This window comes from Lampetra fluviatilis, chromosome 48 (assembly GCF_964198595.1).
Source record: "Lampetra fluviatilis chromosome 48, kcLamFluv1.1, whole genome shotgun sequence".
Taxonomy (NCBI): domain Eukaryota; kingdom Metazoa; phylum Chordata; class Hyperoartia; order Petromyzontiformes; family Petromyzontidae; genus Lampetra; species Lampetra fluviatilis.
In genome coordinates, this window is record NC_136322.1 from 8,359,210 (window position 1) to 8,580,344 (window position 221,135).

At 48.1% G+C, this 221,135-nt stretch overlaps 3 protein-coding genes across 3 annotated transcripts; 2 read left to right on the top strand and 1 right to left on the bottom strand.

Annotated features, from left to right (window-relative positions):
* Nucleotides 1-20,545: 20,545 nt before the first annotated feature.
* LOC144948243 (intestinal mucin-like protein) lies at nt 20,546-37,134 on the top strand. Its single transcript, XM_078877667.1, has 14 exons — nt 20,546-20,719; nt 22,095-22,345; nt 22,709-22,892; nt 23,924-24,143; nt 25,080-25,258; nt 27,037-27,109; nt 28,216-28,316; nt 28,854-28,885; nt 29,490-29,676; nt 30,235-30,266; nt 32,150-32,275; nt 33,766-33,808; nt 34,981-35,113; nt 36,207-37,134. Exons 1-14 carry the CDS (start codon nt 20,572-20,574, stop codon nt 36,361-36,363), a joined length of 1,866 nt encoding a protein of 621 aa, XP_078733793.1. The 5' UTR covers nt 20,546-20,571; the 3' UTR covers nt 36,364-37,134.
* A 6,718-nt stretch (nt 37,135-43,852) lies between these two features.
* LOC144948244 (chitinase-3-like protein 1) lies at nt 43,853-68,971 on the top strand. The gene is made up of 12 exons (XM_078877668.1): nt 43,853-43,884; nt 45,609-45,718; nt 50,490-50,688; nt 51,934-51,984; nt 52,954-53,010; nt 54,242-54,407; nt 57,782-57,906; nt 60,338-60,449; nt 61,759-61,941; nt 63,194-63,316; nt 67,405-67,585; nt 68,784-68,971. Exons 1-12 carry the CDS (start codon nt 43,853-43,855, stop codon nt 68,969-68,971), a joined length of 1,527 nt encoding a protein of 508 aa, XP_078733794.1.
* A 12,941-nt stretch (nt 68,972-81,912) lies between these two features.
* Nucleotides 81,913-193,620, bottom strand: LOC144948245 (receptor-type tyrosine-protein phosphatase beta-like). The gene is made up of 28 exons (XM_078877669.1): nt 193,540-193,620; nt 169,375-169,408; nt 166,821-167,069; nt 162,499-162,768; nt 160,430-160,699; nt 158,371-158,640; nt 156,309-156,578; nt 154,251-154,520; nt 146,288-146,554; nt 140,391-140,657; nt 138,331-138,597; nt 117,488-117,757; nt 115,070-115,339; nt 107,884-108,228; nt 103,463-103,612; nt 102,210-102,417; nt 99,889-99,998; nt 98,520-98,625; nt 96,894-96,923; nt 95,376-95,432; nt 93,743-93,824; nt 91,152-91,242; nt 90,362-90,429; nt 89,359-89,493; nt 87,269-87,391; nt 85,844-86,013; nt 84,767-84,902; nt 81,913-82,100 (listed from the first exon to the last, which is right to left on the bottom strand). Exons 1-28 carry the CDS (start codon nt 193,618-193,620, stop codon nt 82,008-82,010), a joined length of 4,959 nt encoding a protein of 1,652 aa, XP_078733795.1. The 3' UTR covers nt 81,913-82,007.
* Nucleotides 193,621-221,135: the final 27,515 nt, after the last annotated feature.

Consider the following 221,135-nt stretch of genomic DNA (forward strand, 5'->3'; position numbering starts at 1 on the left):
AGGCATCAATTGAAACCACACCGAGTCCAGTTGTAACCACGCCTGGACCAGTCGGATCCACACCCGGACCAATCGGATCCACACCCGGACCAGTAGGATCCACGCCCGGACCAATTGGCTCTACACCAGGACCAGTTGAAACCACACCGGGACCAGTCACAACAACGCTCGGACCAGTCGGATCCACACCGGCATCAGTCGAAACCACACCGGGTCCAGTTGTAACCACGCCTGGACCAGTCGGATCCACGCCCGGACCAGTCGGATCTACACCAGGACCAGTTGAAACCACACCGGGACCAGTCACAACCACGCTCGGACCAGTCGGATCCACAACGGCATCAGTCGAAACCACACCGGGTCCAGTTGTAACCACGCCTGGACCAGTCGGATCCACACCAGGACCAGTCGGATCCACACCCGGACCCGTCGAAACCACGCCTGCAGCAGTCACAACCACGGCCGCAGCGGTCCCCTGCATGGGAACATGGACTGAGTGGTACAACGTGGACAACCCGCAAACGAGCCAGCAAAACGGAGACTACGAAACGTTCGACAACATCAGGCAGAATGGCCAGGCCATCTGCGCGATGGGCGACCGAGTGGAGGCCATCGACTGCAAGGCAATGCGCTTCCCCAACGTGGCGTGGCAAGATCTAGGACAGAAAATCACGTGTGATGGGCAAGTGGGACTCATCTGCAACAACGCGGAGCAATCCCCGTCCATGTGCTACGACTACAAGATCCGAGTGTGCTGCGGCCAGGAGATCGCAACAACAACACTTGCTCCGGTGGTGACCACCGAGGCATCCGTGGCAACTACAGCCGGACCAGTCGGATCCACGCCTGGACCAGTCGGATCCACACCCGGCCCAGTCGGATCCACAACTGGACCAGTCGGATCTACACTGGGACCAGTCAAAACCACACTCGGACCAATCGGATCCACGCCCGGACCAATCGGATCTACACCAGGACCAGTTGAAACCACACCGGGACCAGTCACAACAACGCTCGGACCAGTAGGATCCACACAGGCATCAATTGAAACCACACCGGGTCCAGTTGTAACCACGCCTGGACCAGTCGGATCCACACCCGGACCAATCGGATCCACACCCGGACCAGTCAGATCCACACCTGGGCCAGTCACAACCACGCTCGGACCAATCGGATCCACACCAGGACCAGTAACAACTACACCCGGACCAATCGGATCCACGCCCGCATCAGTCAGATCCACACCGGGACCAGTCGAAACCACACCAGGACCAGTCGGATCCACGCCCGGACCAGTCGGATCTACACCAGGACCAGTTGAAACCACACCGGGACCAGTCACAACAACGCTCGGACCAGTCGGATCCACACAGGCATCAATTGAAACCACACCGGGTCCAGTTGTAACCACGCCTGGACCAGTCGGATCCACACCCGGACCAATCGGATCCACACCCGGACCAGTCGGATCCACACCTGGGCCAGTCACAACCACGCTCGGACCAATCGGATCCACACCAGGACCAGTAACAACTACACCCGAACCAATCGGATCCACTCCCGCATCAGTCAGATCCACACCGGGACCAGTCGAAACCACACCCGGACCAGTCGGATCCACGCCCGGACCAGTCGGATCTACACCAGGACCAGTTGAAACCACACCAGGACCAGTCACAACCACGCTCGGACCAGTCGGATCCACACCGGCATCAGTCAAAACCACACCGGGTCCAGTTGTAACCACGCCTGGACCAGTCGGATCCACGCCCGGACCAGTCGGATCTACACCAGGACCAGTTGAAACCACACCGGGACCAGTCACAGCCACGCTCGGACCAGTCGGATCCACAACGGCATCAGTCGAAACCACACCGGGTCCAGTTGTAACAACGCCCGCACCAGTCGGATCCACACCAGGACCAGTTGGATCCACGCCCGGACCAGTCGGATCTACACCAGGACCAGTTGAAACCACACCGGGACCAGTCACAACCACGCTCGGACCAGTCGGATCCACACCGGCATCAGTCGAAACCACACCGGGTCCAGTTGTAACCACGCCTGGACCAGTCGGATCCACACCAGGACCAATCGGATCCACACCCGGACCAGTCGGATCCACACCTGGGCCAGTCACAACCACGCTCGGACCAATCGGATCCACACCAGGACCAGTAACAACTACACCCGGACCAATCGGATCCACGCCCGCATCAGTCAGATCCTCACCGGGACCAGTCGAAACCACACGCGGCCCAGTTGGATCCACACCCGGACCAGTCGGATCTACACCGGGACCAGTCGAAACCACACCGGGACCAGTCACAACCACGCTCGGACCAGTCAGATCCACACCGGCATCAGTCGAAACCACACCGGGTCCAGTTGTAACCACGCCCGCATCAGTCGGGTCCACACCCGGCCCAGTCGGATCCACACCCGGACCCGTCGAAACCACGCCTGCAGCAGTCACAACCACGGCCGCAGCGGTCCCCTGCATGGGAACGTGGTCTGAGTGGTACAACGTGGACTACCCGCAAACGAGCCAGCAAAACGGAGACTACGAAACGTTCGACAACATCAGGCAGAATGGCCAGGCCATCTGCGCCATGGGCGACCGAGTGGAGGCCATCGACTGCAAGGCAATGCGCTTCCCCAACGTGGCGTGGCAAAATCTGGGACAGAAGATCACGTGTGATGGGCAAGTGGGACTCATCTGCAACAACGCGGAGCAATCCACGTCCATGTGCTACGACTACAAGATCCGAGTGTGCTGCGGCCAGGAGATCGCAACAACAACACTTGCTCCGGTGGTGACCACCAAGGCATCCGCGGCAACTACAGCCGGACCAGTCGGATCCACACCTGGACAAGTCGGATCCACACCCGGCCCAGTCGGATCCACAACTGGACCAGTCGGATCTACACTGGGACCAGTCGAAACCACACTCGGACCAATCGGATCCACGCCCGGACCAATCGGATCTACACCAGGACCAGTTGAAACCACACCGGGACCAGTCACAACAACGCTCGGACCAGTCGGATCCACACAGGCATCAATTGAAACCACACCGGGTCCAGTTGTAACCACGCCTGGACCAGTCGGATCCACACCCGGACCAATCGGATCCACACCCGGACCAGTCAGATCCACACCTGGGCCAGTCACAACCACGCTCGGACCAATCGGATCCACACCAGGACCAGTAACAACTACACCCGGACCAATCGGATCCACGCCCGCATCAGTCAGATCCACACCGGGACCAGTCGAAACCACACCCGGACCAGTCGGATCCACGCCCGGACCAGTCGGATCTACACCAGGACCAGTTGAAACCACACGGGGACCAGTCACAACAACGCTCGGACCAGTCGGATCCACACAGGCATCAATTGAAACCACACCGGGTCCAGTTGTAACCACGCCTGGACCAGTCGGATCCACACCCGGACCAATCGGATCCACACCCGGACCAGTCGGATCCACACCTGGGCCAGTCACAACCACGCTCGGACCAATCGGATCCACACCAGGACCAGTAACAACTACACCCGAACCAATCGGATCCACTCCCGCATCAGTCAGATCCACACCGGGACCAGTCGAAACCACACCCGGACCAGTCGGATCCACGCCCGGACCAGTCGGATCTACACCAGGACCAGTTGAAACCACACCAGGACCAGTCACAACCACGCTCGGACCAGTCGGATCCACACCGGCATCAGTCAAAACCACACCGGGTCCAGTTGTAACCACGCCTGGACCAGTCGGATCCACGCCCGGACCAGTCGGATCTACACCAGGACCAGTTGAAACCACACCGGGACCAGTCACAGCCACGCTCGGACCAGTCGGATCCACAACGGCATCAGTCGAAACCACACCGGGTCCAGTTGTAACAACGCCCGCACCAGTCGGATCCACACCAGGACCAGTTGGATCCACGCCCGGACCAGTCGGATCTACACCAGGACCAGTTGAAACCACACCGGGACCAGTCACAACCACGCTCGGACCAGTCGGATCCACACCGGCATCAGTCGAAACCACACCGGGTCCAGTTGTAACCACGCCTGGACCAGTCGGATCCACACCAGGACCAATCGGATCCACACCCGGACCAGTCGGATCCACACCTGGGCCAGTCACAACCACGCTCGGACCAATCGGATCCACACCAGGACCAGTAACAACTACACCCGGACCAATCGGATCCACGCCCGCATCAGTCAGATCCACACCAGGACCAGTCGAAACCACACCCGGACCAGTCGGATCCACGCCCGGACCAGTCGGATCTACACCAGGACCAGTTGAAACCACACCAGGACCAGTCACAACCACACTCGGACCAGTCGGATCCACACCGGCATCAGTCGAAACCACACCGGGTCCAGTTGTAATCACGCCTGGACCAGTCGGATCCACGCCCGGACCGGTCAGATCTACACCAGGACCAGTTGAAACCACACCGGGACCATTCACAACCACGCTCGGACCAGTCGGATCCACAACGGCATCAGTCGAAACCACACCGGGTCCAGTTGTAACCACGCCCGCATCAGTCGGATCCACACCCGGCCCAGTCGGATCCACACCCGGACCTGTCGAAACCACGCCTGCAGCAGTCACAACCACGGCCGCAGCGGTCCCCTGCATGGGAACGTGGACTGAGTGGTACAACGTGGACAACCCGCAAACGAGCAAGCAAAACGGAGACTACGAAACGTTCGACAACATCAGGCAGAATGGCCCGGCCATCTGCGCGATGGGCGACCGAGTGGAGGCCATCGACTGCAAGGCAATGCGCTTCCCCAACGTGGCGTGGCAAGATCTGGGACAGAAAATCAGGTGTGATGGGCAAGTGGGACTCATCTGCAACAACGCGGAGCAATCCCCGTCCATGTGCTACGACTACAAGATCCGAGTGTGCTGCGGCCAGGAGATCGCAACAACAACACTTGCTCCGGTGGTGACCACCAAGGCATCCGTGGCAACTACAGCCGGACCAGTCGGATCCACGCCTGGACCAGTCGGATCCACACCCGGCCCAGTCGGATCCACACCTGGACCAGTCGGATCCACACCCGGACCAGTCGGATCCACACCTGGGCCAGTCACAACCACGCTCGGACCAATCGGATCCACACCAGGACCAGTAACAACTACACCCGGACCAATCGGATCCACGCCCGCATCAGTCAGATCCACACCGGGACCAGTCGAAACTACACCCGGACCAGTCGGATCCACGCCCGGACCAGTCGGATCTACACCGGGACCAGTTGAAACCACACCGGGACCAGTCACAACCACGCTCGGTCCAGTCGGATCCACACCGGCATCAGTCGAAACCACACCGGGTCCAGTTGTAACCACGCCCGCATCAGTCGGATCCACACCCGGCCCAGTCGGATCCACACCCGGACCCGTCGAAACCACGCCTGGACCAATAGGATCCACCCCGGGACCAGTCACAACCACGCCCGGACCAATCGGTTCCACACCCGCATCAGTCGGATCCACACAGGGACCAGTTGAAACCACTCCCGGACCAGTCGCTTCCACACCCGGACCAGTAGGATCCACACCAGGACCAGTCGAAACCACACCAGGATCTGTCACAACAACGCCAGGACCAATCGGATACACACCGGGATCAGTCGAAACCACACCGGGTCCAGTTGTAACCACGCCCGGACCAGTCGGTTCCACGCCCGGACCAGTCGGATCCACGCCAGGACCAGTCGGATCCACACCAGGACCAGTAACAACTACACCCGGACCAATCGGATCCACACCTGGGCCAGTCACTACTACACCCGGACCAATCGGATCCACGCCCGCATCAGTCAGATCCACACCGGGACCAGTCGAAACCACACCCGGCCCAGTTGGATCCACACCCGGACCAGTCGGATCTACACTGGGACCAGTCGAAACCACACCGGGACCAGTCACAACCACGCTCGGACCAGTCGGATCCACACCGGGATCAGTCGAAACCACACCGGGTCCAGTTGTAACCACGCCCGGACCAGTCGGTTCCACGCCCGGACCAGTCGGATCCACGCCAGGACCAGTCGGATCCACACCAGGACCAGTAACAACTACACCCGGACCAATCGGATCCACACCTGGGCCAGTCACTACTACACCCGGACCAATCGGATCCACGCCCGCATCAGTCAGATCCACACCGGGACCAGTCGAAACCACACCCGGCCCAGTTGGATCCACACCCGGACCAGTCGGATCTACACTGGGACCAGTCGAAACCACACCGGGACCAGTCACAACCACGCTCGGACCAGTCGGATCCACACCGGCATCAGTCGAAACCACACCGGGTCCAGTTGTAACCACGCCCGCATCAGTCGGGTCCACACCCGGCCCAGTCGGATCCACACCCGGACCCGTCGAAACCACGCCTGTAGCAGTCACAACCACGGCCGCAGCGGTCCCCTGCATAGGAACGTGGTCTGAGTGGTACAACGTGGACTACCCGCAAACGAGCCAGCAAAACGGAGACTACGAAACGTTCGACAACATCAGGCAGAATGGCCAGGCCATCTGCGCCATGGGCGACCGAGTGGAGGCCATCGACTGCAAGGCAATGCGCTTCCCCAACGTGGCGTGGCAAAATCTGGGACAGAAGATCACGTGTGATGGGCAAGTGGGACTCATCTGCAACAACGCGGAGCAATCCCCGTCCATGTGCTACGACTACAAGATCCGAGTGTGCTGCGGCCAGGAGATCGCAACAACAACACTTGCTCCGGTGGTGACCACCAAGGCATCCGCGGCAACTACAGCCGGACCAGTCGGATCCACGCCTGGACCAGTCGGATCCACACCCGGACCAGTCGGATCCACACCAGGACCCGTCACGACCACACCCGCACCAGTCGTATCCACTCCCGGGCCAGTCACAACCACGCCTGGACCAGTCGTATCCACTCCCGGGCCAGTCACAACCACGCCTGGACCAGTCGGATCCACTCCCGGGCCAGTCATAACCACGCCTGGACCAGTCGGATCCACACTAGGACCAGTAACAACTACACCCGGACCAATCGGATCCACACCCGCATCAGTCGGATCCACACCGGGACCAGTCGTAACCACACCGGGACCAGTCGTAACCACACCCGGACCAGTTGTATCCACGCCCGTCGTCATTCAAGAAACTACAACTCCATTGGGTAAGTTGAACAATACATCTTTTCAATTTTCTTTCCTTAACAAAGACTCTCATCATCGATTGGCTTGGCTATAATCCTTATCAAGACTTGGTCAATCCCCTTGCTAAGCAGCCACCTCAAACATTCATGGCTTCCCACCCCACTCAGGTACACTGTTTTTCATTCATCCATTCATTATATGAGAATTGGTTTTACCCTTTCTGGGCATAATTAAACAGGTGTGTTAAGATGTGACAACACCAAACAGAAACCTTTTGTAAGGAATCATGTCTGCATTAACCACATATACTCTTTGGATTTATTTGGTAAAGTCACGTAGGTAAAGAAATACAATTTTAAATAAAAATGAAAAATAACTTCTTTTTTTTACCTACGTGACTTTACTGAATAAAACCAAAGAGTATGGATTCTTGCAGTCATGAAATTTAATTAACAAATCTAGAATTAACAACATATACTTTGCATGTTCACCGCAAGTACCAATTCAGACATAATTCCTTGCAAAAGGTTTATCTTTGGTGTTTAAACATCTTAACACAGCTCTTTTATTTGCCAGAAAGGGTAAAAGTTATTCTTATTTTTTGAAACTGGCAAGGGCTGTCCCATGACATCCATTCATTGTAAAATGGAAGGAGGAACGGCGGGCGTGCCCATTTCTTACGGATTGGGTGAAGCGGAATAGATCACAATGAATCTTGGTTAACGATCTATTACAATGCCACAATGGCTAGGAGATGTTGATTACCTTACCTGGTATACAGGAGGTCGTGGGTTTGAGCCCGACCCTGACAGTGCCTGCTGTATATTTGGAGTTTGCATGTCTCTAACCGTGGTTACGTGAATTTTTCTCTGGGTCCTCCACCGGTTTTTCCTCTCCATATTTAGAATCGATGTCCCAACGTGTTCAGAGTATTTGACTGCTGCTATAAATTTCTACGTGGAGATGATGATGATGGCGACGATGACAGGCCACGTCATGGCTCAGTGGCAAGCCTTACCTGGCAAAATAAAAATCGTAGTTTTAGTGTAACCCCAAGCTACTACGAGCCAGCCAGCCCACGAGCACTTTCATGTTGTCACCATGGGGTAGTCGGTCACTCTGTCTGTCATAATGCATGTGACTAAACATCTCACCGACAAATTGACTAACCAACTAACCGACTAACTGACAAGCCGTCTAACCAACTAATGGACAAACTGACAAACTGACTAACCGACAAACCGACTGACCAACAAACCGACTAACTGACAAACCGACAAACCGAAAAACCGGCTAATCGACTAATGGACATAACGACTAACTGACAATCCAACTGACCAACAAACCTACTAACTGACAAACCTAAAAACCAACTAACCAACAATCTGACTAACTACCAAACCGGCTAACCAACTAATGGACAACCTGAAAAACTGACTAACCGACAAACCAACTGACCAACAATCCGACTAACTGACAAACCGACAAACCGGCTAACCAATTAATGGATAAACCAACAAACTGACTAACCGACAAACCGGCTAACTAACAAACCAACAAACTGATGAACTGACAAACCAACTGACCAAAAAACTGACTAACTGACAAACCGACAAACTCGCTAACCGACTAATGGACAAACTGACAAACCGACAAATTGACTAACTGACAAACCGACTAACCAACTAATGGACAAACTGACAAACTGACCAACCAACAAACCAACTGACCAACAAACTGACTAACTGACAAACCGACAAACTGGCGAACCGACTAATGGACAAACTGACAAACCAACTAACCAACACATTGACTAACTGACAAATCGACTAACCAACTAATGGACAAACTGACAAACTGACTAACCGACAAACCGACTGACCAAAAAACTGACTAACTGACAAACCGACAAACTCGCTAACCGACTAATGGACAAACTGACAAACCGAAAAATTGACTAACTGACAAACCGACTAACCAACTAATGGACAAATTGACAAACTGACTAACCAACAAACCAACTGACCAACAAACTGACAAACTGACAAACCGACTAATTGACACATTGACTAACTGACAAACCGACTAACCAACTAATGGACAAATTGACTAACCGACAAACTAACTGACCAACAAACTGACTAACTGACAAACCGATAAATCGGCTAACTGACAAACCGGCTATTCAACTAATGGACAAACTGACAAACTGACTAACCGACAAACAAACTGACCAACAATCCGACTAACTGACAAACCGGCTAGCCAACTAATGGATAAACCAACAAACTGACTTATTGACAAACTGGCTAACTAACAAACCGACAAACTGACGAACCGACTAACCGACGAACCGACTAACTGACAAACCGGCTAACCGACTAATGGACAAACCAACAATCTGACTAACTGACAAACCGACTAACTGACAAACCAACAAACTGACTAACCAACTAATGAACAAACTGATGAACCGACTAACCGACAAACCGACTAACCAAAAAACTGACAAACCGGCTCACGGACTAATGCATAAACCAAACAAACCAACTCACCGACAAACCGGCTAACTGACTAACCGACAAAACAACTAACCGCCCGTCCATCCATCCGCAGTGTGCCCGGGTGCCTGGTCGCAGTGGTTCGACGTCTCCAACCCAAGCCTAGACAACAACGGCGATGACGAGAGCTACGCCGCCATCCGTGCCACCGGTTTGGAGGTCTGCCCCGGCAGGCAGACACCGATAAACATCCAATGCCGTGCCGACAAATTCCCCGGCGTTCCCATTGACCAACTCGGCCAGGTGGTGTCGTGCGACAGCGGTAGCGGCCTCGTCTGCCTCAACGGCGACCAGAGCGGCGACTTGCAGCTGTGCTACAACTACCGCGTCCGGGTGTGCTGCGGCCTCGTCGCCACCGTTCCCACTGCGATGACCGCCGCCACCACTGTGGCTGTGGTCCCGACGACGCTGCTCGCCACCACAGCCGCCACCACGGCCATCGTTACAAGTGAGCGGCTGCTGCTGGATTCGGTTACAAATTCGCTGTCGGCCACCGGGCACCATCAGTCCCGCTGGGGATCTGTCGCGAGTGGTTTCTCCCGCGTGACTCGACCCTCCCATTATATCCCCCCCATGTTGTGTGTCGTATCTCACCTTATCTTAAATCAAATGTATATCGGCGCCTTACACAGAATCAACAATAGCACAGCGTATGAATGCAATGGTGGAGATAGGGTGAGCGACATACACGGGAGAAACCAACGGGGTGGGGGGGGGGGGAATCTGTGTTGATGCAGGAATCCAGCGAAAGCGAAATTGGTGACGATGATGATGAATGGGGAATGACCAAAAGTCATCCAATGAGAATATGAAGTGGGAACAGTACCGGAGGTGGTGGTTATGACAGAGGAGATTCAGGGGGGGGGGGAGGTCGTGGGGTGAGCTTGGGGGTAACAATAAGTGTGAGTTGTTTAGTGCGGAGCGCAAACTAAGTGAGTGAAGGTGAACGCTCAGTGTAGAGGGGGAAGTGCCTTCCAGTGAATGGGGTGGGCAAGAAGAGAGAGTGAGCGAGAGAGAGCGAAAGCGTGGCTTGAGCTGCGAGGAGAATGAGGGGGGGACAGAAAGAAAGAAGCAGCGAAGATTGAGAACGTATCGCCGTGCGCGGGGAGCTCACTCGCTCGTCGTAAATGAGTCGTAAGCCACCACCGCCGCCTTCTCCCTTCCCTTTCCTTCCCTTCACTCGACGTTGTTTTAACCTCAAGTTTGCTTTGTTCAAATAACGAAAATGAATTGGTGTTCAGTGTCGAGTTATCAAAACATTGTACGCGGTTACGGCAACAGACCACAGTATTTAGTCATCTTAAAAACTGTGTCGTTGAAGCCGCTACTACCGCCGCCAATTAGGAAGGGTTTCTCATGTAAACAAAATGTGCCAATTCGTTACGAGTACAGCATTGCCAGTGTGTTGGGGAGTAAGCCCACTACAACATTTTCAATTAATGTAGCGCACAGTGTAAGATACTAGTTCAGCGTCTTGATACACTATACACTACACTATACACTACACAATAGTGGTAAATATTGTAATGGGTTTTGTCTCCAACACACTGGTGCACTGTACTAGTATACTACATTACACACTGCACTATAATTGTAAATGTTGTAGTGGGTTTACTTTCCAATACACCGGTGCGCTGTACTAGTTACGAATTTGGTACGTTTTGTTTACGTGACGAACCTCACCAATTGGCTATGTTGGGTGGTAGTGACGGGTCTAACAACACACATTTACGCGCGCGGAGGTGAGCGCTCAACTCCGCGCGCGTTTTGCCTTTGGTTTTCAATTCCCTGCGGCCACGGTCTGCACACAGTCGAACCCCGCGCCCCCCCCCCCCCCCCCCTTAACATGAGTGTTGATTTGCGCCTCCCTTTCTGTTCTCACCTTCCTAGGGCCGTGCCTGTGTGAGATCTCGCAGGGAGTCACCGTCGCTTCAGGTGAGAGGGGCGGGCGGGCGGGCGGGTGGGCGGGCGGGCGGGCGCAACACGCGTCGGGCACACAAAACTCGCTCGCCATTCCGTCTCTTTTCGTCGTGCCTGGCCCACGAGTCGTGTTAGATAGATAGATATATGCAGTCTATGTTGCTCCTGTAACTACGTGGTCGTAGTAGTAGTCGCATTCCTGAAGAACACCGTGTAATAGTCAAGAACGTATAACATTGGGGGGTAAAGCGCTGTCCGCAATAACCAGCGAGATGATAAATAATGCAGGCCAGACAAAGACCGAGGCGCATGGAGTCGCATATAGGAGAGTTCAGCAGCATCCCAATACTGTAAGCAAGTCCATACGACCAACTTGTTCCCGCTCGCTAACGACCGCAGTTCCATTTGCTCGAATGCGTTACATCCAATTCGCATCCAGGTTATAAAGAAAAAGTATTCCCCAATGAATTCATTGCGTTATGTATCCAATTCGCGCCCCACCAGAGATCTGATTACATCTTGACATAGCAACTTAGTGCCGGTCACTTTGTATCATTAAAAGGCGGTAATGAAAAAAATCTAGCGATTCAGATGGCAAGAGCCAGCGCAAGGGACCGTAACAGAGGGCACGTTGGGGGGGGGGGGGAGGTAATGGAAGGGGCTATAGGGGAGGGACAGAAAGGAGTGGAGTTGGTGAGGGTAGGGAAGGGCAAGAGAACGGCAGAGGAGGTTGAGGCTTCAAGAAAGAGGAACGGAAGGGGGTTAAGGAAGGGGGGATGACACCTTCACCATCGTTATCTCAGCAAACACCCAGACGGCCTGTATCCCCACATCATCATCGCGAGCGTGATCAACCAACGAGACGGCGGTGCGTCGCTCCTTCTCACCTCACAGGCGACGTGGTCTACAACACAACGGACGGGCTGGGCGGCTGCCGTGTTGCCGTGTGCCTGCCCGACTGCTCCAGAATCTCAGCCACATCAGGCCCATGCCAGACCACCACCGCCTTTGTCACTGGGGTGGTCACCACCACGGTCGCCACCATCTTTAACACCATCGGCGCCTCGACCACGACCCTGGGGCCGGTGCCCATGCCACTCACGCGAGACCTCCCGGTTTTCACGTTCCCCCCGGACGTCCTCACGACGGAGACGCGGGCCTCCACGATGGGGGTCAGGACGACCGTCAAGGCGCTGCCCACGACGACGGCGACGACAACGCCCGTCCGGACTACGACCGCTCCCATCCGGACGACGGCCGGTCCCGTCCAGACGACGACCGCTGCCTTTGCTATAACGGCAGCAACAACAGCAGCACCAGTGCAGACCACAGCCGGTCCAGGCCAGACCACAGCCGGTGCAGTTGAGACGACAGCCGGTGCAGGCCAGACGACAGCTGGTGCAGTGCAGACAACAGCAGGACCAGTGCAGACGACAGCTGGTGCAGTGCAGACAACAGCAGGACCAGTGAAGACGACAGCCGGTCCAGGCCAGACCACAGCCGGTGCAGTTGAGACGACAGCCGGTGCAGTGCAGACAACAGCTGGTGCAGGCCAGACGACAGCTGGTGCAGTGCAAACAACAGCAGGACCAGTGCAGACAACAGCTGGTGCAGTGCAGACAACAGCTGGTGCAGTCACTACAACAGCAGCAACAACAGCAGGCCCAGTGGAGACGACAGCCGGTCCATTGCAGACAACAGCAGGACCAGTCCCGACAACAGCCGGTCCAGTCCCAACAACAGCCGGTCCAGTGCAGACAACAGCTGGTGCAGTCACTACAACAGCAGCAACAACAGCAGGCCCAGTGGAGACGACAGCCGGTCCAGTCCAGACAACAGCTGGTCCAGTGCAGACAACAGCTGGTGCAGTCACTACAACAGTATCAACAACAGCAGGCCCAGTGGAGACAACAGCCAGTCCAGTGCAGACAACAGCAGGACCAGTCCCGACAACAGCCGGTCCAGTCCAGACAACAGCAGGCCCAGTGGAGACGACAGCCGGTCCATTGCAGACAACAGCCGGTCCAGTCCAGACAACAGCAGGACCAGTGCCGACAACAGCCGGTCCAGTGCAGACAACAGCTGGTGCAGTCCCTACAACAGCAGCAACAACAGCAGGCCCAGTGGAGACAACAGCTGGTCCATTGCAGACAACAGCCGGTCCAGTCCAGACAACAGCAGGACCAGTGCCGACAACAGCCGGTCCAGTGCAGACAACAGCCGGTCCATTGCAGACAACAGCAGGACCAGTCCCGACAACAGCTGGTCCAGTCCCGACAACAGCCATTCCAGTGCAGACAACAGCTGGTGCAGTCACTACAACAGCAGCAACAACAGCAGGCCCAGTGGAGACGACAGCCGGTCCATTGCAGACAACAGCAGGACCAGTCCTGACAACAGCCAGTCAAGTCCAGACAACAGCTGGTGCAGTCACTACAACAGCAGCAACAACAGCAGGCCCAGTGGAGACGACAGCCGGTCCATTGCAGACAACAGCAGGACCAGTCCTGACAACAGCCAGTCAAGTCCAGACAACAGCTGGTGCAGTCACTACAACAGCAGCAACAACAGCAGGCCCAGTGGAGACGACAGCCGGTCCATTGCAGACAACAGCAGGACCAGTCCAGACAACAGCTGGTCCAGTGCAGACAACAGCAGGACCAGTCCCGACAACAGCCGGTCCAGTGCAGACAACAGCCGGTCCAGTGCAGACAACAGCTGGTGCAGTCACTACAACAGCAGCAACAACAGCCGGTCCAGTGCAGACAACAGCTGGTGCAGTCATTACAACAGCAGGACCAGTCCAGACAACAGCTGGTCCAGTGCAGACAACAGCTGGTGCAGTCACTACAACAGCAGCAACAACAACAGCAGGCCCAGTGGTGACAACAGCGGGTCCATTGCAGACAACAGCAGGACCAGTCCCGACAACAGCAGGACCAGTACCGACAACAGCCGGTCAAGTGCAGACAACAGCAGGACCAGTCCAGACAACAGCCGGTCAAGTGCAGACAACAGCTGGTGCAGTGACTACAACAGCATCAACAACAGCAGGCCCAGTGGAGACAACAGCGGGTCCATTGCAGACAACAGTAGGACCAGTACCGACAACAGCCGGTCAAGTGCAGACAACAGCTGGTGCAGTGCAGACAACAGCTGGTGCAGTCACTACAACAGCAGCAACAACAGCAGGCCCAGTGGAGACAACAGCGGGTCCATTGCAGACAACAGCCGGACCAGTCCAGACAACAGCCGGTCAAGTGCAGACAACAGCTGGTGCAGTCACTACAACAGCAGCAACAACAGCAGGCCCAGTGGTGACGACAGCCGGTCCATTGCAGACAACAGCCGGTCCAGTCCAGACAACAGCTGGTCCAGTGCCAACAACAGCTGGTGCAGTCACTACAACAGCAGCAACAACAGCAGGCCCAGTGGTGACGACAGCCAGTCCATTGCAGACAACGGCAGGACCAGTCCCGACAACAGCCGGTCCAGTCCAGACAACAGCTGCTCCAGTGCAGACAACAGCTGGTGCAGTGACTACAACAGCAGCAACAACAGCAGGCCCAGTGGAGACGACAGCTGGTCCATTGCAGACAACAGTAGCACCAGTCCAGACAACAGCTGGTCCAGTGCAAACAACAGCTGGTGCAGTGACTACAAGTTCAGCAACAACAGCAGGCCCAGTGCAGACAACAGCCGGTCCAGTGCAGTCAACAGCTGGTGCAGTCACTACAACAGCAGGCCCAGTGGAGACAACAGCCGGCCCATTGCAGACAACAGCCGGTCCAGTCCAGACAACAGCTGGTCCAGTGCAGACAACAGCTGGTGCAGTCACTACAACAGCAGCAACAACAGCAGGCCCAGTGGTGACGACACCCAGTCCATTGCAGACAACAGCAGGACCAGTCCCAACAACAGCCGGTCCAGTCCAGACAACAGCTGCTCCAGTACAGACAACAGCTGGTGAAGTCACTACAACAGCAGCAACAACAGCAGGCCCAGTGGAGACGACAGCCGGTCCATTGCAGACAACAGCAGGACCAGTCCCGACAACAGCCGGTCCAGTCCAGACAACAGCTGCTCCAGTACAGACAACAGCTGGTGAAGTCATTACAACAGCAGCAACAACAGCAGGCCCAGTGGAGACGACAGCCGGTCCATTGCAGACAACAGCAGGACCAGTCCCGACAACAGCCGGTCCAGTCCAGACAACAGCTGCTCCAGTACAGACAACAGCTGGTGCAGTCACTACAACAGCAGCAACAACAACAGCAGGACCAGTCCAGACAACAGCCGGTCAAGTCCAGACAACAGCAGGACCAGTACCGACAACAGCTGGTCCAGTGCAGACAACAGCTGGTCAAGTGCAGACAACAGCCGGTCCAGTCCCGACAACAGCTGCTCCAGTGCAGACAACAGCTGGTGCAGTCACTACAACAGCAGCAACAACAGCAGGCCCAGTGGAGACGACAGCCGGTCCATTGCAGACAACAGCAGCACCAGTCCAGACAACAGCTGGTCCAGTGCAAACAACAGCTGGTGCAGTCCCTACAACAGCAGCAACAACAGCAGGCCCAGTGGAGACGACATCTGGTCCATTGCAGACAACAGCAGGACCAGTCCCGACAACAGCCGGTCAAGTGCAGACAACAGCCGGTCAAGTGCAGACAACAGCTGGTGCAGTCACTACCACAGCAGCAACAACAGCAGGCCCAGTGGAGACAACAGCAGGTCCATTGCAGACAACAGCAGGACCAGTACCGACAACAGCCGGTCAAGTGCAGACAACAGCTGGTCCAGTGCAGACAACAGCAGGACCAGTGCAAACAACAGCTGGTGCAGTGACTACAACAGCAGCAACAACAGCAGGCCCAGTGGAGATGACAGCCGGTCCATTGCAGACAACAGCAGGACCAGTCCCGACAACAGCAGGACCAGTCCCGACAACAGCCGGTCCAGTGCAGACAACAGCTGGTGCAGTCACTACAACAGCAGCAACAACAGCAGGCCCAGTGGAGACGACAGCCGGTCCATTGCAGACAACAGCCGGTCCTGTCCCGACAACAGCCGGTCCAGTCCTGACGACAGCCGGTCCATTGCAGACAACAGCCGGTCCATTGCAGACAACAGTAGGACCAGTCCCGACAACAGCTGGTCCAGTGCAGACAACAGCCGGTCCAGTGCAAACAACAGCTAGTGCAGTGACTACAACAGCAGCAACAACAGCAGGCCCAGTGGTGACGACACCCAGTCCATTGCAGACAACAGCAGGACCATTCCCAACAACAGCCGGCCCAGTCCAGACAACAGCTGCTCCAGTACAGACAACAGCTGGTGAAGTCACTACAACAGCAGCAACAACAGCAGGCCCAGTGGAGACGACAGCCGGTCCATTGCAGACAACAGCAGGACCAGTCCCGACAACAGCCGGTCCAGTCCAGACAACAGCTGCTCCAGTACAGACAACAGCTGGTGAAGTCACTACAACAGCAGCAACAACAGCAGGCCCAGTGGAGACAACAGCCGGTCCATTGCAGACAACAGCAGGTCCAGTCCCGACAACAGCCGGTCCAGTCCAAACAACAGCTGCTCCAGTACAGACAACAGCTGGTGCAGTCACTACAGCAGCAGCAACAACAACAGCAGGACCAGTCCAGACAACAGCCGGTCAAGTGCAGACAACAGCAGGACCAGTACCGACAACAGCCGGTCAAGTGCAGACAACAGCTGGTGCAGTCACTACAACAGCAGCAACAACAACAGGCCCAGTGGAGACGACAGCCGGTCCATTGCAGACAACAGCAGCACCAGTCCAGACAACAGCTGGTCCATTGCAGACAACAGCAGGACCAGTCCCGACAACAGCCGGTCCAGTCCCGACAACAGCCGGTCCAGTCCAGACAACAGCTGCTCCAGTACAGACAACAGCTGGTGCAGTGACTACAACAGCAGCAACAACAGCAGGCCCAGTGGTGACAACAGCGGGTCCATTGCAGACAACAGCAGGACCAGTCCCGACAACAGCAGGCCCAGTGGTGACGACAGCCGGTCCATTGCAGACAACAGCCGGTCCAGTCCAGACAACAGCTGGTCCAGTGCCGACAACAGCTGGTGCAGTCACTACAACAGCAGCAACAACAGCAGGCCCAGTGGTGACGACAGCCAGTCCATTGCAGACAACAGCAGGACCAGTCCCGACAACAGCTGGTCAAGTGCAGACAACAGCTGGTGCAGTCACTACAACAGCAGCAACAACAGCAGGCCCAGTGGTGACGACAGCCGGTCCATTGCAGACAACAGCAGGACCAGTCCCGACAACAGCTGGTCAAGTGCAGACAACAGCCGGTCCAGTGCAAACAACAGCTGGTGCAGTGACTACAACAGCAGCAACAACAGCAGGCCCAGTGGTGACGACAGCTGGTCCATTGCAGACAACAGCCGGTCCAGTCCAGACAACAGCTGGTCCAGTGCCGACAACAGCTGGTGCAGTCACTACAACAGCAGCAACAACAGCAGGCCCAGTGGAGACGACATCTGGTCCATTGCAGACAACAGCAGGACCAGTACCGACAACAGCCGGTCAAGTGCAGACAACAGCAGGACCAGTACCGACAACAGCCGGTCAAGTGCAGACAACAGCTGGTGCAGTCACTACAACAGCATCAACAACAGCAGGCCCAGTGGAGACGACAGCCGGTCCATTGCAGACAACAGCCGGTCCAGTGCAGACAACAGCCGGTCCAGTGCAGACAACAGCCGGTCCAGTCCCGACAACAGGCGGTCCAGTCCAGACAACAGCTGGTGCAGTCACTACAACAGCAGCAACAACAGCAGGCCCAGTGGAGACGACAGCCGGTCCAGTCCAGACAACAGCTGGTGCAGTCCAGACAACAGCTGGTGCAGTCACTACAACAGCAGCAACAACAACAGGCCTAGTGGAGACAACAGCCGGCCCATTGCAGACAACAGCCGGTCCAGTGCAGACAACAGCTGGTGCAGTCACTACAACAGCAGCAACAACAACAGCAGGACCAGTCCAGACAACAGCCGGTCAAGTGCAGACAACAGCAGGACCAGTCCCGACAACAGCCGGTCAAGTGCAGACAACAGCTGCTCCAGTGCAGACAACAGCTGGTGCAGTGACTACAACAGCAGCAACAACAGCAGGCCCAGTGCAGACAACAGCTGGTCCAGTGCAGACAACAGCCGGTCCAGTGCAGACAACAGCTGGTCCAGTGCAGACAACAGCTGGTCCATTGCAGACAACAGCTGGTCCAGTGCAGACAACAGCTGGTCCAGTGCAGACAACAGCCGGTCCAGTGCAGACAACAGCCGGTCCAGTGCAGACAACAGCTGGTCCAGTGCAGACAACAGCTGGTCCATTGCAGACAACAGCTGGTCCATTGCAGACAACAGCTGGTCCAGTGCAGACAACAGCCGGTCCAGTGCAGACAACAGCTGGTCCATTGCAGACAACAGCTGGTCCAGTGCCGACAACAGCTGGTCCATTGCAGACAACAGCTGGTCCAGTGCCGACAACAGCTGGTCCATTGCAGACAACAGCTGGTCCAGTGCCGACAACAGCTGGTCCATTGCAGACAACAGCCGGTCCAGTGCAGACAACAGCCGGTCCATTGCAGACAACAGCTGGTCCAGTGCCGACAACAGCTGGTCCAGTGCAGACAACAGCCGGTCCATTGCAGACAACAGCCGGTCCATTGCAGACAACAGCCGGTCCAGTGCAGACAACAGCCGGTCCAGTGCAGACAACAGCCGGTCCATTGCAGACAACAGCCGGTCCAGTGCAGACAACAGCTGGTCCAGTCCAGACAACAGCCGGTCCAGTGCAGACAACAGCCGGTCCATTGCAGACAACAGCTGGTCCAGTGCAGACAACAGCCGGTCCAGTGCAGACAACAGCTGGTCCAGTCCAGACCACAGCCGGTCCAGTGCAGACAACAGCCGGTCCAGTGCAGACAACAGCTGGTCCAGTCCAGACAACAGCCGGTCCAGTGCAGACAACAGCCGGTCCAGTGCAGACAACAGTTGGTCCAGTCCAGACAACAGCCGGTCCAGTGCAGACAACAGCCGGTCCATTGCAGACAACAGCCGGTCCAGTGGAGACCACAGCTGCCTCAGGACAAACTACGGTGGCAACGACAATTGCCGTCACGGCGATCCCAACGACCGCTGCCCCGATAACGACAACAGTCGCCGAACGGCAGACAACATCCGCCACGACAGTGGTGCAGACGACGGCGGCTGAGTTCGAAGCGACGTCCGCAGCGGTTACGACAACGGCCGGGCCGGTCCGCACGACAGCGGCCCCGGTCCGCACGACAGCCGCGCCGGTCGCGACCACCGAAGGCAGAATTCAGTCGACTGGTGCCCAAACCGTGGGGGCCGGACAGACCACGGCGCCAAAAGTGCCGACAATTCTTCCGCCGACGATACCGCCCAACGACTGCCACCAGCTCAACCCTCCACGCAAGGCAAGCCGAGGGGCACAGTCAGACGCACGCAACTACGTAGATGCTAAGGGGACAGGACCCAAACGACCGTTGAGGCGCTATTGTTGTTGTTTGACTTGCATCCCACTGGGATTTTTGCACACAGCGTTGGTGTACGGTATTTTTTCTGCAATATTTTGCTGTGTTTTCTTGGATTTTCTGTTTGCACTCAGTCACATATTCACTTTAAGATATTTTTGTTCATGTTTTTGTTTTTGGTTTGTTGCGGATGCACCCGATTCAAGAGCCGAATGGCTCACAGGGCTATACCTAATACATGAACTTGAACTTGAACCCACTCACACCACCCCTAACCCACCCACGCCCCCCCCCCCTTCGTGACGAGCAGCTGGGCGAGCAGTGGAACGAGAACGACTGCATGCTGGCGACGTGCATGGGCGACGGCTCGCAGGTCTCAATGACTAAGCGGCCGTGCGTGGTGCCCTCACCGCCCGCCTGCGAGTCGGGCCGCCCCTCGCGACGCGTCACCGACCCTGACGGCTGCTGCTACCACTGGGAGTGCGACTGTGAGTTTGGGGTAGGGGGGGCTGGGGAAGGGGGGGGCAGCAGAGGTCAACGGGGTGACAGAGAGGTCGGGCGAGACGAGGGGACCTGGAAAAATACAAAATAGGATAGTTTTCGATTTAAAGCTTTCGTGACTGCAGGGATTCATCTTCTTGGTTCTTTCGGTAAAGTCACGTAGAAGACAAGTAATAAAATAATAATAAAAATAAAACATTAAATAATAATTCTCACGACGTTTTGGCCACAACGCAAGCAGCCCTCCTCAGGTAAAGATCAGGTCTCCCTGACAGACCTGGTCTTCACCTGAGGACGGCTGCTTGCGTTGTGGCCGAAACGTCGTGAGAATTATTTTATCATGTTTTATTTGTATTATTTTATTACTTCCCTTCTACGTGACTTTACCGAAAGAACCAAGAAGATAGGATAGTTTTATTTTAGTCTACGGGTCTCTATGTATCTCTATGGGTCTCTATGGATATCTACGGGTTTCTGTATCTGCTGCTATGAATGTCCACGTGATGATGATCATGAGAAGCCGCCACAACGTTGAGCCGCTATCATCTTAGACTGATGGCCTTAATCTAAGTTGTCTTGTGGTTGTTGTTGTTGTTTGACTTGCATCCCACTGGGATTTTTCTGCAATATGTTGCTGTCTTTTCTTGGATTTTCTGTTTGCAACATAGTCACTTTAAGATGTTTTCTTGTTCATGTTTTTGTTTTCTGTTTGTTGTGGTTGCACCCGATTCAAGAGCCGAATGGCTCACAGGGCTATAACTAATAAATAAACTTGAAACATGATGCCTTTTATAAAGGTGTCAGTTTTGTACCAAAGGGTAAAAACCTACTACTATATTTTGCCACTGGTAAAGGAGCTCTCATAGTGTAAATGCTTACCCCGAGCTCTCAATACTCTGATAGTGCACTGTTTTTGAGTTGTACGTCTTTTTGCGTCATCTGGTCCAACACCAATGGGGACTAGGCTCTAAGGAAAGTTGTCTCGGGTGTGGACCAATAAACTTCAAGGACAGTGCATACATTATCATCATCAGAGTTGTTTCTTTTTGTTTGCATTTTGACTGCTTGTGTTGCGGTTATTGCAAACATGATGTCTTGTATAAAGGTGTCAGTTTTGTACCAGTTTAAAGGGTAAAAACCTACTACTATATTTTGCCACTGGTAAATGAGGTCTCATAGTGTTGAAACTTGAACTTGAACTTGATCTGTGATAGGCAGATCTCACTTCGACAAAAAGAGCTACATAGCTCAGTGAGCCCTGAGCTGGTAAAATTAGAAATTGTTTCGTTCGGTCGCGTGACTCGCCAATGCGTCGCCGCTCACCTCCTCCATCCCCTCCGTCCGCACACGCGCTTCCCGCAGGCATCTGCACGGGCTTCGGCGACACGCACATGCAGACCTTCGACGGAGCGCGCTTCTCCTCGCCGGGCAACTGCTCGTACATCCTCGTGGAGGAGCGGGAGAAGCTCCACGACTTCACCATCGTCGCCGACAACTTCGACTGCGTCTCGACTCCGCTGGCCTCCTCGTGCACGCGAGGACTCGTCATCTCCTACCAGGGCAACGTCCTGCGCGCCACCATGACTTCCAGCGGCAATCCCAGCGAGCGCAAGGTGTGTGGCCTCCGGGGTGACGATGGCGGCGGCGACGGGGATAGGCCACCACGTGGTCAGGTGTCGCTTCTGCCAAAATGGCGGCTTAGTAGCAGCTCAGTGGTGGGGGGTCTTAGACCTGGTAACAAGAAAAAAAAATATAGTTCAGTTTAGTTTTATTCCCCTTCTCGCCGGCTTGTCTCGGCTTGGCAGGCCACCCTCCTACTGCGTGCCATCCGCACCCCCCCCCCCCCCCACGGGATATGGAAGTTGCCACCCTCCCCAGCCGTCCGGCCTGCTGCTGTGGCTGTACCGTGACCTCCCTCTGTCTCCTCTCTCTCGTCTTCCTCGTCGTCTCTCTCTCTCTCTCTCACCCCCCGGCAGTTCCTGTTGAACGGAAAGACCAAGAAGGCGCCCTTCAACGAGCGCGGCTTCCAGGTGTCCACCGTCAAGACCGACGACATCATCTTCATCAAGGACCTGCGCGTCCGCGTGCAGTTCAACGGCCTCGGCTTCCTCATCGACCTGCCACGAGATGTCTTCTGGGACAACACGCAGGGACAGTGCGGTACGCGAGACGTGGAGGCGGAGACGCGGAGAGGGACCGGCAAATCCGCCCGTGGGGAGAGAAACGCGGGGGACAGAGAGGGAGAGAGAGAGACGCACATGGGATGAGAGACGCGCCGGTGGAGACACGGGGAGGCATAGGGAGATGCAGGAATATGCAGAGAGAGAGACAGGGGGAGGCGTGAGAATGCACGGGGAGGCACAGGGAGACACGGGGAGGCAGAGGGAAGGAATGTGAGGCACGGGGAAGCATGGAAAGGCGTGGAGAGACACGGGAAGGCATAGGGAGGTATGGGGAGACACAAGGAGACACGGAGAGGCAGGCGAAGGCATGGGGAGACATGGGGAGACGCAGGAAGGCATGGGAAGGCACAGGGAGGCACTGGGCGGCATGGGAAGGCGTGAGCAGGCATGGGGAGGCATGGGGAGACGTGGAGAGACATGGGGAGACACGGGGAGACACGGGGAGGCACGGGGGGACCCGGGGAGACAGATGTAGACGCAGAAACACACCGGGAGGAATGCAATCGGCACAGGAAGATCCAGGGGGGCACGGCGAGGTTGTCGTAAGACACGGGGAGCCAACGGAAGGCGTGGGAATCTCTGCAGGGTACGGGAAGGGTAGCAGAGGCAATGGGGAGAGAGACGATGAGGGCAGTGCAGCGAGTAAACATCCCTTGTACCTATTCTTAGGTTTTTTCGGTAAAGTCACGTAGGTAAAAAATTAAAATTAATGAAAGTAAAATAGAAATAAAATAAAAATAAAACCGTCACAGCACGATAGCTGTATCAAGTGATACAGCTATCGTGCTGTGACGGTTCCACCTGAAGACGGAGGCTTGTGTTGCCTCCGAAACGTCGTGATTTTTATTTTATTTTTTTATTTTACTTTTATAAATTTAGAATTTTTTACCTACGTGACTTTACCGAAAAAAACCCTAAGAATATGAATCCTTGCAGTCACGAAAGCTTCAAACCTCCCTTATACCCCCCCCCCACCCCTGTCTGTCACCGTCGCCACCGCGACCGCAGGCACGTGCAACAACATGCGCAAGGACGACTGTATGGGCCGCGACGGAATTCCGCGGGCGGCCGAGTGCTGCGCCGTGGTGGCGGGCGACTGGATGACGGACGACCCGACCAAGCCGCAGTGCATGCGCGTGCTGCTGCCCGCAAAGCTGAGCTGCGCCGGCGGCGCCACGCAGGCGACGACGTGCGCCGGAGCCGACGAGTGCAACGCGCTCATCCTGCAGTGAGTTGCTCGTCGGTCCCGTTTGCGTGCGGGCGCCGCGGGGATGTGGGGCTGTGAGTCTGTGGGTTTGTGGGTCTGTGGGTAAGTGGGTCTGTGAGTCTACGGGTCTGTGGGTCTGTGGCTCTGTGAGTCTATGGGTCTGTGAGTCTACGGGTCTGTGGGTTTGTGGGTCTGTGAGTCTACGGCTCTGTGAGTCTGTGGGTCTGTGGGTCTGTGAGTCTGTGAGTCTACGGGTCTGTGGGTCTGTGAGTCTACGGGTCTGTGGGTCTGTGGGTCTGTGAGTCTATGGGTCTGTGAGTCTACGGGTCTGTGAGTCTACGGGTCTGTGGGTCTGTGAGTCTACGGGTCTGTGGGTCTGTGGGTCTGTAGTTCTGTGGGTCTGTGGGTCTGTGGGTCTGTGGCTCTGTGAGTCTATGGGTCTGTGGGTCTACGGGTCTGTGAGTCTACGGATCTGTGGGTCTGTGAGTCTACGGGTCTGTGGGTCTGTGGGTCTGTAGGTCTGTGGGTCTGTGGGTCTACGGGTCTGTGGGTCTGTGGGTCTGTGGGTCTGTGGGTCTGTGAGTCTGTGGCTCTGTGAGTCTATGGGTCTGTGGGTCTACGGGTCTGTGAGTCTACGGGTCTGTGGGTCTGTGGCTCTGTGAGTCTACGGGTCTGTGGGTCTGTGGGTCTGTGAGTCTATGGGTCTGTTAGTCTATGGGTCTGTGAGTCTATGGGTCTGTGGGTGTATGGGTCTGTGAGTATATGGGTCTGTGAGTTTATGGGTGTCTGAGTCTATAGGTCTGTGAGTCTATGGGTATGTGGGTCTGTGAGTCTATGGGTGTCTGAGTCTATGTGTCTTTGAGTCTACGGGTCTGTTAGTCTACGGGTCTGTGAGTCTATGCTGTCTCTGAGTCTACGGGTCTCTGACTACGGATCTCTCCCCCCCATTGACCGCAGGACGTTCCAGTCATGCTCCGCTGTGGTGGACCTGTCGGGCTACTTGGAGGGCTGCAAGAGCGACCACTGCAAGCCACGCACAGAGGCCCTGGACTGCGCCGGGGCCCAGCTCGCCGCGGCCGAGTGCGGCCGCGCCGGAGTGTGCGTCAACTGGCGCCCTCTCGTCCCCGACAAGTGCCGTGAGTTCGCCGCGCCGGCCGTCGCGACGTCTCCCAGTGCAACGCGTCCGCCGGCATACAGCGTGGAGCGTTGGCGCCTTCCGTGTGAAGCGTGGAGTACGAAGCAGAGGTCGCAAACGGGTTTTGATTCCTTACCCGTACCCGTACCCGGCCGCCAGGGTCACAATCGGGTACCCGTACCCTACCCTACCCGATACCCGGCTACCCGTACCCGGCCGGGTATCGTGTAGGGTACGGGTATCGGGTACCCGATTGCGACCTCTGGGATGAAGCCGTGTTGCAGGCGCGGGTGGGTTGATTCTAGGAACTTGAATTGTAAGAGACAAGACGTTGGGAAATGAGTGACAAACGGTGACTCACCAGTGACTCACGGCCTACCCGTACCCGGACCCGGCCGCACCAGGGTCGCAAATGGGTACCCGTACCCGTACCGAGGCGTTGAGTGTGACGCATCCGATGCAGAGCCTCCGCCGACCTCGCACGCATTAATGTGTGGTACGCCAGAGTCAATCAGCCATGGTGGGGTGTAAAGTGTGGGAACTCTCACCTCTTCCAGAGATGTGCTGGCCAGCGTGGAAGAGTAGGCCAAATACCCTTCGAGAGCAGCCCCCATCTCGTGGAAACGCTTGTGGTAGCGGTGGTATCAGCGGGCAAGGGTTGTGCCGAGACCGTGTGTGTGTGTGTGCGTGTGTGCGTGTGTAGTTGGCATGGGGAGCGGTAGTGTAGTGGTTAGCACGCTGCACTACGAACCTGGCGACCCGGGTTCGATTCCCGCTCACGGCAAAAACACCAGTGACGATTATCTGAACCGGTCCTGGGCCTCCCCTAGGTCGACTCAGCCTCAAATGAGTACCTGGTGTGATGTGTAAACATCGCCACTAGGGAGACAAAGGCGGTCGGGCGTGGCGCTGGCCACCCACCCCCTCGTGTACCGTTCCGGCCTTCATTAGGTGCTTGCTAACAGCACTTGCCCCTACAGTCTGTTAAGGCTATATGGGGGATCTTTGTTATCTTTGTAGTTGGCATGGTAGGGGGGCACCGGTGGTGCATAGGTCAGTAGTCATCTCAGTCAGTCGACCCGTGGCACCTGCTGGGTCTGCCCCATGACCTCCTCCTGCACCTAGCCTGGCACAGTGGGGGGCACAGGTGGTGCATCGGTCAGTAGTCATCTCAGTCAATCGACCCGTGGCACCTGCTGGGTCTGCCCCGTGACCTCCTCCTGCACCTAGCCTGGCACAGTGGGGGGCACAGGTGGTGCATCGGTCAGTAGTCATCTCAGTCAGTCGACCCGTGGCACCTGCTGGGTCTGCCCCGTGACTTCCTGCCAGCGGGCGTTCAACACATCACGTGGCCTCAAGGTGCACCTAGTCTGGCACAGGCGTCGCGGTAATATCACCACCACTTCATGGCGAATGGCGGTTGTTGTTATTGTTGTTGTGTGTGTAGTGTAGCGGTTAGCGCACTGCGCTATGAACCTGGCGACCTGAGTTCGATTCCTGCTCATGACCAATACCGGTGACGATTATCTGAATTGGTCTTGGGCCTTCCATAGGTCTACTCAGCCTCAAATGAGTACCTGGTGCGGTGTGTACAAACATCGCCATTAGGGAGACAAAGGCGGCCGGGCGTGGTGCTGGCCACCCACCCCCTCGTGTGCCGTGCCGGCCTTCATAGGTGCTACTCGCTAACGAGTAGCACCTATCAACGAGTAGCACTTGCCCGAACAGTCTGTTAAGGTTATATGGGGGATCTTTGTCTTTGTCTTTGTGTGTGTGCAGCGTATACATGCCCTGGGAACATGGTGTACAAGTACTGCGAAACAAAGGCTACACCTGTGTGTGGCCTGGACAGGTAAGGCAGTCTCCATGTGGGCGAATGAGTGTCTGTGTGTGTGTCCGTGTATGTCTGCGTTGGCTGGGTCACGCAGCCGCATGCCAAAAGTGGCTTCGAGTTTGGCGGCATAGAGGGGGGCTGATGCGGTACGAGAGGACGTAGAGCCGAGTGGACTTGCCGATGACCGGTACCAGCGGTGTCAAGATCAGCCTCTATGGAGGAGGAGGCTCGTGAAGGACGCTGTTGCTGATACTGGGCAGTTGGAGGCAGTCGACCTCCAGCAACAACGGAGGGCAGAGGAGCGACGCTCACAATAACGAGCGGAGCGCCGGGTGGCTAAAATGCAGCAATTTGGCAAAGTAGGGGATACAGCTGGTGCATCTTCCATTCATCTCAGCCAGACAACCCATGGCACAGGTGGTGAATCGGTCATTCATCTCAGTCGGTCGACCCCGTGGCACCACCTGGGTCTGTCCCGTGACCTCCTCCTGCACCTAGCCTGGCATAGGTGGTGCATCGGCCAGTCATCTCAGTCGGTCAATTTGTGGCACCTGTGCCTGGCATGGGCGCCGTGCTGACGTCACCGTCACTTTCGTGGCAAATGGCGGGGCATTGATGTTGGCATCCGGCGTCTGTGTGTGTGTGTGTGTGGGGAGCGGTAGTGTAGCGGTTAGCGCGCTGCACTACGAACCTGGCGACCCGGGTCTGATTCCCGCTCACGGCAAACACCAGTGACGATTATCTGAACCGGTCCCGGGCCTCCCCTAGGTCGACTCAGCCTCAAATGAGTACCTGGTGCGGTGTGTAAACATCGCTGCTAGGGAGACAAAGGTGGTCGGGCGTGGTGCTGGCCACCCACCCCCTTGTGTACCGTTCCGGCCTTCATAGGTGCTCCCTAACAGCAATTGCCCCTACAGTCTGTTAAGGCTATACGGGGGATCGTTATCTCCGTCATCTCGGTCAACCCACCCTACCTGGGCCTGCCCCCCCCGTGACCTCCTGCCGCGAGCCTTTCGGCACTTTCACGCGGCGGCCTCAAAGTGCGATCCTGTGCCTTGCACGGGCGGCGCTGCCGTCGTATGTCGGCGCGCTCTTGACGCGGCTGTACCGGTCCGTCCGTTCAGAATCGATGCATCGAACCTGTGGAAGGGAGAGGGCTGCTATTGCGGGGACGGACAGCAGCTGCTGCAGGCCGGATCCTCCACCTGCGTGACCACGTGTCCAGGTAACGCGGGCACGCGGCAAAGGTGTAGCCTGTGGCCTCAGACTATCGGGGCAAGTGTGCTGTTAGTTGCGGCCGACACTGGCACACGAGTGGGTCGGTGGCCAGCACCACGCCTGGTCACCTTTGTCTCCCCAGTGGCGATGTTTACTACATACCACACCAGGTACTCGTATGAGGCTGAGTCGACCTAGGGGAGGCCCAGGACCAGTTCAGATAATCGCTGTCGCTGGTGTTAGCCGTGAGCGGGAATCAAACTCGGGTTTCCGTGTTCATAGCGCAGCGTAGCGCTAACCGCTACCACTCCCGCTCCCCATAATTCATACAAACACATACGCACACGCACGAATGCATACACACACACAAGCACATTTGTCCTTCCACCCGCACCTCCGATTAGCACGGTTGGCTACCTAGAGTGCAAAGCAGTTCAACATACATACACACAACTATGGACACACGCACACATCCATACACTCACCCACGTGCCACGTGAGATCCTGGTTGTGACCTCCGCGCTCTGTGCGTGTTTTTTCGCAGAGTGTTGGTCAGACAGCGGTGAACCGAAATACGTGAGTACCTCTTCGTACCACCACCGCTATTACACGCCATGCCGCCCCCCCCCCCCCCCCATCTACTTAAACCTTTCCCATTGACGTTTCGTGCACGTCTTTGGCCTTCTCTCCGAATCAATATCTGATGATCGTTTTTTCCAAAGTGGGGCAGTGCCACTGCCTGCGACGTTTTGCCAATCCGCGAGCACCTCCGGAAACGCATATCGCTTGTCGCGAATGACGAGGCTAAATCCTCGCACCTGACTACGCATACATTGACTGGCCGACTGGCTGGCTGATGATTGGCTGATTGGCCGAGCGACTGGCCGGCCTGCTCGCTTACGATTGGCTGACTGGCTGACCAACCGAACGGCCGGCCGGCTGACGATTGGCTGATTGGCCGAGCGACCGGCCGGCCGGCTGGCTTACGATTGGCTGACTGGCCGAGCGACCGGCCGGCCGGCTGGCTTACGATTGGCTGACTGGCTGAGCGACCGACCGGCCGACTGGCTTACGATTGGCTCACTGGCTGAGCGACCGGCCGGCTGGCTGGCTTACGATTGGCTGACTGGCTGAGCGACCGACTGGACGGCTTGGCTGACGATTGGTTGACTCGGCGCAGGTCGGGGACCAATGGAAGGAGGGCTGCGAAGAGTGCGAGTGCCTGGAGGGAGGCAACGTGGAGCGCACGGCGCTGCCCTGCAAGCTGCCCACTGTCACCTGCCCTATCGGGGTCAACCTGGTCCCAGCGCCCACCCCCGTCACGGAGGACATCATCACCACCACATGCTGCCCCCGCGTGGAGTGCGGTGAGGAGCGCGGCCGTGAGGGGTCACGGGCAGGGAGTTCACGGGAGGGGGTCATGGGAGAGGGTCACGGGAGAGATTCAGGGGAGAGGTCACGGGAGAGGTCATGGAAGAGGTCATGGGAGCGGGTCATGGGAGAGATTCAGGGGAGAGGTCACGGGAGAGGTCACGGGAAAGTGTCACGGACGAGGTCATGGGTGCGGGTCACGGGAGAGAGTTACAGGAGAGGTTCATGGGAGTGGGTCACGGGATAGGGTCACGGGAGAGGTCATTGCATCGGGTCACGCACGAGAGAGAGTCACAGGAGAGGGCCATAGAAAAGGTCATGGGAGAGGTCGTGGGACAGGGTCACGGGACAGGGTCATGGGGAGAGATTGTTGTCTTTATGCCCACCCGACATACACAACAAGAGTCACGGGAGCTGGTCACGGGAGAGAGTCACAGGAGAGGTTCATGGGCTAAGGTCACGGGAGAGGTCATGGGAGTGGGTCATGGAAGAGAAGCGCCGTCGTTCCGTACCGCGGGTTTTGACCGAGCTCTGTTGCTGTTCTTCTCTTTCAGCTGCCTGCAGACACAGCGGCTCCGTCTATCAGGTGAGCTCGCGACGCCCATCACGCGATGCCTCGCTGACCAGAGGCGGGGCGGTGGCGGTGGCGACCGCCCTGAGCCGCAGGTCCTGGGTTCGATCCCGACCCAACTGCTGTATATTTGGAGTTCGCGTCTCTCTCTCGCTCTCCCTGTGGTGGCGTGGATTTTTATCCACATTTAGAATCAGCATCACCGTGCGTTGAGAGTATTCGACTGCCGTGAATGTCCACATCATGATAATGATGCTGACAAGCCTCATGATTTACATCATGAGTCCTCCTTTGCCAGTAGCAAAATATAATAGGTTTTTTACCCTTTTATCTGGCAACAAAACTGACACCTTTTTACAAGGGATCATGTTTGCATTAACCACAATACCTGCGGTCAAAATGCAAACAACAAAAACAGCACTCTGATAATGTATGCATTGTCTTTGAAATTGATTGGTCCACACCCGAGACAGCTTCTTCTTTTTAGAGCCCAGTCTCATATGGTGTTCGACCAGATGACGCCTTTTAGCGTCATCAGATGACCGCAGGTATTGTGGTTAATGCAAACATGATCCCTTGTAAACGGGTGTCAGTTTTGTTGCCAGATAAAAGGGTAAAAAACCTATTATCATCATGATCGCTTCTAGAAAGAGTGACATAGGTCAATAGTGTCCTTAGCACCTGGCAGCAATAAGCAAAACGAGTTTAAGCGCGTTTGGCAACGTGCAGTGGTGCTAAAGAAGTTCAACGTACACACAACCTATTATACACTACACTATACACTACTATACACTATAGTATACACTACACTATACACTACACTAGTATACACTACACTATACAATACTATACACTACTCTATTATACACTACACTATACACTACACTATACACTACACTATACACTATAGTATACACTACACTATACACTACACTAGTATAAACTACACTACTGTACACTGCACTACTATACACTACACTACTATACACTATACACTACACGACTGTACACTGCACTACTATACATTGCACTACTATACACTACACTACTATACACTACACTATTATACGCTACTATACACTACACTATTATACACGACTCTACTATACACTACACTACAGTACACTACTATACACTACACTATTAAACACTACACTACTACACACTATTTCCCACACCACTATACTACATTGAGAACTGCTATTTGTTGCTGTTGTTGTTGTTGTGTATTAGTTTGTTGTCCTGCACTGGCTCAGCCATGGTCGCCTTACGCGCGTGCGTACGCACGGTGGTGCAAAAAAGAAACTTCCGGTAAATCGCGATTTAAAGCTTTCGTGACTGCAGGGATTCATCTTCTTGGTTCTTTCGGTAAAGTCACGTAGAAGGGAGATAATAAAATAATAAAAATAAAACATAATAAAATACAATTCTCACAGAGGGATATAATAAAATAATAAAAATAAAACATAATAAAATACAATTCTCACAAAGGGAAATAATAAAATAATACAAATTTCACATTATAAAATACAATTCTCTCAAAGGGAAATAATTAAATAATTAAAATACAACATTATAAAATACTATTCTCACAAAGGGAGATAATAAAATATTAAAAATAAAACATAATAAAATACAATTCTCACGACGTTTCCGGCCACAACGCAAGCAGCCCGTCCTCAGGTGAAGAACAGGTCTGTCGGAAAGACAGCGTCTGAATGAACACCGCCAAGCTTGGCAGCGTATATTTTAAAGCTGGGTTAGGGGGGGGGGAAGAGCGCCTTGACAAAGGAAATTGCATATCAACAGCATATCAACAGAAGAATTCCGGTAAATGGACGCGTTCCGCACGTGCAAACCAACCAACCGCTGCCGTGAATGCCGGCGTTTGCGCGCAGGTCGGCGACACATGGACAGACAACAACGACATGTGCCTGCGTTTCTCCTGCACCGCCGTCAGCGGCTCGGCCGCCATTGTGGAAAAGATGATCACCTGCGCGCCATTCGACTTCAGCAAGTGCAAGGTGCGTTCGGTAGGCCTCGGCAAGGTAAGGTAATTGTACCCTTTTTACCGGGTAAAAGGGTAAAGGTAAAGGGTAAAGGTGTTGACATGCCAAGGGGTAAGGGTAAAAGGGTAGGGTAAAAGGTAGGCTCGTTGCTTTTTACCTTTTACCTTACCTGATAAAGGGTAAATGGTAGGGTAGAGTGATTGTATTGTGGTAAGGTAAAAGGTAGGTTTAAGGTAGGCTCGTTGCTTTTTACCTTTTACCTTACCTGCTAAAGGGTAAAAGGTAAGGGTAGAGTGATTGTATTGTGGTAAGGTAAAAGGTAGGGTAAAGGTAGGCTCGTTGTTTTTACACTTTTACCTTACCTTGCCGAGGCCTAGCGTTCGGGGAGGAACGCCTCGCGCGTAAAATCTCGACTTGAAGCTTTCGTCCATGATAAGAGGTCTTTTGGGGTTAGCGTAAATATATAAATGTGTCGTTAAAACCCGCCACCACCCGAGATGGCCAACGAGTAAGGGTTGTCACGTAAACAGAACGTGGCGAATTCGTCACTAGTACAGCACTAGTGTATAGTGTAGTGCATAGTAGTGTATAGTGTAGTGTTATAGTGTAGTGTACAGTGTAGTGTATAGTGTATAGTGTAGTGTATAGTAGTAGTGTATAGTGGAGTGTATAGTAGTAGTGTATAGTGTAGTGTAGTATATAGTGTATGGTAGTGTATAGTAGTGTAGTGTATAGTGTAGTGTATAGTGTAGTGTATAGTGTATGGTAGTGTATAGTAGTGTAGTGTATAGTGTAGTATACTAGTACAGCACACCGGTGTGTTGGAGAGCCAAGCCACGACATTTACAACCAGCTTCATCAGGCGACGGCCAGCTTTCGTTCACCGCGGGAATTCACATTCTTGGGGTCTTTCGGTAAAGTCACGTAGATAGCTTCAAAGAAAATAACTAACAAAAACATGACATTTCGATCGCAATGCAAGCAGTCCTCATCAAGAAAGCAGAAGTCGCAAAGGGGTTTTGATTCCTTACCCGTACCCGTACCCGGCCGCACCAGGGTCGCAAACGGGTACCCTACCAGATACCTGGCTGGGTACGGTTAGCCGGGTACGGGTAGGGTACTGGTATCGGGTACCCGATTGCGACCTCTGGGATGAAGCCAAGTTGCAGGCGCGGGTGGGTTGATTCTAGTATCTTGAATTGTGAGAAGAGACAAGACGTTGGGAAATGAGTGACAAACGGTTACTCACCAGTGACTCACGGCCTTCTCACTCATTGGTTGGGGTGAGTCACGTGCGGCTACCCGTACCCGTACCCGGCCGCACCAGGGTCGCAAATGGCTACCCGTACCCGGCCGGGTATGGGTAGCCGGGTATCGGGTAGGGTACGGGTATCGGGTACCCGATTGCGACCTCTGCAGGAAAGGCAGGGGGGGTGGTTAGCTTCTAAAGTCAAACTGTTTGTTCTGTGTGCGATTCGCGCTGTTTGGCTTTGTCTTCCTACCAGTCGGACCCCATCTACGATGACTTTGGATGCTGTCCTCTGTCGTGTAAGTTTTTGTACTTTGCATGCATACAGGGTGTCCCACTACACTATACACTATTATATACACTATACACTACTATATACACTACACACTACTATATACACTACACTATACACTACTATATACACTATACACTACTATATACACTACACTACACACTATGCACTACTACATACACAACACTATACACTACTATATATGAACACTACACTATACACTACTATATACACTACACTATACACTACACTAGTATACACAACACCATACACTATACTACACAAAACAAATATAAATGAGATATTTTGCCCTACGATTGCAGACTCATGTAGACACACACACACACTCTTTTATATATATATACGTTCATATTTTTAGTGACTTTGCTCACCCTCTTGGCCATCGGCGTTTGTCGTCGCAAACGTCGCTAACCCCTGGCAGCTCATCGGATTCCTGCTCCGGGAGAAACGATGCGTTGAGATTGAATCAGCAGACGGGGCCGATGATGATGATGCGGTTGATGCTCCTGATGATGATGATGATGCTGCTGCTGATGATGATGATGAGGAGGATTCTGCTGCTGTTGATTTTGCTGTGTGATGATGATCCTGCTGATGATCCTGCTGATGATTCTGCTGCTGATGATGATTCTGCTGATGATGATTCTGCTGCTGCTGCTGATGATTCTGCTGCTGATGATGATGATGATTCTGCTGCTGTTGATGATGCTGCTGCTGATGATGATGATTCTGCTGCTGTTGATGATGCTGCTGCTGATGATGATGATGATTCTGCTGCTGCTGCTGATGATAATTCTGCTGCTGATGAAGATTCTGCTGCTGATGATGATGATGAAGATTCTGCTGCTGTTGATTTTGCTGTGTGATGATGATCCTGCTGATGATTATTCTGCTGCTGCTGCTGATGATGATGATTTTGCTGCTGCTGATGAGGATGATTCTGCTGCTGATGATTCTGCTGCTGATGATGATGATGATGATTCTGCTGCTGACGATGATGCTGCTCCTACTTCTGCTGCTGCTAATGTTGCTGCTGCTGCTGCTGCTGATGATCCTGCTGCTGCTAATGTTGCTGCTGCTGCTGATGATGATGATGATCCTGCTGCTGCTGCTGCTGCTGCTGCTTCTGATGATGATGTTGCTACTCATGCCGCGCAGGTGAGAAAGACCCGGATGCGTCCATCACCAAGTGCGAGGTGCTGACGTCCTTGGAGAAGATCCAGGTGGATAGCTGCGTGTCCGACGACATCACCCTGAGCCAGTGCAGCGGAATGTGCCTCTCCCTGTCCCGGTAAGCCAATGATGGTGGTGATGATGATGATGTTGATGGTGGTGATGATGATGATGATGATGTTGATGGTGGTGGTGGTGGTGGTGATGTGGTGATGGTCGTGGTGATGGTGGTGGTGGTGGTGATGATGGTGATGATGATGAAGGTGATGATAATGATGGTGGTGGTGATGATGGTGGTGATGATGGTGGTGATGATGGTGGTGGTGATGATGGTGGTGGTGGTGGTGGTGGTGATGATGGTGGTGATGGTGGTGGTGATGATGGTGGTGGTGATGGTGGTGGTGATGATGGTGGTGATGATGGTGGTGGTGATGGTCGTGGTGATGGTGATCGTGGTGATGGTGGTGGTGGTGATGGTCGTGGTGATGGTGGTGATGGTCGTGGTGATGGTGGTGATGGTGATGATGGTGGTGGTGGTACCCGCTGGCTCTGTCAGCTCGAAGGCGGCACAGCAGCATAGTGTGTGGATTAATCTCCATCTGTTCCATCTCACTCCCTTCTACCCCGTGTGTGGACTAATCTCCATCTGTTCCATCTCACTCCCTTCTACCCCGTGTGTGGACTAATCTCCATCTGTTCCATCTCACTCCCTTCTACCCCGTGTGTGGAATAATCTCCATCTGTTCCATCTCACTCCCTTCTACCAGCGTGTGTGGACTAATCTCCATCTGTTCCATCTCACTCACGTCTACCCGTGTGTGGACTAATCTCCATCTGTTCCATCTCACTCTCTTCTACCCCGTGTGTGGACTAATCTCCATCTGTTCCATCTCACTCCCTTCTACACCGTGTGTGGACTAATCTCCATCTCTTCCATCTCACTCCCTTCTACACCGTGTGTGGACTAATCTCCATCTGTTCCATCTCACCCCCTTCTACCAGCGTGTGCGGACTAATCTCCATCTGTTCCATCTCACCCCCTTCTACCCGTGTGCGGACTAATCTCGATTACGACTCCTTCACGAGATCGGCCATTTGAGGTCCATCTGTGGCCAAGCGCTGTCTACGCGCGGACGCGGCGACCCGCGACTGCTTCTGAGCCGTGTCCCCCCCTGCCTCCCACCCGCCCCCCCGGCACGCTTTGCCCACAGGCTGAACTACCATACGGGCGGCATCGCCCACGAGTGCAAGTGTTGCCAGGAGACGGTGACGGAGCAGCGGTACGTTCCGCTGCGGTGCACCAACGGCACCATCCTGGAGTACTCCTACAAGTACATCCGCGAGTGCAACTGCGAGTCCTGCCAATGAACGCCGGCCCGCAACGACAACAACGACGACAACGACGACGACAACGACACCCCCACACCGCCCCCGCCCCCCACTCACCCCTCCGTTCCTCCTTACCGCCCCCCTCCACGCCCGCCACCTTCCTTCGCCACGCCGCGGTGACCCCCGTGATATACACCGAAACCCGCCGCGTCCACCCCCTAAGCGGGCCAACAAACCGAGAGTTGCCGGATACGACGACCGACCGGCCGGCCGGCAACGGTGGTGGGCCACTTCTCCGCGGCGTGCTTGCCGCTTGCCTTTGCCGATTTGCTTGACGATGTCACGCCGATTGCCGCATCCCCAACCGTGACGTTTTTGCCCAGTGCCGCGCCGCACCACACACGCTAACGCGCGAACACACACGCACAACAACAACAGCCGCCATTCGCCACTGAGTGGCGGTGACGTCACCGCCGCGCTTGTGCCAGGCTATGTGCACTTTAAAGCGACACTCAGACGCGCACGCACGCACGCAACACTCGCGACGCTTACAATCTGGAGAGCGTCGGTTCCGCCGCAGCGTTTCCCGCCAGGCCATGCCCGGCAGGCAACAATGTCCCGACGTTTCGGCGACAGGGCGAGCGGGGTATGAGTGGAAAACAAAGTATTGCTGTCGTATCATTCGGAAGGAAAGAGAAAATTAAGCATAAAGATCGCTCTCTTGGTTGGCTCCGTCGATGTGCGCGGACTTGGGCACTTTTACGCTTTGTGGCGCCTCTTTTTTGGTTTCCTCTCGCACACATCCGCCGGTTTCTCTCGTTCGGGGGGGGGGGGGGCCCGAACTGTACATTTGCCGTGGGGGTGGCGGCGTTGGGGAGGGGGGGAGAAGAATATCGGGAACTCCGAATAAAAGTTTACGTTTCACCGCTTGCGGAGAAGACTTGAGTCCCCTTGATCGCCGCGTCCGTGCGTCGGAGATGTCAACTTACCGCGCCTGGTACGCAGGGATATCGTTGCCAACTCGCACGACGCCTGAGTTTTGCGTGTCTTTCTCTGTATCTCTCATCGTGGTCACGTGGATTTTTCTCTGTGGGATCCTCCGTTTGTTTTTGTTCCCCTCCCCCATCCGAATTTAGAATCGACGCAAAGCCTTTAGAGTTATGTGGCTGCCGCTATAAATGGCGGTGGTGATGGTGGTGGTGGTGATGATGGTGGTGGTGGTGATGGTGATGGTGGTGATGATGGTGGTGATGATGGTGGTGATGATGGTAGTGGTGGTGATGATGATGGTGGTGATGATGGTGGTGATGATGATGATGATGGTGGTGGTGGTGGTTGGTGGTGGTTGGTGGTGGTGGTGATAAGCCACTTCGTCGGGCTATCATGTGTGATGCCCAGGTCGCTTATGTAAAAATAGCTCTGTAGCTCAGTGGACCTTAAGTGTTAAAATAAAATAAATAGCTTTAAAACTAGTTAACATCTCCTAGCCACTGCTGAATCCCTTCGTATTGTGTATTTAACATCATAACCTTGGCCGGCCGAAAGAGGCTAATCTATTTAATCAATTCATTTAACTTGATTTGAAGCTTTCGTGACTGCAGGAATTATACTATTTGGTTCTTTCGGTAAAGTCACGTAGGTATAAAATAAAATGAATCACGACGTTTTGGGCGCAACACAAGCGTCCATCATCAGGTGGGAAAGCCAAGCCTCGAATCAAGATTTGCAGGAATTTCTCTTTGGTCACGTAGAAAGAAATCAAATTCAATAATAACGAACTGTATAATAATGTATTTAATTTGATTTATTTCTACGTGACTTTACCGAAGGAACCAAAGAGTAAAAAAAAAAATAGCTTCGTTTCTTTTTTATTGTAGAATACGCAACACGGACACACAAACACAACATTGGATATACATGTATATAACTCATCTTCTTGGTTCTTTCGGTAAAGTCACGTAGAAGGGAAATAATAAAATAATTAAAATAAAACATAATAAAATACAATTCTCACGACGTTTCGGCCACAACTATTATTCTCCTCGGTAAAGCCCACTACTGAGCTGAATAGCTCTTTTTTCAGAACCAGAATCATTATTTGTACTGGAGGATTCCTATGAGCCCTGAAGCTCTTTTACACAGATGTCCACGAAGCAAGCTGGCCGCAAACGATATCTCAACGAAGTGGCTTCTCGGGTAGAAATGTACAGCAGCCAAAATACTCTGAATGCACGTTGGTTCTCAATGTGGAGCGAAAAAACCGGAGAGCCCGGAGACAAATCCACGCAATCACGGGGAGAGAGACACTCAAACTCCAAACCATACAATACGCATCAAGTCGGGATCGAACCCACGACCGCCTGCATGCCAGGAGAGGCAATTACATCTGCTAGCCACCGCGGCATCCACAACCGGACTGCACACGCCTGTCCACTCTGTCAATCACCGCCGCACCGCCTGACTATGAATAGAAGCCCAATTGAAGACTTCACCCCAGACCTGACCTTTACGCACCCAGCCACGAACGACATCCATGACCACGGGGGATAGATATAATAGCAGCAGCGGCAGTGACGGGAGCGTCATCGTCATCATCGTCATCAGCGGGGCAGGACTTTAGGGCAGTTACCTCATTTCAGAAGGACCTTTGAGACCAATTAAAGTTGCGGAGCGACGGGTCGCCTCGTCATTGAAGTGACTTTACGGTGGCGTAATTGCGTCAATTGATGGGAGACTAATTCAGATTAATACGTAATTTGTCCGCGTGTATTAATGGGCACGCGCTCATCAAATACCACGCTGTATACGGCGTGCTGCGGACAATGCTGTGGCGGGTCTGGCTCGTTTGTGGTTCACTGACACCAGTAAGCTGATGGGTCACGAAACTGAAACTATAAGCAAGTTAGTTAATTTACCAGAAGCGACCTGGCCACAAAATGGGAGCTCAACGAAGTGGCTTATCATCATCATCATCATGATCACGTGGAAATTCATCGATTCTAAACGTGGAGAGAAAAAACGATTCTGAACGTGAAGAGAAAAACCGGAAGACCTGGAGAAAAATCCACGCGACCACGGAGACGAGAGACACCGCAAACTCCAAATATACAGCAGCAGGCGTCAGGGTCGGGATCGAACCCACGACCTCCTGTACACCAGGCGAGGTAGTTAACATCTCCTAGCCACCCTGGTGATAGAGAGAGACGCAAGATTCCAAACAAACAGCAGGCATCAGGGTCGGGGTCGAACCCACGACCTCCTATATAACAGGCGAGGTAGTTAACATCTCGCCACCGCGGCGTCGGGGTTGGGAACGAACCCACGACCTCCTGTATGCCAGGCGAGGTAGTTAACATCTCATAGCCACCCTGGTGATAGAGAGAAAGACGCAGACTCCAAACAAACAGCAGGCGTCAAGGTCGGGATCGAACCCACGACCTCCTGTACACGAGGCGAGGTAGTTAACATCTCCTCGCCCACCGTGGTGATGATGATGAGAGAGAGAGACGCAGACTCCAAATATACAGCAGCAGGCATCGTCAGAGTCGGGATCGAACCCACGACCTCCTGCACACCAGGCGAGGTAGTTAACATTTCCTAGCCGCCGTGATGATGATGAGAGAGAGAGAGACGCAGACTCCAAATATACAGCAGCAGGCGTCAGGGTCGGGATCGAACCCACGACCTCCTGTACACCAGGCGAGGTAGATAACATCTCCTCACCCACCGTGGTGATGATGATGATGACGAGAGAGACGCAGACTCCAAATATACAGCAGCAGGTATCGTCAGAGTCGGGATCGAACCCACGACCTCCTGCACACCAGGCGAGGTAGTTAACATCTCCTAGCCACCCTGGTGATAGAGAGAGAGACGCAGACTCCAAACAAACAGCAGGCGTCAAGGTCAGGATCGAACCCACGACCTCCTGTACACCAGGCAAGGTAGTTAACATCTCCTCGCCCACCGTGATAATGATGATGAGAGAGAGAGAGACGCAGACTCCAAATATACAGCAGCAGGCGTCAGGGTCGGGATCGAACCCACGACCTCCCGCATACCAGGCGAGGTAGTTAACATCTCCTAGCCACCGTGATGATGATGAGAGAGACGCAGACTCCAAATATACAGCAGCAGGCGTCAGGGTCGGGGATCGAACCCACGACCTCCCTTGGTTCTTTCGGTAAAGTCACGTAGAAGGGAAGTAATACAATAATAAAAATAAAACATCATAAAATAATTCTCACGACGTTTCGCCCACAACGCAAGCAGCCGTCCTCAGGTGAAGACCAGGTCTGTCGGGGAGACATCTCCTAGCCACTGTGATGATGATGATGAGAGAGAAAGAGAGACGTGACTTTACCGAAAGAACCAAAGAGTATGGATTCCTGCAGTCACGAAAGCTTCACATCAAGATTAAAGGCTGGCCAGGCTTGTTGTGAACTTTAGAAAGACTCCCCAACAGCGTTATCTCTCTCTCTCTCTCCTAGGTGGTGACCAGATAATATTTCCCACCCCCATCACACCCCCGGACCTTCAAACGGCGAGCGAAAATGTCCATTTCATTTGAAGACCTTACAATTGAGCAACCTGCTAGCCCCGAGGCATGGTACCAGGTGACCTTTCGTTTGCCCCAAACGACCGCCTTTGCGAGGTTGTCCGTGTTTAGCAAACGTTTGAACCCCACGCCCCTTGTGACATAATTCCTCGTCGATAAATGGCACCGGATTGAGGGCTCCACGTTCACTCTGAGCGCGCTCGATCTCTGTCACGTCCGACCAGTCCCAGCGTCCTAGTCGAGCCTGCAACGCCGATGAGCACGGTGCGAGAGAAGTTCAACGTACGTGCGTATACACTACACTGTACACTACACTACACACTACACTATACACTACACTATATACTACACTATACACTACACTATACACTACTATATATACTACACTATACACTACCCTCAACACTATACACTACACTATACACTGCTATAGACTACAATATACACTACACTCTACACTACACCATACACTACACTATAAACTACACTATACACTACACTATACACTACACTATACACTACTATATACACTACACCATACACTACACTATACACTACTATACACTACACTATACACTACACACTACACTATACACTACACTATACACTACACTATACACTACACTCTACACTATACAATACACTACACAATACACTGCTATACACTACACTATACACTACACTATACACTGCACTATACACTACTCTCTACACTACACTCACTCATGCACTCACCCATTATCTCACTCACTCAACCATCTACTCACTCACCCATCCAATCACTCACCCACTCGCCCATCCACTCAACCATGCTCTCGCTCACTCGCACACTTGCACGCTCACCCACTCACCCACTCACCCACTCAGTCACCCATCCACTCACTCACCCAGCCACTCACCAACTCGCCCATCTACTCACCCACTCACTCACCCATTCAATACTCACCCACTCGCCCATCCACTCAGCCATTCTCTTGCTCACCTATTCACTCACTCACACATCCACTCACCCAAACACCCATCCACTCACCCACTCACTCACTCACTCACCCATCCAATCGCTCACCCACTCGCCCATGTACTCAGCCATTCACTCGCTCACCCTCTCACTCGCACACTCACCCACTTACTCACCCATTTACTCACCAATCCACTCACCCAATCACCCATCCACTCACCCTTCTACTAACTCACTGACCCATCCAATCACTCACCTACTCGCCTATCCACTCAGCCATTCCCTCGCTCACGCGCACATTCACCATTCATTCACCCATCCACTCACTCGCCCATCCACTCACCCATCGACTCACCCAATCTGTCACTTGCACACCTATTCTCTCACTCACCTAATCACTCACCTACTCACCCATCAACGCACCCACCCATCCATTCACCACTCGCCCATCCAATCACTCACCCACTCGCCCATCCAATCATTCGCCCAATCACTCACCTATCCATTCACCCACTCACTCACCCATCCACTCACCCACTCGCCCATCTAATCGCTCACCCAATCGCCCATCCACTCAGCCATTCTCTCACTCACCCACACCCTCACTCACACACTCACACACTCTCTCACTCACCCATCTCAGTCATCCATCTCTCTCTCTCTCTTGTTCGTCCATCACCCACACACTCACTCACCCAGTCACTCACACTCACCCACTCTCTCACCCACTCACCCGTTCTCTTATTCACTCGCTCGCACAAAGATCCCCCAGATACTCTTTAACAAACTACTACACGGTCTTCTTTGGTTATTTCGATAAGGTCACGTAGAAAGAAAATAATAAAATAATAATAATAATAAAAACAAAAATTCACGACGTTTCGATTGCAACACAAGCGGTCGTCATCAGGCGGAGTCAAAATTTAGACCACCATACGATTTCAAAAATAATGTTGTACCAGGTGTGACTCCGCTGAGCTGCGTAGGACTTTATCCAGAAGCCACCTGGCCACAAATGACGCCTCGACGAAGCGTGGCCGAATCCTCATCCCCTTCATCACCGTCGCGTGGGAATGAATAGCGGCAAGTTGAACAGCGTAGCAGGCTTTCGCTGCCAATATCATCCATAAGGGGCCGTCCATAAATGACGTCACGCACCTAGGGGGGGGGCGGGGTCAGACATTTGTGACAATGTGTGACGAGGGGGGGAGGGGGGTTTGAGAAATGTGACGTCACGTAAAAATGCGCAACTTTAAATAAATATCGACAACACGTTCTACTTAATTAAATATACTTTTTAATAAATGTTTTCTTCTACAACATCAGTGTGGTTAGGGACCGTCCAGAAATGCCGTCACGCACCTAGGGGGGGGGGGCGGGGTCAGACATTTGTGACAATGTGTGACGAGGGGGGGAGGGGGGTTAGAGAAATGTGACGTCACATCAAAATGTGCAACTTTAAATAAATATAGACGACACGTTCTACTTAATTAAATGTACTTTTTAATAAATGTTTTCTCCAACAACATCAGAGTGCAGCGCCACATTAAATACGCACTACAATGACAATAGTTTAAAGCGATTTGAAGCATTAAATTTCGATTTAAAGCTTTCGTGACTGCAGGGATTCATCTTCTTGGTTCTTTCGGTAAAATCACCTAGAAGGGAAATAATAAAATAATAAAAAATCATTCTGTTATATTTTATTATGTTTTATTTTTATTATTTTATTATTTCCCTTCTACGTGACTTTGCCGAAAGAACCAAGAAGATGATTTGAAGCATGTTTTATTTTCAAAATGGAAATATGGTTTGGGGTGGGGGGGGGGCAGAGCTTTGTGACGTCATATTTGAGGGGGGGTCTGACTTTTTGTGACGCCGTGTGACGAGGGGGGGGGGGTCAAAAATCGTCCAAAATCGCGTGACGTCATTTATGGACGGCCCCTAATATAGGGGGGGGGAGAGTGGGTTTGGGTTGTATCGCTTAAACAGCGGCAGACACATAACTAGAAATGTGCGACGTTCATTCTGACAGTGACGTGCGGTGAGGTCAATGGCTGAGGGGCAGAGGTCGCAACCGGGTACCCGATACCCGTACCCTACCCGATACCCAATTACCCGTACCCGGCCGGGTACGGGTACCCGTTTGCGACCCTGGTGCAGCCGGGTACGGGTACGGGTAGGCCGTGAGTCACTGGTGAGTAACTGTTTGTCACTCAATTCCCAACGTCCTTGTCTCTTCTCACAATTCAAGTTCCTAGAATCAACCCACCCGCGCCTGCAACATGGCTTCATCCCAGAGGTCGCAATCAGGTACCCGATACCCGTACACGGCCGGGTACGGCCGGGTACGGGTACCCGTTTGCGACCCTGGTGCGCCGGGTACGGGTACAGGTAAGGAATCAAAACCCGTTTGCGACCTCTGCTGGGGAGGCATTGGCTAGTCGTGTCAGAGCCAGATTCACACACTGAGGGGGGCGTGTCCTCACTGAGAGGGCGTGTCCTCACTGAGGGGGGCGTGTTAGACACGTTTCACCTGATGAAGATTGCTTGTGTTGCGATCGTAACGTGGTAATGTATTGATATTTTTTATACCCACGTGACTTTACCGAAATAACCAAAGAGTATGGATTCCTGCTGTCACGAAAGCTTCAAATCAAGATTTGACGTCCCCCTCGGTGAGGCAGATGTGATAGCTGCCTCCCCTGGTGCGTTTTCATTGCGGTTTCATGACGAGACCAGCGAGCCTAAATATCTTTATACACATACTACGTGGAATAAGTTACCTGGAGTGTGGAAGGCGAGGACATGAAATGAAGGGGTCTACAAACATTACATTCGTGACGCACAGAGAGATAGTAACAGGCACGCGCTTATTGCCCGCGCTCCATCCAGTTACTGAAGGGTTGCGCAATCAGAGGGGAGGCTGAGCTCGCCGCTGCCTCACCTCTCGTCTCTTCCTGTATTTGCAGCGGAGCTCCGCAAATTTGGCGATTTTTACTTAAAAAATGATTGGAATAGTACTGAAATGACATTTATAACACAGATCAGTGGAAAAAATCTTGTTATTTATTTTGTTTGATTGTTTTTTTCCGTAACAGCTATTTTCATTGGAGTTTGACAGGTGTAGAGAAGTAAAATGGGGACTTGACGTCAGGTGTGCCGTTCAGTGCGATGACGTCACGTCTCCTAGGGTACTTAAGGGATACCCCGTGACGTAAGCGGGGTCACTGTGGGAACGGGTAGAGTAAGAAGGGTGAAGAGGGAACCAGTGGGTAGAGAGAGGGATCGAATAGGGAGGGAGTCTGGGGAGAAGCCGGTGGTAGTAGCCGTAGAGGTGCTTCTCTCTCCGCTCGGTGGAGTCGACAGAGTCCACGATCCGACACGAGAGACCGAGAGAGAGACCGGAGCTAGCCGGCAGGGACCCGGACTCAGAGTAGGACCACCCCTAGCCCCCCCTGGGAGTCGTGTACCCTGCTGTGTAATATTGATGAGCTTTAATAAACCCTGGCGAAAGCCCTTAACTTACCTCCGTCTCCGAGTACGTCCGTCGGAACTTCTCTACACAGGTGAGGCTCTGCCTCCCCTGCCTCCCCTGACCGCACGTCCCTGCATTCTAAATGTCCAGTCGCTTGGTGGGGCGGTGTCGAGAAAGACGCCGAGAAAAATGCACGTGGCCGTGGCTGCTGTTCGCCTGCCCCTGAACCCCCCCCCCCCCCCCCGCTAAACGCCCTTCGAACAACGTTTCGCGCTCTGTGCCACCTGCAGGGCCACCGTGCACAGAGGGAGTCACCCGGGCACCGAAGATACCTCGCCACCCCCACAGGGTTCCGAGGGAACCATGAGGTCACCCGTGAGGGAGGCGCCTCTGACCTCCTGTGAGTCCGGCAGCGCGGTTGTTGTGGTGGTGTCTGTGTGTGTCTGTGTGTGTGTGTGTCTGTGTGTGTGTGTCTGTGTGTGTGTCTGTGTGTGTGTCTGTGTGTGTGTCTGTCTGTATGTGTGTTTGTGTGTGTGTGTCTGTGTGTGTGTCTGTGTGTGTGTCTGTGTGTCTGTGTGTGTCTGTGTGTGTGTCTGTGTGTGTGTCTGTCTGTATGTGTGTCTGTGTCTGTGTGTGTGTCTGCGTGTGTGTGTCTGTGTGTGTGTCTGTGTGTGTATGGCTGTGTCTGTGTGTCTGTGTGTGTGTCTGTGTGTGTGTCTGTGTGTGTGTGTCTGTGTGTGTGACTGTGTGTGTCTGTGTGTGTCTGTGTGTGTGTCTGTATGTGTGTGTGTCTGTGTGTCTGTGTGTGTGTGTCTGTGTGTGTGTCTGTGTGTGTGTCTGTCTGTATGTGTGTCTGTGTGTGTGTCTGCGTGTGTGTGTCTGTGTGTGTGTGTCTGTGTGTGTATGGCTGTGTCTGTGTGTCTGTGTGTGTGTCTGTGTGTGTGTCTGTGTGTGTGTGTCTGTGTGTGTGACTGTGTGTGTCTGTGTGTGTCTGTGTGTGTGTCTGTATGTGTGTGTGTCTGTGTGTCTGTGTGTGTGTGTCTGTGTGTGTGTCTGTGTGTGTGTCTGTCTGTATGTGTGTCTGTGTGTGTGTCTGCGTGTGTGTGTCTGTGTGTGTGTGTCTGTGTGTGTATGGCTGTGTCTGTGTGTCGGTGTGTGTGTCTGTGTGTGTGTCTGTGTGTGTCTATGTGTGTGACTGTGTGTGTGTCTGTGTGTGTGTGTCTGTGTGTGTGTGTGTCTGTGTGTGTGTGTGTCTGTGTGTGGGGGGCGGTAGTGTAGCGGTTAACGCGCTGCGCTATGAACCCGGCGACCCGAGTTCGATTCCCGCTCGCGGCCAAAACCAAGTGGCGATTATCTGAACCGGTCTTGGGCCTCATCTAGGTCGACTCAGCCTCAAATGAGTACCTGGTGTAGCGGTGTGTAAACATCGTCACTGGGGAGACAAAGGCGGTCGGGCGTGGTGCTGGCCACCAACCCCCTCGTGTGCCGTTCCGGCCTTCATAAGTGCTCACTAACAGCACTTGCCCCTACACTCTGTTAAGGCTATATGGGGGATCTTAGTCTGTGTGTGCTCAAGTTTACGTATTCTCCTGATGACGATCGCTTGTGCTATGATCGAAACGTCGTAGTTTTTATTTTATTCACTTTTATTTTTTTAGATCTACGTGACTTTACCGAAAGAACCAAAGGATGTGAATTCCTGCAGTCACGAAAGTTTTCCGTCAAAATTTACGTATTCTGTTTGGTGTTTGAGCATCTTAACACAACTGCTGTTTCTTTTTCGATGTAAAGCTGTTCTTGTTAATTGACAGAAAGGGTTAACGTCTATTCTGATTTCATTTTCATTCTTTCATGCTGGCAAAAATGTGTCCCATTTAGTAGCTGCTCACCCAGAACTATAAATGCCCTGGCGGTGCATTGCCCTTGTACTTGTTCGCCTTTTGGCGTCGTTCTCTGGTCTGACACTGCTAGTGGGACTAGGCCCTAAGCAAGGCTGCTGTCTCTGGTGTAGGCCAATCAGTTTCATAGACAACGCAAAGTAACGTTATTATCAGAGCCGCGTTTGCGTTTGCATGTTCCTTGAAAAAGCTTTCATCTTGATTTGGAGCTTTCGTGACTGAAGGAAATACTCTTTGGGTCGTTCGGTAAAGTCACGTAGAAGGGAAGTAATAAAATAATAAAAATAAAACATAATAAAATTATATTATTTTATTATGTTTCGTAGAAGGGAAGTAATATAAAATAATAAAAATAAAACATAATAAAAATATATTATTTTATTATGTTTCGTAGAAGGGAAGTAATAAAATAATAAAAATAAAACATAATAAAAATATATTATTTTATTATGTTTCGTAGAAGGGAAGTAATATAAAATAATAAAAATAAAACATAATAAATTTATATTATTTTATTATGTTTAATTTTTATTATTTTATTACTTCCCTTCTACGTGAATTTACCGAAAGAACCAAGAAGATGAATCCCTGCAGTCACGAAAGCTTTAAATCGAAAAAGAGAAAATAATAAATTAAATAATAGCATTCCACATTTCGATTACAACACAAGCAATCGAAACGTCGTATGCTATTATCGAATGTATTATTTTATCTTTCTACGTGACTTTACTGAAAGAAACTAAAGAATTAGCTTTCATCTATTTGCTGTTTGAACGTCTTAACATAACTGCTGATTTCGATTTAAAGCTTTCGTGACTGCAGGGAATCATGTTCTTGATTCTTTCGGTAAAGTCACCACGTAGAAAGGAAATAATAAAATAAAATTAATAATTAAAAGAAAACAATAAAATTATTGATAATAGTTTTTTTACCCTTCTATCTGGCAACAAAACTGACACCTTTTTTTTGTTGCCAGATAGAAGGGTAAAAAACCAATTATCATATTTTTACTGGCAAATGAGGTTCCATGGAATAAAATTATTATTTTATTATTTCCCTTCTACGTGACTTTACCGAAAGAACCAACAATATGAATCCCTGCAATCACGAAAGCTTTCAATCAAAATTTAAACGCCACGTAACATTATTATCAGAGCCACGTTTGTGTTTGCATGTTCACCGCAAGTACCACGTGTGTGTGGCTACTGTGGTAACTTGGTTATTCCTTGCGAAAGATTTCTGTTTGGCGGTTGAACATCTTAACGCTGCTCCTGCTGTTTTATTGCCGGAAAGGTTACAGCCAATCCTAATACATTGATGCCGCAGAGAAAAAGGTCCCAATGATGCGGCTTTTAAAAGTTTGCGCGTTTATGAGAAGTACTTACTCGGGCGCCGTGCCAGCGGCGATCTGAGTTAGCGTGGCACTCCGCTCACTTTACGACCTCGCCTTTCAGATTTGGCCGCGCTTCTGGCGATCTGCACCCTTCCGCCAGCGCAAGCCTCAGGTATTGAGCGTGCGCCCCGCTGCGTTTGTCCACCGAACCAACGCCGCGTATCCGCCGCCCCGTGCCGCATGAGCCTTCAATCGCCCGGCGCGGTGTTCGCGACTCTCGGTGGAGGCTTGGACGAATCCGGCCTTTCCTCCGAGCAAAGAAGATGATTTAGATGCGTGCGCGCGTGCGTTGACCTTCTTTCGCGCCGCAACGCAGCCAACCATGCTGCCGTTCACTCGGAACGTAAACCCTTCGCGGCGGACGGACCCCAGCACCCGTGCGTGGCTTGAACGCGGCCGCTCCCGCGGCGCTCGCTCATTGGCCGAGCGCCAACGCGGTTTGCTGTGACGTCAGTCGCCGTGGCGGCGGTAGCGGTACTTCCTCGACCGGGAAGTTGTCGCTTAAAACTACCCAAAGGGCCTCTCGAAATCACACAAAGGGCCTTTGATAAACGAGCGTTTCGGTTTAACGTGTAGTCGCCGTGGCGGCGGTAGCGGGACTTTCTCGACCGGGAAGTTGTCGCTTGAAACCACCCAAAGGGTGCCCTTGAAATCACACAAAGGGCCCTTCAACAACGAACGTTTCGTTTGACGCGTAGCAGCAGTGGCGGTAGTGGCGGTAGTGGCGGCTGTACGGTGATTTTTTTTTCTGCAATATTTTGCTACAAAGTGCTCGCCGCGAGTGAACTCTGCGGGATAGCTCACTGCTGACCCCGTCAAGGAGCGGTAAAACTATAATCGTCGTCATCGCAGCAGCTGGACGAGCCGCTTTTCCGCGGCCGTCTGGAACGCTCTTCGCTTCCGCTGTTTGGAAGCCGCTGGGAGTTACGATGCACTTTTAAATCGAGATCGAAAACTAATTTCTTTAGAATTGTATTTTGCGTGTGTTAGTTTGTTGTCCTTCCCTCCCCGCCCGCACCTCCGATTATCCGATCAGCGCGGTTGGCTCTGTGGGTTGCGAACGAAGTTCAATGTGCATACAAACTACTGTACACTCCATGACACTACTCTACACTATACTACATTATAAAATACACTACTATACACGACACTACGATACACTTCACTATACTACACTACTATACACTACACAGCTATACAGTAGTCTATACACTATACACTACATACTACACGAGTATACACTATACTACTATACACTACACTATACACTACACGAGTATAAACTACACTACTATACACTACACTATACACTACACTATACACTACACGAGTTTCCACTACACTACTATACACCACACTATACACCACACGAGTATACACTACACTACTATACACTATACTATATACGATACTATTGTTACACTACAATATGTAGTGTAGTGTATAGCAGTGTCGTGTTTCGTAGTGTAGTGTATATTAGTGTAGTGTATATTAGTGTATAGTAGTGTATATTGGTGTAGACTATAGTAGTGTAGTGTATAGCAGTGTAGTGTATAGTGTAGTGTAGTGCCTTCACTTACCGACCATTTCCCTGTTAACGACGCGCTGTTTTAGTTTGAGTAAAAATTAGTTCATGCATCAATTAGCCGTGATTCTCTTCATATTATGCATCCATAACGTTGTTAGTATCTTTACGTATTAATGTCCATTGTTTAAAATATTACAAAGTACGGTACAAGGGCGCTAACTTTCGATGCCTTTTAACGTGCGTTTCCTACGCTCGCTCAACGCCCAAATCACTTCAACAGACCGGGATTTCGGGGGAAACGCCGGCCGATTCTGTCGACATAAATCGACCCCCCACCCCATCGCCCCCGCAGACTTCAAGAAGATCTGCTACTTCGCCAGCTGGGCGGAGGGACGCCTCGGCGCGGGCAGCTTCGGCGCGGGCAATGTGGACCCGTTCGCGTGCTCCCACGTCCTGTTCGCGTTCGGCGTGATGGACGATGCGTTCTCCGTCCAGCCGGCACAGGACAACGACCCCACCGCATACCGGCTTCTCACGGCACTCAGGGAGAGGTGAGCCGATGCCGAGTTTTTTTTTTTTGCCAATTTATGCTGGGGGGCCTGCACCCGCATCCGCCTGCGTACGTCCGTCCAGCCGACAAAACATTTTTCATAATGTAGCAGTCACATGGTCCTTAAGACGTGACCGTCTGATCGTCCGTCTATCTAGCAAAACTCCCCCCCCCCCGAACATAGCAGGTCACGTGGTTCTTTAGACGTGACCGTCTGATCGTCCGTCCATCTAGCAAAACTTCCCCCCCCCCCCGAACATAGCAGGTCACGTGGTTCTTTAGACGTGACCGTCTGATCATCCGTCTATCTAGCAAAACTCCCCCCCCCCTCCCCGAACATAGCAGGTCACGTGGTTCTTTAGACGTGACCGTCTAATCGTCCGTCTATCTAGCAAAACTTCCCCCCCCCCCTTGAACATAGCAGGTCACGTGGTTCTTTAGACGTGAGCGTCTGATCGTCCGTCCATCTGGCAAAACTTCCCCCCCCCCCCCCCGAATATAGCAGGTCACGTGGTTCTTTAGACGTGACCGTCTGATCATCCGTCTATCTAGCAAAACTCCCCCCCCCCTCCCCGAACATAGCAGGTCACGTGGTTCTTTAGACGTGACCGTCTGATCGTCCGTCTATCTGGCAAAACTTCCCCCCCCCCCCCCCGAACATAGCAGGTCACGTGGTTCTTTAGACGTGACCGTCTGATCGTCCGTCCATCTAACAAAACTTCCCCCCCCGAACATAGCAGGTCACGTGGTTCTTTAGACGTGACCGTCTGATCGTCCGTCTATCTAGCAAGACACCCCCCCCCCCCCGAACATAGCAGGTCACGTGGTTCTTTAGACGTGACCGTCTGATCATCCGTCTATCTAGCAAAACTCCCCCCCCCCTCCCCGAATATAGCAGGTCACGTGGTTCTTTAGACGTGACCGTCCGACCGTCCATCAGCCGCCACGACATCCTTGGAGGTGCAGGATTCTCACCTCCGATTGGCAAGGTGGGCTACGCACGGCGCGGAAGAAAGTTCAACATGCATACGTACATACGCACATGCATCCGTTCCTCCGTCGAGCCAGCCAGCCAGCCAAACCATTTCCAAACGTAGTCGACCGACCCTCCATTCAGATGTCACCATCCGCCCTTACTTACCGTCCTCCGGATCGGCCAGCCGGTAAAACTTTTTACGAATGTCACACGACGGCACGATGTGACGCCCACGCCCCCCCACCACCGCACGTTCGTGCGACTGGCCAGGTCTGGCGCCGGAGCGCGAGGTGACGTCAGCGCGACGCACGAAACTGTTGGGTGCGGCTGACATCATCACGCCGTACGTGCGTAGGTACCTTGAACTCCTTTGGCACCGTACGTAGCCGACCGTGCTCATCAGAAGTGCGGGGGAAAGGCAATGACCTAAGCACAAAAAGCAGTTCGGTAGAAACGAGTTTGTCAATCTAGATGATGATGATTTATGGATTGAGTAGCTCACGGAGGCTTCATAATATTGGAAGGAAAGAGCGTTCCAGACGGCCGCAGAAGCGCGTCCGAAAGCGCCGCGCGACGATGTTGTTCGACGGTCAGCCGAAAAGCCTCCGCGAGGACGACCCGGATTCCGTGTGATGACGACGATGATGACGATGGCGGTGACCTGCAGCTTCCCGACAAGATCAGCGAGGCATCCGCGGTTCATTCGCAAGGCGAGCACCCCTTTGCGTGTCCATAACGAGCGCGACCTCGCGATGGCACATGCTCGCTCGGCAACCCGCAAGCCAACGCAGCCCCGGCGGTCGTGGAGTCTCAGAGGTCGCAACCGGGTACCCGATACCCGTACCCTACCCGATACCCGGCTACCCGTTTGCGACCCTGGTGCGGCCGGGTGCGGGTACGGGTAGGCCGTGAGTCACTGGTGAGTAACCGTTTGTCACTCATTTCGGGTAGGGTACGGGTACGGGTAGGGAATGGGTACCCGTACCCGGCCAGGTACGGGTACAGGTACCCATTTGCGACCCTGGTGCGGCCGGGTACGGGTACGGGTAAGGAATTAAAACCTGTTTGCGACCTCTGGGGAGTCTCCACCAACCACCCCGGACCCGTGGCCACTCCCACGAGCTCGCAACCGAGCGCCGGCGAGCCGCACGACGTTCGAACCGCTCGTGCCGCACGTTACGGCACGTGCGGTTCACGAGCGGCGCGATTGAATTGACAACGCATCTCGTTGTTATGGGGGGGGCACCGTGGAATTGCAACCCAAACTGGTCGCTGTCTCGCACTTCGCAGGAATCCGGAGCTTAAGGTGTTGCTGTCGGTTGGCGGCTATGTGTTCGGGGTGGAGAGGTGAGTCCAAGGAGGCCACCAGTACACCGCTCTCTCACTACGTCTCTATCTCAATACGTGTCTTGAACTACTTCGTGTACACACGTGTCTTGAACTACTTCACGTACGCACGTGTCTTTAACTTCTTCGTGTACGCACGTGTCTTGAACTACTTCACGTACGCACGTGTCTTGAACTACTTCACGTACGCACGTGTCTTGAACTTCTTCACATACGCACGTGTCTTGAACTTCTTCACATACGCACGTGTCTTGAACTTCTTCACGTACGCACGTGTCTTTAACTTCTTCACGTTCGCACGTGTCTTTAACTTCTTCACGTACGCACGTGTCTTGAACTTTTTCACATACGCACGTGTCTTGAACTTCTTCATGTTCGCACGTGTCTTCAACTTCTTCACGTACACACGTGTCTTCAACTTTTTCACGTACGCACGTGTCTTGAACTTATTCGTCTACGCACGTGTCTTCAACTTCTTCACGTACCCACCTGTCTTTAACTACTTCACGTACGCACGTGTCTAGAACTTCTTCATGTGCGCACGTGTCTTGAACTTTTTCAGGTACGCACGTGTCTTCAACTTCTTCATGTTCGCACGTATCTTGAACTTCTTCACGTACACACGTATCTTTAACTTCTTCATGTATGCACGTGTCTTCAACGTCTTCACGTATGCACGTGTCTTCAACTTCATCATGTACGCACGTGTCTTTAACTTCTTCACGTTCGCACGTGTCTTCAACTTCTTCATGTACGCACGTGTCTTCAACTTCTCCATGTACGCACGTGTCTTCAACTTCTTCACGTACGCACGTGTCTTGAACTTTTTCGTGTACGCACATGTCTTCAACTTCTTCACGTATGCACGTGTCTTCAACTTCTTCACGTACGCACGTGTCTTCAACTTTTTCACGTACGCACGTGTCTTTAACTTCTTCATGTACGCACATGTCTAGATCTTCTTCACGTACGCACGTGTCTTCAACTTCTTCATGTGCGCACGTGTCTTGAACTTCTTCGTCTACGCACGTGTCTTGAACTTCTTCACGTACGCACGTGTCTTGAACTACTTCACGTACGCACGTGTCTTGAACTACTTTATGTGCGCACATGTCTTGAACTTCTTCATGTACCCACCTGTCTTGAACTTATGCATCTCTGCGTCCCTGCACCCCTGCATCCCTGCGTCTCTGCGTCCCTGCGTCTCGCCGCGCCATCGCCCCCGCCCCAGGTTCTCGGCGATGGCATCGAGGAGGGACCACAGGCAAGCGTTCATCGCGTCCGCCGTCGACTTCCTGCGCACGTACGGCTTCGACGGGCTCGACCTCGACTGGGAGTACCCGGCGCAGAGGGGCAGCCCCGCAGTGGACAAGCAGCGCTTCACGTCCCTGCTCAAGGTGTGCCCCCCTTCCACCGCTGCGTTCCAGCAAGGGACGACCCGCACGCCGTTCACTCGGCTCTCCGCTCATTGGGCTTCCGAGCCGCATTGGCCGAGTGCGTGTTTTTTTGTAGATCGCCCGTGGTCGCGTGAACAACCGTCGAACGACTGTCCTCGCGTAAACAACCGTTGACTGACGGTTGTCGCGTGAACGACCGTGGAACAACCGTGGTCGCGAGAACAACCGTGGAACAATCGTGGTCGCGTGAACAACCGTCGAACGACCGTCATCGCGTGAACAACCGTTGAATGACGGTTGTGGCTTCAACACCTAATGGACACGGGCCTGTCGCAGTCCACATGAACCACATACACCGTAACTTGCGCTATGAGCAGTTTGAATATTGTAACGTCTGTCCTGTGGCCAGTGCATTCCGGTGGGCGCGTTTACGCGCGACGCAACCAAACTCGTGAAAGTGGCGAAGGCAGGGTGGGTTGGAGACTCCGTGGCCACTGAGATGCATTGGCTTCCGTTGGCCGAACGGATACTTCATTCTGAGGTCGCGCTCATTATGAACACGCAAAGTGCTCGCCATGAATCAGAGGTCGCAACCGGGTACCCGATACCCGTACCCTACCCGATACCCGGCTACCCGTACCCGGACGGGTACGGGTACCCGTTTGCGACCCTGGTGCGGCCGGGTACGGGTAGGCCGTGAGTCACTGGTGAGTAACCGTTTGTCACTCATTTCCCAACGTCCTTGTCTCTTCTCACAATTCAAGTTCCTAGAATCAACCCACCCGCGCCTGCAACATGGCTTCATCCCAGAGGTCGCAATCAGGTACCCGATACCCGTACCGTACCCGACCGGGTACGGGTAAGGTACGGGTACGGCCGGGTACGGGTACGGGTACCCGTTTGCGACCCTGGTGCGGCCGGGTACGGGTACGGGTAAGGAATCAAAACCCGTTTGCGACCTCTGCCACGAATGAGCCGCGATGCCTCGCTGATGTCGTCAAGCATCATAAACCATCATCACGCGAACTCGGGTCATCCTCTAAGAGTAGCTTTTACCCTTTCTGGCAATACGAGCGTTGTGTTAAGATGCTCAAACACCAAACAGAAACCTTTTGCAAGGAATCACGTCTGCATTAACCACACGTACTTGTGGTGAACATGCAACCAACAGACAATGCATCATGTATGACCAGAGCATGCTCTTTGTTTGCATGTGCACCGCAAGTACTTTGTGTGGCTAATGTAGTAACTTGATTCATTGCAAAAGGTTTATATTTGGTGTTTGAACATCTCAACGCAGCTGCTGTTTTATTGCCAGAAAGGATAAAAGCCTATACTTTTTTTTATACTGTTGTAATGTGAGGACATATCCGGGTTGCTGTTGAATTACACCTCGTACGATGATTGGCTCTGCCGGTCCTGGCCCATAGCCAATGGGGAGAAGTCTAGGGGCGTGGCCCTGACGTAATGGGAAGGTGACATCTGTAAGTAGAGGATTGGTTCTGCTGGCTTTAGCCACAGCCAATGGGGGGACGAGTCAGGGGCGTGATCCTGGGAGCGTACCATGGAGTCTAAAAGACTCCATAGAGGCTAACCAGGATTGGTGGAAAGGTATCACGTGAACCGGGTATTAAAAGGGGTGGAGACGAACAACACGTGGACAGATCTGGAACGAACGGAGGGTGAGGCCACGCTGGAGCGGGGTCCAGGCTGCCACGTGGCTGCGCATGTCTCTCTCTCTCCCTCTCACGCTGTCTGTCAGCAGTGTGAAGGAGTAAGATGGGAGTGTTGTGAACGAAAGACAAATAAAGACCGGATTCCAGAAGTCGCTTCCATGACCTTTATTACACTGTAATACTGCCAAAAAGGTCCCATTTAGCAGCTGCTCACCCCGAGCTAGAAATGCTCCGATGGTGCATTGTCCTTGTACTGTTCGCCTTTTGACACTGGCAGTGAGACGAGGCCCTAAAGACGGCTGCTGTTTCTGGTGTAGACCAATCAGTTTCAGAGACAATGCTTGTAACATTATTATCAGAGCGTGTTTGTTTGCATGCTCACCACACGACCTGCGTGCATGTGGTTGGTGAAGCAACTTGATTCCTTACAAAAGGTTTATGTTTGGTGTTTGAACATTTTTACCAGAAATGGTAGAAAAAATATTTTGATACTGGCAAGAAAGGTCCCATGATCGGGTCCATCCTCATTTCTTTAGAATTGCTTCTTGTGTTCAGTTTTGTTGTCTTCCCCCGCAGCTTCAATTAGCATGGTTGGCTACGTACCGTGCGAATGAGTTTGTCAGTCTGGACGACGATGATTTAAAAGTGCATAGCAGCTCTCAGTGGCTTCCGAATATCGGAAGGACGAGCGTCCCAGATGGCCGCAGAAGCACTCGTCCGAAAGTGCACGCGATGCGGTGAAGGCCAGCCAACCCGCCTACTCGCCCACTCACCCCACCCATATATGTTGAACATCTTTGGCACCATATGTAGAAAACCGTGCTAATCGGAGGTGGCGGGAGGAAGGAGGGCAAACTCAACGCAACGACGACGACAAGCGTCCGAAAGTGCCGCACAATGCGGTGACCGCCATCTTTATTGAACGATGATCCAAAATTTCGATTTAAAGCTTTCGTGACTGCAGGGATTCATCTTCTTGGTTCTTTCGGTAAAGTCACGTAGAAGGGAAGTAATAAAATAATAAAAATAAAACATAATTTTTTATTATTTTATTATAAAAATAAAACATAATTTTTTATTATTTTATTACTTCCCTTCTACGTGACTTTACCGAAAGATTCATCTTCTTGGTTCTTTCGGTAAAGTCACGTAGAAGGGAAGTAATAAAATAATAAAAATAAAACATAATTTTTTATTATTTTATTACTTCCCTTCTACGTGACTTCACCGAAAGATGCATCTTCTTGGTTCTTTCGGTAAAGTCACGTAGAAGGGAAGTAATAAAATAATAAAAATAAAACATAATTTTTTATTATTTTATTACTTCCCTTCTACGCGACTTTACCGAAAGATTCATCTTCTTGGTTCTTTCGGTAAAGTCACGTAGAAGGGAAATACTAAAATAAAATAAATATATTTTTTTATAATAAAATAAAAAAAAACCTTTTTTATTATTTTATTACTTCCCTTCTACGTGACTTTACCGAAAGAACCAAGAAGATTATCCAAAAACCGCTGCTGCTGCTGCGAGGGTGATTACCAAAATGGGCGTGATGATGATTGTTCACGTGACGATGGTCGTTCGTGCGGCGACGGTCGTTTGCGTGGCGATGGTCGTTTGCGTGGTGGTGACGACGGTTCACTCTCCTTGTGTACGAGGCTCACCCCGAAAGGCCGTTTGTCCATCCCCTGCCGCAGGAGCTGCGATCTGCCTTCGACGAGGAGGCGCTGGCCCAGAGTAGGCCGCGGCTGCTCCTTGCCGTGGCCGTGTCGCCCATCGCGCGCATAGTCGACGGCAGCTACGAGGTGGAGAAGATTCACCAGTAAGGCGCCTCCATTGGAGGGCAGGAGGGGTGGGGCAGGCAGGGGAAGGGGGTCCAACGCCAAGTGTGGCGACGGCAGGAAACTCTTTTTTTTTAATCCTTTATATTAAGTTCACTTGCTTGCGCGCTTACGACCGTACAAATCTTTCGGTCGTTTTTTAACCCACTTCCCGTGATCCAATCGAGCTGACATTTTGCACACAGACTCGTTGTGCGTGACAATTTCCCAAATTTTCCACTTTTTAGGAAAAAAAAAATTTCACATTTAATTTAAAATACCAATGTGATAAAAATGAAACTCTTACTCAAAAAAACAGAAATGAATAATAAAATAAAACCGATGCCACGCATATAAAGGATTTATAGTGAAAAACTTTGTTTTTACGGGTTAATTTTTCCCTTTTAGCTTTTTCCAAGAGTATGCCCTCTCGTTTTGATACATTTTACGATACAAGTGTCTTGATTTTATCGGCAGGGCTGCCTTCATTGAATCTATGTACTGTAAAGTAATGCGATGCCCTCTTTAGTGGGGGCGAATGCTTGCAAAACTATTTAATTTAATGAATTACTCATTGGTTCTTTCGGTAAAGTCACGTAGAAAGACAATAAATGAAATAAGAGAATACTATTGTTTCATTTATTTTCTTTCTACGTGACTTTACCGAAAAAACCAAAGAGTAATTCCTGCAGTCACGAAAGCTTCAAATCAAGTTTAATGAATTGATTAAATAGATTAGCCTCTTTCAGCCGACCAAGGTTATGATGTTAAATACACAATACGAAGTGATGCAGCGGTGGCTAGGAGATGTTAACTCCCTCACCTGGTATACATGAGGCCGTGGGTTCGATACTGACCCTGACACCTGCTGTATATTTTAAGTTTGCACCTTTCTCATCATCACCACGGTGGCTAGGAGATGTTAACTACCTCTCTCGGTATACAGGAGGCTGTGGGTTCGATCAAAATTGTTAAATCTTGATTTGAAGCTTTCGTGACTGCAGGAATTACTCTTTGGTTATTTCGGTAAAGTCACGTAGAAAGAAAATGAATTAAATAATAGCATACGACGTTTCGATTGCAACACAAGCAACCGTCATCAGGTAGAAAACAAACCTAGTGAGCGTATAAACACAATGCAATACAACAGAGAAAGTCGGCTAAGACAACAGTCAACACAAAGATTGCTAAATTTGAGAGAGACAGACAGTTTACTAGATTTGTTTTCTACCCGATGACGGTTGCTTGTGTTGCAATCGAAACGTCGTATTCTATTATTTAATTTAATTTCTTTCTACGTGACTTTACCGAAAGAACCAAAGAGTAAAAAAATGGTTGTCTGTTTGTGTTTCTCCCTTGTGATGCGACTTTGTAGGACGAACGTTGACATGTATTAGAGGCACGGGGTGACCAATGAGGCCGGAATTGGTCTGTAATAAGATAGGCACTGATAAGGGGTTGACCTGTATATTTCACCAAACACAAATGCAATATGCATTAGAAAAACAATAAATGGTCAAATCACTTAATAAAGCACGCTAAAATTATGTTATTTATCTTTAATACCGAGGGTTGAAGTCCATGGTGATGACGGTGATGAGGTGGTTGTTCAGAGGGCTTTGCCTATCCACTACCTCCACCTGGTGGTAGGAAGACGGCGGTGGCAGAGCCGGGGGAGATGAGACGATAAACTAGTGGGGATCCGTGAAGACTAATGGACATCTATGGAAACGACTGGACATCTGTGTAAACTAGTGGGCATCTGTGAATACTGCTGGCCATCTGTGAAGACTACTGGCCATCTGTGAACACTACTGGTCATCTGCGAAGAATAATGGCCATTTGTGAAAACTACTGGGCATCTGTGAAGACTATTGGCTGTAATCTGTGAAAACTACTGGACATCTGTGAAAACTACTGTCTGTCATCTGTGAAAACTACTGGCCATCTGTGAAAACTACTAGCTGTAATCTGTAAAAACTACTGGCCATCTGTGAAAACTACTGGCTGTCATCTGTGAAAACTACTGGACATATGTTCAAACGACTAGGCATCTGTGAACACTACTGGCCATCTGTGAACACTACTGGGCATCTGTGAAGACTACTGGCCATCTGTGGAAACTACTGGACATCATCTCTGAACACTACTGGACACCTGTGAAGACTACGGGTCATCTGTGAAGACTAATGGGCATCTGTGAACAAGAGTTTCGTGGCCCATTGGATCCCTCCAGTCTAAATAAATATTCTGATTTGAAATCGCAAGTGCCACTCACCATGATAAACCGCGGATACACAAAAATTGATACGCCGAAGGGTATGCGAATAACGCGGATGCGAAACACGTGGTTGGCGAGGGGACGATGATGCTGACGACGGCGATGATCGTAAGAAAAACTGGGTCCTTGAGCGCCGTTGTCATTCCCCGTAGGTACCTGGATTTCATCAACGTCATGTGCTACGACATGCAGAACTGGAACGGACAAACCAGTCACCACAGCCCCCTCTTCTCCTCCTCCCTCTACCCGGAGCAGACCACGACGGTGAGATCGAGTGGCGCTGGCGCGGTCGGTCTCCGAGTTAAACGGGGGGGCTGCTGCCCTGTGAGAGAGCCGGGTGGGCGAGTAGATGGGTGGGTGAGTGGCTGTAACGGTTCCACCTGAAGACGGAAGCTTGTGTTGCCTCCGAAACGTCGTGATTTAATTTAGTTGTTTTCATTTATTTTATTTTTTACCTACGTGACTTTACCGAAAAAAACAAAGAGTAGGGTGAGTGAGTAGTTGAGTGGTCAGGTGGGAGAGTTAGTAAGTGGGTGGGTGGCTGGGTGGGTGGGTGGGTGAGCAAGTCAGTGGGAGGGTGGGAGGGTGAGCAGGTGGTGGGGTGAGTAGGTGGGTGGGTGAGTGGGTGGTCGGGTAAGCGAATCAGTGGTTGGGTGACTCAGTGGGTGGGTGAGCGAGTCAGTGGGTGGGTGAGCGAGTGGGTGGTTGCGTTGGAGGCAGTGGTGTAGCGTGGTTAGCGTAGGCTCTGGTGGAAATGTATTTATTTGGGAGTGGGGGAGGCGGGATGAGGTGGCTGCCCCGCCCTTATACAATTGTCAAATTCCTCTCCTTTCAGGGTTCGGAGTTGATTTTGGAACACGCGCTTATATCACTTCGATTATTTGACTCCTATATATGATAAGCCAACTTTTGTTGCGCTATCATTTGTGATGGCCAAGTCGCTTCTGAAAAAAAAATAAGCTCATAGCTCAGTGGGCTTTACCTGGTAAGAAAAAAATACATAGTTAATAGTTTCAACGTAAAGCTTTCGTGACTGCAGGAATTAATATTCTTTGGGTCTTTCGGTAAAGATATCTTTGGTTATTTTATTTGAACCTATCTAAGTGACTTCACCGAAAGACCCAAAGAATATATTCATAGTTGTATTTGTGTTTAAGTTTTGCTCAGTGACTTATTTACCTTTTGCTATACTTCGCACTGCTGTTGTGTTTGTGTGTGTGCTGTTTGTTGTTGTCACGTCCTGGGGGATTCCCCCCTTACTTGACATCTGTGATTTTAAAGAATAGCTTTGTATCTCGATTTAAAGCTTTCGTGACTGCAGGGATTCATCTTCTTGGTTCTTTCGGTAAAGTCACGTAGAAGGAAAATAATAAAATAATAAAAATAATTGTATTATGTTTTTTTTTCCATTCTACGTGACTTCACCGAAAGAACCAAGAAGATGGGTTTTGTATCTCTTTAGCTTCCTCCTCCAGCATGAATGCAACATTCCGATTCGGACGATTTGATTTCAATAACTCGTGCCATCCTTTGGCACACTCGTCCCACCAACCCCCCCCCCCCTCCCCAACAGGAGTCAGCCGTGAAGCTGTGGCTGGACAGGGGGGTGCCCCCCTCCAAGCTCGTGGTGGGGGTGCCGGCCTACGGCACGACGTTCACTCTGAGCGGTGCCGGAACGGCACTCGGAGCGCCGATCTCCGGACCCGGCGAGGCGGGCGCGTTCACGGGCACGGCGGGGACGCTCGCCTACTACGAGGTGGCCCTGCGCGCAGTGTTGAGTCTATGAGGCAGTGTTGAGTCGATGGGGCAGTGTTGGGTCTTTGGTGCAGTGTTGAGTCTATGGGGCAGTGTTGAGTCTATGGTGCAGTGTTGAGTCTATGGGGCAGTGTTGAGTCGATGGGGCAGTGTTGAGTCGATGGGGCAGTGTTGAGTCTATGGGGCAGTGTTGAGTCTATGGTGCAGTGTTGAGTCTATGGTGCAGTGTTGAATCTATGGCACAGTGTTGAGTCTATGGTGCAGTGTTGAGTCGATGGGGCAGTGTTAAGTCGATGGGGCAGTGTTGAGTCTATGGGGCAGTGTTGAGTCTATGGTGCAGTGTTGAGTCTGTGGTGCAGTGTTGAATCTATGGCACAGTGTTGAGTCTATGGGCAGTGTTGAGTCTATGGTGCAGTGTTGAGTCTGTGGTGCAGTGGTGAGTCTATGGTGCAGTGTTGAGTCTATGGTGCAGTGTTGATTCTATGGGTGGCAGTGTTGAGTCTATGGTGCAGTGTTGAGTCTATGGTGCAGTGTTGAGTCTATGGGGCAGTGTTGAGTCTGTGGTGCAGTGTTGAGTCTATGGGGCAGTGTTGAGTCTGTGGTGCAGTGGTGAGTCTATGGGGCAGTGTTGAGTCTGTGGTGTAGTGTTGAGTCTATGGTGCAGTGTTGAGTCTGTGGTGCAGTGTTGAGTCTATGGGGCAGTGTTGAGTCTGTGGTGTAGTGTTGAGTCGGCTACTAGCTTTACTACCCGGCTTCGCCCGGGACTTGGATTCTTGTCTTGGATTAATAAACGGCCTACGCGGAGAGTTCGGGGGGGGGGAGGAGCGTGACGTCAGCAGGCACACTGTGTGACGCTGCCGCATGCGAGTGACATCACAGATATGACGTCACCGCTCACTTGCCGTGAAAAATATATCCATTATTGTGCCCCCCCCCACCCTCGCAAAATACAAAAGTCTATTTTTATACTGTTTTGCATTGTGTAGAGTCTGGAAGCTACCCACATGCCAAATTTAAAGTTTGTTGCATGTTGGAAAGTACGCTAAAGATTTCGAAGAGGAGGAGTGTAGGGCAACAAGGAAGGAAACGAGAGATGCGATACGAATTGGCTCGTATGCAAAGGACGGTGACCTACATCTGACAGCGAATAGTTCCCGCGTCGAAGACGATGACGACGACTAAAGATGCCGATCACGAAGAGTTAAGGCGCCGTGACCCCGTCTCCTCCCCGGCTCTCGCGCGCCGCCCCCCAGGTGTGCCAGCGGCTGCGCCAGGACCAGTACAACGCGGAGTGGCTGGAGGAGCAGGCGGTGCCCTACGCCCACCTGGATGACCAGTGGCTGGGCTACGACGACACGCGCAGCTTCACCTACAAGGTGATGGAGCCGTCGCCCCGTGACCCGCGGTGTTTGTCCCACTGCCCGTGCCATCTCGCGAGGGCGTCGCGCCGGATAGGGGGACGTTAACCGCCTCGCTTCGGGGTGCAGGAGGAGGTCGTGGGTTCGATCCCAGCCCTAACGTTGTGGTGGCTAGGAGATGTTAACTACCTATACTTGATACAGCTATCGTGCTGTGACGGTTCCACCTGAAGACAGAAGCTTGTGTTGCCTCCAAAACGTCGTGATTTTTATTTCACTTGTATTAATTTGTATTTATTTTTTTATTTTTTACCTACGTGACTTTACCGAAAAAACCTAAGAGTATGAATCCTTGCAGTCACGAAAGCTTCAAATCTAGAATTATGTTAACTACCTCGCCAGGTGTGCAGGAGGTGGTGGAGGTTCAATCCCGACCATGACGCCCACAGTGGCTAGGAGATGTTACCTACGTCGCCTGGTATACAGGAGTTCATGCTAATCCCTCACATTAACATAGCCACTTCCATGCCCTCGTCTAGGAGGCCGCTCCCCTAGCTTAATTTACATGCTAATTGTTCACATTAACATCATGCTAATCACTCACATTAACATAGCCACTTCCATGCCTTCGTCGAGGAGGCCGCTCTCCTATCTTACAGTTACATGCTAATTTCTCACATTAACATCACTAGCCCCGGCCACTTCTTTATGACCCTTGAGCTACACCCATTTCAAACCTTTTAAAAGAGTCTTCCTCAGCAGCAGACCACGCTTTCCCACCTGATGATGGACGCTTGTGTTGCGCCCGAAACGTCGTGATTTATTTTATTTTATACCTACGTGACTTTACCGAAAGAACCAGAGAGTAAGAAGTTCATGGGATCAATCCAAACCAATCCTGACACCAAGGTGGATAGGAGATGTTAACTACTTTGCCTGGTATACAGGAGGTAATGGGTTCGATCCCGACCCTGATGCCGTGGTGGCTAGGAGATATTAACTGCCTAGCCCGGTATGCAGGAGGTCGTAGATTCGATCCCAAACCTCACGCCTGCTGCTGTATATTTGGAATTTGAGTCTCTCTCTCTGTCCCCGTCGTCTGGTGGATTTTTCTCCGGGTCGTCCGGTTTATCTCTCCACATTTAGAATCAACGTCACGCGTTGAGAGTATTTGACTGCTGCTTTATATTTCCACGTCATGAGCCACTTCGTTGAGCTATCGTTTGTGGCCAGGTCGCTTCTGTAGTGGACAGAGACAATGACAGAGACAAAGACAAAGACAGACCGGGTCTCTGATGGGGGTGTCTAGACAATGACACAGACAGAGACAGACCGAGTTTCTGATGGGGGTGTCTAGACAATGACAGAGACAGAAACAGACCGAGTCTCTGATGGGAGTGTCTAGACAATGGCAGACAGAGACAGACCGAGTCTCTGATGGGAGTGTCTAGACAATGGCAGACAGAGACAGACCGAGTCTCTGATGGGAGTGTCTAGACAATGGCAGACAGAGACAGACCGAGTCTCTGATGGGGGTGTCTAGACAATGGCAGACAGAGACAGACCGAGTCTCTGATGAGGGTGTCTAGACAATGACAGACAGAGACAGACCGAGTCTCTGATGGGAGTGTCTAGACAATGACAGAGACAGAGACAGACGAGTCTCTGATGTGGGTGTCTAGACAATGACAGACAGAGACAGACCGAGTCTCTGATGGGGGTGTCTAGACAATGACAGAGACAGAGACAGACCGAGTCTCTGATGGGGGTGTCTAGACAATGACAGATACAAACCGAGTCTCTGATGGGGGTGTCTAGACAATGACAGACAGAGACAGACCGAGTCTCTGATGGGAGTGTCTAGACAATGGCAGACAGAGACAGACCGAGTCTCTGATGGGGGTGTCTAGACAATGACAGAGACAGAGACAGACCGAGTCTCTGATGGGAGTGTCTAGACAATGACAGACAGAGACAGACCGAGTCTCTGATGAGGGTGTCTAGACAATGGCAGACAGAGACAGACCGAGTCTCTGATGGGGGTGTCTAGACAATGACAGAGACAGACCGAGTCTCTGATGGGGGTGTCTAGACAATGACAGACAGAGACAGACCGAGTCTCTGATGGGAGTATCTAGACAATGACAGACAGAGACAGACCGAGTCTCTGATGGGGGTCTCTAGACAATGACAGACAGAGACAGAACGAGTCTCTGATGGGGGTGTCTAGACAATGACAGAGACAGAGACAGACCGAGTCTCTGATGGGGGTGTCTAGACAATGACAGAGACAGACCGAGTCTCTGATGGGGGTGTCTAGACAATGACAGGCAGAGACAGACCGAGTCTCTGATGGGGATGTCTAGACAATGACAGAGACAGACCGAGTCTCTGATGGGGGTGTCTAGACAATGACAGAGACAGAAACAGACCGAGTCTCTGATGGGGGTGTCTAGACAATGACAGAGACAGAAACAGACCGAGTCTCTGATGGGGGTTTCTAGACAATGACAGACAGAGACAGAACGAGTCTCTGATGGGGGTCTCTAGACAATGACAGACAGAGACAGAACGAGTCTCTGATGGGGGTGTCTAGACAATGACAGAGACAGACCGAGTCTCTGATGGGGGTGTCTAGACAATGACAGACAGAGACAGACCGAGTCTCTGATGGGGATGTCTAGACAATGACAGACAGAGACAGACCGAGTCTCTGATGGGGGTGTCTAGACAATGACAGAGACAGACCGAGTCTCTGATGGGGGTGTCTAGACAATGACAGACAGAGACAGACCGAGTCTCTGATGGGAGTATCTAGACAATGACAGACAGAGACAGACCGAGTCTCTGATGGGGGTGTCTAGACAATGACAGACAGAGACAGAACGAGTCTCTGATGGGGGTGTCTAGACAATGACAGAGACAGACCGAGTCTCTGATGGGGGTGTCTAGACAATGACAGGCAGAGACAGACCGAGTCTCTGATGGGGATGTCTAGACAATGACAGAGACAGACCGAGTCTCTGATGAGGGTGTCTAGACAATGACAGACAGAGACAGACCGAGTCTCTGATGGGGGTGTCTAGACAATGACAGAGACAGACCGAGTCTCTGATGGGGGTGTCTAGACAATGACAGACAGAGACAGACCGAGTCTCTGATGGGAGTATCTAGACAATGACAGACAGAGACAGACCGAGTCTCTGATGGGGGTCTCTAGACAATGACAGACAGAGACAGAACGAGTCTCTGATGGGGGTGTCTAGACAATGACAGAGACAGAGACAGACCGAGTCTCTGATGGGGGTGTCTAGACAATGACAGAGACAGACCGAGTCTCTGATGGGGGTGTCTAGACAATGACAGGCAGAGACAGACCGAGTCTCTGATGGGGATGTCTAGACAATGACAGAGACAGACCGAGTCTCTGATGAGGGTGTCTAGACAATGACAGACAGAGACAGACCGAGTCTCTGATGGAGGTGTCTAGACAATGACAGACAGAGACAGACCGAGTCTCTGATGGGGGTCTCTAGACAATGACAGACAGAGACATAACGAGTCTCTGATGGGGGTGTCTAGACAATGGCAGAGACAGAGACAGACAGAGTCTCTGATGGGGGTGTCTAGACAATGACAGAGACAGACCGAGTCTCTGATGGGGGTGTCTAGACAATGACAGGCAGAGACAGACCGAGTCTCTGATGGGGGTGTCTAGACAATGACAGAGACAGACCGAGTCTCTGATGAGGGTGTCTAGACAATGACAGACAGAGGCAGACCGAGTCTCTGATGGAGGTGTCTAGACAATGACAGACATAGACAGACCGAGTCTCTGATGGGGGTCTCTAGACAATGACAGAGACAGAGACAGACCGAGTCTCTGATGGGAGTCTCTAGACAATGACAGAGACAGAGACAGACCGAGTCTCCGATGGGAGTCTCTAGACAATGACAGAGACAGAGACAGACCGAGTCTCTGATGGGAGTCTCTAGACAATGACAGAGACAGAGACAGACCGAGTCTCTGATGGGGGTCTCTAGACAATGGCAGAAAGAGACAGACCATCAGACTCTGACGTCGGCCTTCCGTTGTGGCGTTGCAGCTGTGTTGGCTAAAGAGCAAGGGCCTCGCTGGCGCCGTTCTCTGGTCCCTGGATTTCGACGACTTCACTGGGACCTTGTGCCAGCAGGGGAGACACCCTCTCCTGAGCGCCATGAACAGAGTCCTCGACACCCACACAGGTAACCTCGACCGCGGCACAGGTAACCTCGACACCCGCACAGGTAACCTCGAAACCCAAACAGGTAACGTCTACAGATGGGCGAGTGAGTGAGTGAATGGTCGAGTGAATAAACGTGTGGGTGGGATGGTGAGTGATTAGTCGAGTGATTGAATGGGTTGGTGGGTGGTTGAGTGGTCGAGTGAATGAACGGGATGGGTGTGTAAGTGAATGAATGGTCGAGTGAATGGATGAGTGAGTGAACGGGTGGGTGAGTGAATGATCGAGTGAGTGAATGGGTTGGTGGGTGGATGAGTGGTCGAGTGAATGAACGGGATGGGTGTGTGGGTAAGTGAATGAATGTTCGAGTGAATGAACGGGTAGGTGGGTAAGTGAATGGGTTGGTGGGTGAGTGATTGGTCGAGTGAATGGATGAGTGAACGGGTGGGTGAGTGAAAGTTCGAGTGAGTGAATGGGTTGGTGGGTGGATGAGTGGTCGAGTGAATGAACGGGATGGGTGTGTGGGTAAGTGAATGAATGGTCGAGTGAATGAACGGGTGGGTGGGTGAGTGAATGGGTTGGTAGGTGAGTGATTAGTCAGATGGGTGGGTGAGTGAATGGTCGAGTCAATTAATGGGTGGGTTGGTGGATGAGTGAATGGTCGAGCGAGCGAACGGGTCGGTGTGTGAGTGAGTGAGTGAGTGAGTGAATGGTCGAGTGAATGGACGGGGGGGACGTGTGAGTGAATGGTCGAGCGAGTAAATGGGTTGATGGGTGATTGGTCGAGTCATTGGACGAGTGAGTGAACGGGTGGGTGAGTGAGTGAGTGAATGGTCGAGTGAATGGAGGAGTGAGTGAACGGGTGGGTGGGTGAGTGAATGTTTGTGCGAGTAAATGGGTTGGTGGGTGATTGGTCGAGTGAATGGATGAGTGAGTGAATGGGTTGGTGGGTGGGTGAGTGAATGTTTGAGCGAGTAAACGGGTTGGTGGGTGGGTGAGTGAATGGTCGAGTGAATGGACAGGCGAGCGAGTGAGTGAATGGTCGAGCGAGTAAATGGATTGGTCGGTGATTGGTCGAGTGAATGGACGAGTGAGTGAACGGGTTCGTGGGCGGGTGAGTGAATTGTCGAGCTAGTGAACCGGTGCGTGTTTGAGTGAGTGAATGTTCGAGTGAGTGAACGGGTGGGCGGCAGTAGTGGCGTTCAGTTTGTCATAGAGTTGTGGCTGCCGCTGCTACTGCCACTACTGCTTCTTCCACGCAGGGAGCTACGACGAGTGCCTGGCCTCCATGCTGAACCGCACAGAGGAGGTCTTAGAGCCACTGCCCACCGCGTCCTTCGACTCTCCGGGCCGCGCAGAGCGGATGCGTCATCACGCCTCGCTCCAGCTCGTCCTGATGCCGTCGCTTCTACTCCTCGCCCTCCTCCTGGTCGACGTTAATTGGCGCTAAGCTGCGCCAACGAGGATTGGGGGAGGGCGGTGGGGGAGGCGAGGGAGGGAGAAAGGGAGGGAGGTGAGGGAGGGATGGAGGTGAGGGAGGTGATAAAGGGGGGTGAGGGTGGGAGGGAGGGAGGTGAGGAAGGGGGGTGAGGGTGGGATGGAGGGAGGTGAGGAAGGTAGGTGAGGAAGGGAGGGAGGTGAGGGAGGGAGGTGAGGGTGGGAGGTGAGGGAGGTGAGGAAGGGGGGTGAGGGTGGGAGGGAGGTGAGGGAGAGAGGGGAGTTCAATAAAACGTTGTCGACAAAAAAGATCTAACCAACTGTAACCCGTGTAAAACCCGTGTCAATGTTCAACGTAAACATTAATTTCAATTAACGCGAAATCGTAACGCAACAACGACAACAAAACCCCCCAAACGTCGGGTTCTATAAATTGCTCAGACGGTAAAATGCGTACGCATCGAACCGACGACCATGCCTTCTCCCACGGCGTTGTCGATGTTTGAACCAAAAAGAGCAGACAGGTGGACTCCTCCACAAATCTGGCTGTCGCCTGATGAAGCTGGTTGTAATTATTGGCGAAACGTCGTACTCAGATTGTAAATGTTGTGGCTTGGCTCTCCAATACACAACCGGTGTGCTGTACTATTATACTACACTACTATACACCACACTATACACTAGACTAAACACTACTACACTATACACTACACTATACACTACTATACACTACACTATACACTACACTATACACTACACTATACACTACTATACACTACACGATACACTACACTATACACTACTATACACTACACTATACACTACTATACACTACACTATACACTACTATACACTACACTATACACTACTGTACACTACACACTACACTACTATAGACAACACTATATACTACTATACACTACACTATACACTACTATACACTACACTATACACTACTATTTACTACACTATACGCTAGTGCTGTACTATTGATTAATTGTCACGTTCTGTTTATGTGACAACCCTTACTAAGTGGCTGCGTCGGGTGTTGGCGAGTTTTAACGACACATATATTTACACGAAATAACCCCAAAAAAACCTACGTGTTAAACTGAAAGATTCATACTAAAGGCATTTTTGGGGGGTTAGATCACATAAAGTATAAATGTTGTGTCGTAACCCTCCGCCCCCCCCCCCCCCCATACAGCCAGTAAGGTTTGTCACGTAAACAAAACGCGCCAATTAGTTTACTACTTCAGCCCACCGGTGTGTTGGAGAGTAAATCCACAAAATTCACAATGTGAGTGGCACCGTGACGTGTCGCTGGCAGAGGTGGGACAAAGTCATTGTTATGCAAGTCCAAGTCGAGTCGCAAGTCATCAAATTCATGACTCGAGTCTGACTCGAGTCCAAGTCACATGACTCGAGTCCACATCTCAGAGGTGGGACAAAGTCATTGTTATGCAAGTCCAAGTCGAGTCGCAAGTCATCAAATTCATGACTCGAGTCTGACTCGAGTCCAAGTCACATGACTCGAGTCCACACCTCTGGTCGCTGGTAATGACATCAACCAGCTTCAGCAATCCCCACTGTCTTCTTGGTTCTTTCGGTAAATTCACGTAGAAGGGAAATAATAAAAATGAAACATAATAAAATTCTCACGACGTTTCGGCCACAACGCAAGCAGCCGTCCTCAGGTGAAGAACAGGTCTGTCGGAAAGACAGCGTCTGAATGAAAAAATACAATCCCCACTGCTTCCGGTCTTAGATCGAGCAGCAGGACAATGCCATCGCTGAACCCCATCAGGTGCAGAGATCAGAGACTGGAGGAGCGGGGCGTTTGTTGTAATTATATAACAGATTATTATTAAATCAGTTAATAACCATGTGTTTATTCTGTGAAGGAATACAGTTGTAAGATGTATTACTTTACATTCTTTGGGTATTTTGGTAAAGTCACGTAGATAGGTTCAAAAAAATAACAAAAAAAACTACGACGTTTCCATCGCAACGCAAGCGGTCGTCCTCCTGATGGGAAAGAACGAGAGGAACCAAAACAATTTCACGGGTGCACGTGGGACTCTACGACACTTCCCGACACGTGGTCTGCCCCGGATGTTACATCATCATCGCGACAAAGAACTGCTCGCGCCCGCGTCAGATAATGGCGGTGGCGGCTCTGCCGGGCAGGGTGGGACCCTGAAACCACTGGGTTACGTCTCGATCGTGGTCGTGGTCAAACCAGGCAGACGCCCCACGGTGGCGAGGAGATGTTGATAACCTCGCCTGGTATACAGGAGGTCGTGGATTCGATCCCGACCCTGACGACGTCTGTTGTATGCTTGGGAGTTTGCGTGTCTCTCTGCCTGTGGTAGCGTGGAATTTTCTCCTGGTCTTGCCTCCGCATTTAGAATCGACATCGCGCGTTTAAAGTATTTGGCTGATATATATGACCACGTGATGATGATAAGCCACTTTGTTGAACTATCATTTGTGGCCAGGTCGCTTCTGAAAAAGAGCTACATAGCTTAGTGGGCGCCACAGTGGCTAGGAGATGTTAACTACCTCGCCTGGTATGCAGAATGTCATGGGTTCGATCCTGACCCTGACAAAGCCTGCTGTATATTTTGAGTTTGCATGTTCTGTCCGTAGTCGCGTGAACTTTTTCTCCGAGTCTTCCGGGTTTTCCCTCTATATTTAGAATCGATATCACGCGTTTAGAGTGTATGTGTAATAAACGACTGGACCACGATGTCTGGCTCAGTGTCCTTTATTCGGTTCGTGCTGTACACCCACACGGCTGTCTTTACTCTGTAGCTTCTCCACGGTGCTGACTCCAATGTCGGCCCGATCCACAACAGCAGCCCCGCTGCTGTTTCTCTCACACAGCCCCCCTTGGCTGTACTCGCTGCAACTCCTCTCTCTCCACAGCTCTGACAGCTTCGTGCTGTCTCCCTCTCTCCCTCCGCAGCTCTGACAGCCTCGTGCTGTCTCTCTCTCTCTCCGCAGCTCCTCCTGGCAGCCACACCGCTGCCTCTAACACGCAGCCCTTCTGGCTGTCTCCTCTGCAGCTGCACACCACTCCGCAGCTTCCTCTTGTCTTCGGGGTTGGCTCCCGATAGCCGTCGGTGCCCCCCCTCTTCTCACCCGCCCGCGTGGCCTCACTCTTTTCCGCTCACACCCCGACTGACTTCCCCTTCCGGTTTACCCGCTTAAGGACCCGAACCTTCCACCCACGTCACATGACTCCACCCCCCGTGACGTCACATCCGGAAGGTCGCTTACGCCCGCATTACATATGGCTGCTATACATATCCACACGATGAGGAAAAACAACTTCGTTGAACTATTAGTTGTGGCCAGATTGCTTCTGAAAAAGAGCTATATAGCTCAGTGGGCGCCACGGTGGCTAGGAGATGTTAACTACCTCGCCTGTTATGCAGAAGTTCGTGGGTTCGATCCCGACCCTGACTATGCCTGTTGTATATTTCGAGTTTGCATGCTCTCTCCGCGGTCGCTTGGATTTTTCTCTGGGTTCTCCGGTTTTTCTCTTCACATTTACAATCAGCATCACTACGTATTTAAAGTATTTGGCTGCTATAAATTTCCACACGATGACGATAAACCAGGTCGATTTTCAAAATATAACTAATAGCTCAGTGGGCCTTACCTCGTAAAATAAAAAAATATTTTTTTTTTACTTTTTTAGTTAATTCGTTTTAGTGCTTTGCTCGCCTTTCCTACACTTTTTTTTTATTATTTGTTGTAACTTTCTGACCCCGTGCCCCTACTGGGCATCTGTGAAAAAGAGCTTCATAGCTCAGTCGGCCTTACTTGGTAAAATAAAACAAATATAGTCGTAATATTTGAAACAAATTTTGCCAGTTTCTTTTTCTCAGTCCTGAACAGCAACAGCAGCCGATAATCTACGGTTCCATCCGTATCGGATCACACCTGGGGGTGGTGTTCACCGGCAAGCGCCTGGTGGCCGGGTGACCCACGTAACCCGATCGGGCCCAGCCAGAAATGGTTACGTGGCACCCTCCTGTGGGCCCACCATCCTGCGGATGGTGGGCCCACAGGAGGATGAGGGGCGGGTGCGATGCCAGTATGGCAGGGAGAAAGGATGGTCTCTGATGGACTGAACCTTGACGATGGACACTGACTATTGTGACGCGGAATGTCACCTCACTGGGGGGGGAAGAAGCCGGAGCTGGTGGAGGAGATGGAAAAGTATCAACTCGACATAGCCGGCCTCACTTCCACACGCAGCATTGGCACTGTAACCAATCGTCTCGATCGGAGGTGGTTTTTCTACTATTCCGGAGTAACCCCTGGTGGGAGGCCCCGGGCAGCAGAGGTCGCAACCGGGTACCCGATACCCGTACCCTACCCGATACCCGGCTACCCGTACCCGGCTGGGTACGGGTAGCCGTTTGCGACCCTGGTGCGGCCGAGTACGGGTACGGGTAGGCCGTGAGTCACTGGTGAGTAACCGTTTGTCACTCATTTCGGGTAGGGTACGGGTAGGGAACGGGTACGGGTACCCATTTGCGACCCTGGTGCGGCCGGGTACGGGTAAGGAATCAAAACCCGTTTGCGACCTCTGCTGGGCAGGTGTGGTGATACTCACAAGCCCCCGGCTGGGTGCTGTTCAGTTGGAGTTTGTCCCAGTGGAGGAGAGGGTCGCCTCAATGAGACTTCCATCTCAGAGAGGAACACTGACTGTTGTCTGTGCTTATGCCAGAGGTCGCAACCGGGTACCCGATACCCGTACCCTACCCGATACCCGACCCTGGTGCGGCCGGGTACGGGTACGGATAGCCGCACGTGACTCACCCCAACCACTGAGTGAGAAGGCCGTGAGTCACTGGTGAGTCACCGTTTGTCACTCATTTCCCAACGTCTTGTTTCTTCTCACAATTCAAGTTCCTAGAATCAACCCACCCGCGCCTGCAACATGGCTTCATCCCAGAGGTCGCAATCGGGTACCCGATACCCGTACCCTACCCGATACCCGGCTACCCGTACCCAGCCGAGTACGGGTACCCGTTTGCGACCCTGGTGCGGCCGGGTACGGGTAAGGAATCAAAATCCGTTTGCGACCTCTGGCTTATGCACCAAACAGCAGTTAATAATATTCAGCCTTCTTGGAGACGGTGGGTGCAGAGCTCGACAGTGCCGCCTACCGACTCCATAGTTCTATGGGTCTTTCGGCAAAGCCACGTAGATAGAAAAATAAAAATATCACGACATTTCAATCGCAACACAAGCAATCGTCTTCAGGTGAGAAGACGATTGCTTGTGTTGCGATCAAAACGTCGTGATATTTTTTTTCTTGATAGGTTTTTCCCCTTTTATCTGGCAACTAAACAGGTGTTAAGATGTTAAAACACCAAACTGAAACATTTCACAAGGAATCATGTCTACATTAACCACAATGCTTGTGGTCAGAATGCAAACAAAACATCCTCTGATAATATATGCATTGTCCTTGAAACTGATTGGTCCACACCAGAGACAGCTGAGACGAGGCTCAAAAGAAGGCTGTCTCTGGTGTGGACCAATGAGTTTCAAGGACAATGCATATATTATCAGAGGATGTTTTTGTTTCCATTCTTACTGGGTGACTTCAATGCTCATGTGGGAAACGATGGAAATACCCGGAGAGGCGTGATTGGGAGGAATGCCCCCCCCCCTAATCTGAACCCAAACGGTAAGATGTTATTGTAATTCAGCACTAGTCATGGAATGTCAAGAACAAACACCATGTTCGAACACAAGGATGCTTATAAGCGTACATGATACCAGATCACCTTGGGCCTAAGGTCAATGACTGACTTTACCGGGCAAGTCCAACTGGGCGAAGACCCCAGGGCCAGTCAAGGACACGCTGGTGGGACTATGTTGCTCCGCTGGCCTGGGAACCCCTGGGAATTCCCTAGGAAGAACTAGATTATGTGTATAGTAGTGTATAGTGTAGTGTAGTAGCGTATAGTAAATGTGGTGCTGGAGTCTGTCGCCAGGGAAAGGGAGGTCTGGACCGCCACTACTGAACACGCTGCTGTGGTGACCCTCACCAGGACGCGTGGATTGACAAACGAATGGACGGCACCCCCCCCCCCCCCCCCTACAGGCGGACGAGACTGAAAAATGGACACTGACGTATCAACATTTGCAATCTCAGGTGTTGGAAAGGATTAAAAAAAACACAATGACGCAAACGAGAATCATGAACCATTCATAATTGCAAGCCTCACCACATAATATACACCGGTGAGTCAATCAGCTTTGGTACAAGTATAGATAACGTATGCAAAGTATATATTTTTCTTTTAAATATGCAGGTAATACAAATCCTGTAGTATGCCATATACCATAACCGCTTTACAAAGCACACTTGCTTTAAATAAAATACAATTGTCTTGGTTGGTGGGCCTGAGTCGACAGACGGGGGGGGGGGGAGGCCCAAAACATCGATCGATTCGACGTCTGCCCACGGACTTGATGGCGTCACAATCGAGCCACCGTCAACAAGGCATCAATAGGCCGGCAATAACGACGGAACGATTTACGACGAGCCCCCGCTATTCGCGACGTTCTCACGAGGCCACCGTGGATCGATTATTTTTTGGTTTACGACGCACCTTCCGACACGACTCCGAACGCATTTGAATGGAGCGGGGAGGGGGGGTCCCCGTTTGTTTTCAAACGACGTACGTTGAATTTATTTTGCGTCACGCGTAGACGAAAACCGTCGCTAATCGGAGCTGGGGGGAGGGGGGCGGATGTGACAGGCGTGTTTGTGTGTGTGGATGATGTCTGCATCGATTATACGCCGTTGAATACACGTCGATCAAAGGAAGGGCGGGGGGGAGTTTTAAAAATAAGACCTTGGGAGAGTTACATTTCCACAGTCGACGGGAAAATAAGTTCCCGATTAACCGACGGAGCTTCCAAGGAGCGTGTCGTAACGCCGTAAAAATCGGGGGAGCGGGGGGGGGGGACACCCGCCGGTATTCACCATTGAAACCCATCTCGCTGTCAATAACAAAAAAAGATACACGATTCAATATTTTCCTGAAGTGGTCGCTGCGCTGCACGGTGGCTGTGTGTTTGCCTTGCGTTGGTGATGACGTGTGTGCTGTTTGTACTGGGACTCCTCTACTTACGAGCTAGGTTCCAGATGTCTGCTCGTAATTCTAGATTTGAAGCTTTCGAGACTGGAAGGATTCATACTCTTAGTTTTTTCGGTAAAGTCACGTAGGTAAAAAATGAAATTAAAATTAATAAAAATAAAAAAATAAAATAATAAAAATCCCGCTTAACTTGTATTTAAGAACTTGCATCTTGGAATCCCTGCCTCACTTGATACAGCAAATCTGGCTGTGACGGTCCCACCTGATGACGGAGACTTGTGTTGCCTCCGAAACGTATGCTTGTAAGTCGATTTGTTCGTAAGTCCAACTGTGCTCCCCGTCGATTGTGAACGTGTACGGCAAGTGCACTAAACACGGGGAATGGCTTTAAAATTGTATAGTCTCCTGTAGACGTAAATGCCGCTGGTTATTCACGGTCTGCCGATGAAGATGCCACCACCGCCATCCATTGCGAGGCGGTTGAACTTACAACTCTTGGTCCGAACGGGCAACCGGACATAAGGAAAGGTTCGTATCTCTGAAAGTTCGTGAGTCGAATGCTCGTAAGTAGAGGAGTCCCTGGATGTTGGAACTTCTTTCGCACCGTACGTAGCCTAAACCTCGGTCATCGGAGGTGCTTTGCATCTTGCAATTGTTCACAATTTCCAACGAAGCATTCTGGAAACCCGACTCATATGAGGGGGGGGCAGGGGGGGGTTGGGGGGGCGGGGTGATTTGAGGGGGCAGGGGAACTCTTCAACTTATGGGATTAAATTACGACAGGGTTTCCAGGAACAGCGTTGTAACTTCGTAAAAGCGGGGACCTCCTATATACGTAGACACACATATACATACATACACCATCGCAGTACAATGCATTCCACCAGATGACACGAGCAGGCACACTGTGATCTCTGCTTAAATTTAAAACACTCCACTCAATTGCTACAATGGTCATTACCAACACCATTATCCAGGAATTTCATCATAGCCTTATGCCTCAAGACCTCCTAGAGATGGGATAGTAACGGGCATCTAGACCTCCGAGAGACGGAAACCCTGACTTACGATTGGCTATTTTTCTTTGACCAGGTAATGCCCACAACTGAGCTACATTGCTCTTTTTTGAGTAGCGACCTGGCCACATGTTATGATAGTTCATCAATAGTGGATATCATCATCATCATCGCACGTGGCAATTTATAGTAGCAACCAAATAATCTAAACTAATAAACTAAACGAGTTTTATTTACCGGATAAGGTCCACTGAGCTATATAGCTCTTTTTTTAGAAGCGAACTGGCCACAATGATAGCTCAAATTAGTAGCTAATCACGTGGAAATATATTGCAGCCAAATACTCTAAATGCGTTATGTTGCTTCTAAATGTGGAGGGGAAAAACGGAGAGGACCCGGAAAAAATCCACACGACCACGGTGAGAGAGACACGCAAACTCCAAATATACAGCAGCAGGCGTCAGGGTCTGGATCGAACCTACGACATCCTGCATACCAGGCGAGGTAGTTCACATCCCCTAGCCACCGTGATGATGATGAGATACGCAAACTCCAAATATGTACAGCAGCAGGCGTCAGGGTCGGGATTGAACCCACGACATCCTGCATACTAGGCGAGGTAGTTAACATCTCCTAGTCCACCGTGATGATGATGATGAGAGAGACAGGCAAACTCCAAATATACAGCAGCAGGCGTCAGGGTCTGGATCGAACCCACGACCTCCTGCACACCAGGCGAGGTAGGTAACATCTCCTAGCCACCGTGGCGCCCTGGTGAATATCCTGAGCCTGATGTATCTCCTCGAGATGATGACTCAACCTATAAACCTGCTGACGGAAGAGACGAGAGGTGTGATTCCCACCAGGGCCTGAATATGTGCTAACCGAGTATCCAGCAACTTAAAAAGGTAGATGAAAACATGACTGCAGTTCGGAATTGGACGGTATCTGGACTGTCAAAAAACTTTTCGGGGATTAAACGACCGCGGTGGGAGAAAGCGTCCGTCCAGGCAAGATGTTTCCTCTCGCAGACTCGGGGACGTCTTTTATTTAGTCCTGCAGGAAGCCGTTGAGCCAGGAAAGCTCTTTCGTTCGCCCTGCTCGCCAATACTTTTCATTCCTATCGTGTTTTCGCGTTGTTTTGTTGGTTTTGAGCCCATACTGGGCATCTGTGAGAGAAAAAATAAACATTCTTGAGATAGTTATTCCTGAGTAAATTTTGGCATAAAACTTTCGCGACTGCAGGAATTCATATTACTCTTTGGTTCTTTCGGTAAAGTCACGTCGAAAGAAATTTTAAATTCAATAATAGCATACGACGTTTCGATTGCAACACAAGCAACCATCATCAGGTACAAATGAATGAGAAAACAAACCTAGTAAACTTGGAAATGTAATGCAATACAACACAGAGAGAGCCGGCCAACAAAGCAGTCAACACCCTACCTGGTTGATTACGTTCTTCCAAAGATTGCTAAATTTGAGAGAGAGACAAAACATAGACACGGAGACAATATAGTGCACCGTATTTCCAGTTTACCATGTTTGTTTTCTCATTAATGTTGTACCTGATGATGGTTGCTTGTGTTGCAATCGAAACGTCGTATTCTATTATTATTTAATTTCTTTCTAAGAGACTTTACCGAAAGAACCAAAGAGTAATTCCTGCAGTCACGAAAGCTTTGAATCTAGGAATTCATATTCTTGGTTCTTTCGGTAAAGTCACGTAAAGAGAAAACAAAAAATGTAAATAAAAATACAAAAATAAAATTCTAATTAAAAATAATAAAATAACATTTATAAATTTTCTTTTTTTTTTCTTTCCTATTTTCGTGACTTTACCGAAAGAACCAAGAATATCAATATTCCTGAGTGAATCACCTTCCCATTCGGCTCAGTGTTTGGAGAAAGCGTAGCATGGGCAAGCTCCTCCAGATTTCTGAGCACTCAAGTGCCCCACCCAACCAGCCTTGTGCAAAGAAGCAAACCAATGATTAAGAAGAGAAATAAGAAGAACACATTCATAAATTATATCCATTCTAACATCTGCGTATTCATGTAGGCACGTGAGCACACACACACACACAAAGATCCCTGGTATAGCCTGTAACAGACTGTAGGGGCAAGTGCTGTTAGCGAACACCTACGAAGGCCGGCACGGAACACGAAAGGGTGGTCGGCCAGCACCATGCCCAGCCGCCTTTGACTCTCCCAGTGGCGATGTTTACTACACACCGCTACACCAGCTACTTTTTTGAGGCCGAGTCGACCTAGGGGAGGTCCCAGGACCGGTTCAGATAATCGTCACTGGGTGGTGTGGTGTTGGTGGCCGTGAGCGGGAATCGAACTCGGGTCGCTGAGTCCGTAGCACGGCGTAAAGCGCTCACCGCTACACGACCGCTCCCCACGCACACACACACACATACACACACAAACACATACACATGCACACACATGCACACACACAAACACATACACATGCAAGCACTCGCGTGTGTACATCTACATTCACGTATACGCCGCACTTGCACGGAAAAACACAGTTATGGGATGCGTCAATGGCACCCGTGGGCGTCCTCTATTGCACAAATACACACGCGGGGTGCAGTGGCGGCTGCTGGTTAAATAAAAAAAATAAAAATCTTAGTAATAGTTTGCACTTATAAGGCACGCCTGCCTTTCACATCCTGGTGCCGTGGCATCAGCACTGCTCGCGCGCGTGTCCACTTCCAGTTCACAAGCAGTCACCATCGTATGCATGCACGGTGGACTTCTTTTGCACCGTACGTAGCCAACCATGCTATTCGGAAAACAACGAGGAGTCCGAAAGAAATTAGTTCGTCAATCTAGACGATTTAAAAGTTAAATCTTGATTTGAGGCTTTCGTGACTGCAGGAATCCATGCTCTTTGGTTCTTTCGGTAAAGTCACGTAGGTATAAAATAAAATAAATCACCACGTTTCGGGCGAAACGCAAGCGTCCGTCATCAGGTGGGAAAGCTTTCCTACGTGACTTTAACGATTTAAAAGTTGCACGGCTCCCAGTGGGCCTCCGCGTTTCCGAAGGAATGGCGTTTTTAAACGGCTGCAAGAAGCGCATCTGAATCACGCGCGATGCGGTGACCACCGTCTTCTTGGTTTTTTTTGGTAAAGTCACGTAGAAGGGAAATAATAAAATAATAAAAATAAAACATTAAATAATTCTCACAACGCAAGCAGCCGTCCTCAGGTGAAGAACAGGTCGGTCGGGAAGATGTTGTCTGAAGAACAGGTCTGTCGGGAAGACGTTGTCTGAAGAACAGGTCTGTCGGGAAGACGTTGTCTGAAGAACAGGTCTGTCGGGAAGACGTTGTCTGAAGAACAGGTCTGTCGGGAAGACGTTGTCTGAAGAACAGGTCTGTCGGGAAGACGGCTGTCTTCCCGACAGACCTGTTCTTCACCTGAGGACGGCTGCTTGCGTTGTAGCCGAAGCGTCGTGAAAATTATTTTATTATGTTTAATTTTTATTATTTTATTATTTCCCTTCTACGCGACTTTACCGAAAGAACCAAGAAGATGAATCCCTGCAGTCACGAAAGCTTTAAATTAAAAATGTGACCACCGTCCTTTGTTCGACGGCTCGGCACAAAAAATCCGCTGCCGCTTACTCAGAGGAATGAACGGAAAAAATGGCGGAGCCAGGATTTTCAGGTCGGGGAGTGGGGGGGGAAACCACTCCAGCAATTAAAAATGATAGAGGAGTTGTTCGTAAGTAAGGACTAGTCCCTTGCTTTTTATTCGATGGGTGTGCGCCGATGGCACAGCCATCGAATATCGAGGGTCGAATTCGAACCGCGTTGTGTGATCGGCATCGCGCTCGCTGAAGGTGTTTGCTTTCAGGGAAGTCGTGGACTCTATACGCAACTGCGCACAATTCTGTGAGTTACTTCTAACCGCTTTGCCGTTACTTATTGCCAATTATGGACTCAGGACTATTGTCCTACCATCTCACAGAGTCCCTGGCACGTAATAATATGCTACACAGTGGCAGTGGGGGTCGCAAAATGCCAATTTATTACTAATAAACCCCAATGATTCGATCGAAATCCCTCATTCTTGGGGGGGAGGGCACGTACCCCCCCCCCCCCACTGGCTCCACCAGTGAGCGGAATAAGTACCCTTCAGCACCTGGCATAAAAACGTTCAAACAAAACATGCCGTTTACAAACTACGGAACGCGGAGGTGTAGTTTAGTTGGCATGGTCGTATTTTTGTTACTTTCTCGACATCGCGACCGCTGGGGACACCGTAACGACAGGCTAGCCGCCCCATAAAATACTTTGCCAGCTTGTTCACCACGTGTAATTAAGACGGCAGGATACTCCTCCATCTGTACACTTAGTAATATATATACACACACACGCGCACAGTAATTTCCTATTGACCAACCGCCACTCTACGCACAGATAAAGACAAAGATCCCCCGTGTAGCCTTAACAGAATGTTGGGGCAAGTGCTGTTAGCGAGCACCTATGAAGGCCGGCTAGGCACGCGAGGGGGTGGGTGGCCAGCACCACGCCCGACCGCCTTTGTCTCCCCAGTGGCGATGTTTTTACACACACCGTACCAGGTACTAATTTGAGGCTCAGTCGACCTAGGGGAGGCCCAGGACCGGTTCAAAGTAATCGTCACTGGTGTTGGCCGAGAGCGGGAATCAATCGAACTCAGGTCGACGGGTTCGTAGTGCCGCGCGCTAACCGCTACACTACTGCTCCACCATAACTAAATTACGCACAGACACACGCGCGCACGCTCGGAACACACTCACACTGCCACGTCAACACACACGCACGGCAAAAACGAAGCGAAGCGATCGCGAGATCGATCGACGGCTCCGCCAATGCCCGCATGCCCGCCTATAGGTTTTGGTAAACGTCGTTGGTGTAGCCTTCCAGGTCCTTGGTCTTCAACTTCTCTTTGATGCACTGGTGGAGGAAGATGTACTGCTCCTGTGGGGATCGTGCACACGCACACGGAGAGAGAGGCTCCGGTCAGCTGCGCGGACGTTGTTTTAGTTGCATGCGACATTTGTCCCTCGGTTAATGGTGACTTCGAGTCAACGGTTTTTCAGGTTAACGTTTGGCCCATAGGGGAAAATAATGTTCCACTCGTGATTATTAATGTGGGGGGGTGGGGAGATGTCCATGTTGAGTGACGTCGCCCAATCATGATTATTAACGGTAGCGTTACAGAGTTAGCGTGACATCAGGGTTCTGGCTTTAATGTATCTACATATATAAAAGGGAAATTTGTGAATATGCGTGTCTGTTTGAAATGTTTAGCATACTTCCCAACATGCTACAAACTTGAAATTTGGCATGTGGGTAGTTTCCAGACTGTACACAATGCAAAAAGTATAAACATGTACGTTTATTTTTTATTTTTTGGAGGGGGGGGCGCAATAATGGATATAATGTATTGCACGGCAAGTGAACGGTGACGTCACATCTGTGATGTAACCCGCATGTGCCTGCTGACGTCACACATCCCCCCCCCCCCAACCAACTTTATAACAACAGCTGGGTGTAGCCCAAGGGTCAGAAGCGAAGTGGGCGGGGCTAGTGAAGAAATTTGCATGTAAATGTAAGATCGGAGAGCTGTGCTACCTTGCGTTGCGATCGAAACGTCGTGATATTTTTATTATTTTTTTCTATCTACATGACTTTACCGAAAGACTCCAAGAATATTTTTATTTCCCTTTGCGTACATCCGGCGCTCTTAACCGCATGACAGTCGCGTGTAAAAAATATATAAAATCTATTCGCCAAATAAAATTAAGTCGGCTGTCGTCAGCCGCTGTCAATCCGCTTGCCGGGTGAAGGCCTCCTTCCCCCCATCGCGGTCACCACCGCCTCTCCCCGCCCCTGCACGCGAGCCGATGCCATCACTTTCTCTTGCACGGAGCTATTGCAACGTCTTTACTCCCTGGCGCGGCTAAGGAGGTGCTCATCAATTTGCCTCCCTGCACTGGCTTTAGGTTAACATAGAAAACAGTTTCAAATCCTCTTTTTAACTTACAAAGCAGTGAATCATCTCGCCCCAGCCGACGCCATTTGCATGCTGCACCCATATGTCCCCTGAAGGTCCTAAAGACCTGGGCATGATGCAGATCTTCTCCGCATTTCCAGGTCGAGGTTTTTCGGTCTATGGGTGACCGAGATTTTTCCCGTGTAGCCCACCCAGGCTATGGAACGCCAAATAAGATATCAGGGATCTCTCTCGAGCCCGTGACATTTTTTTTTTAACGCCATAAAAACCTATTCAAACGCTTCCGCTTACTAAACTTTTTGTTCATTTTTCGATTTAACGCATTCGTGACTGCAGGGATTCATCTTCTTGGTTCTTTCGGTAAAGTCACGTAGAAGAGAAATAAAATAATAAAGATAAAACATAATAACGACGCTGTCTTTCCGACAGACCTGTTCTTCACCTGAGGACGGCTGCTTGCGTTGCATTGTGGCCGAAACGTCGTGAGAATTATTTTATTATGTTTTATTTTTATTATTTTATTATTTCCCTTCTACGTGACTTTACCGAAAGAACCGAGAAGATTTTTGTTCATTTAGTAAATAATTCCTAAAATGTATTCGTAATATTAATTTTAGTTTCACGCGTAGGCTTTGGCGACCAATATCATCCGTAATGCAGGTTTTTGTTGGGGTTAGTTCGCGTAAATGTATAAATGTGTCGTTAAACCCGCCACCACCTGACACAGCCAATTAGAAAGGGTTGTCACGTAAACACAGCGTAGCCAATTCGTTACTAGATAGTGTAGTGTATAGTGTAGTGTATAGTGTAGTGTATAGTGTAGCGTATAGTGTAGTGTATAGTGTAGTGTATAGTGTAGTGTTTAGTGTAGTGTATAGTGTAGTGTATAGTGTAGTGTTTAGTGTAGTGTATAGTGTAGTGTATAGTGTAGTGTAGTGTATAGTGTAGTGTATAGTGTAGTGTTTAGTGTAGTGTATAGTGTAGTGTATAGTGTAGTGTATAGTAGCGTATAGTGTAGTGTATAGGAGTGTAGTGTATAGTGTAGTATAGAGGCCATTACACTAGTACAGCACCCAGCGGTGTGTTCGAGAGCAAAGCCACGGACTGCAAAATGTTGTACTCAGATTGTAAATGTGACCGGCCGCAAAAAGTGCACCTCGCCTGGCACAAGCGCTGCGGTGATGTCAACGCCACTTCATGGCGAAACAGCTGTTGGTGTCGTCGTCATCGTGCGTTTGGGGCCGTCCATAAATGACGTCATGCGATTTTTTACTGTTTTTGACCCCCCCCTCGTCACGCGGCGTCACAAAAAGTCAGACCCCCCCCCTCAAATATGACGTCACAAAGCTCTGCTCCCCCACCCCCCCCCAAAAAAAAAACATGCTTCAAATCGCTTTAAACTATTGTCATTGTTATTAAAAAAAAGTATATTCAATTAAGTAGAACGTGTTGTCTATATTTATGTAAAGTTGCGCATTTTTACGTGACATCACATTTCTCAAACCCCCCCCCCCCTCCTCCTCGTCACACATCGTCACAAATGTCTGACCCCCCCCCCCCCCCCAGGTGCGTGACGTAATTTATGGACGGCCCCTTTGTGCGTGCGCGCGTGCGTGCTGGCTCCCACCTCCGTTTGCACCATCAGCATGCGCTGCTCGCGCATGCGCGCCGTGATGTGGAACACATCCACCTTGTCCTCCTTCTGCACCTGCTGCAGCGCCACGTCCAGCCCAATCAGCGTCCCCGTGCGACCCACGCCGGCACTGCGCGCGGACACGCACACACAGACAAAGATTCCCCGTATAGGCTTCGCAGGAATTTCGATTTAAAGCTTTCGTGACTGCAGGGATTCATCTTCTTGGTTCTTTCGGTAAAGTCACGTAGAAGGGAAATAATAAAATATTAAAGATGCTAAATTCCTCTTGATATGCAAATTCCTTTGTCAAGGCGCTTTTCCCCCTCCAACCCAGCTTAAATATACGCTGCCAAGCCTGGTGGTGTTTCATTCAGACGCTGTCTTTCCGACAGACCTGTTCTTCACCTGAGGACGGCTGCTTGCGTTGTGACGGAAACGTCGTGAGAATTATTTTATTGTTTGATTTTTATTATTTTATTATTTCCCTTCTACGTGACTTTACCGAAAGAACCAAGAAGACTTTGCAGGAATGTTGGGGGCAAGTGCTGTTGTAATATGGTACCTTTCTTGCCAGTATCAAAATATGAGAGTAGCTCTTACCATTACCGACCATAATAAAACAGGAGTTGTGTTAAGATGTTTAAACAGCAAACAGAAAAATGTTGCAAGGAATCATTTATGCATTAACCACATGTACTTGTGGTGAACATGCAAACAAAAAACATGGTTCTGTACTCTTTGGCTCTTTCGGTAAAGTCACGTAGGTGAAAAAAGAAAAAAAAGAAAAATAGAAATAACTAAATTAAATCACGACGTTTCGGAAGTAGCACAAGCTTCCGTCATCAGGTGGGACAACCACAGTAAGAAATACAATTACTGTAGTGGGCAAAGAGAGCTGTTTGTGACAAGCAACTGTGCCACTGCTGCCACCGTGTCACCGTGCCAACGCTGCCACCACCACCACCCTGCGACCATGCCAACGTTGCCACCGCTGCCACCGCTGCCACCACCGGAACCCTGCGACCGTGCCACTACCGCCACCACAGCCGTGACCGCTCGCGACGTTACCTGCAGTGCACGAGCGTGAGGCTGTTCTGGGGCGACTTGTTGGCGTGCGAGCGCACGACCTCCAGGAACTTGAGCACAGATTGCGGTTCGCGGGGCACGCCGTGGTCGCGCCACGCCGTGAAGTGGAACTGCCGGATGTCGCGCACCTCCTCCATCGTCTCCGCGTCTTTCTGCGCGGCGGGGAAAGGGAGCGGGCGCGGTCGCGCAACAGGTCACGGCAGAGGTCGCAACCGGGTACCCGATACCCGTACCCTACCCGATACCCGGCTACCCGTACCCGGCCGGGTACGGGTACCCGTTTGCGACCCTGGTGCGGCCGGGTACGGGTAGGCCGTGAGTCACTTGGTGAGTAACTGTTTGTCACTCATTTCCCAACGTCTTGTCTCTTCTCACAATTCAAGTTCCTAGAATCAACCCACCCGCGCCTGCAACATGGCTTCATCCCAGAGGTTGCAATCGGGTACCCGATACCCGTCCCCTACCCGTACCCGGCCGTACCCTACCCGTACCCGGCCGGGTACGGGTAGGGTACGGGTACAGCCGGGTACAGGTACCCGTTTGCGACCCTGGTGCGGCCGGGTACGGGTAAGGAATCAAAACCCGTTTGCGACCTCTGGGTCACGGCCGGGGCGTTAGGTCTCTCGCGCGCGACGTGACTGGGACCACCGCCTTCTATTAGCGCGGGTGGCTACGGGCGATGCAAACGAAGTTCAGCGTGCATACGTATTAATTATGGGTGTGTGTACCCCAGTGCGTGCGTGTGAGGAGCGGTGGTGCAGCAGTTGTGCAGCGGTTAGCGCTGTGCTGCGCTACTAACCTGGCGACCCGGGTTCGATTCCTGCTCACGGCCAACATCAGCGACGATTATCTGAACCGTTCCTGAGGCCTCTCCCCGAGGTCGACTCAGCCTCAAATGAATACCTGGTGCAGTGCGTAAAAAAGTCGCTACTAGGGAGACAAAGGCGGCCGGGCGTGGTGCTGGCAACCCACCCCCTCGTGTGCCATTCTGGCCTCCATAGGTGCTCGCTACCAGCACTTACCCCAACAGTCTGTTAAGGCTACATTGGGGATCTTTGTCTTTGTGTACGTGTGTACCCCAATCTTGATTTGAAGCTTTCGTGACTGCACGAATCTATACTTTTTGGTTCTTTCGGTAAAGTCACGTCGTTTCAATCGCAACACAAGCAATTGTCATCAGGTGGGACAACCGCAACAGTTTTTCCTTGCAGTTTTTCCTTGCTGTGGTTGTCCCACCTGATGACGATTGCTTGTGTTGCGATCGAAACGTCGTAATCTCTTATTTTTCTACCTACGTGACTTTACCCGAAAGAACCAAAGAGTATGCGTGCACCCCAGTCGCGTGTGTACCCCGGTGTGTGTGTGTGTGCGCGTGTCGCTGACTGCGTGTGCGATTGCACCGCGCACCGTGTAGATCTGGAGGTTGCGTATTGTCCAGTCGTCCAAAACGGTCTCGGACACCTTCCGCAGCACCAGGTCACCCTGGAAATGGGGCTCCATGTCGTCCTGCCAGTACTTGGCGCATTTCTCCTGCCGTGTGGAATGTGGGGGTTGGGGGTAGGCAGGGGGGGAGAGATGGGCGGAGCAAAGATAATTTAACGTCACGGTCACAGTTGTATTTTAGCGTCAATGGTGACTTTGTGAGTATATGGGTCTCCGCGTGAGGCTGTGGGTCTCCGCGTGAGTCTGTGGGTCTCGTTGTGAGTATATGGATCTCTGTTTGTCTATGGTTCTCCGTGTGAGTCTGTGGGTCTCCGTGTGAGTCTATGGGTCTCCGCGTGAGGCTGTGGGTCTCCATGTGAGTCTACGGGTCTCTGTGTGAGTCTCGGGGTCTCTGTGTGAGTCTACGGGTCTCCCTGTGAGTCTACGGGTCTCCCTGTGAATCTACGGGTCTCGTGTGAGTCTATGGATCTCCGTGTGAGTCTATGGATCTCTGTGTGAGTCTATTGATCTCCGTGTGAGTCTATGGGTCTCCATGTGAGTCACTGGTGACCAGGCTGAGACCCTCAACACACTACGCATGAGAAACCAATTTAATCACCAATCAGTCTATGTAGGTCTATGGGTCTCTCCGTATGTCTATGGGGCCCTATCGAAGTCTGTGGGTCACTACGCATGTCTATGGGTCTCCACGTATGTCTATGGGGCCCTATCCAAGTCCGTGGGTCACTAAGCATGTCTATGGGTCTCCACGTATGTCTATGGGGCCCTATCGAAGTCTTTGGGTCACTACGCATGTCTATGGGTCTCCACGTATGTCTATGGGGCCCTATCCAAGTCCGTGGGTCACTAAGCATGTCTATGGGTCTCCACGTATGTCTATGGGGCCCTATCGAAGTCTGTGGGTCACTACGCATGTCTATGGGTCTCCACGTATGTCTATGGGGCCCTATCCAAGTCCGTGGGTCACTAAGCATGTCTATGGGTCTCCACGTATGTCTATGGGGCCCTATCCAAGTCCGTGGGTCACTACGCATGTCTATGGGTCTCTGTGCAGGTCTGTGAACCTACATCTCTCCGCGCGAGTCACTGGTGACACGGCTGAGACTCTGGCTCACCACGCGAGAGAAACCCTTTATTGATCACGAGCTCCCTGAAACCCTGAGATTCTCGGCTGTTGGCGGTCCGTTCGCCTGTGACCTCTGACCCCGCCCAGGCGAGCCTAAACAGGTGCTCGCAAACAGTAGCAGCCGCCCCCACCCCCCTCCCCTGCGGCATCATCGAGCAACCTCCTCTCAGCTGCAGGGCGACACCGACGGCTGCTGTGCGGCGACAATGTTCGGGGGACGCGCTCAAAGCGCGCGGCTCCGATTGCGGGCGCCGCGCGCCCGTGGTTCTTTAAATGACGGCGGTGCGGGGGGGGTGAGGGCGGGCCGGTCAAGACCTCTACACCCGTGCGGACGGCGTTCTGCGTTTCGCGTTCTAATGAGCGTGGCGGCGACGACGCGCCGATTGTGTTTCGCGCGGGTCGTGGTTTTGCGACGTGACGGTGTGGTCGATGTGACTTTGTATCGTAATTGGCTCCAGTGCTTTGGCAATCAAGGTGATTTAGAAAGTCAAAAGGTCTCTCTCGCTCTCTCACACTCTCTATTTTGCTCACTCTCTCTCTCTTGTTCGCTGTCTCTCTCTTGCTTACTCTCTCTCTCTCTCTCGCTCTCTCTCTTTTCTTTTCTTTTACGATCAGTGGAAACAAGAATATGCTCGGTGTAGTCGGCACTTTGCTTCGTTCATCATTTCGTAATTAATTTTTTTACTTTGCTTTATGTAAACCCCCACCTCTCGCTCACTCTCTCGCTCACTCTCTCTCACACTCTCTCGCTCTCTCTCACTCTCTCTCACGCTCTCGTGCTCACTCTCTCTATCGTGCTCTCTTGCTCACTTGCTCACTCTCTCTATCTTGCTTACTCTCTCTCTCACTCTCTCTCTGTTGATCTCTCTCGCACTCTCTCTCTCTCTTGCACGCTCTCTCTCTCACTCTCTCTCGCTCGCTCTCTCACCCGTCCTCCTTCCATGACGCCGGTGAGCATGACGATGGTGTACACGTTCTGCTCCCACACCATTTGCCAGAGGTCGGCCACCGTGTCCTCTTTGGGGCCCTGCGTGGCGATGTACTCGCGCGTGCGGCTGTAGCCCTGAGCAGAGGATGATCATCGTCATCATGGTCATCGTCATCATCAGTGCTGTCATCATCATTGTCATCATCATGGTCATAATCATCATCATGGTCATCGTCATCATGGTTATGGTCATCGTCATGGTTATAGTCATTGTCATCATGGTCATCATGGTCATCATCATCATGGTCATCGTCATCATCATGATCATCATCATCATTGTCATCATCATGATCATCATCATGGTCATCGTCATCATGGTTATGGTCATCGTCATGGTTATAGTCATTGTCATCATGGTCATCATCATCATGGTCATCGTCATCATCATAGTCATCATCAGTACTGTCATTGTCATCGTCATCATGGGCATCGTCGTCATCATTGTCACGAGTATTGTTGCCATCACTATTGTTATTGTCATCACTATTGTTATTGTCATCACTATTGTTATTGTCATCACTATTGTCATTGACCATCATCATCATCATCAATGACAAATGTCTTTAAGAGGCAGAAAAATAACATGATCAACATCCTATCATCCTCATCACCATCGACGTTATCATCATCGTCACCACCATCATCATCAAACCATCAGTGTCACTTCAGGAAGAACTGCAGCAGCATCATTAAAGCGCCATAACCTCATAACCACCAATACCAGCATCACCAGTACCAGCAGCCTGTAGGTCTCCGTGAAGGTCTGTTGGGTCTTTGTATGAGTCTATGGCGCCCTACACTAATAATAGAGCACTGCCGGTGATGATGATGATGATTGATGATGATGATGATGATGAATCCATTTCCATCGCATTCCAGTGAAGTTTGTAGCCTCCTCAACCCGGTAGGCGTTGAGTGGACACCGGTCAGACTGCTGACTCACGGAGATGAAGCTTGCGTTGATGTAGTTGGACCCCCCACTCTTGTTGAGTGGAACGAGGTTGTGATCGTCTGGGGGAGGGAGGGGAGGGAGGGATGTTTAACATACATAGATACAAATGACCAGAGGTGTGGACTCGAGTCATGTGACTTGGACTCGAGTCAGACTCGAGTCATGAATTTGATGACTTGCGACTCGACTTGGACTTGCATAACAATGACTTTGTCCCACCTCTGAGATGTGGACTCGAGTCATGTGACTTGGACTCGAGTCAGACTCGAGTCATGAATTTGATGACTTGCGACTCGACTTGGACTTGCATAACAATGACTTTGTCCCACCTCTGCAAATGACTAAGGTGTCTCTATTAGTCTCTGTGGGTTTCCGTGGGTCTCTATGGTTCTATATGAGCCTCTGGAACTCTGTGGGCCTCGTCCTTTCCGATATTAAGAAGCCGCTGGGAGCTATGCACCTTTAAATCATCTCGATTTAAAACTGTTCTTTCGCACCGTACGTAGCCAACCAAACTAACACGCACAAGAAGCAGTCGCAACGAGAATGAGCTTGTCAACCCTGGACGATGATTCCAAAGTGCGCCGTAAATAGCTCACCAGTGGCTTCCCATCGTAGGACGTAGGCCTTACCCCTTGGCATGTCGACACCTTTACCCTTTTACCCGGTAAAAAGGGTAATTTACCTTACCTTGCCGAGGCCTAATCGGACGCCAAGAGCGTTCGAGAGCCGCGCGATGGCGACGCGGTGAGCGGACGTGGAGTGCGCAAGGAAGACTCACACGGCAAGATGTTGGCGTAGCGGTTCTTGGGAGTGTTCTGCGGCAATCGGGCCATGTCCTTCGACTGATTTTTTCCCTTCTCCTTCAGGTGCTGTGGGAGACGTGCATTGTGCTTTTGTTATCGTTCACTCGTTCATTCGTTCATTCATTTCTAAGTCCGCTTGTCCCGCTGAGGGTCACGGCGGCAGCGTGTTAAGTAGTGGCGCTCCACACCTTCCTTTACCCGGCGACAGACTATACAGCAGCAGGCGTCAGGGTCGAGATCGAACCCCCAACCTCCCGCATACCAGGCGAGGTATTTAACATCTCCGAGCCACCGTGATGATGATGAGAGAGAGAGAGAGAGAGAGATGCAAACTCCAAATGTACAGGAGCAGGCGTCAAGGTCAAGATCAAATCCACGATCTCCTGCATACCAGGCGAGGTATTTAACATCTCCGAGCCACAGTGATGATGATGAGAGAGAGACACAAACACCAAATATACAGCAGCAGGCGTCAGGGTCGGGATCGAACCCCCACCTCCCGCATACCAGGCGAGGTATTTAACATCTCCTAGCCACCATGATGATGATGAGAGACGCAAACTCCAAATATACAGCAGCAGGCGTCAGGGTCGGGATCGAACCCCCAACCTCCCGCATACCAGGCGAGGTAGTTAACATCTCCTAGCCACCGCGGCGCCCCTTATTCTGCTCTTTCATGAAGCCAGGAGAGCCTCGTCGGAGTCTCGAGACTATTTTTAGGAGGCTCCTGCCAAGCGTTTGCAGTCCCAGGGGGCGATGCCGCTGCTGCTGCGTGCACTCCACCAATGCGCCAAGTCGTGGTCGATGAACAACTTTAAATGTTTTTACACTATGAGACCTCCTTTACCAGTGGCAAAATATTGTAGTAAGTTTTTACCCTTTCAACTGTTATAAAAACTGACACCTTTATACAAGGCATCATGTTTACAATAACCACAACACAAGCAGTCAAAATGCAAACAAAAAGAAACAACTCTGATAATGATAATGATACGCACTGTCCTTGAAGTTGATTGGTCCACACCCGAGACAGCTTTTCTTAGAGCCTAGTCTCCATTGGTGTTGGGCCAGATGACGCCAAAAGGCGTACAACTCTAAACAGCGCAATATCAGAGTATTATCATTATCAGAGTTGTTTCTTTTTGTTTGCATTTTGACTGCTTGTGTTGTGGTTATTGCAAACATGATGCCTTGTATAAAGGTGTCAGTTTTTGTACCAGTTTAAAGGGTAAAAACCTACTACTAACTTTAAATGCGTTTCATCATTTGGGCAAGGGTGAGCAAAAGGATTTGGGAAGAGCGGCGACAATGGGAGGGGGATTCCAAAGCGGAGCGGCGGGAGCTAAGAAGCAGAGAGACGCAAATGTCGTAACCTGCGGTGTGTTGAGAGTGGCTGGGTTAGTGAGTGTGTAGCTGAGTGTGTTGTTGTGACCTGCGGTGTGGTGGGTGGCTGAGCGGGTGAGTAAGTGGCTGAGCGGGTGAGTGTTGTTGTGACCTGCAGTGTGGTGAGTGGCTGAGCGGGTGAGTTGTTGTGACCTGTAGTGTGGTGAGTGGCTGAGCGGGTGAGTGTGTGTGTTGTTGTGACCTGCAGTGTGGTGAGTGGCTGAGCGGGTGAGTGTGTGTGTTGTTGTGACCTGCAGTGTGGTGAGTGGCTGAGCGGGTGAGTGTGTGTGTTGTTGTGACCTGCAGTGTGGTGAGTAGCTGAGCGGGTGAGTTGTTGTGACCTGCAGTATGGTGAATGGCTGAGTGGGTGAGTGTGTGTTGTTGTGACCTGCAGTGTGGTGAGTGGCTGAGCGGGTGAGTGTGTGTCTTGTTGTGACCTGCAGTGTGGTGAGTGGCTAAGTGGTTGAGTGTGTGTGTTGTTGTGACCTGCAGTTTGGTGACTGGCTGAGCGGGTGAGTGTGTGTGTTGTTGTGACCTGCAGTGTGGTGAGTGGCTGAGCGGGTGAGTGTGTGTGTTGTTGTGACCTGCAGTGTGGTGAGTGGCTGAACGGGTGAGTGTGTGTGTTGTTGTGACCTGCAGTGTGGTGAGTGGCTAAGTGGTTGAGTGTGTGTGTTGTTGTGACCTGCAGTGTGGTGAGTGGCTGAGCGGGTGAGTGTGTATGTTGTTGTGACCTGCAGTGTGGTGAGTGGCTGAGCGGGTGAGTGTGTATGTTGTTGTGACCTGCAGTGTGGTGAGTGGCTGAGTGTGTGTGTTGCTGTGACCTGCAGTGTGGTGAGTGGCTGAGCGGGTGAGTGTGTGTCTTGTTGTGACCTGCAGTGTGGTGAGTGGCTGAGCGGGTGAGTGAGTTGTTGTGACCTGCAGTTTGGTGAGTGGCTGAGCGGGTGAGTGTGTGTGTTGCTGTGTCCTGCAGTGTGGTGAGTGGCTGAGCGGGTGAGTGTGTGTGTTGTTGTGACCTGCAGTGTGGTGAGTGGCTGAGCGGGTGAGTGTGTGTTGTTGTGACCTGCAGTGTGGTGAGCGGCCGAGCGGGTGAGTGTGTGTGTTGTTGTGACCTGCAGTGTGGCGGCTGAACACAATGTGTACGGCCGTATCTGCGGTTCCTCTGCTCGCGTAACGAACTACCCACCTCGAATTCCAAGGAGTATAAGTAGTTGGAATCTTGGCTCAGCTGCTTCACGTGAATCTCGAACTGAGTGGCGAACACAGGGCTGTGAAAAAAGACAAAGATCACTACTCCACACTCTCTTGCGGAGCCCTTAATACACCATCGGAGGAGCAAGTGCCATTCGTGAGCACCTCACCTCTGAACTACTTGGGACTCAGCGTAAGGAAGATCATGACCAACACTCACTCACTCTCACTCAGTCATCCACTCACCCATTCTCTCAACCGCACACCCATCAACTCACTCACTCACCCAATCACCCAACCACTCATTCACTCTCTCACCCACTCACTCGCACTCACACACTCTCTATTCACCCATCAACTAACTGACACATGCTCTCACTCACTCACCCATGCACTCACTCACCCAATCACCCATCCACTCACTCATCCACTCACTCACACACCCACTCACTCGCACTCACCCACTCTCTCACTCACCCATCAACTCACTCCCTGACACATCCTCAAACTCACCCTTCCACTCACCCAATCGCCCATCCACTCACTCACACACTCGCTCACAACACCCAATCACTCACTCACCTCTAACTCACCCTTCCACTCACTCACCCAATCACCCAACCACTCACTCACCCACTCACTCACAACACCCAAGCACTCACTCACATAGTCTCTCACCCACCCACCGAGACTAATAAACTCTATTTGTTTTTACCAGGTAAGACCCACTGAGCTACATAGCTCTTTTTCAGAAGCGACCTGGCCACACGTCATGACAGCTTTAACAAAATGGCCGATATCATCATCACCATCGTCACGTGGACATTTGCAGCAGCAGCAGCAGCCAAATGCTCTGATACGCGCAGAGACGTCGATTCTGAATGTGGAGGGGAAAAACCGGAGGACCCCGAGACGAAATCCGCGCTCCGCGTAGAACCGGGGGAGGGCTCGCACTTTGGCGACGTCTGAGCTTGTTGCGTTCATTATTTTAATTCTTGGAACGCAATCGAGCGTCGCAATGCCAAAAAGCTCGAAGGCAGAATCCGTCGAGCAAAACAGATGCAGCCTTTGCCGATCGCTGCGTCTCCACGCTGCCAGCGCGGCCGCAGCCAATCTCTGCCCCGTACAGCAGCCACCGCTTTTACAGTGGATTGTGCGGCGCGCTAGAGAATTGCGTCTTTTGTTCCCCCCCTTCCTTTCGCCTTTCATTCATTTTACTTGCTTACATTCGTGCCCGTGTGGTGTGCGCGCGCGTGCGTTTGGCAGGCTGCGTCGCGGTTAGCGCTGCGCTACGACCCCGGCGACCCGAGCTCGATTCCCGCTCGCGGCCAACACCGCCGACGATCATCGGAACCGGTCCTGGGCCTCCCCTCTAGGTCGACTCAGCCTCAAGTCAGTACCCAGTGTGATGTGTAGTAAATATCGCAGCTGGCAGAGACAAAGGAGGCCGGGCGAGCGCGTTGCCAGCCACCCACCAACCCCCTCGCGTGCCACAGCGCTGGCCTTCGTAGGTGCTGCCACTCGCGACGAACAGCGCTTGCCCCAACGGTCCCGTTAAGGCTACTCCGGGGGGAAGGGGGGGGTATTATTTGTCTTTGTGCCTTGTGGCAAGGCTGTGGAGGTCTCACCTGGGTTTAAAGGGCGCCGGTTGGTGTCTGCTGTTCCGCAATGACGATATTCCATTCCTGCGACGATACAAGGCAGAGGGGGAAGCGGAGGGGGAGGCAGCGGAGGCAGTGGCGGTGGTGGCGGCGTTACACTCGGGTAGAAGGAAATTCGGTGGTAGCCGCGGCAAACGCACGGGGGGGGGAGTAGGTGGGGTAGGCTTTTAGACAAGCACGAGTGAAACAAAGAGGCTACGTTCTGCAAGCATGCACGCGCGACGAAATTCAATGCAATGGTTGGGAACGGGTGGTGGGGTGGGCACAATTGCAGAGCGCATTTGGAATCTATCAATATATGTACGTGCAGAAGCGAAAGAGAGCAGTCCCCTGGTTAACGGTGGCATCGCAATATATCCGTCTAAACCCATACGGTCTTACCCCGTATTCTTGTACGAGGGAAATTGAGTTTTCAGGTCCATACGGCATTTTTGCCGTTTCAATACGGGCAAAAGAATTTGTGTCTACTTGTTTCTGTTTCTCCCTTGTAATGATGGGACTTTGTAGGATGAACGTTGAGATTTATAAGGGGCACGGGTTGACCAATAATTGTTATAATGTGGAACACTCGCCGTTGTTATAACACGGAATGCCCAACGTTGTTATAATGCAGAATGATTCACCATCGTTACAACGCGGAACGCTTCATCGTTGTTACAACGTGGAATGCTTCACCATTGTTACAACGTGGAACGCTTCACCATTGTTACAACGTGGAACGCTTCACCATTGTTACAACGTGGAATGCTTCACCATTGTTACAACGTGGAACGCTTCACCATTGTTACAACGTGGAACGCTTCACCATTGTTACAACGTGGAATGCTTCACCATTGTTACAACGTGGAATGCTTCACCATTGTTACAACGCGGAACGCTTCACCATTGTTACAACGTGGAATGCTTCACCATTGTTACAACTTGGAATGCTTCACCATTGTTACAACGTGGAACGCTTCACCATTGTTACAACGTGGAACACTTCACCATTGTTACAACGTGAAATGCTTCACCATTGTTACAACGTGAAATGCTTCACCATTGTTACAACGTGGAACGCTTCACCATTGTTACAACGCAGAATGCTTCACCGTCATTACGATGCGGAACGCTCACTGAAATTTCCTAATGGATTTGCGTTGTGATTTGACGCCACTCGCCCAATCGCGATGACTATCATGGGGAAAGATATACAAAGATCAGAAAAATAAAAAATACGTTAAATTATTTTTTTTTAAAGAATACAAATTAAAAAAAGCGTAATGATGAATCTAGACTCGAGGAATCCGATGAGCTGTAAAGCTTTTTCCAACAGACACCCAGTAGAGGGGCACGGGGGTCACAATGTGACAACTGCAAACAATACGGGTACCCGTTTGCGACCCTGGTGCGGCTGGGTACGGGTATGGGTAAGGAATCAAAACCCGTTTGCGACCTCTGTGCTGCGGTGGCAGGCGGGGGGTGGGGGGCGGGGACACCATTTACCTGATTGATCCCTTCGGCTTGATGAACGGCCTGTGAAGAGAAAGAGACGAAGACCCCGCGCCAACATTAGCGTCTCCTTAATAACCGACGATGTCGCGGGCGGGGGTGAGGGGCGGGGCACAGGTGGTGGTGCGTCTGCCAGCCATCTCGGTCAGTCAACCCATGGCACGTGCTGTGTCTGTCCCGTGACCTTCTGCACCCAGCCTGACACAGCAGTCGACCCATGGCACCTGCTGTGTCTGTCCCGTGACCTCCTGCACCCAGCCTGACACAGCAGTCAACCCATGGCACCTGCTGTGTCTGTCCCGTGACCTCCTGCACCCAGCCTGGCACAGCAGTCAACCCATGGCACCTGGGTAGGTCCCGTGACCTCCTGCACTCAGCCTGGCATAGCAGTCAACCCATGGCACCTAATGGATCTGTCCCGTGACCTCCTGCACCTAGCCTGGCACAGCAGTCAACCCATGGCACCTGCAGGGTCTGTCCCGTGACTCTCCTGCACCCAGCCTGGCACAGCAGTCAGCCCACGGCACCTTCTGGGTCTGTCCCGTGACCTCCTGCACCCAGCCTGGCACAGCAGTCAGCCCATAATACCTGACCTCCTCCTGCCAGCGGCGAGTCTTTCACACGTCACGTGACGACCTCAAAGAGCACCTAGCGTGGCACAAGCGCTGCGGTGATGTTACCGCCACTTACGTTGTTGGTGTTGTGCGTGCAAGTCTGTGCATGTAAGTGTAAAATGTGTGTGTTTATGTCTTTGTGTGCATTCCCTGCATGTATCGGATAGCGCACTGCACTGTGTATCAGTCGACCAGAGTTCTAATCCCGCTCACGGCCAACGCGGCCGTCGATTACCTGAACCGGTCCTGGGCCTCCCCTAGGCCGACTCAGCCTCAAATGAGAACCCAGTGCAGTGTGTAGTGAACATCGCCTTCTTGGGTGCCGCTGCAACTCACTACCACGAACGGCACTTGTCCCCGCAGCCCGCTAAGGCCACGAGGGAGAGATCCTTGTCTTTGTGTGTGCGTGTGTGTGTGTGCATGTGTGTTGCTGGGTCATGTAGCCCGCATGCCCAGCCACCGAATGCCTAAACAGCTTTTGTTCGGTCGGATCGAGGGGACTAAACGGGCGCAGCACGGGCTGGAGAAGAGATGGAGTGATGTGGTACAGGAGGATGTAGAGCTGAGTGGTCTTGCCGATGACTGGTACCAGCGGTGTCAAGATTGGCCTCAGTGGAGGAGGCTCGTGAAGGGCGCTACTGGGCAGTTGGAGGCAGTCACCCTCCAACAACAACAGAGGGCGGAGGAGTGACGCTCACAACAATGAGCGGAGCACCGGGTGACTAAAGCACAGCAAGTTGGCACAGTAGGGGGCACAGGTGGTGCATCGGCCAGTCATCTCAGTCATCTCAGTCAGTCGACCCATGGCACCTGGGTCTGCCCCGTGACCTGCCAGCGGGCGTTCGACACTTCGCGTGGCCTCAAGGTGCACATGGCCTGGCACAAGCGTCGTGGTGACATCACCGCCACTTAGTGGCGAATGGCGGTTCTTGTTGTTATTGTGTGTCTTTGTGTGTGCGTGTGTGTGCATGTGCGTTGCGTTCTCCCCCCAACCACCCACACGTACAGCTGGTTCCGCTTCTTGTAGAGGAAGAAGCCCCCAGCGGCTAACGCCACTCCGCCCAGCAACCCTCCAATCACTCCGCCTGCCACCGCGCCGCTGTCTGTGGGGCCTATGGGAGTGGGGGGCAGTGGGGGGGGGGGGCACAGAAGGGATCGCCCAGTGTGGGAGGACAACAGCTGAGTGATAGCGTTCTTCCACTCTCTCTTGCAGAGGTTTGCAGTTCGAGCCCCGCGGCTGCCCTGGTTAATACCACGCGTGTCATGATCTTCGTCATCGTCATCATAGTCACCCACGCAGCGTCGTCAGCCGCAGACAGTGGCGATGTTTACTGCGCACCGCACCAGGGCACTCATTTTTTGCTAAAGCGACCTAGGGCAGGGCCCAGGGCCGGTTCGAATGTTCGCCACTGTTGCTGGTCGCGAGTGGGACTCGAACTCGGGTCTCTGGGGTCCGTAGCGCTGCGCCGTGTCTACGTGTGTATGTTGAACTTCTTTTACACCACACTAGGCCAACCGCGCTAATCGGAGGTGCGGAAGGAAAGTAGTAAAACTAAAAGACAACAAGAACAACAACAAGCAGTTCAAAATAAATGAGTTCGTCAATCTATATGATGATTTAAAAGTGGCTTCCTAATTTCGGAAGGAAAAAGCGTTCCAGACGGCCGCAGAAGCGAATCTGACAGCGCTGCGCGATGCAGCGACCACCATCTTTGTTTGGCGGCTGAGCCAGAAGCCGCTGCTGCGAAGATGACGACCCGTCCTCAACAAGATCAGCGAGTGATTGCCGTTCATTTGTATTCGTTCAGCAATCGGAAGCTGGCCAGAGGCCATGCTCCATGGGGTGGGTCGCAGCATCACATCTCCCGACATGTTAACTACCTCGCCTGGTATGCAGGAGGTCGTGGGTTTGATCCGGACCCTGACGCCTGCGGCCGTCTGGAACGCTCTTTCTTCCGATATTAGGAAGCCACTGAAGCCGTGCACTTTTAAATCATTGTCTAGATTGACGAACTCACTTTATTTGAACTGCTCTTTAGTGATTAGTTGGTTTTCCTTCCCCCGCACCTCCGATTAGCACATTTAGCTACGTACGGTGAGAAAGAAGTTCAACGTGCATAACTTCAGAGTTTGTGTGTTCTCTCCGTGGTCGCGAAGATTCTCCTCCGAGTCCTCCGGTTTCTGCCCTCCACATTTAGAATCGACGTCACGCGTTCAAAGTGTTTGGCTGCTGCTACGAACGTCCACACGATATTGGTGACGATAAGCCACTTCATTGAGCTATTATTTAGCAATAGCACGGTCGCTTCTGAAAAAGGGCTGCATAGCCCTCAGCGGACCTTTTCTGGTAAAAAAAATAAGTTTATAGTACTCACCGACCAAGGTGAAGATCGGCAGAGAGAAGTAAGTGCTCGCGAATAGGGCTTGTTTTCCAGCGCGGACGGAGCGTGTGCCCGGGATGTACGTGTACGCACGGAAACTGAACCTGTACCACCAGGAAGGATGGAGGGGTTTGGGAGGGGGAGGTCGCGTGAAAAGGCAGGACAGCATGGCGCCAAGGAGGGTTTCCATTGAGAAATTCCACGCCGCACGACAGAGCGTCTGATCGGCCCACGTAGCTGCACTGTCGCGTTCATATTCTGATTTCGTTACAGTGAATTAAAAAATATAAGAAGGGGCTTCAACACACCATGTCAAACCCACACGGTTTACCCCGTATTCTTGTACAGAAAAAATTGAGTTTTCAGATCCATACGGCATAGAGCCGTTTCAATATGGGCAAACACTTTTTTTTATGTGTCTGCTTTTTTGTGTTTCTCCCGTGTGATGGGACTGTGTAGGATGAACATTGAGATTTCTAAGGGGCACGGGGTGACCAACAAGGTCTGAATTGATAGTAATAAGGTAGGGTACTGATGAGGAGTTGGCAAGTATATTGTAGTGTAGTGTATAGTGTAGTGTAAAATAGTATATAGTGTCGTGTATAACAGTGTATAGTGTAGTGTATCGGATGAACGTTGATATTTATAAAGGGCACGGGGTGACCAATGAGATCTGAATTGGTCTGTAATAAGGTAGGGTACTGATAAGGAGTTGACAGGTATGGGCTTCAACCCCTTTCCTGGCGATCAAGTCTGCAGTCGCCACGCATCATGCTTTTGGTAAAACATGCAAACGAACATGCTATGACATTACAGTAGAATCCCCTCCTCTTAATGACGCCAATTGGTTTCCACAAAGCCTGGTCGTTAAGTGATTTTGTCATTAAGCGACTATAGAAAATGCACGTTAGAGGGTTAAAAAAGTTTCTTTATAATATTTAAACAATGTATTTGTAAAAATAACCAACAATATTATACACACATTTTAACACGTAAGATTCCGCGACCAATATCATCCTGAATAGAGGTTTTTTTGGGTTAGATCATGTAAATAAATAAATGTGTCATTAAAACCCGCCACCACCCGACACAGCCAACTAGTAAGGGTAGTCACACCCAGTGGCGGCTCCTGCAAAATCTCTCAGGGGGGGCAAATGTCTGGATGATTGATAAGGATAAGGTCCACCCATGCAATGGATAAATTAACAGCTTAAGCATGTAAAGGCAACTTCACTTCTTTAATATTAATGAAAAATAAAGTGACTCTTACAATACATCTTGTTTGTTTCTATACTCACTATTATTACAATCCACTCAGTTTATTTTATTAAAGATTCCACTAGGTGGCGACAAATAATATTGTTGACTGAAACGTGCTTACGTATGATGACGTAAGCACGTATGATGACGTAAGCACGTTAGTGCGAGCCCTCCCGGAAGCCATAGAGAATGAATTGCAGCGCCCGCCGTTCGAAAAAAAACATCTTTGAATGTAAGTCTATGGGAACACTCTGGGCGATTCTCAGCCGGAGTGAAATCGCCCAAAAAGAGGCGGTACTCCACAGAATGTGACATGACGCTGATTGGACTATATCCAGAGGCACAGTAACGGCTCGCGTGACTCTGTGGTTGAATGAGATTGGTGGTGCGTCGCCCAATCGCCCTAATGAAGAAACCGCCCCTGGTCACACCGGTGTGTTGGAGAGCCAAGCCACAACATTTACAATCTGAGTACGACGTTTCGCCAGTAATTACACCCAGCTTCATTAATGCATTAATTCATATTTACTGCACCTACAACAGCCCATCGTTAGAGGGGAAATGGCCGGTAAGAGAACACATTGGGCTCTATAAAGGCACTAAACTACACTATACAAAACACAGCTATACACTACACTACTATACACTACTATACACTGCTATACACTACACTGCTATACACTACAATACTATACACTACACATTGGGCTCTATGGAGGCCCGTTCTTAAGCGATCAGTCGTTAACAGGGGGTGCTCGTTAACAGGGGTTCTACTGAAAACGCGTTGAAAGCGATTATACTACACCAGAGACAGCCTCCTTCATGGCCTAGTGCAACGAGCGCGATGGCCTTACAACAACGCCGCCGTATATATTCGCTCGGCAACTGGAAGCCAATGCAGCTCGGCGAGCAACCGGACGGACACCAACGGTGTCGGACGGTGCAGTAGCCCCGTCACCACGCGTGGCCTCACGGAGCACCAACGACAAAGGGATGTGTAAAAATATATATATGTATCGTGATAACGACAAGAAGAGCTTTCTCAGACAACGCACCTGTACTTCGTGTTTGGCATCAGGGCACCATCGACAAAGCCGCCGTTGGTGGCGCCGGTGCCGACTTTGACCGGCACGATGGCGCTCAGGCTTTTGCACTCGGCGGGGTAGACGCGGTCGTCCACCTGGTACACCTTCGTTGAGCCGCTCTTGTATTCCGAATACTTGCTCAGCGGCGATATATTCTCGGGCTTGTCGGTGGTCGTCTCTGCAAGCGAAGGGACGCGTCAGCCATCCGGTGTGGCGAGGTGGGGATTTATTTTACGGGACCCTTCTTTTTTTTTTTGCTTACCAGTATCCGAAATAAAGAATACGTGTTTGCCCTTTGCTGGCAATAAAGTAACCAGCTCAACCCGAGCTATAAGTGCTCCGACGCTTGCATTGCCTTTGTGATTAATGTTCGCCTTTTGGCGATGTTCTCTGGTCGAACGCCGGTGCGGAGACAAGGCCGGGAAGAAAGCTGCTGCTGTCTCTGGTGTAGGCCGATCAGTTTCCAAGGCAATGCATCAAACATTATCAGAGCCATGTTTGTTTGCACGTTTTGCCACAAGTACTTTGTGTGGGTAATGCAGACGTGACGCCATGCAATAGGTATCTGTTTGGTGTTTGAATACCTTAACACCTGCAGTTGTATTGAGGTCTGAGATTTGTCAAATTTCCCGTGGTTGCCCCATAAAATATACAAACAGCAATACAGAACGTCCTCCATTTACATTTCTCCTATCAATATTAAACGTTTACCATTCTTACAATATCCGTTCCGACGACACATGTACGCGTACATCGTCAAAACTAAACAGGAAGAAAAACATAAAGATAACTTTAACGGTACCGAGGCTCCCCCCAGGGCAGGGCACGTGGCACATTTTTGACGCCGGCTATCATACAGTGGCAGCGGTAGCGTGGCTACACTTCTCTGCGGTGAGTAACGACGCCTTGAAAAACAACGGCGCTTGCTACTAGACCTCTCTAAGTGAGATGAACCACAAGTCGCTTGCACGTTCCAAGATTCAAAGGTGAACGGATTTGTCTCCAGGTCTTCGGGTTTTTATCTCCAAATTTAGAATCAACTTGACGCGTTTCGAGTAATTTGGCCACTATACATTTCCACCTGATGACGACGACATCGGCCACGTCGTCTAGCCATCATTTGTGGCCAGGCCGCTTCTGAAAGAGAGCTACACAGCTCGGTGGGCGTTACCTGCTAAAATAGAACATAGCTTCATTAGTTATCGTCTTTCCTGCCCACGTACCCGCGGACTCCTTGACGATGACCGTGAAGTACTTGAGGTCGCCGTTGGTGGTGGCGAACCAGCTGCAGCTGAAGGACAAGGTCAGGCTGTTCGAGGTCACTGTGTTCGGCACCGAGTCGACCTTCACCGACTCCGGAATGGCTGGCGGAGCTGCATGCGGCCACAGCGGTCAGACACATACGCACAAAGACAAAGATCCCCCGTGTAGCCTTAACAGACTGTTGGAGCAAGTGACGTTATCGAGTACCAGCACCGATGAAGGCCAGCACTGTGGCACACAAGGGGGTGGGTGGGCAGCACCAAGCCCGCCCGCATTTGTCTCCCGTCGTGTGGCAATGTTTAAGAAACCACCCCAGGTACTCGTTTGAGGCCGAGTCGATCTAGGGGAGGCCCAGAAGCGATTCAGGTAAGTGCCACTCGGTTGCTGGTGCTCGTGAGCTGGGAATCGAAGCTCGGGTCGCCGGGTTCGCATCGCGGCACGATGACCGCTCCCACTACCGCTCCTCACACACGCACATCCACCGGATAAACGGGTGAGGTCATAGGGTCACGCTTCAACCCCGCGAGCACTTTGCCCGTGCCCACCGCTTTTGCAGGAACGTCACAGACTCGACGTAGCTCTGGAGAGCCCCCTCTACGAGGGCACTTTGGTTGACTCTCCGATGTAGGTCTTGGGGGGAAAATAAGTGGGAGTGTGCCCACGCTGCTATAGTATTTCCAACGTGATGATAATGATTAAGTGGCTGCGTTGCGCCATCATTTGTGAATGCCAGGTCGCGTCTGAAAAATAAGCTAATAGCTCAGTGGGCTTTGCCTGCTAAATATATATGTGTGTTTTTAGAGATTTGCTTACCTTCCCTTTAACTTTGCACTCCTATCGCGTTTGTGTGTATTGTGTTTGTTGTTGTAACGTTCTGACCCTGTGCCCCGACTGGGCATCTGTGACAAAAGAGCATTGTAGCTGATCGGATTCCTCCCGCAGTCTAACAAACACATTCCTCCTGCGGAGGGAGCTGGTAGGAACGTTGGGTTGCTCGGTCAATGGCCAGGGTCAACGGCGGCCTGGTGTATTCCGCAAATATGCCCGACTGTGAGGGCAGGCACAAGCCGGCGTGAGTAGGTTAATCGTTGAGTTTTATAAGGACACCACGGGGTGACCAGCCCCTCCCCACCTAGCCCCACCCCTCCCACCCCCCACCCACCGCCACCCCACCCACCGCCACCCTCCCCACCCAGCCCCACCCAGCCCCTCCCCACCCAGACCCACCCCAACCAGCACCTCCCCACCCTCCCCTCCCCACCCAGCCCCACCCAGCCCCTACCTGCACGACGGACGGACAGACACAATAATCCCCTGTGGGCTGGTGTAACCTGGCGGTTCCTACCAGTAACATTCAGATTCTGATGAGGCCACCACAAGCGACCTGCCAATCGACTGTGGTGTACGCGTTTAGCCTGGTGGGTGGGTGTGTGTGGGGATGGCAATGGTGGACTTCAGAATCAAAAGCCGCTGATTAAACTGCTGTGCCAGGAAAGTGAATAGAACCAAGCCATCCCTGGACTTTGGGCACCAGTCTGCTGACCATCGCACCCATGTGGCAATGTCCCATGCACATTGCAGCGGTAGGTACAAGAGGTAAAAAATTTGAACTGAACCATTTTTTATGTTACCAGGTAAGAACCACTGAAAGCTGCATAGCTCTTTTATCAGAAGCGACCTGGCGATCACACAAAGGATCATCACGTGGACATTTATAGCAGCCAAATACTCTAAAACGCATGTTTTCTAAATGTTGAGGAGGGAAAAGCCGGAGGACCCGGAGAAAAATCCACGCGGCCACGGGGAGAACATGCAAATATATACAGGCATCAGGGTCGCGATCGAACCGACGACCTCCCTATACGAAGTGAGGTAAGTTTAGCACGTAGGCTTTCGCGACCAATGTTATTCATAATCAACGTTTTTGGGTTTAGATCGCGTTATTTATAAATGTGTCGTAACCCTCCACCACCCGACACGGCCAATCAGTAAAAATGCGTCACGTTGACAAAAGACAAATAGTTCACTGCTTTAGCCCACCGGTGTGTTGAAGCCACAACATTTACAATTTGAGTACGACGTTTCGCTGGTAATTGCATCCAGCATCATCGGGCAAAAGCAGTGAACTATTTGTCTTTTGTCAACGTGACACATTTTTACTGATTGGCCGTGTCGGGTGGTGGAGGGTTACGAAACATTTATAAATAACGCGATCTAAACCCAAAAACGTTGATTATGAAGTGAGGTAAGTTAACATCTCGCCAGAACATCTAAATTACGATACGTAAGCTTTCACGATCATTGTTGCGATCCGTAATTAGTTGTTTGGGTTTTGATCGTGTAGATTGTGCAGTTTGTGACTTGCTGATCCCCGTGCCCCCTACTAGACATTGGTGAAAAAGAGCTGCATGGCTCATCGGATTCCTCCAGTCTAAGTAAAGGTTCTGATTCTGAGGTATAACTGGCATATAAGAAACGAAACAGGAAGATTTTTACCACAAATCTGGCCATCGCCTGACGAAGCTAGTTGTAATTACTGGCGAAACGTCGGACTCGGATTGTAACTGTTGTGGATTTGCTCTCCAGCACACCGGTGTGCTGTACTAGTGACGAATTGGTACGTTTTATTTACGTGACAAACACTACTTATTGGCTGTGTCGGGTGGTGGCGGGTTTAACGACACATTTATATTTACACGACCTAACCCAAAAATATGCATATTATTAACTGGCATATTTGTCCACGCGATGACTCGATCTCTGTGGCCGGGTCGGTTGGAGGAGGGGGGCATATCTCTTGATTGGCATTGCACCCACACGACCTAAAACCCGAAGAACGAATCGCTATCTTCTTGGTTCTTTCGGTAAAGGCACGTAGAAGGGAAATATTAAAATAATAAAAATAAAACAGGTGAAGAAACAGAGCTGTCGGAAAGACAGCTCTGTTTCTTCAGCTGGGTACGGCTGCTCGTGTTGTGGCCGAAACGTCGTGAGAATTTTTTATTTTATTATGTTTTATTTTTATTATTTTATTATTTCCCTTCTACGTGACTTTACCGAAAGAACCAAGAAGATGAATCCCTGCAGTCACGAAAGCTTTCAATCAAAACGAATCGCTAGTTGCACCATTTAGTTGAGAGATGCACGCGCACACGAAGAAGTTTGTAGAGTCAGTTCTCCCGTAAACGCCGCGCGTTGTTTTCGTAACGCCAATTGGAGACACCGCAATGAGCGCGTTGGGGGAGGGGGACACATTTGTCTACAACGCGGGTGCAAATTGGATGCAACACGATCGAGCGAACGGAACCACGTCGTGCGCGCGAGTAGGAACAAGTGATCGTAACGGCTGCCCCGGCATAGCGTCGTCATTGTCATCGCGCAAGGCGTCGGGATGCTGCTGGATGCTTCTAGACGCTACCCACGTGCTTTGATCTTGGTTCGGCCTGCGTCTCGCATAGCACGTGTTGTGCTTTACCCCCTATATTATACATTGTTTATTACGAGTTCATGAAGGGGCTGTCTTCGCCAAGCAAACGTTTTTAATAAATATAATAGTGAAGCTGAGGTGATTTCTTACAAAAACATATTTTTTTTATATTAATTGCACATTGATCTACGATCAGACCGTTTAACAACTCCAAAAATGTGGTATTTTTCCAACAACAAACGAATATAAAAAGTGTTGACAATCTTAATCAAATTATTATTTTTAAAGACGTACCCATCAAAAATCACTCAATTAAAAGATTCCGTTCTTTTTTGTATTTGCAAGAACTAAAAGTAATTAACGTAATAGTCTACTAGGGGAATCGCTCCTATCTTTAAGCGTTTTCTAATTATTCAGACGTGAACATCATAAAATGCAGATTTATTTTTTTGCTTAAAACTGCTTGAATCCGAAATATCTTAAACGAAAAAACAGAAATCTTATATTTTGAACGGTTTCTGAATGCCACCACGTGCACAAATGTGTGTTTTCTGGGGCACTTGCAATCGAGATTTGGGGGCCTTAAAATTACACATCTCGGATTTTCAGAGTTCGCCCTGTTGTTGTGTCCTAAAAGCTACCCGTGAACCAAATTTCAGCTTTCTACCTTGTCAGGAAGTACCCTAGAGGTGTTTAAGACGTACACAGTTTCTGATTAAGGTCTTTAGGTATATAGACAACGCGATTTTTCCATAATGCGGTTGTTCTTCAGGAACACAACTACTACCGCATTGTAGGAGAACAGACTGTACGTTATTTGTTTGCCATATTTACGCCGGCAGGGGGGCAAAAAGTATACTGACAGATGTTACAAAGAGACTTCGCTGCACTAGATTCCTCTACTCACACAGATTACTGCATGTGCATTTGCGACAGATGGACGCATTCACTCACCGGTCACGTCAGTATATGCGGTGGAATTTTTGATTGGACTTTGCAGAGATCCAGCAATGACCGCGATGCTGACCGTGTAACGAGTGTTCGGCTTCAGTTGTTCAATTGTGGTGAACGTTTTATTGGTTGTTGTGCTCGACAGTACTTTTCTCATTGGTTGCTTATCAGGAGATGTGCTTATAGAGGAGCCTTTGTCATTGAAAATGCTGATGTTTTGCACCGAAGCAGAGTCATTAAACACCCACAATGAAATATCCGTAAATACACCAATGTGGAGAGACCAATTGCAGTAAATATTCGTCGAGGTATTCTGGAAGCATTTAAATTCATTGACAGGTGCTGGATCTGTAAAAGGATAGAGAATATATAACCATGATGATCAACATTGTACAATAAACAAAAATGGCACTGCTATGCTCACAGTCGTCATCAAATATATTCCCAAAAATATTAACTGCTCTGAAGTTCAGTGAATATTATACTTGCAGAATCATATACTTTATCAGATTAACTCCAGGATGTAACCCTGGGCCCTTGTCTTTGATATCTTCGGGACATATGTTTCAGGCTCTTGCATGATGTTACATGAGATATTTCACATCTTATTACATCAACAACACATTTATTTTGAGCCATCCAGCCACCAAAATAAAATAAGTCATGAAAACAGACATGTGCTAAGACTATGACTCACCTGTAGAGAACACTGATGAAAAAGTGACCAATTTGTTCGGGGGTCAGACACGGAGCTGACGTCGCCAAAATCTTGGGATATAATCCGGCGTTTCAGCCACACGTGATTTAACCTGATTCTTAACCCCTTCCGATGACGTAAAACTGATGACGTACACACCTACATCAGTAAACATGTACGTCATCAAAACTCATGACGTACGCACTATGCCATCAGTTTTTACGTCATCAGAAGGGGAAAGGGTACGTACGTGTGTACATCATCAGTGATGTAATAACTGATGGCGAACGTCTGTAAGCCATCAGTGTGTACGTCATCCGTTTTTTTTCTTTCCAATTCCGCATACGTCATAGGAATGAACCGGAAGAATAAACGAAAGTAAAATACATTTATGCTCTACACAGGGCCACGCGGGAGGGCGTGCAGCACAGTTTGGCGCCGGCTATCATAGAGTTGTGGAAGTCGTGTCGCTGAGGTTCTCTGTGGTAACAATACCTTTCAAAACAACGGCGCTGCTACTACGCCTCTCTCAATAAAATTAACACCCAGCCACTTGCGTGTACCGAGATTCGGCGGTGAATGGGACACCCCACAACCTGCAACTTGGCAGATATCTCGGAACGGGAGAAGGGCTAAAGTTGCCAAGCTGATGGCTTTCCACCAAAATTGCAGTCAACCAAATGGGAATTAAAAATATTAGTTTGACTGTCACGAAACTCCCATTGTGTAAAGAAAAAAAAGGATATTCCAAGTAAAAATGTGTTGTTAATCCGTTTCGAGGCAGACAGGGATCGCACTGGTTTCGTGAAGGAAACACGAATTTGGCTTGATGATACCTTTCCCGAAATACCAAACCTCTAGACCAGTGGTTCTAAAGCGTTTTTGGTACACTCGCCTCCAATAAAGATCACAGACCAAGAAGGCCACAACGAGAATGGATTGTATCTCCACATTTCGAGTAAACACACTGCTAGTCAGGCATTTGTCTCATGCTGTGGATGTTGGGGGTGTTTTATTTTCATTCGCTGCAATCTGGTGTTGATCTTGTTCCCTGAACACATTCACAATGTGTGCGGAGAAAGTGGAATGAAAGAAGGCAAAAGAGTCAGATGACTACAGCTGGTGAGATGGGGAGGTTAAATAAAAAAAATTCAGAAACCACGATGACAGCAAAAGCTCTCTTACCTGGAACTTTACCTTATCTTATATTTTTATAGCACCTTTATCCAAGGCGTTTTACAAGGGTTGTAAGTGGTACAATTAGGGTAGCTAAAGGTGATATGGTGAATAGGATGGGTATGGGGAGGGAGATTAGCGGGTACGGGAATTGCGGGGGTACCTAGGGATGGAGGGAAGGATTGGCCAGGGAGAGGAGGTGGGGGGTCTTGAGGGAGGAGCAGAAACTCGACAGGGAGGGTGCTTCTTGCTTCATGTGGAGGGGAAGTGTGTTTCGGTGCAAGGGGGCAAGAAAGGAGGTGCGGAAACGTTGATTTTATTTACTTACTTATTTTATACCTACGTGACTTTACCGAAAGAACCAAAGAGTATGGTGATTGTGCACAAGGAGAAGGGGGTAACGGTTAGGGGTAGGAGAGATTGAGAACAGAGAATGAGGAATGCTCTATTAACCGGCTTCCGTCATATAGACGCCAATGAAAATCTTCCATCACGCATCTGGAAACATTTCGACAGCCATCTGGCATCTTGCATGTGATTATGGTGGAGCTGTGGTTTACGGGAGCTTCAGAATGCGGCAGCCTGTACATACAGTACTGTACTAGGCCATAATTATAATATATATTGGGGAACACACATCCCCCCAATTTTCAAATATGCTCAAAATGCCCCCCCCCCATATACTGCTATAAAATAGATTTGTGTTTATATTATTGTGGTTATGGTTGTACTTTATTACTCCCTAATCTCTGCCATTACATACAATGAAACAAGAAAAGGTAAAAAAGAAAAAACAGAGCAATGTAATACAATACACTACTAGACATCATTGTAAAAAATACGTAAAAAGTCCATGCTATGTGTTAGTGAATTTTTTAAATATTTTAGGCAGGAAATTAGTTTTCAAATTTAGATTTTTTTCTGGGGGGGACCCCCGGACCCCCAGACCCCCTGGAAGATTTGGTCCCCCCCAATGTTGACTCCATGGCTACGGCCTTGCTACTGTATACTGTAGTATATGTAGTGGATTAACGCGCGCCAAGGGAGGAAATTGTAAACACGTTTGGGTTATGGACAGTGGGGTCGCATCAGGACAAGCAGGTGTTGCTGGGGGACAACGGCCGGGGAGAGACGGCTAGTTAGGTAATTATGGGATGCAGGACAGTGATTGGCCGGTTGTTGTCCAGGACAAGGTGGCGCCAGTAAGTCTGGGGATGGGAGCAGGTGGCGGCGGGGGCCGCGGGGCATCGGGGGGACGCCGGTTAATTAATTGGAATTAATAAGGACGGGGATAAATACGGGAGCGTGAGAGTGAGACGGAGAGTTGTGCTGGGAGCTGGACGGAGACGGTCAGAGCAGAAGAAGATATGAGGAATAGAATAGGGTAGCAGTGGAGCAGGAGAAGAGATGAGAGAAAGGATAGGCTAGCAGTGGAATGGGAACAGAGAAGACACGAGACGAGAAATGGTCGGAGTGAGACGGAGAAGCCGAGAGAGAGCGACAGTCGGAGTGAGACGGAGACGCGAGAGAGAGACAGTCGGAGTGAGACGGAGAATCCGAGGGAGAGCGAGACGGTCGAAGCTGAGACAGGCGAAGCAGAGAGGAGAGTCGGGGCAGAAAGAGACGGAGAGAGAGAGAGGGAGGGAACGGAGCGAGCGAGACCAGCAGAGCGCGGCGAGCGAACGGAGAACGCGCTAAAGTCTTGGTTGTGGACTGTGCTGAGTTTGATTAAATAAAGTGACGATGGAAAAATAAGAAGTTGTCCGCGTAAAGTTCAGCACTACATATGTATACAGTAGTATACATACTGCTGTATAATACTGTGTCTCTCTATGTGTGTCTCTGTGTGTCTCTATTTGCTTGTGTGTATGTCTATGTTTCCTCCATTGTCTGTGTTTTGTCTCTCAAATTTAGCAATCTTTGCAAGAACGTAATCAACCAGGTAGGGTGTTGACTGCTGTGTTAGCCGACTCTTTGTGTTGTATTGCATTACATTTCTAAGTTTACTAGGTTTGTTTTCTCATTCATTCACACCTGATGATGGTTGCTTGTGTTGCAATCGAAACGTCGTATTCTATTATTATTTAATTTATTTCTACGTGACTTTACCGATAGAACCAAAGAGACTCATTCCTGCAGTCATGAAAGCTTCTAATCTAGTTTGTATACTGTACTCTTAACGGCTGCCAATGCTTCTCTCCAATCAACTTAAAATGCTCTACAACTGACTGGTGACTCCCTCTGTTAAAAAGAGTATGTTATTTCTCATCTCATCGTTAAAATGGAGGCGTACTTTATTTCTTGAAATTTTATGTACTTGGTAAATTTGGTGAACCATAAGTATAAGTCTCAGATAACCGGCATATTTGATTTCACCAGCACCCTCCGTTCCCCATGTATGCTGGATAACAGAACTTTTGCTGTACAGTGAGAACCTCTCTTGTTATCTGTCGATAACCCCTGTTATAACCCCTGCTATCGACAAATCACTTAACGATGACCCTCCATAGAGCCCAATGTGTTCGCTTACTGACCATTCACCCGGTTAACGACCGGCTTAGAGACGAGCACTAGACGGTCAATTTCAGCCAATCGGCGAGCTCCAAAGTGGACTGGCCAGGCCTCGGCCAATCAGTGACGTCCATTCGTAAGCGTTGGGGAATTGTTTACGTGCGGTGTCTGCTGCACTTTAAAGTGGACACATCTACTCGATTAACGACTAAATCACTTGACGACCGGTTTCGTGGAACCAGTTAGCGTCATTACGATGGGTTCTACTACACTAGACAAGAACAATGACTAACACAGGAATAGACGTGAATGGGGGAGGCCTTGACAAGATACGGACAGTCAAAGGCTGACAGCAAGAATACATTTGGCAATCTGAGCTGACCGATTAAAGGCATCAATAACGAGTGCAGCACGACAGAAATGTAATGAAATCTTAGTATAATGGATGTAAAAGGTATGTAGGTGTGGTACTTACAGGTTCTGTTTGAGACTATGTCTGACTCTTGGGAGTTGTTCCCGCTGTAAGCTATTACAGATGCACTGTAATTCATGCCTTGAGACAGATTACTAAAACTTGTAGCAAAAGATGACACGTTAGGGTAATTAACAAATGATGTATTGTAATTTGTTTCGGTTTCATTTAAGTAGACAGTGTACTTGTCAACATCTGAAGTCGGCGCTACCCATGAGACCGTCAGGACTGGAGAGATGATGTTGCTATCGATGGTGATGTTGACCTTTGGAGGCACTACAACGGCAAAAACAATCATTGACGCAGACTCATTTCAAGGGCAACATATCCAATGGACTATGGCTACAAAAGTAGTGTACGACACACGAGACGCAACCGTTAGAATTTCTGTGATGTGGACTTTCATTTCACTCCTTGGACATCCAGAATCAGAATATTCGATTTAAACAGGAAGCAGGAATCCGTAGAGCTAGGACGCTCTTTATTCACATGTATTCGTGAGTTCTTTTTTTATTAACACTTATTTTACAAATGAACTAAATCCTTCAACAACGTCAGAAAATATCTTCAGCCTTCCAAATCCAGGAAACGTCTGATTTCCACCTCTGCTTTACAATTATGGTGGACTCAAAGTATACTGTAATCATTTATTAATTTCTATTAAATTATAAACGTGTTGTTAATGACTATGGAGTAATCAATCAAACAAGCTCGTGTGATGTGTAATTATAATACAAAATTGATCACATCATTATCTTAATTACACGCTGGATATTCCCAATAACCGGAAAAGGTCAGAGCCTCAATGAGTCTCGCTTTGAGAGATTATAATGAAGCTTAGCATTCCTCCATAAGGGACTCAATGTTTATATCAGAATTGTGTCGAGCCGCATTGCATGCGCAGTCTAGAATGTAGGCTTTGTCCACCAATATTATGCACAATAAAGATTATTGTTGGGTTCGATCGCGTAAATATAAATGTCGTAAACCCACCACCACAGGACAAAGCCACTTAGTAAGGTTTGTCACGTAAACAAAAACATGCCAGTTACTTTTTCAGCACAACAGTGTGTTGGAGATTAAACCCACAACATTTACAATTTGGCGTTTTGCTGGTGATTACAACCAACTTTATCAGGCGATTTGCTAGAATTTTGAGGAAGTCTTCCTGGTGCTGTCTTAAATAGAGTAACGGTGATGTCATCACTGTGAGCCTATTAGGTGCGAATACCAGAGTGGGGTTAATGTGGTCATATAAATTTCAATTAATTATGTTCATGTTAGAATATGAAGCACTGTACCTATTATCGGTTGGGTTCGTCACCGTTAATCAATATACTGTACATTGGAATGATTTTTGTATTTAGTTTAGTTTGTTGTCCTTCTCCACACCTCTGATTAATATGGTTGGTTATATACGGTGCTAAGGAAGTTCAACACATACCTAGAATATGGATAATATACACCAATATTACGAACAGATTAATGTAATTCATAAGCACATGGTTGGGCATTCTCTTTTTCTAAGCTTGTAGATGTTTTATGATAGAACATGTTTCATAATTTTACATATACAACACCTGTTGATTTAATGTGTACCGATTATCAAATGTACAATTAATTCGTTACTTAGGCCTCGGCAAGGTAAGGTAAAAGGTAAAAACAACAAGCCTACCTTTACCCTACGTTTACCTTACCACAATACAATCACTCTACCCGTACCTTTTGCCCTTTAGCAAGGTAAGGTAAAACGAAAAAGTTCAAAAGCAACGAGCCTACCTTTACCCTACTTTTTACCCTTATCCCATACAAATTACCTGATAACAGGGTAATTACTACGGTACTACACATGAAAAAGGTTTATAACAGGTAAATGCTTGGTAGAGCGTTTTATTCATATAGAATACTCCCGATGATTCTAATTTAAAATGGAGTCCACGAACTGCGCCACGGAGCCTTTAGCGAGCAGTAAACAGGGTATTTACCGGGTAATATACTTCGTGCTACCTTTACCCTACCGAGTAATTCTTACACGCTACCTTTACCCTACCCTTTACCTTACCCCTTGGCATGGTCGACACCTTTTCTCTTTACCTTTTACCCGGTAAAAATGGTAAATTACTTTACCTTGCCGAGGCCTATCGTTACTTTTAAAAGTACGCAACAAACGTGATGATTTTAAATTTTGGAAATTACTTCATATGCTGTCGATCCTTCAAGACGTATTAATTGCGTTTTTTAATGTTGTCAATATTTGGGGACAAATTTACTAGGTGTTTTAAATGACAACATCAATGTGATTACACGAAGATGAACGCTGCATATATACGTACATGTCCTGGCAGTGGCGTTGTTTGATGGTTGGGAGCCAGTGCCACTGTGCGCTGTTACAGATGCCTGGTAACTTCTACCAGGAACCAGATCTGTAAACACTTGAGATGTAATGGTGGAGGTCAAATCGTAGCTCTTCACTACTGTTGGGTTATTGGTTTCTTTCAAGTAGACAATGTAGTTGTCAACGTCCACAGCAATAATAGATGCCCATGAGACATTCATGGCTGTAGCGCTGTTGATGCTGATGGTGACATTGACTGTTGGAGGCACTGCAACGGCAAATACAATATTTAAACACGTACACATTTCAAGGGCTGCATTTGCCATAATCTAAAGTTAATAAAGTAACATACAACGCATCAGATACAACAGTTACGTCGTAAAGACTTTTCAACATTACAAATCCAGTAAACTTCAGCTTTCCACTTCTGCTTTGCAATGATGGGGACTCGTATTGAACTGTAATCTTTTGTCAAAGTGTGTTAAATTGTAAACATGTAGCTAATTATTATTAAGCAACAAATCATACACGCTCCGTATTCAGTGTAAATATATATCTGTATCAAGTCCCACTGTACGAACTTGATGAACCTCTATGCAAATCCATGTTTCCATCGATGAGGGTAAGAATTAGTCATTGTTTCAAAGCACGTCATCAGACGGTGTGCAAGCAAAAATATAAATGATTCTACGACCTTATGGGGACTACAGAATTCAAAATCCTGCTACACTAACGAGCTGATGTGTACTGGGAATTACAACTTTTCTCTGCTGACCGTGAGGACCGCCAGGCTTGCGATAGGCGTCCCTAGTAACGGCGTCCCTAGTAACGGCGTCCCTAGTAACGGCGTCCCTAGTAACGGCGTCCCTAGTAACGGCGTCCCTAGTAATGGCGTCCCTAGTAACGGCGTCCCTAATAACGGCGTCCCTAGTAACGGCGTCCCTAGTAATGGCGTCCCGAGTAACGGCGTCCCTAGTAATGGCGTCCCTAGTAACGGCGTCCCTAGTAACGGCGTCCCTAGTAACGGCGTCCCGAGTAACGGCGTCCCTAGTAACGGCGTCCCTAGTAATGGCGTCCCTAGTAACGGTGTCCCTAGTAATGGCGTCCCTAGTAACGGCGTCCCTAGTAATGGCGTCCCTAGTAACGGCGTCCCGAGTAACGGCGTCCCGAGTAATGGCGTCCCGAGTAACGACGTCCCGAGTAATGGCGTCCCTAGTAACGGCGTCCCTAGTAACGGCATCCCTAGTAACGGTGTCCCTAGAAACGGTGTCCCTGGTGTAATGCGGGCGTAAACGGCTTCGCGGATATGACGTCATGGGGGGGAGGAGTTAGGTCACGTGTGAGAGAGGGGTGAGGTCTTAAGGGAGAGATACCGGAAGAGACGGGAGAGTGTGGGAGATAGAGTTACAGTGAGGCCACGCAGGGCGGAGGTTGGAGAGTGGCGAGATCGCCACACACGCAGAGTAAGATTCGGCACCGTCGGCCAGCGGTGACCGAGCACAGAGGAACGAGGAGCAGCGGTGGAGCTGCAGTGAGGGCAGCCGGAGAGCTGCAAAGGGGATCTGCAGCAGAGCTGCAGGAGCGAGGAGGCTACGGGAGCGAAGACAGCTGTGGAGTTGCCAAGCGGAGGGGCTCTGAGCGAGGGCCGTGTGGGACAAGTGTAAGAACCCAAATAAAGGACAACGGAGACAGACCCAGTGATCGAGTCCTTTATTACACTAGTAACGGTGTCCCTAGAAACGATTTCCCTAGAAACGGTGTCCCTAGTAACGGTGTCCCTAGTAACGGTGTCCCTAGTAACGGTGTCCCTAGTAACGGTGTCCCTAGTAACGGTGTCCCTAGTAACGGTGTCCCTAGAAACGGTGTCCCTAGTAACGGTGTCCTCAGTAACGGTGTCCTCAGTAACGGTGTCCCTATTAACGGTGTCCCTAGTAACGGTGTCCCTAGTAATGGCATCCATAGCAAAGGCTGGGCGAGCAAGAGAGCATCAGTCAGCCTGGTGGAAGGTGCCGGATGGAATGAGTTTTTGAATGAGGTTATAATGAATTAGAGGAATTCATTTTTGAATTAGATGATTGAATTATCGAACAATGAGTCGTATTTTATACATGTCGATGTTTGAAAATTAATCGACATTAAAATGCATCATGCTTTTTTTTATAATGTAAAATAGTTGCCTGTAGATTTAATCTGTCCTCATTATTAAACCTATAGTGTATTCGTTTTTATAAGTGTGTGCAACTTCTCATTTTAAATTCTTGAAAGTTACTGCATTTTGATAATTAAGTATGCATTAAGTGCTTTGATGTCACTAATTGAGGATGTATTCAACGGGTTATTAAACGTGTCGATTTTTTGAGCACTTGTTTACAAAAATCAAAGCGATTACACGAAGATGAACGTTGCATATACTTACATGTCCTGGCTGTGACGATGGCTGATGGTTGGGAGCCAGTGCCACTGTACGCTGTTACAGATGCCTGGTAACTTCTACCAGGAACCAGATCAGTAAACACTTGTGTTGTATTGGTGGAGGTCAAATTGTAGCTCTTCACTGCTGTTGAGTTGTTGGTTTCATTCAAGTAGACAATGTAGTAGTCAACGTCTACAGCAATAATAGGTGCCCATGAGACATTCATGGCTGTAGTGCTGTTGATGCCGATGGTGACATTAACTTTTGGAGGCACTGCAACGGCAAATGCAATATTTAGACACGTACACATTTCAAGGGCTGCATTTGCCTTAATCTAAAGTTAATAAAGTAACATACCACGCATCAGATACAACAGTTATAATTTCTCTGATATGGACTAGAATTCATGGGTTATTTTTAATGAACATTTTACAAATCAATTACGTCAGAAAGACTTTTCAACCTTACAAATCCAGTAAACTTAAGCTTTCCACCTCTGCTTTGCAATGATGGGGACTCATATTGAACTGTAATCTTTTGTCAAAGTGTGTTAAATTGTAAACATGTAGCTAATTATTATTAAGCAATCAATCATACACGCTCCGTATTCAGTGTGAATTTATATCTGTATCAAGTCCCACTGTACGAACTTGATGAACTTCTATGCAAATCCATGTTTCCATAGATGAAGGTAAGAATTAGTCATTGTTTCAAAGCACGTTATCAGATGGTGTGCAAGCAAAAATATAAATGATTCTACGACCTATGTGGACTACAAAATTCAAAATCCTGCTACACTAACGAGCTGATGTGTAGTAGGAATTAAAACTTTTCTCTGCTGGACATGAGGACCGCCAGGCTTGCGATAGGCGTCCCTAGTAACGGTGTCCCTAGTAACGGCGTCCCTAGTAATGGCGTCCCTAGTAATGGCGTCCCGAGTAATGGCGTCCCTAGTAACGGCGTCCCTAGTAACGGCGTAACTAGTAACGGCGTCCCGAGTAATGGCGTCCCTAGTAATGGTGTCCCTAGTAACGGCGTCACTAGTAATGGCGTCCCGAGTAATGGCGTCCCTAGTAACGGCGTCCCTAGTAACGGCGTCACTAGTAACGGCGTCCCGAGTAATGGCGTCCCGAGTAACGGCGTCCCTAGTAATGGCGTCCCTAGTAATGGTGTCCCTAGTAACGGCGTCCCTAGTAATGGCTTCCCTAGTAATGGCGTCCCTAGTAATGGCATCCCTAGTAACGGCGTCCCTAGTAACGGTGTCCCTAGTAACGGCGTCCCGAGTAACGGCGTCCCTAGTAATGGCGTCCTTAGCAACGGCATACCTAGTAATGGCGTCCCGAGTAATGGCATCCCTAGTAACGGCATCCCTAGTAACGGCGTCCCGAGTAATGGCGTCCCTAGTAACGGCGTCCCGAGTAACGACGTCCCTAGTAACGACGTCCCTAGTAACGGCGTCCCTAGTAACGGCGTCCCTAGTAACGGCGTCCCTAGTAACGGCGTCCCTAGTAACGGCATCCCTAGTAACGGCGTCCCTAGTAACGGCGTCCCTAGTAATGGCGTCCCTAGTAATGGCGCCCCTAGTAACGGCGTCCCTAGTAATGGCGTCCCTAGTAACGGCGTCCCTAGTAACGGCGTCCCTAGTAATGACGTCCCTAGTAATGGTGTCCCTAGTAATGGCGTCCCTAGTAACGGCGTCCCTAGTAACGGCGTCCCTAGTAATGGCGTCCCTCGTAACGGCGTCCCGAGTAACGGCTTCCCTAGTAACGGCGTCCCTAGTAACGGCGTCCCTAGTAACGGCTTCCCTAGTAACGGCGTCCCTAGTAATTGCGTCCCTAGTAATGGCGTCCCTAGTAATGGCGTCCCTAGTAATGGCGTCCCTAGTAACGGTGTCCCTAGTAATGGCGTCCCTAGTAACGGTGTCCCTAGTAATGGCGTCCCTAGTAATGGCGTCCCTAGTAATGGCGTCCCAAGTAATGGCGTCCCGAGTAATGGCGTCCCTAGAAATGGCGTCCGTAGTAACGGCGTCCCTAGTAATGGCGTCCCTAGTAACGGCGTCCCTAGTAACGGCGTCCCTAGTAATGGCGTCCCTAGTAACGGCGTCCCGAGTAATGGCGTCCCTAGCAATGGCGTCCCTAGTAATGGCGTCACTAGTAATGGCGTCCCTAGTAACGGCGTCCCTAGTAATGATGTCCCTAGTAACAGCGTCACTAGTAATGGCGTCCCGAGTAATGGCGTCCCTAGTAACGGCGTCCCTAGTAACGGCGTCACTAGTAACGGCGTCCCGAGTAATGGCGTCCGGAGTAACGGCGTCCCTAGTAATGGCGTCCCTAGTAATGGTGTCCCTAGTAACGGCGTCCCTAGTAATGGCTTCCCTAGTAATGGCGTACCTAGTAATGGCATCCCCAGTAACGGCGTCCCTAGTAACGGTGTCCTTAGTAACGGTGTCCCGAGTAATGGCATCCCTAGTAACGGCGTCCCGAGTAACGGCGTCCCTAGTAATGGCGTCCCTAGCAACGGCATCCCTAGTAATGGCTTCCCGAGTAATGGCATCCCTAGTAACGGCGTCCCTAGTAACGGCGTCCCTAGTAACGGTGTCCCTAGTAACGGCGTCCCGAGTAACGACGTCCCTAGTAACGACGTCCCTAGTAACGGCGTCCCTAGTAACGGCGTCCCTAGTAACGGCGTCCTTAGTAACGGCGTCCCTAGTAATGGCGTCCCTAGTAAGGGCGTCCCTAATAACGGCGTCCCTAGTAATGGCGTCCCTAGTAACGGCGTCCCTAGTAATGGCGTCCCTAGTAATGGCGCCCCTAGTAACGGCGTCCCTAGTAATGGCGTCCCTAGTAACGGCGTCCCTAGTAACGGCGTCCCTAGTAATGGCGTCCCTAGTAACGGCGTCCCTAGTAATGGCGTCCCTAGTAACGGCGTCCCTAGTAACGGCGTCCCTAGTAATGGCGTCCCTCGTAATGGCGTCCCGAGTAACGGCGTCCTTAGTGATGGCGTCCCTAGTAATGGCGTCCCTAGTAACGGCGTCCCTAGTAATAGCGTCCCTAGTAATGGCGTCCCTAGTAATTGCGTCCCTAGTAATGGCGTCCCTAGTAATGGCGTCCCAAGTAATGGCGTCCCGAGTAATGGCGTCCCTAGAAATGGCGTCCCTAGTAACGGCGTCCCTAGTAATGGCGTCCCTAGTAACGGCGTCCCTAGTAATGGCGTCCCTAGTAATGGCGTCCCTAGTAATGGCGTCCCTAGTAACAGCGTCCCGAGTAATGGCATCCCTAGTAACGGCGTCCCTAGTAACGGCGTCCCGAGTAATGGCGTCCCTAGTAACGGCGTCCCGAGTAACGACGTCCCTAGTAACGACGTCCCTAGTAACGGCGTCCCTAGTAACGGCGTCCCTAGTAACGGCGTCCCTAGTAAAGGCGTCCCTAGTAACGGCGTCCCTAGTAATGGCGTCCCTAGTAACGGCGTCCCTAGTAATGGCGTCCCTAGTAATGGCGTCCCTAGTAATGGCGTCCTGAGTAATGGCGTCCCTAGTAACGGCGTCCCTAGTAACGGCGTCCCTAGTAACGGCGTCCCTAGTAATGGCGTCCCTAGTAATGGTGTCCCTAGTAACGGCGTCACTAGTAATGGCGTCCCGAGTAATGGCGTCCCTAGTAACGGCGTCCCTAGTAACGGCGTCACTAGTAACGGCGTCCCGAGTAATGGCGTCCCGAGTAACGGCGTCCCTAGTAATGGCGTCCCTAGTAATGGTGTCCCTAGTAACGGCGTCCCTAGTAATGGCGTACCTAGTAATGGCATCCCCAGTAACGGCGTCCCTAGTAACGGTGTCCTTAGTAACGGTGTCCCGAGTAATGGGGTCCCTAGTAACGGCGTCCCGAGTAACGGCGTCCCTAGTAATGGCGTCCCTAGCAACGGCATCCCTAGTAATGGCTTCCCGAGTAATGGCATCCCTAGTAACGGCGTCCCTAGTAACGGCGTCCCTAGTAACGGTGTCCCTAGTAACGGCGTCCCGAGTAACGACGTCCCTAGTAACGACGTCCCTAGTAACGGTGTCCCTAGTAACGGCGTCCCTAGTAACGGCGTCCCTAGTAACGGCGTCCCTAGTAATGGCGTCCCTAGTAATGGCGCCCCTAGTAACGGCGTCCCTAGTAATGGCGTCCCTAGTAACGGCGTCCCTAGTAACGGCGTCCCTAGTAATGGCGTCCCTAGTAACGGCGTTCCTAGTAATGGCGTCCCTAGTAACGGCGTCCCTAGTAACGGCGTCCCTAGTAATGGCGTCCCTCGTAATGGCGTCCCGAGTAACGGCGTCCTTAGTGATGGCGTCCCTAGTAATGGCGTCCCTAGTAACGGCGTCCCTAGTAATAGCGTCCCTAGTAATGGCGTCCCTAGTAATTGCGTCCCTAGTAATGGCGTCCCTAGTAATGGCGTCCCAAGTAATGGCGTCCCGAGTAATGGCGTCCCTAGAAATGGCGTCCCTAGTAACGGCGTCCCTAGTAACGGCGTCCCTAGTAACGGCGTCCCTAGTAATGGCGTCCCTAGTAATGGCGTCCCTAGTAACAGCGTCCCGAGTAAAGGCATCCCTAGTAACGGCGTCCCTAGTAACGGCGTCCCGAGTAATGGCGTCCCTAGTAACGGCGTCCCGAGTAACGACGTCCCTAGTAACGACGTCCCTAGTAACGGCGTCCCTAGTAACGGCGTCCCTAGTAACGGCGTCCCTAGTAACGGCGTCCCTAGTAACGGCGTCCCTAGTAAAGGCGTCCCTAGTAACGGCGTCCCTAGTAATGGCGTCCCTAGTAACGGCGTCCCTAGTAATGGCGTCCCTAGTAATGGCGTCCCTAGTAATGGCGTCCCGAGTAATGGCGTCCCTAGTAACGGCGTCCCTAGTAACGGCGTCCCTAGTAACGGCGTCCCTAGTAATGGCGTCCCTAGTAATGGTGTCCCTAGTAACGGCGTCACTAGTAATGGCGTCCCGAGTAATGGCGTCCCTAGTAACGGCGTCCCTAGTAACGGCGTCACTAGTAACGGCGTCCCGAGTAATGGCGTCCCGAGTAACGGCGTCCCTAGTAATGGCGTCCCTAGTAATGGTGTCCCTAGTAACGGCGTCCCTAGTAATGGCGTACCTAGTAATGGCATCCCCAGTAACGGCGTCCCTAGTAACGGTGTCCTTAGTAACGGTGTCCCGAGAAATGGGGTCCCTAGTAACGGCGTCCCGAGTAACGGCGTCCCTAGTAATGGCGTCCCTAGCAACGGCATCCCTAGTAATGGCTTCCCGAGTAATGGCATCCCTAGTAACGGCGTCCCTAGTAACGGCGTCCCTAGTAACGGTGTCCCTAGTAACGGCGTCCCGAGTAACGACGTCCCTAGTAACGACGTCCCTAGTAACGGTGTCCCTAGTAACGGCGTCCCTAGTAACGGCGTCCCTAGTAACGGCGTCCCTTGTAATGGCGTCCCTAGTAAGGGCGTCCCTAATTACGTCGTCCCTAGTAATGGCGTCCCTAGTAACGGCGTCCCTAGTAATGGCGTCCCTAGTAATGGCGCCCCTAGTAACGGCGTCCCTAGTAATGGCGTCCCTAGTAACGGCGTCCCTAGTAACGGCGTCCCTAGTAATGGTGTCCCTAGTAACGGCGTCCCTAGTAATGGCGTCCCTAGTAACGGCGTCCCTAGTAACGGCGTCCCTAGTAATGGCGTCCCTCGTAATGGCGTCCCGAGTAACGGCGTCCTTAGTAATGGCGTCCCTAGTAATGGCGTCCCTAGTAACGGCGTCCCTAGTAATAGCGTCCCTAGTAATGGCGTCCCTAGTAATGGCGTCACAAGTAATGGCGTCCCGAGTAATGGCGTCCCTAGAAATGGCGTCCCTAGTAACGGCGTCCCTAGTAATGGCGTCCCTAGTAACGGCGTCCCTAGTAATGGCGTCCCTAGTAATGGCGTCCCTAGTAATGGCGTGCCTAGTAACAGCGTCCCGAGTAATGGCATCCCTAGTAACGGCGTCCCTAGTAACGGCGTCCCGAGTAATGGCGTCCCTAGTAACGGCGTCCCGAGTAACGACGTCCCTAGTAACGACGTCCCTAGTAACGGCGTCCCTAGTAACGGCGTCCCTAGTAACGGCGTCCCTAGTAACGGCGTCCCTAGTAACGGCGTCCCTAGTAAAGGCGTCCCTAGTAACGGCGTCCCTAGTAATGGCGTCCCTAGTAACGGCGTCCCTAGTAATGGCGTCCCTAGTAATGGCGTCCCTAGTAATGGCGTCCCGAGTAATGGCGTCCCTAGTAACGGCGTCCCTAGTAACGGCGTCCCTAGTAACGGCGTCCCTAGTAACGGCGTCCCTAGTAATGGTGTCCCTAGTAACGGCGTCACTAGTAATGGCGTCCCGAGTAATGGCGTCCCTAGTAACGGCGTCCCTAGTAACGGCGTCACTAGTAACGGCGTCCCGAGTAATGGCGTCCCGAGTAACGGCGTCCCTAGTAATGGCGTCCCTAGTAATGGTGTCCCTAGTAACGGCGTCCCTAGTAATGGCTTCCCTAGTAATGGCGTCCCTAGTAATGGCATCCCTAGTAACGGCGTCCCTAGTAACGGTGTCCCTAGTAACGGCGTCCCGAGTAACGGCGTCCCTAGAAATGGCGTCCTTAGCAACGGCATCCCTAGTAATGGCGTCCCGAGTAATGGCATCCCTAGTAACGGCGTCCCTAGTAACGGCGTCCCGAGTAATGGCGTCCCTAGTAACGGCGTCCCGAGTAACGACGTCCCTAGTAACGACGTCCCTAGTAACGGCGTCCCTAGTAACGGCGTCCCTAGTAACGGCGTCCCTAGTAACGGCGTCCCTAGTAACGGCATCCCTAGTAATGGCGTCCCTAGTAACGGCGTCCCTAGTAATGGCGTCCCTAGTAATGGCGCCCCTAGTAACGGCGTCCCTAGTAATGGCGTCCCTAGTAACGGCGTCCCTAGTAACGGCGTCCCTAGTAATGGCGTCCCTAGTAACGGCGTCCCTAGTAACGGCGTCCCTAGTAATGGCGTCCCTAGTAACGGCGTCCCTAGTAACGGCGTCCCTAGTAACGGCGTCCCTAGTAATGGTGTCCCTAGTAATGACGTCCCTAGTAATGGTGTCCCTAGTAATGGCGTCCCTAGTAACGGCGTCCCTAGTAACGGCGTCCCTAGTAATGGCGTCCCTCGTAACGGCGTCCCGAGTAACGGCTTCCCTTGTAACGGCGTCCCTAGTAACGGCGTCCCTAGTAACGGCGTCCCTAGTAACGGCGTCCCTAGTAATTGCGTCCCTAGTAATGGCGTCCCTAGTAATGGCGTCCCTAGTAATGGCGTCCCTAGAAACGGTGTCCCTAGTAATGGCGTCCCTAGTAACGGTGTCCCTAGTAATGGCGTCCCTAGTAATGGCGTCCCTAGTAATGGCGTCCCAAGTAATGGCGTCCCGAGTAATGGCGTCCCTAGAAATGGCGTCCGTAGTAACGGCGTCCCTAGTAATGGCGTCCCTAGTAATGGCGTCCCTAGTAACGGCGTCCCTAGTAATGGCGTCCCTAGTAACGGCGTCCCGAGTAATGGCGTCCCTAGCAATGGCGTCCCTAGTAATGGCGTCACTAGTAATGGCGTCCCTAGTAACGGCGTCCCTAGTAATGGTGTCCCTAGTAACAGCGTCACTAGTAATGGCGTCCCGAGAAATGGCGTCCCTAGTAACGGCGTCCCTAGTAACGGCGTCACTAGTAACGGCGTCCCGAGTAATGGCGTCCGGAGTAACGGCGTCCCTAGTAATGGCGTCCCTAGTAATGGTGTCCCAAGTAACGGCGTCCCTAGTAACGGCGTCCCTAGTAATGGCGTCCCTAGTAACGGCGTCCCTAGTAACGGCGTCCCTAGTAATGGCGTCCCTAGTAACGACGTCCCTAGTAACGGCGTCCCTAGTAACGGCGTCCCTAGTAACGGCGTCCCTAGTAACGGCGTCCCTAGTAACGGCATCCCTAGTAACGGCGTCCCTAGTAACGGCGTCCCTAGTAATGGCGTCCCTAGTAATGGCGCCCCTAGTAACGGCGTCCCTAGTAATGGCGTCCCTAGTAACGGCGTCCCTAGTAACGGCGTCCCTAGTAATGACGTCCCTAGTAATGGTGTCCCTAGTAATGGCGTCCCTAGTAACGGCGTCCCTAGTAACGGCGTCCCTAGTAATGGCGTCCCTCGTAACGGCGTCCCGAGTAACGGCTTCCCTAGTAACGGCGTCCCTAGTAACGGCGTCCCTAGTAACGGCGTCCCTAGTAACGGCGTCCCTAGTAATTGCGTCCCTAGTAATGGCGTCCCTAGTAATGGCGTCCCTAGTAATGGCGTCCCTAGTAACGGTGTCCCTAGTAATGGCGTCCCTAGTAACGGTGTCCCTAGTAATGGCGTCCCTAGTAATGGCGTCCCTAGTAATGGCGTCCCAAGTAATGGCGTCCCGAGTAATGGCGTCCCTAGAAATGGCGTCCGTAGTAACGGCGTCCCTAGTAATGGCGTCCCTAGTAACGGCGTCCCTAGTAACGGCGTCCCTAGTAATGGCGTCCCTAGTAACGGCGTCCCGAGTAATGGCGTCCCTAGCAATGGCGTCCCTAGTAATGGCGTCACTAGTAATGGCGTCCCTAGTAACGGCGTCCCTAGTAATGGTGTCCCTAGTAACAGCGTCACTAGTAATGGCGTCCCGAGTAATGGCGTCCCTAGTAACGGCGTCCCTAGTAACGGCGTCACTAGTAACGGCGTCCCGAGTAATGGCGTCCGGAGTAACGGCGTCCCTAGTAATGGCGTCCCTAGTAATGGTGTCCCTAGTAACGGCGTCCCTAGTAATGGCTTCCCTAGTAATGGCGTACCTAGTAATGGCATCCCCAGTAACGGCGTCCCTAGTAACGGTGTCCTTAGTAACGGTGTCCCGAGTAATGGCGTCCCTAGTAACGGCGTCCCGAGTAACGGCGTCCCTAGTAATGGCGTCCCCAGCAACGGCATCCCTAGTAATGGCTTCCCGAGTAATGGCATCCCTAGTAACGGCGTCCCTAGTAACGGCGTCCCTAGTAACGGTGTCCCTAGTAACGGCGTCCCGAGTAACGACGTCCCTAGTAACGACGTCCCTAGTAACGGCGTCCCTAGTAACGGCGTCCCTAGTAACGGCGTCCCTAGTAACGGCGTCCCTAGTAATGGCGTCCCTAGTAAGGGCGTCCCTAATAACGGCGTCCCTAGTAATGGCGTCCCTAGTAACGGCGTCCCTAGTAATGGCGTCCCTAGTAATGGCGCCCCTAGTAACGGCGTCCCTAGTAATGGCGTCCCTAGTAACGGCGTCCCTAGTAACGGCGTCCCTAGTAATGGCGTCCCTAGTAACGGCGTCCCTAGTAATGGCGTCCCTAGAAACGGCGTCCCTAGTAACGGCGTCCCTAGTAATGGCGTCCCTCGTAATGGCGTCCCGAGTAACGGCGTCCTTAGTGATGGCGTCCCTAGTAATGGCGTCCCTAGTAACGGCGTCCCTAGTAATAGCGTCCCTAGTAATAGCGTCCCGAGTAATGGCGTCCCTAGAAATGGCGTCCCTAGTAATTGCGTCCCTAGTAATGGCGTCCCTAGTAATGGCGTCCCAAGTAATGGCGTCCCGAGTAATGGCGTCCCTAGAAATGGCGTCCCTAGTAACGGCGTCCCTAGTAATGGCGTCCCTAGTAACGGCGTCCCTAGTAATGGCGTCCCTAGTAATGGCGTCCCTAGTAATGGCGTCCCTAGTCACAGCGTCCCGAGTAATGGCATCCCTAGTAACGGCGTCCCTAGTAACGGCGTCCCGAGTAATGGCGTCCCTAGTAACGGCGTCCCGAGTAACGACGTCCCTAGTAACGACGTCCCTAGTAACGGCGTCCCTAGTAACGGCGTCCCTAGTAACGGCGTCCCTAGTAACGGCGTCCCTAGTAACGGCGTCCCTAGTAAAGGCGTCCCTAGTAACGGCGTCCCTAGTAATGGCGTCCCTAGTAACGGCGTCCCTAGTAATGGCGTCCCTAGTAATGGCGTCCCTAGTAATGGCGTCCCGAGTAATGGCGTCCCTAGTAACGGCGTCCCTAGTAACGGCGTCCCTAGTAACGGCGTCCCTAGTAATGGCGTCCCTAGTAATGGTGTCCCTAGTAACGGCGTCACTAGTAATGGCGTCCCGAGTAATGGCGTCCCTAGTAACGGCGTCCCTAGTAACGGCGTCACTAGTAACGGCGTCCCGAGTAATGGCGTCCCGAGTAACGGCGTCCCTAGTAATGGCGTCCCTAGTAATGGTGTCCCTAGTAACGGCGTCCCTAGTAATGGCGTACCTAGTAATGGCATCCCCAGTAACGGCGTCCCTAGTAACGGTGTCCTTAGTAACGGTGTCCCGAGTAATGGGGTCCCTAGTAACGGCGTCCCGAGTAACGGCGTCCCTAGTAATGGCGTCCCTAGCAACGGCATCCCTAGTAATGGCTTCCCGAGTAATGGCATCCCTAGTAACGGCGTCCCTAGTAACGGCGTCCCTAGTAACGGTGTCCCTAGTAACGGCGTCCCGAGTAACGACGTCCCTAGTAACGACGTCCCTAGTAACGGTGTCCCTAGTAACGGCGTCCCTAGTAACGGCGTCCCTAGTAACGGCGTCCCTTGTAATGGCGTCCCTAGTAAGGGCGTCCCTAATTACGGCGTCCCTAGTAATGGCGTCCCTAGTAACGGCGTCCCTAGTAATGGCGTCCCTAGTAATGGCGCCCCTAGTAACGGCGTCCCTAGTAATGGCGTCCCTAGTAACGGCGTCCCTAGTAACGGCGTCCCTAGTAATGGTGTCCCTAGTAACGGCGTCCCTAGTAATGGCGTCCCTAGTAACGGCGTCCCTAGTAACGGCGTCCCTAGTAATGGCGTCCCTCGTAATGGCGTCCCGAGTAACGGCGTCCTTAGTAATGGCGTCCCTAGTAATGGCGTCCCTAGTAACGGCGTCCCTAGTAACAGCGTCCCTAGTAATGGCGTCCCTAGTAATTGCGTCCCTAGTAACGGCGTCCCTAGTAATGGCGTCCCTAGTAATGGTGTCCCTAGTAACGGCGTCACTAGTAATGGCGTCCCGAGTAATGGCGTCCCTAGTAACGGCGTCCCTAGTAACGGCGTCACTAGTAACGGCGTCCCGAGTAATGGCGTCCCGAGTAACGGCGTCCCTAGTAATGGCGTCCCTAGTAATGGTGTCCCTAGTAACGGCGTCCCTAGTAATGGCTTCCCTAGTAATGGCGTCCCTAGTAATGGCATCCCTAGTAACGGCGTCCCTAGTAACGGTGTCCCTAGTAACGGCGTCCCGAGTAACGGCGTCCCTAGAAATGGCGTCCTTAGCAACGGCATCCCTAGTAATGGCGTCCCGAGTAATGGCATCCCTAGTAACGGCGTCCCTAGTAACGGCGTCCCGAGTAATGGCGTCCCTAGTAACGGCGTCCCGAGTAACGACGTCCCTAGTAACGACGTCCCTAGTAACGGCGTCCCTAGTAACGGCGTCCCTAGTAACGGCGTCCCTAGTAACGGCGTCCCTAGTAACGGCATCCCTAGTAATGGCGTCCCTAGTAACGGCGTCCCTAGTAATGGCGTCCCTAGTAATGGCGCCCCTAGTAACGGCGTCCCTAGTAATGGCGTCCCTAGTAACGGCGTCCCTAGTAACGGCGTCCCTAGTAATGACGTCCCTAGTAATGGTGTCCCTAGTAATGGCGTCCCTAGTAACGGCGTCCCTAGTAACGGCGTCCCTAGTAATGGCGTCCCTCGTAACGGCGTCCCGAGTAACGGCTTCCCTAGTAACGGCGTCCCTAGTAACGGCGTCCCTAGTAACGGCGTCCCTAGTAACGGCGTCCCTAGTAACTGCGTCCCTAGTAATGGCGTCCCTAGTAATGGCGTCCCTAGTAATGGCGTCCCTAGTAACGGTGTCCCTAGTAATGGCGTCCCTAGTAACGGTGTCCCTAGTAATGGCGTCCCTAGTAATGGCGTCCCTAGTAATGGCGTCCCAAGTAATGGCGTCCCGAGTAATGGCGTCCCTAGAAATGGCGTCCGTAGTAACGGCGTCCCTAGTAATGGTGTCCCTAGTAACGGCGTCCCTAGTAACGGCGTCCCTAGTAATGGCGTCCCTAGTAACGGCGTCCCGAGTAATGGCGTCCCTAGCAATGGCGTCCCTAGTAATGGCGTCACTAGTAATGGCGTCCCTAGTAACGGCGTCCCTAGTAATGGTGTCCCTAGTAACAGCGTCACTAGTAATGGCGTCCCGAGTAATGGCGTCCCTAGTAACGGCGTCCCTAGTAACGGCGTCACTAGTAACGGCGTCCCGAGTAATGGCGTCCGGAGTAACGGCGTCCCTAGTAATGGCGTCCCTAGTAATGGTGTCCCTAGTAACGGCGTCCCTAGTAACGGCTTCCCTAGTAATGGCGTCCCTAGTAACGGCGTCCCTAGTAACGGCGTCCCTAGTAACGGCGTCGCTAGTAAAGGCGTCCCTAGTAACGGCGTCCCTAGTAATGGCGTCCCTAGTAATGGCGTCCCTAGTAATGGCGTCCCGAGCAATGGCGTCCCTAGTAACGGCGTCCCTAGTAACGGCGTCCCTAGTAACGGCGTCCCTAGTAATGGCGTCCCTAGTAATGGTGTCCCTAGTAACGGCGTCACTAGTAATGGCGTCCCGAGTAATGGCGTCCCTAGTAACGGCGTCCCTAGTAACGGCGTCACTAGTAACGGCGTCCCGAGTAATGGCTTCCCGAGTAACGGCGTCCCTAGTAATGGCGTCCCTAGTAATGGTGTCCCTAGTAACGGCGTCCCTAGTAATGGCTTCCCTAGTAATGGCGTCCCTAGTAATGGCATCCCTAGTAACGGCGTCCCTAGTAACGGTGTCCCTAGTAACGGCGTCCCGAGTAACGGCGTCCCTAGAAATGGCGTCCTTAGCAACGGCATCCCTAGTAATGGCGTCCCGAGTAATGGCATCCCTAGTAACGGCGTCCCTAGTAACGGCGTCCCGAGTAATGGCGTCCCTAGTAACGGCGTCCCGAGTAACGACGTCCCTAGTAACGACGTCCCTAGTAACGGCGTCCCTAGTAACGGCGTCCCTAGTAACGGCGTCCCTAGTAACGGCGTCCCTAGTAACGGCATCCCTAGTAATGGCGTCCCTAGTAATGGCGCCCCTAGTAACGGCGTCCCTAGTAATGGCGTCCCTAGTAACGGCGTCCCTAGTAACGGCGTCCCTAGTAACGACGTCCCTAGTAATGGTGTCCCTAGTAATGGCGTCCCTCGTAACGGCGTCCCGAGTAACGGCTTCCCTAGTAACGGCGTCCCTAGTAACGGCGTCCCTAGTAACGGCGTCCCTAGTAACGGCGTCCCTAGTAATTGCGTCCCTAGTAATGGCGTCCCTAGTAATGGCGTCCCTAGTAATGGCGTCCCTAGTAACGGTGTCCCTAGTAATGGCGTCCCTAGTAACGGTGTCCCTAGTAATGGCGTCCCTAGTAATGGCGTCCCTAGTAATGGCGTCCGTAGTAACGGCGTCCCTAGTAATGGCGTCCCTAGTAACGGCGTCCCTAGTAACGGCGTCCCTAGTAACGGCGTCCCTAGTAACGGCGTCCCGAGTAATGGCGTCCCTAGCAATGGCGTCCCTAGTAATGGCGTCACTAGTAATGGCGTCCCTAGTAACGGCGTCCCTAGTAATGGTGTCCCTAGTAACAGCGTCACTAGTAATGGCGTCCCGAGTAATGGCGTCCCTAGTAACGGCGTCCCTAGTAACGGCGTCACTAGTAACGGCGTCCCGAGTAATGGCGTCCGGAGTAACGGCGTCCCTAGTAATGGCGTCCCTAGTAATGGTGTCCCTAGTAACGGCGTCCCTAGTAATGGCTTCCCTAGTAATGGCGTACCTAGTAATGGCATCCCCAGTAACGGCGTCCCTAGTTACGGTGTCCTTAGTAACGGTGTCCCGAGTAATGGCGTCCCTAGTAACGGCGTCCCGAGTAACGGCGTCCCTAGTAATGGCGTCCCTAGCAACGGCATCCCTAGTAATGGCTTCCCGAGTAATGGCTTCCCTAGTAACGGCGTCCCTAGTAACGGCGTCCCTAGTAACGGTGTCCCTAGTAACGGCGTCCCGAGTAACGACGTCCCTAGTAACGACGTCCCTAGTAACGGCGTCCCTAGTAACGGCGTCCCTAGTAACGGCGTCCCTAGTAACGGCATCCCTAGTAATGGCGTCCCTAGTAAGGGCGTCCCTAATAACGGCGTCCCTAGTAATGGCGTCCCTAGTAACGGCGTCCCTAGTAATGGCGTCCCTAGTAATGGCGCCCCTAGTAACGGCGTCCCTAGTAATGGCGTCCCTAGTAACGGCGTCCCTAGTAACGGCGTCCCTAGTAATGGCGTCCCTAGTAACGGCGTCCCTAGTAATGGCGTCCCTAGTAACGGCGTCCCTAGTAACGGCGTCCCTAGTAATGGCGTCCCTCGTAATGGCGTCCCGAGTAACGGCGTCCTTAGTAATGGCGTCCCTAGTAATGGCGTCCCTAGTAACGGCGTCCCTAGTAATAGCGTCCCTCGTAATGGCGTCCCTAGTAACGGCGTCCCTAGTAATGGCGTCCCTAGTAACGGCGTCCCTAGTAATGGCGTCCCTCGTAATGGCGTCCCGAGTAACGGCGTCCTTAGTAATGGCGTCCCTAGTAATAGCGTCCCTAGTAATGGCGTCCCTAGTAATTGCGTCCCTAGTAATGGCGTCCCTAGTAATGGCGTCCCAAGTAATGGCGTCCCGAGTAATGGCGTCCCTAGAAATGGCGTCCCTAGTAACGGCGTCCCTAGTAATGGCGTCCCTAGTAACGGCGTCCCTAGTAATGGCGTCCCTAGTAATGGCGTCCCTAGTAATGGCGTCCCTAGTAACAGCGTCCCTAGCAATGGCGTCCCTAGTAATGGCGTCACTAGTAATGGCGTCCCTAGTAACGGCGTCCCTAGTAATGGCGTCCCTAGTAACGGCGTCCCTAGTAACGGTGTCCCTAGTAATGGCGTCCCTACTAACGGCGTCCCTAGTAATGGCGTCCCTAGTAATGGCGTCCCTAGTAATGGCGTCCCTAGTAACGGCGTCCCTAGCAATGGCGTCCCTAGTAATGGCGTCCCTAGTAATGGCGTCCCTAGTAATGGCGTCCCTAGTAATGGCGTCCCTAGTAATGGCGTCCCTAGTAATGGCGTCCCTAGTAATGGCGTCCCTAGTAATGGCGTCCCTAGTAATGGCGTCCCTAGTAATGGCGTCCCTAGTAACGACGTCCCTAGTAATGGCGTCCCTAGTAATGGCGTCCCTAGCAATGGCGTCCCTAGTAATGGCGTCACTAGTAATGGCGTCCCTAGTAACGGCGTCCCTAGTAATGGCGTCCCTAGTAACGGCGTCCCTAGTAATGGCGTCCCTAGTAATGGCGTCCCTAGCAATGGCGTCCCTAGTAATGGCGTCCCTAGTAACGGCGTCCCTAGTAATGGCGTCCCTAGTAACGGCGTCCCTAGCAATGGCGTCCCTAGTAATGGCGTCCCTAGTAACGGCGTCCCTAGTAATGGCGTCCCTAGTAACGGCGTCCCTAGTAACGGTGTCCCTAGTAATGGCGTCCCTACTAATGGCGTCCCTAGTAATGGCGTCCCTAGTTATGGCGTCCCTAGTAATGGCGTCCCTAGTAATGGCGTCCCTAGTAACGGCGTCCCTAGCAATGGCGTCCCTAGTAATGGCGTCCCTAGTAATGGCGTCCCTAGTAATGGCGTCCCTACTAATGGCGTCCCTAGTAACGGCGTCCCTAGTAATGGCGTCCCTACTAATGGCGTCCCTAGTAACGGTGTCCCTAGTAATGGCGTCCCTAGTAACGGCGTCCCTAGCAATGGCGTCCCTAGTAATGGCGTCACTAGTAATGGCGTCCCTAGTAACGGTGTCCCTAGTAATGGCGTCCCTAGTAACGGCGTCCCTAGTAACGGTGTCCCTAGTAATGGCGTTCCTAGTAATGGCGTCCCTAGTAACGGCGTCCCTAGTAACGGCGTCCCTAGTAATGGCGTCCCTAGTAACGGCGTCCTTAGTAATGGCGTCCCTAGTAACGGCGTCCCGAGTAATGGCGTCCCTAGTAACGGCGTCCCTAACAATGGCGTCCCTAATAATGGTGTCCCTAATAACGGCGTCCCTAATAATGGCGTCCCTAGTAACGGCGCCCCTAGTAATGGTGTCCCTAGTAACGGCGTCCCGAGTAATGGCGTCCCTAGTAACGGCGTCCCGAGTAATGGCGTCCCTAGTAATGGTGTCCCTAGTAACGGCGCCCCTAGTAATGGCGTCCCGAGTAATGGCGTCCCTAGTAACGGCGTCCCGAGTAATGGCGTCCCTAGCAACGGCGTTCCCAGTAATGGCGTCCCTAGTAATGGCATCCCGAGTAATGGCGTCCCTAGTAACGGCGTCCCTAGCAACGGCGTTCCCAGTAATGGCGTCCCTAGTAATGGCATCCCGAGTAATGGTGTCCCTAGTAACGGCGCCCCTAGTAACGGCGTCCCGAGTAATGGCATCCCTAGTAATGGCATCCCGAGTAATGGTGTCCCTAGCAACGGCGTTCCCAGTAACGGTGTCCCTGGTAATGGCATCCATAGTAACGGCATCCCTAGTAATGGCATCCCTAGTAATGGCGTCCCGAGTAACGGCTTCCTTAGTAATGGCGTCCTTAGTAATGGCGTCCCTAGTAACTGCATCCCTATTAACGGTGTCCCTAGTAACGGTGTCCCTAGTAATGGCGTCCCTAGTAACGGCGTCCCTAGTAACGGTGTCCCTAGTAATGGCGTTCCTAGTAATGGCGTCCCTAGTAACGGCGTCCCTAGTAACGGCGTCCCTAGTAATGGCGTCCCTAGTAACGGCGTCCCTAGTAATGGCGTCCCTAGTAACGGCGTCCCGAGTAATGGCGTCCCTAGTAACGGCGTCCCTAACAATGGCGTCCCTAATAATGGTGTCCCTAATAACGGCGTCCCTAATAATGGCGTCCCTAGTAACGGCGCCCCTAGTAATGGTGTCCCTAGTAACGGCGTCCCGAGTAATGGCGTCCCTAGTAACGGCGTCCCGAGTAATGGCGTCCCTAGTAATGGTGTCCCTAGTAACGGCGCCCCTAGTAATGGCGTCCCGAGTAATGGAGTCCCTAGTAACGGCGTCCCGAGTAATGGCGTCCCTAGCAACGGCGTTCCCAGTAATGGCGTCCCTAGTAATGGCATCCCGAGTAATGGCGTCCCTAGTAACGGCGTCCCTAGCAACGGCGTTCCCAGTAATGGCGTCCCTAGTAATGGCATCCCGAGTAATGGTGTCCCTAGTAACGGCGCCCCTAGTAACGGCGTCCCGAGTAATGGCATCCCTAGTAATGGCATCCCGAGTAATGGTGTCCCTAGCAACGGCGTTCCCAGTAACGGTGTCCCTGGTAATGGCATCCATAGTAACGGCATCCCTAGTAATGGCATCCCTAGTAATGGCGTCCCGAGTAACGGCTTCCTTAGTAATGGCGTCCTTTGTAATGGCGTCCCTAGTAACTGCATCCCTATTAACGGTGTCCCTAGTAACGGTGTCCCTGGTAATGGTGTCCATAGCAAAGGCTGGGCGAGCAAGAGAGCATCAGCCAGCCTGGTGGAAGGTGCAGGATGGAATGAGTTTTTGAATGAGGTTATAATGAATAAGAGGAATTCAATTTTTTAATTAAATGATTGAATTATCGAACGGGTCGTATTTTATACATGTCGATGTTTGATAATTAATCGATTCATAATCAACGTTTTTGGGTTCAGATCGCGATCTAAATGCCTACGTGTTAAACTGATAATTAATCGACATTAAAATGCATCATGCTTTTCATAATTTAAAATAGTTGCCTGTTGATTTAATCTGTCCTCATTATTAAACTTACAGTGTATTAGGTGTTTTTATAAGTATGTGCAACATGTAATTTTCAATTCTTGAAAGTTACTGCATTTTGATAATTAAGTATGCATTAAGTTATTTAATGTCAATAATTGAGGATGTATTCAACGAGTTATTGAACATGTCGATTTTTGAGCACTTGTTTACAAAAATCTAAGCGATTACACACAGATGAACGTTGCATATATACGTACATGTCCTGGCTGTAACAATGGCTGATGGTTGGGAGCCAGTGCCACTGTACGCTGTTACAGATGCCTGGTAACTTCTACCAGGAACCAGATCTTTAAACTCTTGCGTTTTAATGGCGGAGGTCAAATTGTTGCTCTTCACTGCTGTTGAGTTGTTGGTTTCATTCAAGTAGACAATGTAGTAGTCAACGTCTCCAGCAATAATAGGTCCCCATGAGACCTTCACGTCTAAAGAGTTGCTGGGGCTGATGGCGACATTGACTGTTGGAGGCACTGCAACGGCAAATACAACATTTAGACACGTACACATTTCAAGGGCTGCCTTTACCATAAACTAAAGTTATGAAAGTAATATACAACACATCACATACAACGGTAACGATGTGTGTGATATGGACTTGGTCATCCACGTGGAATTCATGGGTTATTTTAATGAACATTTTACAAATTAAATACATCCTTCAATTACGTCAGAAAATCTTTTCACCCTTCTAAATCCAGTAAACGTTAACTTTCCACCTCTGCTTTACAATAATGGGGAATCATGGTATACTGTAACGTTTCGTCAAAGTGTATTACATTATATACTTGGACCTAATTATGATGGCTTCATGAACGAATCTTTGCTGATAGCCAGTGGGTCTGCAGAGGACCTTTGTCTTGGCAAAATCAATTTCAAGTGTGCCCACCACCTTAAAAGATGGGTACAAACTGAGCAATCACTGGAAGGACGTTATTAACCAGTTTAACTGGCTAAGATGTTCCTATCCTACCTACCTATATTAGCTAGGTACATTCACTAACACAGCCAACTTTTAGGTGAGATAGTAAATGGCGGTTTGCCACTACAGAGGAACTCGGAAGGCCCCCGCCCAGGTCTGTCTCTCCTACTCGCCCCTTAAATTCCTCTCCGACATTGACATTAGCTGCCTCTCCCATCTCTGAACCTTTACAAACAGCCTGCTTCAGCAGATTTCCCCCACTTTTCTCTGAAGACGATTACTTGTGTTGCGATTGAAACGTCGTGATTTTGATTTTATAATTTTTTCTATCTACGTGGCTTTACCGAAAGACCCAAAGAATATGAATTTCTGCAGTTATGAAAGCTTTAAGTCAATATTTACCTAATTATTATTAAGAAATCAATCATACACGCTCCGTATTCAGTGTAAAAATATATCCATGTGAAGTCCCACTGTACGAACTTGTTCAACTTTAATACAAATCCATGTTTCCATAGATGAAGGTGTGAATTAGTCATTGTTTCAAAGCAGGTCATCAGGCGGTGTGCAAGCAAAAATAAAAATTAGTCTACGACCTTATGTGGACTACAGAAAACAAAATCCTGCTACACTCGCGAGCTGATGTGTACTGGGAATTAAAACGTTTCTCTGCTGGCCGTGAGGACCGCCAGGCTTGCGATAGGAGCCCATAATAATGGCGTCCCTAGTAACGGCGTCCCTAGTAACGGCATCCCTAGTAACAGTGTGCCTAGTAACGGCATCCCTAGTAACAGTGTGCCTAGTAACGGCATCCCTATTAACGGTGTCCCTAGTAACGGCGTCCCTAGCAAAGGCTGGGCGAGAAAGAGAGCATCAGACAGCCTGGTGGAAGGTGCCGGATGGAATGCATTTTTGAATGAGGTTAGAATGAATTAGAGGAATTAACTTTTTGAATGAGATGATTGAATTATCGAAAAATTGTTCGGATTTTATACATGTGTAGTGTCATCGCGGGATGTCACAGGCACGGCGTGCGGTGTAACGACATCGCGGACACCACAAGGGTGGGAGTGTAGTACCGGCCCTAGAGGGGCCCGGTGAGCGCTGATTGATAGCGCTAGGTTGCACAACACCTCACGTGCAGTGCCAACCCTACAGGACAGAGTGTGGGAGTGCCGGCTGTAGGAATGAGGTTACTAAAGGTCATGGCAATCTGGTTGACCGGAGAGGATAGTGACCGGTTAAGTCTACAAAGGGGCCCTTAATGGGGGCTAGGGGTGGTCACATGGTCGGGGTCCAGATCCTGCCCGAGGATTCTGGAAGGTGGTCGTGGCCAAGGGCCGAGCCAGCCAGCAAGTTACATTTTTGTTCCAGGATTTTTGCTGTTGCGTGTAGTCACTTTAAGATGTTTCTTGTTCATGTGTTTGTTTGTTGCGATTGCACCCGAGTCAAGAGCCGCATGGCTCACAGGGTTATACCTAATAAATGAAACTGAAACGCCACAGAGAATAGAAGCCGGTCCCGAGGGGGACCGGGGTTGTTGTTCATCCTGAAGAAACCTTCGTCAACGTTTTACGTTCTCCGAGTCTCCAACACAGGGACCTGGACCCGAGCTGTGGTCCCGGTCCGTAGTAGCTCTTTACGGTGTAATTAGTGTAGTTAGACTGGTGGTCACCACCATAGGTTGTTATTCTGTTAAGGGGCAGTTTCCCCATGTGCTGGAGTTAAATAAATGTGTTGCCTCCAATTCTGCGTCTGCGACTCAGTTGAACTCACTACACATGTCGATGTTTGATAATCGACATTAAAATGCAGCATACTTTTTTTGATAATTTAAAATAATTACCTGTCCTCATTATTAATCTTATAATGTATTATTTATTTTAATACGGTATGTGCAACATGTCATTTTCAATTCTTGAAAGTTACTGAATGTTGATAATTAAGGATGTATTCAGTTCTTTAATGTCGATAATTGAGAATGTATTCAATAAGTTTATTAAACAAGTCAATTTTTTCGCACGTGTTTACAAAAACCAAAACGATTACACGAAGATGAACGCTCCATATACGTACATGTCCTGGCAGTGACGTAGGCTGATGCTTGGGAGCCATTGCCACTGTGCGCTGTTACAGATGCGTTGTAACTTCTACCAGGAACCAGATCTATAAACACTTTTGTTGTATTGGTAGAGGTCAAATTGTAGCCCTTCACGTTTATGTCGTAAGTTTCACTAAAGTAGACCATGTAGTAGTCAACGTCTACAGTAATATTAGGTGCCCATGAGACATTCATGGATGTAGAGTTGCTGGCGCTGATGGTGACATTGACTTTTGGAGGTACTGCAACAGCAAATACAATATTTACACACGTACACATTCAACGTCTGCATTAACCATCAACTAAAGTCATTAAAGTAACACCACGTTAGATACAACGGTTACTGTGACATGGACTTCCATTGGACTCGGACATGTTCGCGGTATTCGTGTGCTCTCCTGTTTTCATGAACATGTATTTTACAAACAAACTAAATCCTTCAATTACGTCAAAAAATCTCTTCAGCCTTCCAAATCCAGTAAACTTAAGCTTTCCACCTCTGCTTTACAATAATGGTGACTCATGTTATACTGTAATTATTTATTAACTAGCTTATAGCCCGTCCAAGGACGGATGGAAATTGCAGTTAATATGAAATATTCAATCGAAACTAATGACCCGCTCTTGATTATTCTTTGGGTCTTTCGGTAAAGTCACATGAGTTTTCCGAAAGACCCAGGGAATATGAATTCCTGCAGTGACGAAGGCTTTAAGCCACCCATGATTATTAATGAGGGGGTGGGGGCGGGGTTGACATGTGTGATGCCATCAGCACATGATTATTAATGAGGGGTGCGGCATGTGGAGTGACATCACGAGCGTTAAGTGCAGCAATTCCTGGCTGATTATCGTAGATATTTGTATTGAATTCTAAACATGTTCATAACTATTAAGTAATGAATCAAACACGCTCCTATGATGTGTAAATATAATACAAACTTGTTCAAATCATTACCTTTCACACTGGATATTCCCAATAACTGGAAAAGGTCAGAGCCTCAATGAGTCTCGCGTCGAGAGATTATAATCAAACTTAGCATTCCTCCAAAAGAAGGGACTCAATGTTAATATCAGAATTGTGTCAAGCCGCATTGCATAAGCAGTCTAAAAGTAAGCTTTCACAACCAGTATTATACATAATAAAGGTCATTTTTGGGTTAGATTGCGTAAATATAAATGTGTCGTTAACCCACCACCACCGGACAAAGCCACTTAGTAAGGTTTGTCACGTAAACAAAAACATGGCAGTTACTTCTTCAGCACAACAGTGTGTTGGAGATTAAACCCACAACATCTAAAATTTTGCGTTTTGCTGGTGATTGCAACCAGCTTCATCAGGCAATTTGCCGGAATTGTGAAGAAGTATTCCTGGTTCGGTCTTAAATAGAGGAGTAAAGGTGATGTCAACACTGTAAGCCTATCAGGTGCGATGACCTGGGTGGGGTTAATGTGGTCATATGAATTACAATTAATTATGCTAATCTGATAACATGCAGCACTGTACCTATTCTCGGTTGGGTTAGTCATCGTTAATCAATATACTGTACATTGGAATGATTTTTGTATTTAGTTTAGTTTGTTGTCCTTCCTTCCCCCTACCTCTGATTAACACGGTTTGCTATATACGGTGCTAAGAAGTTCAACACATACCCAGAATATGCATAAACTATACCGATATTAGGAACAGATTCATGTAATCCATAAGCACAGGGTTGGGGATTCTCTTTTTATAAGCTTGTAGATGTTTTATGACAGAACATGTTTGATGATTTAACATATACAACACCTGTTGATTGAATGCGTACCGATTATCAAATGTACAATTAAAAGTACGCAACAAACGTAATATTTGTAATTATTGGAAAGTTCTTAATATGATGTCCATCACTAAAGACGCATTAATTCGGTTATCTAATGTTGTCAATAATGGTTGACATTGAATAAGTGTATTAAATGTTGTCGATTTTTGAGCATGTTTTAAACTAATATCAAACATCAAAGCGATTACACGAGGATGAACGCTGCATATACGTACAGGTCCTGGCAGTGAAGTTGGCTGATGGTTGGGAGTAACTGCCACTGTGCGCTGTTACAGATGCGTTGTAACTTCTACCAGGAACCAGATCTGTAAACACTTGTGTTGTATTGGAGGTCAAATTGTAGCTAATCACTGCTGTTGCGTTCTTAGTGTCATACAAGTAGACCGTGTAGTTGTCAACGTCTCCAGCAATAAAAGGTACCCATGACAAATTCATGGATGTAGAGTTGTTGATGATGATGGTGACATTGACTGTTGGAGGCACTGCAATGGCAAAATCAATAATTAGACATGTATCATTTCAAGGGCTGTATTTACCATGAACTAAAGTTATTTAAGTTAACACCACATCAGAAATAACGGTTACTGTGACATGGACTTCCATTGGACTCGGACATCCTCGCGGTATTCGTGTGCTCTCCTGTTTTCATGAACATTTATTTTACAAAGTAAATCCTTCAATTACGTTCAAAATTCTCTTCAGCCTTCCAAATCCAGTAAACTTCAGCTTTCCTCCTCTGCTTTACAATAATGGTGACTCATGGTATAATGTAATCATTTATTAATTTGTATAGAATTCTAAACATGTTAATCGCTATTAAGTAATGCATAAAGCACGCTCATATGGTGTATAAATATAATACAAACTTGTTCAAATCATTATATTACTTAATGCTGGATATTCCCAATAACCGGAAAAGCCAGAGCCTCAATGAGTCTCGCTTCCAGAGATAATGATGAAGTTTACCATTCCTCCAAAAGAAGGCACTCAATGTTCATATCAGCCTTGTGTCGAGCGGAATTGCATAAGCAGTCTAAAAGTAAGCTTTCACCATCATTATGCATAATAAAGGTAATGTTTGCGGTTTGATCGCGTAAATATAAATGTGTCATAAACCCACCACTACCCGACACAGCCAATTAGTTAGGTTGGTCACGTAAACAAAAACATGCCAGTTACTTCTTCAGCACAACGGTGTGTTAGAGAATAAACCCATAACATTTACAATTTGGCGTATTGCTGGTGATTACAACCAGCTTCATCAGGCGATTTGCCAGAATTGTGAAGAAGTCTTTCTGGTTCGGTCTTAAATAGAGTAAAGGTGATGTCATCACTGTGAGCCTATCAGATGCAAATACCAGGGTGCGGTTAATGTGGTCATATAAATAACAATTAATTATGTTAATCTGAGAATATGCAGCACTGTACCTATTATCGGTTGGGTTCGTCACAGTTCATAAATATACTGTCGAGCGGAATGATTTTGTATTTAGTTTAGTTTGTTGTCCTTCCCCGTAACTCTGATTAACACGGTTGACTATGTTCGGTGCTAAAAAATTGCAACATACAAACCTATAATATGCATAAAATATACCGATATTCGGAACAGATTCACGTAATCCAAATGCACATTGTTGGGACCTGCCATTCTCGTTTTCTATGCTTGTAGATATTTCATGACCGAACATGTTTGATCATTTAACATATACAACACCTGTAGATTTAATTTGTACCGATTATCAAATGTACAATTAATTCGTTACTTTTTAAAGTACGCAGCAAACTTATTTTTTAACTCCTGAAAATTACTTCATATGTTCTAGATCCCTAAATACATACTAATTAAGTTATTTAATGCTGTCAATAATGGGGGACATTGAGTAAGTGTATTCAATGTTGTCGATTTTTTTTGCATGTTTTGAAAACATATCAAACATCAAACTGATTACACGAAGATGAACGCTGCTTATATACGTACAGGTTCTTTCACGGACGTTGGCTGATGATTGGATGTCAATGCCACTGTGCATTGTTACAGACGCCTGGTAAAGTCTACCAGGAACCAGACCTGTAAACTCTTTTGTTGTAATGGTGGAGGGGAAATTGGAGCTCTGCACTGCTGTTGCGTTCTTAGATTCAGTCAAGTAGACCGTGTAGTTGTCAACGTCTACAGCGAGAAGATTCGTTTCCCATGAGACATTCATGGCTGTAGAGTTGATGGGGCTGATGGTGACATTGACTGATGGAATCACTGCAACGGCAAAATCAATATTTAGAGATGTACACATTTCAGGGTATGTATTTGTCATAAACTAAAGTCATTAAAGTAATACCACATCAGATACAACGGTTACTGTGATATGAACTTCCATTGGACTCGGACATCCACACGGTATTCGAGTGCTCTCCTGTTTTCTTGAACATATATTTTACAAACTAAATCCTTCAATTACGTTAGAAAGTCTCTTCAGCCTTACAAATCTAGTAAACTTAAGCTTTCCACCTCTGCTTTACAATAATGGTGACTCATGTTATACTGTAATTCTTTATTAACTAGCTTATAGCCCGTCCAAGGACGGGTGGAAATTGCAGTTAATATGAAATATTCAATCGAAACTAATGACCCGCTCTTGAATATTCTTTGGGTCTTTCGGTAAAGTCACTTGAGTTTTCCGAAAGACCCAGGGAATATGAATTCCTGCAGTGACGAAGGCTTTAAGCCACCCATGATTATTAATGAGAGGGTGGGGGCGGGGTCCACGTGAATGACTTGATCAGCTCATGATTATTAATGAGGGGTGCGGCATGTGGAGTGACGTCACGAGCGTTAAGGACAGACATTCCTGGGTGATTATCCGAGATATTTGTATTGAATTCTAAACATGTTAATAACTATTAAGTAATTAATCAAACACGCTCCTATGATGTTTAAATATAATACAAACTTGTTCAAATCATTATCTTACCTACACGCTGGATATTCCCAATAACTGGAAAAGGCCAGAGCCTCAATAAGTCTCACTTCGAGAGATTATAATCAAACTTAGCATTCCTCCAAAAGAAGGTACTCAATGTTTATATCAGAGTTGAGTTGAGGGGCATTACATGTGGTCTAAAAGTAAGCTTTCACCACCAATATTATGCATAATAAAGGTCATTTTTGGGTTAGATTGCGTAATATAAATGTGTCGTTAACCCACCACCACCGGACAAAGCCACTTAGTAAGGTTTGTCACGTAAACAAAAACATGGCAGTTACTTCTTCAGCACAACAGTGTGTTGGAGATTAAACCCACAACATTTAAAATTTTGCGTTTTGCTGGTGATTGCAACCAGCTTCATCAGGCGATTTGCTGGAATTGTGAAGAAGTCTTCCTGGTTCTGTCTTAAATAGAGGCGTAACGGTGATGTCATCACTGTGAGCCTATCAGGTGCGAAGACCAGGGTGGGGTCAATGTGGTCATATAAATTACAATGAATTATGTTCATGTTAGAATATGCAGCACTGTACCTATTATCGGTTGGGTTCGTCACCGTTTATCAATATACTGTACATTGGAATGATTTTTGTATTTAGTTTAGTTTGTTGTCCTTCCCCCTACCTCTGATTAACACGGTTTGCCATATTAGGTGCTAAGAAGTTCAACACATACCCAGAATATGCATAAACTATACCGATATTAGGAACAGATTCATGTAATCCATTAGCACAGGGTTGGTGATTCTCTGTTTTTAAGCTTGCAGATGTTTTATGCCGGAACATGTTTGCTTATTTAACATATACAACACCGGTTGATTGAATGTGTACCGAATATCAAATGTACAATTAAAAATACGCAACAAACGTAATATTTTCAAATCTTGGAAAATACTGCATATGATGCCCATCACTAAAGACGTATGAATTCCGTTATTTAATGCTGTCAATAGTTGGGGACACATTTAAGAAGTGTTTGAAATTTTGTAGATTTTTTAGCATGTTTTGAACAAATATCAAACATCAAAGCCATTACACGAAGATGAACGCTGCATATATATATACGTACAGGTCCTGGCAGTGAAGTTGGCTGATGGTTGGGAGTAACTGCCACTGTGCGCTGTTACAGATGCCTGGTAACTTCTACCAGGAACCAGACCTGTAAACACTTGTGTTGCAATGTTGGAGGACAAATCGGAGCTGTTCACTGCTGTTGCGTTATTGGTTTCATTCAAGTAAACCGTGTAGCTGTCAACGTCTGCAGGAAATGTAGGTGCCCATGAGACATTCATGGCTGTAGAGTTGATGGGGATGATGGCGACATTGACTGTTGGAGGAACTGCAACGGCAAATACAATATTTACACACGTACACATTTCAAGAGCTGCATTTGCCATAAACTAAAGTCATTAAAGTAACACCACGTTAGATACAACGGTTACTGTGATATGGATTTCCATTGGACTCGGACATCCTCGCGGTATTCGTGTGCTCCGCTGTTTTCATGAACATTCATTTTACAAATCAAACTAAATCCTTCAATTACGTCAGACAATCTCTTCAGCCTTCCAAATCCAGTAAACTTAAGCTTTCCACCTCTGCTTTACAATAATGGTGACTCATGTTATACTGTACTTATTTATTAACTAGCTTATAGCCCGTCCAAGGATGGGTGGAAATTGCAGTTAATATGAAATATTCAATCGAAACTAATAACCCGCTCGTGATTATTCTTTGGGTCTTTCGGGAAAGTCACATGAGTTTTCCGAAAGACCCAGGGAATATGAATTCCTGCAGTGACGAAGGCTTTAAGCCACTCATGATTATTAATGAGAGGGTGGGGGCGGGGTCCACGTGAATGACTTGATCAGCTCATGATTATTAAAGAGGGGTGCGGCATGTGGAGTGACGTCACGAGCGTTAAGGACAGACATTCCTGGGTGATTATCCGAGATATTTGTATTGAATTCTAAACATGTTAATAACTATTAAGTAATGAATCAAACACGCTCCTATGATGTTTAAATATAATACAAACTTGTTCAAATCATTATCTTACCTACACGCTGGATATTCCCAATAACTGGAAAAGGCCAGAGCCTCAATAAGTCTCACTTCGAGAGATTATAATCAAACTTAGCATTCCTCCAAAAGAAGGTACTCAATGTTTATATCAGAGTTGAGTTGAGGGGCATTACATGTGGTCTAAAAGTAAGCTTTCACCACCAATATTATGCATAATAAAGGTCATTTTTGGGTTAGATTGCGTAATATAAATGTGTCGTTAACCCACCACCACCGGACAAAGCCACTTAGTAAGGTTTGTCACGTAAACAAAAACATGGCAGTTACTTCTTCAGCACAACAGTGTGTTGGAGATTAAACCCACAACATTTAAAATTTTGCGTTTTGCTGGTGATTGCAACCAGCTTCATCAGGCAATTTGCCGGAATTGTGAAGAAGTATTCCTGGTTCGGTCTTAAATAGAGGAACAAAGGTGATGTCAACACTGTAAGCCTATCAGGTGCGATGACCTGGGTGGGGTTAATGTGGTCATATGAATTACAATTAATTATGCTAATCTGATAACATGCAGCACTGTACCTATTCTCGGTTGGGTTAGTCATCGTTAATCAATATACTGTACATTGGAATGATTTTTGTATTTAGTTTAGTTTGTTGTCCTTCCTTCCCCCTACCTCTGATTAACACGGTTTGCTATATACGGTGCTAAGAAGTTCAACACATACCCAGAATATGCATAAACTATACCGATATTAGGAACAGATTCATGTAATCCATAAGCACAGGGTTGGGGATTCTCTTTTTATAAGCTTGTAGATGTTTTATGACAGAACATGTTTGATGATTTAACATATACAACACCTGTTGATTGAATGCGTACCGATTATCAAATGTACAATTAAAAGTACGCAACAAACGTAATATTTGTAATTATTGGAAAGTTCTTAATATGATGTCCATCACTAAAGACGCATTAATTCGGTTATCTAATGTTGTCAATAATGGTTGACATTGAATAAGTGTATTAAATGTTGTCGATTTTTGAGCATGTTTTAAACTAATATCAAACATCAAAGCGATTACACGAGGATGAACGCTGCATATACGTACAGGTCCTGGCAGTGAAGTTGGCTGATGGTTGGGAGTAACTGCCACTGTGCGCTGTTACAGATGCGTTGTAACTTCTACCAGGAACCAGATCTGTAAACACTTGTGTTGTATTGGAGGTCAAATTGTAGCTAATCACTGCTGTTGCGTTCTTAGTGTCATACAAGTAGACCGTGTAGTTGTCAACGTCTCCAGCAATAAAAGGTACCCATGACAAATTCATGGATGTAGAGTTGTTGATGATGATGGTGACATTGACTGTTGGAGGCACTGCAATGGCAAAATCAATAATTAGACATGTATCATTTCAAGGGCTGTATTTACCATGAACTAAAGTTATTTAAGTTAACACCACATCAGAAATAACGGTTACTGTGACATGGACTTCCATTGGACTCGGACATCCTCGCGGTATTCGTGTGCTCTCCTGTTTTCATGAACATTTATTTTACAAAGTAAATCCTTCAATTACGTTCAAAATTCTCTTCAGCCTTCCAAATCCAGTAAACTTCAGCTTTCCTCCTCTGCTTTACAATAATGGTGACTCATGGTATAATGTAATCATTTATTAATTTGTATAGAATTCTAAACATGTTAATCGCTATTAAGTAATGCATAAAGCACGCTCATATGGTGTATAAATATAATACAAACTTGTTCAAATCATTATATTACTTAATGCTGGATATTCCCAATAACCGGAAAAGCCAGAGCCTCAATGAGTCTCGCTTCCAGAGATAATGATGAAGTTTACCATTCCTCCAAAAGAAGGCACTCAATGTTCATATCAGCCTTGTGTCGAGCGGAATTGCATAAGCAGTCTAAAAGTAAGCTTTCACCATCATTATGCATAATAAAGGTAATGTTTGCGGTTTGATCGCGTAAATATAAATGTGTCATAAACCCACCACTACCCGACACAGCCAATTAGTTAGGTTGGTCACGTAAACAAAAACACGCCAGTTACTTCTTCAGCACAACGGTGTGTTAGAGAATAAACCCATAACATTTACAATTTGGCGTATTGCTGGTGATTACAACCAGCTTCATCAGGCGATTTGCCAGAATTGTGAAGAAGTCTTTCTGGTTCGGTCTTAAATAGAGTAAAGGTGATGTCATCACTGTGAGCCTATCAGATGCAAATACCAGGGTGCGGTTAATGTGGTCATATAAATAACAATTAATTATGTTAATCTGAGAATATGCAGCACTGTACCTATTATCGGTTGGGTTCGTCACAGTTCATAAATATACTGTCGAGCGGAATGATTTTGTATTTAGTTTAGTTTGTTGTCCTTCCCCGTAACTTTGATTAACACGGTTGACTATGTTCGATGCTAAAAAATTGCAACATACAAACCTATAATATGCATAAAATATACCGATATTCGGAACAGATTCACGTAATCCAAATGCACATTGTTGGGACCTGCCATTCTCGTTTTCTATGCTTGTAGATATTTCATGACCGAACATGTTTGATCATTTAACATATACAACACCTGTAGATTTAATTTGTACCGATTATCAAATGTACAATTAATTCGTTACTTTTTAAAGTACGCAGCAAACTTATTTTTTAACTCCTGAAAATTACTTCATATGTTCTAGATCCCTAAATACATACTAATTAAGTTATTTAATGCTGTCAATAATGGGGGACATTGAGTAAGTGTATTCAATGTTGTCGATTTTTTTTGCATGTTTTGAAAACATATCAAACATCAAACTGATTACACGAAGATGAACGCTGCTTATATACGTACAGGTTCTTTCACGGACGTTGGCTGATGATTGGATGTCAATGCCACTGTGCATTGTTACAGACGCCTGGTAAAGTCTACCAGGAACCAGACCTGTAAACTCTTTTGTTGTAATGGTGGAGGGGAAATTGGAGCTCTGCACTGCTGTTGCGTTCTTAGATTCAGTCAAGTAGACCGTGTAGTTGTCAACGTCTACAGCGAGAAGATTCGTTTCCCATGAGACATTCATGGCTGTAGAGTTGATGGGGCTGATGGTGACATTGACTGATGGAATCACTGCAACGGCAAAATCAATATTTAGAGATGTACACATTTCAGGGTATGTATTTGTCATAAACTAAAGTCATTAAAGTAATACCACATCAGATACAACGGTTACTGTGATATGAACTTCCATTGGACTCGGACATCCACACGGTATTCGAGTGCTCTCCTGTTTTCTTGAACATATATTTTACAAACTAAATCCTTCAATTACGTTAGAAAGTCTCTTCAGCCTTACAAATCTAGTAAACTTAAGCTTTCCACCTCTGCTTTACAATAATGGTGACTCATGTTATACTGTAATTCTTTATTAACTAGCTTATAGCCCGTCCAAGGACGGGTGGAAATTGCAGTTAATATGAAATATTCAATCGAAACTAATGACCCGCTCTTGAATATTCTTTGGGTCTTTCGGTAAAGTCACTTGAGTTTTCCGAAAGACCCAGGGAATATGAATTCCTGCAGTGACGAAGGCTTTAAGCCACTCATGATTATTAATGAGAGGGTGGGGGCGCGGTCCACGTGAGTGACTTGATCAGCTCATGATTATTAATGAGGGGTGCGGCATGTGGAGTGACGTCACGAGCGTTAAGGACAGACATTCCTGGGTGATTATCCGAGATATTTGTATTGAATTCTAAACATGTTAATAACTATTAAGTAATTAATCAAACACGCTCCTATGATGTTTAAATATAATACAAACTTGTTCAAATCATTATCTTACCTACACGCTGGATATTCCCAATAACTGGAAAAGGCCAGAGCCTCAATAAGTCTCACTTCGAGAGATTATAATCAAACTTAGCATTCCTCCAAAAGAAGGTACTCAATGTTTATATCAGAGTTGAGTTGAGGGGCATTACATGTGGTCTAAAAGTAAGCTTTCACCACCAATATTATGCATAATAAAGGTCATTTTTGGGTTAGATTGCGTAATATAAATGTGTCGTTAACCCACCACCACCGGACAAAGCCACTTAGTAAGGTTTGTCACGTAAACAAAAACATGGCAGTTACTTCTTCAGCACAACAGTGTGTTGGAGATTAAACCCACAACATTTAAAATTTTGCGTTTTGCTGGTGATTGCAACCAGCTTCATCAGGCAATTTGCCGGAATTGTGAAGAAGTATTCCTGGTTCGGTCTTAAATAGAGGAGTAAAGGTGATGTCATCACTGTGAGCCTATCAGGTGCGAAGACCAGGGTGGGGTCAATGTGGTCATATAAATTACAATGAATTATGTTCATGTTAGAATATGCAGCACTGTACCTATTATCGGTTGGGTTCGTCACCGTTTATCAATATACTGTACATTGGAATGATTTTTGTATTTAGTTTAGTTTGTTGTCCTTCCCCCTACCTCTGATTAAAACGGTTTGCCATATAAGGTGCTAAGAAGTTCAACACATACCCAGAATATGCATAAACTATACCGATATTATTAACAGATTCATGTAATCTATAAGCACAGGGTTGGGGATTTTCTGTTTTTAAGCTTGCAGATGTTTTATGACGGAACATGTTTGATAATTTTACATATACAACACCGGTTGATTGAATGTGTACCGAATATCAAATGTACAATTAAAAATACGCAACAAACGTAATATTTTCAAATCTTGGAAAATACTGCATATGATACCCATCATTAAAGACGTATGAATTCCGTTATTTAATGCTGTCAATAATTGGGGACACATTTAAGAAGTGTTTGAAATTTTGTAGATTTTTTAGCATGTTTTGAACAAATATCAAACATCAAAGCCATTACACGAAGATGAACGCTGCTTATGTACGTACAGGTCCTGGCAGTGAAGTTGGCTGATGGTTGGGAGTAACTGCCACTGTGCGCTGTTACAGATGCCTGGTAACTTCTACCAGGAACCAGATCTGTAAACACTTGTGTTGCAATGTTGGAGGACACAACGGAGCTGTTCACTGCTGTTGGGTTATTGGTTTCATTCAAGTAAACCGTGTAGTTGTCAACGTCTGCAGGAATTGTAGGTGCCCATGAGACATTCATGGCTGTAGAGTTGATGGGGATGATGGCGACATTGACTGTTGGAGGAACTGCAACGGCAAATACAATATTTACACACGTACACATTTCAAGAGCTGCATTTGCCATAAACTAAAGTCATTAAAGTAACACCACGTTAGATACAACGGTTACTGTGATATGGATTTCCATTTGACTCGGACATCATCGCGGTATTCGTGTGCTCCGCTGTTTTCATGAATATTCATTTTACAAACAAACTAAATCCTTCAATTACGTCAGAAAATCTCTTCAGCCTTCCAAATCCGGTAAACTTAAGCTTTCCACCTATGCTTTACAATAATGGTGACTCATGTTATACTGTAATTATTTATTAACTAGCTTATAGCCCGTCCAAGGACGGTTGGAAATTGCAGTTAATATGAAATATTCAATCGAAACTAATAACCCGCTCGTGATTATTCTTTGGGTCTTTCGGGAAAGTCACATGAGTTTTCCGAAAGACCCAAAGAATATGAATTCCTGCAGTGACGAAGGCTTTAAGCCACTCATGATTATTAATGAGAGGGTGGGGGCGCGGTCCACGTGAGTGACTTGATCAGCTCATGATTATTAATGAGGGGTGCGGCATGTGGAGTGACGTCACGAGCGTTAAGGACAGACATTCCTGGGTGATTATCCGAGATATTTGTATTGAAGTCTAAACATGTTAATAACTATTAAGTAATTAATCAAACACGCTCCTATGATGTTTAAATATAATACAAACTTGTTCAAATCATTACCTTTCACACTGGATATTCCCAATAACTGGAAAAGGTCAGAGCCTCAATGAGTCTCGCTTCGAGAGATTATAATCAAACTTAGCATTCCTCCAAAAGAAGGGACTCAATGTTAATATCAGAATTGTGTCAAGCCGCATTGCATAAGCAGTCTAAAAGTATGCTTTCACAACCAATATTATGCATAATAAAGGTTATTTTGGGGGTTTGATCGCGTAAATATAAATGTGTCATAAACCCACCACTACCCGACACAGCCAATTAGTAAGGTTTGTCACGTAAACAAAAACATGCCAGTTACTTCTTCATCACAGTGGTGTGTTGGACATTAAACCCACAACATTTACAATTTGGCGTATTACTGGTGATTACAACCAGCTTCATCAGGCGATTTGCCAGAATAGTGAAGAAGTCTTCCTGGTTCTGTCTTAAATAGAGGAGCAAAGGTGATGTCATCACTGTGAGCCTATCAGGTGCGAAGACCAGGGTGGGGTCAATGTGGTCATATAAATTACAATGAATTATGTTCATGTTAGAATATGCAGCACTGTACCTATTATCGGTTGGGTTCGTCACCGTTTATCAATATACTGTACATTGAAATGATTTTTGTATTTAGTTTAGTTTGTTGTCCTTCCCCGTACCTCTGATTAACACGGTTTGCCATATAAGGTGCTAAGAAGTTCAACACATACCCAGAATATGCATAAACTATACCGATATTAGGAACAGATTCATGTAATCCATAAGCACAGGGTTGGTGATTCTCTGTTTTTAAGCTTGCAGATGTTTTATGCCGGAACATGTTTGCTTATTTAACATATACAACACCGGTTGATTGAATGTGTACCGAATATCAAATGTACAATTAAAAATACGCAACAAACGTAATATTTTCAAATCTTGGAAAATACTGCATATGATGCCCATCATTAAAGACGTATGAATTCCGTTATTTAATGCTGTCAATAGTTGGGGACACATTTAAGAAGTGTTTGAAATTTTGTAGATTTTTTAGCATGTTTTGAACAAATATCAAACATCAAAGCCATTACACGAAGATGAACGCTGCATATATATATACGTACAGGTCCTGGCAGTGAAGTTGGCTGATGGTTGGGAGTAACTGCCACTGTGCGCTGTTACAGATGCCTGGTAACTTCTACCAGGAACCAGACCTGTAAACACGTGTGTTGTAATGTTGGAGGACAAATCGGAGCTGTTCACTGCTGTTGCGTTATTGGTTTCATTCAAGTAAACCGTGTAGCTGTCAACGTCTGCAGGAAATGTAGGTGCCCATGAGACATTCATGGCTGTAGAGTTGATGGGGATGATGGCGACATTGACTGTTGGAGGAACTGCAACGGCAAATACAATATTTACACACGTACACATTTCAAGAGCTGCATTTGCCATAAACTAAAGTCATTAAAGTAACACCACGTTAGATACAACGGTTACTGTGATATGGATTTCCATTGGACTCGGACATCCTCGCGGTATTCGTGTGCTCCGCTGTTTTCATGAACATTCATTTTACAAATCAAACTAAATCCTTCAATTACGTCAGACAATCTCTTCAGCCTTCCAAATCCAGTAAACTTAAGCTTTCCACCTCTGCTTTACAATAATGGTGACTCATGTTATACTGCACTTATTTATTAACTAGCTTATAGCCCGTCCAAGGATGGGTGGAAATTGCAGTTAATATGAAATATTCAATCGAAACTAATAACCCGCTCGTGATTATTCTTTGGGTCTTTCGGGAAAGTCACATGATTTTTCCGAAAGACCCAGGGAATATGAATTCCTGCAGTGACGAAGGCTTTAAGCCACTCATGATTATTAATGAGAGGGTGGGGGCGGGGTCCACATGAATGACTTGATCAGCTCATGATTATTAAAGAGGGGTGCGGCATGTGGAGTGACGTCACGAGCGTTAAGGACAGACATTCCTGGGTGATTATCCGAGATATTTGTATTGAATTCTAAACATGTTAATAACTATTAAGTAATTAATCAAACACGCTCCTATGATGTTTAAATATAATACAAACTTGTTCAAATCATTATCTTACCTACACGCTGGATATTCCCAATAACTGGAAAAGGCCAGAGCCTCAATAAGTCTCACTTCGAGAGATTATAATCAAACTTAGCATTCCTCCAAAAGAAGGTACTCAATGTTTATATCAGAGTTGTGTTGAGGGGCATTACATGTGGTCTAAAAGTAAGCTTTTACCACCAATATTATGCATAATAAAGGTTATTTTTGGGTTAGATTGCGTAAATATAAATGTGTCGTTAACCCACCACCACCGGACAAAGCCACTTAGTAAGGTTTGTCACGTAAACAAAAACATGGCAGTTACTTCTTCAGCACAACAGTGTGTTGGAGATTAAACCCACAACATTTAAAATTTTGCGTTTTGCTGGTGATTGCAACCAGCTTTATCAGGCGATTTGCTGGAATTGTGAAGAAGTCTTCCTGGTTCTGTCTTAAATAGAGGCGTAACGGTGATGTCATCACTGTGAGCCTATCAGGTGCGAAGACCAGGGTGGGGTCAATGTGGTCATATAAATTACAATGAATTATGTTCATGTTAGAATATGCAGCACTGTACCTATTATCGGTTGGGTTCGTCACCGTTTATCAATATACTGTACATTGGAATGATTTTTGTATTTAGTTTAGTTTGTTGTCCTTCCCCCTACCTCTGATTAACACGGTTTGCCATATTAGGTGCTAAGAAGTTCAACACATACCCAGAATATGCATAAACTATACCGATATTAGGAACAGATTCATGTAATCCATTAGCACAGGGTTGGTGATTCTCTGTTTTTAAGCTTGCAGATGTTTTATGCCGGAACATGTTTGCTTATTTAACATATACAACACCGGTTGATTGAATGTGTACCGAATATCAAATGTACAATTAAAAATACGCAACAAACGTAATATTTTCAAATCTTGGAAAATACTGCATATGATGCCCATCATTAAAGACGTATGAATTCCGTTATTTAATGCTGTCAATAATTGGGGACACATTTAAGAAGTGTTTGAAATTTTGTAGATTTTTTTGCATGTTTTGAACAAATATGAAACATCAAAGCCATTACACGAAGATGAACGCTGCTTATGTACGTACAGGTCCTGGCAGTGAAGTTGGCTGATGGTTGGGAGTAACTGCCACTGTGCGCTGTTACAGATGCCTGGTAACTTCTACCAGGAACCAGATCTGTAAACACTTGTGTTGCAATGTTGGAGGACACAACGGAGCTGTTCACTGCTGTTGGGTTATTGGTTTCATTCAAGTAGACCGTGTAGTTGTCAACGTCTGCAGGAATTGTAGGTGCCCATGAGACATTCATGGCTGTAGAGTTGATGGGGGTGATGGTGACATTGACTGTTGGAGGCACTGCAAAGGCAAAATCAATAATTAGACACGTACACATTTCAAGGGCTGTATTTGCCGTGAACTAACGTCATTAAAGTAACACCACGTCAGATGCAACGGTTACTGTGACATGGACTTCCATTGGACTCGGAAATCTTCGCGGTATTCGAGTGATCTCCTGTTTTCTTGAACATTTATTTTACAAACTAAATCCTTCAATTACGTTAGACAGTCTCTTCAGCCTTACAAATCTAGTAAACTTTAGCTTTCCACCTCTGCTTTACAATAATGGTGACTCATGTTATACTGTAATTCTTTGTTAACTAGCTTATAGCCCGTCCAAGGACGGGTGGAAATTGCAGTTAATATGAAATATTCAATCGAAACTAATGACCCGCTCGTGATTATTCGTTGGGTCTTTCGGTAAAGTCACATGAGTTTTCCGAAAGACCCAAAGAATATGAATTCCTGCAGTGACGAAGGCTTTAAGCCACTCATGATTATTAATGAGAGGGTGGGGGCGGGGTCCACGTGAGTGACGTAATCAGCTCATGATTATTAATAAGGTGTGCGAGATGTGGAGTGACGTCACGAGCGTTAAGGACAGACATTCCTGGGTGATTATCGTATATATTTGTATTGAATTCTAAACATGTTAATAACTATTAAGTAATTAATCAAACACGCTCCTATGATGTGTAAATATAATACAAACTTGTTCAAATCATTATCTTACTTACACGCTGGATAATCCCAATAACTGGAAAAGGCCAGAGCCTCAATGAGTCTCACTTCGAGAGATTATAATCAAACTTAGCATTCCTCCAAAAGGTACTCAATGTTTATATCAGAGTTGTGTTGAGGGGCATTACATGTGGTCTAAAAGTAAGCTTTTACCACCAATATTATGCATAATAAAGGTTATTTTTGGGTTAGATTGCGTAATATAAATGTGTCGTTAACCCACCACCACCGGACAAAGCCACTTAGTAAGGTTTGTCACGTAAACAAAAACATGGCAGTTACTTCTTCAGCACAACAGTGTGTTGGAGATTAAACCCACAACATTTAAAATTTTGCGTTTTGCTGGTGATTGCAACCAGCTTCATCAGGCGATTTGCTGGAATTGTGAAGAAGTCTTCCTGGTTCTGTCTTAAATAGAGGCGTAACGGTGATGTCATCACTGTGAGCCTATCAGGTGCGAAGACCAGGGTGGGGTCAATGTGGTCATATAAATTACAATGAATTATGTTCATGTTAGAATATGCAGCACTGTACCTATTATCGGTTGGGTTCGTCACCGTTTATCAATATACTGTACATTGGAATGATTTTTGTATTTAGTTTAGTTTGTTGTCCTTCCCCCTACCTCTGATTAACACGGTTTGCCATATTAGGTGCTAAGAAGTTCAACACATACCCAGAATATGCATAAACTATACCGATATTAGGAACAGATTCATGTAATCCATTAGCACAGGGTTGGTGATTCTCTGTTTTTAAGCTTGCAGATGTTTTATGCCGGAACATGTTTGCTTATTTAACATATACAACACCGGTTGATTGAATGTGTACCGAATATCAAATGTACAATTAAAAATACGCAACAAACGTAATATTTTCAAATCTTGGAAAATACTGCATATGATGCCCATCATTAAAGACGTATGAATTCCGTTATTTAATGCTGTCAATAATTGGGGACACATTTAAGAAGTGTTTGAAATTTTGTAGATTTTTTTGCATGTTTTGAACAAATATGAAACATCAAAGCCATTACACGAAGATGAACGCTGCTTATGTACGTACAGGTCCTGGCAGTGAAGTTGGCTGATGGTTGGGAGTAACTGCCACTGTGCGCTGTTACAGATGCCTGGTAACTTCTACCAGGAACCAGATCTGTAAACACTTGTGTTGCAATGTTGGAGGACACAACGGAGCTGTTCACTGCTGTTGGGTTATTGGTTTCATTCAAGTAGACCGTATAGTTGTCAACGTCTGCAGGAATTGTAGGTGCCCATGAGACATTCATGGCTGTAGAGTTGATGGGGGTGATGGTGACATTGACTGTTGGAGGCACTGCAAAGGCAAAATCAATAATTAGACACGTACACATTTCAAGGGCTGTATTTGCCGTGAACTAACGTCATTAAAGTAACACCACGTCAGATGCAACGGTTACTGTGACATGGACTTCCATTGGACTCGGAAATCTTCGCGGTATTCGAGTGATCTCCTGTTTTCTTGAACATTTATTTTACAAACTAAATCCTTCAATTACGTTAGACAGTCTCTTCAGCCTTACAAATCTAGTAAACTTTAGCTTTCCACCTCTGCTTTACAATAATGGTGACTCATGTTATACTGTAATTCTTTGTTAACTAGCTTATAGCCCGTCCAAGGACGGGTGGAAATTGCAGTTAATATGAAATATTCAATCGAAACTAATGACCCGCTCGTGATTATTCGTTGGGTCTTTCGGTAAAGTCACATGAGTTTTCCGAAAGACCCAAAGAATATGAATTCCTGCAGTGACGAAGGCTTTAAGCCACTCATGATTATTAATGAGAAGGTGGGGGCGGGGTCCACGTGAGTGACGTAATCAGCTCATGATTATTAATAAGGTGTGCGAGATGTGGAGTGACGTCACGAGCGTTAAGGACAGACATTCCTGGGTGATTATCGTATATATTTGTATTGAATTCTAAACATGTTAATAACTATTAAGTAATTAATCAAACACGCTCCTATGATGTGTAAATATAATACAAACTTGTTCAAATCATTATCTTACTTACACGCTGGATAATCCCAATAACTGGAAAAGGCCAGAGCCTCAATGAGTCTCACTTCGAGAGATTATAATCAAACTTAGCATTCCTCCAAAAGGTACTCAATGTTTATATCAGAGTTGTGTTGAGGGGCATTACATGTGGTCTAAAAGTAAGCTTTCACCACCAATATTATGCATAATAAAGGTCATTTTTGGGTTAGATTGCGTAATATAAATGTGTCGTTAACCCACCACCACCGGACAAAGCCACTTAGTAAGGTTTGTCACGTAAACAAAAACATGGCAGTTACTTCTTCAGCACAACAGTGTGTTGGAGATTAAACCCACAACATTTAAAATTTTGCGTTTTGCTGGTGATTGCAACCAGCTTCATCAGGCGATTTGCTGGAATTGTGAAGAAGTCTTCCTGGTTCTGTCTTAAATAGAGGAGCAAAGGTGATGTCAACACTGTAAGCCTATCAGGTGCGATGACCTGGGTGGGGTTAATGTGGTCATATAAATTACAATTAATTATGCTAATCTGATAACATGCAGCACTGTACCTATTCTCGGTTGGGTTAGTCATCGTTAATCAATATACTGTACATTGGAATGATTTTTGTATTTAGTTTAGTTTGTTGTCCTTCCTTCCCCCTACCTCTGATTAACACGGTTTGCTATATACGGTGCTAAGAAGTTCAACACATACCCAGAATATGCATAAACTATACCGATATTAGGAACAGATTCATGTAATCCATAAGCACAGGGTTGGGGATTCTCTTTTTATAAGCTTGTAGATGTTTTATGACAGAACATGTTTGCTTATTTAACATATACAACACCGGTTGATTGAATGTGTACCGAATATCAAATGTACAATTAAAAATACGCAACAAACGTAATATTTTCAAATCTTGGAAAATACTGCATATGATGCCCATCATTAAAGACGTATGAATTCCGTTATTTAATGCTGTCAATAATTGGGGACACATTTAAGAAGTGTTTGAAATTTTGTAGATTTTTTTGCATGTTTTGAACAAATATGAAACATCAAAGCCATTACACGAAGATGAACGCTGCTTATGTACGTACAGGTCCTGGCAGTGAAGTTGGCTGATGGTTGGGAGTAACTGCCACTGTGCGCTGTTACAGATGCCTGGTAACTTCTACCAGGAACCAGATCTGTAAACACTTGTGTTGCAATGTTGGAGGACACAACGGAGCTGTTCACTGCTGTTGGGTTATTGGTTTCATTCAAGTAGACCGTGTAGTTGTCAACGTCTGCAGGAATTGTAGGTGCCCATGAGACATTCATGGCTGTAGAGTTGATGGGGGTGATGGTGACATTGACTGTTGGAGGCACTGCAAAGGCAAAATCAATAATTAGACACGTACACATTTCAAGGGCTGTATTTGCCGTGAACTAACGTCATTAAAGTAACACCACGTCAGATGCAACGGTTACTGTGACATGGACTTCCATTGGACTCGGAAATCTTCGCGGTATTCGAGTGATCTCCTGTTTTCTTGAACATTTATTTTACAAACTAAATCCTTCAATTACGTTAGACAGTCTCTTCAGCCTTACAAATCTAGTAAACTTTAGCTTTCCACCTCTGCTTTACAATAATGGTGACTCATGTTATACTGTAATTCTTTGTTAACTAGCTTATAGCCCGTCCAAGGACGGGTGGAAATTGCAGTTAATATGAAATATTCAATCGAAACTAATGACCCGCTCGTGATTATTCGTTGGGTCTTTCGGTAAAGTCACATGAGTTTTCCGAAAGACCCAAAGAATATGAATTCCTGCAGTGACGAAGGCTTTAAGCCACTCATGATTATTAATGAGAGGGTGGGGGCGGGGTCCACGTGAGTGACGTAATCAGCTCATGATTATTAATAAGGTGTGCGAGATGTGGAGTGACGTCACGAGCGTTAAGGACAGACATTCCTGGGTGATTATCGTATATATTTGTATTGAATTCTAAACATGTTAATAACTATTAAGTAATTAATCAAACACGCTCCTATGATGTGTAAATATAATACAAACTTGTTCAAATCATTATCTTACTTACACGCTGGATAATCCCAATAACTGGAAAAGGCCAGAGCCTCAATGAGTCTCACTTCGAGAGATTATAATCAAACTTAGCATTCCTCCAAAAGGTACTCAATGTTTATATCAGAGTTGTGTTGAGGGGCATTACATGTGGTCTAAAAGTAAGCTTTCACCACCAATATTATGCATAATAAAGGTCATTTTTGGGTTAGATTGCGTAAATATAAATGTGTCGTTAACCCACCACCACCGGACAAAGCCACTTAGTAAGGTTTGTCACGTAAACAAAAACATGCCAGTTACTTCTTCAGCACAACAGTGTGTTGGAGATTAAACCCACAACATTTAAAATTTTGCGTTTTGCTGGTGATTGCAACCAGCTTCATCAGGCGATTTGCTGGAATTGTGAAGAAGTCTTCCTGGTTCTGTCTTAAATAGAGGCGTAACGGTGATGTCATCACTGTGAGCCTATCAGGTGCGAAGACCAGGGTGGGGTTAATGTGGTCATATAAATTACAATGAATTATGTTCATGTTAGAATATGCAGCACTGTACCTATTATCGGTTGGGTTCGTCACCGTTTATCAATATACTGTACATTGGAATGATTTTTGTATTTAGTTTAGTTTGTTGTCCTTCCCCCTACCTCTGATTAAAACGGTTTGCCATATAAGGTGCTAAGAAGTTCAACACATACCCAGAATATGCATAAACTATACCGATATTATTAACAGATTCATGTAATCTATAAGCACAGGGTTGGGGATTTTCTGTTTTTAAGCTTGCAGATGTTTTATGACGGAACATGTTTGATAATTTTACATATACAACACCGGTTGATTGAATGTGTACCGAATATCAAATGTACAATTAAAAATACGCAACAAACGTAATATTTTCAAATCTTGGAAAATACTGCATATGATACCCATCATTAAAGACGTATGAATTCCGTTATTTAATGCTGTCAATAATTGGCGACACATTTAAGAAGTGTTTGAAATTTTGTAGATTTTTTAGCATGTTTTGAACAAATATCAAACATCAAAGCCATTACACGAAGATGAACGCTGCTTATGTACGTACAGGTCCTGGCAGTGAAGTTGGCTGATGGTTGGGAGTAACTGCCACTGTGCGCTGTTACAGATGCCTGGTAACTTCTACCAGGAACCAGATCTGTAAACACTTGTGTTGCAATGTTGGAGGACACAACGGAGCTGTTCACTGCTGTTGGGTTATTGGTTTCATTCAAGTAAACCGTGTAGTTGTCAACGTCTGCAGGAATTGTAGGTGCCCATGAGACATTCATGGCTGTAGAGTTGATGGGGATGATGGCGACATTGACTGTTGGAGGAACTGCAACGGCAAATACAATATTTACACACGTACACATTTCAAGAGCTGCATTTGCCATAAACTAAAGTCATTAAAGTAACACCACGTTAGATACAACGGTTACTGTGATATGGATTTCCATTTGACTCGGACATCATCGCGGTATTCGTGTGCTCCGCTGTTTTCATGAATATTCATTTTACAAACAAACTAAATCCTTCAATTACGTCAGAAAATCTCTTCAGCCTTCCAAATCCGGTAAACTTAAGCTTTCCACCTATGCTTTACAATAATGGTGACTCATGTTATACTGTAATTATTTATTAACTAGCTTATAGCCCGTCCAAGGACGGTTGGAAATTGCAGTTAATATGAAATATTCAATCGAAACTAATAACCCGCTCGTGATTATTCTTTGGGTCTTTCGGGAAAGTCACATGAGTTTTCCGAAAGACCCAAAGAATATGAATTCCTGCAGTGACGAAGGCTTTAAGCCACTCATGATTATTAATGAGAGGGTGGGGGCGCGGTCCACGTGAGTGACTTGATCAGCTCATGATTATTAATGAGGGGTGCGGCATGTGGAGTGACGTCACGAGCGTTAAGGACAGACATTCCTGGGTGATTATCCGAGATATTTGTATTGAAGTCTAAACATGTTAATAACTATTAAGTAATTAATCAAACACGCTCCTATGATGTTTAAATATAATACAAACTTGTTCAAATCATTACCTTTCACACTGGATATTCCCAATAACTGGAAAAGGTCAGAGCCTCAATGAGTCTCGCTTCGAGAGATTATAATCAAACTTAGCATTCCTCCAAAAGAAGGGACTCAATGTTAATATCAGAATTGTGTCAAGCCGCATTGCATAAGCAGTCTAAAAGTATGCTTTCACAACCAATATTATGCATAATAAAGGTTATTTTGGGGGTTTGATCGCGTAAATATAAATGTGTCATAAACCCACCACTACCCGACACAGCCAATTAGTAAGGTTTGTCACGTAAACAAAAACATGCCAGTTACTTCTTCATCACAGTGGTGTGTTGGACATTAAACCCACAACATTTACAATTTGGCGTATTGCTGGTGATTACAACCAGCTTCATCAGGCGATTTGCCAGAATAGTGAAGAAGTCTTCCTGGTTCTGTCTTAAATAGAGGAGCAAAGGTGATGTCATCACTGTGAGCCTATCAGGTGCGAAGACCAGGGTGGGGTCAATGTGGTCATATAAATTACAATGAATTATGTTCATGTTAGAATATGCAGCACTGTACCTATTATCGGTTGGGTTCGTCACCGTTTATCAATATACTGTACATTGAAATGATTTTTGTATTTAGTTTAGTTTGTTGTCCTTCCCCGTACCTCTGATTAACACGGTTTGCCATATAAGGTGCTAAGAAGTTCAACACATACCCAGAATATGCATAAACTATACCGATATTAGGAACAGATTCATGTAATCCATAAGCACAGGGTTGGTGATTCTCTGTTTTTAAGCTTGCAGATGTTTTATGCCGGAACATGTTTGCTTATTTAACATATACAACACCGGTTGATTGAATGTGTACCGAATATCAAATGTACAATTAAAAATACGCAACAAACGTAATATTTTCAAATCTTGGAAAATACTGCATATGATGCCCATCACTAAAGACGTATGAATTCCGTTATTTAATGCTGTCAATAGTTGGGGACACATTTAAGAAGTGTTTGAAATTTTGTAGATTTTTTAGCATGTTTTGAACAAATATCAAACATCAAAGCCATTACACGAAGATGAACGCTGCATATATATATACGTACAGGTCCTGGCAGTGAAGTTGGCTGATGGTTGGGAGTAACTGCCACTGTGCGCTGTTACAGATGCCTGGTAACTTCTACCAGGAACCAGACCTGTAAACACTTGTGTTGCAATGTTGGAGGACAAATCGGAGCTGTTCACTGCTGTTGCGTTATTGGTTTCATTCAAGTAAACCGTGTAGCTGTCAACGTCTGCAGGAAATGTAGGTGCCCATGAGACATTCATGGCTGTAGAGTTGATGGGGATGATGGCGACATTGACTGTTGGAGGAACTGCAACGGCAAATACAATATTTACACACGTACACATTTCAAGAGCTGAACTAAAGTCATTAAAGTAACACCACGTTAGATACAACGGTTACTGTGATATGGATTTCCATTGGACTCGGACATCCTCGCGGTATTCGTGTGCTCCGCTGTTTTCATGAACATTCATTTTACAAATCAAACTAAATCCTTCAATTACGTCAGACAATCTCTTCAGCCTTCCAAATCCAGTAAACTTAAGCTTTCCACCTCTGCTTTACAATAATGGTGACTCATGTTATACTGTACTTATTTATTAACTAGCTTATAGCCCGTCCAAGGATGGGTGGAAATTGCAGTTAATATGAAATATTCAATCGAAACTAATAACCCGCTCGTGATTATTCTTTGGGTCTTTCGGGAAAGTCACATGAGTTTTCCGAAAGACCCAGGGAATATGAATTCCTGCAGTGACGAAGGCTTTAAGCCACTCATGATTATTAATGAGAGGGTGGGGGCGCGGTCCACGTGAGTGACTTGATCAGCTCATGATTGATAATTGGTTTTTTACCCTTCTATCTGGCAACAAAACTGACACCTTTTTACAAGGAGTCATGTTTGCATAGACCGCAATACATGCAGTCATAATACAAACAAAAGAACATAACTCTGATAATGTGCACTGTCCTTGAAGTTGATTGGTCCACACCCGAGACAGCTTTCCTTAGAGCCTAGTCTCACATGGGTTGGACCAGATGACGCCAAAAGGCGCACAACTCAAAGACAATGCACCATCAGAGTATGAGAGCTCGGGGCAAGCATCTACACTATGGGAACCTCATTTGCCAGTAAAAAACAAAAATGACTCCTTGTAAAAAGGTGTCAGTTTTGTTGCCAGATAGAAGGGTAAAAAAGACCGTGTAGTTGTCAACGTCTCCAGCAATAATAGGTACCCATGACAAATTCATGGATGTACAGTTGTTGATGATGATGGTGACATTGACTGTTGGAGGAACTGCAACGGCAAATACAATATTTAGACACGTACACATTTCAAGAGCTGTATTTGCCGTAAACTAAAGTCATTAAAGTAACACCACGTTAGATACAACGGTTACTGTGATATGGATTTCCATTGGACTCAGACATCCTTGCGGTATTCGTGTGCTCCGCTGTTTTCATGAATATTCATTTTACAAACAAACTAAATACTTCAATTACGTCAGAAAATGTCTTCAGCCTTGAGCGAAAAAATCGATCGTAAATTTGAAATCATTGTTAATCTACTCTTTGGATCTTTCGGTAAAGTCACGGAGAAAGAAAAATATATTAAATAATAGCATACGACGTTTCGATTGCAACACAAGCAATCATCATCATATACGAATAAAAGAGAAAATTAACCTAGTAAACTTAGAAATATAATGCAATACAACACAGAGAGTCGGCTAACATAACAGTCAACACCCTACGTGGTTGGTTACGTTCTTCCAAAGATTGCTAAATTTGAGAGAGACACAAAATACAATTCCTGCAGTCACGAAAGCTCGAAATCATGTTTGAACCACCTCTACGGGGAGGGTTTAAGTTTGTGTTATCTTTCTCTGTGTCTCTGTGTTGTCTCTCTCTGCTTGTGTCTGTCTTTGTGTCTCCCTGTCTGTGTCTTGTCTTTCTCTCAAAATTTCACACTTAACTTCTAATTTAGCAATCTTTGAAAGAACGAAATCAACCAGGCTATGCATTAATTGTGTGTTGACCGACTCTCTGTGTTGCATTAAATTTCCAATTTTTACTAAGTTTGATTTTATTAAGTGTGTTTTCTCTCTCTGTGTGTCCTTGTGTTGTCGCTCTAGTATTTGCTGCAATCACGAAATCTTCAAATCTCTCACTGACATGCTAATTTCTCTACCCCCCCCCCCTCTCTCTACACAAGGCCTCGACACAGAGGCGTTGTTTCTCTGTGTGCCTTTGTGTGTGTCTCTCTCTGTGTGTCTCTGTGTTATCTCTCTCTATGCGAATTTGTCTGTCTGTGTTGTCTCCGTGTCTCTGTTTTGTCTCTCTCTCAAATTTAGCGTTCTTTGGAAGAACCTTAATCAAACAGGTAGGGTGTTGACTGTTGTGTTAGCCGACTCTCTGTGTTGTATTTGCATTATATTTCTAAATTTACTAGGTTTGTTTTCTCTTTCATTCGTACCTGATGGTGATTGCTTGTGTTGCAATCGAAATGTCGTATTCTATTATTTAATTCATTTTTCTTTCTACGGGGCTTCACCGAAAGAACCAAAGAGTAATTCCTGCAGTCACGAAAGCTCCAAATCAAGTTATTGTTAATCTGACGTAAGAAATTCATGTTAATGGTTAGGGGCCGTCCATAAATGACGTCACGCGATTTTGGACGATTTTGGACCCCCCCCCCCCCTCGTCACACGGCGTCACAAAAAGTCAGAACCCCCCTCAAATATGACGTCACAAATTTCTGCCCCCCCTCCCAAAACCATATTTCCATTTTGATAATAAAACATGCTTCAAATCGCTTTAAACTATTGTCATTGTAGTGCGTATTTAATGTGGCGCTGCACTCTGATGTTGTAGGAGTGTTGTTATAACAATTAGTGTTGTTATAACAATTCTATATTTATTTAAAGTTGCGCATTTTTACGTGACGTCATATTTCTCACCCCCCTCGTCACACATCGTCACAAATGTCTGACCCCCCCCAGGTGCGTGACGTAATTTATGGACGGCCCCTGAGTTTGTTCCTATACGATCGGAAGTTGACCCTTTACAGTTTACACCCTTCAAACATAGTTTATAATATTTAAATAGGCAATATTAATAAATGAACGTTCTAATAACATGTTAAGAACGCTTGTACTGGTAGGAACCACCTGGTTCCACCAGCCCACAGGGGAGTATAGTGTCCGTCCGTCGTGCATCCAAAAATGGGAGGGGTCGGGCTGGGTGGAGAGAGGAGGGTGGAGAGTGGCTGGGTGGGGAGGGGCTGGGTGGGGAGAGTCTGGGTAGGGAGGGTGGAGCTGGGTGGGGGTGGGAGGGGTGGGGCTGGGTGGGAAGGGCCTGGTCACCCCGTGGTGCCCTTATAAAACTCAACGTTTACCTACTCACGCCGGCTTGTGCCCGCCCTCACAGTCGCCCATATTTGCGGAATGCACCACGCCGCCGTTGACCCTGGCCATTGACCGAGCAATCCAACGTTCCTACCAGCTCCCTCCGCAGGAATGTGTTACACCTCTGTAGTGTTTCTCAATATTTCGTGCTTGCACACTCATTCTTTTTGTCACTTTCTTGTCTATCTTCAAATTCATTTTAGTGGCTATTGTTATTAATCTTATTTAACTTTCAAGTAACAAAAACAAGAAGCATTCTAACTTTGAAAAGCGAGCAGCTACTTGCTGTCAAAAAGCTCATGAAAGTAACGTCGCCGATTGGCCGAGGTCTGCTGCCGAGTTCACTTAGGAGCGCTCCGATTGACCGACATTGGCGGGTTCCGCGTCATATCTTGAACACATCGTTAATCGAAAATCTCTCGCAAACAGAAACAATGCGGGGGGGGGGGGCTATGGGAGGCAGATCGTCAATCGAAATATCGTTACATCGATGGCATCGTACACTGCCCATTCTCCATTATTGTACATCCGTGAACAAGCACTTCATAGTTCATCGGATTCCTACAGTCTAGATGAAGATTCTGATTCTGTCAATGTCACCAAACCGAACACCTGGAATTCCATCTCTTGACAAAATGTCCTCGTATGTATGTGGACCTTCTGTTCCCACCGTACCTAGCCAACCATGCTAACTTGATGCCAATCCGTCGGTTCTCTGATAACTTCACTTGACACATACCTTCGTTTGTTTACATTGGTATGATAGCATAAGTCTATGGGCCCTTTTTGCCAGTGTCAAAATGATGACAAAATAAGAATAGCCTTCACCCTTTCCGTAATAGAGCAGAAAGATGTTAACATGTTAACATGTTCAAAAACTAAATGAAAACACCTATTGCCAGGCATCAATATTCTCATAAAAAAAACAACGCACAAAGTGGCATCACTTACGCGTTTGGTACGTTCCGTTGATGGAGCTGTTGGTAGAATTGCAGTCGACAAACAGGGAAAGTAAATAGTTCCTGCCAGGCACCAGCCGCGTGAACGTGAATGTCGAGCCAGTCACCGGTTCTGGGGCTGTCCAGCTGTTTGCAGCTTCCTTGGTGTCGTTCAGGATGATGGTTTGGATAATGGCGCCATCAGGCTTCGTCCACGCGATGCTGATCGCCGTGTCATTCCTCGTGACATTTTCGAATGGTGCTAAAATAACAACGTGCACAAAAGGTACATACATAAATATGTATAGACACACACGTATAAACCAGTCTCTTTTTTTTCTGACCAGCATTTGTTTCAATGTCAAGTCGACAGATTGCATTGTCCCGGTGACTTACACCCCCCCCCCCCCATGGGTAATTATGCTTCCGCCAATGAGGCCACAATTGCCATTTAAAATCGCCCATTTGTCGAGTGAGCAGAAGCGCTCCTGGGCATCTGTGAAAAAGAGCCTCAAAGCTCATCAGATTCCTCCTTCTACGTGACTTTACCGAAAGAACCAAGACGATGAATCCCTGCAGTCACGAAAGCTTTAAATAGAAATGTTTACCTCTTCCAATGTAAGCAGCAAACGAGAAAACCACATCTAGCTTGATTTTTTTTATGAAGAGATCCGAGCAGGACTTGCTGTATGTTTGGATATGATTGATTCCTAATGCATGGCTAAGATTGCAAACATATTTGAGAAAGGGCATGGCACATAGAGAGACCCTGGCTGGTGGTGGTGGTGACGTCATCCAGCAGTTGATAGACCCTGGCTGGTGGTGGTGGTGACGTCATAATACAGCAGTGGACAGACCCTAGCTGGTGGTGGTGGTGACGTCATCCAGCAGTTGATACACCCTGGCTGGTGGTGGTGGTGACGTCATAATACAGCAGTGGACAGACCCTGGCTGGTGGTGATGTCGTCATCCAGCAGGGGACAAATAAAGCTTCCGATTGTGATCCGTGGCCTTGTCACGGTGTTCTCACGGTGCAAGAGGTGACGCCCCCTGACATCGCCTTTCCAGGCATTCCAACGTGAGGCGGATCTTTTTACACGCTTTTATTTAACTCACTCTGTCTGTTGTTGTTGTTGTAACCTCAAATCTTGTAACTCAATTTTAACCCACTTCCCAATGTGGTATCGACCAGAGGTGTGGACTCGAGTCATGTGACTTGGACTCGAGTCAGACTCGAGTCATGAATTTGATGACTTGCGACTCGACTTGGACTTGCATAACAATGACTTTGTCCCACCTATGAGATGTGGACTCGAGTCATGTGACTTGGACTCGAGTCAGACTCGAGTCATGAATTTGATGACTTGCGACTCGACTTGGACTTGCATAACAATGACTTTGTCCCACCTATGAGATGTGGACTCGAGTCATGTGACTTGGACTCGAGTCAGACTCGAGTCATGAATTTGATGACTTGCGACTCGACTTGGACTTGCATAACAATGACTTTGTCCCACCTCTGGTATCGACTGCACACTTGGTATACTTATGTCATACTGATGACAATACTATATTCTATCATAACAAAATTAAATGTATATTTTTAAACAATCTTTTTTACACGCTTTTATTTAACTCACGTTGTTGTTGTATCCTCAAATCTTGTAACTCCATTTTAACCCACTTCCCAATGTGGTATCGACTGCAAACTTGGTATATTTATGTCATACTGATGACAATACTATATTCTATCATTAAAATATATATATATTTTTTTAATTCTTTTTAATATGTAATGTTTCGGCTTGGGTCTAATTGTCCACGGTCAACTCACGTTGGCTGTAATTGGCCACGGTCCCTTACAACGTTATGGCAAGCTTCGGGGCCACCTCCTGGAGTTGTGGAGTTCTTCCATTATTAGTACATTTCATAAAAGCGTGTTTTGAAAAATGTTTTTTTTCAATATTACTTATTTTTATGTCAGTTCCCCGAAAGGGTTAACAACCGTTCATGTTCCTCATTGTTATTTGTGTATTTGTCAAAAGCGATATGTGTGTGGTGTCTGTTATTTCTGGGCTCGCAGTCGAGTTGGAATGACTCTCCGAGACGCATCACTCGGTTTCTTTTCATATGTTAAGTTAATGGGGGAAGAAGCCAAAATGGGACCTCTTTTGACGGTATCAAAGTATAAAAAAGTATGCAAAAATCATTTGCTTGCATGTCACCACAGGTACTGTGTGTGGTTAATGCAGAGACTTGATTCCTTGAAAAATGTTTCGATTTGGTGTTTGAACATCTCAACACAACTTCTGTTGTATTTCCAGAACGAGTAAAAATGCGTTTTCTGGTTTACGAAATGTCTTTTTATGAATCGAGGTTTTACCGGCACCAGGTGAATCATAATGACTCACCAGGCAAGAAGATTCAATCCCCGATCAAGGGATTGACTGCATAAAAGATTGACTATTTAATCCTAGCAATGGTGAGTTTGGTGGTATTGCAACGCAGTCACTGGGCCACAGAGAGATGATTGCTTAAAGCGTTTGTTAAAATAATGTACGACTCACGTATTTGTCCGCAGCAATCTGCAATTCTTGGGACCTGCAGGGAATACACGGGTTGATTAGAACCAATGCTTTACCGCAAGTATGACACAAGACATTACAACGCATAGAGCATCAACAACATTCCATCATTCATGCCGTTCGACCGTCACGCAAATGCTTTTTGTGTTTAATTTGTTGTCCTACCCCCGGAACGGTTGACTACATACAGCGCGAAAGAAGTTCAACATACATAGGTGGAAACACTTTCCCACTTTCCTCATATATTTTTTTAACGCAGAACTGTAATTTTGCCAAATTAGGTAGAGAACTAACCATACGTGTTTTTGTTTTGGGTTAAAGCGCGTAAATAGAAATGTGTCATTCAACCCGCCACCACCCGACACAGCCAACTAGCAAGGTTTGTCACGGAAACAAAACGTGCCAATTAGTTGCGAGTTCATGATTACATTTCATGCGATTTGTTTTGTGCAGTCAATTTTAATGTACAATTTTTTATTTTATTGAGGGACTGTGCGGTGTTGTCTTTGGTATGGGTCTGGGACTGTTTTTGCTGTTGTTTTACTGCCCCTTTCCAAAGCTTGGACATTGATGATTTATTTGGTCTGCGAGTGTTTTTGCAAGACGAGCAACATTTTTTAATAAATAAGAATTTGATAAACGAGCGAGGTCTTGCAATACGAGTAGTACGTATATACGCTTTGTCTGCCGAGCGTCACGTGATCGCAACTGATATACGAGTGCTTTGATATACGAGTGCTTTGGATTACAAACACATTTCCGGAACGAATTGTGCTCGCAATCTAAGGTTTTACTGTATTTGGAGTCTGCGTCTCTCTCATTGCCACCACGGTGGGCTAGGAGATGTTAACTGCCTCGCCTGGTATGCAGGAGGTCGGGGTTTGATCCCGACACTGATGCCTGCTGTATATTTGGAGTGTGCGCGATTCTCTCCCTGTAGTCGCGTGCATTTTTTTCTCAGGGTCCTCTGGTTTTTCCCCCTCCAACATTTAGAAGCACGCGTGTTGAGATTATTGTGGTTATTTTGGTGCTATAAATGTCCAAATGATGGGGCCAATTTGTTGAGCTATCATTTGTGATGGCAAATTAATACATCAGGGGGGCTTTGCCTGGTAGAATCGGGATGGTTGAGTGTTGTATTTGCATGTGTTTGGGCGATTTGTTTACCTTTGTTGCACTTATGAATAATAATCATCGTTTTTACCCTTTTTGGCAATAAATCAAGAGGGGTTAAGATGTTCAAACACCAAATAAAATCCTTTTGCAAGGAATCAAGTCTGCATTAACCACATGTTATTGTGGTGAACATGCAAACAAACACGCTATGATAATATATGCATTGTCTTTGAAACTGATTGGCCTACACCAGAGACAGCAGCCTTCTTTAGGGCCTCGTCTCACTACCAGTGTCAGACCAGAGGACAACGTCAAAAGGCGAACAGCACAAGGGCAAAGCACCATCGGAGCATTTATAGCTCGGGGTGAGCAGCTACAAACTGGGACCTTTTTGCCAAAGTGTATCAAAGTGTAGTGAGTCACTTCGGAGACACTAGTTAGGAGGCAACAACGTTTCTTCTACACTATATAACACCGTTACACACGGGACTACGGGATAACTACAAACGGGTCAGAGCAGCCCACGTGCTGTCTGACCCACGACGTCGGAGATGGAGACGTAGCACCTTGGTTCAATTTCGATTTAAAGCTTTCGTGACTGCAGGGATTCATCTTCTTGGTTCTTTCGGTAAAGTCACGTAGAAGGGAAATAATTAAATAAGAAAAATAAAACATAATAAAATCATTCTCACGACGTTTCGGCCACAACGCAAGCAGCCGTCCTCATGTGAAGAGGATGGCTGCTTGCGTTGTGGCCGAAACGTCGTGAGAATTATTTTATTATGTTTTATTTTTATTATCTTATTACTTCCCTTCTACGTGACTTTACCGAAAGAGCCAAGAAAACACCTTGGTTCACTTCACCTACAGACAGCCCCAATCTTCAATCGGGGCTTCCTTTTTATCTCTCTCGGCGCGGCCTAGCTCCACCCTCGGCCGCGCCCCCCTTCTGGAACGTGCCACCTGCCCAGCTCCGCCCTTAACCACGCCCCCTACAGGAACTCACCCCGCGGTCAGCTTTGCCCCACATTCCTCACCCCGGTCCTTCACGTGCTTCACCCGAGGCCGGGGGTGACCCGTCCTCACGTGCCCCCTTCCGCCCGCCAGCAACCCGCACCACGCTCCCTCGTGACCAATCACGTGGCATTCACTCGATGCGCTGGCGGAGTGGCTGCTATCCCCTACTCTGTCGGTAGGACTCATCAGACTCTCTATGCTAGCACCCAGTACCACGCACCCTAGCGACACGCTGTGTGTTACTGCATGGTGTGCAAGGCACTCCACCCATATTTCCTCATTCCACTGCACTTAGCGCTACGGGCTCCGTAGCGTTCCATTCTATATCACTACAAAAGTATTCAAATATAGGAATAGGTTTTTACCCTTTCTGGCAATGAAACAGCAGTTGTAAAAAGATGTTCAAACACCAAAGTTTCAAGTTTCATTCATTAGGTATAGCCCTGTGAGCCATTCGGCTCTTGAATCGGGTGCAACCGCAACAAACAAAAAAACTAAAACATGAACAAGAAAACATCTTAAAGTGACTATGTGCAAACAGAAAATCCAAGAAAAGACAGCAAAATATTGCAGAAGACAGCAAAATATTGCAGAAACCTTATCCAAGGAATCAAGTTTATGTATTAACCACACATGCGGTACTTGTGGTGATGTTTTTGTACTGTGATAACAAAAGAGCTTTGGAGCTTATCGGATTCCTCCTTGCAGTATAAAGTACATCTTCTGATTCTGACGACAAGGCTGAGAATCCCGGTGGAATCGCGGGCGGCTGCTTGGATTAAAAAACAAAGGAAGTCAACATCGGACCGGAGTAGGTATTTGATTTGGGGGGCCGTCCATAAATGACGTCACGCGATTTTGGACGATTTTTGACTCCCCCCCCCCCACCCTTTGTCACTCGGCGTCACAAAAAGTCAGACCCACCATCAGATATGACGTCACAAACCTCTGCCCCCCCCCCCCCCCCAAAAACATGATTCATTGTAGTGCGTATTTAATGTAGCGCTGGACTCTGATGTTGTAGGAGAAAACATTTATTTAAAAGTCTATTGACTTAAGTAGAACGTGTTGTCTATATTTATTTAAAGTTGCGCATTTTGATGTGGCGTCACATTTCTCAACCCCCCCCCCTCGTCACACATCGTCACAAATGTCTGGCCGCCCCCCAGGTGCGTGACGTCATTTATGGACGGCCCCTTGAGTAAATAAAGCAGACTTGCTTGAAGCACGGAAATCCCCACTGTTGCCACAAATTCCGTGAAGTCAAGGCTCGCCCTACACAAATATTTGGAGTTGGCAGGGCCATATTTGCATGATAAATAGTATCAAACCTATAAACAATGAAATGCATGTCATTGCTATATACATGCCATTGATATATCAGTTGATATACAGGGTGCTTAAAAAAATTAGCACTTCTTTGGGACTATCGTTTTTCATGGAAAAAGAACGGATAATGCTACACTACAACACGATAACAAATGTAATGTTAATAGCTTGAAAAAGTTAAAGAGTCTCCCACTTGTTCGCCATCATTGTCAACGCGTGGCCTGGAATCTTGTCCAGGTGGCCTGCAGAGCCCGGACGCGCATTTCTCGTGTTGGTGTTGTTGCAAATTCTCAGAAGTGTACACATTTTTCTATGAAGCACCCTGCATATGTCAATGGCATGTGCTTTTTGTGTTTAGTTTGTTGTCCTTCCCCCGCACCTCCGATTAGCAGGGTTGGCTACGTACGGTGCGAAAGATCAACATTCATACGCACGTAATTTTAGTTGCATAATATATATACAAATTATGAAACCCCATCTGCAGTGAAATTGCAATAGAAAAATGTATGACAAAATGTATTTGAAATATGTATGTCAAACAAGAGCTGTCTAACAAGTTTAGCGTTGCACAAGCCCTCTCTGACCACTGCGAACAAGGCACTGGCACGTGCCGAAAATAAACCCATTCTACCGGTGTGTCAAGTACAGGGAAATTGCTAGTAAAGTGCTTACAAGTAGCCGCGGTGGCTAGGAGATGTTCACTACCTCGCCTGGTGTGCAAGAGGTCGCAGGGTCGATCCTGACCCTGACTACGCCTGCTGCTGCTGTACATTTGGAGTATGTGTCTCTCTCTCATCATCACAGTGGCGAGGAGATGTTCACTACCTCGCCTGGTATACAGGAGGTCGTGGGTTCGATCCCGACCCTGACGACGCCTGCATCTGTATATTTGGAGTCTGCGTGTCTCTCTCTCTCTCGCCCCATCACGAGATGTTAACTACCTCGCCTGGTATACCGGAGGTCGCAGGTTCGATCCTGACCATGACGCCTGCTGTTTATTTAGAGTTTGCATCTTTCTCTTTCTCCCCGTGATGGCGTGGATTTTTCTTCCGGTTTTTCCCCTCCACATTTAGAATCAACATCACCACGCGTTCAGAGTATTCTGAGCATCGCGACGTTTCGCCATTAATTACAGCCAGCTTCATCAGGCGGACAGCCAGATTTGTGGAGAACCCCTCCTCTCTCGTTCCTTAAATAGGGGGGGGGGGGGGAGGTGGTTAGATGTGACGACGTCACGTGTGACTCCTCGTGACGTTTGTCGGGGTTTTATTTAATGCCGACTCTGTCACGTGCCCTACTCTCAACCCACGTGATAGCCCGCTTCGCTTGGGCTATCATTTGTGAGAGCCAGGTTGCTCGTCTTAACAAGAACCACATTGCTCAGTGGTCAAATAAATTAGTTCATAGTTTATACCATGGCCCACTTCCTCTGCTACAACACTCGCCACACCGCACCGCCAATCGGATTGCGCTTTGAGAGTGCGCTATTTCCTTTCAGTTACTCAGCATCTTACATTCGGTGTTATATCGTTTAATCCCCATTGTGCTACCTCACGCTTTCGTCTCGCGTCATAAGACAAAGCGTCCAATCAACGGGGGTCTCTCTCACGTGCACGCAGTGCATCCCTTTGTGTTCCAAGGGTAGCCCATCCCATTTAAGTGGACATCAGCGAGCTGCCTCTTGAGACCAATCTAAGTGAACTTTGCTTCACGCAGTAAGGGTGGCTGCACTATCCCCACTTGGTATAGATAATGTTATTGCTAGGCTATGAGTACACACACAAAAAAAAGGAAAAGTGGTCTGTATGTATGTATGTATGTTGAACTTCTTTTGCGCCGTACGTAGACAACCGTAACTAACTGATGTGCATTCTAGCGATGCTCTAGAAGGGATAGAGAGTGATGTATCAAGTGTGTTGAACTTTCGATTTAAAGCTTTCGTGACTGCAGGGATTCATCTTGTTGGTTCTTTCGGTAAAGTCACGTAGAAGGGAAGTAATACAATAATTAAAAATAAAACACAATAAAATAAGTGAGAATTATTTTATTGTGTTTTATTTTTTTTTATTTTATTACTTCCATTCTACGTGACTTTACCGAAAGAACCAAGAAGATGTGGTGAACTTTTTTTGCACCGTACGTAGCCAACCGTGCTAATTGGAGATCTGCACGAAGGACAACAAACTAACACGCAAAAAAGCAGTTCCAAAGAAATTCGTTTTCAAATGGACCTCAGCAGTGTGACCTCTGGTTTTTACTTGAATGGACCTCAGAGGTACCTCAGTAGTATGTGCTTCCTTGGGCCACTGTCTAAGATGGAGTTGCGGGAGCAACGTTGAGAGCCATTGTCGCGAGTAATGTTCGTCGCACGGCAATCGCACCGATCGAATGTGCTGTGGTTTTTTTTCGCGAAGTCATCAGCGACCGAACGTTTACTCTCCGGACCTCAGCACCGTGTCGACTTATTGCCCTGCACAAAACAACCGTCCGTCCTGGGTGACTTCCCCAGAAAGAGGCAAAATCTCCGCATCCTCATTCACGTTGTAATTGGGGCTCCGGCAATTAAACAACAACAAAAGTATTTACACCATTGGAACCTCATTTGCCAGTAAAAAAATATGATAATTGGTTTTTTACCCTTTTATCTGACAACAAAACTGACACATTTTTCTCGGGTGTGGACCAATCAACTTCAAGGACAGTGCATACATTTTCAGAGTTATATTTTTTGTTTGCATTATGACTGCAGGTATTGTGGTCTATGCAAACATGACTCCTTGTAAAAAAAGTTGTCAGTTTTGTTGTCAGATAAAAGGGTAAAAAAACAATTATCAATTAACAACAAAAGTGTTCGTTCGTAGTTGGTTTGGATCTTCATCGAACTGTGTGCATGGCATCGCGGTGGCTAGGAAAATGTTAACTACCCTGGCTGGTATACAGGAGGTCGTGGGTTCGATCCCGACCCTGACGATGCCTGCTGCTGTATATTTGGAGCCTGCGTCTCTCTCATCATCATCATCACGGTGGCTAGGAGATGTTAACTACCTCGCCTGGTGTGCAGGAGGTCGTGGGTTCTATCTCGACCCTGACGATGCCTGCTGCTGTATATTTGGAGCCTGCGTCTCTCTCTCTCTCCACAAGGTCGCGTGGAGTTCTCTCTGGGTCCTCCGGGTTTTCCCCTCCACATTCAGAATCGACGTCACCACGCGTTCAGTGCAGGGGTTACCAACGTGTAACGGACCCAGAGCCACAAAAGGTAGCCATGAGTTCGTCAACGTGTATTTGGAGTCGGCATGTTCTTCCCGTGGTCGCACGGTAGTTAACGGCCGTGGCGGTTAATGCCGGACAAGGCGGTTAACGCCAGGCAAGACGGTTAACGCCGGGGGAGAAGGTTAACATCTCAAGCTTTGTTGGCTTGTGGACCACTCTAGCCGATTGAAACATTTCCGTGCAACACCCAGCCCCACCAACGCTGGCGATAAAACGCATTCCGAATAACCAGTAACACAAAATGATTTGTGTTACCGCAACATGAAAATATAACTTTTTTAAACGCAGCTTTAGGGTTGTTTATATTTTTTGTGAGGGGCATTTGTGTATTAATGGATGCATGTTGGACTTCTTTCGCACCATACATAGCTAACAATGCTAATCCATACCGTGTCAACCCATACAGTTTACCCCGTATTCTTGTACATGGAAATTAAGTTTTCAGGTCTATACGCGTAAAGCCGCTTCAATACGGGCAAAGCATTTTTATAAAAATGTCTCTATTTGTTTGTGTTTCTCCCTTGTGATGGGACTCTGTAGAATGAACGTTGAGATGTATAAGGGGCACGGGGTGACCAATAACGTCTGAATTGGTCTGTATTAAGGTAGGGCACTGATAAGGGGTTGGCAGGTTTGCTAATCGGGGGTGGCGGGGGAAGATCTTAGGTTTAGGGGTAGTTAATCAGAGTAGTTGACCAAACTAAATTTTTGTGATCAAATATCACGAGTCAAATATTAATGTCCGAAACAAAAGGTATAAAACCGTTGTCATTGTTACCGAATCAACCTGGATTTGACTACGTACGGTGCGAAAGAAGTCCACCATACATACATACATACAAACATACACCACTACTACCATACATCACAGCCCACTGCATGGGAGATCCCTACCGTGTGACTTCGATTCTAAATGTGGAGGGGAAAACCAGAGGATCCGGAGACAAATCCACGCGACAACGTGGAGAGAGAGAGAGAGACGCAAACTTGAAAGATACAACAAGCGTCACGGTTGGGATCGCAGCCACGACGTCCTGCATACCAGGCGAGGTAGTTAACATCTCGCCCTGTCTATCGCCCAACTGAGCCAAGGGGAGCACCGTAGTTAAATAAACAAATTACCCATCATGGTAGTGCAATAACAGCCATAGAGGGTTCACGTGGGGATTGGCTTGCCGGTCCTGCTTGTAGCCAATAAGGGTTAAGATAGGGACCATGGCCCAGGCGTGATCACGACATGGCATCAGGAGTGATTGGCCTAGCCATTCGGGGCCCCAGCTAATGGGGAGCCGGATGAGGGGCGTGGTCCCGGGATTGACAGGGAACCATCGAGAATAGTCGAAGCTGTCCATGAACGATTGGCTGGGGGGACCACGTGACGAAGGTATTAAGAGAGAGTGAGGGAGAACGATCGGGAGCAGACTGGAAACTGACAAGAGCAGGGTCACGCGCGGACGGGGCTCGGGGGTGCCACGTGCGCGGTGGGGACTTGGTGCGAAGTCTGTCCTCTCTCCGTTGTCTGCCAGCAACGGAGAGTGAGTGAGCGAAGTGTATTGTGGAGTGGAAATAAAAGGACTGATCCCGAAGCCGTCTCAAGAAAGATTATTACAGTAGTATCAAAATAGAAAAATTGGTTTAACCATGATGTACCTGCTCACCCCGAACTCTCAATGTCCTAATAGTGGCATTGCCTTTGTGCTGTTCGCCTTTTGGCATTGTCATATGGTCTAACACCGTTTGAGCCTCGGCTCTAAAGAAAGCTGTCTCTGGTGTGGACCAGTCAGTTTCAAAGACAATGCACCACATACTATTAGAGCATGTTTTTTGTTTGCATTCTGACCACAAGTGTATGTGGTTAACGCAGACACGATTCCATGCGAAAGCTTTCAGTCTGGTGTTTCAGCATCTTAACACGACTGTTTTGTTGCCAGAAAAAAGGGGAAAAAAACTATTCTCATGTTTGGTACTGGCAAAGAAGGTCCCATGATTTTGCTGCTCACCCCGAGCTCTCATTGTCCTGATAGTGGCGTCGTCCTTGTGCTGGTCGCCTTTTGGCATTGACCTCTGGGTCTAACGCTGTTTGAGACTCGGCTCTAAAGAAAGCTTTCTCTGGTGTGGACCAATCCGTTTTAAAGGCAATGCATCATCATTTACTACCAGAGCATGTTTGTTTGCATGTTCACCACAAGTACGTGTGGTTAACGCAGACATGATTTCTTGCTAAAGGTTTCAGCTTGGTGTTTTAACACCTTAACAAAACTTGATTCACTGCCAGAAAGGGTAAAACCTATTCTTGTAAACAAACTAGCATTTGTTTAACACGTAGGCTTTCGCGACCAATATTATTCATAATCAACGCTTCAACACACCGGTGGGCTAAAGCAGTGAACTATTTGTCTTTTGTCAACGTGACACTTTTTTGCTGATTGGCCGTGTCGGCTGGTGGAGGGTTACGACACATTTATAAATAACGCGATCTAAACCCAAAAACGTTGATTATGAAATTAGCATTTGCTTGACCCGATCACATTTTGTATTTAAAACAGGTGCAAGGCCCCACGTGAGCTACGTAGCTCTTTGCAAGCGATAGCTCGACGACGTGGCTTGTGATCACTGTGTGGGAATTGGGTAGCAGCGGCCAAACTGCTCGAAAGCGACGACGGCGTGGCCAACTGATGTCTTCCGAAAGCAGCACGCGGCTCTTCAATCCACCACATGCGGCTCTATGGAAGGGGCATTACGTAGCAAGTGCTACCACAGTGGCGAAGAATAACGAATGTCTTCTTGGTTCTTTCGGTAAAGTCACGTAGAAGGGAAGTAATAAAATAATAAAAATAAAACATAATAAAATAAAATAATTCTCACGACGTTTCGGCTACAACGCAAGCAGCCGTCTTCAGGTGAAGACGGCTGCAAGAAGATGAATCCCTGCAGTCACGAAAGCTTTAAATCGAAAAATAACGAATGTCTCCCGTGCTGAGCCAGAAACTGCTAATACATACAACAACAACAACCGCCATTCGCCACTAAGTGGCGGTGACGTCACCACGACGCTTGTGCCAGGCCAAGTGCACCTTGAGGCCACGTGAAGTGTCGAACGCCAGCTGGCAGGTCACGGGGCAGACCCAGCAGGTGCCACGGGTCGACTGACCGAGATGACCAAGATGACTGGCTGATGCACCACCACCTGTGCCCCCTACTGTACCAACTTGCTGTGCTTTAGCCACCCGGCGCTCCGCTCGTTGTTGTGAGTGTCGCTCCTCCGCTAACACATATTACACACACACACTCGTATATATGTCCACTTTGACACGTTGACGAACTCATGGCTACCTTTTGTGGCTCTGGGTCCGTTACACGTTGGTCACCCCTGCACTGAACGCGCGGTGACGTCGATTCTGAATGTGGAGGGGAAAATCCAGAGGACCCAGAGAGAACTCCACGCGACCTTGTGGAGAGAGAGAGAGACGCAGGCTCCAAATATACAGCAGCAGGCATCGTCAGGGTCGAGATAGAACCCACGACCTCCTGCACACCAGGCGAGGTAGTTAACATATCCTAGCCACCGTGATGATGATGATGAGAGAGACGCAGACTCCAAATATACAGCTACAGGCATCGTCAGGGTTGGGATCGAACCCACGACCTCCTGCACACCAGGCGAGGTAGTCAACATCTGCTAACCGTTGTGATGATGATGAGAGAGACACGCAGACTCCAAATATACAGCAGCAGGCATCGTCAGGGTCGGGATCGAACCCACGACCTCCTGCACACCAGGCGAGGTAGTCAACATCTCCTAGCCACCGTGATGATGATGAGAGACACGCAGACTCCAAATATACAGCAGCAGGCATCGTCAGGGTCGGGATCCAACCCACGACCTCCTGCACACCAGGCGAGCCGGTTAACATCTCCTAGCCACCGTGATGCCATGCACACAAATTCCATGATGATCTAAACTAACTGTTGATTAACTGGAGGAACCGGAAAAAAATCCACGCCACCACAAAGGGGAAGAGAGAGAGAGAAAAATGCAGTCTCCAAATAAACAGCAGGCACCACGGTCGAGATCGAACCTACGCGCCTCCTGCATACCAGTCGAGGCAGACAACATCTCACCCTGTCCATCGCCTGGCTCGGTCAAGGGCAGCAGCATAATTAAATAAATAACTCAGTTTAACACGTAGGCTTTCGCGACCAATATTGTTCATAATCAACGATTTTTGGGTTTAGATCGCGTTATTTATAAATGTGTCGTAACCCTCCACCACCCGACACGGCCAATCAGTAAAAAAAGTGTCACGTTGACAAAAGACAAATAGTTCACTGCTTTAGCCCACCGGTGTGTTGACGCGTGAAACCACAGCATTTACAATTTGAGTACGACGTTTCGCTGGTAATTGCATCCAGCATCATCGGGCAATTCGCCAGAATGGTGAGGCTCTGCTGTGTCTCCCGTTCTTATATAGAGCAGCAGCAGGGTGACGTCATCATTAACTCATTAACTCATCAGGTGCAAAGATTTGAGGAGGGGGTTATTGTAATTATATACTTGATTAGTAATAAGGCTATTGTTACGATGCGAGTTGTAGATTAGTAATCATTTGGAATGTGTTCTATTGTGATTATGCTACATTAATAATCAGTTAGTGCTTGTTTCCCTTATAAGGAATTGTAATGCATCTTATTTAATAATACGCTTCCAGGCCGCACTAAGCCTGTAGCTGTCTGAGCGATTAAAGTTATTTCTGTTTCTCTCAATCTCAATGGATTCTCTAATTAGTCTTTGCCAGTAGTAACTAGTTTTACACAACACTTCAACGTTGTCAAAATCAATTGAGTGTCCCTGTTGGCAAGCATGTTCTGCCACTGCCGACAGTTGTGTTTGCGATAGTTTAATATTTCTCTGGTGTTCTTTTAGTCTTACACTAACGTTACGCCCTGTCTGTCCAATATAGCATCTGCCACATACACAATTAATCCGATATACACCTTCTGTTGATAATTTAGGTAATTCGTCTTTAGTGCACGTTACTAGTTGTTGAATTTTGTGTACTGTACCAAATCTTACTGTAATGTTATAAATAACGCGATCTAAACCCAAAAATCGTTGATTATGTTAAATAAATAACTGTTTGCGTGACCCGATCACACAAAAATAATATACAAATTGGATAATAATCCCCAACAATTCATAATTATATTACTAAGCGTATTTTTTTTTTAAAGGAGAGAAAATCACGTTCATGAATTTCGGCACAATGTGAATGTGAATTAGATTTCCTTCCACAAAGTACTTTTTTTTTAATTTAAAGCTTTCGTGACTGCAGGGATTTATCTTCTTGGTTCTTTCGGTAAAGTCACGTGACTTTACCGAAAGAACCAAGAAGAAGATACATATATATACACAAGAGCAGGTGCGCAACGTTGGTGGAATGTTAAATGTGTGCGATAGATACTTGAATTCTAGATTTGAAGTTTTCGTGACTGCAAGGATCCATACTCTTTGGTTCTTTCGGTAAAGACACGTAGGTGAAAATAATAATAAAAAATGGAATAAAAATAAAGTTACAATAAAAATATAAATAAAAATTGAAAACAACAAAATGTAGTTGTTTTATTTTTATAGAACTAAATTTAGTTTTAAATTTTTTTTCGGTAAAGTCAAGTAGGTTAAAATAAAAATCTAAATAAAAAAGTGAAAACAACAAAATTTAGTTGTTTTCACTTTTTTTCGGTAAAGTCACGTAGGTGAAAATAAAAATGAAATAAAAATAAAAGAAAAAAAGTGAAAACAACTAAATTTATTTGTTGTAACTTTTTATTTTGTTCTTATTTTCACCTACGTGACTTTACCGAAATAAAAAATCTAAATAAAAACGTGAAAACAACTAAATTTAGTTGTTTTGACTTTTTTTTCACCTCCGTGACTTTACCGAAAGAAAAAAAATCTAAATAAAAACGTGAAAACAACTAAATTTAGTTGTTTTGACTTTTTTTTCACCTACGTGACTTTACCGAAAGAAAAAAAATCTAAATAAAAACGTGAAAACAACTAAATTTAGTTGTTTTGACTTTTTTTTCACCTACGTGACTTTACCGAAAGAAAAAAAATCTAAATAAAAACGTGAAAACAACTAAATTTAGTTGTTTTGACTTTATTTCACCTACGTGACTTTACCGAAAGAGAAAAAATCTAAATAAAAACGTGAAAACAACAAAATTTAGTTGTTTTGACTTTTTTTTCACCTACGTGACTTTACCGAAAGAAAAAAAATCTAAATAAAAACGTGAAAACAACTAAATTTAGTTGTTTTGACTTTTTTTTCACCTACGTGACTTTACCGAAAGAAAAAAAATCTAAATAAAAACGTGAAAACAACTAAATTTAGTTGTTTTGACTTTTTTTTCACCTACGTGACTTTACCGAAAGAAAAAAAATCTAAATAAAAACGTGAAAACAACTAAATTTAGTTGTTTTGACTTTTTTTTCACCTACGTGACTTTACCGAAAGAAAAAAAATCTAAATAAAAACGTGAAAACAACTAAATTTAGTTGTTTTGACTTTTTTTTCACCTACGTGACTTTACCGAAAGAAAAAAATCTAAATAAAAAAAGTGAAAACAACAAAATTTAGTTGTTTTGACTTTTTTTTCACCTACGTGACTTTACCGAAAGAAAAAAAATCTAAATAAAAAAAGTGAAAACAACTCAATGTAGTTCAGGTGGAACCGTCACAGCCACGACCTACCTGACTTTACCGAAAAAACCTAAGAATATGATTCCTTGCAGTCATGAAAGCTTCAAATCTAGAATCAATGTAGTTGTTTTCACTTCTTTATTTTTTTATTTTATGATATTTTCTTCACCTAGGTGACTTTACCGAAAGAACCAAAGAGTATGGATACTTGAAAGTCCTGTTGTTGTGGCAACATATCCAGTTGCCTCCTAGAGAATAGCCCCTGGCAGTCGTGTCACAGACGCACGAATCGTTTTCATGGACCTCCGAGTCACACCGGGTAAACACCTCTGGCCATCAAGTTCAAGTTTCATGTATTAGGTATAGCCCTGTGAGCCATTCGGCTCTTGAATCGGGTGCAACCGCAACAAACAAAAAAACAAAAACAAGAACAAGAACAAGAAAACATCTTAAAGTGACTATGTGCAAACAGAAAATGCAAGAAAAGACAGCAAAATATTGCAGAAAAATCACCGTACACCAACGCTGTGTGCAAAAATCCCAGTGGGATGCAAGTCAAACAACAACAACTACCGAAAAAACCTAAGAATAAGAATATGAACAACAACTACCACAAGACAACTTAGATTTAGGCCATCAGTCTAACTCTGTACTACAACAAACAAACATGGCCAAACCGAAAAACTTTTCAAAAATCACCAAAATAAAGCCATAAAAGCAATGAAACAGTGCAGGTCATAGGAACTGTGACCGAATTTTCACAATAAACAACGTAAACAACATGTACTACCAAAACCCTGTAGCCATAGCTGGCTGCATGAGTCACTCCACAACAGCAGGAGCATCAGTCGGAGTGTCAACATTTTCCAATGCACATTTAAGATCAGCACACTAAATCAAAACACAAGACGTCCCAAACGGCACAACAACACGCCCGGCGTTTACCGAAGGAAGACGCACACCGACGCCTATGTGAACACCGAGTCACAATATCACACCACACAGAAATCCTCTCTCATCAAGACGCTGGCGCGTCGGGCTAAAAAAAGAATGTCAGATGGTGAAAGTCCGAGCGACGAGAGGCTCTACAATTATATAGTTACAATAATCCTCAAATTAACTGGGTGGGGGGGGATGCCAAACCCAAATCGAACAGCAATAATGCTGAAAGTAACCAAGTTGTTAAACAAAATACCACACATTGCGGGAGTAAGTGACAAACTCGCTAGAGTTTTGGTGGAAAAAATAATCAAGAGTGAGATTTCGCACGGTAAGCGAAATACAAAAAAACTAGTATGGTGTGCTAAAGATCAACTGCCGAAGTCACCAACGTGAAGGTGTGAATTGCTCTTTTGGTAAATGCTACGTTGGATAGGCGGGACGAAACATTGGCGTGAGGCTAAAAGAACACGAAACAAACTTCAAACACTAACGCAACCGTCGGTAGTTGCAGAACATGGTTGCAACAGGGACATTCAATCTTGATTTGAAGCTTTCGTGACAGCAGGAATCTATGCTCTTTGTTTCTTTCGGTAAAGTCACGTAGGTAGAAAAGAAATAAGTATAACCTGTAAAAACAAAGTTTTTCACTATAAATCCTTTATATGCGTGGCAGCGAACTTAATATAAAGGATTTAAAAATATATTCGCCTGTGGAGGACGCGGGGATCGATCCCGCGACCTTTGGCATGGGAAGCAAGGGCGCTACCAACTGCGCTACTCCACCACGGCCTGTGGAGGGGTTACGCTCTGGGCTCTTACACTCTGACGTTCAGCCAAAGCCATGAATGCGTTCTATTTGAATATATGTAAAATAATTTTTTTTTGCCTAAAAAGTGTAAAATTTTGGGAATTTTTTTTCACGAACAATAATTGTCACGCACAACGAGTCTGTGTGGAAAATGTCAGCTCGATTAGATCACGGGAAGTGGGTTAAAAAACGACCGAAAGATTTGCACGGTCCTAAGCAAGCAAGCAAGCACGCAAGCAAGCAAGCAAACACGCGAACTTAATATAAAGGATTTAAAAATAGAATAAATCACGACGTTTCGATCGCAACACAAGCGGCCGTCCTCAATGTTTACACCATGGCTACGGCCTTGCTGCTGCGATTTAACCCAAAAAACACATCGATACATTTTTATTCCCCCCCCCCCCCCCAAAAAAAATCTAAATTTTAAAACGAATTTCATGCCATTTCCTGCCTACAATATGAAACATTTCACGAACACATAGGATTGACTTTTTTGTTATTTTTAACAACAATGTCTAATAGTGTATTATATTGCTCTGTTTTTTAATTTTTAACCTTTTCTTGTTTCATTGTATGTAATGGCAGAGATTAGGGATTAATAAAGTACAACCATAACCGCAATCATATAAATAGAAATCTATTTTATAGCAATATATTGGGGGGGACATTTTGAGCATATTTGAAAATTGGGGGAGGGATGTGTGTGTGTGTCCCCAAAATATATTATAACTAGCTTAACTACCCGGGTTTGCCCGGGACTTGGATCCACCACGCCCGGCCGCCTTTGTCTCCCCAGTGGCGATGTTCACACACCACACCAGTTACTTGTTTGAGGCTGAGTCGACCTAGGGGAGGGCCCAAGACCGGTTCAAATAATCGTCACCGGTGGTGGCCGTGAGCGGGAATCGAACTCGGGTCGCCGGGTTCGTAGCGCGGCGCGCTAACCACTACACTGCAATGCGTTACGCTTCCACATGCGCGGGTCACGTGACAGATCTGACGTCACAGCTCACTTGCCGTGCAAAACAGATATCCATGATTGAGCTCCCCCCCCCCCCCCCCAAAAAAAAAGTGTGTTTTTATAATTTTTGCATGGTGTACAGTCTGGAAAGTACCCACGTGGCAAATTTCAAGTTTGTTGCATGTCGGGAAGTACGCTCAACATTTTGAACAGATACACATAATCAGAACTTTGCCTTTTATTAAATCCTTTATATTAAGTTCACTTGCGCGCTTGCTTACGACCGTGCAAATCTTTCGGTCGTTTTTTAACCCACTTCCCGTGATCCAATCGAGCTGACATTTTCCACACAGACTCGTTGTGCGTGACAATTAATGTTCGTGAAATTTTTTTTCCAAAATTTTACACTTTTTAGGACAAAAATATTATATTTAATTACCAATTGCTTAATGCTGCCATGCAATCATCTGACCCATAGGTGGCAGCCATCTCAAGCCAGAGGACGAGAGGACTCTAGCCGCCACGCATATAAAGGATTTATAGTGAAAAACTTTGTTTTTACGGGTTAATTTTTATATATGTAGATGGAGATGACGGCCTTGCCTCACGCAATGAGATGGGTGAGCACTATTCCACCCTCTCTGCCGTGCGAGAGTCAATGTTCGTTGCCACGGCAGCCAAGGGGACATTTGAATCGTCAAGAGGTGGAGTTAGGGGGCCGTCCATAAATTACGTCACGCATCTAGGGGGGGAGGGAGGTCAGACATTTGTGACGATGTGTGACGAGGGAGGGGGGGTTTTGAGAAATGCGCAACTTTAAATAAATATAGACATTCTACTTAATTAAATAGACTTTTCAATAAATGTTTTCTCCTACAACATCAGAGTGCAGCGCCACATTAAATACGCACTACAATGACAATAGTTTAAAGCGATTTGAAGCATGTTTTATTTTTCGGAGGGGGGGGGCAGAGCTTTGTGACGTCATATTTGAGGGGGGGGGTCTGACTTTTTGTGACGCCGTGTGAAGAGGGAACACTACGTCCGGAACCAAGTTGAATGTGATGGGGGGGGGGGTTTGTTTGTGTGCGTGCGGTTGTTTGTATAACGAAGCTGTGATCTACACCGGGCTCTCAATTGTCGTGAGGTTGATCGTCTGTGCGCTGTGTGTTGAATTTCTATCGCACCGTACGTAGTCGATCGTGCTGATTGGAAGGACAAAAAACGAAACGCAAAAAGCAGTTGTAAAGAAATTAGTTCTCAATGCAGTTTACTGGTGTAGTGTAAAGTGGTGTAGTGTATAGTGGTGTAGTGCATAGTGGTGTAGTGTATAGTGGTGTAGTGTATAGTGTAGTGTATAGTGGTGTAGTGTGTATAGTGGTGTAGTGTATAGTGTAGTGTATAGTAGTGTAGTGTATAGTGGCGTAGTGTATAATGTAGCGTATAGTTGTGTAGTGTATAGTGGTGTAGTGTATGGTGGTGTAGTGTATAGTGTAGTGTATGGTGGTGTAGTGTATAGTGGTGTAGTGTATAGTGGTGTAGTGTATTCTTAGGTTTTTTCGGTAAAGTCACGTAGGTAAAACATTAAAATTAATGAAAGTAAAATAAAACAAAATAAAAATAAAAATCACGACGTTTCGGAGGCAACACAAGTCTCCGTCATCAGGTGGGACCGTCACAGCCGAATTAGCTGCATCAAGTGAAGCAATGATTCAAGATGTAATCCCTTATAAGCAAGTTGAAGGGAGGTGGAGAGGGGGGGGGGGTTTGGAGAGCTTATCAGACTGTGGTAGCCAATGAATGGAAACGTATCGGGAGGGAGGAGGAGCGGTGATCAAAGACTGCACGTAGTGCTCAACACAATGATTGGAGACGTGTCGGGACGGAGGGTGAGCGGTGATCAAAGACATCACGTAGTGCTCAACACAATGATTGGAGACGTGTCGGGAGGGAGGGTGAGCGGTGATCAAAGACTGCACGTAGTGCTCAACACAATGATTGGAGACGTGTCGGGACGGAGGGTGAGCGGTGATCAAAGACATCACGTAGTGCTCAACACAATGAATGGAAACGTGTCGGGACGGAGGGTGAGCGGTGATCAAAGACTGCACGTAGTGCTCAACACAATGAATGGAGACGTGTCGGGACGGAGGGTGAGCGGTGATCAAAGAACAATGAAGAGATTACTGTTAAACACTGGGGATGTTAACACTCGGTGAAGTAAATTAAAATAGTGCCTGTCAGATAAGATGGTCCAAAAAGTGTAATTAAGTCTTTTTTGCGTGGTTAATAACATCTTTCCAGTGATTACTAAGTTTGTACCCATCATCACGGTTGAAATTATGTCTGTGTTTGTATATTTGTATGGCTTCGTGTACAAACCTTTGATGGTAGCCAGTAGGTTTGCAGAGAACCTTGGTATCGGAAAAGACAATTTCATGAGAGCCCACAGAGTTGTAGCAATGATCGGCAACGGCCGAAGAATCAGTTCTGCCGTGTTTCAGATCTGACTTGTGCTCGCGGACACGATCAGCAGAGGTGGGACAAAGTCATTGTTATGCAAGTCCAAGTCGAGTCGCAAGTCATCAAATTCATGACTCGAGTCTGACTCGAGTCCAAGTCACATGACTCGAGTCCACATCTCATAGGTGGGACAAAGTCATTGTTATGCAAGTCCAAGTCGAGTCGCAAGTCATCAAATTCATGACTCGAGTCTGACTCGAGTCCAAGTCACATGACTCGAGTCCACACCTCTGACGATCAGAAACATGACGTTTCGTTTCTCCAATGTAGCAATCACCACAAATGCAACTCAATTTGTAGACTCCAGGATACTGTAAGTCAGGGTGTAGTGTAGTGTATAGTAGTGTATAGTGGTGTAGTGTATAGTGTAGTGTATAGTGGTGTAGTGTATAGTAGTGTAGTGTATAGTGGCGTAGTGTATAGGATAGTAGTGTATAGTAGTGTAGTATATAGTAGTGTAGTGTATGGTGGTGTAGTGTATAGTGGCGTAGTGTATAGTAGTGTAGTGTATAGTAGTGTAGTGTATAGGATAGTAGTGTATAGTAGTGGTGTGTAGTGTATGTCTGTTGAACTTAATCATACGTTTTTTTTATTAGATCGCGTAAATATAAATGTGTCAATCTAGATTTGAAGTTTTCGTGACTGCAGGAATCCATACTCTTTGGTTCTTTCGGTAAAGTCATTAAATCCGCGACCACCTGACTCAGCCAATCAGTCATGTTTCATCACGTCAACGAAACGTGCCAATTGGTTACAACTTCAGCCCACCGTTGTGTTGGAGCGTAAAGCCACAACATTCACAATGTGAGTCCTGTGACGTCTCGCTGGTGATTGCATCATCCAGCTTTCGACGGGCACACTTGCCAGAATTGTGAAAGAGATCCACCTGCAAGATGACGTCATCACCATGAGCCAATCAGAGGTGGGGGGTATAAATAAATCTCAACGTTCATCCTATACACTACTACACTATACACTACACTATACACTACACTATACACTACACTATACACTACGCTATACACTACTATACACTACACTACACACTACTACACTATACACTACACTATACACTACGCTATACACTACACTATACACTACACGCTACTACACGCTACTACACTATACACTACACTATACACTACACACTACACTATACACTACACTATACACTACACTATACAATAATATACACTGCTATACACTACACTATACACTACTACACTATACACTACTATACACTACACTACACACTACTACACTATACACTACACTATACACTACTATACACTACTATACACTACACTACACACTACTACACTATACACTACACTATACACGACGCTATACACTACACTATACACTACACGCTACTACACGCTACGACACTATACACTACACTATACACTACACACTACACTATACACTACACTATACACTACACTATACAATAATATACACTGCTATACACTACACTATACACTACTACACTATACACTACTATACACTACACTACACACTACTACACTATACACTACACTATACACTACTATACACTACTATACACTACACTACACACTACTACACTATACACTACACTATACACGACGCTATACACTACACTATACACTACACGCTACTACACGCTACTACACTATACACTACACTATACACTACACACTACACTATACACTACACTATACACTACACTATACAATACTATACACTGATATACACTACACTATACACTACTACACTATACACTACTATACACTACACTACACACGACTACACTATACACTACACTATACACTACTATACACTACTATACACTACACTACACACTACTACACTATACACTACACTATACACTACGCTATACACTACACTATACACTACACGCTACTACACGCTACTACACTATACACTACACTATACACTACACACTACACTATACACTACATGATACACTACACTATACAATAATATACACTGATATACACTACACTACTACACTATACACTACACTATACACTACGCTATACACTACACTATACACTACACGCTACTACACTATACACTACACTATACACTACACACTACACTATACACTACACTATACACTACACTATACAATAATATACACTGATATACACTACACTATACACTACTACACTATACACTACTATACACTACACTACACACTACTACACTATACACTACACTATACACTACTATACACTTCTATACACTACACACCACGCTATACATGACACTATACACTACACTCTACACTACTACATACCTGTCAACCCCTTATCAGTGCCCTACCTTATTATAGACAAATTCAGACCGTATTATTCACCCCGTGCCCCCGATAAATCTCAACGTTCATCCTATACACTACACTATACACTACACTGTACCTACGTGACTTTACCGAAAAAACCTAAGAATATGAATACTTACAGTCACGAAAGCTTCAAATCTAGAACTATACACTACACTACACACTACACTACACTATACACTATACACTACACTATACACTACACTACACACTACACTACACACTACACTACACTATACACTACACTATACACTACACTATACACTACACTATGCACTACATTATACACTACACTATACACTACACTATACACTACACTATACACTACACTATACACTATGCACTACACACTACACTACACTATACACTACACTATACACTATACACTACACTATACACTACACTATACACTACACTATACACTACACTATACACTACACTACTACATACCTGTCAACCCCTTATCAGCGCCCTACCTTATTACAGACAAATTCAGACCTCATTGGTCACCCCGTGCCCCCGATAAATCTCAAAGATCATCTGACAAAGTCCCATCATCACAAGGGAGAAACACAAACAAACAGACAAAACGTGTTTAGCCCGTTTTTCGAAACGTCTGTACGCCGAATGGACCTTTGACAATCTTTTTTTGGCCATCTTTGACCATCTTCACGCCTCCTGCGTAAGACGTTGTTTGATCGTCTCCCACGACGCCCGGGCAGTGTAGGGGAAGTGTAGGTCAGAGCGCCGCCTCTCTCCAGCGGAGGCCTATGCACGTCTGTCCTTTATAATTCACTATTTCACTTAAAATTTCGATTTAAAGCTTTCGTGACTGCAGGGATTCGTCTTCTTGGTTCTTTCGGTAAAGGCATCACGTAGGAGGGAAATAATAAAATAATTAAAATAAAACATAATAAAATACAATTCTCACGACGTTTCGGCCACAACGCAAGCAGCCGTCGTCAGGTGAACTTTACCGAAAGAACCAAGAAGATATTTCACTTTACTTCACCAGGTGTAAGACTTCAACTAAGCATTGTAGTTCTATCCTTTTTTTAGAAGTGACGCTGGCTATCGCAAATGATAGCTCAACGAAGTGGCTTATATCGGCATCGTCATCACGTGGAAATGTGTAGCAGCCAAATGCTCGAAACGCGTGTCGTTGATTTTTAAATGGGATCGAACTCATGACAGCCGCTTGTGTTGCGACCGAAACGTCTTGAAACGTGATAATTGGTTTTTTACCCGTCTATCTGGCAACAAAACTGATACCTTTTTTTTACAAGGAGTCATGTTTCCATAGACCACAATACCTGCAGTCATAATGCAAACAAAAAAAAGGTGTCAGTTTTGTTGCCAGATAGACGGGTAAAACACCAATTATCATATTTTTTACTGGCAAATGAGGTTCCCATGGTCTTGAAACGCCTTTTATTTTTATTATTTTCTACCTACGTGACTTTACCGAAAGAACCACAGAGTAGAGATCGCATCTCCTCGCCATCGCGGCACCCGCGAATTGAATGGCCACAAAAGTACTTCCTGTTTATTGACCTCGGAGGGGAAATGCTGGCTGTGGAATCCTTGCCAGGATTTAATACCGGACGCTGTAAGCCCGACCTAATCACCTAACCTCGACTTGATCCACAGCTGTGAACCCTTGATATTTTGTATGTTACCACGCCCCACTGAGCTCTTCTTGAGAAGCAGGCCTGGCCATCACGAATGATAGCTCAACGAAGTGGCTCATCGCCGTCGTGCGGACATTTAGAGCAGCCGAATAGTCTAAACCGCGTGACGTTGATTCCGAATGTGGAGGGTGAAACCGGAGGGCCCTGGGAAAAAAAAAATCCATGCAGCGACGGGGGGGGGGGTAGAGAGACGCAGACTCCAAATATACAGCAGCAGGCGTCGTCAGGGTCGGGACCGGACCCACGACCTCCTGTACACCAGGCGAGGTAGTCAACATCTCCTAGCCACCGTGATGAGAGTGAGAGAGAGACGCAGACTCCAAATACACAGCAGGCGTCAGGGTCGGGACCGAACCCACGACCTCCTGCATACCAGGCGAGGTAGTCAACATCTCCTAGCCACCGTGATGATGATGAGAGTGAGAGAGAGACGCAGACTCCAATTATACAGCAGGCGTTAGGTTCGAGATCGAACCCACGACCTCCTGCACACCAGGCAAGGTAGTCAACATCTCCGAGCCCACCGTGGCGCCCAGAACGCAAATCCATAACATTTGTCCCTTTAGCCTGTTATGTTTGAATGCCTAAAACATTGAACGCCTATACATGAGCCGCTATGATCCGTAAACTCTCACCACTCAACCCCTAACTCTGAACCACTATCTCTGAACCCATAACCCTTTTAGTCATTATCGCTAAATCCCTAATATGGAACCCATAACCCTGAATCCGTATCGCTTATCCCCAACCACTGCACCCCCATCCCTGAGGCCACATATCCGAAACCCCTGACCCTGAGCTCCTAGCCCTAAACGTATAACATTGAACCGCTATCCCTGGACCCCAAAACCCCGATTTCCTGTCGTCAAACCGCTAACCTCATCCCTGGAGCCTCGTCTCCGAACCTGAAATATTTAACCCCCCGATCCCCGAATCTTGTTAATCCTAAATCACAACCGTAAAAATCACGACCTCCAGACCCGTATCCCCACGTCTTCGATGAGCACCGGCTGGTAGCTACGGAGGATGTGAAAGATGTTCAACAGAGACAAAGCTCCCCCGTGTAGCCTGTAACAGACTGTTGGGGCAAGTGCTGTTAGCGAGCACCTATGAAGGCTACCGGCACTGTGGCACACGAGGGGGTGGGTGGCCAACACATCGCCCGGCCGCCTTTGTCTCCCCAGTGGCGATGTTTACCACACACCGCCCCATGTACTCATTTGAGGCTGAGTCGACCTAGGCAAGACCCAGGACCGGTTGAGATAATCGTCACTGCCGGTGTTGTCCGCAAGCGGGAATCGAACTCGGGTCAAAGCCGGGTTCGTAGCGCAGCGCAGCGCTGACCGCTACCAACAAACACGCGCACACGCACACCCCCAAAGCCTGAACCACAGATCCCGAAACCCCCAAACCCACGAACGCCATCGTCTCACCGTCGCCAGCGTCAGCATCACCACCGCCGTCGCCACGAGCAGAAAAGGCGCAGGAGGTGATCGGGTTCCATAGGTAGCCATGGTTGAAGGTTGTGTGGTTGTGTGTGTTTGTGTGTGTGTGTGAATAGTGGGGGGGGGGGGGGGGGTCTGTCTAGAGACTGTGGGGGGATCAAAGGGGGGCCTTGGGGGAGGACGGGGTAGGGAGGAGGGTGACGGCGTGAGTGAGGCTATGGGAGAATGAAAATGATGGAAGGTCCGCTCGTCGCTGCCGTCCTCATCGACTTCTCGCCTCTGAGTTGGGTTACTCCTTCACGACTCGTCGTGTTGGGGAGGGAGGGGAGGGGAGGGGGGTTCTCGTCTTCAACTCAGCTTCCTCGTTCCTCGGGCATGAGTACCACCACCCACCCAACCAACCACCCAACCAACCACCCACCCAAACACCCACCCATCCATCCAACCAACCACCCACCCAACCAACCACCCACCCAACCAACCAACCAACCACCCAACCAACCACCCACCCAAACACCCACCCATCCATCCAACCAACCACCCACCCAACCAACCACCCAACCAACCACCCACCCAACCAACCAACCACCCACCCAAACACCCACCCAAACACCCACCCATCCATCCAACCAACCACCCACCCAACCAACCACCCACCCAACCAACCAACCACCCAACCAACCACCCACCCAAACACCCACCCATCCATCCAACCAACCACCCACCCAACCAACCACCCAACCAACCAACCCACCCACCCAACCAACCAACCACCCAACCAACCACCCACCCAAACACCCACCCATCCATCCAACCAACCACCCACCCAACCAACCCACCCACCCACCCAACCAACCAACCCACCCACCCACCCAACCAACCAACCCATCCACTACCACCCACCCACCACCAACCATCCACCACCATCAGCCCACCCACCCACCACGACCCACCACCACGACCCACCACCAAGACCCACCTCCACGACCCACCACCACCACCCACCACCACCAACCACCCACCCACCACCAGCCACCCACCCAACCAGCCACCCACCACCAACCCAACCACCACCACCCAACCACCCACACCCACCTACCCACCACCACCATCAACTCACCCACCCACCCAACCCACCCACCCACCCACCACCATCAACCCATCCACCACCACCCATCCACCACCACCCATCCACCACCACCCACCCACCACCAACCACCCACCACCACCCACCCACCACCACCCACCACCACCCACCACCACCCATCACCCGACCACGCACCCAACCACCCACCACCACCCACCACCATCAACCCACCCACCACCACCCACCCACCACCACCACCCACCCACCACCATCAACCCACCCACCACCAGCACCCACCCACCACCAGCACCCACCCACCCCCACCACCCACCCAACCACCACCACCATCAACCCACCCACCCAACCACCACCCACCCACCCACCACCACCATGGCCCACCAACCACCACCACCCCCCACCACCACCCCCCACCACCACCCCCCACCACCACCCCCCACCACCACCCCCCACCACCCCCCACCACCCCCCACCACCACCCCCCACCACACCACCCTCACACTCATACCACTCACCACCCTACGGGTCTCAGCCTCAAGGCTCCGGGTTTGCGAGTCAGCGGGGGAGAGGTGCGCCCGGCAACCCGTGCCAAGTTCACCTGTACACCTGTGTTGTGTGTGTGTGTACACTGTGTGTGTGTGTGTGTGCACTGTGTGTGTGTGTACACTGTGTGTGTGTACACGTGTGTGTGTACGTTGTGTGTACGTTGTGTGTACACTGTGTGTGTGTACACTGTGTGTACACGTGTGTGTGTACGTTGTGTGTACACTGTGTGTGTACACCTGTGTTGTGTGTTGACACCTGTGTCGTGTTGACACCTGTGTGTGTATGTGTACACGTGTGTGTGTGTATACACTGTGTGTGTGTGTGTACACGTGTGTGTACACGTGTGTGTGTGTACACCTGTGCTGTGTGTACACGTGTGTGTGTACACGTGTGTGTGTACACGTGTGTGTGTGTGTATACACTGTGTGTGTGTGTTTGTACACTGTGTGTGTGTACACGTGTGTGTGTGTACACCTGTGTTGTGTGTGTGTGTACACTGTGTGTGTGTGTACACTGTGTGTGTGTACACGTGTGTGTGTACACGTGTTTGTGTACGTTGTGTGTACACTGTGTTGTGTGTTGACACCTGTGTTGTGTTGACACCTGTGTGTGTGTATGTGTACACGTGTGTGTGTGTACACCTGTGTTTAGTGTACAACTGTGTTGTGTGTACACGTGTGTGTGTACACGTGTGTGTGTGTATACACTGTGTGTGTGTGTACACTGTGTGTGTGTACACGTGTGTGTGTGTGTGTACACTGTGTGTGTGTACACGTGTGTGTGTTTACACGTGTGTGTGTGTGTGTGCACTGTGTGTGTGTACACGTGTGTGTGTACACATGTGTGTGTGTACACCTGTGTTGTGTGTACACCTGTGCTGTGTGTTGACACCTGTGTGTGTGTACACTGTGTGTGTGTACACTGTGTGCACACGTGTGTGTGTGTATTTGTCAGAGGTGTGGACTCGAGTCATGTGACTTGGACTCGAGTCAGACTCGAGTCATGAATTTGATGACTTGCGACTCGACTTGGACTTGCATAACAATGACTTTGTCCCACCTCTGGTATTTGTGTGTGTACACACTGATACACACACACACTGATACACACAAACACTGATACACACACTGATACACACACACACTCATACACACACACAGATACACATACACACCTGTAACTGTAATATCTAAGCACTTCACCTGCACGCGCCCGTGATTTCGGCTTACAGGTGCCATTCCCTATGTGTGGTCCTACTGAGGATGGGGTGTTGTTAGTGATGATGGTGGTGGTGATGGTGGTGGTGATGGTGGTGATGATGATGATGGTGGTGGTGTGGTGATGATGATGGTGGTGGTGGTGATGATGATGATGATGGTGGTGGTGATGATGATGATGGTGGTGATGATGATGATGATGGTGGTGATGATGATGATGGTGGTGCTGGTGATGATGGCGGTGGTGATGATGATGATGGTGGTGATGATGATGATGGTGGTGGTGGTGATGATGGTCGTGGTGATGATGATGGTGGTGGTGATGATGATGGTGGTGTTGATGATGATGATGGTGGTGTAGTGTATAGTGTAGCGCATAATGTAGTATACTAGTTAAAAACTAACCGGTTGTGTTGGGGCGTAAGGCCCACTACAACATTCACAATTCGAGTGACCGTGGCGTTTCGCTGGTGACTACATCCAGCGTCATCAGGCGATTTAGCCAGAATTGAGTTCGATGCCCGCTCACGGCCACCACCGCCACCACCGCCGCCAACACCGCCACCAACACCACCACCAACACCACCACCAACACCACCACCAACACCACCACTGCCACTACCGCCACCAACACCGCCGCCAACACCGCCGCCACCACCACCGCCACCACCACCGCCAACGCCACCACCACCGCCAACACTACCGCCGCCACCACCACCGCCACCACCACCGCCAACACCACCGCCAACACTACCGCCACCACCGCCACCAACGCCACCATCGCCAACACCGCCGCCAACACCACCGCCGCCACCACCGCCGCCACCACCGCCGCCACCACCGCCGCCAACACCGCCGCCACCACCGCCGCCACCACCACCAAGACCACCACCGCCAACACTACCGCCACCACCGCCGCCACCGCCGCCACCACCGCCGCCAACGCCACCACCACCGCCACCACCACCAAGACCACCACCGCCAACACTACCGCCACCACCGCCACCACCGCCGCCACCACCGCCGCCAACGCCACCACCACCGCCACCACCACCAAGACCACCACCGCCAACACTACCGCCAACACCGCCACCACCGCCACCACCAACACTACCGCCACCACCAACACTACCGCCACCACCAACACTACCGCCACCACCACCGCCAACACCACCAACACCACCGCCAACACTACCGCCACCACCACCGCCACCGCCAACACCACCACCACCGCCAACACCACCAACACCACCAACACTACCGCCACCACCACCACCACCGCCAACACCACCAACACCACCAACACTACCGCCACCACCACCGCCAACACCGCCAACACCACCAACACCACCGCCAACACTACCGCCACCACCACCGCCAACACTACCGCCACCACCACTACCGCCACCGCCAACACCACCACCACCATCATTGCTAAGAGCAATTATCTGAACCGCTCCCGACGCTTCCTCATCTAGGTCAACTGAGCCTCAAATTGAGTACCTGGTGCGGTGTGTAGTGAACATCGCCACTGGGGAGACAAAGGCGGCCGGGCGTGGTGCTGGCCACCCACCCCCTTGTGTGCCACAGTGCCGGTAGCCTTCATAGGTGCTCGCTAACAGCACTTGCCACAACAGTCTGTTAGAGGCTACACGGGGGATCTTTGTCTGTGTGTGAGGTGCTAGCTAACAGCACTTGCCCCTGCAGCCTGTTAGAGGCTACACGGCGGATATTTGTTTGTGTCTGTGTGAGGTGCTAGCTAACAGCACTTGCCCCTGCAGTCTGTTAGAGGCTACACGGGGGATCTTTGTCTGTGTCTGTGTGTGAGGTGCTAGCTAACAGCACTTGCCCCTGCAGTGTGTTACAGGCTACACGGGGGATCTTTGTCTGTGTCTGTGTGTGAGGTGCTAGCTAACAGCACTTGCCCCTGCAGCCTGTTAGAGGCTACACGGGGGATCTTTATCTGTGTGTGAGGTGCTAGCTAACAGCACTTGCCCCTGCAGTCTGTTAGAGGCTACACGGGGGATCTTTGTCTGTGTGTGTGTTCGGCTTCAAAGGGCACAGGAATGATGAACCAGCAACCGGTCCAGCTGGGTTATGTGGACAAACTCAACTCCCCCCCCGCCCGCCCCCCCGCTGAATGTGAGGCCAAGAATAACAGGTTCCGTCCTGAATGGTCAGTCAGAGTTGAAGCTTTCGCCCTGCAGGAATTCATGTCATTGGGTCTTTCGGTAAAGTCACGTGGATGGAAAATAAAAAATAAGCAAAAAATAACAAATTTAAATGAAAAATCATTTTCATTTTATTTTGTAATTTTTATTTTCTACGTGACTTTACCGGGAAAAAAAACTTACAATTATTTAATTTAATTTTATTCCTTCTTCTTTTCTATCTACGTGACTTTACCGAAAATAATAAGATAAAAATAAATAAGCTTAAAATTCTTTTATTTTATTATTTTTATTTTCTAACTACGTGACTTTACCGAAAAAAATAAACGAAATAAACTTTATTTTTTTTCTACGTGACTTTACCGGAAAAAATTTTATGAAAATAAACTTAATATAATTTTAATTTTTTTTCGTTATTTTTTTTTCTGTCTACGTGAATTTACCGAAAGAACCAAGAATATAAATTGTTTTCATATATATAAATACTTAGACCATCGAGTTTCACAACATTGCGTTGGTTCAACACACAGACGGCTTTTGCGACCCAAATATTAAATCGTGATTAAAGGGTTATTTTTATATAGTGAAGTGTATAGTGTAGTGTATATTAGCAGAGGTGGGACAAAGTCATTGTTATGCAAGTCCAAGTCGAGTCGCAAGTCATCAAATTCATGACTCGAGTCTGACTCGAGTCCAAGTCACATGACTCGAGTCCACATCTCATAGGTGGGACAAAGTCATTGTTATGCAAGTCCAAGTCGAGTCGCAAGTCATCAAATTCATGACTCGAGTCTGACTCGAGTCCAAGTCACATGACTCGAGTCCACACCTCTGTATATTAGTGTGTAGTGTAGTGTATATTGTAATGTGTAATGTAGTGTATAGTGTAGTGTATAATGTGGTGTATAGTGTAGTGTATAGTGTAGTGTATAGTAGTGTATTATAGTGTATAGTAGTGTATCGTGTAGTGTATAGTGTAGTGTATAGAAGTGTATAGTGTATTATATAGTAGTGTATAGTGTAGTGTATAGTGTACTGTATAGTGTAGTGTATAATAGTGTATAGTGTAGTGTATAGTAGTATATAATGTAGTGTATAGTGTAGTGTATAATGTAGTGTATAGTATAGTGTATAGTGTAGTTTATATTAGTGTATAGTGTAGTGTATAGTGTCGTGTATAGTGTAGTGTATAGTCGTGTATAGTGTAGTGTATAGTGTAGTGTATAGTAGTGTATAGTGTAGTGTATAGTGTAGTGTATAGTGTAGTGTATAGTAGTGTATAGTGTAGTGTATAGTAGTGTATAGTGTAGTGTATAGTCGTGTATAGTGTAGTGTATAGTGTAGTGTATAGTGTAGTGTATTGTAGTGTATAGTGTAGTGTATAGTGTAGTGTATAGTGTAGTGTATAGTAGTGTATAGTGTAGTGTATAGTCGTGTATAGTGTAGTGTATAGTGTAGTGTATAGTGTAGTGTATAGTAGTGTATAGTGTAGTGTCTAGTAGTGTATAGTGTAGTGTATAGTCGTGTATAGTGTAGTGTATAGTCGTGTATAGTGTAGTGTATAGTGTAGTGTATAGTGTAGTGTATATTAGTGTATAGTGTCGTGTATAGTAGTGTATAGTGTCGTGTATAGTGTAGTGTATAGTAGTGTATAGTAGTGTATAGTGTAGTGTATATTAGTGTATAGTGTAGTGTATAGTGTAGTGTATAGTCGTGTATAGTGTAGTGTATAAGATGAACGTTGAGATTCATAAGGGGCACGGGGTAACCAATAAGATCTGAATTTGTCTGTAATAAGGTAGGGCACTGGTAAGCGGTTGACAGCTTTGCATAATATACACACGTACACTTATTACGTGCCACAACGTACAGTATATGATCTATCGATCCGAGTGTTTGAGAAGCTAAGAGTAGTCTTGCCAAACAATCTCGCCGTGGTCGCGTGGATTTGTCTCCGGGTCCTCCGGTTTTTCCCCCTCCACATTCAAAATCGACATCACCACGCGGTGAGAGTTATTTGCCCGCCGCTTTACTTTTCCACGTGATGATGGCAAGCCCACGACGTCGAGCTATCGCTTCCTGATAGCTAACGTCGCTTCTGCAAACAAACACATTGTCCTGTGGGAGGCAGCTGGTAGGAACGGTGGGTTGCTCGGTCAATGGCCTGCAGGGTCAACGGCGGCGTGGTGTATTCCGCAAATATGGCCGACTGTGAGGGCGGGCACAAGCCGGCGTGAGTAGGTTAAACGTTGAGTTTTATAAGGGCACCACGGGGTGAGCAGCCCCTCCCCTCCCCACCCAGCCCCACCCCTCCCACCCCCCACCCAGCCCCTCCCCACCCTCCCCACCCAGCCCCACCCTCCCCACCCAGCCCCTCCCCACCCAGCCCCTCCCCACCCTCCCCTCCTCACCCAGCCCCTCCCCACCCAGCCCCACCACTCCCACCCCCCACCCAGCCCCTCCCCACCCAGCCCCTCCCCACCCAGCCCCACCCCTCGCCCACCCCCCACACAGCCTCTCCCCACCCTCCCCACCCAGCCCCACCACTCCCACCCCCCACCCAGCCCCTCCCCACCCAGCCCCTCCCCACCCAGCCCCTCCCCACCCTCCCCTCTCCACCCAGCCCGACCTCTCCCATTTTTGGATACACGACGGACGGACGGACACAATAATCCCCTGTGGGCTGGTGGAACCAGGTGGTTCCTACCAGTATGAGCTGCGTAGTTCAGGAGGGTGGGGCCTTACCTGGTCAGAATAAAAAACAAAAGTTTATTCCACGCGTTTTTTGTCCTTGTATTTGGGTTTCCTAGCATTTGGAGTATTTGGCTGCATGCTGTACATTTTGCACGTGGTGGTGGTGATGATGATGACAAGCCCACTACGTCGAGCTATCGTTTGTGATAGCCAGCGTCGCTTCTACAAAATAAAAAAGCTACGTTTGTCGCTCGGTAGTGGGGCCTTACTTCGGTGAATAAAATAAAACAAGAATCAGGGTGGTCCAGATGTCTTGTGACCCTCCCCGCTTTCGTGACTGCAAGGATTCATATTCTTGGTTTTTTCGGTAAAGTCACGTAGAAGGGAAACAATGAAATTATAAATCAATAAAATTCTCACGACGTTTCGACTGCAACACAAGCAATCATCATCAGGTGTGAAAAACACAGCAAAACACTTTTTTCCAAATTTTCTTGCTGTGTTTCTCACACCTGATGATGATTGCTTGTGTTGCAGTCGAAACGTCGTGAGAATTTTTTTTTTATATTTTTATTATTTTATTATTTCCCTTCTACGTGACTTTACCGAAAGAACCAAGAATATGACTTAAATTTCGATTGAAAGCTTTCGTGACTGCAATGATTCATCTTCTTGGTTCTTTCGGTAAAGTCACGTAGAAGGGAAATAATAAAATAATAAAATTAAAACATAATAAAATAATTCCCACGACGTTTCGGCCACAACGCAAGCAGCCGTCCTCAGGTGAAGAACAGGTCTGTCGGAAAGACAGCGTCTGCTTCAGACGTTTATAATATCTGCTTTAGTCGCTGTCTTTCCGACAGACCTGTTCTTCACCTGAGGACGGCTGCTTGCGTTGTGGCCGAAATGTCGTGGGAATTATTTTATAATGTTTTATTTTTATTATTTTATTATTTCACTTCTACGTGACTTTACCGAAAGAACCAAGAAGATGAATCCCTGCAGTCACGAAAACTTTAAATCGAAATCTTGAATTGTTGTTCGATGTTACAGAGGAGAAAGGCCACCCCACACCCCTTTGAGTCGTTGTTGCGACAGGAGCGGTCCGGACTTTGGTTGGTTGTCTTTTCCCGAAACTTAACTTTTTTTTCCTTCTACGTGACTTTACCGAAAGAACCAATAAAACGATTCAAGACTCGTACGCTCGAGTTGGGACCCGCATCGGTCGGACGGGGACATTCCGCGAGCGTTAACAATTGCGGCCGCTACGTCGTCCGGAACAAACACGAGGTCGGTAAACACGCGGAGCACAACGGCAGCGACGAACGCGCACGGATTCACGATTACAACACTGGTCAACAACAACAACAAAAATTCTAGATTTGAAGCTTTCGTGACTGCAAACATTCATATTCTTAGGTTTTTTTCGGTAAAGTCACGTAGGTAATTTTTTTTTTAAAAATTAAAGTAAAATAAAAAATAATATAAAAATCACGACGTTTCGAAGGCAACACAAGCTTCCGTCTTCAGGTGGAACCGTCACAGCACGATAGCTGTATCAAGTGACTTCCACCTGAAGACGGAAGCTTGTGTTGCCTCCGAAACGTCGTGATTTTTATTTTATTTTTATTTTACTTTTATTAATTCTAATTTTTTACCTACGTGATTTTACCTAAAAAACCTGAGAATAACAACAAAAAACTTTTTTTTCTAGCCTGAACTTTTGCAGCTGTTTTAGACTAATATCAGGGAGCCGATTCCAAATCTGATCTCAGATTTGCTCCATCACATCTCATTTTTATGCTAACGGCATACCCCATTTTCATTGATTTTACCCCAAATTAACTCTGTCACTTATGATTGCAAGTTGTTGCGAGTCAGTGACTGCTTTAGTGTTAAAATATGGTGCTGTATTTTTAGGATAGTGTGTTTATAATATCATTTTATGTAGATATCCACATTTATTTAAGATTTTTCTTCTGCAGTTTTTATTGAAAATGCAATATTTGATATCTCAAAAACCTGATGTGATAGACAGATTTGGAATCAGCACCTCAGAATTACCTTACAACCTTCGATTTAAAGCTTTCGTGACTGCAGGGATTCATCTTCTTAGTTCTTTCGGTAAAGTCACGGAGAAGGGAAATAATACATTAATAAAAATAAAACATAATACAATAATTATCACGACGTTTCGACCACAACGCAAGCAGCCGTCCTCAGGTGGAGAGCAGGTCTGTCGAGTAGACCGTCTGAGTCATTCAGAGTCATTCAGACTGTCTACTCGACAGACCTGCTCTCCACCCGAGGACGGCTGCTTGCGTTGTGGCCGAAACGTCGTGAGAATTATTTTATTATGTTTTATTTTTATTATTTTATTATTTCCCTTCTACGTGACTTTACCGAAAGAACCAAGACGATAGCTTACAACCGTTGGAATACCTTATGCCAGAAAAAGTGTGTTGACCAGTGTTATCGACGGATCGATGGAGAATGTTGTGAACGCTTCGTTTGGCCGCCGCTGTGAAAATTTTTCCACGGCGGCGGTCACGGTCTCAACGAGGCATACTTGTGACGGGACGTTGAGTTTTCACGGTCCCGTACGGCGTCACGGCCGCTTCAATGCGGGCTAAACATTTGTTTTTTGTCTCTTTGTTTGTGTTTCTCCCTCCTCGTGATGGTGAAGACTTAGCAGGATGAACGGTGAGATTTATCGGGGGCACGGGGTGACCAATGAGGTCTGAATTTATCTGTAATAAGGTAGGGCGCTGATGAAGGTTTGACAGGTATGTAGTAGTGTAGTGTATAGTGTAGTGTATAGTAGTGTATAGTGTAGTGTATAATAGTGTATAGTGTAGTGTATAGTGTAGTGTATAGTAGTGTATAGTGTAGTGTATAATAGTGTATAGTGTAGTGTATAGTGTAGTGTATAGTAGTGTATAGTGTAGTAGTGTATAGTAGTGTGTAGTGTATTGTATAGTAGTGTATAGTGTAGTGTATAGTAGTGTATAGTGTAGTGTATAGTCGTGTATTGTAGTGTATAGTAGTGTATAGTGTAGTGTATGGTGTAGTGTAAAGTAGTGTGTAGTGTATTGTATAGTAGTGTATAGCGTAGTGTATAGTGTAGTGTATAGTAGTGTATAGTGTAGTGTATAGTGTAGTGTATGGTGTAGTGTATAGTGTAGTGTGTAGCGTAGTGTATAGTGTAGTGTGTAGTGTATTGTATAGTAGTGTATAGTGTAGTGTATAGTAGTGTATAGCGTAGTGTATAGTGTAGTGTATAGTGTAGCGTAGTGTATAGCGTAGTGTATAGTGAAGTGTAATAAGGCAAGGGCACTGATAAGGGGGTGACAGCTTGGCCATCAGCTCCCCACACTCGAGAACGACGGTTGCACGATAGGCGGCGTCACCTAGACTCGAACTCAGCTCCGCCGTGCTCAGTGGGCCCCTCACCTTTAGAGCCACCAAGCGTCGACAGCAGACGTCACCGTTCACGTGTTTAGAAGTGCGCTTTATTTAGCCTTAATTTGGTTATATTTAGAACAAGTTGCAGGTTGCGCAAGCGAATTGTGTCGTCACCTCTGCGTCATACGTGACGTAAAGACAAAGATGCCCACGCCCCCCGTGTAGCCTGCAACAGACTGTTGTGGCAAGTGCTTTTAGTAGTGATGGCCAGCGCCTATGTTACATTCAACCACTGTAGCACGCGAGGGGGTGGGTGGCCAGCACCACGCCCGGCCGCCTTTGTCTCCCCCCAGTGGCGATGTTTACTACGCACCGCAGCGGGTACTCATTTGAGGCTGAGTCGACCTAGGGGAGGCCCAGAAACCGGTTCAGATAATCGTCGCCGGTGTTGGTGACCGTGAGTGGGAATCGAACTCGGGTGGCGCATGCACACACACACAGACACGACATCAACGTTAATCTCATCGGCATCTCTGCACGTCATCCGTAACAGAAACGCACATGCCAATCAACCCCTTATCAATGCCCTACCTTATTACAGACCAACTTAGACCGTATTGGTCACCGCCCATGCCCTTAAAAATGTAAACGTTCATCCTACAAAGTCCCATCATCACAAGAGGGAAACACAAATAAATAAACAATTGTTTTTATTTGGTTCTTTTCGGTTAAGTCACGTCTAAAAGTAAAATAATAAATTAAAATAACATATTACGACGTTTCGATTGCAACACAAGCAATCATCATCAGGTATAAAAGAAATAGCAACAAAAATCTAACTAGAAAAACTATAGACAGACATACAAGCAGACAGACATCACAACGGCACACAGAGAGAGGACACAAATCGGCACAAAGAGAGGGGTCGTTTCTGTGGCCAGTATTGAAACGGCTGTCCGCCATATGGACCTGAAAACTCAATTTCCTTGTACACGAATGCGAGTAAACCGTATGGATTGACAGCTATGCGTACACACGGACGACGCACGCGTGAGATTCGTATCTCGGTGTGAATCAGAGCACCACCACCCCCACCACCACACCCTCGTCTCGCATAGTCACTCGCAACGCGTTTCGCAATCACCGTGGGCCAGCGTAGACTTTTATGACGACTTGAATGCTACCAATATTGTTTTCCCCCTTTTTTCTGGCAACAAAACTGACACCTTTTGCAAGGAATCATGCTTACATTAACCACAATACTTGCAGTCAAATGCAAACAAAAAACAATACTCTGATAATTTATGCATTGTCTTTGAAACTGATTGGTCCACACCAGAGACAGCTTTCTTTAGAGCCTCGCCTTTTGGCGTCATCTGGTCGAACACCATATGAGACGAGGCTCTAAAGAAAGCTGTCTCTGGTGTGGACCAATCAGTTTCAAAGACAATGCATAAATTATCAGAGTATTGTTTTTGTTTGCATTTGACTGCAAGTATTGTGGTTAATGTAAGCATGATTCCTTGCAAAAGGTGTGAGTTTTGTTGCCAGAAAAAAGAGTAAAACCCCTATTAGTATATTTTGGTACTGGCAAAGGAGGTCCCATGATGTGACTTGAATGCTGTTGGTCGATTGGAGGAGACTGGGACACATTGATGGGCGGGCCCATCGGTGAACCGAGTCGAGAGGATTTGGGAGTTTCAGAAGCTCTCGTCTGTTCCGCGAGGTGTAACGGACGCGCCTCAACCATTCTCAACGGTGTTCGGAGGCGACCTGGCCCACACGTGGTTATAGCGCATCAATCGTAGATTATATCATCATCAACACCACACGTGGGAATTTAAAGTAGTAGTAGTAGTATTCTAAACTAAAAATAACTTCATAATTGGACCTCCTTTTGCCAGTACCAAAATATGGGAATAGGTTTTCCCCTTTTTTTTCTGGCAACAAACAGGTGTTAAGATGTTAAAACACCAAACTGAAACCTTTTACAAGGAATCACGTCTGCATTAACCACAATACTTGTGGTCAGAATGCAAACAAAAAATATACTCCGATAATAAATGCATTGTCTTTGAAACTGACTGGTCCACACCAGATACAGCTTTCTTTTGAGCCTAGTCTAAAAACGGTGTTAGACCAGAGGACGCCAAAAAGGCATATGAAACCCTGGCGTGACCGTGTTCCCTCCAGATAGATGCAACAACGAAAGCTTGAACCATCGCCCGGTTTTCCCATCGTAGATTTGACCGTTCGCGTCATAATGTATCGAGGTGCAGAGTTCTCCGGTCGCACTCCCACTGTGTGGTGGCTTGACCATTCGCGGTTGACCGCAAGATCCCTACTGAGCGGTGTCATGACTGCACTGCTCGCGATGACGCCACTGCCACGTACGGTGCCCTCTTGTCTCCCGTCTTATCTCGTTTCGTCTCCATCTTATCTTCATCTTATCACCGCGTCTTTGTCTCGTCTCCACTTCATCTCCTTCTCGCCTCCGTCTGGTCTCCACCTCAGTCTCCGTCTCATCTTCGTTTTCGTCTCACACTCATCTACACCTCGTCTCCGTCTCGTCACCACCTAGTCTCCCTAGTGGCCCATCGCGGGCCCCAGGTCACGTGGCGTTCCCAGCCTCCAATGAGGAGGCGAGGTTCAGCCGCCCATAATTCACGTGGCATTACGTTCACCATTTGTTCTTTTAATTATACACATTTGTTACGACTGAAATTAGGCAGCAATCACCCCAAGCAAATGTGCAGCCAAACTGTCTTCCAGGAAGTTAGGCCAAGGCCTCCTATTGGGGTAAAGAGACCTCCAGGACGATTGGTCGGGGGAGGCGAGGGTTTGAAGGGATTGGAGGAGAGGTTCAAACGGGGGGGGGGGGAAGGCGGGAAGCTAAAGTGTAACCTGGAGGCGACGGTTTAAAAACCGTTAAGGGAGAAGGACGACTACGGGGATTGGCTGAAAGAAAGACAGTGACAGAAGGTTCGAGAGAGAGGTTCAAACGGGGAAATAAGGCAGGAAGCGGAAGTGGAACCTGGAGGCGACGGTTTAAGAACCGTTAAGGGAGAAGGACGACTACGGAGATTGGCTGGAATAAAGACAGTGACAGAAGGTTCGAGACAGAGGTTCATACGGGGGGGGAAAGGCAGGAAGTGGAACCTGGAGGCGACGGTTTAAGAACCGTTAAGGGAGAAGGACGACTACGGAGATTGGCTGGAATAAAGACAGTGACAGAAGGTTCGAGGCTCGAGAGGGGTAAAAGGGGATAGCACGAGGGGACATTGGGAAAGAGCGTGCGAGTTTCAAGCAGAAACTAAGGTAGCGGGGCCTAGAGTTGGTGCTGTGTCGAAAACGAAGAGGCTCCGAGTACAACGTCCGTCGGTGTCGTTTCACATTGACTGGACACGCTATGTTGAACACTCTAGAAAATATGTATCATATCTTGTATCATATTACATATGTATCGTATTTTACGTAAAAATACTTTCGGTTTAATGTTTGGTTGAATGTAACGTACCATAAAAATAGAAGGAAGGGCGTCGTATTACGAACCACCTCCGATTAGCGGGGTTGGCTACGTACGGCGCGAAAGAAGTTCAAAACACATACATAGACTCACATAGCCCGCTCACAGTCGCTCACATAGTCACTCACCCGCCCACACAGCCGCTCACCCACTCACACAGTCACTCACCCACTCACATAGCCACTCACCCACTCACACATTCACTCATCCACTCACATAGCCACTCACCCACTCACACAGTCACTCACCCGCCCACATAGCCACTCACACAGTCACTCACCCACTCACACAGTCACTCACCCACTCACATAGCCACTCACCCACTCACACAGTCACTCACCCACTCACATAGCCACTCACCCACTCACATAGTCACTCATCCACTCACACAGTCACTTACCCACTCACACAGTCACTCACCCGCTCACATAGTCACTCACCCACTCACATAGCCACTCACCCACTCACATAGCCACTCACATAGTCAACATACATACAAGTTCAACATACATACAATCAAACCTGAGGGGTTTTATCCCATTCATGCCTTCGAGTTTACGTATCGCGGATGTGCCGATTGCGGCTGTTTACAAATAAAGTGGACGGGCTTGCGGTCTATATTAGAGATGGGGCAAAAAAACATGCAAAATGTGTCTGTGTGTATATGTAAACTCATATTTGTAGGGAGCGGTAGTCTAGCGGTTAGCGCTACACTGCGCTACGAACCCGGCGACCCGGGTTCGACTCCCGCTCACGGCCAACACCGGTGACGATTATCTGAACCGATCCTGGGCCTTCCCCTAGGTCGACTCAGCCCTCAAATGAGTACCTGGTGCAGTGTGTAGTAAGCATCGCCACTGGGGGTGACATAGAGGGTCGGGCGTGGCGCTGGCCAACCACCCCCTCGTGTGCCGTGCCGGCCTTCATAGGTGCTACTCGCTAACAGCACTTGCCCCCTACAGTCGCGCCGTGGAGACGTTTTGCCTCCGCTCCGGTGATTTGGTTGGGTGACCCGAAAGATATGCGACGAATTTGCCAGGAGAGTTATTTGCGCGAAGCACGAGGAACTCGAACAGGGGTGCGTGTTTTTTTTTACTTCACAAGCCGACGACAAAGCCGGGCGCTGTCACCTTGAAGCGAGCAGGCGCAAGGCGGTGTTTGCGAAGCCAAAGCTGCAACGGAAGTGTTTGTCCGCAAAAAAACCTGGCCGCCGCCTGACGATGCTGGTTGCAATTTCGCGCGGAACGTCACGGCGCTCGGATTGTGAAATGTTGCGGCTTGGCTCTCCGACACGCAACCGGAGGGTGCTGTGCGAGGAACGAATCGGCGACGTTCTGTTTACATTTGTCGGAGAGCAAATCCACAGAGATTGTAAATGTTGTGGCTTTGCTCTCCAACACACTGGCGGGTGCTGTACTAGTATACTACAATATACACTACACTATACACTACATTATGCATTACACTATACACTACTATACACTACACTATACACTACTATACACTACACTATACACTACACTACACTATACACTACACTATACACTATACGATACACTATACACTACTATACACTACACCATACATTACACTATACACTAGACTATATATTACACTATAAAAAAATACAGCAGCAGGCATTGTCAGGGTCGGGATCGAACCCACGACCTCCTGCACACCAGGCGAGGTAGTTAACATCTCCTAGCCACAACGGCGCCCCCGTCTTAATTGCCGACCCTTAACCTTGTGGTTGAGTTGCCGCATTCTCGCGGCGACCGCAAAGATCCGGTCTCTCTCCGACTCGCTGCCTTCCGAACATTCGCTGTTGCTTTGGCGATAGATCAACGGCGCTCGAATGGCTGGGCGTCGGACAAAGACGGCAGTCACCGCATCATCGCACGGCACTTTCTGATGCTATAAACACTACACTATACACGACACTACTATATACTACTATACGCTACACTACTATACACTACTACACACACCACTATGCACTACACTACTATACACACCACTATACACTACACTACTATACACTACTACACACCACTATACACTACACTACTATACACTACTATACACTACACTATACACTACACTATACACTACACTATACACTACACTATACACTACTATACACTACTATACACTACACTACACACTACTATACACGACACTATACACTACTATACACTAGACGATACACTACACTATGGACTACACGATACACTACACTATACACTACACGATACACTACACTATACACTAATGTTGTATTAGTAACGAATTGGCTACCTTCTATTTACGTGACAAACCCTGTTTCTATTTTGGCAGTGTCGGGTGGTGGCGGGTTGAACAACAAAAAAACGCATTCATTTATTTATTTACTCAGTCTAACCGCTCCCCAAAAAACCCCCCTCCATATTTGATGGAATTTAAATGCATATTTGTGACTGTGTTGTCATTTTAGGACGATGTTGTCCTGGACTCCGTCTGCCGGACGTCACGAAAATCTCGCAAGAGCGGTGCGTGACTCATAAGCAACCATTCAGGGCACTTTAACCCCAACACACACACAAAATATAACAAACAAAAAATTCAAGTCCTTAAATTAACCCTTTTCTTTCCGCCAAAGGCTGACACTAGCCGTGAAAGTTATTCGCTTTCGACGCGAAGAAAACAATTTGAAAGGCTTTTTTTATTTTCTTGCTGTGGATTTCACACCTGATGATGATTGCTTGTGTTGCAGTCGAAACGTCGTGAGAATTTTTCTTGTTTTATTATTTTTATTGTTTTATTATTTCCCTTTTACGTGACTTTACCGAAAGAACCAAGAATATAATTTGAAAGGCATCGGAGATGTTTTTATCCGGAATATCGGTTGCGTTACTCTCTTCTTCTTAGGTTTTTTCGGTAAAGTCACGTAGAAAGTATAATAAAATAAAAACAAAAATTACGACGTTTCGGAGGCAACACAAGTTGCCTCCGAAACGTCGTGATTTTTGTTTTGCGTTACTCTCTTTTTGGTTCTTTCGGTAAAGTCAAGTAGAAAGAAAATACATTAAACAGGTATTCTTACCTGATGATGGTTGCTTGTGTTGCAATCGAAACGTCGTATTCTATTCTAATTTTATTTTATTTCTTCCTACGAGACTTTACCCACAGAACCAAAGAGTAATTCCTGCGGTCACGAAAGCTTCAAATCAAATAGTTGCGTTGTTGTTTAACGCGGCGTTCAGGGCCCGGTCCGGACAAATTCCGCGTGTTTCATTGGAAACCACTGCTCGGGAAAATCGCAGTTTCATCGGCGGGCGTTTGCGATGCGATTCAGTCAGGCAGAGCGAACAGGCGAGGTAGTAAACATCTCCTAGCCACCGTGATGATGAGACAGAGAGACGCAGACTCCAAATATACAGCAGCAGGCATCGTCAGGGGTCGGGATCGAACCCACGACCTCCTATGTACAAGACGAGGTAGTTAACATCTCCTAGCCACCGTGATGATGATGATGAGAGAAAGAGAGACGCAGACTCCAAATATACAGCAGCAGGCATCGTCAGGGGTCGGGATCGAACCCACGACCTCCTATGTACAAGACGAGGTAGTAAACATCTCCTAGCCACCGTGATGATGAGACAGAGAGACGCAGACTCCAAATATACAGCAGCAGGCATCGTCAGGGGTCGGGATATAACCCACGATCTCCCGTATACCAGGCGAGGTGGATAACATCTCCTAGCCACCGTGCCGTCCTCGACATGAATACGGCAGCAATTTTCGGGAGAAATCGCGAAAACGACATTGCACTGCTGTTCACGCAGCGGCCGTATGAAACACGCTTTAATGAAATGTACCGTACTATTAATGGAAGAACTCCACAACTCCAGGAAGTGGCCCAGAAGCTTGCCATAACGTAAGGGACCGTGGCCAATTACAGCCAAAGTCAGTTGACCGTGGACAATTAGACCCAAGCCGAAACATCACGTAAAAAAATAATGTTTTTAAACATGTTTTTTTATGATAGAATATAGTATTGTCATCAGTATGACATAAGTATACCAAGTTTGCAGTCGATACCACATTGGGAAGTGGCTAAAAATGTAGTACAAGATTTGAGGATACAACAACAACAGAGTGAATTTTTCGATTTAAAGCTTTCGTGACTGCAGGGATTCATCTTCTTGGTTCTTTCGGTAAAGTCGCGTAGAAGGGAAATAATAAAATAAGAAAAATAAAACAATAAAATAATTCTCACGACGTTTCTGCCACAACGCAAGCAGCCGTCCTCAGGTGAAGAACAGGGCTGCCGGAAATACAGCGTCTGAATGCAGACGCTGTTTTGAAGAACAGGTCTGTCTTTCCGACAGACCTGTTCTTCACCTGAGGACGGCTGCTTGCGTTGTGGCCGAAACGTCGTGAGAATTATTTTATTATGTTTTATTTTTATTATTTTATTATTTCCCTTCTACGCAACTTTACCGAAAGAACCAAGAAGATGAACAACAACAGAGTGAGTTAATAAATAATGATAATAGAAACGTCCCCCTGTACTCGAGATCGTAAATATTGCGGTTTAACTCTCCAACGCAACCGGTGGGTGCCGACGTCGAAACGAAATTGTCACGTTCGGCTGAACGTGTCAAACCTCGCCAAATTGGCCGTGTCGGGTGGCGGCGGGTGTGACGACACGAATTCACATTTACGCGATCTAAACCCCAAAATAAAAAAAAACCAGCACGCGTTTTGCCCTCACTATTACGGATACCACAGGCGCACGAGAAAGTATTTGCAGGACTACACCCCGGTCATTTTTTTGCTGACGAGACTTGCGAAATACCGCACGTGGTTCGGATTGTCAGCAGTCAGCGTTGCGTGCCGAGAAGACACCAAATGTATCTCTCGCGAGCCCGACCGGTTCACGTTGTTTGTTCGCTTTTTATTCTTAGGTTTTGTCGGTAAAGTCACGTAGGTAAAAAAAATAAAATTAATAAAAAGTAAAATAAAAATAAAATAAAAATCACGACGTATCGGAGGCAACACAAGCTTCCGTCTCCAGGTGGAACCGTCACAGCACGATAGCTGTATCAAGTAAGATGATACAGCAATCTTACTTGATACAGCAATCGTGCTGTGACGGTTCCACCTGAAGACGGAAGCTTGTGTTGCCTCCGATACGTCGTGATTTTTATTTTATTTTTATTTTTATTAAATCCTTTATATTAAGTTCACTTGCTTGCTTGCTCGCTTACGACCGTGCAAATCTTTCGGTCGTTTTTTAACCCACTTCCCGTGATCCAATCGAGCTGACATTTTGCACACAGACTCGTTGTGCGTGACAATTTATTTTCGTGAAAAATATTTTTCCAAAATTTTACACTTTTAGAAATTGTTTTTATATTTAATTACCAATTGCTTAATGGTGGCAGGCAATCATCTGACCCATAGGTGGCAGCCATCTCAAGCCAGAGGACGAGAGGACTCTAGCCGCCACGCATATAAAGGATTTCTAGTGAAAAACTTTGTTTTTACGGGTTAATTTTAAATTTTAATTTTCATTTTTTACCTACGTGACTTTACCGAAAAAAACCTAAAAATATGAATCCTCGCAGTCACGAAAGCTTCAAATCTAGAATGTCCGCTTCTTGTTTTGTTTAAACCAGAACGATTTACCTCTGACGAACTTCCTCCTCTGAGATAATTTGCCTACGAGGTATGCGCGCCGCGCGCGTGTGTTCGTTCCTGAGCGAGCGAGTGAGCGACGCTCACAACAACGAGCAGAGCGCCGGGCGGGTAAGGGGCAGTCCGTAAATGACGTCACGCACCTAGGGGGGGGGAGGTGGGGGGGTCAGACATTTGGGACGATGCGTGAGGAGGGGGCGGGGCGGGAGGGGGGGGTTGAGAAATGTGACGTCACGTAAAAATGCGCAACTTTAAGTGAATACAGACGACGCGTTCTACTTAATTAAATAGACTTTTTAATAAATGTTTTCTCCTACAACATCAGAGTGCAGCGCCACATTAAATACGCACTACAATGACAATAGTTTAAAACTATTTGAAGCATGGTTTATTTATTTTGGGCTGGGGGGGCAGAGCTTTGTGACGTCATGCTTGAGCGGGGGTCTGACTTTTTGTGACGCCGTGTGACGAAGGGGGGGGGGGGTCAAAAATCGTCCAAAATCGCGTGACGTCATTTATGGACGGCCCCTAAAACGCGGCGAGTTGGCACAGCGGGGAGCACAGGTGGTGGTGCATCTACCAGTGGTCACCTCAGTCAACCCATGGCACCTGCTTGGTCTGTCCCGTGACCTGCTGCACCTAGCCTGGCACATCAGTCAGCCCATGGCACCTGCTGGGTCTGCCCCGTGACCTCCTGCACCTAGCCTGGCACAACAGTCAGCCCATGACACCTGCAGGGTCTGTCTCGTGACCTCCTGCACCTAGCCTGGCACAGCAGCCAACCCATGGCACCTGCTGGGTCTGTCCCGTGACCTCCTGCACCCAGCCTGGCACAGCAGTCAACCCATGGCACCTGCTGGGTCTGTCCCGTGACCTCCTGCACCCAGCCTGGCACAGCAGTCAACCTATGGCACCTGCTGGGTCCGTCCCGTGACCTCCTGCACCCAGCCTGGCACAGCAGTCAACCCATTTCACCTGGGTCTGTCCCGTGACCTCCTGCACCCAGCCTGGCACAGCAGTCAACCCATGGCACCTGCTGGGTCTGTCCCGTGACCTCTTGCACCCAGCCTGGCACAGCAGTTAACCCACGGCACCTGGGTCTGTCCCATGACCTCCTGCACCTAGCCTGGCACGGCAGTCAACCCATGGCACCTGCTGGGTCTGTTCCATGACTTGCACCCAGCCTAGCACAGCAGTCAACCCATGGCACCTGCTGGGTTTATCCCGTGACCACCTCCTGCACCCAGCCTGGCACAGCAGTCAACCCATGGCATCTGCTGGGTCTGTCCCGTGACCTGCTGCACCTAGCCTGGCACATCAGTCAACCCATGGCACCTGCTGGGTCTGCCCCGTGACAACCTCCTGCACCTAGCCTAGCACAGCAGTCAACCTCCATTCACGGAGAGACGAGAGAGGCCATCGCCCAAGCGCCCAGCGGAAGGCGAAATCGAATCACGTGGGATTTATACGGCGCGAAAAAGGTTCGACAATAGGCATGGGCGATGAAAGACGGGAACGTATCAACGATCGTCTTCGTGGAACCCTGAATGTTCATCGATTAGCTCAAGGCTTTTGGGTACCCACGTACAAATATATCCATGCCTGTCAACGCCTTGTCAGCGCCCCCTACCTTATTACAGACCAATTCAGACCTTAGCGGTCACCCCGTGCCCGTTATAAATATCAACGTTCATCCGATACACTACACTATACACTACTACACTATACAATACACTATACACTACTGTACACTACACTATACACTGCTATACACTGCTATACACTACACTATACACTACACTATACACTACTATACACTCCACTATACACTACACTTTGCACTACACTACACTACTATACACTACTATACACTACACTATACACTACACTATACACTACACTATACACTACACTATACACTACACTACTATGCGCTACACTATACACTACACTGCTACATACCTGTCAACCCCTTATCAGTACCCGACCTTATTACAGACAAATTCAGACTGTATTGGTCACCCCGTGCCCCTGATCAATCTCAAAGTTCGTCCTACAAAGTCCCATCACGAGGGAGAAACACAAATAGACAAGAATTTTTTTTTTTTAAATTTGCCCGTATTGAAACGGCTGTAACGCCGTATGGACCTGAAACATCTATTTCCCTGTAGAAGAATGCGGGGTCAACCGAATGGGTTGACAGGTACATAGCTGGTACATACCTGCCAACCGATACGGTTTAACCCGTATTCTTGTACACGGAAGTTGAGTTTTCAGGTCCATATGGCGGTACAGCCGTTTCAATACGGGCAACATTTTTTGGTCTTTTTGCTTGTGTGTTTGTGTGATGGTGGTACTTTGTAGGATGAACGTTGAGATGTATAAGAGGCACGGGGTAGGCAATAAGGTCTGCATTGGTCTGTGATAAGGTAGGCAGTTATAGTGTAGTGTATAGTGTAGTGTATAGTGTAGTGTATAGTAGTGTATAGTGCACCGTATAATAGTGTATAGTGTAGTTTATAGGAGGAACGTTGAGGCTTATAGGGGCACGGAGTGACCTATAAGGTCTGAATTGGTCTGTGATAAGGTAGAGCACTGATAACGGGTTGAGAGGCATGGATATATTTGTACGTGGGTACCCAAAACCGCAGGCAATGGATGAACATTCAGGGACCACGAAATGATTATTGTTATTATGTTTCTGTCCAGGTTTAAAGCTTTCGTGACTGCAGGGATTAATCTTCTTGGTTCTTTCGGTAAAGTCACGTAGAAGGGAAATAATAAAATAATAATAATAATAAAACACAATCAAATAATTATCACGACGTTTCTGCCACAACGCAAGCAGCCGTCCTCAGATGAAGAACAGGTCTGTCGGAAAGACAGCGTCTGAAAATTTTTTTATGTTTTCTTTGTATTATTTTATTATTTCCCTTCTACGTGACTTTACCGAAAGAACCAAGAAGATTTCTGTCCAGAGTTCGAATTTCTCGCTTGTGGAAATGTTGAACCTATTTCGCACCGTGCGTGGCAAATCGGAGCGGTATTTCTTGGGCTGTTCACGCGCTGTCTACAAACGGACATGATACATTCTGCAACAAGACCCCAAGTGTTGCAGTAAAAAGTTTAATGGAGGGGAGAGTGGAACGGTTTTGGAATCTGAATCGATTTCTTCAATTCCTCGCTGGCGAATGGACTTCAACAATGTTGGAAACGACCTTCGATTAATCTGGTGGCCCCTACATATGAATTAACCAGGTGACCCTGGGATATTAATTAACCAGGTGACCCTGGGACATGAATTAACCAGGTGGCCCTGCGACATTAATTAACCAGGTGGCCCTGGGACATGAATTAACCAGGTGACCTTGGGATATTAATTAACCCGGTAGCTTGGGACATGAATTAACCAGGTGGCCCTGGGGCATGAATTAACCAGGTGGCCCTGGGACATGAATTAACCAGGTGACCCTGTGACATGAATTGACCAGATTTGAAGTTTTCCCTGACTGGAAGGATCCATACTCTTTGGTTCTTTCGGTAAAGTCACGTAGGTGAAAATAAAATTTAAAAATAAGAATAAAAATAAAGAATAAAATAGAAATAACTAAATTAATTTAGTTATTAATTTTAATTTAGTTAAACATGTATGTGTTTTAATATTTACGTGTTTTTTTTTATGTAGGGCCCCTTTATAACATATGCTACAGGCCCCGCACTATCTTCATCCGGCACTGAGTAACAGAACGAGTGCAGAATCACCAAACCGGCATTGATAGCTCCAAAGTGCCGGGGCCCGAAGCATATTGCCACTTTTGCCACTCGGATATAATCCGGCACTGGCTATTACTATAGTACTACACTGCCTTTGACTTTTATGAACGACTGGGGTGTTTAACGTTAGCGATTTGTCGTATTATCTGGCTGTATAGTAAATGAAAAAAAAAATCACCTCGAGGACCCTGAGGCGAGCGAGGATGATTGTGGCCGACTCCTCCCACCCTGGACACTCTCTGTTCCAGCTACTCCCCTCCGGCAGAAGGCTGCGGTCCATCAGGACCAAGACCTCACGCCACAAAAACAGTTTATTCCCATCCGCTGCTGGCCTCTTCAACATGGCCAGGGGCTCAAACTGACTTTAACGCTCAAACTGACTTTAACACAATATCTGCACAATGATACCCTGCCATATTTGCACTATGTTACCCTATTTGCATTTTTGTAATTTTATATTGTATATTATAGCTATTGTATATTTTAGAATTTAGTTTATTCAATTTTTGCATACTTTAGCTCCTTAGTATTAGTTAGACTTGTACCTTTAGTATAGTTAGACTTGTAAACCACTTATTTAAGATTCCTATATGTTGAATGTATGCACCTTCCGGCCAAAATAAATTCCTTGTCTGTACGAACTTTCATGGCGAATAAAACCCTTTCTGATTCTGAAAAAATACAATTACTTTACTGTGAAAGTTAAAAATGTGTGTTTTAATATAGATTTTTTTTTATGTAGAGCCCCTTTATAACATATGCTACAGGCTCCGCACTAACTTCATCCGGCACTGAGTAACAGAATAGAAAGTAGCATATTGCCACATTTGCTACTCGGATATAATCCGGCACTGCTAAGAGCGCGCCCTGGGGAGGAGCTTTGTCCAGCTGAAGTTCACCGTGGGGGGGCGTGCGTACGAGCTGAGAGCGACCGTGCAACTCCGTGGAGAGTAAGCGCCCCCTTGTGTCGGGTTTAGTGCTGAACGTTGAATTGATTTTCAAATCGAAATCGCAATTTGAAACAATGCGATTACCAAATCGCAAAGGCTCAGATTTTTTTGCGATTTGAAAAGTGCTATTGCTTTCTTGTTAGAATCGTTTAAATTTGTATTGTTATAACTTCATTTATTGAACTTAACAATTGTTATATGTTTGATTGTTCTATTTCAATTAAAAAAATTAATGTTGGAAGCAATTCATATATTTTAAGTTATCATCCTTATATTAGAATATATAGAGCAGTTCATATTTTGATGGTATCATGTAGTAATGCTCCATCGCATGTTTTAAATCTATTACACAGTGAATCTTGAACTGAAGCTTGACTTAAAAAAATGTAATTGCAAATCGAATCGCAATATCTATCAGAAAAATCGCTATTTGATCTTTTCCCCAAATCGTTCAGCCCCAGTCGGGATTTGCGTCAATAGCCATCGGCGCGAGCCACAAGTGTCATGTCGCTCTGCCGCTGTGACGGGATTTGTTTATTGTTGTTGCGTCTGGGGTGTCCGTGGCACCGAATCAGAATCTGAAATATTTGATTTGCGCCGAGGTTGCTGCTCGTATCTCGCTGTGTGTGTGTGTGTAGGCCTCGGCAAGGTAAGGTAATTTACCCTTTTACCGGGTAAAGGGTAGGGTAAAGGTAGGCTCGTTGCTTTTTACCTTTTACCTTACCTGCTAAAGGGTAAAAGGTAGGGTAGAGTGATTGTATTGTGGTAAGGTAAAAGGTAGGGTAAAGGTAGGCTCGTTGTTTTTACACTTTTACCTTACCTTGCCGAGGCCTATGTGTGTGGTCGTTGTCACTCACTGAATGAAGATGAATACCAAGATCTGACCAAGTTTTTAGATAGATATAAGTAGGGCGTCGGAATGCATTGAATCGCGTGCTGTGATGAAATCGGACATCAGCACACACGGTCTTGCACGCACTCACTTCATGAATTTTAATGCAAGATCGGACACTTACAGTGTCAAGTTTAAGATGGTGTAGGTCATCGGAAAACACTGAATCGCGTCCTGTGATGAAATCGGATATGAGCTAAATAAGCATTTACATTTTTTTACACGTTAAAATAAAAATTGCACATGCAACATTACATTTGTACACATTTAACATATTACATTTGTACACATTCAAAAATGTCATTTTTATACGTTTAAAATGTATTTTTTACCCAAAAATGTAAGTTTTATACCTGAAAATTGTTAATTGTTACACATTAAAAACATTTAATTTTTACAAAGTAAAAAAATTTCATTTGAAAAATAAAATTTTACACATTCAAGAATATATTTTTTTACACATTTTAGACATTTAAGTCTGATCGACTGTATGAACAGATTAATGTAACGTAAAAATAATTACGTAGAAATCGTACATCAATACCCGCCGTTGGCTTGTTACGCTCTGTGAACCGCGGAAAGTAATTCGAGATTTTTTTTTAAAACGTGACATTTTCCAGACGGCCACCGGATGGACTAAGCTGGGCATCGATAGAACACGCAGCAAATCACGACCCCACGATCCCACGATCCCACGACCCCACCACTCCACAGAGATGCTCGCAACGCCGCCGAAGCGTCAAATGTAAAATTCGCCACGTCCCGCTCGCCATGGTACAACTTCTACTTCTTTTCACCATGTAGGGTGGATGAGGGCTTACGACACGGCATTTTGCTCACGCATACCTGTCAACTCCTTATCAGTGCAGACCAATACAGACCCATGGTCATTTATATGCATTTGTAATGTAGTAACTTGGCGGGAGACGACCTTGCGGGTAGCACACTCTTTATTAACACCAACTTATATTACACGGGTGGCTAACTGCAGCCTAACCCACGGGGTTCCCCTGGCTACACCCACACGGGCTCTTACGCCCCGTAGCTTCTCGGAACCCACCCGGCTGGGGTGTCAGTCTCGACTCTGGGTCCCACAGCCTCGTCCCACATGGACGTCAGACCACGGGTCCCACAGTCTCGCCTCCGAGCCGCACAGGGTCCCGGCCCTTACAAGGACAGCGGGACTAGGGGTCTCAGGGCCCTACCTCTTCAACTCCGTCTTCGATCTGCAACTGGTTAACAACTCCCCCAGTGCTCCCGCGCGTCCCCCTTCATAGTCCTCCATGCGGACGTCGCTGAGAGCACCCACCCCAGTTGACCAATCACTGCGCGCTGCCCACGATCCTATTTCCCACCTTGTGTCAGCGCGCACAACCACGCACCCCGCGCCGCCCCGTGATCTATCACTGTCGGCGCGCGTCAACACCACCACTACACATTCATTAATCTCCCCTCCCACCACCACTTCGCACAAGAAGAGTGCACAAGTGTTGTCATCGCACCTACCCCTCTATTTAAGGAACGTAACATGAGGATTTCTCCACAAATCTGGCCGTCGCCTGAGGACGCCGGTTGTAATTGCTGGCGAAACGTCGTACTCAGATTGTAAATGTTGTGGCTCT

What these genes read in the sequence shown, in the direction of transcription:
- LOC144948244 (XM_078877668.1), top strand. Translation starts at nt 43,853, where the DNA reads ATGTGCGACGTTCATTCTGACAGTGACGTGCG. An exon ending in GGAGGCGCCTCTGACCTCCT is followed by an intron (nt 45,719 to 50,489) that starts GTGAGTCCGGCA and finishes TCGCCCCCGCAG; the next exon opens with ACTTCAAGAAGATCTGCTAC. An exon ending in TATGTGTTCGGGGTGGAGAG is followed by an intron (nt 53,011 to 54,241) that starts GTGAGTCCAAGG and finishes CCCCCGCCCCAG; the next exon opens with GTTCTCGGCGATGGCATCGA.
- LOC144948245 (XM_078877669.1), bottom strand. Translation starts at nt 193,620, where the DNA reads ATGGCTACCTATGGAACCCGATCACCTCCTGCGCCTTTTCTGCTCGTG. An exon ending in CAACGGAACGTACCAAACGC is followed by an intron (nt 162,769 to 166,820) that starts GTAAGTGATGCC and finishes TTGCCGTTGCAG; the next exon opens with TTCCTCCAACAGTCAATGTC. An exon ending in CTCACGCTCGTGCACTGCAG is followed by an intron (nt 84,903 to 85,843) that starts GTAACGTCGCGA and finishes GTCCGCGCGCAG; the next exon opens with TGCCGGCGTGGGTCGCACGG.
- LOC144948243 (XM_078877667.1), top strand. Translation starts at nt 20,572, where the DNA reads ATGCTGGCGACGTGCATGGGCGACGGCTCGCAGGTCTCAATGACTAAG. An exon ending in CAACACGCAGGGACAGTGCG is followed by an intron (nt 22,893 to 23,923) that starts GTACGCGAGACG and finishes CCGCGACCGCAG; the next exon opens with GCACGTGCAACAACATGCGC. An exon ending in CCTGTGTGTGGCCTGGACAG is followed by an intron (nt 27,110 to 28,215) that starts GTAAGGCAGTCT and finishes CCGTCCGTTCAG; the next exon opens with AATCGATGCATCGAACCTGT.